The sequence below is a fragment of the Ovis canadensis genome, chromosome 1 (assembly GCF_042477335.2).
Source record: "Ovis canadensis isolate MfBH-ARS-UI-01 breed Bighorn chromosome 1, ARS-UI_OviCan_v2, whole genome shotgun sequence".
NCBI lineage: Eukaryota > Metazoa > Chordata > Mammalia > Artiodactyla > Bovidae > Ovis > Ovis canadensis.
The window spans coordinates 77,718,312-78,006,669 of NC_091245.1; the positions used below are offsets into that span (position 1 = coordinate 77,718,312).

A 288,358-nucleotide genomic window follows, 5' to 3' on the forward strand; every position below is an offset into this window, starting at 1 on the left:
TTGGAAAAGACTCTGATGCTGGGAGGGATTGGGGGCAGGAGGAGAAGGGGACGACAGAGGATGAGATGGCTGGATGGCATCACTGACTCAATGAACGTGAATCTGAGTGAACTCCGGGAGTTGGTGATGGACAGAGAGGCCTGGTGTTCTACAATTCATGGGGTCGCAAAGAGTCGGACACGACTGAGTGACTGAACTGAACTGAACTGATAGTATGGTCAGGGGAGACCTCATTGAGAAGGTGATATCTTGGCAAAGACTTAAAAGAAGGTGAGAGAATGAGCCAAATAGGTATTTGGAGTAAGTGAGTTCCTAAGAGCCTAGGGCGGAAGGGGAGAGTCTAAGCTGTAGATACAAATAAATGCATGCATGCATCCTCAGTCACTTTAGCCATGTCTGACTCTTTGTGACCTTATGGACTGTAGCCCACCAGGCTCCTCTAGGTGTCCATGGGATTCTCCAGGCCGGAACGCTGGAGTGGATGGTCATGCCCTCCTCCAGGGGATCTTTCCAACCCAGAGATCGAACGTACATCTCCTGTGTCTCCTGCATTGGCAGGCAGATTCTTTACCCACTGAGCCACCCAGGAAGCCCCATAAATAAATGCAGTCTTGGCATATAAATGGCATTAGAACGAGATGAAATGAGATCCCTAGGGAGTGAGTAGAGAATAATAGAAAAGGAAAAAGCACCAACAACAGGACCCTGGTGTTCACGTTGGGGAAAAGAGAAAGAATCTGCAAAGAAGGCTAAGAAGGAGAGACCAGTAAGGTAGGAGTAAAATCAAGAGAGCGCATATCCTGGAGGCCAAGTGAAGAAAGACAGAAAGAGGAATCAACTCTGCCCAATGCCATGAATAGTTCAGGTAAGATGAACACCTACCCTTTCAGTTCAGTCACTCAGTCGTGTCCAACTCTTTGTGACCCCATGAATCGCAGCACGCCAGGCCTCCCTGTCCATCACCATCTCCCGGAGTTCACTCAGACTCACGTCCATCGAGTCCATGATGCCATCCAACCATCTCATCCTTGATCGTCCCCTTCTCCTCCTGCCCCCAATCTCTCCCAGCATCAGAGTCTTTTCCAATGAGTCAGCTCCTCGCATGAGGTGTCCAAAGTACTGGAGTTTCAGCTTTAGCATCATTCCTTCCAAAGAAATCCCAGGGTTGATCTCCTTCAGAATGGACTGGTTGGATCTCCTTGCAGTTCAAGGGACCCTCAAGAGTCTTCTTCAGCACCTACCCTTTAGATGGTCTTAAAGCCTATTGTATTTCCCTCACTCAGCCTCTAAATCATAAAGCTCAAATTACCTATCAAAGAAATAGGCATATTGTCAACTCAACTATATAGAAAATCCTAGCATGACTATAAAGCAGTATCCAGAATCTTTGGAATTTATATGATCACCCCATTTATTAACACATGTTTGTGTGCTAAGTCACTTCTGTAGTGTCTGATTCTATGTGGTCCCATGGACTGTAGCCTGCTAGGCTCCTCTGAACATGGGATTCTCCAGGCAAGAATACTGGAGTGGGTTGCCATGCCCTCCTCCAGGGGATCTTCCTGACCCAGGGATCAAATCACATCTCTTGCATCTTCTGCATTGGCAGGCAGGTTATTTACCACTAGCACCACTTGGGAAGCCCTTAATACATACCTGTTTCTTACTTGTGTATAGCAATTAAATCCCACCCCATATTAGAGACTGAAAGGATGTGAAAAAACTCACATGGCCCAGTGATATGGGAGAGTAAGCATCAAGAGCAAGAAGAATAGAAGTGGACTGGTCCATGGGGTCACAAAGAGTCGGACACAACTGAGCAACTGAACTGAACTGATCACATAATAAATCTGAGGGCCAAGATGCTTTTAATGATTCTACCAGAAATAAAGAGTTTTCAAACAGCAGTTTGGATATCAGTCCAGTTCAGTTGATCAGTCGTGTCTGACTCTTTGTGACCCATGGACTGCAGCAGGCCAGGCTTTCCTGTCCATCACCAACTCCCAGAGTGTACTCAAAAACACGACCATCAAGTCGGTGATTCCATCCAATCATCTCATCTTCTGTCGTCCCCTTCTCCTCCCACCTTCAATCATTGTCAGCGTCAGGGTCTTTTCCAATGAGTCAGTTCTTCACATCACGTGACCAAAGTATTGGCATTTCAGCTTCGGCATCAGTCCTTCCTTCAGGACTGATTTCCTTTAGGATGGACTGGTTGGATCTCCTTGCAGTCCAAGGGACTTTCAAGAGTCTTCTCCAACAACACAGTTCAAAAGCATCAATTCTTTGCTGCTCAGCTTTCTTTATAGTCCAACTCTCACATCAATACATGACTACTGGAAAAACCAGGGCTTTGACTAGACAGACTTTTGTTGGCAAAGTAATGTCTCTGCTTTTTAATATGCTGTCTAGGTTGGTCTCCAGTGTTCTTGCTTGGAAAATCCCAGGGACAGGGGAGCCTGGTGGGTTGCCATCTATAGGGTTGCACAGAGTCAGACATGACTGAAGCGACTTAGCAGCTTTGCAGGTTAGTCTTAGCTTTTCTTCCAAGGAGAAAGTGTCTTCTAATTTCATGGCTGCAGTCACCATCTGCCGTGGTTTTGGAGCCCCCAAAAATAAAATCTCTCACTGTTTCCATTGTTCCTCGTCTATTTGCCATGAAGTGATGGGACAGGATGCCATGATCTTAGTTTTCTGAATGCTGAGTTTTATGTCAACTTTTTCACTCTCCTCTTTCACTTTCATCAAAAGCCTCTTTAGTTCTTCTTCGCTTTCTTCCATGAGAATGGTGTCATCTGCATATCTGAGGTTATTGATATTTCTTTCGGCAATCTGATTCCAGCTTGTCCTTCATCCAGCCCGGCATTTCACATGATATACTCTGCATTTAAGTTAAATAAGCAGGGTGACAATATACAGCCTTGATGTACTCCTTTCCTTATTTGGAATCAGTCTGCTGTTCCATGTCAAGTTCTAACTGTTGCTTCTTGATCTGCATACACATTTCTCAGGAGACAGGTCAGGTGGTCTGGTATTCCCATCTCTTTCAGAATTTTCCACAGTTTGTTGTGATCCACACAGTCAAAGGTTTTGGTATCAGCCATTAGAGGTCGTCATTCTCCTCCTTTGCTCTATTTGCTTTCCACAGCATTTATCACAGTGGCTGTCATGAGAATCTGCCTCTAAGACATCCAACTATTGGAAAATAATTGACCACAGGGTCCCAGCTGTTGTACTCTGAAATCCATCCCTGTATTTGCTCTAAGACCATGCCTTACTCCCAGCCGTTGATTGAATCTGGCAAGAATGCTAAAGTAGGCTCGTTCCTGGGAGACACAGGACATCTTGGTGGCTGACTTTGGCTCCAGTGCTCTCTAATGGACTTGCCAATCTTCCTTGAACTGCACGATAAATTGGGTTGTTTCCACCTGATTTTCCTTCACTCTAGTCAGATTTGCACCATGTTCTGACCACTCTCCCAGACCTCCCCATCTCCAGCCTTTGCTGTCTACCTCCCCATTCTCTCTCACACTGTCAGTCTCCTAATAAAATCAAACATATTTAATCCATCTTGGCATTTGGACTCAGACCAACATAGTCATCTTCTCACGTCCTATGTTTTGCTTGTTTATTATATTTTATGTTTTACTGCCCATTAGAATGTAAGTTCCAGCAGAGCAGGAATTTGTTTATCCATGTATGTCAAACTTCTAGTAGAATGCCTGGTACATTGTTGGTGTTCAACAAATATGTGCAGAATAAATGGACAGCAAAGGCTTACAATTAGCAAATTAGCAAATTCATATTATCAGTGAAATAACTGAATAAACACATGACGATCCCCATCAGTTATCACAACTTTGCTCCCTCCTCAGTTCCCTGATCCTCTTATTTAATCTAGCCCTTCCCTTACCCTAGAAAATACTTGGGTTTTCCCATTACAGAAATGAGATTTGAGAGGTAAATTGTTTTTAGGCAAAGATCCAGGTTAATAATTGGATGACTGCCATCTGTCCTGGGAAGCCAATATGCAATTTTGACTGAGATATTTATCATTCTCTTCTTTAATTTCAGCCAGGATCTGCAGACAAACAAAATTGAAATTTTTGATGGTTAAATATTCATCCAATAGCAATCAAACTTGGTCCATACCTGATCATTTCTCCCATTCTCTAGTCTCCCTAAATGTCTCTTGAAGATGGATGAGTAAGGACAAACTATTCTCAAATATAACTCCAGATTCTAGAAACAGGGTTCTATGGTGGGATGGCTTTAAATGACAATATGGGGAAGTCTTTTCTCACGGGGGCCACTAAGTTTACTCACGGAGATCCCTACAGGGTTCCAGCTAAGGGGTTTAAGCCTAGCTGTAAGTGTTCTGGAAGCTAGATGGAGGAGGAGGCTGGGGGCTATTTCTTGGGCAGACCTGATGAATGACTGTTAGAAAATCCAGGTTCCAACCCTGGCTTTGCTGCTTATTATCTGTATGGCAAATGACCTCTCTGATCCTCAGCTCCCTCATTTTTAAAATAGAGCTAAAATCTTCCAGCCTCTTGTAAGATAAATCTAATGTAAAGCATTTGCCTATGGAGGGTACTCAACAAATATTAGCCATTATTATTACTGATATCAATAAGGCAAAGGAAAGTAAACCATTTGTTCAATGTTTGGGTTGTCCTTTTAACTTCTTTAGCTGAATGTTAATATGAAAGTGCTTGATAGCATCTACACATATAACAATGAGGTAGATGGTAATTAGGATTTATTGCATCAAAATTTAATTAAAGAAAGGGTAGGGGAAAGAAAACAGACAAAGTCAATCATAAAGCTTCCAAGATTGCTTTGAGCTAAGAGTTTCACTGGGCTTGACTTCTATTTTCCAAAGGGCCAGGGAACTCTCACATGGTGTCAGACTACATGAGTTACAGAATGTCTCATCACACTTTCAAAGTCTCCACACTCCTTTCTCCTGCGTAACTGGTGAGGTCAAAATGGCTACCTTCCTGAGTGTCATTGCTGAACAAGGTGCAAGAAAGAAATGCATCCCATAGAAGTTCAAGACAGAAATAACAGAGAGTGGTCTTGACATTTAAACCACACTGAACACAGCTGATGGACCAAGTTCTTAACAGAGTCGCGTCACTGTCTTTAATTTCTCCATGACCTAAAGGTTCCAAACTTTGAAACAAACTGCTGGAGTAGGAGGAGAAGGAAGAGGTGAGGACAGCCTGATGTAAATTTACCACTAGATTAAATTCTAAAGTTGCTCCAGAATTTTGTATTATTATCTGAAAGCAATCAAAGGAAGAAAAGCAAGCAAGTGACTTGGCCCAGTCAAGGTAAGGCTCTGTCTGGTAGAGAGAGAGTAGGGGTCAACAACTTTGTACAAACACACACAGAGGTCTGGTTGTGTGTGGCTAGAGCAGAGGCTGGTGAAACACACAGCGTGGGCTCCTGGTGCTACTCCTAGAGAAGAATGAATTGGGTAAGGAACAGTTAATAAGAAAATGTGCCTTGCTCACTGCACACATTGCAACAAAGAGCTGGCAGCTTCTGAAGGAAAAGGGCTTGTGCCGCTGCCGTTCAAACTTGTCAGTCAGCCTGTGCCAGCAGCCTCAGCGTCTGCCTCCCCGGCACACCCTCATTACATGTGTCTGTCTGGGCTGATCTGTGCATCTGCTCAGAGACGCTCCTGCCGAGTAGGGGATTTCTGCTTTTCTCCACCGGTGCAGGAGTGGGTCTCTCCTGGCTTCTCTTCTGTCACCTCCCCTCCTCTCCCCAAGGAGGCTCCTGCTTTATGGTAGCTTTGGACTTCCCTCACTGGCAGCCTGTCGCTGACTTCTAGAATGGAAGAAGCTGAGCTGGTGAAGGAGAGACTCCAGGCCATCACAGTAAGTCTGCCTAGTTATAACTCATGGAGGTGCTTGCTTACAGGGACGACAGACACGTTGCTTGCTGCCCCTGCTGCTGAGCCCCGTTAGTGAAAAAACAGAACTGTCACCTTTCATGGGCAAGTCTCTGCCGCTGTCTTAACCTTGGTGACCCTCTGTAACTCTTGGGCTTCTGAACCTAAGTAGAGAGCAAATGTTCCTGATTTTTTCACAAAAACTGTACCTATGTTTTAAATAGCAGTCAGAAGCTTTAAAGGCTGTTTGGTTACACTATCATGTACCTGAAAAACTTAGATTTTCCTTACATTTATATTTGACAAATACTAGATCAAGAAACTGATCTTCAACTTGGAAACTTTTTAAAACAATTAACTCACCAGAAAGTGAAAATCTTTTAAAAGGAGAAGAAAAAAGAAATTAAGAAAACAACTCGAAGCGTTTTATTTGTAGTTGTGGTAGTGTGTTCCATAAAGCCTTCAGAATTAAAATGAATGTCGTTGTACTTTAGCTAAGGATTAAACAAGAGAAAAGTAGGTAAAAGCACATATCAGATTAATTCTAAGATATCAGTTTCCAGCAGGGTCACAAACTGAATAAGATCCTGATAAAGGAATGTAATGCATGCAATGCAATGGATTTGGAAAATATTTTGTTAATACCAGGAAGGAGAATAGTGCATTTTTTATGTTTGTTCTGGGAAAGAGTCAAAGTATGAAATGAATTACTTTCCTTAAGTGATCCAGCTTTTTTTCAATTTTACAAAGTCCTCTATTTGGCAGTCACCTGGAAATCTCTGGCACAATCATTTATCATTGGCTACAACTTAACATATAATTTTTTTAAAAGAAAAAACACTTTAGAAATCAACATTCCATTTTTTCAGCATTTTCTGACACTGAAATTAGCTGTCAAGAGTACTGTTTAAAAACTGATGCATAATATCACAGATGTGGGTTTATTAATTTAAATATACGTTGGACATTACTATTTATAAAAATAACTCTTTACTGTCTTGTGAAAAGAAAACTGATACAAAACTAGAGTGAATAGAAAGATATTATTCTTTGCTCTTCAAATTCGCACAGCATAAATTATTATTATGCTAAGCCCAATTTAGAATTTTTATTAAACAGATACAAAGTTTCAGTTCCCCCCAGAAAGCATTCAGTAACTTGAAATATTTTCTCAGCCAATGGTTTAGGAACCAAAAGTCCACAGATAAAGTTGGCACTTTTCCATAAGGCAGTGCTCTCGAAATGTCCAACTCCTAATTAGTACATTTTCCTTTCTTCAGAAAACCTTGGTTTGGATTATTGTTTGTTTTGCTTTGTTCTTTTAGTTGTTAAACTCAGCCACTGTTTCAGCTGTCTTGCTTTAAGGGACAGGAACTGGGCCCTGCTCTGTTGTTTTTGGCGTGGGCCTTTTACATTACAGCTGTTGTCTAAAGGTTACTTTATCAGGCTGTGTGAGTTGTGTGGGCACAAGCTCTGCTTTTCCTGACCCTTCTGTCTCCTAATTAACAAAATTAAATCATATATCCGATGAAATCCACTCGTAGCTCCTTCTTCCACATTTTCCTTTTTGAATCGCAGCCTACCCTTACTTCAGCCCTTATTACACGTGCTGCACTTTATAACTCGTACTGAAGCAGCGCATGTTCTAAGGGTAAGACCACGCTCAGGAAAACTAGGCATTTTTACTGAGGGTTCCAACTTCAAATAAAACTAGGACAAAGTCATAATGCTTTAAATATCTTACAAGCAGACCAGAGAGTAAATACGTTCCTGAATATGCTGGTGTGTACTTTTATGATGATTAAAAAATAATAATAATAACAACTAGTTCTTGGATTATTTCATTAGCTTAACTACATCCCATTAGAAAGAATAAGCATATCTAGGAAGTAAAATTGCAAAATAATTATATTATATATATATAAAATTGTAGAGAAAAAATGGAGAAAAGTTTATGGGGACAAATTTGTCCTAGTCTATACCTCACTGGACCAAGTCCAGTCACATAGGTCACCACTGAAGATGAAAAAATGGAGCATTAGTGTGTCCATGGAAACAATACATCCACTCATCTCCCTCCCGGACGCCCTGGGAAATGCCAGCTCTCTCCACCCTTGCCTTACCCAGGAAGCCACCTCAACTATTCCCCTTCCCCCTAGAGAAATGAAAACACACAGTGTCCAGAGAGTTTTCAGGGATTGTCTCGCTTTTAGAAGCACTTAAAATCTTCAGACTCTCAGACCTAGACCAAAACTCAGAGACAATAATCTCATTTTAACTGTTTGCATTCTATTTCCCTACACTGAAATATGTTTTATATTTTCAGAACAAAATTTTATACTTTAAGAACAAAATCAAAAGACAGTTGTCCAATGTAACCAAACACAGTGATTCAGAGACTTCACTTTATTAGAAAACAAAACTTTCAACATTCTAAGATCTATTTGATTTTCATACTAAAATTTATTCCTCTAATTCCTAGCTGAGAAATAAAATAATCTTCACTGTATTATTTATTCCACATGATTTTGAGGGTCCAAAAAGTCATTATTTCTACTGCAAGAAATTTAAAAAATAAATGTATATGCCTAAAACTTAGTAAAACCAAGTGTCAGTCTTCTCCCTCTTTTGAAAAGAAACAGATTAAACACAGCAAGTAGATGGAATGTGACATTAGACTCTCAAAATTGAAAACTAAATTTCTGTGATGGTGCCTTTGCTTCTCATACCAGTAAGTTGCATTTTAGATTACTCAGAAGGCTTCTCAAATACTTAAAGGGAATAAAAGAAAAAATTATGAAAGTACACAGAAACAATTGTTTAAATAGGGTACTTCATTTGGTTGGAGAAGGAAAGAGCAACCCAGTCCAGTATTTTTTCTGGAAAATTTCATGGACAGAGGAGCCTGGAGGGCTGAAATCTGGGGGGATCACAAATAATCCAACACAACTGAGCAACTGAACATACACCCCATTTGGGTATACCAAGTATGGATTCTATTTTCTATACTTACTCTCATGTTTCTCCTTTGTTACATTATCCAGGTACAGACATACCTCAGAGATACTGCAGATTTGGTCCTAGATCACTTTGATAAAGCAAATATCACAATAAAGTGAGTCACATGAATTTTTCAGTTCTCAGTGCAGACAAAATTTATGTTTCAACTATGTAATATAATGCAATATTACTATGTCTACAAAATAACACACATGCCTGAGTGCTAAGTTTCTTCCATCATGTCCTACTCTCTTCTACCCTATGAACTCCAGGCTCCTCTGTCCATGGGATTCTCCAGGCAAGAATACTGGAGTGGATTGCCGTCCCCTCCTCTAGGAGATCTTCCTGACCCAGGGATCGAAGCCACATCTCTTAAGCTTCCTGCATTGGGAGGCAGGATCTTTACCGCTAAGCACCAGCTGGGAAGTCCACAATTTAAGAAATACTTTACTGCTAAAAAATGCTAACCATCATCTGAGTCTTCTGAGAGTTGTAATCTTTTTGCAGTAGTAGCATCAAAGATCACTGATTACAAAGACAAACAGTATATGTTCTCACTTGTATGTGAAACCTAAAAAAATAAAGCAAATGAACAATTATAACATAGCAGAAGCAGATTCACAGATACAGAGGGAAAACTAGTGGTTACCAGAATAGGGAAAGGAGTGGGGTAGGGGCAACCCACTCCAGTATCCTTGCCTGGAGAATCCCATGGAGGGAGGAGCCTGGTAGGCTACAGTCCATGGGGTCGCAAAGAGTCGGACACGACTGAGCGACTTCACTCACTCAGGGGCAAAGTAAGTAAAGGGGATTAAAGGTACAAACTATTAATTATAAAATAAATGTTATAAGGACATAATGTACAGCACAAGGAACATAGTCAATATTTTATATACCTCTGCATGGAGTACAATCTATAAAAATATTGAATTGCTAGGTTGTACACCTGAAACTAATATAATATTGTAGGCTAACTATGTTGTTGTTGCTTAGTCATTAATTCGTATCCAACTCTTTTGTGACCCATTGACCTAGCCCACCAGGCTTCTCTGTCCATGGGATTTCCCAGGCAAGAACATTGGAGTGGGCTGCCATTTCCTTCTCCAGGATATCTTCCCAGACACAGGCATCTCCTGTGTCTCCTGCATTATCAGGAAGAATTCTTCACCACTGAGCCACCAGGGCAGCCCTCAAGTCACTATACCTCAATAAAAAAAAAAAAAAAGACTGCTCACAAAGGGAAAAAAAAACAAGAACAAAGATCACTGATCATACATCAACATAACAAATATAATAATGAAAAAGTTTGAAATATGGCAACAAGTGAATTTGCTTAGTTGTCTCTGACTCTTCGCGATCCCATGGACTATAGCCTACCAGGCTCCTCCATCCATAGAATTTTCCAGGCAAGAATACTGGAGTGGGTTGCCATTGAAATATGGCAAGAATTACCAAAATGTAAAAGTGATCAAATGCTGTTTTTAAAAAAATGGTGCCAATAGACTTACTCTGCGCAGAGTTGTCACAAACTGTCAAACTATTTTAAAAAAAGCAGTATCTATGGAAATAAATACTATATATCTAGCGAAATAAAAGTGAAGCACAATAAAATGAGGTACATCTGTGCCAACTCTTAACTTACTAAATTAATAAGTTAATTAATTTCTTAGTATCTCTTAGCCAAAGAGTTTAAGTTTTCAATTATAAGTGGAAAACAGAATATTTCAAGCTAAGTAAATATAATATTGATTAAAAAGTCTCTTGAGGCTTAAGTTAGTACACAGTATTTTAACAAATAGCTGATTTTTATACAAAAGGAGAACTATTAAAGTAGGCTAGCAAATAGAAATGCACTTTAAATATTATCAGAACTGAGGCTACCAATGTCTCCAATGTTCTCTGAAAGAATGACCTGAAGGACTGAGTTATGTCTACAGAGTCCCTCTCTGGAAGTAGACATGGTACACATCAAAGAATGATGAAATGGCCCAAGTGGAATTTCCCACAAAAACAGAAATATCTTCTGATAATCAGTAATATCCTACATACTTTTCATACTCTCCTTCCCAAGCAACACATTTTCTTATTTCCATTCCCATGGTGGCATTAGGAAAATATTGTTACTAAATAACAGGGGATACTCAGACTGGAGAATTCATGGATCTTAAACTGCAGGAGATCATCAGTTCAGTTCAGTTCAGTTCAGTCGCTCAGTCGTGTCCGACTCTTTGCGACCCCATGAATCACAGCATGCCAGGCCTCCCTGTCCATCACCATCTCCCGGAGTTCACTCAGACTCACGTCCATTGAGTCAGTGATGCCATCCAGCCATCTCATCCTCTGTCGTCCCCTTCTCCTCCTGCCCCAATCCCTCCCAGCATCAGAGTCTTTTCCAATGAGTCAACTCTTCGCATGAGGTGGCCAAAGTACTGGAGTTTCAGCTTTAGCATCGTTCCTTCCAAAGAAATCCCAGGGCTGATCTCAAAAGTAGTACTTTTGGGCTGGGGTGGGGGTGACAGTTAGTGAGCTCAAAAAAATTCTGAAAACTAGAATCAATATATAGAGGACAAACCCAGCTAAGGAGAAAATGGGTAAGAATAACATTTTTACTTTCATTCACTTTCATTTTTACTTTCATTTACTTTCATTACTGACAATTTTACTTTCATCCAGGTTTAACTTTTAGCTGTTAGAAATACACATTATCCACTCATTCTCTCATTCCTTTTTTCAATTAAAGGTTATACTAGGTGCCAAACCTCATTCATTTTTCACTTCAACAATATATGTACTCAGTCTCTTAGCCATGTCTGACTCTTTGCAACCCCATGAACTGGAGCCTGCCAGACTCCTCTATCTGCAGGATTATCTCAGCATGAATATTTCCTCTTCCAGGGGATCTTCCCAACCCATTTATCAAACCCACATCTCTTGTGGCTCTTGCATTGGCAGGCAAGATTCTTTACCACTGAGCCACCTGGGAAACCCTCGACAACATTTATTTAAGTCTCCCACTTTTAAATGAAAAGAAGTGAAATAAGAGGAATTAGGAGTGTCAGAGGGGCTTCCCTGATAGCTGAGTTGGTGAAGAATCTGCCTGCAGTGCAGGAGACCCCGGTTCTATTCCTGGGTCACCAAGATACCCTGTAGAAGGGAAAGGCTACCCACTCCAGTATTCTGGCCTGGAGAATTCCATGAAGTGTATAGCCCATGGGGTCGCAAAGAGTTGGACACAAATGAGCGATTTGCACTTTCACTTTCAGGAGTGTAAGAAGTAGGATGGGATGGGTTGCAATTTGTAGTAAAATGGTCAGGAAGGGCCTCAAGGAGAGGGTGACATTTGAACATGGATGAAGGAGGTGAGCTTGTCAAAAGTTAGACAATGGCAGTAATCACAAGAACAAGCACCTGCCTAGGACTGACTCCATTTGGTAATGAGCCATATAAAGTCCTGACACTGGAATTTGAGCAACAGAGCCAGATTTGCCAGCCAAAGCTGCTCATGACACAAAATAATCAAGAGCTCTACATTTCCCCAGATCCACTCCCTATTTTGTTCCACTCCCAAGGAATTTTTTCTAGACTTGTAAACATAGGAATGTAGGAGGCAGAAAGTTCTTTGTATAAAACAGAAATCTAGTCAATACAAGTGAAAGTGAAGTCGCTAAGTTGTGTCTGACTCTTTGCAACCCCATGGACACCAGGCTCCTCTGTCTATGGGATTTTCTAGGCAAGAGTACTGGAGTGGGTTGCCATTTCCTTCTCCAGGAGTCAATACAAAGACCACTATTAAAACAGTAAGATAAATACACAGAGATCCTAGTTACTTCTCTTTTTTAATTCATTAATTCTGTTTTTGGCTATGCTGGGCATTGTTGCTACCTTCGGACTTTCTCTAGTTGCAGCACATGGGCTTAGTGTTTAGGCTCTTGACTCTAGAGCTTAGGCTCAGTGGTTGTGGCACACGGGCTTAATCACTCCTTGGCATGCGGGATCCTTCCAGGTCAGGGATCAAGCCTGTGCCCCCTGCATTGGCAGGCAGATTCTTAACCACTGGACCACCAGGGAAGTCCCTCTAGTTATTTCTTTAGCACAGGCTTCCTCTCACTGGACACTCCACCTCATCGCGTTCACCTTTTTCCCAATATCTGATATTTTCTAACAGTTAATATGACAGTTAATGACCTCAAAGCAGGATCTTCCACCTAATTTGTGAAGCCTAATACAAAATGAACATGTGGGGACCCTGTTCAAAAAGTATTCAGAATTTCAAGGTGGTAACAGCAGAAGTTTAAGAGCATTTGCATGAAGCTCTAGGCCCCTCTGAGAGTGGTGCCGCCATGTCTGACTTCCCAGGTCACATGTCCAAGAAGCCCAGGCCTGCCCTGGACATCTCTCTCCTATCCATTCCTTCTGTACAAATGAGAGCCTGAAAACTAGTGCAAATCAGCCTGGATCTCAACAGAAGTTAGACCTTAGCATGTATTTGGATCATTGTGTTGTTTAGAATTCTAAGGACACCTTAAAGTAATAGTGACTAAAAGAAGCGTAGTGAACCATTGTTTCACTGCACCTCATGGTTAAGACAGCTATGGAAAGAACTCCCAATTTGTCATGACCGTCCCGAGATATTCACATAAAGATGGTACGTGGAGATGTAGGAATCTCCTAAGCAAAGCCGTCCCGTGCCAGTATATCCAGTATAAAGCCTCTGCACAATTTTCCACAGTGCTATGCTAAGATTACATGTTTCTTCCAGAGAGGGAAAGGTTTCTTAAAACAAAAGTGCTATGCCACATCTCTTTGCCAAACACAATAGCCCACCCACAAAGGAGACTGTGTGATGAGGTATAATAATTTTGATGCCTTGTAAAGGAAACTACTTTTTGATAATCAGAGATGGTTTTTCCAGTGTGCTGTGGAGTGATAATGCTACTCCGCCAAGCCCTCTACTGACAAGGATCCCCACGAACTTCCTCAACATTTGCTTCTTTAAAAAACTGTGATTAAAACTAGGTGACTAAATCTAACAAGAGTCTAAACAATACAGTGTAGTTCAGGCTAGAACCAAAGCGGAGTTTCCACTTCCTTATCTACAGACAAACTACCTCAGTTCAGTTCAGTCGCTCAGTCGTGTCCCACTCTTTATGACCCCATGAATCGCAGCACGCCAGGCCTCCCTGTCCATCACCAGCTCCCAGAGTTCACTCACACTCATGTCCATTGAGTCTGTGATGCCGTCCAGCCATCTCATCCTCTGTCGTCCCCTTCTCCTCCTGCCCTCAATCCCTCCCAGCATCAGGGTCTTTTCCAATGAGTCAACTCTTTGCATGAGGTGGCCAAAATACTGGAGCTTCAGCTTTAGCATCATTCCTTCCAAAGAAATCCCAGGGCTAATCTCCTTCAGAATGGACTGGTTGTATCCCCTTGCAGTCCAAGGGACTCTCAAGTGTCTTCTCCAACACCACAGTTCAAAAGCATCAATTCTTCGGCGCTCAGCCTTCTTCACAATCCAACTCTCACATCCATACATGACTACTGGAAAAATCACAGCCTTGACTAGACGGACTTTAGTCAGCAAAGTAATGTCTCTGCTTTTGAATATACTATCTAGGTTGGTCATAAAAATAAGATAAGAATATTTTAATTTATTGAACTTATTTAAATGGCAGTGGTGTTATTCTGGGAAACCCAAGAAGTTTCCTCACCAGGAACCCTGTGATATGTCAACTTTCCTAAGACGCCATAGGAATAATTTGAATGAGATCCATACTTACAGTTTTTTATGTAAAACCCCAGGGACTGAGTGAAATTCACTCAAACCATTTTAGACATAGAGCCAGGTAATTTTCTGAACCTCTAGCTTCTGTCTTAAGCATGAAGTTTTCAATGTGTAACTGCATCAATAATTGACATGGAGTGATACAATATGTTAAAAGGAGACATAACAGCTACTCAAAATCAATCTCTCCTACCAAATCTAGATATAAAGACATCTCAAGTACAAGAATTCTGCAATTAAAAATAATAATAACACCAAACTCCGAGTCCATCTCTTCTCTACCCAACCCCTCTTGGCAGCCACAAGTCTGTTTTCTATATTGTGAGCCTATTTCTGTTTTCATTTGTGTCATATTTTAGATTCTGCAAATGAGTGGTACCATATGGTATTGTCTTTCTCTTCCTGACTTACTTCACTTTGTGTGATAATCTCTAGGTATATCCATGTTGCTGCAAATGGCATTATTTCATTCCTTTTTACAGCTAAGTATCTGTATATACCACATTTCTTTATCCATTCATCTGTCAATGGACACTTAGGTTGCTTCCGTGTCTTAGCTATTGTGAATAGCGCTGCTCTGAACATGGCCTTCTCTGGTGGCTCAGTGGTAACTAACCCACCTGCCAATGCAGGAGACACTGGTTCAATTCCTAGGTCAGGAAGATCCCCTGGAGAAGGAAATGGCAACCCACCCCAATATTCTTGCCTGGGAAATCTCATGGACAGAAGTGCCTGGTAGGCTACAGTCCATGGGTCACAAAAGAGAGTCAGAATGACATTGACTAAACAACAATGAACATGGGGTGCATGTATCTTTATTTTTTTATCTTTTTGATTATATAGTTTTGAGAGTTCGGGGTTAGTAGATGAAAACTATTACATATAGAGTGGATAAGCAACCAGGTCTTACTGCATAACACAGAGTACTGCATTCAATATCCTGAGATAAACCATGATAGAAAAGAATATTTTTAAAATGTATGCATGTATGTATAACTGAATCTCTTTGCTGTACAGCAGAAATTAACACAACTTTGCAAATCAACTATACTTCAATTTTTTTTAAAAATGGAAAAAATAACTTTGGGGATTAATATATAAATACTACTATATATAAAATAGATAAACAACAAAGACTTACTGTATAGCACAGGGAACTATACTCCATACCTTGTAACAACCTATAATGGAAAAGAATATGAAAAAGAATACATATACATATACATGGATATGTATATATATATAACTTTATATGTATAACATATATATGTATATAATTGAATCACTTTGCTGTATACTTGAAACTAACACAGCATTGTTAATTAACTATACTTAAATTTTAAAAAGATAAAATAACAATAATAGCACCTATTCTTGTATACCATTTAGGCTTAAAAAATAAAGATAAAATATTCATATTCATTATCTCATTTGTCCAAACAGTCCTATGAATATTTTCAAAAGTAGATGTTACCATCTCCATTTTATAGGTGAAAAACCTAAGCTTCAGGAAAGTTAAGCAATTAGTTAAATAGTGGAAAATAGCAGAGCCTCTGCTCATAACATCACAATAAATTCTAAAAAACATCAAAACCACAATCTTCAACCTTGTTCAGAACTCCCTCTGTTTTTCACTCTTAATAAAAGTTTGAAATGGAGCAAAGAGAAGAATCTTTGGAGGTTCTTCATTCAATCACATTTTCTAACCAAAACTTTCTCCACTCAATCACATTTTCTAACTCAAACTTTCTTCATTTAATCACATTTTTTAACCCAATCCTACAGTCTCTTATCCTCGTTCCCAAGCTATTAGAAGTGGGAAAGGAAAGAATGTAATGCCATTTCAGAAGCATTTGTTATCACTTTAACAGTGTTGAGAAGAACCACTTTTCAGAGTACCTCATATTCTAAGCCTCTGTTACTTTCTCCCCACCCCACTGTCGTAACGTAGTCTCTTCCCTTCCAACCAGGATTTCTTAAGGCAAAGACACTGTTGCATCTCTCATAGCCCCTCAACACTAGCTGAAGCACAAAAAACCATCATGAATGAATCAGTGAGTGAATAAAGATCATCAGGCTGAAAAGGGGGGAGAAACCTAATGATTGCCTGCCCAGCTAACAGATTTTTTATTGAAGACATGGTCACATCCTTTGATTATTCAGGGGCTTATTTTGTGTTTGTTGTGTATTCTTATTTTATTTTGTCACTATTCATTAGAACAAACAGGAAAAGATAGACAAATGAATAAATGAGTAGAACTTTAACTGGATTCTATTTGAGATCTGTCAGAATTTGTTGTAAAGCTGGGAAACAAGAATAAGATTACTAAATGAAATGAGGTTTGGAAATTTTGTGCTTTTTAATTCACCACATAAGTACTAATGATAACTACATCCAAATCCCATGGCTAACATAAGAATTAGGGTTTTTCAAAGTAAATTCAGAAATAATCACAGGACCAGGGAAAACTTAGGGATTTCTTGGTCCACATTCCCATCCCCATTACAACATGCTCAAGACATGCTCATCCAGCTTCTCCTTGAGCACTTCCAAAATCAGGCAGATTAATATCTCTCAAAATACCCTATTCCATTTAAGAAAAACTCTCTGTGCTGTGTTCTGACATATGTGCCAGAATCCAGTTTCCTTTAACTTCTTCCCAATCATCTTGACTCTAGTCGCTGAAGCTGTATACCTTCACTTTCTTGATTTCAATCATTCCTCATATCACAGGCTCATTCTAGAAAGTGAAAGCGAATGTTGCTCAGTCCTGTCCAACTCTTTGCGACCCCATGGTCTGTATAGTCCATGGAATTCTCCAGGCCAGAACACTGGAGTGGGAGAGCCTTTCCTTTCTCCAGGGGATCTTCCCAAACTAGGGATCAAACCCAATTCCCCAGCATTGCAGGCAGATTCTTTACCAGTCCATGTCACTCTTAAAATTGGGGGCTGAGCATTGAATAGAACACTGACCTGTACAAAGCGTTTAATGCTATATATAATCTCCCTTGTTTGGCGAATTGAATTTCTACAGATATATTTGGGAAGTGATATGGGGTGTTATAAAAAGCATTATCTTTGGAATTTATAGAAAATTAGGCTTGATACCAATTCCAACATTAGACCAACCTTATGATTTGGGGAGACTGATAAACTCTCTGGTCCTCGCATCAGTGTCTCTAAAATTAATAGCAATTAAATTGAAAACTCAATATTCAAATATACAATGAATATACAAAAGTCAAAAGCTTCTTGAAAAACAACAGTCAGAAATTGTAATGTAAAAAAGTAAGACATGACCAAGCATGCATGATGTAATGTGAAAGTAATCCATTCTTGACAGCTACATTAAAAAAAAAAAAAACAGTTAAAGCCTAAAAATAATTTTATTTAGGAAATGTGAAGAATTAACATGAAGAAATCTTTATGTTTTATACCTACTAAGGAACTGTGCAGGATATATATAATAAAATTTTACTAAGTGATATATATGCCTAGAGAGACACACTGTTTCTTGAGGTAAAGTCTGAAGACAGAAAGTGTTGTCACATATTTTCAAATTTATTTTAAGTTTAATGCAATTCCAATCAAAATCTCTAAGGAGGCATTCTTATTCACTTCTGGTGGCACCATGAAATTGTTAAAACAGGATAATTCAGCAATCAGTAAAAGAAAACTCAGAAACTATTTTACCATTTGACCAGGAATATTATTAATAAGGAAATACACAAATACTAAAGAAAAATAAGAAATGAATACAAGATGTATTCTTAAGACATTCATAAGATAGCAAAACCATTTCTTAGAGTATTTAGTAAAAAGTGGAATCCAGTTAAATGTCCAAAAGTAGGGATTAGCTGAATAAATACAGTGTACATATACAGGTTTGTAAATATACTTGCATATGTGTATATATATATATATATATATATATGATGGAATAATAAGTATCCATCAAAAATAATTTAGAAGACTAATGACATGGTATATCATCATTTCATGATATATTAAGAGAAATAAGATTACAAAATGTGTAAAAAACAATTCCAGCTTTATATGAGGTATAACATATCATGCAGATGTAAACCATATATAACAGTATCAATCTCTGATTATCTCTGGATCATGATAGTTATTATTAGGAGTAACTTTTAAAATTCTACCAGTGTATGTGAGTTTTTATTTGCTTCTTTGGCTGTTTGCTTGGTTGGCTAGTTTGTTGGTTGGTAATTTTGGTTTGATAGAAAGTGATGAAGCATAAGGAACCAGCTGAATTTTCCATTTAGTTTCTATCAGAATTTAACAAAATGATTGCAAAACTCAATGGGAAAAATAAAGTACTGCTACTAATCAAGACATTTTAGAGAAAAGCAATGAAGCAAAACTTGTCCAATAAAATGTTAATTTATCTCATTGGTGGTACATAGTATTAGTACCAAAATCTGTAACTAAAGACACACACAGATAAACTGGAGCCAGATCCTAGTGTAAAATTTTTAAATGTAAATGATAAAATTAGCAAATAAAAAAGTAAACCAATAAGAAAGAATTATTTGATTAAGTTTCAAATTTAGTTAAAATTTGGGGGGAAATAATTAGACCCTCAGCATTTACCATAAGTCAAAATCAATTCAGCCAGATTTAAGTGTTTAAAAAACTCTTTAGAAAACTAGAAGAAAATAAAGGAGGAGCTTCCCAGGTGGCACTAGTGATAAAGCACCCACCTGCCAATGAAGGAGACATAGGGACAAGGATTCATCCCTGGCTCAGGAAGATCCTGAGGAGCGGGGCATGGCAACACACTCCAGTATTCTTGCCTGGAGAATCCCCACGGACAGAGGAGCCTGGCAGGCTACAGTGCATAGGGTCTCAAGGAGTTGGACAGAACTGAAATGACCTAGCACAGCACAGCACGTAGGAAAAATAACTTTCAGTACTTCTAGAAACAACATACATTTTTTTTTTAATTAAAGGAAGCTAGATGACATTATTTACAACTAAGTATGGCAAACAAAGAGGGCTTCCCAGGTGGTGCCAATGGTAAAGAATCTGCCTGCCAATGCAAGAGAGGCAAGAGATGGCAAACAAAAGGCTGCTATTCTTAACTCAAAGAACCCGTGTGTGAGTGTGTGTGTGTGTGTGTGTGTGTGTGTGTGTGTTCAGTCACTTCAGACTCTTTGTGATGCTATAGACTGTAGCCTGCTAAGCTCCTCAGTCCATAGGATTCTCCAGGCAAGAATATTGGGTTGGGTTGCCTTTTCCTTCTCCCAAAGAACTCTTTCAAATTGTTAATTAAAAATTAATACGCTTTACAAAAAAAAAAAAAAGGACTTCTCTAGTAGCTCAGCTGGTAAAGAATCTGCTTCCAATGCGGGAGACTCCAGCTTGATTCCTGGGTCAGGAAGATCCACTGGAGAAGTATTCTTGGGCTTCCCGGATGGCTTAGTTGGTAAAGAATCTGCCTGCATTGTGGGGCACCTAGGTTCGATCCCTGGGTTGGGAAGATCTCCTGGCAAAGGGAATGGCTATCCACACCAGTACTCTGGCCTGAAGAATGCCATGGACTATCCATGGGATTGCAAAGAGTCCGACACGACTGAGGGACTTTCACTTTCACTTTACCAAAAAATAGGTGGACATCACGGCTTCCCTGGTGGGAAGAATCAGCCTGCAATGTGAGAAATGTGGATTCGATCCCTGGGTCAAGATGATCCCCTAAAGAAGGAACTGGGAACCCACTCCAGTATTCTTTCCTGGGATATCCCACAGAGGAACCTGGTGGGCCATAGTCCCTGGGGTTGCAAAAGGGTCAGACATGACTTAGCAACTAAACCATCATTGCCAGGTAGTCATCACAAAAAGTTTTTACATAATTAATACAAATAGCCAAGAAAATTATACACAATATAATATTTGACCACAATAGTCTTATAAATCTCATTAAGAGATCAAAATTAGAATTAATTTTTCTCTATTTATCCTGCTTAAGGATCTTTCACATATAATATTCCTATTTAATAAGAGTGAGGTAATTTACAACCGCTTTGCAGAAATGTAACTTAAAATAACTTTTCACTGAAGCTTTTTACCAATCTGGAAACATCCATACCCTTTGACTAGGTAACTACATTCTAGGGACCTATTCTGAGGAAATAACTAGACAAAAGTAGTCAAAATTTTATAAACAAGGAATTTCATCATACAGCTACTTATAACAGCAAACGATTAAAAACAACCTAACGGGAGGAAAAAGGGAAACTGATTAAGCAAGTTATGCTCTTCTGAATAAAGTTGAGTTATTTTATTAATAAAATTCAATTACATGAGAAATGTTCATGACACAGTATCAGGTGCAAAAGGTAAAAAAAAAAAAACTGCAGAGGGGCCTCCTTGTGTGGTTTGTGCATGTTTTTATAAACACAGTTTTTCTTTATAAACACAGTTATCTGTTTTAAGCATTTTGAAAAAATATTGGAATAAGAAGTATCAAAACGTAGATAGTAGTTATTTCTAAAGTAGTGGGATTATGGGAGATTTTTATATTTTTCTTTAAAGTTGTCTAATTTTTCAAACATTCAAACATGCAATTAACATCCTATAAGTTTCATAGTTCACCTTTATTATTAATAAAATTAATCATTAATTTGGGTTCCTTGTTCCTAACAGACAAGATGTTTGAAATCTTGCCTTGGTCATCTTTTATTTCATTTCTTCCCAAACCTGGTTGTTCGTTAAAGTCATCTGGAGCAGTTTTTAGCAACAAGTCATCCAGTGCACTCCCACTTCACCCTTGAAATCTCTGGCTCAAAGAATTAGCTCAATATGTTTATGTTTCCTTGCTTGTTGGGCTTGGTTTTATTTTTCTATCTCTATAGTTTAAAAAAAATGTTAGGACAATCACTTTCAAATAAGTATTCCTCTCTGTTCACATTTACACAATTTTAGCAAAGAAAAAAGTAAGATATTTTGTCCAAAGTCATGTTGAAACCAAGATATACTGAATTCTCATGGTCTAGATACCTATGCTCCTCAGTTGCTTTACCTGCATAACAGGAATAAACATGGTCCCTACTTCCCGGAAACTTAGGGAAAATTATACTGGAAAAACCATAGCCTTGACTAGATGGACCTTTGTTGACAAAGTAATGTCTCTGCTTTTGAATATGCTGTCTAATAAAGTCAGTGGTACCCCACTCCAGTACTCTTGCCTGGAAAATCCTGTGGACAGAGGAGCCTGGTAGGCTGCAGTCCATGGGGTCACTAAGAGTAGGATACGACTGAGCGACTTCACTTTCACTTTTCACTTTCATGCATTGGAGAAGGAAATGGCAACCCACTCCAGTGTTCTTGCCTGGAGAATCCCAGGGACGGGGGAGCCTGGTGGGCTGCCGTCTATGGGGTTGCACAGAGTCAGACACGACTGAAGTGACTTAGCAGCAGCAAAATAAAGTCAGCCACTGTTTCCACTGTTTCTCCATGTATTGGCATGAAGTGATGGGACCGGATGTCATGATCTTAGCTTTCTGAATGTTGAGATTTCAGACAACTTTTCACTCTCCTCTTTCACTTTCATTAAGAAGCTCTTTAGTTCTTCTTCACTTTCTGTCACCTTGCTTATTTAACTTCTATGCAGAGTACATCATGAGAAATGCTGAGCTGGAGGAAGCACAAGCTGGAATCAAGATTGCTGAGAGAAATATCAATAACCTCAGATATGCAGATGACGCCACCCTTATGGCAGAAAGTGAAGAACTAAAGAGCTTCTTGAAGAAAGTGAAAGAGGAGAGTGAAAAAGTTGGCTTAAGACTCAATAAACAGCTAATCATCATCATCTGCAGATCTTAAAAATTTATGCAAAAGAAATACTTTTAAATGTTTTTTTAATAATCAAATATTATCTCTTAGATGTTCCTTGTCTAAATACAAAACTGTTTAATAATTCATTCTACAACTTTGAAAAAGGATTAATCAATACATTTAACAGTCTTTAAATATTCCTAATTCACCTTTTGGAGAAAGAAATGGCAATCCACTCCAGCACTATTGCCTGGAAAATCCCATGGACAGAGGAGCTTGGTAGGCTACAGTCCATGGGGTCGCAAAGAGTCGGACACGACTGAGCGACTTAACTCACTCACTCACTCAATTCACCTTTGTCTCTGTTCAAAAAACTGAGTCATGTATACCTATGACTAACTCATGTTGATGTATGGCAGAGGCCAACATAATACTGTGGTACAGTTTTCCTTCAATTAAAAATAAATACGTTTGGGGGAAAAAATAGGTCATATGCCACCTTCAGCCTTCTGATGTCTCTTCACTTCACCTAGATTCCAAGACTATTTGACATTTTCCTGTTGTGTCTATAAATGTTTCTGCTCTCTGAATTGAAACCCATCAGAGTCTGAGCAGCTGTGTCTTCAGTGGTTTATTTCCTCTTGGGCTTTGTGTTTCCTTTAAGCATATTTATTCTATAATTTTCAGGATCAAGATTATTCTCCTTAGTCAAAAAAAAAATGTAGTAAAATAGGAGTGAAGTAGTTCTAGTTTATCTCCGTCTTGCTAATATTACACTGTGTATCTCAGCAGTAGTCTTTTTGCTCTCAGCATAACTTTTTATATAATTTATTTTTACACACATGCTTTCTGTACCCTTAGTGTTTCCCACATGCTTCACATCTTCTCATCCCCCTGCATCTGAACCTTATTTACACTGTTACAAATGGGTAACCACCTGTTCATCTGTATTCTTGGTTCCATGAACTTTGGGGAAGCTCCCAGGAAAAAAAAGTATTTGGTTTTGTTTAGTTTTCTTTCTACTTGAGATCATTTTTAATTGTGTATCAATATTTCCATTTGTAAATTGCCTAGGCTTCATGATCTATGGCTCCTCCTGAAATGTTTGACTCTTTTTCAACAAATTTTTACAACAGTTTTTCAAGAAGTTTTTTCAAGATTTTTAAAAATCTACTTTCACTGAAGTGTAGTAAACCTGTAACTATGCTCAGTATTCTTTTCTGTGAATATTGGGTTAGGGCATCCCTTTCCTTCAAGGTTACTATTATCTGCATTTCAGTAAGTTCTGCGTTGTTGATAGCATTTAAATCCAAACAATTAGCTTCTATTTTTGTTCTTTGAGACCTTAAACAATGAAAATATCAGCAAAGATAGTCATGAAGTTATAAGATACTGCTACCAGAATGTATCTGAAACCATCTGCCTAACTGAATTGGCCCAATTAGCCAAGTTCTATTATCAATAATATCTCATTGGTCCCCAAATAAACTTCCATATGGATTCCATTCCTCCAATACCCCTAAATGTAGATGCTTCATAAGGTTCTGTCTTTAGCTGTCCCTTACTTTTCATAAATATATCTCTTGTCATGCTTTGAGATAGTCTCCTAGTCTCAGCTATCCCTTCCAAAACTCTGGCATATTTATCTCTGTTTCTCACTTCTGATCTCTCTTCATCTAACATTTCAACTACCAGCCATATTACTCCACCTAGTTTTCCCAAAGACACCTCAAACTTGCTGTGAAGCACCATGTTTCCTCCCAAACTCTCTTTTCCGGAAGTACCTATTTCAATTAATGATTCTACTCTCCTCTCAGTCACCTGGGCATCAAAGACTTGTACTCCCATTTGACCTCTTCCTCTCCTGCATCTATGCATTATCAGTTGCCAAGTCCTGCTAATTTTAACTCCTTGGTATCTCTGACATCCACACCTCCTGTTACCTCTTGTTCCAGCTCTCTTGATTTTATGTATGAGTTGTAAATGATTATCCCCTTCAAGTTGTCCTCCTTCAATATCTACACAATCAGGCTATTTTAAACTTCTTAAAATATAGTTTAAACTCTATTATTCCTCTCCCTCTGAAAATCTTTCATTACTCTATCTCAACATGTAAATTAACTCTAAACTTCATGTCCTGCCTTTCAGTATTTTCTATTGAGGATTTATCTTCATGTCATTTTCTTATTTTATTTCCCACTACTCTCTGTTCAGCAATTTAGATTCCAGACTTTTTATTTCAAATAATGTCCCAATTTTCTACATCAGGCCTTTGCTCACAATGAGCTTGAATGCCTTTTCTCCCCGCCCTCCAGTGCCCTGGCAACTACCCAAAGTATTATTTTATTTGGATGCCTCTTCAAAGCCTCTTCTAACCATATCATGATCTAGATAGCATGATCTAGAGTGCATCTAGATAGCATCGCTTCTTGTCTCACCTCGACTCTCACCATACCTCACTTGTGCCTTAGTGATGACATTTATCACTTTATTTCTTATAGGTCCCTGCACAAATGATTTTCCTTCTTTAGGACAAGTAACTTCCTTGGTGAAAGTATTTACTTCTGAGTAATCTTCAAGCATTGAACAACTCTTGCATTGCCTTGACAAAAGGATTTGTACAGAAGTCACTAACTATTGAATAAATTAAAAATTTAATAACTCAGGACCAATCCTGCCATCTTGATAGATTCAAGCATTTTATATTAGCTAATTGTTAATCAGTAATACGTCTAAAATACTCACACTCTTATGTATCAGGATACTTTTATCAAGTATGTGATTACAATAATATCAATGCATCATAGACGGTTGCAACAGCTATATAGCTGTACATGCTAAATAAATTTTCAAAACAGTTAGGATGTAGGCCTTTATAGATTTAAAATTTGTGGGTGTCAGCTGCTAAAATATTTCAATTTAGGCAGCTGAACATCTAGGCAACTGGTCACTGAACAAATGTCTATTAGTTGAACACTGGAGAAGTAAACAGTAATATAAGTTATTCATATTGGTTAACATCAATAAATATTGATGTGTTGGATTATGATAGAGATGCTTAAGTTTCTGGGGAAATTCTTGGAAGCAGATGACATTTCACATCTATTAATGTTTGCTCCATGATAATCTGAGAAGCAATTGGCTGACTGTAATAACTTTCGGCATACTAACAATAAAACCACATGACATCTTAAGCTTAACTTATAGTCTCAGTTCAGTTCAGTTCAGTCACTCAGTCATGGCAGACTCTGTGACCCCATGAACCGCAGCACGCCAGGCCACCCTGTCCATCACCAACTCCCAGAGTTTATGCAAACTCATCTCCATTGAGTTGGTGATGCCATCCAACGATCTTATCCTCTGTCGTCCCCTTCTCCTCCTGCCCTCAATCTTTCCCAGAATCAGGGTTTTTCAAATGAGTCAGTTCTTCGCATCAAGTGGGCAAAGTATTGGAGTTTCAGCTTCAACTTCAGTCCTTCCAATGAACACCCAGTACTGATCTCCTTTAGGATGGACTGGTTGGATCTCCTTGCAGTCCAAGGGACTCTCATGAGTCTTCTCCAACACCACGGTTCAAAAGCATCAATTCTTCAGTGCTCAGTTTTCTTCATAGTCCAACTCTCACATCCATACATGACCACTGGAAAAACCACAGCCTTGACTAGATGGACCTTTGTTGACAAAGTAATGTCTCTGCTTTTGAATATGCTGTCTAGGTTGGTCATGAATTTCCTTCCAAGGAGTATGCATCTTTTAATTTCATGGCTGCAATCACCATCTGCAGTGATTTTGGAGCCCCCCAAAATGAAGTCAGCCACTGTTTCCACTGTTTCCCATCTATTTTCCATGAAGTGATGGGACCGCATGCCATGATCTTAGTTTTCTGAATGTTGAGTTTTAAGCCAACTTTTTCACTCTCCTCTTTCACTTTCATCAAGAGGCTCTTTGGTTCTTCACTTTCTGCCATAAGGGTGATGTCATCTGCATATCTGAGGTTATTGATGTTTCTCCTGGCAGTCTCGATTCCAGCTTGCGCTTCATCCAGCCCAGCGTTTCTCATGATGTACTCTGCATATAGGTTAAACAAGCAGTGTGACAATATACAGCCCTGATGTTCTCCTTTTCCTATTTGGAACCGGTCGGTTGTTCCATGTACAGTTCTAACTATTGCTTCCTGACCTGCATGTAGGTTTCTCAAGAGGGAGGTCAGGTGGTCTGGTATTAGAGTTTACTCTGCCATAATGAAACTAAACTGTTACCGTATTAGTTTTCAGTAATGCTTGTAGATCTTCATGAAATTTGGCAAAAGGACAATAATTTGCAGTTGATGAATATCTTATGAAGAAAATGTACTCATATCTTAAAATAGAATCATGCCTATAACATTAGAAAATTACCTTCTTAACTACCTACACTGACATGAGAAAGGCATCACATTATCTCTGAGTGACAAAACATTGGGATTCCTTAGCAACCCTTCTATAAGCATCCTGTTGCCAAAACACTTCAGATGCCCTGTCTCTACACACAGCTTTCATTATGTTATTACTAACCCAGGATGAAACGACCAGCACAAACTGGCTACCAGCAGGGGTGGGCAATCATTGCTGGGTTCAGTAGTCATGGTCACAGATACATAGTGTGCTCTTCTCTAGGGCTGTCCGTGGAGAGAGGGGGACAGCTCCACACCAGCATGCAGGGAACTGAAAGTGTATGTACTCCTTTCTAATGAGAAGCCCCTCCAGGACTGGCTGTCCTGGCACTGCCAACACACCTTAGTGGTTCACAATAGACAGAACAACCGGGGAAGCTGACTAATTTCCCACTCAGGGGAATAATGTAGTGAATTAGCTAAGAGGCTGAACTCTAAATTGCCTGGGTTCAAATCCTGGCTCTGCCACGGTGGTATTTTTAGTCATTAAGTCATGTCCAGCTCTTTGTGACGGCACGGACTGTAGCTTGCCAGTTTCCTCTGTGGAAGGGATTCCCAGCAAAAATACTGCAGTAGGTTGCTATTTCCTTCTCCAGGGGATCTTCCCCACCCAGGGATCAAACCTGCATCTCCTGCATTGGCAGGCAGATTCTTTACCACTGAGCCACCAGGCACCAGCTGTGAGAACTTGGATTGGTTAATTAATCTCTGGAAACTTCCATTTCTCTTCTATAAAATGAAAATTATTACACTATGTCTTTGTTATCATAACTAGTAAGTGTAATATTATTATATCTCTGTTATTATGACTATTAAGTGAAAGAGTGCCTGAAAAATACTTACCCAAATGTTTAGCACAATGTTTAAAATATTACTAAGATTTGCTCAATAACAGTTTCAAGATATAGTGAAGAATTGACTCAAAGAGATCTTCACAGTTTTTACTCCTAAACAACCAGATTTCATCCAAATAAATAAGTGAATCTGAAAACCCAGGCTTGTTGCCAAGCTCTTTTTTTTCCTTCAAAAGAACTGTTCATGAAATTTAAAAAAAAAAAATACTGATAAGGTCATATACGCTTCTTACACACAAAGAGAAACATGGCATATATTTGGACAACAATGTACATTCAAATGAATTCTGTTACATTCAATAAATGTACCTGAATTTATACATCAAAAAGGAGTTTTTATCTTCAAAGGAGTTACACCAGGAAGCCATGCACTTGTTTCCATATTGCTGCCAAATATTTTTGGAGCTCTTCTTTCTAAATTAGCTTCTCAGCCTGTTTCAAATTCCTTTAGAGGTCTTTATTGGCAACAAATGTTTACCTTTGGGAGTTTTCCATTTTGAAAGCAGATTTAGCACCAATTTTTATAAGTAAGATGGAGGATAATGTCACCTCTGGTCAAAAAATAAGGAAATATAGGCCTTTTTGCATGGCTTGTAAAATGTCTCAAACAATTCCAGACAGGAAAGTTCTAAAGCATTTCAAACCAGTGGAACCATTATCAGAGTTAATGTGTTGCTTTCTGTTTGATTAATAGGTTATGTGTTTATTTACTTAATTTTATTAAACAAATACTCATGGAACACTATGTGTCAAGCATTGTTCTTAGAGCTTTTGCATATATCCGCTCCATTAAGGCTCATGTCTAGGCTGTAGGTACCCTCACTACCTCCATTTTACAGATAAAGGTAATGAGGCACTGAGTTAAGAATTTTGTCCCAGGATGCATAGCTAGTAAACGGCAGAGCCAGAAACTGAAGCCAGGCTTTCTACTTAGTATCAGGCTATATCTTTTAAAAAGTACAACTTCTGTGTATCAACAGTTTTGCTCTCTGGGGTTTTAAGGTATTGTAGTTTAAACTTGTGACTTGCATTTCTCTAATAATTAGAGATGTTGAGCATCTTTTCATGTGCTTTTTAACCATCTGTGTGGCTGCTTTGGAGAAATATCTATTTAGATCTGCCCATTTTTTGGTTGGGTTGTTTGGGTTTTTTTGATACTGCATTAGCTGTCTTGTATATTTTGGAGATTAATTCTTTGTTAGTTGCTTTGTTTGCAAATAGTTTCTCCCATTCTAAGAGCTGTCTATTTGTTTTATTTATTATTTCCTTTGCTGTGCAAAAGCTTTTAAGTTTAATTAGGTCCCATTTGTTTGGTTTTATTTGTATTACTTTAAGGGGGGATCAAAAAAGATCATGCTGTGATTTATACAGAGTTCTATCTATGCTTTCCTCTAATAGTTTTTATGGTCTTACCTTTATATCTTTAATCCATTTTGAGTTTATTTTGTGTATGATATTGCTGCTGCTGCTGCTAAGTCGCTTCAGTCGTGTCCAACTCTGTGTGACCCCATAGACAGCAGCCTACCAGGCTCCCCCGTCCCTGGGATTCTCCAGGCAAGAACACAGGAGTGGGTTGCCATTTCCTTCTCCAATGCATGAAAGTGAAAAGTGAAAGTCAAGTCGCTCAGTCATGCCCGACTTCGCGACCTCATGGACTGCAGCCTACCAGGCTCCTCCATCCAAGGGATTTTCCAGGCAAGAGTACTGGAGTGGGGTGCCATTGCCTTCTCCAGTATGATGTTAGGGTATGTTCTAAACTGGTACAGCCACCATACACCAAAACAGTATGGAGGTTCCTTAAAAAACTAAAAAGAGCTACCATATGACCCAGCAATGTCACTCCTGGGCATGTATCTGGAGAAAATCATAATTTAAAAAGATAGATGCACCCCAGTGTTCATTGCAGCACTATTTACAATAGCAAGGTTATAGAAGCAACCTACACGTCCCTCAGCAGAGAAATGGATAAAGAAGATGTGGTACATAATACAACGGAATATTACTCAGCTAGTAAAAGGAGCATTATGATGCCATTTGCTGCAGCATGGATGGACCTAGACACTTATACTCAGCGAAGTAAGACAGATAGAGAGATAAAAATATGATATTGCTTGTATGCGGAGTCTAAAATAAGCCTACAGATGAACTTATCTACAAAACACAAATAGAGGTACGGATGTAGAAAATAATCTTATGGTTACCAGGTATAAGGAAGTAGGGACAAACTCTCCTTTGGGATTGGGATTGACACATACACACAACTATATATAAAACAGAACTAATAAGGGATCTACTGTGTAGCACAAGAAACTCTGTTGAATACTCTGTAATGATCTACATAGGAAAAGAATCTAAAAAACAAAAGAGTGGGCATATACATATCCATATATAACAGATTCACTTTGCTGTACACATGAAACTAATACAACACTGTACATCAATTATACCCAATAAAAATTAAAAATGATAAACTAATAAATAAAATAAATAATAAATAAACTAATAATAAAATAATAAAAAGATACTATATCTCTCCATGAATTTTTTTGACCTCTGCCAGAAGTCCTCCTAGTGTTAACATGCATTATCTGATCTTTTCTTCTCTCTCTTCCCATAGCAACGTTTACAGGAGGAAACCGTCACATTTTCTAGCTCCCTAGTGTTCTAATGCTCTGTAGGCTATCCTGTTTTCACACATAAGCAGCTCTTTTACCCAGCAGCTTCTTCAGTCTTGTGCCAAGAACACTCTCTCTCCTCACAATATTTCCTCATGCTTATTTCAAAACTCCCACCTTAAAATTCACAGTTTCCATTGCATCATTCAGTAGCTCAATCTTGCTAGACTCAATGGGGAAGATAGAAAAGATGAAGGGGGAAGGAAAGTCATTAAAATATTTTTAAATTCTCTTTGAAAAAGCTCTTTATATCATTTTCCATCAGTAAGATGCTTTGCATATCCCACTTCACTTTCTTTTGCTTTGAAATAAGGGTTTCCAAAGCAACTTCATACCAATGCCAAGAGCATACCACTGGCCAGCCATTCAATAATGACAACATCCCCAGGAAACATACTTAAGCAAATTTTAAAAACTGATCATGATGGAATATTTTTTATTTCAGGATAAAAGAAAAATACAGGAAGAAATCTCACAGAAGCGTCTGAAAATAGAGGAAGAAAAATTAAAGCACCAGCATTTGAAGGTAACCCATGGCTTTAACTTCATTTCAGTGATTCTGATTCAAATATTCTAATTGCACTCAAATTTCAATAGTAAAGGTGCTTTAAGGAAGGAAAAAAATCCCAACAGACTTATGCTAACACCTTAAGAACCATAGGGGAAGAATAACAAGCTAGTATTATTTGCATAGGAGACTAACACCTTCTGGCAAACGTGGAAAATTGAAAATATGGCTTTATTACTTTTATCCTTTATTACTGCATTTCCTCATTTTCTTGGTAACCTGAAGAATTCAGTCTTAACACTTTGGCCCTAAGTACAGTCTTGCTTATTATCCATTGGGAGTGGATGCAGCTGGGAAGTTCCTTTTGAAATCAATGAAAGGCCAGCCTTTACCCAGGGGGTGTAAAACTGTCTGGCCTGCTCAAGGACATTCACATTTAAGAGTTCAGTGCAGAGGACTCAGTGTTGTCTGAATGTGGTTCAAGGTACTGTTTATTTTGTTTTGACTAAACATGAGATCATAACCAAAAATAAATCTCCATTTTTAAAATCAGACCTTACATCTTTCATGGGTGTGGTCATTTTGTAATAAAAGCACATTGAGTCTCAACATTTTATTATGTAGCTTAGTCACAGGATGCAACCCAATGACAAACAGGAGCTCCTTGTGAACAGGCCTAAGCAGGAAACTATGTATCTGGCAGGACTTCTATCAGTGGACATAAGTCCCTCAATGAAACAGTGCCACATATTCATGGGGTCTACAGTCTTTTGCTAAGCTTGTTGAATTCTGCTAAATCCATCTTTCTGATGGATCAAGTAATCACCTCTTGAGAGAAGAGATACAATTTAAGATTCCAGTTAGCTTCATTTCTCTGGATTCTGTTTGCTTCTTCACTCCTATACAAATTAACATTTCCAATGTTTGATGAATAATTTCAAAGTATAGTCAGCCTGCTATCCTTACAGTATGACACATTGAATTTACCTGAGTAGGAGATATAGTCAAGAAATTCAATGTGTACTCCCAGAAAAATCAATGAAATAACAGATTTTACCAAGTTATCTTGGTACAAGTCAAATGAAGTCGAAAATATATATACAACAATATTTGAAATAGGCAATTTCTAACTGCAAAATCTTTTTTCCTCTCTCTCTCTCTCTCTCTCTCTCTCTCTCTCTCTCTCTCTCTCAAACACACACACACACACATGTATTTTGTATCTTACAGTGAACTAATTACTGTTTCTGAGTAATTTCTATCCTTGCAGAATGGGTAGCCAAACATTAGAAGAGTTCACATTAGGAGAAAAGGTTAATATATCTCCTCTGTTCATTGTAGGAAGTAAACTTCACACAGGAAAATTCTAACACACTGAGAGGTCCATTTCTGAGCTGATGCTTCATTTCAATACTTAACCCTCCCCCCAAAAAAGTCTGAAAAGTAATCTATAATCTTCTCTATAGGTTTGCCTTCTGGAACCCAGGAGATCTCCTCTAATACAATTCAGTCATCAAAGCATGTGTTATGCTTTGGACTGCAGTACACAGCTGTGCAGATTGTATACTGCGTAAAGATACCCGAGAGACGGGGGTGCTGAAATCCTGCACAGTTCCTTGGAACTGTGCACCCTAGCATAGGGCTGCTCCTGTCTGGGCGAAGTTTCTTTCTCTCTGCACAAAACTGCAGTCCACCTTCCCAAGCCGTGCACTGACCTGGCCAGGGAGGAGTGGGGAGCTGTACCGTCTCCTAATTTCATGCCTTAGAGAACAGCAGTGGCCCTGAGAGTTTCAGCCCTTCTGCTTGCAACTTAGTGGGAAACTCAAGGTTAAATAAATAATTAGGACAAGTTAAATGATGGTTTTTTAAATTTAAACATAAGTATAAACAGCAATTTTTTAATCTGGGGTGGTCAAAAAAATGTTCTGTTAAAGGTATGGGATTTAACCTGAGTCTTAACAGATAAATAAAAAGTCTTTTGGTCAATAAGCATTTATTAAACAAGCACCTATTACATGCAAAGCACTAAGCTGAGAATTAAGAATATAAAATATGTTTGATCTCACCCTTAAAATGGTAACAGACACCTGAACTGATAATGACATTTATAATTTATACTGTGATGAACACTATATTTGAGGCATCAACTGCAAAGGGAACATAGAGAGAGTGGCTGTTCCAGTAATCATATTCTTCCAAGTTCTGCAGAAAATGGTTGGCTATTCCAAACAGCAACTAGGCATAATTCCACAACAGGATTCAAAAATGTGCAGAAGTATTTTAAAAATTGATTCTAAAATATGTTCACCAAGTCAAAAAAGCTCTGTTGGCTTCCGCAATTACCAGTCTTTCATTTTCTTCTTCATCTACTTGTCTCCATTCCAGTGACCATCCTCAGCACTTTCCTGGTTGCGAATTCTTTTATTAGACCTCAGCAACCCATTTTAAAAAAGACAGATGTTAATATTTTCAAAGTGCTCCTTCTGTATCAACAGCACACACACACTTCAAAAGAGTCGTGGGAATTCACTCTAATATCCTATAGGTCCGGAACTTGACATTCATACCAATGACTTTCTTGGAAAGGAGTTTCCAGGGCCATTATCAGCATTCTCACATTCAAACACTCCTGAGGCTTGTTCACTATGTATCATCTTGCTTAGTATCATGATCACAATCTCATGCCACCTAGAAACAGACTAACCTAAGCATACTCAACCTAGAAAACTTTTCTTATCTGGAAGTCTATTTAAATCATGGTATAAAAAACTAATTTATTCCTAAAGTCTCTGTAACTGCTGTGTAGAATATAGAAGTGCTGGGAAAAAATTGCCAAAAGATTTACTACACGCATGTCACTTATATTTTCATTTAGTTACTATAGATTTTGATCCTGAATGTCATTGCTGTGAAATAGATTTTATTCTATTCATCAGCCTCACAGACTGAAGTGTAAGTCTAAATTGTGACATAAAAGAAAAAAAACTGTTGTGATTACAATTTGTACCATATCATGTTGATTGCCCATCCAAATTACATATTTTATATTTAGATGCAAAAAATTCTCTGCCAGAGTTAAATAATTCCTGAATTATGAATGAAGTTTTTAAGGGTAAAATTAAAATTACTTTTAGTCCTAACCAGACTGAGAACCATGAATGAAGCCCAAGATAACCTAATTCTGTCACAGAAACCATTCACCACCCTCTGTAACTTGGCCTCATGAGACCATCCCATCTGAGTATTTCTTATAGTGATGTGGAGGTAATTGACTGAAACTATCCTTATAGGTGGTTTGTAGGAACTGTAATTTACTTTGATGATTGTCATCTATCTTCTTTACTGTGCATTAGCTATCATCATACTTCATCAAATAAAAATAAACTAAAATCAAGGTAAATTCTTAAGTGCTTATATACTCAGATTTTCTTGACATATTATCAGGAGATAAATCTTGACCTTTGTTAATAATACTTACTGTGTCTGTGGGAACATATTTTTATAAACAACTAAACAACTATAATTAAGGGAAAAGATAACATTGGGAGGAAGAATCTGGCTACAAATTGCAATAATACAAACTGCTCTTATAGGGTGTGCTGTCCACATGCAATTGCTTGAAACTTTGAAAAAGCCAACACAAATATGATGATCTGGGCTGAGGTAATTATTGATTTAATAATAGGCTCTATAGGCTATTAGAACCTCTATAGGCTTCCAGGCCCTCTCACTGTTTCAACTAGAACAGACCACATTTCATCTACTCTATAAATTGCAATTCCAAATAATCTGTATTTGCAATCAGTATAATTTTTTAATGTCCTTTGGTAACTATATAACCCAATCAACTTGTTTAACTTTCTTTTAAATTCAGAGATATTTGTAATCCAGTTGTATTAATTCTAGTATTAAAAAAAATTATTCTTACTTGCTTTCATTCTAATCATGGTGTTAGAGAAAGAAGTCTCAAAATAATAAGGAAAATTCTCATTTTTCTCTCCTCACCATTTTAGACACAGTACGTTCCCAGGGAACAATCATTGAACAAATAATTTTAAAGTGGATTAGATATATAGTGATAACACTTTTCTTCAGGGAGAAAAAGAGAAACTGAAACTCTTCGAAAATAATATTTAACAGTTTTTGCTTGAGACATGGACAAGAAGCTAGCTAAAGCTTCTCTGAAATGTATAGGTCTTCTTCATTTGCTTTGTCTTCTGAAGCTCAAGTCCAGGAATGTAATTCTTTCATGCAAATTCAAGGAGACTTTTTTCCATCTGATGAAACATAAATCTTTTTTGTTTTGTTCAAGTTGACAGGAGTTCAACTCGCCAATATTTAAACATATTGATGAATTTTGTCGATTATATTATTGGGACAAGTAGGGGGGCTGAACTGAAGGGATATCTAGAACCTAAAGAGGTTCTCAGAAAAAAAGAAAGGATGCTGGGTAGGTAAAACAATAAATGTCAACCACAGACACTATCACTGAACTAGTTTAAGATGCAATAAAGGAAAGGAAACTGAAATCACTCAGTCATGTCCAACTCTTTGCCACCCCATGGACTGTAGCCTACCAGGCTCCTCAATCCATGGAATTTTCCAGGCAAGAGTACTGGAGTGGGTTGCCATTTCCTTCTCCAGGGGATCTTCCCAACCCAGGGATTGAACCCAGGTCTCCTGCATTGCAGGCAGATACTTTACCATTTGAGCCACCAGGGAAGTCCTTTTAAGATACAAAGCCATCTCTTGTTTTGCCCACCAATTAAATTAATTCCACAAAAGTTTTTTTTGTTTGTTTGTTTTTGGTTTTTTTTGAGCAGTCACTGTGTGTTGTCACTGGGATACATAGCAAATGGCTTCAAGGAACTTGTTACTTTGACATCAGATATGCATCCATCAACCCAACAAATAATATTAAGGCACTACCATGATAAGTTTCCTATATAATGTTAAACACACAGTAAACACAGAGTAGATGTAAATACTGGAGAAGGCAATGGCACTCCACTCCAGTACTCTTGCCTGGAAAATCCTGTGGACGGAGGAGCCTGGCAGGCTGCAGTCAGTCCATGGAGTTGCTAAGAGCTGGACACGACTGAGCAACTTCACTTTCACTTTTCACTTTCCTGCATTGGAGAAGGAAATGGCAATCCACTCCAGTGTTCTTGCCTGGAGAATCCCAGGGACGGGGGAGCCTGGTGGGCTGCCGTCTATGGGGTCGCACAGAGTCAGACACGACTGAAGCGACTTAGCAGCAGCAGCAGCAGCATGTGATTCTGAAGAAAGAGTTCTCTGAGGGTGAAGTGGGTCTGTCAGAGACAGAGGGATGCAGGGGCAGGCAAGAGATCTCCATAAAGAAATAGGACCTGAGCTAGACCTTAGAATATGCATAGGACTTAGATACATAAACACTGGCTTTATAAGAGGATCAAGAAGGGTGCAAAGTAGGAAACTATCAGATTTATTCAGGCAAGGAAGTGAGAGAAAAAAATTCTCTTTAATATATCCACTATTAAAAATAATAAGTTTGAAAGCATTTGGAATTTGCTTTTGGAGATTTTGGAATGTTTGATTGATACGAGAACATTTCTTTATGTTTCCTGATATCAGAAAAAGGCTTTGAGGGAGAAATGGCTTCTAGATGGAATCAGCAGTGGAAAAGAGCAGGAAGAGATGAAGAAGCAAAATCAACAAGACCAGCACCAGATCCAGGTTCTAGAACAAAGTATCCTCAGGTATGGCCCTCTCTGAGATTCTCCACAACTACCTATAACTTGACTTTGTCCCAGATTGAATGTATAAAAGCCATTCTCTTTTGTAGGCACATAATCAGATCTTCCAATTGAAATTCTGATAAAGACTATGAAAACACACCACAAAGCAACAACATATATTTTGCTGTAAATGTCCCCAACACATAGCACCACGAAACTTATATTTTAAATACATATGGGTGACTTACTCATAGCTCTCAGCCCATTTTGTCATCTACAAAATGGTATTAATGACATCTATCTTTCAGAATTATTGAACAGATGAAAAATGCATGTGCTAAACTATTAGCAGCTACTTGAACTCAGCAAAAGATCAAAAAACAATTCTTCACAGCCTCAACCTTCTTTCTCTCTCACCTTAGGATAGGTGATGGTTATAAAGGTGTGTGCACACACACTCTGCCTTATCACCTCTTCCCAGGCCCTCCCCAGTCACAACCAAGCTACTTTGGAAGAGAAGAGACTACAAGACTACTTCACTACCGTTTTCTCTCTTCTACTTCCCTGGTTGGTCATGGGGCTTGACTTCACTTCTCAATGTCTTTCCCTGCCCATAATTTACAATTATCAATAGTAAAGTGTCTGCAACTTCCGATATAGCGAATAAAGTTTTTAATTGGCATGGTTTAAAATGAGGTATTGGACATGAAAAAAACTGGAGAGCTCAAATAAAAGATGGGATTATTAATATTATTACAAAATATAAATAAGATAAAGGAAAGAGATGTAAGAAATGTCAAAAATCATTTTTTAACCCACACATAGAAAAAAGATGGAATTTTTTTGGTGGTATAATAATGACAATAATTTAAAGCCTAGACATCTTTAAAACATAAGTAACTTTCAAAACTTTACTCACTACAAATTTGTTATCTTTAGTGAGGACCATAGGAAAGATCTAGAAAATAAAAATATCCAGTATTTGTGCTATAACCACTTTTTGTCCAAACGCACCACACTGTGCAATCAGATTGCATTCGGCCTAAAACTGACAACATGGAAAAGGACTTTCTTTTCTCAACTGATTTTTATTTTACTAGCTTAATTTCATACACTTGTGAGTTTAATAGCTAAAATCATTTACGGTTCATTCTTATTCAGATGTTTTTAAAATTAAAAATTCTTTTAAAGTTATATCTTGTCACTGAAATGTTTATATTTATAAACCTCTTAGCTGTTTGTTCAAATATACATCTGCTTCTGAATGGCAAATAGGATATACTTCAAAAAATAATTCAATAAATGAATTCTACAGTTTGGAAAACTTGATTATTCATAAAGCATCTCTTAGCAAAAGCTTCCTAACAAAGTCTGGTTTCGCTGATGATTGCTTTCCTCATTCCTCCATACATAATTCTTATCTCTGAAGGAATCCTGAATTTAATCCCCGTAAATCCTCATCCTGTACAGATACCTCCTAGCTTTCCCTCAGAGCCCCTTCTTTGAAGTCTTTCCACATACTGAACACCTCCAACTTTCTCTGCATCTGATGAAATTGAAGTGGCTACATATACTCAAACTCCATTAACAAGTTTGGCTGCTTTCTGAGTAATCCCAGAGAATTTACTAGGACTCTCCTGATTGCTTTCAGGCCTTGCCTGAATGCTCTGAGAAGCACATAAGCTTCTAGTAGTTTTGGTAGTGACTTGCCTAGCTACAGCTCCTATGTGACCAAATAAGGAAGGAAGGAAGTGGAGAGAAGGGAGAAGAGGGAGAAAGAAAGGAAAGAATAAGAAAAAGAAGGAAGAGGGAGAGAACTGAGAGGCATGAGAAGGAAAATGTATTTGCTGAATCATATTATGCACCAGGCCCTTTGCATATATCATCCCATTTAATTCTCATAACCCTGTAAGGCAGGTATTATAATCTTCACTTTTTAAAGAGAGACTAAAGAACTCACACTGTTAGGAAGTGGCAAAATAAGAAACCATCCAATGCTGCCTATAAGATAATGGCACACAGCAACCTCTGTGAACTGAAAAGGCGTGATCTTATTGGAAGTTTTTGAAGCATGTAATGTCCCTTGGTTCTCCTTTCTCTACAAAGCCTTTACAACACTCGGGACCTTCTTCTGCACCCAGTTAATGTTTTTGTTGAACTACCAATTAAATGTCTGTTTATTATCCAATTTCTGGCATCTCATTGAGGCTTTATTTTAGATCTTTAGAATGTCATTAACCCATCAGCGCTCCTCTATTGGAGAAGGCAATGGCAACCCACTCCAGTACTCTTGCCTGGAAAATTCCATGGACAGAGGAGCCTGGTGGACTGCAGTCCATGGGGTCGCTAAGAGTCAGACACGACTGAACGATTTCACTTTCACTTTCCACTTTCATGCATTGGAGAGGGAAATGGCAGCCCACTCCAGTGTTCTTGCCTGGAGAATCCCAGGGATGGGGCAGCCTGGTGGGCTGTCATCTATGGGGTCGCACAGAGTCAGACACGACTGAAGCGACATAGCAGTAGTAACAGCAGCAGCTCCTTTATTAACACCAAATGATTTTAATCCTCAAGTATAAATAATAATAGCAGTAATTGTTGGTTCTTAAATAGCCTTGTGTAATTTATAAAGCACTTGGACTTCCATTAAGTCATTTAATATCCACAGCAATCCTAGAATGAAAGCATCAACACCTCCATTTAATAGATTAGGAAATAGGCTCAGAGAGGATAAGGGACTTCTTTAAGATCACAGAGCCAGTAGAGGATAGATTTGGGTCTCAAAACAAGTCGGGTTCAATGTTCTCCAGCTATAAAATTAATAGGGAGCTGTAGGAATAAATGCTCGGAAAGCAGTAAAACACCTAACAGCAGACTGCATTGTTTAAGGAATAGGCTTAAAAAGATGCATTTGCAAAGATCTAGTAATGAATTTACATCGTTGTGACCCATAATGGCATGTCTATCTTATTTAAACTCTTCAGGGAACAGAACATTCTAAGGCAACATACAGAGACAAAAAATACCTATCTGTGCTTTGACAGTATTAAGCAGCCTCCGCCACTGCCCAGCATTATAGAAATCACGTTCCAAAGCAGCTTTACCTGGTAACTGAACAATTTCTTCACAGATATTTCCAAAGCTGCTAAATAATCAGGTGCATGTTTTAAAATTCATTCTTTTTCAGAAACAACCACCCACAGTACTTAAGGAGCTTTTATTACTGCTAAATACAGTACATTTTCCTATAAGCTCTGAATGGCAACCAACTGATGAGGCTGAACTAGGCAGAGCCGTCTTCTTTCCTTAAGCAGAGGAGGTATCTCCATCCCTGGATGTGATTTATCACTAACTTAGGTGCCTGCTTAAGAGTAACATTTGCCATCTGCCAGGTCTCTCAGCTACAGGATGAGATTTTAATAGGAACATCAAAATAGAAAATGTTGCTATTACCTCAGAGACTGTAGCAAAGCCAAACTACCCATGAAGTGTGCATTTGTTTTACGTCCATGGTTTTATGAGATCAGCTGAAAAAGCATGGTCTTTGACATTCAAATCCCTGTTCTGCCAACCATAGTTCACAAGCCTGGCCACGTTCTTTCATCCCTTCAGGCCTCAGTTTCCTTGTCTGTAATAGCAGACCATCATAAGCCACTTCACAGGGCCGGGGTGAATGAAGCAACTTCAAGAGTGCCTGATTCATGGTAGGCGTGCAAAAAACATTAGATACTGTTTCTCACTAGGAAAAAACATAATTTAAATAAGGACAGTGCCTGGAGCTTTGGAGATTTTCATCTTACGGCCAAGACATTTCTTTGCACTTTGCTGGTGGCTCAGTGCAATGCAGGAGATTTGGGTTCAATCCCTGGGTCAGGAAGATCCCCTGGAGAAGGAAATGGCAACCCACACCTTTCTTTATGCTAAGACAAAGAATCTTTTTTCTTTGAGTAGTCTAAGGTTATCCCCCAACTAGGATTCTTTCCATTTGGAAAATAATTAATTGGTTTTCTTTACGGTTTGAAGACTAAAATGTTAATATCAGATAATTTTTACAGAACATTTGTTGTAGACTAGGCACTGTACTATGCACTTCATTTATATTATTTCATGAATTCTCACAATCATCTTATGAGACAGATAACATTTAACAGGTGAGATTTATAGAGGTTAGCTTGCTCCATGTCATACAACTAAAAATTTAAGAGCCAGAATATAAAATCAAATTAACAGTCCTAATCATAAAAACAAACAGTGTTCAGGATCCACAGCAAAATTTTCCAAAAGTTAAATCCTGTAAAAGCTATTCTCTATAGTATTTTTGGTCTTCTCAGGTGATGCTAGCAGTAGTAAAGAGCCCGCCTGCCAATGCAGGAAACCTAATGAGGCATGGGTTCGATCCCTGGGTCAGGAAGATCCCCTGGAGAAGGGCACAGCAACCCACTCCAGTATAACTGCCTGGAGAATCCCATGGACAAGCAGGCTACAGTCCATAAGGTTGCAAAGAGTTGGACATGACTGAAGCAATTTAGCACGCATGCACAGAATTAATTTCCAATCCATGCTATGACTTCACTCGTATATGCATCATTTTATAGAGATTTATATGATTTTATCATATTAAAAACACTCATAGGTTCCCTGACTCACACATAACCTTTAAGTAAAGTATGTCTGCACATTTATCCTCTCGCTTTTCCTTTCAGAGAGAGGCAACATTTCAGAAACTAAGTGGGTTTCCATGGTTTTTGTTTCTGAGTCACACTTCAGCTCTGGAACAATATTCATGAGCACTCTGCCTGGTGCCCTGATTAATACCTCAGGAGGAAATGTTCCCAGGAGAAAAACTATATTGAACATCTTCTGAATCACTTTGTTCAAATTAGGGTTTCAATTTGCCTCCCCAATGAGCCCTTAGGGTGACCACTGAACCATTTACTTCCTGACTGTAGGCACAGGTGCAAGTCCAGCACTGACTTCTCAATCCAAACATCCATGTGCACAGATTGTTGGTGGCTTAGAAATCCTGTTCTGTCACTTCTGCTGCTTTCCTCCATAAAATACCTACAGCCAAAAGACACCACAAGCACCAAAAAGAGTCCACAGGAACTATGTCATTCACTTGCCAGGTTCTTCTTTGCTATCCGGCTACCCTGAGGTTCTCCAGGACTCCCTCTGCCAAACTGCCTTGCACCAAGCTCCCTACCAGACACTAGCTATTTTCTGAACTGTGTCCAAAGACTCCTGACTTCAACTGGAGCACACAGAGTGCCTGACAGAAATGTCATAAGCATAAAATGCAAAAGGTTAACTGTCAAGGAAAATGATACAAATACATTGCATTCCCTTTGAGAAAGATTATCTACTTGTGATTAAATGTTCCCGAGTAAGAATTTTGTTTTGATATTCCAAAGTACCCTTCTGACCGTCTGCCTTTCCTTAATGCACTTTCATTTGTCTCCAAATAGATAGAAACTGCCTTCCATGTATAGTACTGATAGGAAGGTGCATGTGAAGCAGTGGATTTCTATGGGATTGCATATCATGAGAAACCTGGAAAGCGGGCTGTTACAGTAGCTATAGGCATCCCACATGACTTCCACAAGAAGTCTTTTTTCCATAAGAAAAATTCTTCCACAAGTGGAGACAGAATAGTAGGAAATGCATTCTGCTCAACAGTATATAAAGCAATAATCTACTCAGTTAACTCAAAAGATGGCAGGTGAGATTCAGTTTCAAAAGGAACCCAAGCATTAATGCAGTAATATAAGTTAAATGGCTTTGTTGCTGGTTCAGTTCAGTTCAGTTCAGTCACTCTGTCATGTCCGACTTTTTGGGACCCCATGGACTGCAGCTCGCCAGGCCTCCTTGTCCATCACCAACTCCCAAAGTTTACTCAAACTCATGTCCATTGAGTCAGTGATGCCATCCAACCATCTCATCCTCTGCCGTCCCCTTCTCCTCCTGCCTTCAACCTTTCCCAGCATCAGGGTCTTTTCCAAAGAGTCAGTTCTTCACATCTGACTCAAAGTATTGGAGGGGCCAAAGTACTGGAGTTTCAGCTTCAGCATCAGTCCTTCCAATGAATATTCAGGACTGATTCCCTTTAGGATGGACTGGTTGGATCTCCTTGCAGTCCAAGGGACTCTTGAGACTCTTCTCCAACACCACAATTCAAAAGCATCAATTCTTCAGTGCTCAGCTTTCTTTATGGTCCAACTCTCACATCCACACATGACTACTGGAGAAACCATAACTTTGACTAGATGGATGTTTGTTGGCAAAGTAATGTCTCTGCTTTTGAATATGCTGTCTAGGTTGGTCATAACTTTCCTTCCAAGGAGTAAGCGTCTTTTAATTTCATGGCTGCAATCACCATCTGCAGTGATTTGGGAGCCCCCAAAAATAAAGTCTGACACTGTTTACATTGTTTCCCCATCTATTTATCATGACGTGATGGGACCGATGCCATGATCTTAGTTTTCTGAATGTTGAGCTTTAAGCCAACTTTTTCACTCTCCTCTTTCACTTTCATCAAGAAGCTCTTTAGTTCTTCTTCACTTTCTGCCGTAAGGGTGGTGTCATCTGCATATCTGAGGTTATTGATATTTCTCCCAGCAATCTTGATTCCAGCCTGTGCTTCATCCAGCCCAGCGTTTCTCATCATGTACTCTGCATATGAGTGACAATATATAGCCTTGACGTGATTCTTTCCCGATTTAGAATCAGTCTATTGTTCCATGTCCAGTTCTAACTGATGCTTCCTGACCTGCATACAGATTTCTCAAGAGGCACGTCAGGTGGTCTGGTATTTCCATCTCTTTCAGAATTTTCCACAATTTGTTGTGGTCCACACGGTCAAAGGCTTTGACATAGTTAATAAAGCAGAAGCAGATGTTTTTCTGGAACTCTTGCTTTTTCAATGATCCAGCAAATGTTGGCAATTTGATCTCTGGTTCCTCTGCCTTTTCTAAATCCAGCTTGAACATCTGGAAGTTCATAGTTCACATACTGTAGAAGCCTGGCTTGGAGAATTTTGAGCATTATTTTACTAGTGTATGAGATGAGTGCAAATGTTGCTGGTTATGGTTTATCAAACCTTAGCTCATTATTATTTCTATCCAAATTTAACCCCTACCTAATGCTCTTGTTTCCCTGTGCAAACCAGTTATCCCTTAATGAAATGAATGTCTCATCAACACACTGATACATGCTACATGGAAAATATTGCCTGCTAAATATCTCTGCCTTCCTGCTCTGACCTAGCCAGCCACATCTAACATCACATTGCAGGGAGACAGACAAGCCGCTCTTCTATGACAACATAAGAGCGAAATTAAAGAGAAAAAATTGGCAAAAAGGTAGGAAAAAAATCCCCACCATTTGTTTCTTCTTAAATTTGCTGTAGCCTGGAAACACTCAAGAAATTATTCTGAGGCAATTATTTGAGTTGAAATCATTCCAAGCATGTTTTTCACTCCGCATATTTGACTAACTGGCTTACAGATTTGTAATAGTTCATCTGTAGTTGTTTTCAATTTCCCAGATATTCTGATTATTTTTAACTCAAAAGCTTTTTAAATTTAACAAAAGAAGCTATTAACCAAATTTTCAGTAAAAAAAAAGAGGGAAAAATCTATCTCTCCCACAAAAAAGTACAACTCCTAGCTATGACTACATAGCTTAATGAAGGAATGATGGATGATGGATGGATGGATGGACTTGAAAATACTACATATATGAGAAGACCATCTCAAGACTAGACAATAACTTGGACATCAATAAACTAAAAAGGAAAGCTTTGAATTAAAAAAAAATAGTGTCCTTGGATCTGAGACACTTGTTGATGGCATGTTTTACCATCTTGTCATCATTTTACCTTCTTACCTTTCCCCCTTTTTAATGCGGCTTTTTATTTTCTTATATTCACTTCCCAGCATTCTCTTTTGCTCATACTTGCCAATCTCATGTTTATGTTAGTAGAAATAAGAATTTAAATGTTCACCTAAAATAAACACTCCCCCACAACAATGGTAGGCTAAAAGGCAGATTAGAGTCACCTCTGAGAGTGCTCCCATCACCCGATTGCAATTCAATAATAACAACTATCCTTTACGGAGTACATATTACATAATAAGCATTATTTTGAGAATGACAATTCTTTGGGGGAAATCTGATTAAGCTTGTTTTACACATAAGATCACTAAAGCACAGAAAGCCATGAACCTTATAACAGATGACCTAGAAGTCACATACAGTCACACACAGATCTTTCTGACTCCAGACCTTGTCCATCATGTTTCACACTGCTTATTCCTTATTTAATAAATAATGAGCATTTATTAAAAACCTGCCACATATGTCTTTATTCTTCCAGAAGCAATTCAAGAATCATAAACTCCTCAAAGCAAAATTTTATGTGTGTTTACCTCTGTTTACATTCTTTAACTTTTCAAAGAACTCTGACATTAATTATCCCGTTCAAAATAATATTCAGTAACTTGAAACACAAATTTAAGGCTGTTATCAGGGATGTCATAGAACTATGACTGTGAGTAAAGAAAGAACAAACAACTGAACAATCTGGAAAGTGGGAAGAGCGTTTGTTTCAGTTATCCACCTTCCAGGTGGTGGGCATGAAGAAAGAAGGTTCAGAAGCAGAGACTCATGTGAGAGAAAGGCTCTATGTTGCCATGGGGCCTAGGCCTCCCCATTCCCCAGGAGAGTCCCCAGAGACTAAATTTACAGCTCGGAAAACTTCCACACTACCCCCTTGCAATGCCTCTTTTGTCTGACATAAAGCAAATGCCACTTAGTTCATTTAGACCACCCAAGGCTAACTGGTCTTTGTTGGTTATTCTATGTTATATTGAGCTTGGGTTTTATATTTTTGGTATTCAAATAATAAGAGTCCTGTTCTTGGCATCAAGTATGAACAATTAACACTAGGAGCAAAGTAAAAATGAAGTGAATAGAAGTGAAAAATACAGTGCCTTCTCTATAATACTTTTAGAGATAAATGTTAAGGGTTACAAGACACAAAGCCAGTAATTATTTCTGAATGGAGACAGTCACTGGCTGTATATATCACTGAATATGTTTTGTTACTTTATAATATACAAGTAGTATATTCACTAAAATATTTTTCCCTTATGACTTATTTTTTTAAGGAAAAAAACTTTCCAAAATCATGGATAAGTGTATCTGCAGTTAACTTCCCATGACCTAGCTACAACAGTATTTGAAGGTCACTCAGGGAATTCATGCCACCTATGTAGAGGTCAATTTGAATTATTATTATAGTTATTCAGCTCTTAATATGTGTTTGGCATGTCCTGCAAGGTTCTCTCCAGGCTCTAATTAAAACCACACACCCTGCTTCTGTCTGGCAGAACATTTGAGAAGCTCAAAAGTAGCCAATTTGCCGTATCACACCAACATCCAGGGTGTGGGTTTATTTGCGTTCATTTGAAAATTACATTTGTAACCTGGACATAAAAGCACCTGATTCTCTGAAAACCAGTTTGGTGTCTTGTTTTTCATGGCACATGCAACCCTTAATTTACAAAATATTCTGAGTAAGAAGATTTGCTTTTCTGCTAAGTCATTCTCTTTTGACATTACCTGCCTACCAGGCAGTTTCAAATCATGGGAGTATTGTCTGCCCATAAGATAATTGTTAACATTTATAGAGTTATATTAGGAGATGATATTCACCCATGCAAAAACTGCCCCCATGTAAGTATGTTATTCAGTTTTTCTAAATATCTACTCTGTTCCCAATTATCAGAGCAAACTGACACTTGTTTCAATGTCCCTGTCAGGCCAGCTCTCCGCCTGGAGTTATCTTGAAGCTATTGCGCTGTATTTGCTCATCCTGTTCTTCAGTGCTCAGGATTAGAGGCAGTAGATCTGGCTTGGGGAAAACAGTGTTTGCTGTATGCCAAATGCCCTTTAATTCTCTGGCAGACTTACCCATGGCATGTGATTATTTGCACTGGTGTGTTAGAGCTTTCTTGTTATACCCATGCTCTTGAGCAGGGGCTGATTGTAAGGCAATTCTTCTCCTATGTCCATGCAGAGGGGTAATCTCCATCTTTTTTGATATATTTTTGTTTCAGCTTGGTGAATAAAATGTGCCTGACATTTAAAAGTTTGTTAAATGTTTGATGAAATTTATTGGACCTCAACTTTAAAAATAAAACAGCCTATATTCATCTCGATTACATACCTTTAATTTTATTGAGAAAATACAGCTTGACATTCTCATTGGCCACATTATCTATAAAGATAAAATATCTATAATCTCTGACCCATTATAACAATGTAGCTGCCCATGATATGTGATCAATATACTATAGTCAAGAATATCTGACTGAAGTCATCAGCTGTATATACTCAACAGTATCCATTGCAATTTGAGCTATTTTTAGATCAGTTATGATCAAAAGATAAAATAAGATTTCCTTTTTTCATTGCAAACCTTAGCCTTTCAGTATTAACTAGTTATTGCCAACACAAACAATATCAGATTTGATGTGTCATTTAGAAACACATAAATTCTTTAACTACCAGGAGCAAAAACTGATTTATTTTCTATTTTTACTGGTAAACTACCTAAAGTGTAATATACTAATGACTAGTTCTGCAAATCAACAAAAAAGTTCTGAAAAACAATTCATAAAATTTGTCACATCAAGATTCATCCTCCATAAGGTTATGTAATAATTTGCACACTGGTTTTATTGCTTAAAAAACTCTAGAAGAACAGTGGCTTAAACAATATTAGAAAGGTTCATTTTCCTCCCACACATACCAATCCTAGCTGGGAGAAATTCAAGGGAGGGGAGCAGCAATGTTACATAAGATGATCAAGAAACCCTGTTCCTCTCTGTCTTCTTGTTTTGCTACCATCTAAGAGATGCCCTTGGTCAAGATCAAAGGAAGCTGACCTCACCACGTCTGCATTTCAGCTTAGGAAGGGGAAGATAAATGGAGGGCAAACAGCTCTATTTTAAGGATATGACCTGAAAATTGCAGAGGTCACTCCTGCTAGTATCTTATTGGCCAGAATTTAGTCACATGATATCATTTAAATGCAAAGAATGGGAAATATAATCTGCAGCAGAGCAGCAGAGAGACAAATAAAACTCAGGGAGTTTTATTACTAAAAAGAACAGGAGGAATGGACTTGGGGTGAGCGTATGGAATCAGCAGGTTGTCAAGGCAGACTAGCACATTCTTTCATGAATTAGACATCATTTATTAAACAGACACTATCTCATAAATATTATGAATATTCTAATAACGCTGAAGCACTGTTATTGTTTTCTGACTAGAACCGTATTTTCAAGAACGGATGTGTCCCTGAAGCTATAGTAGCACAATGCTTGCTCTAAAATAATTGATATTAAGGTTGAAGATCAAATCTAAAAACGGACCTGGTAGATTTTCTCTTTCACTAGATTTGTCAGAGATGGCCCTCCTCTCCTTAGAAAACTGAGGAGGAGAGAGGGGTAACTAGCCCTCATTGAAGAATTTCTCCATGTCAAACCCTGTGCTGCTGCTGCTGCTGTTGCTAAGTCACTTCAGTCATGTCTGACTCTTCGCGAACCGATGGACTGTTTCCCGCCTGGCTCTTTTGTCCTTTGGATCCTCCAGACAAGAATTCTGAAGTAGCTTGCCATGCCTTCTTCCAGGGGGTCTTCCCCACCAAGGGTCAATCCTGCGTCTTTTACATCTCCTGCACTGGCAGGCAGGTTCTTTACCACAAGCGCCATCTGAAGCCCTATTGAGGAACTTCTCTATGCCAAGCCCTGTGCTAAAAACTTACAAACATTATCTCATTTACATCCTTAAGACAACCCTTTGTGCATACTATTATTATTCCCCAAATGAGAAAACTGAAGTTTGGAGGGGTTTAACATTTAAGCCAAGTGTGTTAGTTTTGATAAGAGCTCACTTTCTATTTCCATGAGTAGGGCTGGAAGAGAAAAAGTGGACCTTCACACACAAAAAACTCCAAAGCGTAGGTAAACCAGCAGCCACCTCCTGTTTTCCCAAGATTCAGTGCGGAGGAAAGGAAAGAACCTATGGCCCAATGGAAGAGTCAGCGGTTAAAATTGCTCACCACTCCTCACTGAATTCAATATCTTGTTGGAGGCAAACTTATCTGAGAGCCTGTGACTCTCCAGAGAAACTAGATTCTTCCTTATCCAGCTTGGGGCAGGGTTGGAGAGGTGGTCCTAGCACTTCTATCAGTATTCTCAGAGGTACATCAGCAGTGGCCTGGCCTGGATCTAAGACCTGCTGGCTCAGCCCATCCCAGAGAAGTGTAAATTGGGACCTCTCTTTGGGTATAGTCCTACCTTTAATAATAGAGCTTGTGATACCAAGACACAGGTAATTCATCAGTGCTTTCAAAGTAAATAGCTAAAGCCAGTCATAAATTTAATCTCAAACATAGCATTGGTGATCACATTCAAACTGTGGTATTATAATCAAATTGCATAACTGGTTTTATATTTAAGACCTAAAGCTTCCATTACTTTGAACAATAATCTTATGACCAAACAAATAAAGTGTCTCTATAAAGTAGCACTGGTTTATGAAACCTCAGACTCTTTGAAAAAGGATATTCTAAGCACTCTTACCAAAAACCAAAGTCAAGCAACCAAAGAGAAAAATGAAGCCTGGACTTTAATCCTGGTTGTACTGACTGGACCACTAAGCAGAGACATTCTCAGCACAGCAAAATCATTCTAATGAAGATCAGGAAAGAAATATTACCTTTAGAGGTAATGAGTCAACATTGTTACATGTTGGTAGACTCCAGCTAGCATTTCAATCCTCACTTTATTATTATGGGAAGTAAAAAATCCTTTCATACTGATTAGCAAATGAATGTTGCTTGTAAGTTCATAAGAATCCATTTTTTTAAAAGTTTTGTTCCCACAGTGGCTAATTAGCAAGGAGTTAAGAGCTCAGGCTCTACTGGCAGAGACTTGATTGCAAATTCCATCCTGCCACAGGCTATTTGAAACGATCAGTTGCCTTTCTAGAGGCTCAGCTTGCTCATCTGTCAAATGGAACTAATAACAGTACTCATGGGGGCTGTTATGAAGACTAATTAGGCCAGTGCCTGGTAAAGTATAAATACTCAATACATATTAAAGTTATTATAATTGCTAACAAGTGAAGTGCTGTAAGGTAGGGCACAGATTCTTGAAATTTTTTTTCTCTGAATTCTCCTTTGGCCCCTAATAGCAAACTCTATCAGGTTGTTAGTCCTTGCTAATGCCATCAAAAACTGAAAGAGATAAATGGACCCCTTAGCAGCAGAAAAAATTGCCCTCTGAAATAACCCTTTCTTGGTGCATCTAGCATTTCTGTGCTGTCCTTTTTCTAAGACAAAAAAATTGCACGTTGGAACTGGACTGGGGACATTATCTCACGATGATTAAGGGAAGTTATTACTAGAACAGTGCATGAAACGAAAGCTACCTGCTTTCACCTAGGGAGTTCTTGAAAATAACCCTATTTTTCTCCAACAAATAGGGAGAGGAAAAATTCCAATAATGGATAGCATTACAAATCCTTTTTCAGGTAGTTTGCTTATCTAAACTGGCACAGGATACCTGCTTAGCCTCTCTCAGAAACTGAGGGAGAAAGGTACTAACTCATCCATCAGACCCCACCTAACAGCCCAGGAGGACCAGGAAGGACATTTCTCTTTCTCTGCTTCCTGTTTCTCAGCAAACTGAATCAGCATTTCTAGGAACTCAGTTCCCACTGAGAAAAGTAATACCTTCTAAAGATGGGAATGGCAGCACTTATGGAAATTCTAACCCATCAGGTGAAAAATAGGCAAGTGAAGGTTAGAGTTATCCCCCGTGATCTACCCAAAGCTTTCCAAGTTAAAAAAGAAAATTAGTTTTACATATACATGTGTATATACTATAGATTTATATTTGCATGTAAAACTAAAATTGTATGCACACATAAAAAATACAGACATAGATGTACACATAAATGTGCATACACAAATGTATCTACACATACATACAGATATAGACACATATATTACTCCACTTCTTCACTTACACTTGCTAAATTTTCTCTCCACCAAAATCTTTGGAAAAGTATTGGATGTGAGGCCCTAAAGTAAGCCCTGCATTTTTGGAGCTTCAAATCAGAGTTAAGTATCCACTTAATTATGAATAGTCACTGAGTCAGGAAATAAATAAATATATATTTATACATACATATATATATATATACATATATATATATTAGAGTGGAAAATGGAAACCCACTCCAGTATTCTTGCCTGGAAAATTCCATGGACAGAGCGGCCTAGAGGGCAGAGGAGCCTGGCAGGCTACAGTCCGTGGGGCTGCAAAAAGTCAGACACGACTGAGCACAAACACACAGACTAATTTATATATATAGACAGAAAGAGACTTGAAAAGCAAGTAAACTCAATTAATAATTTTAAATAAAAATAGGATGATCAAATTCTTTTCAACAAGTAATAAATTTGGATCCTATATTATGGCTAAGTGGAAGAGAAAAATAGTGAGGAAAAAGTAAAAATATCCCAAAGACAAATACTTCAACATCCTTTATAAAGCATGTTTCAAGCACCTATACTAGACTAGGCAATGTATTAGGTGTCACAGGCTAGTCTACCTCAACACTACTGACAATCTGAATGAGGTAAGTCCTTGTTGTGGGGGTCTGTGCCCTGTATTATAGGATGTTCAGCAGCATCCCCAGCCTCTACTCACTAGATGCCAGTAGCACTTCTTAAGTTGTGAGAACCAAAAATGTCTCCAGACATTGCCAAATGACCTCAGGAAAGAAATCGCCCTCGGTTGAGACCCACTGTACTGGCTATACAAAATAGCACCTACCTACCAGTTGTAATTTGTATATTCCTTAAGAATCTCCTCAAAAGCTTGATCCATTATCTGATATGGAGCTTGTGAGACCTCCTCTTCTACTGCTGGGCTACTGCAGCACCTGCCCCTCAGAGCTCTGATCTTGTGAGAAGAACCATGGGAGAGAAGCCAATTCCCTACCCTGGGCCTCCCATTACTCCCACTGACATCCTAATCTTTTAGAAAGCTTTTTCGAAAGAAAAAAAAACTCTAACAGTTATCCCTTAATTATATTTATGTTGTCCACAAATAATATACAGAAGTATCAGATCAACATATAAAAATAAAATATTAAAGTGAGAATTTTAAGAAATTTTCTGTAAAAATAAGCATCTACTACAGAATTTTGCAATTCCAAGTAATTAGCACCAAGATGCTTCCTTATTATTCTATTTACAGAGAGTTGGTTGTAGCTAAGTGATAAAGGAGAGAAAAGTGTGTGTGTTTGCATCTGTTTTCACGCATGCATCGTGATGTATCATTTGACAGCAGCCTCATATTAATGCAGTTTTTACCAAAGACTTGAAAACCTCCAGAAACATTCATTAGCAGTTATTCTGATGATGCTGACAGGCTTTCAACCTCATATTCTTACAGTAACAATCTAAAGATATTCATGAGTACTGCCTGACATTACATTATCCATGGGCCTCTTTACAGAGGAAAGCAGCTACAAATACCAGTGCCTTTCATACTCCCCTGAGATGCAACTGCACTGGCAGAGCAGGAGCTCTATCTCTGTACCCCAGGAATAGAAAGGAACAATGGCAGGAGAAAACCAGCATTAGCCAAGTGTTCACTATTTCTTTTATTCCTTATTAAACCCTACAAATCTGCCTGCAATGCAGGAGATCCAGGTTCAATCCCTGGGTTGCGAAGATCCCCTAGAAAAGGACAAGGTAATCCACTCGAATATTCTTGCCCAGAGAATCCCATGGACAGAAGCGTCTGGTAGGCTATAGTCCATGGGGTCACAAAGAGTTGGACATGACTGAATGACTAACACACACACACACAAACCCTACTTAACATTGCCCAGGTGGCTAAATGTTTAATTGCCCCAGGATTCAGTCCTTGGAATCCCTGACTTTCTAGAAAATTTCATCCACTCCTATGGCTATAAATACCAACTCCTAAATTTATATCTTCAAACCCAGGCTTAGTTAACCTCCCAACTTTTATATCTGTCTTCTCCATGTCACCATTTGACTGTCTCAAATTTAACACATCCCCCACCAATCTCCTTCCTTCTCCTTCCCAGATTACTATTTGACTACTTGCATTCACAGTTTTCCAATTGTTCAGATCACAAACATTCCAATCACTCTGGACATTTCTCTTTTTTCACATCTCACATGTAATCTATCAACATATCCTGGCAGTTCTTTCTTTGAAATGTTTCCAGAATCCAATTACTTTTCACTCTTCAACCAGCAAGGACCCTGGATTAAGCCATCTTTATCTGAATTATTACAACAACTGAGTCCTCCCTGTTTGCTTGCTCCAGTTTATTCTCCACACAGCAGTCAATGTAATTGTTTAAATTTCAAGTCCTGGCAGGTTTTTCCTCTTCTCAGAATTCCCAAAGGCAATACCATGCAGAAAGCCCTGTATGATCTGGTGGCCACCCCATCTCTGACTTCATTTCTCATCATTTGCCTCCTTAATCCCTCAGCTATTATTTCAAGTTTTGTAGTGACTTTTCCTCTCTGTGAAGTACACTCCCTTTAACACTCCTGTGTGTCTCTCCCTCATTTCCTTTATGTCTCTGCCCAAATGACACCTTGTCAGAGATTCTCCATCACCATGCCATCTAAAATAGAACACCCTTCCTAGGCACCCTCTGTCTCCTATATTCTTCTGTTTATAACCCTTAGCTTCTTTTTTCAAGGAAATATTTTTCTTTATAAATAAATGTATGTATGTATATATACACATTTGTTTATTATGTATATATATATGTGTATACGTATATTTGTAAGTAAATATATGAGGGGGGTGTGTGTGTGTGTGTGAAGTTCAGGGCTAGATTTAATCCGGGGCCATACATATATACATTTTAATGAGTTGGCAAATTTAGCCATGGCCAACTTTTTGTATAGCCATGAGCTAGAAATGGTTTTTACACTATTAAAATATTATAAAAGTTAAAAAAAATAAAGATGAATAAGCAATATAAACCATATGTGGCCTGCAAAACCTAAAGTATTTACTATCTGGCCTTTATAGGAAAAGGTTGCCAGCTCCTGTATTCATATACTATCCACTAGAATGTAGTCCTTGAGGGCAGGAACCGCTGTGTTCACCATTACTTCTCAGCATGCAGGATAGTGCCTGGTACAAAGTAAATGCTAAACAAACATTTTTAAAAGAATGAAAACAATGAGCCTTAGTGAGGCCAGGGTCATCCAGGAACTTGATAGATGAACCAGAATTCAAGCCCAGGTCCACCTGATTCACAGCTGGAGCCTGAGAGCTTTATGCAGCAATGACTTGAGCCTTCTTCTTTTCTACCCAAAGGTTCCCCATTAGATTATCTCTAACATGCTATCAGAGAAAGGAACCTTCAGAACAAGACAATGGAAGAGAGACATGATGTATTGCAGAAAAACTTTGATAATTACACCAAAATAACATTTACATCTGATATCAATTATATTTACTTTTAAATATTTATTTGCCTGTGGGACTTCATTGCGACATACGGGATCATGCAAGATCTTTAGTCGTGGCATACAGATCCAGTTCCCTGAGCAAGGATTGAACTCCAGACTGGAGCACAGAGTCTTAGCCACTGGACCATCAGGGATGTCCCTCAACTATGTTTAATGTGCTTTCAAAGACATCACCTCTTCTTAGCTTTACCAAGTTTCTGCATCAAGTAAGGTATATACTATATCCTCATTTACATACTGCAAAACTGAGTTTCAGGAAAGTTTAAAGAATTGGCTTTTACAAGTAGTGAGTAGCAGAGACAGAACAGTCCAGATCTATCACTTGTAGTATTCAACTTTCCATGCTACCAACCGACATATAGCCCCACAACTCTACCGAAGGGCAACTGTACTACTGTGGACATGGAGGGATTTTAAGAGATTGGCATCACACATTACTGACTTCTAAGAAACCAGAAGTACTACATTTTACTTGGAGTTTTATGATATGCAAGAGCACCTCAGCTATAAATAGCCAACTACCAACAGTTATAGGCAGCAGGCAAGTCAGAACTTTGAAATGAAAGCAATAAGTAGAATGATCTGCTTGACCATATCTTGGACTTTTATTGGTGTGACAATAGCACAGGGATTTTGAGCTGCCAGATGCATGATCATCTTAAAGAAAGAAGTCAAGAAAACTGACAATTATCTTAGCTGACACTAATACCCACAGCTGTCATCTCCTGAACGAGCTGCTATGTCTAAGCAGCCATCCATTGAGGCAGCTGATTTTAGAGCTCAGAGTATTTGCCTGAGAAATTATGTGTGTTTCATGGATGCGCAGGGCCAGCTTTCCTAACTTTGTGAATGCCAGTGGTAGTGTCCTTTTATTCCGGACAGAGGTCACGATGCCACACCCTGGAATTAACTTGAATCTGACCCAGCTCTAAGCTAGTCAAGATACCAGCTCAGGATGTGGCAATCCGATTTCAAACGTCTGTTCCCGTCCCTACGAGTTCCCTTACACTTTGTTAGACCATGTGATAATTTATTTTTTTTTAATCTAGGAAACGTAGCCTCTATAAACAACAGCAACTGAAGCCACTGTATTAGATTTTGTCCATTTCTCACCTCTTCACTCACTATAATAGAACACTACTCACTATAATACGGCAACTTTTAGAAAACTAAAATTAAAATGAAGTGTTATTTTCAGTGTTAGGATATGCTGGGGTTTTAAGTGTTACATAGTTACGATTTTTAAATCAAATATAATGATTATAATGTTATAAAGTGTTGCTTGGCTAGAAAATAAAATTACAATGTTTCTCCAAGTAATTTCTATGAAAACTTGGGTAAGGAAAATTGGCAATCTACAGTATTAATGACAGATGGACCATTCCTTTTGGTCCAACTTTAAACTTATGTCTCTTTGTAATGAAGAAAATAGGACCAAGGGTCAAATATTTTACCTGAGAATCCCCCTTGTGAAAAACAAACAACTTGAAAAGTAAGTCAAAGTCAGATATTGGGTATCTTCTATGTACTTAATGTGATGTTTGGTATAATGCTAAGTTCTTATATGGTATCTGGATACTTACATGCAATATTCCAAGTAAAGTTGATATATGGGAACTATATCCTTAAGGGCTTCGTATTGTATTGTTTTAAACAATATAAAGTATATCTTTGTTCAGACTTGAGAAAGAGATCCAAGATCTTGAAAAGGCTGAACTGCAAATCTCAACCAATGAAGAAGCAATTTTAAAGAAACTGAAATCAGTTGAGAGGACGACAGAAGACATAATAAGGGTGAGCATTAGCTGATTTGAAAATTATGACTCCCTCCCAAAATGATTCCACAAATAGTATATAATTCTTCAAAGTATATTCACATTTAGAATTTATTTTTAAACTGTATTAATCATGGAGAATTCTTTCCTCTTATAGTCTGTGAAGGTGGAAAAGGAAGAAACAACAGGAGGTATGTCTTGAACAGTCTATGTTATGTCAAACTAAGATATTTTTTGATTAGCCTGCCTGCCAAAATTTTTCTCTATTGTAAGTATACTCTAAATGTATTTTGAATTAATGTGAATTTTACAGAGTCGGTTGAAGACATCTATGCTAATATCCCCGACCTTCCAAAATCCTACATACCTTCCAGGTTAAGGAAGGAAAGAAATGAAGGAATAGAAGATGATGAACAAAACAGAAAAGGTATATAAAAACTTTGTCTTCAATGGTAGGTTCTCAAATTCATATTTTACAATATCAAATATTAGCAACTTGCTGTAATATCCTATCCTTCCAGGTTAAGTAATGGTCCATTTTACAAAGTTCCCTGAGGAAAGTCACTTGTATAAGTAGCAACAATGGGGTTACAGTATTTCTTCCATGCATTTCATTCCTCAGCCAACTAGGTAAGGACAGGGAAGATAAAGACCTAAAGGAGACAAGAAGCTCTTGAAACAAAGCTCCATTGCTCAAAAATATTTCTCCCAACATATTCTGTGTAGTAGACATTAGAATAAGATTAAATGAATGAACAAACGTATTCTCCCTGAGGTCAGGCATTGTTTACCCCTATGTGAGAATGGTTGCATGAAACTAATGTCAATGGCCCAGGGAAAATTAAGGCTTGTATAGGGGCAGAGAGGGAACCTTTGAATTTCAGAGTGAAAGAGAAGTGACACTTTACCTTCAGGGAGCAATGATTCATTCATTCAACAAATACTCAGTGCCAAGTTCAATACCAAGCTCAGGTCTCACACTGGGAATACAGTAGTGAATAAAACAGCAAAAATCTCTGCCCTGATTCTAAGGGAGAATAAAAGCTGACATTGTAAGGGAGACAATAGATTAAAAATTAGGTAAATAAATGAAATATCCTAGGAAGCAAAAATGCTAAAGAGAAGAATAATGCAGAGAAGTGGGAAAGGGCACATGTGGGTGAGTGTATTACAATTTTAGTCGGGTAGCCAGGGAAGGCCAAGAACCAGCAGGCTGGGGGGAGAGATGAAATGCAAGATGTCTCCAAAGAGGAAGACGGGGGACACAAAAACAGTCAATGCCACACTGTAATGTTGCCCAGGATCCCATTAGCTTTACTCTGCCAGTCACGATCCTGGCCATTAGGATCCTCCCTGAAGGAGGAAACGGCAACCCGCTCTAGTATTCTTGCCTGGATAATCCCATGGAAAAGGAGCCTGGTGGGCTGCCATCCATGGGGTCACTGAAAGTCAGCACAGCTGAGCAACTGAGCATGTATACATGCATCGAGATCTTGCCAGGGCCGTGAGACAGATTGCAGCTTCCCCCAAACAGGCATTTCCCCCCAGTTCAGTTGTTTTAATACAGCTGATACTGCTTTATTTGTAGCCCTTCTTCTTAAAAGTGGGAGTGAAAATGAAAAGAAACATAAGGCATGTGATTCTAGCCTTCTTCTTGCCTCTTCAGTACCAGTTCAACATTTAACCACCTCCCAGCTATGAAAACTTTAGAACACACCTCTCTAGTTTCAACACATTGCAGGGCTGTACAGCAAGGATGTAGCATAATAACATATACCTTGCTCAGCCTTTACCAACAGTAATGCACAGAGTAACATATTCTTCCTTATTAAAAAGAAAACTCTGATTCTTCCTACTGAGCAATATAAAAGAATGTAAATCTGTTGTGTCAGATTTTCTCATTAGAAAGGGAACATCTTTGGTTTCCTAGTGAAAATCCTTACCATTTGGAACAATCAGCTTCCCTTCTTCAGTCTTTCCCATTTTTTAGTAATTTCATACATCCTTGCACAAAATTCCACGTCATTAAAGTTTTAGTCTTTATATATTTAATGAATAAATCAGAAATTTTAAAAATATTTCTCATAGAAGAATGTCAAAATGTATACTGGACATAAACACTATGAAAGCAAGTTACTTTACAACAGGAAAAATTGACTAAATTGGAGATCAAATCTGTCTCTCAACAGCTTTGTATGCCATGGAAATCAAAGTTGAAAAAGACTTGAAGACCGGAGAAAGTACAGTCCTATCTTCAATACCTCTCCCATCAGATGACTTTAAAGGTACAGGGATAAAAGTTTATGACGACGGGCAAAAGTCAGTCTATGCAGTAAGCTCTAATCACAGTGCAGCATACAATGGCACCGATGGCCTGGCACCAGTTGAAGTGGAGGAACTTTTAAGACAGGCTTCAGAGAGAAATTCTAAATCCCCAACAGAGTACCACGAACCTGTATATGCCAATCCATTTTGCAGACCTACAACTCCGCAGAGAGAGAAGGTAACTCCTGGACCAAACTTTCAAGAAAGGATAAAAATTAAAGTGAATGGACTGGGTAATGATGTGAATGGATCCATACACAACATGGACAATGGACTTGCAGAGGAGAGAGGTAACAATGTCAATCACATCAGCCCAGTCCGGCCGATACCTCATCCCCGATCAATGATTCAACAAGCGGAGGAGATGCCCCACATCCAACAAAAGAGGCTGATGACTCCTTGGGAAGAACCAAATGTAAGGCAGGACAAGTATACTCCCTCTCCGAAGGCAGGACTGAGTCCCAGCAGAGAACTAGTTGAGAAGTCAGAACGCCAGGGTTCTTCACCCCCATGCCAGGAGGATGAGAAAGACATTAGATATAACATTGTTCATTCCCTGCCTTCTGACCTGGATGAGAAAGAGCCCGTGACAATGATTTTCATGGGGTATCAGCAAGCAGAAGACAATGAGGAAGAAAAGAAGCTTCTGACTGGGTATGATGGGATCATCCATGCTGAGCTGGTTGTGATTGATGACGAGGAGGAGGGTGAAGGAGAAGCTGAGAAACCAGCCTACCATCCCATAGCTCCCCACAGTCAGGTTTTCCAGCCTGCCAAGCCAACACCGCTCCCGAGAAAGAGACCAGAAGTCAATCCTCATGAAAACACAAACCATAAATCTCCCCATAAAAACTCCATATCTCTGAAGGAACAAGAAGAAAGCTTAGGGAGCCCCATCCATCATTCTCCACTGGACGTTCAAATAGCAGGCGACGGGACTGAGGATCCATCCTTAACAGGTAACAAACATGACAAGGCTTGTCACTGCTGTTTAGTCATGTGACAATCTTTTCTTTGTGTTGTTACCAAGCCTTCTTGCTCTCAGCTTTTTCTGATGCTTCATAGACTAGCAGATGCTAAGATTTTTTTTAATTAATGTTGATATGAGTTATTATCATCATAAGTGAAGTGAATAAGTCACTTCAAAAGAGAAAGAAAGTGAAACAAAAATCTGTTGCCTTATTTAGGTATTGCATTGATTGACCTTAGTAACTTGAAATTCGCCTTCTGCCATGGTATGGTTCTGTGTATGGATGTGTTTGAATCACTATCACGTTGTCATCAATATTAGATCTTTTCCCAGAAGAAATGAAGCCAGCCCTTTTTTTGTGCTTCTTCATGGTTTAGATTTCCTACTTAAGTTAACAAATTGCCTTAATTTTGCAAGAAAAAACACAAAACAAATTTTATTTTTAGCGTGATATTTTATTACTTTGCTATATCTTGTTTCTCTACACTTTTATAATTTTAAGAACTTTATGTCCTTTATTTTTCTACATTTTACAAAAGGTATCAGTTTATTCTACATTATAATATTTATGTCACATAATCTTCCCTAACTTAGACATTTTATTTTTTTATTTTCTAGATATTTGCGTTCCATACGTTCTCATTCCCTGTAAAGTTTTATAGCTATCTAATTTTTTTAGTATTGAATTGAAAATAACACTTTTTCTACAAAAGTGATAGCTCATCAATTTTATATTCTTTATTATCATTTGAATATTGTATTCTACTTATTTATGAACAATAAATAAAAACATAATCAAACTAATTATAATAGCTGTACTTACCATGCCTAAAGACATAAATCAAATTATCCAGACATAAGTACTGGATCTGTAAAAGGGATAGTCATTTTAAATGTTCTAATGAGAGCATTCTCATTAAAAAGCAGTAACTATTAAGTCCCAGCTTATCCAGCAATCAAAGAACCTGATAATCTTGTAGAACTGCAGTACAATTAATTGGTAGGACAATTCAGAAAGGATTTTTCCTCTGTAACCCAGCAACCTAGTCTTAGGTTGCCAATGATACAATAAAATGGACCTCTTCCCTTTCTATTAAGTAGTTAAATTAGGCATACCAATTGTAAATTTGATTATCTGAAGAATTTCTAACCTATTGGTAAGTGTACACTTACATTATCTGACTTCCCTGGTGGCTCAGACAGTAAAGCGTCTGTCTACAATGTGGGAGACCTGGGTTCCATCCCTGGGTCAGGAAGATCTGCTGGAGAAGGAAATGGCAATCCACTCCAGTACTATTGCCTGGAAAACCCCATGGACAGAGGAGCCTGGTAGGCTACAGTCCATGGGGTCGCAAAGAGTCATACACGACTGAGCGACTTCACTTTCCTTTCCTTTTACATTATCTACCTAAATCAGAGTTTAATGGTGTGTCCCCACAAAAGAAACCTACTAAAACTAAAAGTTCCTCTGTTTTGAGAATGAGCTTTGTTTACTGATCATTTTGCATCTTAAATCCATTTTTTCAAGAATAACACAGAAAACTTAGAAAAGAGGAACACGCTCTTTATGGTCAAGAGCAGTGGCATTACCCACTATAAAACCTCCTATTTTTTAACTTGGATGTTAGCCAGCTCCTCCTGAACACCCTTATTCCTTCTCCCCTACTCGTGTCAACACAGTTACCACAGAGAAAAATATAGGAAGTGACTAATGTTTCCAGACAACACTAATCATGCCGCGGAGCTAAAATAATGAAAACAGGAAGACTTTTCCAGACAAAGTAACAATACAAAGTTATGTTCTATCAATCAAAGCATCTTATAAACAGAATCCTCCAAATTCCTTGCTTTCTATCATAATACTGTTTTACATTCTTGTTTTCTAATTCAGCGTGTGGATTACAGAACTGATATTTTCAAATGGGTGTTAAAAATAAGTATATCATATTGACCTCAGGGTCATCCATATACATAGAATTTATAGCCACCCATGCATTTTAATTTCACAAGCACCCAGTAGGTTAAGCTTCTCTCTATCCCCTTTCCCCCAAAATGCATATTGATACTTGGAAATCCACCATTTAATTCAATTCCTTTATTTATGGTATAGGTGCCCTACTAAATATAAACATTCCTAGTAAGCACAGTAATAGTTAAGAACTATAAGTCTCTTTCATTTGTGCAAATATTATTATCAAAGTCTTATCTAATTTTTAACTTGGAAAGAGCATGAAGGAGAAAGAAAGATGGAGAAAAGTGGAACTCAGGGATCCTAAAGACCCGATTTAGTTAAAACTTTGAACAGGATGAGACATGACAAGAAAATTTAGGAAAAGTTACGTCCATTTGCTAAAGTAAGTATAACAGGGTCATGTTCAAAATATCTGGTTCAATGCCAGATACATCCACCAATATGTGGCCATGTACCGCTTTACTGGGACTTTATTACTATCCCCACCAACTGAACAACTGGCTCCCTTTGGTAATCCTCACCTACCTACTTTTGTACTTCTAGCTCTGTTCTCCCCTCTTATAGATGTCAGTGGCATTTCAGAATAATTAGGTAGGGAACCTCAGCTCCAGGGGATTCACAAGCTATTGGTGCCAGAATTGCCAACCTGTGGCAACGATTAGAAGCCAAGGGATACTGAAAGTAAGGAAGCAAGCTCTCTTCTGTCAAGTTAAAAACAATCAAAACTGTGTCTGGATTGCCATAGGGAGAGGAAATAGAGATCAGAGAAGAATAGAAAGGAAAAGTAAAAAGAGAGGTGATAACTCAGGTTTTTTAGCTGCTATACCATTGGGCTTTCTCATTGCCTGTCCCCACACAGCTACTTAGAACTCACACCGTCTACTAACCATAGCCTAAAGAAAGAAATAGCAGACTCTAACAATCTAGAATTCTTTTTTTTAAACCTTAAGAAATGGGATAGTGAGCTACTGGATTGTTTCACTCCTGAGGATGCAGACATCCAGGATGTCCTTTCACAATTCATTGAAGGTCTATAGCAACTGGGTAGGCCTGCTTTACTGAATCTAAGTTGAGTAGTAGTTGTAGGGAGGAGACTTTGCCCTTGCCTTATAAGAGACCTTCAAAAAGTCCCTTAAAATGGACTTTGCCCCTGCTCTTATTTTGGTACAGGAAAGGTAATGGTACAGGAGAGGTAATGGTCCAAAGACTCAGAGTAAACACTATAAAGACTTGCCTTCTGCCTTCAGTTTGCTTCTTGATGTGGAGGTACACTCCTGTCATTAGGTTTCACCATCCAACATCTCCCAGCAATTGGGACCATCTTCCTGGCTACAGAGCAAAGGAAAATTATCTCAGCTGGTCCTAAAGTCAAGGAAATATTCTTGATCCTGGCACTGAAAATAATCCTTTCCCTTAAAGTTCCCAGGCAAATAAAGCTCTTTGGCTTCATTTAATGACAGCATTTCATATAAGTATAGCGACAACAAAATTGACCATGGTCTCGTTATAGTGTTGGATCCCGAACTTTCCCGTATTTGTGAAAAAGAGCTTCTTAGAAGTAGGGTCACTTCATTTTTCAATACAGAACTAATATATAACTATGAAATGAGAGAATATGATTTCCTTTTTGCTTTTTTTTATTAAACAAAATTTTTCAAACAGCTAAATACCTGGTTCTTGGGCAATATTACACATGAATGTAATGACTGGTGCCTTGAAAGCATCTCTCAACTTTTGGAACATGACCGAGGCAGCTATAATCAGGTCTTAACTATTAAGAGCAGTGTTATGAATTTTAAATCTTATATTTTTTAAATGGCTTGTATATCTAATACATCATTAACAGTGAAATATTCTCAAAAAGATAAATTTGCCATTTGAAAGTACTTATATCTTGACAAAGACATTTCATAATGACTCCAACTCCTAATTACTAGTTCACACTGTTTCATTATTTAAAAAATTTGTTGTTGCCATTCTATACCTAAGGATGAAGCCCCTTTCGACAACTAGATTTGATAAGTTAAAAAACAACCCACCCATCATGAATTAGGGCTTCTATCAATGCTTTTTTCTCTTTAGCAGTGCATAGCTCAGATGCACAAAACACAGTTGTTGACCCATAGCTATTTATCTATGGCTAATAGTATTAATGTGCACTATTTCCCGCGAGGGGGCGGGGCGGGGTCCGCCGGCCAAAAAAAAAAAAAAAAAGTATTAATGTGCACTAGTCCTGTATTTACTCAATTTATGCTGTGTTTGCTTTATTAATATTTGTAGAAATAGGTTCCTTCTAGTTCTGAACCTGCTTCTTCCCTAAGTTAACCATAGCTTATTATTTCTACTATCTTTTTATGCTACTAAAACAATGCTCACATTGTTGGATAAAATCATCTGAGGTATGTTTCAAACTTTCCTGCAATCTATGAAATGGTCATTTAGAGTGAAAATTAAAGCTTTTTATAACTCTCTATTTTTTTCTTTATTTTACAGCATTAAGGATGAGAATGGCAAAGCTGGGGAAAAAGGTTATCTAAGAGGTGTACCATCTACATAAACATCCACTGAAGAAGAAACTAAGAAACATTTGCAGATTTCTCTTCTGGATATTTTGTTTCTTTTTCCTAAGATACAAAAAATTATAATTATAGCCATATTATGCCATATGGATAAGCAGTAGTCATTATTTGAAAAAATTTCAAAAAATGCTGGGGAGAACAAATGCTTAACTTTTCCAGTTACTTGATATGATTCAGTGGAGGGGAAACCAACATATTTTTATTGTATTGATACCAAAGCATTTCTAATAAGAGCTTGTTAAATTTACAAATAAAGTTATTTAAAATAGCCCAACTATATTTTATTAATTGACATTGTAATTTTGCTAACACAAAGACTGAGGGATTATAGGAGGTCACTGTGCCTTATCACAGAAATATTCATCTTCAACTCTGACAAGTAAACATGCCATCCCAAGTCAACAAGGACTCAGGCAACTGCATCCCCTGTCAAGGAACAATTCAATTGAGACTTAAAGTTCTTTGCATACATTTCAAAGCTGCATGCAATAATTATCCTCTTATTTGGGGACTGGACTTGGATTATCTTATTCGTGTACATGACTTTAAAGTTGATAACCAATATGTTTATTCTTCTTAAAATATCTTCTTTCATTCATTTCGATGTGAATTCCAGGGTACAGTGACTGATTATGGCCCAAGGCTGTTGGATGGAGGACTTCTTAAATTCTCAGCACAAATCTGGTTTAATGTTCGACCAGTTCTTATAAATAAGTCAGAATCCTAATGCTAAAACTTACTAATAAAGTGTACAACACTTAATTCCTAAGTATTTTTGCCAAGATGTTAAATCATGATTTGGAGGATACTCCCATAACTGTTCTCTCCTACTCTACCTTCTTATTCTGTCTTCCATCCAACAAGCCTCCAAAATCCACTCAAACACATCTTCCCTTGGATTGCCAGTGCAAATTACCCAGGTCCTGCCAAGTCTTTCAGTGAATAGTCTGTTTTTCTCTCTCAGGGAAAACACTGAATTTCCCTGGTAAGTCCATGATGAAATTATCCGAGCTACTGATGTGGAGGTAATGAGCAGTAAAAGAAGCAGATCCTGATGAGGACAAGAATTTACCTGCGGAGCATCAGCCTCAGATGATTTGTTTGCAAAGGGCAGTTTTTCTCTAAGAGGAGGGAGCTCCTCAGCTGGCCTGAAATGTTCTGGGAAACCTGAAGGGTCAAATTTCAGAAGCACTTTCACAGAAACACCCCCATCCCAGGTCCAAGGGTACAATTCCCTCTCTTTCATGCCTTTGGCTTTAGCATAAATAACCTGTCAAATCTGCACATTCTTCTGTAGCTCTGTCATCCTCGTGAATAAATCACTGGGTTTTGCTTTTGTACACAAAAATTTATTAGAACAGTGCTTGGCACCAAGGAAGTGGTCAACAAACAAATGAATGAGTAAATGGTTCAGAAGGGGAAAGATGTAATCTCCAAGGGAGGCTTTGTAACACCAGTTGGTCACAGGCAACACGAGCCAGAATCTGACTGGCAGATCATCTAGCCACTCACCGTGAGTCATGGACCAGGGCTTGTATGTAGAAGTGGCCCAGCATAGCCAGAAGGTGTGGGAGGCAGGAGCTGGCCTTTGGCCTGGGGATGAAGCTGGAGCTGCTGTGAAACTGGCTGCCAGGTGGGCAGGATGGGGCTTGAGTGCAAACCTGGAGCTAGTCGGTCAGAGCTGCTGAGGTGAGACTGGGCCATTCACATACCAATCCACTGGTCCCTGTACTCAGTGAGAAGGAAGGAAAGCTGGAAAATGGAAGTGAGGTGCCTTCTTGCCCTTGCAGCATCCCTCCAGTACTCTCTATTTACAAAGTGTAACATTGGGCTGCCCTGGTGGCTCAGACAACAAGGAATCTGCCTGCAGTGCAGGAGACTCAAGTTCAATCCCTGGGTTGGGAAGATCCCCTGGGGAAGAGAACGGCAACCCACTCCAGTGCTCTTGCCTAGAAAATCCCTTGGACAGAAGAGCCTGGGGCACTACAGTCCATAGGGTAGCAACGCGTCAGACACGACTGAGCGACTAACACTTTCACGCCTTCTACAATTGCTTCAGCTAGCAAAGGAGAAATGCTTACATAACAAAGCAAGACAAAGAAGGTGGATGTGGAGACGAGGCATGAAATGATGAAAATAAAGATGAGGCATTAAGCTGGCACCATCCAGCCATTTTTCTATTCAGCTTCCATATTTATTCTTCTACATGTATTCAACCATTCAAGCAACTAAAAAGACAACTGTTTCCATCTAATAAGAGGCAGTTATCCTTTATACAAAGAACTCACCTTCTCCCCGAGATGAGGAGACACATGCTCGAGTTGTTTTATCTACAGTCAACCATATTCGACATTATTTCAAAGAACAGCTTTGGATTAAGAGAAAAATTCAGAGGATGATATAAAGTTCCCACATACTCCTCACCCAGTTTCCCCTATTATTAACATCCTACATTCGTATGGTACATTTATTATAATTAATGAACCAAAAACGATACAGTATTATTAATTAAGGTCTCATAGTTTATTCCGGAGGAGGCAATGGCGACCCACTCCAGTACTCTTGCCTGGAAAATCCCATGGACGGAGGAGCCTGGTAGGCTGCAGTCCACGGAGTCATGAAGAGTCGGACACGACTAAGTGACTTCACTTTCACTTTTCACTTTCATGCATTGGAGAAGGCAGTGGCAACCCACTTCAGTGTTCTTGCCTGGAGAATCCCAGGGACGGGGGAGCCTGGTGGGCTGCAGTCTAGGGGGTCGCACAGAGTCAGACACGACTGAAGTGACTTAGCAGCAGCAGCATAATTTATTCAGATTTCCATAGTTTTTACCTAATGTACTTTCTCAATTCCAGGACCATATATGGAAACCCACATTACTTTTAGTTGTCATATCTCCTTAGGCTCCACTTGGCTATGACTGTTTCTCAGACTTTCCTTGTTTTTGATAAGTTTAACAATTTTGAAAATTGCCAACCAGGTATTGTATAAGATGTCTCTCTACCGCAAATGGTCTGATGTTACTTTCCTGATTAAACTGAGGTCATAAGTTTGTGAAAGGAAGACTAAAGAGGTAAAGTGCCATTTTTATCAGATCAAATCAATGATACATACTTTCAACATGATTTATCACTGTTAATGTTGACCTTGATAAACTGGCTAATATAATTTAGTCAGATTTCTTCACTGTAAAATCATTCTCTTTTGCTCTCTGCATTGGCAGGAAGTTACTACGCAGAGCCCACACTTAAGTAATAGGAAGTTAGGCTCACTTTCCTTGAGGACAGAGTATCTGTATTAGTTATTTCAAATTCTTCTGTACAGATTTGTCTGTTCTCCTTCATTTGTTGATTTATTCAATCATTAATTTAAATCAGTATGGGTTCATGGATGTTTACTCGAGTTACTTATTGAGTTCTCAATATATTAATGCTATAATCAATTAAGAAGAGTCTATCTCAAAAAAAAAAAAGTAAAGTCTATCTCTGATGCTACTCTTTGGCTGAAAACAGACATTTTTCCTTCTCAAGATTATTATTTCATGCTATGCTTTTTTTCCATTTCTTTACTTTCAACCTATTCGTCCCTTTATATTTTAATAAATCATATCATGGGTTTTACTTTTTTATCATCTGACCTTCTCTGCTTTAACTGGAGTTTTCAGTCCATTAACATTTAATGTAATTATTAATGTCGTCGAGTTTTGGCCTACAATATTATTATTTGTTCTCTCTTTATCCTCACTATGTTGTTTTGTTTTGTTTTTGCTTTTTTGCTCTTGTATTTTTCTTTTCTAGCCTTTAAATTAAATTATCTTATGGAGAAGGAAATGGCAACCCACTCCAGTACTCCTGCCTCGAAAATCCCATGAATGGAGAAGCCTGGTGGGCTGCAGCCCATGGGGTCCCGAAGAGTCAGACACAACTGAGCGACTTCAATTTCACTTTTCACTCTCACTTTTCACTCTCATGCATTGGAGAAGGAAATGGAAACCCACTCCAGTGTTCTTGCCTGGAGAATCCCAGGGACAGAGGAGCCTGGTAGGCTGCCATCTCTGGGGTCACACAGAGTCAGACATGATTGAAGTGACTTAGCAGCAGCAAATAATTTTAAGATTTTATATCATTCTTTCTGCTGGCTTCTTATATATGTCTTATTTTTTATTTCTGTAAGAATTACAATATACATCTTGAACTTTTCACTTAGAACTAACATTGTATAACTTCATATAAAATGCAGACACCTTTCAACTGTATGAGGCCATTATCTCTTGCCATCCTTTATGAACTTGTTATATGCTTTATATCTGCATACATTATAAACCCCACAAAACAATGTAGACTCTGTTTTTTGCTTTAATCCGACATATTTTTCATAAAGAACTTAGGTTGTAAAAGTCCAAAAGGGACTTTTTATTTACTAACTGTTTATCATTTTGAGTTTTCTTCATTTCTTTCCCAGGATCCAGCTGTCATTTCTCTTCAGTCTGAAGAACCTTTTGCATCTTGTAGTTCATACATGCTAACAAATTCTCTTAAATGTCCTCTCATTTCTGTTTCATTCTTGAAGGATATTTTTTCTGCAACTAGAATTCTTACTCTTTTTCTCTTTTGGATGTTATTCCACTCTGTCTGGGCTCCATAAGATCCCTGTGCTGTGTTTGTGCTTAGTTGCTCAGTTGTGTCCAGCTCTTTGTGACCCCACGGACTGTAGCCCACCAGGCACTTCTGTCCATGGATTCTCCAGGCAAGAATACTGGAGTGGGTTCCCATGCTCTCCTCCAGGGGATCTTCCCAACCCAGGCACTGAACCCAGGTCCCCTGCATTGCAGGAAGATTCTTCACCGTCTGAGCACCAGGGAATTCAAATGTTAACCAAATCATTGTTCCCCTTTCTGGAATGCTTAATTTTTCTCTCTCTGCTTTCTAGACTTGCTCTGGAATTTTTGCTTTCAAGAGTTTGACTATGACTTGTATAAGCACGACTGTCAACATTCTCCTGCTTGAGTTGTTTTCCTGCATCATGAACCAGTAAAGTTAGGCCTTTAGTAAATTTGGGGATTTTCCAGTCATTATTAACTTAGATTCTCCTCTCCTGAGAGAATACTAAGGATGCTATCATTAACAGGCCCTGGTATTCTGGCCATTTCTCTTTCAAAAATTTTTCCTTATTCCGTTAATTTCCATTGATCTATCTTCAAGTTCATTGGCTCTTATTTCCTGACATCTTCATTCTAACATTCTCTCCTGAACTATTTCAAATACTGTAAATTTTTAGCTTCTCTATTTTCATATGGTCCTTTTGTATTGTTTCTATTTCTATGGATTTTTATTTATAGCAAACAAGTTTCTTTTTAGATAGCCTGAGAGTAGTTATAATACATACATTAAAGTTCTTATCTCCTGAAACTAATCATGTAAGGAATATCAAAAATTGGTCTCTGTTGATTGCTCTTTCTTTAGAACAAGGGTTGACAAACTATGGCCCAAAGGCTAAGTCCATCCCACAACTTGTTTTTGTATGGCCCAGAAACTAAAAACGATTTCTCACATTTTTTGAAGGACTGTTTAAAAAAAAAAAAATGCTTATGCTACAGAGACCATAGGTGGGCCACAAAACCCAGAATATTTTCTATCAATCCCCTTAAAGAAAAAGTTAGCAAACCCTTTCTTTGGAGAATGGGCCAGAGTTTCTTGATTCTTCTTATATCAGGTAACTTTGGATTATCTGTATATCATAAAGTAAAATTCTGGATCCTCTTTATTTTTCCCCAGTGAAAGCTGCTTCTTTGTTTAGCAGGCAATAGCTGGGATGGACTGCACATTCTTGCTACTTACGTTACAGCTCCAATCTCGTCAGCCTTTCCCATCTGATTTAGCGGCTTTGCATCGGCTTTATGCATGTGAACATACTCAAGGATTCATCGGCGCTGTGGGCAAACAGGGTTTGGGATTCCCTCTCTAGCGTTTGCCTTTTCAGGAAAGGAGCCCTCCCCCTCTCACCCCACTCCCTGACAGCGACAACTGGGCCAGCCATCAATCCTCCGGATTTCTATGCCAGGGACTCTGTGGTTTCCCCTGCCATTCAACACCACACACGCAACTGACTTCAACTGTTCTGAGGCTAGAAACAGTGAAAACAGGGAACTCCAGACAATTCTCCTCCTCCGAGTGTGGACACCTCATCCAAATCTTCCTACTTCTCACCACTCCCTGGGGCTTTTAGATAGCTGCTTTTTGAAGTATACCCTAGTTTTCTGAAGGAAGAGTCTATTTTGCAGGATCTTAGCCATTACTGGCAGTAGAAATCACATATTTAGAATATATGGGTTCAGGAAATTCTTATTCCCAGAACTTGATTACTATGTCTTAGCATCTGACTGGGAATCAAAAAATTTCTTTAGGTTCTAGCAAGAAATCCAGTTCAGTTCAGTTCAGTTGCTCAGTTGTGTCCAACTCTTTGCGACCCCATGGACTGCAGCCCACCAGGCTTCCCTGTCTATCACCAACTCAGAAACCCAGAGTACAGTACAATTTATTTTACATGTGAATAAGGAGACATATTAATGTGAATTCTTTTACATGTGAATGTAATGTGAATTTCTTTTACACGTGAATAAGAAGAATATCATATGAAGACAATATACTTCTAAAGATATGTTCTAGGAACTACCTCTCCTTTAAACTAAAGCTATATAACCAGGCACAATATAAAATTACATTAACTTCTTTGAAAATGAAATAAGAAATTAAGCTGATACCAAATTTGAGGCCAGCAAAAGGTATAATCCAAGAGTTGTAATTAGATAAATTATCTGTTTTACTGGGGAGAAATTCACAAAAGATAGAGTAAGCATTTTAAAGTAGCATTTCTTATATTCACAATGTTGTACAACCACCACCTCTATCTATCTCCAAAACATTTTCCTCACCCCAAAATAAAACCTTATATCCATTAGGCATTTACTCCCACTTCCTCCTCCATTCCCTCCCCTCAAGGCCCTTGCCATCACAACTCTGCCGTCTCCATGCATTTACCTGTTTCGGATATTTCATACAATCATAATATGTGACATTTTGTGTCTGATTCACTTAGCATAACAGTTTTTTGTTTGTTTGTTGTTCCTCTTATTCTAGTCCTTCGATGTCCCTGGTAGCCATGGAGAAGCATATGTTTTGAGGGTTCATCCATGTGACAGCACATATTAGTATTTCATATATTTTTTATGGCTGAATACTATTTCATTGAATGTATGTATCACAACTTCCTTATTCATTTATCTGCAGATGGGCTGTTTTTATCATTTGATAATTATGAATAGCATTCCTATAAACATCAATTTTTTTATTGTGATAAAATATATTTGTAACACAAAATTTTCCATTTTAACTACTTTCATGGATACTATTCACAATGTCATCATCACCATAAATCTCCAAAACAATTTCATCATCAACAGCAAATCTGTATCCATTAAACAATAAGTCCCCTTTCCCCCCTCCCCACAACCCAGCGTCTGGCAGTCACCATTCTACTTTATATCTCTATGAATATGATTAGTCTAGATACTCCAAGTAAATAAATTACATAATAGCTGTCCTTTCTTGTCTGGCTATTTCACTTAGCATTCTGCTTTCAAGGTAAACATCAAATCTTTTACCAAATAAAAACTACACATTTCATAGCTTAAAAGCTACCAAAGTTTAATACTGTAATCAAAAGCAATGACATCATTGACAACCTGTTCAAAGTATCTTTTGCTGGCACCACTTCATTTCTTCCTCACAACTTCCCTGTGAGATGGGCCTTACAAACGAAGGCATGAGGCTCAGAGATGAGTGACTTGCTCAATGACATGAGTCTCATAAACCAAACGTATATATTCAGGTCTTCCAATTCCACTCCCAAACTCCCAGTCCTTTGTAGTTACAGGATTAGCTGCCTTCCAACCCACCCTTTATAAGGATGGTCAGGAGAGGCCTATGTAGAAGAAACAGTCAAGAAGGCTCCAAAAAGAAGAAAGATTTTGACCACAAGTTAATAAATTCATTTTTTCTAGGAAGAGGGGAACAGAAGGGGCATTCCAGGCAGATGACCATCTTATCTGACCTTGGTGTAGAGATGAGCCCGGTGGATATTGGGCAAGGAGGAAAGAAATAGGATATGCAGAGTGACAGGATGTAACCTAATCTGATTTGAAAAGAGTTTAGAAGAAATCTTTCTTTCATTCCCATCTACAACGGATTATCTTAAACAAGGACCTTTGTTTTGTTTTTTCTTGTTTCACCAGAATACACAGATACATAGAACTTCAGTCAGAAATTCCATGCCCCCAGGGCTTCCTAGCTGGCATCTGCTGCATCTGCCTTCTCCCGCTGCAGCCGGTACTAGGGCAGGAGGTGGGTGGGACGAATATCACTTAACACATGTTTGAGCCAAAATCCTGATAACCAAGTAGGAATTACAGTGAGTTTGAATCATTTATTCAAAAACTTATGCCATAGGTTACCTATGTCCCCAAGAATGATTTTCAAAGATAGGAAAGCAAAAAAAAAAAAAATAGTATCAGTTATGAATGTTACCCCAACCACAACATTCCAGAATTTGTTTCTTAAAAAAATACCTTATTTTTATTTTATAGAAGAATCCATCTTGAAGAACAAAATTCAGGCTTTGCTATTAGGGGCAACATAGTTTAAGATACAAAGGCATTTAGTTTAATAATCACTTCTATAAAAAGATATCCTTTTTAAAAAAACAGATTGTTTATTATAAAAACATGAAGGAAAATTGAGAGGAGTAAAGATTAGGCATTTTGGAGACTTCCTTGGTGGCTAAGACTTTATGCTCCTGAAGTAGGGGCCCCAGGTTCAATCCCTGGTCAGGGAGCTATATCCCTCATGCCACAACTAAAAAAAAAAAAAAAAGTCCCCCATTCCACAATGAAGATCAAAATCCTGTGTGCTACAACAAAGACCCTGTGCACCCAAATAAATAAATAAATAAAAATAATATGTGTTAGATTATTGGAACACAAAGATGCCATACTTACTTTAAAAAAAAAGAATAGGCATTTTCAATTTGTAGATATCAACTATTCATAAGCAGAAGAATATAAATTTGATATTAATGAAAAGATTTGCTGGTCTACTAAAATTAAATGATAAAGACTTCTTTGGACAACTCTGTTTACCAGTTGATATATCCAGGGTCAACAGACAAAATTAGTGAAAAAGAAAAGTAAAACAGGTTACCCTCAGCAATGGAAATCCAGCAAGATTATGTAGTTGAAAACCAAACACACCAAGGTTCATCTTTTCCTTAAACAAATCTTTCCTTGTCAAATGTAATTTATTAACCTGCAAGCCCCTCATAATTGAAAATTACAGGAAAACATTTTAGCATACATTTAACTTTCTATGTGTGTGCGCTCAGTTGCTCAGTCGTGTCCAACTCTGTGATCTATATATTTTTTTTTTAATGCTTTAAATGTGTATGCATGCGTGCTCAGTCACTTTAGTCATGTCCAACTCTGCAACCATATGGACAGTAGCCCACCAGGCTCTTCTGTCCATGGGATTTTCCAGACAAGAATATTGGAGTGGGTTGCCATCCCTCCTCCTGGGGATCTTCCTGACCCAGGAATCAAACCTAAATCTCCTGCATTGCAGGCAAATTCCTTACCACTGAGCCAATAAAAAGGGATGCTCACTCAGTCGTGTCCAACTCTTTGCGGTCCCATGGACTGTAGCCCACCAGGCTCTTCTGCCCACAGAATTCTCTAGGCAAGAATACCGGAGTGGATTGCCATTTTTTTAACTCCAGGGGATCTTCCAACCCAGGGGTCGGAGGCAAGTCTCTTGTATCTCCTGCACTACGTGCAGATTCTTTACCACTGAGTCACCTGGGAAGCCCTATGCTTTTATATAAAGACATTCAAAAAGAAAGCTTAGACTGTAAGTAGCCTGGCACTTATAGAACATGAACACGTAAACATCACATCTCAAACCCTAAGCTACTTATGACAAACACCTACAAAAAGGACAAAAACATATCATTTTGCACAGAAAAAGGTATAAGATACATCACTGAGGCTATTACTTATACCAGATAGAATTTAGGTCTGTGGACTAATCGCATTTTTTTTAACATAAAAAAGTTTAGAAAGTGAGAAATAGATTTAAAGGACTAGATCTGATAGATAGATTGCCTGATGAACTATGGAATGAGGTTCCTGACATTGTACAGGAGACCGGGATCAAGACCATCCCCATGGAAAAGAAACGCCAAAAAGCAAAATGGCTGTCTGGGGAGGCCTTACAAATAGCTGTGAAAAGAAGAGAAGCGAAAAACTAAGGAGAAAAGGAAAGATATAAGCATCTGAATGCAGAGTTCCAAAGAAGAGCAAGAAGAGATAAGAAAGCCTTCTTCAGTGATCAATGCAAAGAAATAGAGGAAAACAACAGAATGGGAAAGACTAGAGATCTCTTGAAGAAAATTAGAGATACCAAGGGAACATTTCATGCAAAGATGGGCTCGATAAAGGACAGAAATGGTATGGACCTAACAGAAACAGAAGATATTAAGAAGAGGTGGCAAGAATACATGGAAGAACTGTAAAAAAAGATCTTCACGATCCAGATAATCATGATGATGTGATCACTAATCTAGAGCCAGACATCTTGGAATGTGAAGTCAAGTGGGCCTTAGAAAGCATCACTACGAACAAAGCTAGTGGTGATGGAATTCCAGTTGCGCTATTTCAAATCCTGAAAGATGCTGTGAAAGTGCTGCACTCAATATGCCAGCAAATTTGGAAAACTCAGCAGTGGCCACAGGACTGGAAAAAGTCAGTTTTCATTCCAATCCCAAAGAAAGGCAATGCAAAAGAATGCTCAAACTACCGCACCATTGCACTCATCTCACACGCTAGTAAAGTAATGCTCAAAATTCTCCAAGCCAGGCTTCAGCAATACGTGAACCATGAACTCCCTGATATTCAAGCTGGTTTTAGAAAAGGCAGAGGAACCAGAGATCAAATTGCCAACATCCGCTGGATCGTCGAAAAAGCAAGAGAGTTCCAGAAAAATATCTATTTCTGCTTTATTGACTATGCCAAAGCCTTTGACTGTGTGGATCACAATAAACTGTGGAAAATTCTGAGAGAGATGGGAATACCAGACCACCTAACCTGCCTCTTGAGAAATCTGTATGCAGGTCAGGAAGCAACAGTTAGAACTGGACATGGAACAACAGACTGGTTCCAACAACAGACTGGTTCCAAATAGGAAAAGGAGTTCATCAAGGCTGTATATTGTTACCCTGCTTATTTAACTTCTATGCAGAGTACATCATGAGAAATGCTGGACTGGAAGAAACACAAGCTGGAATCAAGATTGCCGGGAGAAATATCAATAACCTCTGATATGCAGATGACACCACCCTTATGGCAGAAAGTGAAGAGCAGCTAAAAAGCCTCTTGATGAAAGTGAAAGAGGAGAGCGAAAAAATTGGCTTAAAGCTCAACATTCAGAAAACGAAGATCATGGCATCCGGTCCCATCACTTCATGGGAAATAGATGCGGAAACAGTAGAAACAGTGTCAGACTTTATTTTGGGGGGCTCCAAAATCACTGCAGATGTTGACTGCAGCCATGAAATTAAAAGCCGCTTACTCCTTGGAAGAAAAGTTATGACCAACCTAGATAGCATATTCAAAAGCAGAGACATTACTTTGCCGACTAAGGTCCGGCTAGTCAAGGCTATGGTTTTTCCTGTGGTCATGTATGGATGTGCGAGGTGGACTGTGAAGAAGGCTGAGCACCGAAGAATTGATGCTTTTGAACTGTGCTGTTGGAGAAGACTCTTGAGAGTCCCTTGGAGATCCAACCAGTCCATTCTGAAGGAGATCAGCCCTGGGATTTCTTTGGAAGGAATGATGCTAAAGCTGAAGCTCCAGTACTTTGGACACTTCATGCGAAGAGTTGACTCATTGGAAAAGACTCTGATGCTGGGAGGGATTGGGGGCAGGAGGAGAAAGGGACAACCGAGGATGAGGTGGCTAGATGGCATCACGGACTCGATGGACATGAGTCTGAGTGAACTCCGGGAGATGGTGATAGACAGGGAGGCCTGATGTGCTGCGATTCATGGGGTCACAAAGAGTCGGATACGACTGAGCGACTGAACTGAACTGAACTGATGCTTCCCTAAACTTTTTATTTTAAGAATATAGTTTTGCTTGTTTTATCTATCTAAGATAGTTGTGTTCATTTGTTACCAGGTCACAGAAATGTAAACAGAAGTATCAAACAATGGTTTATTAAATAACATGGTTAGAAAACAGATAGAACCAGAAAATAACAACATTGGTCCCTAATTTCAGTTCTAACCTATAACTGTGATCATTCCCTCAAAGGCAGAAATTTTTCAAATAAATATTAAGAGCTAGTAAATTTTAAGGGGTATGCCACCCCAAGATATTAAATACTGAAAATGAATCAGCACAAGGAAACAGGAGCAAAGTAGCAGTGTTACGGTGCCACCCACTGGCTAGAAATCCCCATAGCAAATTGAGAGCCAATCATAAAAGAGAAATTAATGAAATAGGAAGGAAAATAATACTGATGATTCTAATTCATTGTAGTATCAGAAACTTCTAACAAAACAGAATCATCCATATTATTTTATTAGCACAAAAGAAGAGAGTAACTCTTAAAATGCTCACAAGAATGAATTTTATTAATTTTGAAATGCAAATCTACAATTCTAAAGACTAAGACTTTATCTCATTGTCAAAACAATTAACATATAAAATGTCATTTTAGCTCTGTAGCTAAATATATGAAGACACTGAATCAAAGATGCACACGTGCATTTCACTGTTAAGAAAGAAATTATAATATTAATAATATATTCAAATGTTAATGAAATGGTGTTAACCCCACTTTTACCTTTATCAGGGAAGTAACAAAATACATAAAACAAAGGACATGTCTAAAAAACTGGGCTGAAAAATACGTTTCTCAAAAATTCTTAGCAATGGGGAAAGGGAAAAAGTCCTAAGAAAGACCATTCATAGAAACTAGTAAAAAATAAATGTTTTCTTTAAAGTACAACAGCACCTTTAAGTCCAAAAGATATTTACCTTAATACAGTCTCCATTTTATCCTAATGACATCCTTTTGTTTTTCTAAAACAGTTATTTTCTTAAGTGCTAACATTATTAAAATTGCAGCATTAAAAATATTTGAATTATTTCTCCTCAAACACAATCTTCCCATTAAGACTCAGAATAACATATAAACCTTTATATCAGTTTATAGTCCATAGGACCCTACTGAATGTTGATCTCTAAAGACCAGATTTCAGAATTTCTCTATAGACATGATCTGATCTTCCCTAATTAGAATTCATGAATACATTCCAGGCAGTCAGGACAGGCATCACGTTTTTTGGCTTGATGGTAATTATCACCTGGTCTGCAAAAGCCAAGGTGTTCACTCGCTCATAGACGGTTGATTGCAGATAAGAACATAGTGAGAAAAGTCAAATTCCCACAAACATAAATTGCTAACACCACCTTTTTAAAAACATAACCCTAAAAGAAAAAAAAATGAGATATGAAAAAAGGAAGTTCCAATCACTAAGGTTTGTGGCAATAAATAAGAAGAAAGAACTTACTTCTGCTTCAGCTGCGGTAAACGACTGGAGGATCTGAATTCTATCATCATCCAGCATTTCAACTGCCAAGAACAAGAATAAAGGTTTGTAAGGCCAGTGGGTATGCAGGTAAACTCATTCTCAAAGAAAGCCCTGATTTGGAGCATTGGCCGACTTCCAAGATGTACATTCTTGCATTTCAAGAGACCAAACGTTGCAAACTTCTTGCATATTTAAGACTCTTACAAGTCAGGTCAAGCTGGCTACAGGATACATGTGAAAGGACTTTCTTCTAGTCAGAGTTCTAACAATCCCAGTGTTAAATACATATATATTTTTAAAATAGCAAACCATAATCTAGTGGTTATCAAAAGTCCCTTTAGGGGTCAAACCCACACAACATTGTAAATCAACTACACCAATAAAAAAAAAAAAAAAGATTCAAATCCTATGTATGCTACCCTATCAAGAGCCAGAAAGTGGTAGGACAGTTTTTACTACTCAGTTCCAAAAAAGCTGCTGAGCACACACACTAGACAACAAAGAGGTTTTGTTTTTAGAAGGCCACCTTAGGACACAAAGGACAGTTAGCCTAAAAACCAGGCTAACATGTCACTGATTCTCTACTAATCTCTCCACTCCTAATGGCTACAGGTATCTTACCCTGCCTGGCACTGGGGCCAAAATGGACCTTACCACTAGAGAGAACTGGCCAAGTATTAAGTCCTTCTTATGTAGCATGCTGGTTAGCTAGCTATATATAATGCAGATGGCAACTTAAGTGATAGCACACAGGAAATCTGTTCAATAGGTAAAATTCATCTGCAGCTTTGCCCTGTGTTAACTATGGATGAGCATCTCTTCTTCCTCCATCTCAGGGGTCTCTCAGCTCCAGTCATTGAGGGCTCTCAGTTCATTCTAGCCCATGTCAGACCAGCATGCAAAGTAAAAAAGTACTTACAAAGAAGGCATCTTCCCTAAACGCTTCCATCTTTCCCCTGCATTTTACTCACAAATTCTAATACTAATGAATATTAAAAACAAAGGCAGAAAATGTCCACTATTTTTATCATAGACTTAGTGATGGAAACAAAATTTAGTAAGGTACTATGTAAGAGTCAACCATTAGTGTTGAGAAACTAATTATATTCCAAAGGTTTGTATAAAAGTGATTCTACAACACTGCTCTTTGAGCAGGTTACCTTTTCTAGAGAGTCGGTAAGCGTGTATCTCCAGAATAATCTCTGTCCCAACGTGCCAGGCTACAAATCCAATCATTGCATAGGTTTTCCATGGGCCAGGAAGATTCAGTCCTGGCAAATCCATTCCCAGGAACATTGCTGCCACTACATTTATAAGAAAATACACATGTTCAAATACAATTCAAGAGGTAACTATATATGTGTGTGCATACATGTGTGAATTATATCAAGTGAACTACTCTAAAAGAGTTTATGAGATGAGTTAAATTAATAACTAAGACCAAGTAGTTAATTTAGTTCTTATTGTAAGACTAGAAAGGCTAAGATGGGAAATTATAATTACAATCTACCAATTGTTAAGAAAGAGGTGCCCAAACTTTTAAAAATGTTTTAAGTCTGCAATGTAGAAGGGGGAAAAAGTATGGAAGCCGTTTATGACTATACCTCCTCTTCCACGATTTCTATAGAACACAGAAATGTGAGGGCAGGAGATCAGCTTAGGTATTTATCACATAAAGCATCACAAGGAGACATAGATGTAAAGAACAGACTTTTGAACTCAGAGGGAGAAGGGGAGGGTGGGATGACTTGAGAGAATAGCATTAAAACATATACATTATCATATGTAAATAGATGGCCAGTGCAAGTTTGATGCATGAAGCAGGGCACCCAAAGCCAGCACTCTGTGACAAACCCAGAAGAGTAGAGTGGGGAGGGACCTGGGAGAGGGGGTTCACGATCGGGGGAGGGGAACACATATATACTGGTGGCCAATTCATGTTGATGTATGGTAAAAACCATCATGATACTGTAAAGTAATTATCTTCCATTAAAATTAATTTAAAAAATACTACAGAATGATACTTGACATTTAAAAAACACCTTGCCTTGAAAGGTACCATTCCCAAGGAGAAAACCTGGAGACAGAGGGCTGGGTCCCCAAGCTCATTTCAGCCCAATCCATGACAGACCCTCAAGCTGAGCTGCTTATATGTTTGGTCATCAGCATAGCTTATTCTGCTGGCAAAGGCAAACGCTAAAAAGAAGTCTTAAAAGGAGGGCTTTAAAGTCATTTTTAAAACCTTGAAACTGAAATAATAGCTTAAATAGTTACCTCTAGAAATTACTTTCTGGATTTCAATGCTTAGGACTGATTTCTCCTCAACAACCAATTACTCCAGTTACTAATGCATCTAAAAATCATTTAAGCCAAATTACAACTTGCAGTATAAACAACTTTCAATTATATATGAATAAGTGGCATCACAATTACTTACCTGCTATTATTCTAGCAGCTGTTCCCATACTCCAATGAGTCCAGTTAAACATTTTCCTTCTACCAAATAAAAAACCAGTCAGTATTCTTTAAAGTGATGGAACTACAATAAATTCCCAAGAGAATAAAAAGCATGTAATTTCCCTTATTGCTTAGGCATCAGCTATCTGAAATACATTTTAAAACCTTTTTAAGTAAATATAATTTATCACTGAATTTTATAAAATGCAAAAAAAAAAAGGAATTGGCTTGCCAATTAATGATATCTATCTTGAGAGCATTTATAAATGAAGACTACAAGTACCTTGGGTCATGTAAAGGTGGTCTGAAAGCTGCCAAAAGAAGCTGAAGAACTGCTAAAACCATCACTAGAAAACCAAGGTAAGGGTGATAACCTGCATGCTGAACAAAGTTATATCATTTTAATGATATTAATCTTGCCCATCAAATCCACAAATTAAAAATAATACACACAGAAGCAGTTTCTTAGGATTTTCTCTAGCTGTAAACATTTAATAATAATAATGAACACTGTTCACTGAGTGTCTATGCCAGGCACATACTTTATACACATCATCACAAACGCTTACTCTGATGCCTAATGGTTAGTTATCAATATCCCACTTCCATAAACGAGGGAACTGAGGCTCAGAGGTGGTGAGTAATGCACCCAGGTCCACACAGTGCATAAATGGTTGTGATGAAATCCAATCACGGAATGCTGCCCCCTTCCACCAGTATGTTAGATGACCACTAACACCAGCACAGCCATCTGAAGCCCACCGAAGACTAGTTTTCATTCCAATCCCAAAGAAAGGCAATGCCAAAGAATGCTCAAATTACCGCACAATTACACTCATCTCACATGCTAGTAAAGTAATGCTCAAAATTCTCCAAGCCAGATACATGAACCTTGAACTTCCAGATGTTCAAGCTGGTTTTAGAAAAGGCAGAGGAACCAGAGATCAAATTGCCAGCATCCACTGGATCATTGAAAAAACAAGAGAGTTCCAGAAAAATATCTATTTTTGCTTTATTGACTATGCCAAAACCTTTGACTGTGTGGATCACAATAAACTATGGAAAATTCTGAGAGAGATGGGAATACCAGACCACCTAACCTGCCTCTTGAGAAATCTGTATGCAGGTCAGGAAGCAACAGTTAGAACCGGACATGAAACAACAGACTGGTTACAAATAGGAAAAGGAGTACATCAAGGCTACATATTGTCACCCTGCTTGTTTAACTTCTATGCAGAATACATCATGAGAAACACCGGGCTGGAAGAAACACAAGTTGGAATCAAGATTGCTGGGAGAAATATCAATAACCTCAGATATGCAGATGACACCACCCTTATGGCAGAAACTGAAGAGGAACTAAAAAGTCTCTTGATGAAAGTGAAAGAGGAGAGAGGAAAAGTTGGCTTAAAGCTCAACATTCAGAAAATGAAGATCATGGCATCTGGTCCCACCACTTCATTGCAAATAGACGGGGAAACAGTGGAAACCATGGCTGACTTTATTTTGGGGGGCTCCAAAATCACTGCAGATGGTGACAGCAGCCATGAAATAAAAGATGCTTCCTCCTTGGAAGGAAAGGTATGACCAACCTAGACAGCATATTCAGAAGCAGAGACATTACTTTGCCAACAAAGGTCCATCTAGTCAAGGCTATGATTTTTCCAGTAGGTCATGTATGAGTGTGAGAGTTGGACTAGAAAGAAAGCTGAGCGCTGAAAAACTAATGCTTTTGCACTGTGGTACTGGAGAAGACTCTTGAGAATCCCTTGGATTGCAAGAAGATCCAACCAGTCCATCCTAAAAATCAGTCCTAGGAGTTCATTGGAAAGATTGACGTTGAAGCTGAATACTTTGCCCACCTGATGCGAAGAGCTGACTCATCGGAAAAGACCCTGATGCTGGGAAAGACTGAGGGCAGGAGGAGAAGGGGATGACGGAGGATGAGATGATTAGACGGCATCACCAACTACATGGACATGAGTTTGGGTAAACTCCAGGAGTTGGTGATGGACAGGGAGGCCTGGAGTGCTGCAGTTCATGGGGTCACAAAGAGTCAGACACAACTGAGCGACTGAATTGAAATGAACTGAAGACTAGTTAGTATCTGCATTTAAGGAACAATCAACCCAGTGTATCGTAATTATTTGTTCAGACCTCTATGTTTCCCGGGGCCAAAGATTCAATGTGATTCCTTGTAACCCATATGGCTTGGGCTTCCCAGGTGGCACTAGTGGTAAGGAACACACCTGCCAATGCAGACTATATAAGAGATGCAGGTTCTATCCCTGGGTCGGAAAGATCCCCTGGAGGAGGGCATGGTAACCTCCTCCAGTATTCTTGCCTGGAGAATCCCATGGACAGAGGAGCCTGGCAGGCTACTGTCCATGAGGTCGCAAAGAGTCAGATACAAGTGAAGCAACTTCCCAGCTGGAGCAACCCATGTGGCTTAACAGAGCCTAGTCACTCAAAGGTCTCAGCCAAGAAAAATCATCAAGGCAACATCTTGATAGTTTCAGCTACACCCCTCCCTCAGTGATGTGTGTTGGCTCAAATCAACAGAGTGGGATTAGACCACTTTGGACAATTATGGCATTTAAAAACTTAAAGAGAAGGATTACAAAGATGCTCTAATCCATAATACATTTAGATAGAGGGATATCTCAGTCTATTGTCACTGACTACCATGCTTGGGTAGGCTCTAAAATCTGTGACCTAGAACAAGGCCATATGGTTTCTAAGCCAAGATAGGAAGCTTCTGCAAATTAGGAACTAAAAGTTGACAGACAAGCACTATAAAACTTTCAAACTGTGGACTCAGTTATGGAGATAAGTTACAACCTGGACTGGAGATGGAAATTGTCCCTATCTAATAAAAAACAGTAATAGCAGCGACAAAATTCTTTTATGTTTAGAATGTGCCAGGAACTATTTTAAGTGCATTCAGTTAATTAACTATCAACCCTCAGAAAGCCTATAAGATAGATACTCTACTGTCTTCATTTGAGTAAACTGAGGGACAGAGAAGTTAAGCAACTTGCCCAAGGTATCGCAGGTAATCAGTGATGACATGAGGATTTAAATCCAAGGGTCCAGCTATAGAATTATGCTTTTTACCACCCTTGTCACAACTACAAAGACTACAAGCTACGAAGTTTATAAAGTAAGCATTACGCTTGTCACAAGTACCTGGAGAAAATAAACTCCCAAAGTCTCAAGTCATATCAGAAAATCTTCATAATTTCCTTTAAAAAATAAGCTGACCAGTCTAAAAATACTTAAAAAGCATAAAGTAGGTTTCCTAGTAATATCTATGACCCAAGATTCATCCATATTTACCCTTATAGCAACAGCCCAAATTGAAATATTAAATTTTGATATCAAATTCTGACTGGCTGTTAAACTAGAAGAGTATACTGGAAACTCAGTTTAGGTACATCTCTTATTCTCAATAAGCCTCATGCATTCATTTGATAAATATTTACTGACATGTCATGTACCAGAATCTGATCTGAGTGTTACAGATACACTAGCAAACATACCCATAAATACCCCATCTCTCATAGAGTTCACATACTAGTGTGAGACGACAAAAGAAAAAATATGTTATTTAAGTAAATTATATTAAATGACATAAGGTAAACATTTCTTTAGAAAAAAAAAAATAGAGCACAGCACGGCTCTTTGAGAAACTATCATTTAAGCAAAGACTTGCAGAAGGTAACGGAGTAGAGGACACACGACCTAGGAAAAAGAATCTTTGTAAAGACTACCAATCAGTAACATGCTGAGAATTAGCCAAACGTGAAATTAAATGAGCTATGGGTGAGGAAAGGAAGAGGAGACCAATCCGGAGAGTAACTGGGAACCAGTCATGGAGGACTTCAGCTTTAACTTGGGATAAAATTGAGACATTAGAGAAACCAGTTTGGGGCATAGGAATGATATAATCTGACTTACATTTTTTAAAAAATCACTCTGCTTCTTGATTGAAAACAGATTGTACACGGGCAAGGGTTGAAGTAGAGAGACCAATTAGGTACCTATTGTAACAATTTAGGCAAAAAGATGAGGTTGGCTCAAATCCACAGAGTAGTACCAGTGTTGGTTAAAAGTGCTGTTATTTGACGTGTATTGCCAATGGGATTCCCTGATGGAATTGACACAGGGTGTGCAAAAGAGTAGAGTTAAGAATAATTCCAAAGTTTTGGCCCAAGAAGGGAACACTGCTTGAGATGTCTTGGACACGCACATTGAGTTTCTGAGTAGCCAGCTGGATGTGTGAGTCTCCAAGCCAGGGTAAAGGTCTAAACTTGAGATTCACATTTGAGAATAAGCCTCCATTTCTTCTTTAATGACACGGGATTATCATCAGTAAAGACTTTGTTTGAGGTTTAAATTTGAGAGCACATGTAAAGCACTTAGCATGGCTGCTCACATAGTAGGAATACAACTAATATTAACAGTGATAGTCACAGTATTAGAGAAAACCACTTAAAGTGTTCATGTTCCTTAGATATCATGCTTTCAACTTTCACCATTCTATAGTGAGAAAATTCATTAATGCTACATATATAGTTAAAATTTGAGACTGTCTGAAAATACATCCCACTACCAAGTAATCTGCGCTAACATTCTAACTCCATCCCTGACACCAACCACGTGAAACACTCATCAGATGATTCAAAAAGGAGAGAAAGAGGGTCATGAAGATATATCTTTTTATGCATCATTTGAGAAAAAAAGCAGCAACCTCCTTTGGCATCAAAATGAATTTTAAACATATAAATATAATAAAAAAAAAACATTCTGTTTAAGATCTACTTACCCAGTTCCAGCCTCCTCTGTAAATAAAAGGCAGAAGGAAAGCAATAAAGGTGAGGGCAGAAGTAGTGAGCATGAGAGTTCGATGCACCTGCAAGAGTGAAATGACAAATGAGAAGAGAGAGAACCACCAAAAAGAAAGAAGCTGGTGTAACCATGAAGATGAATGGATACCACAGAAGTTATCCATTCAATTGACATCTAACCACAATTTGTTGTCAGTTAAAAAAAAAAAATCTTACTATACCATTGAACTTTAAAGAAAAGTCTAAGCTGCCAACCTCATCACTCAAAAGCATCTGCCAAGACTTCACCTGCACAGAACAGCGGGAATGGATATTTTCACACACAGAGAGCACTTACTTGCCAAACTCATTTCCTTCCAAACACATTTATTAAGTTCCACCACCAAGCACACTGGTTACATACAATGAAACTGCAAGGAAATAGAAAATACTGTTTCCTGGGGAGCTTGGGGTTTAATTGCACAGATAAGAGAAACATATTTGAAATGTATAATTCATTATTAAAACAAGGAGAATACTGAGAGTGAAAATGGGCACTGATAGTGGATTATGCCAGGATAACTGGTGCAAACCAAAACTACCCCAGAGACTGTAGGACCTATGGTCACTAAACATAGTCTAGATATACACACATATATAGTCACCAGAAAGTAGGACCTACAGTCAGGCAATATGTGCAGATATTATAGCTTTGAAGACAGTGGACTTCAATTGGTTGAAAGGGAGACAACGAGTTTTCCAGTTGAGAATATCCACATGAGAAGAGGAAAAAGAGAGCAAACAATCAAAGGCAGAGACAGACAGGAGGAGCAAGGCATACGACAGTCAGCAGTGAGAACAAATAAAACAGACTAACACTGCCGGCCAAAGCTGAGAAATGATGTTAGACAAAGTCAGTCTTAAAAGCTACAAATTTATATGAAGTTTCAAGAAAACCTTCTTCTAAAGTCAAAACTGTTACAATAGCGATATTTTTTTCTACAAGCAGACATGCACACTCTATCTCAACACATATTTGTTGATCTTTCACTGTATACGCAAATATCCGTACTCCATGACAAATGAAAGGTAAGGTGTGTATTATTTTGTTTTGAGGGGTATTTATTGACCTTTGCCCATGTTTCTATTAAAAGACTGCCTCCTCATCCCCCAGGGAAAGGACAGCATGAAAATGGACACTTTCAATTTCTCTTCCTACCTACACAGGAAATATATAATCTTGACTGACGAGTCAAGGCTGTATATTGTGACTCTGCTTATTTAACTTATATGCAGAGTACATCATGAGAAACGCTGGGCCAGATGAAGCACAAGCTGGAATCAAGATTGCTGGGAGAAGTATCAATAACCTCAGATATGCAGATGACACCACCCTTATGGCAGAAAGTGAAAACGAACTGAAGAGCCTCATGATTAAAGTAAAAGAGAAAGTGAAAAAGTTGGCTTAAAACTCAACATTCAGAAAATTAAGATCATGGCATCTAGTCCCATCACTTCATTGCAAATAGATGGGGAAATGGTAGAAACAGTGACAGACTTTATTTTGGGGGGGCTCCAAAATCACTGCAGATGGTGACTGCAGCCATAAAATTAAAAGATGCTTGCTCCTTGGAAGAAAAGTTATAACCAACCTAGACAGCATATTAAAATGCAGAGACATTACTTTGCCAACAAAGGCCCACCTAGTCAAAGCTATGGTTTTCCCAGTAGTCAGGTATGGATGTGAGTGTTGGACCATAAAGAAAGCTGAGAGCTGAAGAACTGATGCTTTTGCACTGTGTTGGAGAAGACTCTTGAGAGTCCCTTGGACTGCAAGGAGATCCAACCAGTCCATCCTAAAGATCTGTCCTGGATGTTCATTGGAAGGACTGATGTTGAAGCTGAAATGCCAATACTTTGGTCACCTGATGCGAAGAGCTGACTCATTTGAAAAGACCCTGATGCTGGGAAAGATTGAAGGTGGGAGGAGAAGGGGACGACAGAGGATGAGATGGTTGGATGGCATCACCGCCTTGACGGACATGAGCTTGAGTAAACTCCGGGAGTTGGTGATGGACAGGGAGGCCTGGTGTGCTCCAGTCCATCGGGTCACAAAGAGTCAGACGTGACTGAGCGACTGAACTGAACTGACTGATGAGTGAGGGATTGTCTAACGTTCACTAGCCCATCAACCAGAGGACAGACTGCTGCTTTGCAGCATAGTGAGCAGCCACTGTTTCTTTCTTCTGCTTTGCTGCCTTCCTGGGCTTTCCTGATTGCTCAGCTGATAAAGAACCCACCTGTCAATGCAGGAGACACAAGAGATGCAGGTTTGATCCCTGAGTCTAGAAGATCCCCTGGAGAAGGAAATGATAACCCGCTCCAATTTTCTTGCCTGGAGAATCCCCATGGACAGAAGAGCCTGGTGGGCTACCAGCCTATGGGGTCGCAGAAAGTCAGACACGACTGAACATGCATGCAGTGCCTTCTTGGACCCATCTGTACTCAGTGCAGTGGGTGAACGCTCTTCTAATCTTCTTTTGCAGCTAGACATGTAACTCAAGATCATGTTACATGAACCCAACGTCTGTGTGCCAAAGAAATACACATGGTGATAATACATGCTCCAACTCAGCCTGATCCTTCATAAAGCTGTCTTTACTTTTATCTCCATCAAGTATCTTATGTCTATTCTCAGTTGGTTAGGAAACCAAACGGCAAAAAGAGATTACAAGGATTCCAAAATTACAACTATAACCACGCAAAAATCCACTTAATTCATATGTTTTCATGTTGCAACATTCAAGTAATATGGAAACTGCATTAAACTATTTCTCCACCTACCTGAAACCAAGCTGCATCACCAAATAAAGCCTTTGACCAAACAGGTTTGAAGAACCGGGCAATCAGTACACCTACACTAACAGTGGTCATCCATGCCACAAACATTAAGGCACCTACAGGTGAGAAAATGCAATGGTTGACAATACAGTCTAATAAAGCTATTTCTTAAATGACCAATCCAAGTGCTTAGAAAATGTAAACAATCAACAAAAGACATTCAGCTAACATAATAAATACAACCTAAATATTAATGCTTTTACCACCACTACTACTTCTAATAGCCAACACTTTCAAAGCTCTTATTTCATGCCAGGCACTGTCTCCAAGTACTTTATGCATATTAATCTAACTGATCCTGACAACAATTCCTATAAAATATTTACAATTATTATTCCAGTTTTGAAGGAAAGCATAGAGAAGTTAAGTAACTTGCCCAAGGTTATAAGTCAGAATTTGAATCCAGTCTTTTTAAATTAATTGTGCTGTTAATAATTACACTAATACAGCCTACCTATAGCTTTATCAGAATTGTCTCACATTTTACTCCTAAAAATAATGGAAAACAAACTGGCATATTATTTCTGAATCCAATTACTGCTCAACTAGAGCTACTAGTAGAAGTGAAATAACAACAATAAAGATATTTTCAAGTTTTACTGAAACTCCCACTAGAATGGATAATTCTGGAGTATATAAAGGTAATACACCAATTAAGGAAAGTTCCCTGCTAGTATTAATATTTATAAAAGTACAGTATACATTTATACTATTCTCCTATTTTTAACCTCATTTTTCAACAATAACTGGACTGCTTTTCAAATGGAATCAATTTTTACTTGTACAACCAGAGTACATCAGAGCCTTATTTCTAGGCTACTGCTCTTCCTACTTGATTCCCTGTATTTTAAGTATGTGATACGTAATGATAGCACTGAGTTACTTTGTATACCCTCAGATACTTGTACATTGACCAGTTCTTCGACAACAACAACAAAAATCACATCTTTGAAACCAAGTGAAAGTGTTAGTTGCTCAGTTGTATCTGACTTCGCGACTCCACGGACTATAACCTACCAGGCTCCTCTGTCCATGGGATTCTTCAGGCAAGAACACTGGAGTGGGTTGCCATTCCCTTCTCCAGGGGGCCTTCCCAACCCAGGAATCAAACTTGGGTCTCCAGTATTGCAGGCAAATTATTTATCATATAAGCCACCAGGGAAGCTTTGAAACTGAACTACTGTTATAATTAAACAATCACAATCACAAACTACTAATTTATTACCATTTATTTTAATAAATGGCATAATTAAAGTCTCATAAAAGTTTTTCACCCAATAAAACTCAATCCTGGCTGCAATTAGAAACAACTTTGGGCTCCAAAATCACTGCAGATGGTGATTGCAGCCATGAAATTAAAAGACGCTTACTCCTTGGAAGAAAAGATATGACCAACCTAGATAGCATATTCAAAAGCAGAGACATTACTTTGCCGACTAGGTCCGTCTAGTTAAGGCTATGGTTTTTGCAGTAGCCGTGTATGGAAGTGAGAGTTGGACTGTGAAGAAGGCTGAGCGCCGAAGAACACTGTGGTGTTGGGAGAAGACTCTTGAGAGTCCCTTGGACTGCAAGGAGATCCAACCAGTCCATTCTGAAGGAGATCAGCCCTGGGATTTCTTTGGAAGGAATGATGCTAAAGCTGAAGCTCCAGTACTTTGGCCACCTCATGGGAAGAGTTGACTCATTGGAAAAGACTTTGATGCTGGGAGGGATTGGGGGCAGGAGGAGAAGGAGACGACCAAGGATGAGATGGCTGGATGGCATCATGGACTCGATGGACATGAATCTGAGTGAACTTCAGGAGTTGGTGATGGACAGGGAGGCCTGGCGTGCTGCAGTTCATGGGGTCGCAGAGTCGGACACAACTGAGCGACTGAAGTGAAGTGAAGTGTACTTTTTAAAAATTCTATTGATAAATATCTTAAAAGCTCCCCTGGTGATTTTAATATAAGTCAGGGTTAAAACCACTGAAATACCCCTACTCTCTTTTTGTGAAAAAATAGCAAACATTAAGATAGATAATGCTACCTGCAAATGTTGTTGCCTAAACTTAGAAGATTTATGGATATTTGCTAAATTGTGCCTGTTATCATTCTCAATCTAAACAGCATTAAATTTATCCCACAAAGTTAAGTTTATTCCACAAAGTAGTAATAATATTATACATGTAACTTACCATGAACCTTCAGAAGAAGTAAAGAACGGGATCCTCCTATGTTCTTTGGATCACCTGTCACATTGTATTTTTCATATGTAATCAAAGGTTGCTGAGAATGCTTATGAATTCGACCTGAAATTTTTTTTTTAAATGAAGATGAATTACTTTCTCAGGAGAGAAGGAATGGAGAGACAATGACATGGCTTGAAAACAAAATTTCTTAAGGTAATAAAAAATAAATTTCAGTAGAGATGACATATTATATACTGACATTATATTAATGCAACATGTATTATAAATATGCAACATGTGTTAATATAATATTAATAGTCTTAATATATTATAATAATATTCATTATTTATAAAATAAAATCTATAATGTATAGAACTATTCCAGCTATATGTTTATGTCACTATGACTGCATGTGTGTCCATTCTGGGAATCTATCCTACAGAAATATTCCCTTTTTAACCAAAGATATATATACAAGAATGTTCATAGAAACATTTCTTAACACTGGCCAAACAAATTCAGTCAAGCTAAATGCCCATCATTAGAAGAATGAGTAAACAAATTATGGAACATACATAAATTTTAGAATACAAGTGTCAAAAATAATTAAGAAATTTGATATGGTGTGAATCTTTGTCTCAAGTAAGTATTAGACCACAGACTACATTTCGATGACTTCCAAAAAAAAATATGTATACAGGTTATTTATCTAACTAAAATTAAGCAAAATAAAAATTAACAAAAGAATGCTAGGAAAAAGTGGTCCTGCTAGATATTTATAAAACTCTTCTAAATAATCCTTAGGATACATAGGAAGTCAAAACTAAAATTACAAACCTTTTTAAACAAATAACAATGAAGGCACTTATGTCAAAACACAGGTGATATAATTAAACTATTCAAAAGTTTTTAATCATTCTAAAGCATTTTCTTTAAAAAATTTAAGAAGACTTTGAAGTAAATAATTTTTTTAAAGATGCATTTAAAACTACAAAATATAACCTAGGACACCAGAAAACAAGACGGATTAAAAATAAACGAATGAAGTTAATAAACTAGTAAGTCTAAAGATGAGAAAAAATTAATTCTGTAAAAGGCAATAAAATTGAGTTTTTGGTAAATCTGACCACAAGATTAAAAAAAAATCACAAACAATATTAGAAATGAAAACAGTGACATAGCTACTGATATGAAGATATTCCTTAAAATTATATAAAAATGCTATATACAACTTTAAGTCAGCCAAAAATATTTCAAAATCTAACTGAAGTGGATGAATATCTGAGAAAATCTAGAATTACAAAAATTGATCAAAGTAGTAGCAAATCTGGAGAATAATAACAATAAAATTCTATTGAATTAGTCAAATATTTCCATCCCTAAGTCTCAGGCTGTTATGTGAATGAGTTCTATCATACAATTTTTAAAATTTTTTAACTTCAAAAATTCATATTTATTTAAACTCTTCTTGAGTTCTTTCTATAAGATTAGCTTAACACTGAAACCAACATGAGGCAGGCATGCACACACAAAAAAATACACACACATCCCACAACCATACATCAAAAACATTTATGAATATAGATGCAAAAAGCTTAAATAAAATATTAGTGAATTATATTAATCTGCATTAAGGGAATAATAAGACATGATCAAGCACTTTCATCCCAGGAAAGTGAGACTTGTTCACTGTTCAGAAATATACAAAAGTAACAATCAACTATCATCTCAGTTGCTGCCTAAAAGACAGTAGATGAAATTCAGCACACACCCATGACAAGAACTCTTCGTAAAGGTAGGATCAGAATATTTTCTAAACACAATAAAATATATCCCCCAGAAAAATACAATAAACGTGATACAACACTGAATATAAGAAGCAATCCCATAAAAGTCAGGAATAAGACAAGAATATTTGCCATATTACACTATCATTCACACTTTTCTGGGAGAAAGTAAGAAATGCAGTGAAACAAGAAAAGAAAGAAAATGAGGGCAACAATATGCCAGCAAATTTGGAAACCTCAGCAGTGGTCACAGGACTGGAAAAGGTCAGTTTTCATTCCAATCCCAAACAAAGGCAATGCAAAAGAATGCCCAAACTACCGCACAATTGCACTCATCTCACATGCTAGTAAAGTAATGCTCAAAATTCTCCAAGCCAGGCTTGAGTAATACATGAACCGTGAACTTCCAGATGTTCAAGCTGGTTTTAGAAAAAGCAGAAGAACCAGAGATCAAATTGCCAACATCTGCTGGATCATCAAAAAAGCAAGAGAGTTCCAGAAAAACATCTGTTTCTGCTTTATTGACTAGGCCAAAGCCTTTGACTGTGTGGATCACAATAAACTGTGGAAAATTCTGAAAGAGATGGGAATACCAGACCACCTGTCCTGCCTCTTGAGAAATCTGTATGCAGGTCAGGAAGCAACAGTTAGAACTGGACATGGAACAACAGACTGGTTCCAAACAGAAAAAGGAGTACATCAAGGCTGTATATTGTCACCCTGCTTATTTAACTTCTATGCAGAGTACATCATGATAAACACTGGGCTGGAAGAAGCACAAGCTGGAATCAAGATTGCAGGGAGAAATATCAATAACCTCAGATATGCAGATAATACCACCCTTATGGCAGAAACTGAAGAGCAACTAAAAAGCCTCTTGATGAAAGTGAAAAAGAAGAGTGAAAAAGTTGGCTTAAAGCTCAACATTCAGAAAACAAAGATCATGGCATCTGGTCCCATCACTTCATGGGAAATAGATGGGGAAACAGTAGAAACAGTGTCAGACTTTATTTTTCTGGGCTCCAAAATCACTGCAGATGGTCACTGCAGCCATGAAATTAAAAGATGCTTACTCCTTGGAAGGAAAGTTATGACCAACCTAGACAGTATATTCAAAAGCAGAGACGTTACTTTGCCAACAAAGGTCCGTCTAGTCAAGGCTATGGTTTTTCCAGTAGTCATGTATGGACGTGAGAGTTGGACTGTGAAGAAAGCTGAGTGCTGAATAATTGATGCTTTTGAACTATGGTGTTGGAGAAGACTCTTGAGAGTCCCTTGGACTGCAAGGAGATCCAACCAGTCCATTCTAAAGATCAGTCCTCGGTGTTCTTTGGAAGGAATGGTGCGAAAGCTGAAACTCCAGTACTTTGGCCACCTCATACGATGAGTTGACTCGTTGGAAAAGACTCTGATGCTGGGAGGGACTGGAGGCAGGAGGAGAAGGGGACGGCCAAGGATGAGATGGCTGGATGGCATCACCGACTCGATGGACGTGAGTCTGAGTGAACTCCAAGAGTTGGTGATGGACAGGGAGGCCTGGTGTGCTGCAATTCATGGGGTCGCAAAGAGTCCGACACATTTGAGCAACTGAAATGAACTGAACTGAACTGAATGTCATTATTTGCACAAAACACAATGTTTTATCTAGAAAATCCAAGATATTCATTTGGAAAACTAGCTGGCTACTTTCAAGATAAGCATTCAAATATCAATAACTTTCCTAAATATAAACAAATTGAGAAAATGTTAGAAAAAAAATTCCACTCACAATAGTATGTAATAGAAATTTATTAAATGCCTAGGAACAAGGTAACAAAAATAAGAAAGCCCTATAGGAAAACATGAAGAAAACCTCAGGATCTGAATCAATGCAATTTCTCAATATATTCCTGGATAGGAAGACTCAAAGATGCTGATTATCCCACAAATTAATATAAAATTTCAATTCCAATCATAAACCCAATAAGATTTTTAATGAAACTTAACAAATCATTTCTAAACTTTATCTAGAAGAGCAAATACACAAAGAGTAGGCAAGAATTCCTGAAAAAAAAGAAGGCTAAGAGGGGAATCATGCTTTCTCAAAACTTACAACCTATTATTCAAACAGTACAGTAATAGACAAATGGATCAATGGAAGAATAAATTAGAAATAATATGATTTACTGACAGATTTTAGTATATGATAAACAGCCTTTAGAAACAGTAGAGAAGAAATGGACTGTTCAAAACTAGTGTTTGGACACCTGGTTATTCATTTGGTGAATACAATTATATCATGTCTTGTTATACCAGAGAAAATCTGAGATAAAGCAGAAAATGAGAAGTTTTTATAGTGAATACCTAGTGGCTAGTGTCAAGAAAAAGGAGACAATAGCTATCAGAAGTTACAAAAATGTCAAATAGAAGATAATGAAAAAGAACTATTGAAAATTACAAGGAAGGCTTTGAAGAATCTAAAAATATTGCATTAGTACAGTGGTAGTGATAAAAACCGGACCACATTCTTAACAGCCTGAGAGTCAAGTTGGAAGAAAAGTGTTTTTTAACTGAAGTACCATGGAGCCATGGACTAACATGAACTTAACCTTCATTAAAGCAGAAATCCATATCATTTTGGTGTTCCATTGCATGGCTCCATTATAAATTTGGTGTTTTGCTTTAAGGGACATTGAGTTCATGTTTAGCACCGTGATGGCTCAACAGTTAAGAATCTGCCTACAGTGCAGGAGATGCAAGTTCAATCCCTGGGTCAGGAAGATCCCCTGGAGAAGGAAATGGCCACTCACTTAAGAATTCTTGCCTGGATAATCCCATGGACAGAGGAGCCTGGCGGTCCACAGTCCATAGGGTCACAAAGAGACAGACGCAACTGAGCACATGCATACAATGCTTTCACTTCACTTCCTACAGTGTTATTCCTAACTTGCCAAAATAACAGGTCGCGTGATAATGGGGTCTCTACTTCATTAATTATCTAAGTTAGTAGATTTTCTAATTGTGAATAACTTATTCACGCAGATGAGTTTTGTCTTTCAGTTCAGACTCAGCATTTCACATGATGGCTTATTTCACAATAAGACAAAGCTTTCTGGGGGTAAAACAGCAGTTAGAACAAGGTTTTAAATGGGTTTTACTAAATAGGACAATACTTTTAACTCTCAATTATCTTTTGTTTGCTTCTGACCCCTTTTCCTAGGTGATTTCTCCCATTGTGGGTCATTTCTCAAATTTTTCTCTTTTTTTAATATAAATTTACTTATTTTAATTGGAGGCTAATTACTTTACAATATTGTATTGGTTTTGCCATACATCAACATGAATCCACCACGGGTATACACGTGTTCCCCATCCTGAACCCCACTCCCACCTCCCTCCCCATACCATCCCTCTGGGTCATCCCAGTGCCTTGTTTCTGTTCATTGATTCAGTTTGTAAATGTGTGCTGAAAAAAATCAGAATATATTTATATAAATAGAATAATTTATTTACAGAGAAGGTGTTTTTCCTCACTGGATTGTGTTATACATTAATTCCATTTGTTAATACTGTGCAAAACAACCTTGTTTACAGGGAATTGGGTAAACATTTATACCATTTTGTTCACTGCATTTAGTAGACATGAATGTTTAACAGTCATGTAATCATCATGATTTGGTAACTTGGAAGAATAGCTATGATAAACCTAGTCAGGGTATTAAAAAGCAAAGACATCACTTGGCTGACAAAGGTCCATATAGTCAAAGCTACGGTTTGACTTAGTGACTGGACAACATGATGTAAAGAAATGTGACAATATTCAGGTATCTGCTTTCTGAATGTTTCAAATTCTAATCTACAATCACTGTTGATACCCAGAGAAGAGAATTAAATTTCCTGTGAAAAGGTAAAAAAATAAAACAACTCAGCAGTTAGAAAAAGAACAGAAAGATAGCTATATGCCAGCTTAACACCAATATAAGGATAACAAGAAAAAAGAGTAGAAAATGAAAATCTGAAAACTTATCTGAAATCTGAAAACATTAAGCAATTTCATCTGTATATTAATATTGATCACTTTTGCTGAATCACTTTTGCATATTTGGATGAAGAAACTGGTTAATTTTTCTGTTTTTACTAATAATGTAGTATCCTTTAGAGCTTAGCATAGTCTGTAAATATCATCAGAAGCTTCTGATTCAGCATCACATTCCCTTTGACCTTCAGTTTGCATTACTAAACAATGTCTCCTGAGCTTGTCAAATTTGCCCAGGACAACCTTGTTCTATTTAAGTGTACATGGGTTACAGAGATATGATTGCTCTGAAAAACGGTTTCAGCCTCACAAAGTCTCACTGTTTTTAAGCAGAGTGCAGCATATGTGATCCACATACATATGACCAGACAACAAATGGACTTGTTCAAAATTGGGAAAGGAGAACATCAAGGCTGTATGTTGTCACCCTGCTTATTATTTAACTTATATGCAGAGTACATTACGTAAAATGCCAGGCTGGATGAATCACAAGCTGGAATCAAGATTGCCATCAGAAATATCAATGACCTCCAATATGCAGATGATACCACTCCAATGGCAGAAAGTAAAGAGGAACTAAAGAGCCTCTTGATAAGGGTGAAAGAGGAGAGTGAAAAAGCTGGCTTAACACTCTTAACACTCAAAAAACTAAGATCATGGCATCTGCTTCCATCATTTCATGGCAAGCAGATATAGAAAAAGTGGAAACAGTGATAGACTTTGTTTTCTTGGACTCCAGATCACTGAGGATGGTGACTGCAGCCATGAAATTAAAAGATGCTTGCTTGTTGGAAGGAAAGCTATGATAAAACTAGACAGCATATTAAAAAGCAAAAACATCACTTAGCCGACAAAGGTCCACATAGTCAAAGCTATGGTTTTTTCAGTAGTCATGTATGGAGGAGAGAGATGGACCATAAAGAAAGCTGAGCATCGAAGGACTGATGCTTTCAAATTGTGGTGTTGGAGACTCCTGAGAGTCCCCTGACAGCATGAAGATCAACCAGTCAGTCCTGAAGAAAATCAACCCTAAATATTTATTGGAAGGACTGATGCTGAAGCTGAAGCTTCAATACTTTGTCCATTTGATGCAAAGAACTGACTTATTTGAAAAGACCCTGATGCTGGGAAAGATTGAGGGCAGGAGGAGAAGGGAACGACAGAGGATGAGATGGTTGGATGGCATCACTGACTCAATGGACATGAGTTTGTGCAAACTCCAGGAGATGGTGAAGGACAGGGAAGCCTGGCGTGCTGCAGTCCATGGGGTCACAGAGTCGGACACAACTGAGCTACTAAACAACAACAAAGATAATGAAAGCAACAATGACCTATGGGGCAACTGTATTTTGTTCCCCAGTACAAAGGAACTAAAAAATGAAATCCCTGAACTGATAATGTCCAGGCTGACGTGTTTAGTTCTGCAGTTTTGTTTGGTTGCTTTGCACTCTACCAGTTAAAAAAGAAATGTCTGTGATTTATGTATCTGTTTGTTAATAAACATATTCATTGTACTATTGTACATTGTGAACACTATTAAAATAGAAATTTTTAGTGAGATAAAATAAATCTAAATAGAAAGTTCTAACATTGTTTTCTGTATCCCTGGACTATCTTACAATATGTACACCTTCATTGGAAGAACACTGTCCTAGAGCACTAAGTTATCAAACCATGGTATACAGAACAATCACCTGAAATGCTTGTTAAAATGCAGATTCCAAGCATAAACAACAGAGATTCAGTGAGTCCGGGATGGAGCTCAGGAATGTGCATTTCAGCAGTCATTCCAGGTGGTTTTGAAGCAGGTTATTTGATCCTCACACTTTGGAAAATACCACAAAACATGGTAGAGACTCTCCCTACCATGCCATGACCATAGCAACACCAGCAGAAGAGGGAGATAAAACAATCCTCTATTCTGCACATGTATCATCCATGAACTCGGTTTTTCCAGGAAAATACTAATTAATTAAAATACTGTTTCTATCAGAAAATGCATTCTAATTTCTATAATGCTGGACTAAGAAGAAACAGTTGTCATCACCATACACCCAAAAACACACATAACTTATAGTACAATGGAATTCACCTATTTAAATGTACCTGCTTCCCTGGTGGCTCAGAGGTTAAAGCGTCTGCCTGCAATGCAGGAGACCTGGGTTCGATCCCTGGGTCAGGAAGATCCCCTGAAGAAGGAAATGGCAACCCACCCCAGTATTCTTGCCTGGAGAATCCCATGGATGGAGGAGCCTGGTGGGCTACAGTCCATGGGGTCACAAAGAGTCAGACACAACTGAGCGACTTCGCTTGTGTATGCTATCTGTCACTTGTGTGGTACATGTGTACAATGGAATATCAGCCATAAAAAGGAATGCATGTGAGTCAGTTCTAATGAGGTGAATGAATTTAGAGCCTATTATACAGAGCGAAGTAAGTCAGAAAGAGAAAAACATACATCATATATTAATGCATATGTGTGAAATCTAGAAAGACGGTACTGATGACTCTATTTGCAGAGCAACAGTGGAGATGCAGACATGGAGAACAGACTTATGGACACAGGGGATGCAGGGAGGAAGGAGAGGGTGGGACAAATGGAGAGAGTAGCAGGGAAACATATACACTGCAATATGTAAAATAGCCAGTGAGAATTAGTTGTATGACTCAGGAAGTTCAAACTGGTGCTCTGTGACTACCTAAAGGGGTGGGAGGTGGGAGGAAGATTCAAGAGGAAGGGGAAATATGTATACCTATGACTGATTCATGCTGATGTATGGCAGAAACCAACACAGTATTGTAAAGCAATTATTCTTCAATTAAAAATAAAGAAATTTTTAAAAATAAATGATACTTTTTCTTTTAAAGTATGAATTTTTTAAAAATGCAAACTGTTAAATCTTCTAGCAATTTAAGGCATCCATTCAAGTCGATAATCATTTTTGGAGTACCTATGACATTCTGGGCACCAAAGGAAATAGCTGGATATGAGGAAAAGGGCACAGCATTTGTAATTGGAATCAACTTGGGTTTAACTCCTAAGTCTGCTACGCTTCACCTTTCTAGGCTCTAGTTCTCTTACCTCTACAAACAGGCAATACAATATCTATTCATAAGATCTCTGTGAGGGCTTCCCCGGTGGCTCACTGGTAAAGAATCCACCTGCCAACGCAGGCTTCAATCCCAGATTTCACATGCTGCACTGCAATTAAGCCTGGGCACCACAACTATTGAGCCTGTGCTCTAGAGCCCAGGACCACAACTACTGAGCCCTTGCGCTGCAGCTACTGAAGCCTTCACACCCTTGAGCCCATGCTCTGCAACCCGAGAAGACACCCCAGTGAGAACCCTGCACACCACAAAGGGAGAGTAGCCCCCCCGCTCATCACAGCTGGAGAAAAGCCCACGCAGCAAGGAAGACCCAGCACAGTCAGTAAATAAATAAACAAAAATTAAAATAACATAGAAACCTTAAAAGAAAGTTTTAATAAATCGTATTTCTTAAACTGTTCAGTTTAAAAAAAAAAAACTCCTATAAGAAATAACGAGATACATACAATTTATTGTAAGTAACAGCTGCGGATAACAATAATACAATTACCTGCACTTTAGTAATATGTTTTAAAATGCAAATATTTGAGTTTTTCCTCATTAAAAATTCATTTCCTACATTTCCCATGTTAGAAGGTATTGAACACTGAGGCTGTGAGCTCAAAGAGTTTAGGTTCATATTCCAACTCCACTGTTTACTTGTCTGGGCAAATGACCTAACCTCTCGAAGCCTGTCTCTTTCCAGGTAAAACAGGAATAATAATAATAATGCATATCTTGTGTAGGTTTCTATGAAGAGAAAATGAAAACCTTAATGGTAGTGCTGAGCCAACAACTGGCCTCATTATGTACTAGGTAATTTTACCCATTATTATCATTTAACCAAAGTTATTTTCAAGCTACATTTGCTGTTATTGGTGCAAGTAAGAATACACAATTTGCCTAAGACAACCAAACATATCACCCACAACTAAACCTGCAGATATTCCTAAATTTTCTGTAACACTGAGTAGATATTTCATCCTGCTTTAAAACCTTTTGAACCTCTACTTTACCAATAGTATAAAGTCTAAACAACATGATAGAATATAAACTACCATATACAAAACATAATTAACAAGGTCCAACTGTATAGCACAGGGAACTATATTTAATATCTTATAATAAGCTATAGTGGAAAGAATCTAAAAAAGAATATATTTTTTTCAGAAATACATGTATAGTTTCAAATATATATCTGAATCACTTTGCTGTACACTAGAAACAAACACAACACTGTAAATCAACTGTACTTCAATTAAAAATAAATAACCACATGATAGACTATGCAAGCAAGGCTTTTCACAATTTTGCCCACACCACATTTCTGTTCCTCCTCCTCTTTTACCCCCATTCTTCCATTCTATGCGCCCAGTGCCTCACCACTTTCAGAGTAGGCCATATGCTCCAAGTTTGGGGATATTAAGTTTGGGAGATGAGTCACTAACTACAACATTACCTTGGCATTTCCTGCAATTCTTCAGAATATCATTAGCTAAGACCTTAAACATAAATCTATGTATTCTTTTTAATGTGTTTCAATACCTACCAGGGCTGTATTAAAGATAAACTAAACATTCAAATTCATAAAACTTCCTTGAGCTATACCTGGCATCAGACTGACTTAGAAGGCTGTGAGACAGGAAACACAGTACACCTGCAGGGCACCATGAGGCATCCTTTTTCAAAGGGAGGTCCTGTAGAAGCTTACTCAGCTGTTAAGGAGTTATTCCCTTTACCCCTCTCTTCCACCCTGGAGAAAGCTCAGGTCCAAGGAGATGAGATTCATATTGGACAGGTCATCCACAAGAGCCAATATCTCCTGCAAAAACCCCACATAGTCCTGCCTTTAGGGTCCCTGCAAGGAAACTGCCAAAGTCACTACATCCAAGGAAGCTCAAAGATCCAGATGTTGATCAGGTATTTATAGTTTTTCCTGGTCCAAATGCAGTTTACCAGCCAGAAATCACTTTTATTGTGTTGCCTTATAACATAGTTGACACTACCTTTACCTAGTTTCCAGGGAAACAAAGCTGGAAGGTCAACTGAAGTCAAACTGTCAGGCAAAGATGGAAACTTTGATAACTCTTTATTCACAAATGCATATCTCAAAAAAAGAGCAATTACCATAGTCTCTCCAAAAAAAAAAAGAGGGAAAGAAAAAAAAAATGAGAGACAAACCTTAAAAAGATAGTTTTTATCAATATACTTACCATCAGCAGCTGCACCATCTGCTATAAATATGTAGTAGCTTGCATTTAGATCAAATCTATTCTTAACCCCAGGAAGGGTAATGTTTCTTCTGAAAGAACACTGCATAACACCATCCGCCAACCTCCAAGCCATGTGCTCAAGAGGATCCTGCAAACACATACAATGGGTCTTCTCAGCACATTCCAAATATTTGCTAAAAATAAGATGTGATCAAAATCCTGGACCTGTTCAATTTCCTTTCTCTAAGATCCTCTGTGCATGTTTTGTCTGCAGTGTCATTGTTTTTCCACTTCCTCTTTGAAGAGTACAAGAAACACATTCTCCCAGTATTTGTGTTTATCCCACTTGGCAAAAATAGTATTTTTACTACCTAGGCTAGAAACTTTGGCAGATGCACTAACTCCATCTGGCCCCTAATATACAATCAACAACACTAAAGAAATACTTAGCAAGTAATACACTGGTAGCCTAAATGCAACTTGTGATAAGCTCTAACCTCACAAGAAAGCTATGCACAGAACATGTCACTAGGTGGTAGCTACTGCCCCTTCGGAATTCATTTGCTTGTCAATTGCCATGTCAAAATGACACTTCTCTATCAGAAATAGGCCACATGTGGCACAGATGTCAACATCAGGCACTTGAGATAATTGCCCAAGGCACTGAACCAGCACCTACCATATATCCACCTATTTCTCATCAGTCAAGAAATTCTGTGTCACTAATGATCCTAAAGCTGAAACTCCAGTACTTTGGCCACCTCATGCGAAGAGTTGACTCATTGGAAAAGACTCTGATGCTGGGAGGGATTGGGGGCAGGAGGAGAAGGGGACGACAGAGGATGAGATGGCTGGATGGCATCACTGACTCGATGAACGTGAGTCTGAGTGAACTCCGGGAGTTGGTATTGGACAGGGAGGCCTGGCATGCTGCGATTCATGGGGTCGCAAAGAGTCAGACACGACTAAGCGACTGAAATGAACTGAACTGAACTGAACTGAACCAACCTCTTAAAAATCTGTTTACAAGCTTTTTTGACCTTCTTAACAAATGATAAAATATTTTTAACAGATGCAATAGAAAAAAATTTAAGTGAAACAAACAAGAATTCATCTTTTACTAAAAAAGAAAACTTTCCTGTGCTTTCTAAAGCATGGAAAAGGGGTATGGTAACTGTAGTTTACATTACTGGACTGTATACTGGAAATCTGCTAAGAGAGTAGATTTCAGCTGTTCTCATCACAAAAAAAGAAAAAGGTAACTGAGGCAATGGATATATTGTTTAGCTTGATTTTAGCAATCATTTCACTATGGAGAGGGGTATAAAAACATCATGCTATACACCTTAAATACAAACAATTTACACATATATATAATAAAATGCAAAAAGGTATCTCCCAGACTGTAAGATAGGAACTCTGCTACCAGAACCCTATTTGGTCTTTGCTGCTATAGCTGCAGGTTTGGAAGCTATTTTGCACCACAGCCATGGCACTGTCAGCCATATAGCCAGAAGACGGACCAACAGGTGGACAGTTCCAGAATCTTCATACCTACCCCAGAATCCATTATAGGGTGACTTCGCCCTGTCAAATGGGAAGGTTGTATGTGGACAATCTGATCTTCAAGAATACACAGATAAGCATCATCATCACCCTGAAAAACAATGACAAATGAAAAAAAGGTCAAGGGAATTTCAACAAGGGAGCATTCTTTGTCAGTCGAATTCTTATCTTTCCTTTAATCTCCAATATTCCTAAAAATTAAATCTTATTTAAAGTGATTATCAGACAGCAGACTGCATCCTTAAAGTGCATTTAAGTTATGGTACAAATGAATGACAGGGCTTCTCTGGTGGTTCAGTGGTTAAGGAATCCACCTCCCAATGCAGGAGACGTGGATTCAACCTCTGGGTGGGGAAGATCCCCTGGAGAATGAAATAGCAACCCACTCCAGTATTCTTGCCTGGAGAATCTCATGGACAAGGAGACTGGTGGGCTACAGTCCATGGGGTCACAAAGAGTTGGACATGACTTAGCGATAAATACCACTACCACCACCAAAAAAATAATACGGATTTTAAGTTATTGTGTACAGTTTTGGTTCTTTCATCTATTCTAAATTGTTCTCCATAAACTATCTAACAAGGTCTTTAACCAGCTTTTGTCACTAAATTCCTTAAACAAGACCCAAGACTAACAAGCTATAATTAAAGTCTTGTTAAAAATACCAATACGATTTTCTAACATTTGTAAAATTTACAAAAAATTTTAAATTTCTTGTAAAAAGTTCCACTTTTTACATACAAGTACATAACATTAGCAAAGCAGTTCCCTGTTACACATCTTCTACTCAAATCAGAATTGGTGCAACTCAAGAAATTTGGAGTTGTCATAATTTAAATCACTACACGTTATGGCACACAGACCAACTTTAGCCTGATGCCTGTTCTTGTACAGGCCACAAGCTGAGGATGGTGTTTACATATCTAAATGGTTTTTTAAGAATGATATTTCATGATAAGTGAAAATACATTAAATCCAAATTTCAGTGCCTATAAATAAAGTTTGACTGGAACACAGCCACACATACTAATTTACAGCAGTCTGTGGCTGCTTTAGCACTATAAAAGAGCTGAGTAACTACAAAGAGACCATGCGGCCCACAGATTCTGAACTCATTGCTATCTAACCTTCTGCAGAAAAAGTTGGCTGATCTCTGATTTAAACAAACAATGTGTATTTTCTAGAATGTTTATCATCAATGAAACAACAGAATTTTCTTGTTATTTCAACCAAAATTTAATACAGCAAAATGGTTGATTTTGAGGCAAACTGAGCGTAAGTCAACTAAGTCATTAAGGCAAACCTCTCAAATACTGGTGAGGAGATGAGGATGAAGGAGAGGTAACTCTCGGTTTTCATGGCTCTACAGTGAGGGGAAGAGAAGGTGTTATGACAACCTTATGCTCCAGGCAGCTGTAGAAACCCCAAATTTGGAGCATGGTAGAACACACATGAGAAGTTCCAACCAAACCCCAGAATTAGACAGAACCTCCTACCCCTGTTTGCTCCTCTCAGCTCCAGCATCTAGAATGCACTCTATAAGAAAATATCAAGTGAGAGAAACAAAGATGACAACATAGTACTTATGATCAAAGACTGTGTTTTAATAGAGGAGACAATTAAAATAGTATGTGAAATATGATAAAATAGAGATTTAAACAAAGTGCTATAGAAAGACAAATTAGGTAGGGTCAAAGGATTGGAAAAGGCTTATCAGAAAAGATAGCATTAACCATGCTTCGGAGAATAAAAAAATACATGCGGATAAGATAGAGCTGCAATTAAGGGGAAGGTTTTTCAAACTGAGCAACTTCTAGCACCAAAGATATAGAAATATAAAAAGTATATGGAAACTTTAGGAAACAGGTAACACAAAGCTAAAACATATACAGGACAAGGCCAGAAACACCAACAAGGACTTTGAAAAGTTTTGAAAATATGTTAAAGAAAACAATATTTTCCTGTAACTACTAAAGGTTCACCAATGCTTTGGGGGCTAGGATTGAGGTTACCTCAAATGTGGTCTAAAATCATAACCTGAATCTACTGTAAAAATTGTGGGACATTCTACAAAACAACAAGCCAGGAAAAAAATCAAGAAAAAAGGTAGGGTAAACATTCTAAAGAAAAGGAGATTAAAGAGATATAATAATTAAATGCACTGAGTGATAACTGATTAGTCTGGATTAGAGATTTTATATATATATATATATATACATGACTTTATTGGGAAAATTAGGGAAATTTTAATATACATTATATTGAATAAAATTATTGTATATTTGATGGTGATATTATGATAATTGTAGGAGAATATCCTTCTTTGGAGATACATGCTGAAAAGGAAACATAAAATGTCATGATAGTAAATTAATTTTCAAATAGTGCAGGGAAAAAAATGTGTTAATATACAGTGAAAAAGTTAATCTACCCACACACACACACACACACACACAGGGAAAGAGAGAGAGTGACAAATGCAGGTGAAGGGTTTACTGGTGTTCATTATACTAGTCTCTCAACTTTCATATAGGTTTAAAACTTTTCAAAACAAAAAGTTATGGTGGGTAAAACAACCTGAGAGGCGAGTAAAAGAGAGGAATCTAAGTCAAAAGTTTTCTTGAACACCAGAGAAGATGGTGGCAGCAGCGAATGAGATAACCAGCCCATAAGTTTCCCAGAGAGTATCTGAAAAGAAGCAAGAGATGAATAACAGTAGTTACTGTTTTACTATTGTTGTTGATCACCAAGAATAGAAAACACAAAAGGATGTTAGAAGGGTAGATAATAAATTCAGTTTGTAGATGATGGCCTGTGTTGTCCAGAACAGTCATCTGGAAGTAACCACCAGAAGCTGGAATTTTCAAACTGGACACACAAGAGAGGGAGCTCCCAGCACTGGGAGCATTCTGGAATTTGAGTGTTAAGAAATTATGTACAGAATAAGACAACACTGCACAAGGGGAAACAGAGAACAGCAGCTAATACAGTGTATATACTTGAATGCTTTATCTCAGAGAACAAAAAAAAAATCTAAGATGAGGGAGACGTGTATATTCTGAATTTCAGTTAAAATTCAGATATTAGCAAATTCTGTTAGAAAAAATATGGAAAGTTGTGCTCTTAATTTTAGTAATGAGGTCTAATAGCAAAACAGAACTGCTATCATTAATGTACAAACCAAACTGAAAAAAGGTATAATTTAGCTTATCTAATCAGTATTCATAACATCAGATACTTTTGGTATTTGAACGTATATGACATACTGATAAGAAATTGCAGATCATAAAAATATCCTAAGAATTTAAAAATAATCAAAAATAGAAACAACCACTTTACAAATATTTTTGGTGATGATTTATTTCCCCCAATTTAGGCAAACAGGTGTACAGACGATTTTAATCATCAAATAGGCTTGCTCCATAAATTAACTGCACCTGTATAATTAAGTCTTTTTATAAACATGTTTGATGAGTACTATACGAGAAACATAAGATTTCTAAGTAAGATAAATATATCTTGAATTAGAGGTAAACATTTTTGTGTCATCTATGCCTACGACTTAGAACAGAATTAATTGTTCTACTTGTAGGCTCCTCATCACAACACTCTCTGTAACAATAGTGTCTTTTCCTCTGGCTGACAGATTTTATGTGACCAGAAAAGGAAACATGTTAGTGTAGTACTGCAGTGAGTTTCGGAGAAGGCCATGGCACCCCACTCCAGTATTCCTGCCTAGAAAACCCCATGGACAGAGGGGCCTGGTAGGCTGCAGTCCATGGGGTCACTACGAGTCGGACACGACTGCGCGACTTCACTTTCACTTTTCACTTTCATGCATTGGAGAAGGCAATGGCAACCCACTCCAGTGTTCTTGCCTGGAGAATCCCAGGGATGGGGGAGCCTGGTGGGCTGCCCTCTATGGGGTCACACAGAGTCGGACATGACTGAAGTGACTTAGCAGTAGCAGCAGCAGGGAGTTTGGCTAGAATTCTTTTATTTAAGTGACTAGAATACATATCCAAATGTGTACTCTACCTTACACATGCACCTTAATAAACCTACACTTACTCCAACAAGGCTATCATTGTTAACCCCTGCTGGACTCATCTTCAGAGTTTCCTTCATAGCCAGTTCCATTCACATAACAGGCACTATCACCATCTTTCCTTATAGCTTTACAGTCACATTTATTTTTAACCCAGCCTCCTCATGCACCATATGAATAAGGTTCATTTTTGCCAAAATTGAGAACAAAAGGATATGCTGTAAGTATAATGGAAATCACAAAAAGAAAAATGGGGAAAATGTTTTGAAGAATTGCAACATCATTTGATCAAGTATAAAATTTCCCATAAAAGCAACTTTAAAAGGGAAGGAGTCACAATTTTTTTATGGTATTTTTAGAAGCCTACTAAATATCTTCTATCTCATAGGTTTAAGGTACAACCTGTGTTGAATGAAAAAAGATAATGAGTGCATTGTGAAACTACATTTTAAAATATACAGGTTATATCACATATTGCAATGTCATCCACCCCCAAAAAAGTCACACCTGGCTCCCTGAAATATTTGCAGCCAGCATATCAAGGATTACTGCAATTAGCATGCACTTTGAAGGAAAATATTTGTTCTTCTATCACAGAATCTCAGAGTTCCTTTTCTTTTTTAAAAAAATAAAGATTTCCTTAAAAAGTGATGTTTAAAACCTAACAGGAAGAAAACTCTCAAGAAAAGACTCCTTGCCAAAAAAAAAAAAGACTCCTTGCATTTGTTAATATGGAAATCAGAGTTCCTTTTCTTTTTTAAAAAATAATGATTTCCTTAAAAAGTGATGTTAAGTTTAAAACCTAACAGGAAGAAAACTCTCAAGAAAAGACTCCTTGCATTTGTTAATGTGGAAATGAGAGGCTTTCTCCATTTGCAGCCAACCCCCTCCACAGTCAGCTCTGCTGGAACAGGATAGACAATGTCCTGGCCTTTATAGCTTCTTCCTCTCCTGGGAAATCAGAATGCTAGTGCAGGGCTCTGCTCTTCCACACCACAGCACAAGGCTGCCACCTACAGAATCTCTTAATCCGTTCAGCACTACCCAAGGAGAGTGGGACATTTTGTAGACCCAGTAAAGAAGCCATTTATGCCTGGAGACACCAGGTTTAATTCCCTGTTGGGGAAATGTGCCATGACCATCAAAATGGGGACAACAAGAGCAGCAATCCAGGCTGTAGTAACTTGAGGAAACTAGGAGTTGAAGAGCATCACAAACAACATGAGACTTTATGAAGAGCAGCTTTTTCTTAACTGCACTTCCTGCTTTATCGCAGACACAGAGGTAGACAAAGTGGCAAATCCGCTGGAAACAAAATGCTTTTCCTGACTTTCCTCAGGACAGCCTTGTCCTTAGAGATATTAATATGGAATGGCTCAACTCAACGCTGCTTAACTGAGAATCCAAGTTAGTTTCTCTGCCCTCCCTTCCCATTCCTCCCTAAAGTATGAGAATCTGACCCTGGAACAAATGCTAAACTGCTATTGATTATCACTCACTCCAGTGACTCTCCTTTCACCACCACTGATGTAAGTGAGAGGTACAAACCATCCATCGGTCATGGGAAAATGCGAAGGATAAATAGCCTTTACTGGGACCGCTCAATTCAACCATCACTGATTGGTCATCTCGTGTGAAGGACAAGAAGACACAGGCACGCTCCTTCTCTGGGTCACAGTTCAAAGGACTCCTGATACAGAACTTCTTGTTCCCACAGTCTGAAGCACTGAACTAGAAAAATGACAGGGGGGGAAAGACTCTTAATTATCAAACAGGCAATTCATCTCCAATGACAGAAGAGCTGCTACCTTGAAGTATGGGTTTTAACAAGAATATATTTTCATAATAAGGATTCAAACAAGGGGAAAAAGACCACATCCCAAATTAAAAATTATCAAAGCAGTAGTTAGGTTGTAAACTTTTAAATTTAATTAATATTAATTAAAATTTGGAAGACACAACATTAATTGGACTATAATCACACATGAGTATTAAGATCCCTTTAATACAGAGAATACTTCACATTAATTATGTCTGGAGCAAAGTTTTGAGTAAACTTTGAGAAATTTCTTAGGGAATATTTAAGTCCACATTGACATTCTTGCCTAAAGGATATCCTCTAGCTTTCAGAGATGGAATTTTTAAAACTAAACAAACAAACCATTAGCAAGTTTTTATATTTAGATCCTGGACTCTGCCTCTAGAATTCAAGTTCAGTTTGACATTAAAATAATGTAAGAAAAAAATGGTTACTCCCATATATACCACCGCTCCAATAATAATAATAACAATTTAGTGGAGAAGAAGCAAAAACAATCTATGATGATTTAATTCAGAGCTTCTTGGTATTGCAAATAACAAAGACTATTGAAAAATGTCAGCTCTACAATTTGACAGAGCAAACAAGCAGTCATACTGAGTTAGAATGAGGTGTGACACCACATTTCAGAAGAGAGCGAAACATGAGTTTAAGTAACTAGATTTAATGGGAACTGTACAGAAAAACTCTCATCTCTTCTTCTACTCTAGCAATATTTCTGGCCACCAAACAGGTGTGGGCATTTTCCACAATAAGCAACTCTGCAGTTCTCTGATGACATAACTTAGTCTGCTGCAATTCAACTCTACTCTGACACTATCTGCCTGAAATTGGTGTCAGATCCCACAGGCTGAGGGTTCAGTCCCACAAGACTGCACCCACTTCAGATGCCCATCACAGATGCCAATCACAAGCCCCAGATTGCCACCTGGACTTCAGAATTGTTGGCCATAAACTGGAGGTTCCCAGCACCTCCTCCTTGAGTTAGGTAGTTTATAAAGATGTCTCACAGAACTTGGGAAAATAGTTAACTTACTACATTACCAGTATATTATAAAAGGATAACAACCCACAAATGGCCAGATGGAAGAGATGCGTAGAGTAAAGCATGCAGGAAGGGGCAGGTGCAGAGCTTCCATGATCCCTCTGAGGCACCAGCCTCCCCGCACCTCTGTGTGGTCAGCAACCCAGAAGCTCTCTGAAACCTACACTTTTGGAACTTTTATGGAGGCTCCATCATGTGGGATGGAGAAGAAAATGGTAACCCACTCCAGTATTCTTGCCTGGAGAATCTCATGGACAGAGGAGCCTGACAGGCTACAGTCCATGGGGTCACAAGAGTCAGACATAACTTAGCGACTGAACCACCACTACTGTCATGTGGGATGAAGGATTATTAGCTCAGTTTTCAGCCTCTCTCCCTTCTCTGGAGAATGGGGTCAGTGGGCTGAAAGCAGCAAGCTTCTAATCATGGATCAGTGTTTTGGGGGACCAGCCCCCATATAGGAGTCCACCAAGAGTCACCTAGAACAAAAGATACCCCATCATTCAGGAGATTCCAAAGGATTTAGCAGCTCTGTATCAGGAACTAGGGTCAAAAGGCCAACTATTAACAGAAACCAAGCAGAGGCCAATATATACATATATATAATTTTTGTTTATTATTTCACAGGAACTTAAAGAGAAAGTATAGTAGAGTGGAGAGAATAAGCCACTAGAAGCCTGGAAACATGGGTTTAGTCTGTCTCTGCTCTCCCCTTTATTCCACCGTTCCATTGTGTTTGCTAAAGAATTTATCTCTCAGGGTCTCCTCTAGCTCTCTACAAGTGCCAGCATCCTATGATTCTGAATGAATCTCTCCATAATTGGAGATTATAAACTTGGTACAGAGATACAATAAAAAATCTCCAACAAGAACTAATGCCTTTTTATATGAATATAAGAAAAGATAACAATCTTTTTTTAGATTGTTAATAGATTCCTCCTGGGAAGCTCAGATCCAGACTGACTGGGAATGCCCTAGAGCAACTTTAAAATAAATAAACATTGAGACTAAACAAACTGAGAATTACTGCAAACAACAAATCGAATTGTTTGGTCAAACAAAAGTTCATAATAATGTAATCAAATGGCTCATCACATATTGCATAATGTGGAAAAGAAGGTAAACAAAACAAGACACTATATAGGAGCATAGGAGATTTAGCCTTCCCTATGAGAAAAAAGAGCTACAAAGAGACAAGAAAGTGGAAGGAAGAGAAAAAATGAACTAGTGTTTACTAAATACCTATTAAGTACAAATCAATCAGAAATCTTATATTCATTCTACTCGGTTCTCACAGTAATATATGATTCTATAAGAACTAGATATTATTATTCCTCATTTATTGGTGAAGAAACTGAGACTTTAAGATTTAAATAATTTGTCCAAACTCAAACAGAAATTAGATGAATCAGAATTCAGGCCCAAATTCGTTCTTCTGACTGTAATAACCTTCCTTAAGACATTTTTTGTTATAGTCACTTCTGAATTGAGAAGTCTAATTCATCAGAAGTGCTTTCAGTAAAGCCTTTCCAATGTTTGTAACATGAATAACCCTTTCCAAGATGTGTTTTTTTAACTGTACTTCTTTTGAATCAGAGGGCCTAAATAGAATTCTAGATGATGAGCTTGCAAGAGTTCAACCTATAGAATTCTGCAGTACTCATTGGCCTTAGCTGAAATAAGAGTAAAGAATTATATCACCATTTCAAGATTCTACCCCCATACCCCTCCCAGTTTAGCTGAAACCTAAATTTAGCTTCAGCTTTAAACTCCCTCTTCAGGTTTGCTATTTGGCTGTATTTTAAAAAAGAAATTAAACCCTGCTGCTTTAGATTTATTTTCAAATGAAAACATATCCACTGCTAGTATAGACTGCATGTGAATGTCACAACCACACCTTGAACATGTAGGGTCCTGCACTCCTCTTATTCTAACCTATAAGTCATAAAGTTGCAGTGAAGACTCCCTCCTGATTTCTTGACAGGCATTCAAAAACCTGCTACCATAACCCAGGACAGCTACTCCTTTACAAACATCCTCAAGCACAGAACCACAATTTCTAAGGAAGCTGTTCCTTTAGATTGCATTTGATGAAACTATAAAAACTCTACTTACTGATCTTGTTAAATGGGAGACTGAAGGTACCGTTGGCATTGGTGCTATTGTAGCTTCAGGTGTTGTAAAAGGAAGTACGTTTGGTTGTGAAATTATAGGACCAGGAATCTTCACCCAGTAGATTTTGTACTTCTCAACGACTGTGGCTCTGAAATGCAGTACCAGCGAGCTTAGAAAGAACCATGATTGTGGCTCATCATAAAGCGAACAACAACAAAAAAAGATAACTAACTAGGGACATACAACCTAATACAGATATTTCCTGGATATATTGAGGGTTCAGTTCCAGACAACCACAACAAAGCACATATTATGATAAAGTGAGTCACAGAATTGTGGGCTTTCCAAATGCATATAAAAGTTGTGTTTACACTACACTGTAGTCTATTAAGTGTGCAATAGCACTATATCTAAAAAACAATATCTACATCTTAATTTTAAAATTGTTTTATTTGCTAAGTTGTGTCTCACTCTTTTGCAACCCAATGGACTCTAACCCACCAGGCTCCTCTGTCCATGGGATTTCCTAGACAAGAATTCTGGAATGGGTTGCCATTTCCTTCTCCAGGGAATCTTCCTGACCCAGGGACCAAACTCGTATCTCCTGCATTGGCAGGCAGATTCTTTACCACTGAACCACCAGGGAAGCCCAATTTTAAAATACCTTCTTGCTAAAAAAATACTAACCATCATCAAAGACGTCAGCAAATTATGGTAGCAACATCAATGATCACTGACCACTGATCAATGATCAGTGATCACCATAACAAACATAATATTGATGGAAAAGCTTGAAATGTTACGATAATTAACAAAATGTGGCACAGAGACACAAACTGAGAAAATGTGTTGGAAAAATGGCTCCCATAGACTCATTTAATGCAGGGCTGCCACAAACCAATTTGAACAAAACAATCTGTGAAGTCAAATAAAGCAAAGTGCAACAAAACAACAATGCCTATACTACCTGACAGAATTTTGTAGGAGGCAAATCTCTAATGACTCTCTTCAACCTCATTGCTAAATGAACTTTGACTGTTCTCTCTCTCTCTTTTTTTTTTTTTCGTTCTCTCTCTCATCTTCTCTGTTCTTTTGGCGTATTCACAGCAGCTATGAATGCCAGACCCGGGGACTGAAGTACACAGACTTCTACTCCTGACATGTACATGACATATTACTACTACACTTTTCACAGCGGTCATTAAAATTATTCCAAAAGGCATGTGTAATAAGCAGCTTATGGAGAAGGCGATGGCACCCCACTCCAGTATTCTTGCCTGGAAAATCCCATGGACAGAGGAGCCTGGTAGGCTGCAGTCCATGGGGTCGCTAAGAGTCGGACACGACTGAGTGACTTCACTTTCACTTTTCACTTTCATGCTTTGGAGAAGGAAATGGCAACTCACTCCAGTGTTCTTGTCTGGAGAATCCCAGGGACGGGGGAGCCTGGTGGGCTGCCGTCTATGGGGTCGCACAGAGTCGGACGCGGCTGAAGGGACTTAGCAGCAGCAATAAGCAGCTTAAGAGAGAAGCAATACAGAGGCTGCACAAGCAACCATCAGCTCTTACTGGAGTCAAATATCCTTTTCCACATTCCACTCAACACACAGGTGTACGTAGATCAATGTACAAAGTGTACACTGTGTACGAAGTGAAGCAGAAAAGAGAGACAGGGTAGGAGAGCAATTCTCCCCTTAAATGACATTCATGGCATCCCCCTTTATGACATTCCATTTCCTCACTGCATGTAAGATTAAGAGAGAAGTACTGTTCTAATTCTACTGAATTTCATAATTCTGAGGAACACACAGGCTCTTACTTTTCTGACAATCTAATCTGCAAGTGGTAACCATGGAAAGAAAAGTCATTCAAATTTCAGGACTGCTTTTTTTCATATTCTCATACTAATACAGGAACAAAACTTTAAAAGTATTCATCCATACACCATACAGACTCAAGTTATTCACTGATGGCTCTTATTAGTTTGAAGGCACTACCATTCTTCATTCACTCAACAAATGTCCATTAAGTGTCTATTAGGTCCTCAGTCCTGTGCTAGCTACTCAGTATATACTGCTGGAAAAAAACAAATAAAACCACCACTTACATCAGTAAACTGGTGTCGTTTCTATACCAAACCTCTGACATACTGGTAAATGTTCAGTAGTTATAAAAAAATGATGCAGTCTCTCTTTATTTCAATTATACTAGTTATAGAGTTGCAAATTCTTCTACTCACAGGAAGATTATGTGATTTGGGGCACTGCTTGGAGCATCCCAATAGACCTTGATTTCTGTTTTCTTTGATGGACTTCTATGACTTACAGCTGATCCCTGAAAGAAAACGGAAAAGAACTACCATTCAGTTACTCAATAGCTCAATATAGCTGGAACTACAACCATTTATCACTGTACAATCCTGGCATTCTGTTAAACACAAGGACTCGGGTGCTCAATAAATACATGTTGATGGGTTGACACCAAATTAGTAGCTGGCTCTAGAGTCAGCTGAAATGTAAGAACTGAAGAGAGTTACAAATATTGGGTGTGTTGATGCTGTATAGAGTCTGCTCATTATTTCATTTATGTGGGGCTTTCCTGGTGGCTTAGTGGTAAAGAATCTGCCTGCAATACAGGAGACCTGGGTTCGATCCCTGGGTCAGGAAGATCCCCTGAAGGAGGACATGGCAACCCACTCCAGTACTCTTGCCTAGAGAATCCCATGGACAGAGGACCCTGGCAGGCTGCAGCCCATAGGGTTGCACAGAGTGGGACATGACTGAAGCGACTTAGCAGCAGCAGAAGCATTATTTCATTTATACTGTAAGCTTCTGGTTTTCTATTAATACATACAAATAGAATGCAGAATATTCATCAAAAGAAAAAATTCCTGCCTCCAAATATGTAGTATTATCTTTTAGTAATTCCTTTCTCTTGAACAATCTTGTTTCCCACTTTCATTTATCTGGATATTCATCCTTTGAAGGCTAGCTTAGATAAGCTCTTCCAAAATGCACTCACTCAATTCCCTCCAGTCAGTGCGGCATTTCTGCCATGCTTCTCACCCACCCTGTGTATGGTTCTAATCTGAGCCATCATACTATTCTTCTAATGTGTCTGTCCTATATCCATTTGTTCTGCTTGTGTCACATAGCATGTGTCCATATGCTTTGCTTATGGGTAAGGCTCTGAACTCATCAAATAACAAATCTTGTTCACCACTATATCCCTTGCAGGAAAGTTCCTGGTATAGTAAATGTTCATTTAATTAATTAATTAATTACAAAAGTCAGACCTCTGTTTCACTCTAGAGCTCTATCTTCAATATCAACATCCTTCAAAATTCAGTACAGTAAGAAACAATATTTTGATAAAATATCAAAAGCTATAAACTCTTAAAACTATGAGCCTTACCTTTTCTAGGATGTTGATGTATAAAAATATATTGCCAGTAGAAAAATTAGGTGGAAACTTTGCTCACTGTGACTCTATTCAGATGTTTGCAATACATAGGTAATGTCATCGTTTATCTTGCAAACACCACTCCAGTGAAAAGACCCATGGAAACTGATAGAAATCAGTTTCAAATGAAACACAAACCTGTACATCTTCACAAGTCAGAAGCTGTGACACGTGACTGTCAATCAATGTGAAGGAGCCAACAGGAGGGCCACTCGAATTCTCAGCGTCACGTGCTTCTAAGAGAAAGCCTTTAAATGGTGGCCCTGACAAAGTAACTGAGAAACAAATTAAAAGGTAAGTTAAGAGTTTAGCAACATCCCCCAAAAGGACTGTTAGAGGAAACATGTCACAAAATCAGGTGTACACATACAAAACTACTTTAGGAGAGAAAACAGTAGAAGTCATCTCATAGTCAAAGAAATTCTAAACCATGTTGCATAGGACATTATTCCATGAGGTATAATAGTTATTCCACAGGGAAGACAAGGTTGGTTATGGTCAGAGTGTGGTTCACGGCGCCAAAGTAGCTTGAAAAATGCTGATTAAAAGTACACTTGTGTCTTGATTGCAGATCCCTCAGGGTTTTAACAACCTACTGTATCCTATAAAGCTCTAAGAAATAGAATCCATGTAATGCATAGAGTGTTCTAAATTTATTTTTTCCATAAACTCTTTTTGTTAGAAAATATCTATTAATATTTTGCATTTCTAACGTTACAGAAAATAGAGTTTGTAAAATGCTATTATAGATACATCCTTAAGTCTCAGCCTACTTTGTGCCAGAAGAATTAAGGAAACATATGAAATTATACAATATTAAGTAGGATAAGGGTTTAATACCTTAAGCCAGATAAAATAAGCTTTATTTTCCTCTTCTACTGAGTAAATAGTACTGTTAATGAAGATATATTAAATAATGACAAAAATATTTTAAAATCTGTTCTGCGGAATTCCCTGGAGGTGCAGCGGTTAGCATTCAGCACTTTCACTGCAGCTCTGGGTTCAGTTCCTGGTTGGTGAACTAAGACCCTGCAAGCTTCGTAGTGTGGTCCAAAAAAAAAAAAAAAAAAGCCTAGTCTGAATGGATAGTAAATATATTGCTTATGTAATATAGTCATCAGTAGTAGTTAAACACAAAAATGAGAAGTGTAAGATCATGGTATCTAATGAAAGCAGATGAACAGATTAAATGAAACTATATCAATCCAACAGTAATAAAGATTCAATGTACAGTAAAAAAAAAAAAAAGGCAAAATGAAAAATGCAAACTGTTAATACCAGCACAATACCTTTGATTTGATCTCCTGGCCTGAATGTCACCTGACTCACTGAAATGTGGTGAACAGGATGATACTGTGGGGTATGACCATGCTCAGGAATCATTCCACGGCATGACTTTGTTACTTTTCCACTGGGATAATTAACCACAAAACTAACATGCAACAGAAGGATGAAGGCACTGACGGTAAATCCAGGAGCTGTCATCTTAAAAAGAAGATTAAAAGTACATTATTTTCAAAGGTAACTAAATACAAGAGCTTTCATATCACAGGACAGTAAGTTCTAGACAACTATTTGCTTTCAATAATCATTTAACCACATTCTCAAAAGTATGTAATATAAAGAATGGGATGTATGAAGCTTGACCTGGATTTGAATCTCAGCTTTTCTAATTACTAACTGTGAAACTTAAGGTCAATCACTTAAGCCTCCTTTCTTACCTGAAATATACGGAAATGAAAACTCTCGTTTCAAAACTATTTTAATAAAATCTATAATAGATACAACCAAAAGTCTGAAAAGGAAGATAATAAATGTTAGCTTTCATTAGCATGATCGGGAAATAATAAAATAATCCTATAAAAGCAAAAGGTTTTGCTCCATTTCATACTAGAAAATTTAAACAATAAAGAACTGTTTCTTCTTAATTTAAATATCATAATCTGAATAAATCTTTGATATGAATTCTCCTAACTTCCCATTAAGCTACTCATAATGGGAATTTTATTTGTAGCACTGAAAACTGAGGATAACAACCAATTGCAAGAGACAGTATTTCTATTACCTATCCCTCAAATGGGCTTCCCTGGTGAGTCAGTGGGAAAGAATCCACCTGCCAATGCAGGAGACTCAGGTTCAGTCCCTGGATTGGGAAGATCTCCTGGAGAAGGAAATGGCAACCCACTCCAGTATTCTTGCTTGGTAAATTCCATAGATAGAGATGCCTGGCAGGCTACAGTCCATGGGGTCACAAAAGAGCAGTAAACAGCTTAGCAACTAAACAATAGTCCAGATACTTCTGAATTGTTAGCCAACGAAATTTTCTTCTCTCATCCAATTTATCTGCCTCTTACCACCTGCTTAACAGAAAACCAGTCCCGTCCTTGTCTAGTCCACATCAACCACTCACTTTGTGCATACATTCAGGACCTGCAAATCCCAGTATTTAATAAGACTAGAGGTAGACAGGGGGGCTTCTCTGGTAGCCCAGCTGGTAAAGAATCCACCTGTAGTGCAGGAGACCCTGTTCGATTCCTGGGTCAGGAAGATCCCCTAGAGAAGGGATAGGCTACCCACTCCAGTATTCTTAGGCTTCCCTGGATGTCTCAGTCAGTAAAGAAACCACCTGTAATGTGGGAGACCTAGGTTCGATCCCTGGATTGGGAAAATCCCCTAGAGGAGGGCATGGCAACCCACTCTAGTATTTTTACCTGCAGAATCCCCATGGACAAAGGAGCCTGGCAGACTGCAGTCCATGGGATCCCAGTGAGTCAGACATGACTGAGCGACTAAGCACAGCACAACACAACAAAGGTAAATGGGTAGGAAATGTTATAGGGCAGCCAAGTGCACAGAGTAGACAGGCTACAGATGAAAAGCACTCAAGATGCAGTGCATTCTCCATAGAAATGGGAGCTTTCTATACAGTAACTTTGGTCATAAAATAAAAACTCCCTTACAATCACTAGAACAAATTCTCCTTTTATAATCACGTAAATTACAACCACACACTGGACCAGAGCTAAACTACAGAAATTCCTTCTAGACACAAGAAATTGTGTTGGAGCTACACTCTTTAACTGGCCCTACATGGTACACCAGTGGCAACCAACTAGGTAGCTTGGCAACCAATTCTATACCCCTATCTTTTATCACACATTGAAGCTAGGTAGAATTATTCTCATTTGAAGATAAGCTAAAAAGACAAATGAACCAATCAAAAGCTTCTGAAAAATTCTGTATCATAAGAGAAGTATATACCTAGACCGCATATTAAAAAGCAGAGACACCTCTTTGCCCACAAAGGTCCAAATAGTCAAAGCCATGGTTTTTCCCATAGGCATGCACAGATGTGAGAGCTGGACCATAAAGAAGGCTGAGTGCTGAAGAATTTATGCTTTCGAATTATGGCACTGGAGAAGACACTTGAGAGCTCCTTGGACCGCAAGGAGAGCAAACCAGTCAATCTTAAAGAAAATCATCCCTGAATATTCACTGGAAGGACTGATGCTGAAGCTCCAATACTTTGGCCACCTGATGTGACAAGCTGACTCACTGGAAAAGACCCTGATGCTGGGAAAGATTGAAGCCAAAAGGGGAAGGGGACAGCAAAGTATGAGATGGTTAGGTAGCATCACTGACTCAATGGATATGAATTTGAGAAAACTCCGGGAGATAATGAAGGACAGAGAAGCCTGACATGCTGCAGTCCATGGGGTTGCAAAGAGTCAGACACGACTTAACACCTAAACAACAACAGCAAAGATTTCTCTGTAGACTCAGAGGAAAAGCATAACTCTGAAAATCAGTTCAGTTCAGTCACTCAGTCATGTTCGACTCTGTGACCACATGGACTGCAGCACACCAGGCTTTTCTGTCCATCACCAACTCCCGGAGCTTGTTCAAACTCATGTCCATCAAGTCAGTAATGCCATCCAGCCATCTCATCTTCCGTCATCCCCTTCTCCTCTGTCTTCAATCTTTCCCAGCATCAGGGTCATTTCTAATGAGTCAGTTTTTCATATCAGGTAGCCAAAGTATTGGAGTTTCAGCTTTAGCGTCAGGCCTTCCAATGAATATTCAGGATTGATTTCCTTTAGAATTGACTGGTTTGATCTCCTTGCAGTTCAAGGGATGCTCAAGAGTCTTCTCCAACACCACAGTTCCAAAGCATCAATTCTTTGGTGCTCAGCTTTCTTTATGATCCAACTCTCACATCCATACATGACTACTGGAAAAACCATAGCTTTGACTAGACAGACCTTTGTTGGCAAAGTAATGTCTCTGGTTTTTAATATATTCTCTAGGTTGGTCATAGCTTTCCTTCCAAGGAGCAAGAGTCTGTTAATTTCATGGCTACAGTCATCCTCTGCAGTAACTCTGAAAATAGTTAATTACTATAGGAAGCAATATTTAAGAAAATAACTGCTGGAGCAATAGAAAAATTTTATATTCAAACATGGCTTCCAGATCCTTTTTTAGGGCAGACCACCTTTTAAGGCCATACAAGATTTACTGGAGAGGATCAAGGTCATTATTTTAACCATGCGATCTTGGCCAAGTTATTATGAAAATTAAATGCAGAAATGTGCCTCACCTAAAGAATAGTATAGTGAAAAGTTTGTGAATATTGTGAATATATTTGCTATAGTGAATAGTTTGATCTAACTAATATTTATTTGTCATTGATTTTGTGTCAGGTGAAAGTGGAAACAAGACTTTTAGTCTCTGCTATGAATCCACCTGTCAGTGCAGGAGACCTGAGAGACTCAGGTTTGATCCCTTGGTGGAGAAGATCTCCTTGAAGAGGAAATGGCAACCCACTCCAGTATCCTTTCCTGGAAAATTCCATGGACAGAGGAGTCTGGCAGGCTACAGTCCCTGGGGTCGCAAAGGGTCAGACATGACTGAGCAACAGCACACATGCGTTTAGTAGCTGAATAACATCAATCAGTTCATTTAATCTCTGTTCCAGTTTCTTCATTTGCAAAACACAACAAGTGAACTGGGATAAATCCAGGTCCAATCCTAACATTACAATTTTAGGAAAGCAAAGTGGAAAAGCATACTAGGCATTATCAGAGCACGCTATATAAGATGAGAAAGGGAAGTGACTAAGACACCATTCACTACTGTCATTCATTTGGAAAATATAACAAGGTCAGACAGAGGAACAGAAAACAACAATTTCTTTGTCCTTGGCCAGATACTGACCATTCAAGGTAAAGTCTATTTTCATTCCAATGGGCAATGACAATTTTCCAATTAATGATTTAAGGAACAACTTTTAAAAATAATGTTAATTCATTAACCAATCTATGCTAACAAGACTGCACAGTTATGAAAAAGAATAAAGAGTTATACGTGGAAACATTTAAGCTAAAACTGTGGAAGGTGGATAATATTACAAGACCACCCTTCAAGCACTGGAAAAACTCCCACCAATTTTGTACGATTCTTACAGGTTTTTAATATTCCCATTCTACCATAAGTATGATATAGAGAACAAAAGAAAAGATACCAGAGCTTGGATCTTGTCATCCCAAGATGACAGACCTCTTCGTTTAAAAGGTTAAAAGAGAGATTATCCTGATTCTCTAACTGAAAAATTACCAAACCTGATGAGATTTATACAGTTTTCTTCCTTGCCCGGAAGACAGGTACTTAGTAAAAAGGTATAATGACTGCCTTTACATGCTCTGGGCTTCTCAGTTGGCTCAGCAGTAAAGAATCTGTTTAGTGTGCAGGAAACCTGGGTTTGATCCCTGGGGTGGGAAGATCCCCTGGAGAAGGGACTGGCTACCCACTCTAGCATCTCTGCCTGAAGAATTCCATGAACAAAGGAGCCCAGCAGGCTACAGTTCATGGGACTTCAAAGAGTTGGACATGACTGAGCAACTAACACTTACCACACTCTACGTACATCTCACATGAAAATAAACTTTATTATTTAAATACTAAGCTCTTGTACCTGGATGAATATGTAATTATTATTATTGTGACTGTGAACTACAGAGATTAATCAAGACAACATATTTATTACAACAAAGTAAAATTCAGATAAAATGAGAAGAATTCATTTGAAAATACATGTAAAAAAAGTATTATGTGTTAATTAAGGATACTTTTAAATAAAGCAGTCATTAAACATCTTTTAATTGTGTTACTCCAAGAACATGTGAGAAAAAAGAAATAGGGAGGAAAGCACGTCTTTGAAAACCATGTGAGATGAGTAAGCTAGCAAATAACTAATCAAGCCTAGTTATATTTCATTAAAGCTCTAGCTTTTATTACCAGTCACTTATTTTCAATGAAAGCATCAAAGGAGTTCAAAAGTTAACACAGACACAAAAAACTGTGGGAAGTCGCCAGTAACACCTACTCCACATCAAACAGGAAATGAGTGCAGGCACTGAGAGTCTTAATTAAAGCCTAGATATGAAGTAAAAAGGTTTTCTCAATTATGAAAAGTCACAAAAAAGTAAAAACTTAACCAGAAGAGTTTACTATAAAAAATATAAAAATCTGGGGAAAGATATTTTTTGCCATATCTTGTGGGTATTTTTAATTTTTTTACCACACCCAAAGTTAAGAAATATCTTTATGACCTTACAAACATTTCAAGAGCCATCATTTACTTTACCACACATGATAAACTCATATATTTTCTATTCCTTCCTTTTTTTTATCCTGTTACATCCTTCTTGCTGTTGTTCTTGTTTAGTCACTAAGTCATGTCCAACTCTTTTGCAACCCCATGGACTATAGCCCTCCGTGCTCCTCTGCCCATGAGATTTCCCAGGCAAGAATACTGGAGTGGATTGCCATTTCTTTCTCCAGAGGATCTTCCTGACCCAGGGACTGAATCCACATCTCCTCATTGGCAGGCACGTTCTTTACCACTGAGCCACCAGGGAAGCCCTGGTTACATCCAACTGAATTGTTATTTCATAATCTACCAATGACTCTAACCTGCAATTTGAAAACATTATTTCCCAGCACATATAGGCCAGACCATTAAAGTTCAGTCTTGAAAGTTCTAATTTAGGAGGAGCAGGGATTTCAGTTTAAAAAAAAAAAAAAGGAGAGTTCTCAGAACTATAGAAGAGACAAAGAAGCCAAGCCACAAGGAGGATTTTGGAGATAGAGATGGACTTATCCAATGGAAAAAAAGTCTGATTCTGTATTATATCATTTGTAAACCTGAACAAAAACTATAAATATGGCTAATAAATTAGCTTTCCTTAGATATCTGAGAACTGTTCCAAAGAGATGAAGGGAGAGATCAGTATTACATGATTTTTAGAGAGGAGGGTATGTGCAATCAAGTACACATCTTGATAAAATTTACTGTTTTTCTCAAGGAGGAGATATCTTAGTGAATGGTTTCAGTGCTCCTCTAAGTATGGGAAAATGCAAGAAACTGGGTTCGTAAAATTCTCCCCTAAAAACGTCTGTCTGCAGGCCTGTCATGCCAGTTTTGCCAGAGCACAGAGTGCCTCGTGCTGATCTTCACTGTGAACTTCTTTCAGGGTATACCATAGGTCAGCGACTGAAGCAGCTGATGACTTGATTCTGAAGTTGGGCAACATTCTTTACAATCCCTTCCATTTCTGTCTTAACTGCAACCAAGGTTTAGTAAGCATTTTGTGACAAATTTGCCCCCCAGTAGTAGGAAGGCTCATTCCCAGATCAGCAAAGATTTCACTGATAGACTCTCAATGTGCTATTACTGAACTAAGCCCAGTTAACAGCAGCCAAAAGTCTCCAGATCACCTGTCTTACAAGTCCAAGAAATGGTTCCTTTCCGTTGCTTCTTCCCACTACTAGAGTTATAATCGTTGAGCTTATAGTACTACATACTTGGTCAATCATTTCAGGTTTCCTAATCGTCACTGAATTTACCTGAGGTCAGTGACACATTTGGTAGTGCAAAAAATAATAATCGTGTAAAATAGGCAGAATACAAATAATATAGCTAGTAACATTAAGAAGGACATCAGTAAGTATTTAAGCCAAAGACTTTCATCGGGTGCAACCCAGTATTTCCCCAGGTCATCTGACCAATTTGTTTTATACCAATTGCTATCTTTAGGAGAAATAATATACTGGCTTCATATGCAAAAGTGAAAGTGTTAGTCACTCAGTTGCATCTTTGCAACCCCATGGACCATAGCCCACCAGGCTCCTCTGTCCATGGAATTCTCCAGGCAAGAATACTGGCATGGGTAGCCATTCCCTTCTCCAGGGGATCTTCCCAACCCAGGGGTCAAACCTGGGTCTCCTTCCTTGCAGGTGAATTCTTCACCATCTGAGTTCACTAAAGATGTCTGCATGTACAAGGTAATCAACCTTGGGTAATCAACTCCTGACTGGACTGAAAAAGGAATGTTATCTTTAAAAGAGTAGCATGACTGGTGCCAGAAGAAAAATCGATCTTTATGTTGAGGAGGTATTTGTCTGGTTACCCCATAACACAAACGCACAGTGCACACTAGAGGCGAGATAGGTGGCCAAAAGGGGCAGAGAAAAAGCTTATGTTTAAATGTTCCTTGTCTGGCAACTCACTCCAGTATTCTTGCCTGGAGAATTCCATGGACAGAGGAGCCTGGCAGGCTACTGTCCATAGGGTCACAAAGAGTTAGACATGACTGAGTGACTAACATTTTCACTTTCAATTGTCTGGCATAAAATATGAATATTTATTTCATCGTAACCATAATATAAAAACATTGCAATCCCTAAAGCACTTGAATGCTTCTTTCAGAATTTCCATCAAGCACATTCCATACTGTTTAAAATTAATAACTACTTTTTATTCAAAATTGCTTTTATTTTACTAATTAAAATTACAATGGCATCATTTTCTTTTACTTTGTCATAAGTATAAAATTTTTCATTTTGCTTATAAGTTAAACATGCTTTTGTTTATGTTTTGGCCTAGAAACAGAACCACCGTTTTTTAATAATGCTTCCAGTAAAAAATGAAATTGAAATTCCAAAGTGAATGATAAATTAATTTTGGGGCACAGTACCCTGGTGGCTCAGACGGTTAAGCATCTGTCTACAATGTGGGAGACCCAGGTTCGATCCCTGGGTCAGGAAGATCCCCTGGAGAAGGAAATGGCAATCCACTCCAGTACTATTGCCTGGAAAATCCCATGGACAGAGGAGCCTGGTAGGCTACAGCCCATGGGGTCGCAAAGAGTCAGACACGACTGAGCGACTTTACCTTACCTTTACCTGTAATTTCAGGATTTCATCTAGGAGCTAGGGCAAAACTGTTAAGTCTATGACCAAAAGCTAGAGGGACTGGGGTTAAAGAACCCATAGGTGTTCACCTTACAGTGGCAGAGCTAGGCATGAAGAGTTTAAGAAAGGTAGGTAGAACCAGAGAAGGATAAGGAGACTGACAAAATCAGATAAGACTAAGCACAAGAGATACACAGAAAGCAATGAAATTTTGATAGCAATAAGAAAGGAAAGGATTAGTTTTACTATAGAGGGGGGAAGAAAGGGGACATAGTATGAAAAAGAAGAAAAAGAAACATACATTTGGTGATAAACCAGTAGAGACTACATCTAACATAATCCTTACAACAAGCATCATTTTAGAGATGCAGAAACTGAGACCAGGAAATGTACACAAAATCCTGTACACTTTTAGGATTAGAACTCAAATCTAACTCCAATATTTGCATTCTCTTCACTTCAAAACTTTGCTCCCTCCTTGGAGAGAGAGGATATGGAAGGTGCAGCGAGAATCCAAATTTCACAACAAACAATGTGAGTGGGGGCATATTATGACAAATGAGAAATCGAAATTAGCCTACTTTATTCAGAATGTTGGGTCTACTATATGAGTCTGAGAAGCAATGTAGAGATTTCTTTCATAAAACGGAAGCCCTGAAACAATGGATATAAAAACAACTAGTTTAATGCTTAAAAACACCATCAATAAATGGTAATTGCCATCATTTATTATCACTAGCCACTTTCCATATCACCATTATGTGCTAAGTTCTTCTGATGAACACCATTGTGGTTAAACAATTGAGATTTCCATGTGTTTCTTTCATCTGTATTTAATTTGTTCAATCCTTTTGAAATATTTCAGAAAATGTGTTCCCCTTCTTGCCAGTAATTTAACTTCACCTTCATAGAAAGCTTCCATATCAAGAGTTAAACTGACTTTGATAGCTGAATCTCAAATTTTAGAGAAACTGAAAACCAGGTCAAGTATTTCCACTTCCCCAGATAAAAATGTTTCAGACTCCATTTTCACAGCAGGAAGTACAGAGAAAAATGATTTTTTAAAATTAACAATTGGAGTCATGACATTTTTGGTAAAGGTTCTAAAAAACAAAGAGCATTTTTAAAAATGGCACATTGACAGTCAATTTGAGATCTGTCAGGTGTGATAACCTAAAATGGTTGAAAAGAATTTAGAGTTTAAAAGAAAAGGTAAAGGGAAACCATTGAAGAAAAAGAACCTGAAGCTCTCCAATCTAATTCTGATTCCCCTAATCACAGCATCATCAAAAAGCTTTTCTCTTACATGAAGATGTCATTGTCATTGGACACACAGTGTGTGATTGCTCAGTCGTGTCCAACTCTTTGCAACCCCATGGACTGTAGCCCACCAGGCTCCTCTGTCCCTAGGATTTTTCAGGGAAAAATACTGGAGTGGGTTGCCATTTCCTTCTCCAGGGGATCTTCCTGACCCAGGGGTTGAACCCACATCCGGATCCTTTACCCCTAAGCCACTTGGGAAGATATCCATCCCCAAGACTTTTTCCCTTGACCCCTGCATTTCTCTACAGACTATCCCTTCCATAGCCTCAGTTATCACCCCTGAATAATATTTCCCACATCTTTCAATTGCCCCCATCCCACATCTCCATAATGCTTCGACTCAGATTTCCAAGTATCTATAGATTTCTGTCTGGATGACAATAAGCTCATTTTTTTCTGAAATAAAATTCATTATTTTTTCCTCCAAACTAGCTCTTGTATCTGACTTTCCTATTTTGATGGTGACCTATCAACATTTCTAGTCAACAGATTTGAAACCCCAAATTCTCAAGATTTGACTCCAAACACTCTTTGGGACCCCAATTTCCAAACAAGCTCAGCAGATTCCACCTCTACTCTTCCACTCGCCTACTTATCCCTTCAGCTTCTCTCTTCTGCCTTTCATTTGATTATATCTGTCTGCTGCTTTCCATTCCAACAAGACCTTCAAGCATAAAGCTTTCATTACCTGTCACCCAAATTAGTGAAATCCTTTCCATTGCCTCCTCGTTTTTGCATCTCCATTCTAATCTGTCCTACAAAACACCACAAGATCATTTCCCTAAGGCACAGTTCTCATTACATCACTCCTCTTTCCAAAAACCTTCTACAGCTTCTCAGGACTTATTCAATTAAGGACAAAAGCATCATGCGTTTAATGTGTGTTCAACCCAATTCATGCTCCAGCAACAATGTACCATTTGTACTTGTTTCTAGAACAAGTACTTCACTTTTTTTTCTACGCATGTTCTATCTTCCAACTGGGACCTCCATTATGCTACACATCAAATTCCTACCCATGTAAAAACAGAAATATGTTCAATGGAAAAAAAATAGATACAAAAATATCTGAACATTGTTTTTAAAAAAAAAGGTAAGTTGCCTATCATTTCATGTAAAATGCAAAAGACTGGTAATATCCAATATAAGCAAGGATGTGGAGAAGTAAGTGCCCTTATACAGTGAAGAGTGTAAATCACTGCAATATTTTTGGAGGAAATGTAACAATCTCCTACTGAACTAAAATATGTTTAACCTTTGACTGAGGAATTTCACGGGAATTTATCCTACAAAAAAAAAAAACCCACACAACAAACAACACAGAAAATATAGTTGACATTTTTTCTAAAACTTTGTATGGAGTATATTTTATATAAATTCGAATTATTCTGTTGTATGGGGGCAGGAGGAGAAGGGGACGACAGAAGTTGAGATGGCTGGATGGCATCACTGACTTGATGGACGTGAGTCTGAGTGAACTCCGGGAGACGGTGATGGACAGGGAGGCCTGGCGTGCTGCGATTCATGGGGTCACAAAGAGTCAGACACGACTGAGCAACTGAACTGATACCTGAAACTAATATAATATTGTAGGCCAATTATACTTCAATTTTTAAAAAATAAAAAGAAAAGTCCACACAGTTATGCAAGGATTATTTGTAATAACAAAAATTTAAGACAGTCTAGGTGTTTACAAAAATATTCTATGCCTTGCATGCTCACGCTCGGTCTCTCAGTCACGTCCAACTATCTGCCACCCCATGGACTGTGGCCCATCCTCTGTCCACAGGATTTCCCAGGCAAGAATACTAGAGTGGGTTGCCATTTCCCTCTCCAGGGAATCTTCCCAACCCAGGGACTGAAACTGTGTCTTCTGTGTCTCCTGCACTGGCAGGTGAATTCTTTACCACTGAGTCACCTGGGATGCCCCTTATTCTATGCTATCCCCAAATTCTAAAATAATGTGTACCCACCATTATGTATAAGTTAAGTAATCAACAAGGATATCTATATAGCATAGAGAACTATACTCAATATTTTGTAATAACCTATAAGGGAAAAGAATAGATACATATAAACATATATGTGTGTATAAATATAACTGAAACACTTTCCTGTACACTTAAACTAACACATCATTTTAAACCAACTGTACTTTAATAAAATATAAAATAAAATATTGTGTATCCATTTAAAAGAATGAAATAGAGTAAATAATGACAGGAATAACAGCTAATAATTACTGACTGCTTTCTAGGAGGTAGGAATTCTTTTAAATGCTTTGCAAATATAAACTTTTTTCACAAAATCCTAAGACATGAATCTACACGCACTTAGGTGGAAGCATGCTCACGCCATAGTGATGAATGAAAACAACATACTACAAAAGGATACTTAAGTTACGTACAAAAGAAAAGAGAAAACATCATCCTTTAACCATTCTCAATAGCGGTTACCCCCAGAAGACTATAAGAAACATTAAATAAACTGTAAGATGTTTAGAATTTTTTTTTCGATTTTCAAATATTCTATATTACTTTTACTGTTTTTTGTTTGTTTTGTTTTCATAAAACCTCCATGCCTCTTTCAAGGTCTATTTAAAATGCTATCAATCACTCTGTCCTATGAGACAGTGTGTAGTAAGGACTCTGAAATTGCATAGACCTAGGTTTGAATCCGGAGAAGGCAATGGTAACCCACTCCAGTACTCTTGCCTGGAAAATCCCATGGATGGAGGAGCCTGGTAGGCTGCAGTCCATGGGGTCACGAAGCCAGGCACGACTGAACGACTTTGATTTCACTTTTCACTTTCCTGCATTGGAGAAGGAAATGGCAACCCACTCCAGTGTTCTTGCCTGGAGAATCCCAGGGATGGGGGAGCCTGGTGGGCTGCTGTCTCTGGGGTCGCACAGAGTCAGACACGACTGAAGGAACTTAGCAGCAGCAGGTTTGAATCCAGCAGGCACCACCTTAGTGACTGACCTTGGGCAAATTATTTAACCTCACCGGGCAAAATTTCTTATTTTGTTAGACTATGATACCAATATCATGAGCCTTGGTGAAGATTAAATAAAATAACCTCTGTGAAGCATTTAGCACAGTGTCTACCACAAACCAGATCTTCCATAAAATCCTTTCTTCCTTGGAATATTGCCTAATTCCACCAACCTTTAATAACTTGTCTCCTCTGGGAGGCTCCATAAGCTGTAGTTTTTTGCTAATAAAAAATGTTAATGCATTTTTCTGCCACAGCTGATTGACTTGTCTTAAGGAAGCAAAGGCATCCTACTCCTTGATTTCCTTTCACAATGACTAAGCAGACAACCTTGAAAATAGCACTCAACGCAATGCAACAATGTGATTTCCAGAGAATCTGACATTACCTACGTGGACAGGTGTGAAACAGAAGGCACGTTCAGCAAAAAGAATCAATATATTGGCTTATTAAAAGACTTAGTAGAACTCTTCCCCTTAATTTAAAAAAAAAAAAGTCCTTCAAAAAGTCAAGCTCATTGTTTTCAGTAAATCAATAGACCAAGTTTTAGCCTCCCACCTCTGCACTATCCAAGTAAACATTCAAAGCTTTTTTCCACCTTTTCTCTAATTCAGAGACAGAAGAAAATATCTGAACTAAATATTTAGCTTTATAAAGAATTATTTCTGATAATACACTTACAAACTGAAAACTCCCCCCTTTACCCCTAGGACAGAACGACAAGATATTAAAAAAAAAAAAAAAAATTAAAGGCAGAGGTAACACCTAGTCACCCCAGAGCCTCTCTGAAATTCTAAAGGTACATCAGAACTGGGGGTGGGGGAGCTAAGATTGCTAAATTAAAAGACACTTTAAAAATCAAATAAAGGATGCCATTAGGTTAAGTAAAAAGGGAGTTTCCATTGCTAAAAATTAAGGGCAAAACACTGATGCATGAATAAAGTCAGTGCTTTTCATGATCCCAAACATGTCTCATGGGATTAAAGCTCTGTCCCAAAGTCATGGGACATATTATTAACCTAACTCGCTAGTAAACACTCATTAGCTCAACACAAGCTCACAAGCTCCAGAACACAGTTCGTTAATAAGACATCCATCCTGCGTCTCCGACACCCCGGGTCAGCACAAGCGACTGCTCTCTCAGTACAGTCACTGAGCCGGCACTAATTCTTAAGCGCCTCGCAAAAAGCTCTGGCAGAAAGAAAACAGGAGACACTTACCTTGAGAAGCAAAGGCAGCCTATCCAACTTCCGGTTTTATTAACAACTCGTATCTCTTTCTCAGCAGCTGGGTGGAGCCAGCTTACCCATAAGAAGAGAGTTTCCCAAACTAAGCAGCAAAACAGGATTTGCAAGCCCGGCACTAGTCTCAGGACTCTGTTTCTGAGAATTAACCCTTCTGTTCTACGCAAAGAAACAATTTTATCATTACCAACTAATCACTGTTTCGCCGAGAAAATTAAATTTTTGTCTTTAACTATAAAACCATTTGAAATACAACCTGCTCTGTATAATGCTAAGTAAAGACAGAGAACCTGTTTGTGCTTAGGTAAGGGTTGCCAACTTTAGCAAAATAAAGCTTAGGATGTTAAATTCAAATTTCAGATAAACAACCAATCATTCATTAATATAAGCATTATCCTATGCAATATTGATGACACACTTATATTAAAAAATCATTCATTGTTTCCCTAAAATTCAAATTTACCTTCTATTTTATCTGACAGGGCTTCCCTAATTGCTCAGTTGGTAAAGAATCCGCCTGCAATGCAGGAGACTCCGGTTTGATTCTTGGGTTAGGAAGATCCGCTGGTGAAGGGATAGGCTACCCACCCCAGTATTCTTGGGCTTCCCTTGTGGCTCAGCTGGTGAAGAATCTGCCTGCACAATGCAGGAGACCTGGGTTCCATCCCTGAGCTGGGAAGATCACCCAACCATCCCTGGCTGGGAAGATCGCCTGGAGAAGGCCACTATGCTAGCTTGGAGAATTCCATGGACTGTATAGTCCATGGGGTCACAAATGGTCGGACATGACTGAGCGACTTTCACTTAGCTTAGCTTAGTTTAGCTTAGTTTATCTGGCAACCTTATCTAGGGAATAACAAAAATTAGCAGACTATTCCAATTAACTACAAAAGGTGTAATAGAATCAGACTGCATTAAAAATAAAACCTTTGAAGGTGCAAGTGACGTAATGCAAAAGAATTCGTTTATGACGCAAATTTTACTTTGGGGCTTCCCGTGAGGCTCAGTGATAAAGAATCCACCTGTCAATGCATGAGACTTAACAGTCATAGGTTGGATCCCTGGGTGGCGGGGGAAGATCGCCTGGAGGTGGGAATGACGACCTACTCCTGTATTCTTGCCAGGATAATCCCATGGACAGAGTTGCCTAGTGGGCTACAGTCCATGGGGTCACAAAAAGTTGGACAGACTCAGGCTGAGTATGCACATCTTGGAATTTAGGAGTTTTGTTTGTTTTTGTTTGTTTTTGTTTCTTTTTAAAGTCTTTAAGCTTTGTTTTGCAAAGATTTTTTTTGTCCAAAAAAATATATATATATATCAGGGCTAGGAAAAGACAGTAGTAAATACCTCAGACCATGACTAGTATGTGCAGACTGAAAAACAGACTGTCACACATGCCTTGACTTGTGATCACTAGTTGGCAATCACATTAGTAAATTTTCTAAAACTATTTCAAAAAAGGAAAAGAGTAGGGGAAGAACACCATCACTTTAATCTTTACAAACTTGCCACAAATTAACAAAAGCCCCCTCTACAGGATTTTAGAGAGAAGCTTTAAATAAAGAAGACTCTGATTTTCTATCCTAAAGCTGCTTGGAATGTGAATGAACTTAAACTGAGTCAGTTGAACTTCAGTCCTTCCATATTAAGGGTCAAGTGGTGACATAACTTTCTCTAGTTATAATTAGACTCTTTCCAGGAATAGTCTCCAGTGAACACTTTACATGCCAAAAGCATGACAAAAAGTCTATAAAACAAATAATTCTTAGAATATGCTATCAATCTTTCATCCTAAAGCACTCTTAGAAAGCAGTGTGGTATGGCAGAAAAAACTGAATGGAGAGGTTTAGCACTATCTAAAAGGCAATGGCACCCCACTCCAGTACTCTTGCCTGGAAAATCCCATGGGCGGAGGAGGCTGGTAGGCTGCAGTGCATGGGGTCGCAAAGAGTCGGACACGACTGAGTGACTTCACTTTCACTTTTCACTTTCATGCATTGGAGAAGGAGATGGCAACCCACTCCAGTGTTCTTGCCTGGAGAATCCCAGGGACGGGGAGCCTGATGGGCTACCATCTATGGGGTCGCACAGAGTTGGACACGACTAAAGCGACTTAGCAATAGCAATAGCAAAAAAAAAAAAAACACCCTTTCCAGGCTTATCATTTCCCTTAAAGTCCCCAGTCCTAATTCCCCTTTTCATTCCCTCCCAGAACTCACCTCTTCAGCTACTTGTCAGCTGCCAGAAAAGAAACACTATTTATTAAAGTCTTCAATGGACATTGGACTCTGAGAAGTAGATACCAGCCCATTGGATCCCACTCTCAGGTCTCTAAATTAGCAGTTCTCAAATTTTTGGATTTCAGGACCCCTTTGCAACTCCTAAAAATCATTACAGCCCCTAAGAGATGTGTGGTTATGGGGGTGATATCTGTCAATATCTATTGTATTAAAAAAATTTTAATGAGATATATTTAAATACTTATTCACGAATTCCACATATTTCAGTTCAATTCAGTTCAGTCGCTCAGTCGTGTCCGACTCTTTGCAACCCCATGAATCGCAGCACGCCAGGCCTCCCTGTCCATCACCAACTCCCAGAGTTCACTCAGACTCACGTCCATCGAGTCAGTGATGCCATCCAGCCATCTCATCCTCTGTCGTCCCCTACTCCTCCTGCCCTCAGTCCCTCCCAGTATCAAAGTCTTTTCCAATGAGTCAACTCTTCGCATGAGGTGGCCAAAGTACTGGAGTTTCAGCTTTAGCATCATTCCTTCCAAAGAAATCCCAGGGTTGATCTCCTTCAGAATGGACAGGTTGGATCTCCTTGCAGTCCAAGGGACTCTCAAGCGTCTTCTCCAACACCACACTTCAAAAGCATCAATTCTTCGGCGCTCAGCCTTCTTCACAGTCCAACTCTCACATCCATACATGACCACAGGAAAAACCATAGCCTTGACTAGACGGACCTTTGTTGGCAAAGTAATGTCTCTACTTTTGAATATGCTATCTAGGTTGGTCATAACTTTTCTTCCAAGGAGAAAGCGTCTTTTAATTTCATGGCTGCAGTCACCATCGGCAGTGATTTTGGAGTCAAGAAAAATAAAGTCTGACACTGTTTCCACTGTTTCCCCATCTATTTCCCTTATTTTATTTATGGACAAATGACAATAATGAACTCATCACATGCAATTTTTGTTACTCTTAATATTTTTTTCTCTTGCTGTTATAAGTGTTTTTCAAATATAAGAATTCAGTGAGAAGAGTAGTATTGTTTAAATTTTTACAAATTTCTTCTGTGCCTGGGTTAATAAAAGACAGCTGGATTCTCATACCTGCTTCTCCATTCAGTCAGTTGCAACCCAATACAACACATCGTGCAGTCACTGGAAAAATCCACTGCATACTCATATGAGAATGAGAATGAATAAGGCAAGTAAAGTATAGCATAAACAATAATAACCACCTATTAGGCTTCCATATTTAACAAGCACATGAATTATATCTAAGTCTCACAAGGACTTTAGGTAAAAGGCATTTGTCATGGACATACTGCAGCTGAGAAGGCTAAGGCTGTACCTGGCTAAGTAAATAACCCAAAGTCAGGCAGAAAAAAGTGGCTGATAGGGATCTAAACCAGAGCTACTGACTCTCCATATACTGAGTCCCACTGCCAAGTATGAATGAGGGTGGATGGGCCAAACGTATAAATCCTCCTATTGCAGTCACCATGTCATTAAAAATTACATTCAGTTAAAACATCTCCAATTGATTAGACCCTGCCTCAATTCCATAAAGGGTTTCCCTGACAGCTCAGTTGGTAAAGAATCTGCCTGCAATGCAGGAGACCTGGGTTCGATCCCTGGGTTGGGAAGATCCCCTGGAGAAGGGAAAGGCTACCCACTCTAGTATTCTGGCCTGGAGAATTCCATGGACTGTACAACTCCATAAAACCAAATCCACTCTCTAAAATGAACTTATTTTCACTCAGTCTTTAATTATATCTCATTAAATTTCATCCAAACTCATCCCCTCTTCTCTATCTCCAGTGCCTTCACTCTGGCTTGCATCCTCATTACTTCTCAGCAGGACTATGGCCATTATCTACTAAGCACCTCTCGTTTCTCTTTAACTTAATAAGCCATCCCACGTGCTCTCATATTAATCTTCCTAAAGTACAACTCATACCATGTAATTCTCAAAAATCCTTCACTTACTGCTTACTACTGAATGAATGAATGTCCATATTCCATAGACTGATGGTCAAATGAAATATCTGTAAATCACAGTGCCTGCCACAAAAGTATTTGTAAATGAAACATCCCATCTTCCCATGCCTCACAAAAGAAATTGTTTCAAAATTACCTATAAACTTCTGACCAAGCTCTGTTCATTAAATCCACATTTTACATGTTCTCTGACAACACAAAGCCATTCTCAGTATTAGATTAGCAGTAGCAATATTCTTCTTCATGCTTTTCTTCCCACCAGTTCCAGGTCACTTCACAGTATGCTCCTCTAAACACAGCCTACTCCTTAAATTACTCAACGTAATGTGACTTCTCCATGATGAATGATCCTGAACAATATCTGCCACCTCACCCAACCCCTGGCTAGAATTATCTGTGTCTTCAAAAGGTAACTAACATTGTTACTGAGATCCAGTCTTGACTTATTTAGGTAAAATTAATCTCTTGAAAAAAATCTTTATTTTCACCATAATTTCTTTTCACTATTAAAAAAAACCTTGGAGATGATTGAAGTCAAAAAAGTCTACTCCAATGTAAATACATAGAGGATAACTCTTTGTGGCATAGGATGTTACATTCTGATAATAATTCTTTTCCAGTGAGATATTTCCCTGTTGTGCCACACTGTCCTGCTCTTTGTAGAAAGTCTAAGTCTTCCATTACTCCAGCTATTAATATAGAAGTGCTGTTCTACCTATTACTAATGATAATCCAAAAAATGCCACTGCACATTTCCAAAGTTACAGCAGGAAGCAGATATAAGGTATGACAGTGGCTCCACTGTGTAAGGCTGTGATTAGATGAGTCACTCCTGATCCCAGTGGAATGAAGAATTTTGCTTTTGAAGAAAATAAATGCCAACAGGGGAAAGACTCAGAGTATTATCCAATTTTAATAATAGTTCTGCTTCTTCGGGCTTCCCGGGTGGCACTAGTGGTAAAGAACCTGCCTGCCAATGCAGGAGACATAAGAGCTGCAGGTGTGAACCCTGGGTCAGGAAGATCCCCTGGAGGAGGGCATGGCAACTCACTCCAGCATTCTTGCCTGGAGAATCCCATGGACAGAGGGGCCTGGTGAGCTACAGTCCATAATATAACAAAGAACTGGACATGACTGAAGAGACTTAGCACGCATGCATGCTCTACTTCTTCAGGTTGACTGGTAAACTAGAGAAGCTGAAAAGGCAAAGGAGTGTGGTGAAAAGAGCAGTAGATCATTTTAGACAAATAGAGGATAAGTGTATCCTCTCTGCTCTTGTTACCTCAAAAGTAAAAGTGAAGGGTTACAACCAGTATCATATAGTCTCTAAGGTCTCATGTCAGATTCTGAATGCAGTTTCTGGTGGCCAAGAAGAGGCATATAATGGACCAGAAAAATATTAGATTTTTAGGTGGTCAGTTAAAAAAAAATTATCACAATCATCCAACAAATATTTTGTCAAGTAACCTACTGTATCACAAAGATTGTACTAGGCACTAACCTATATTTGTACAAAGAGGTTCTGAATCTACTGCAATATATTGTGTCTTCCTAGATGGGTGAGAAAGAAAGAAGGAAGGAAGGAAAGAGGGAGGGAGAGGGGGAGAAAGGAAATAAGGAAAGGGCACAATTACCTGGTAAACTCATGTGCCTGTAGACATGCATTCTTGCAGTTTTCCAGACATCTGAGCATGTTCTTTGTCCCATAAGACTCTTGAGAGTCCCTTGGACTGCAAGGAGATCCAACCAATCCATTCTAAAGGAGATCAGCCCTGAGATTTCTTTGGAAGGAATGATGCTAAAGCTGAAACTCCAGTACTTTGGCCACCTCACGCGAAGAATTGACTCATTGGGAAAGATTCTGATGCTGGGAGGGATTGGGGGCAGGAGGAGAAGGGGACGACAGAGGATGAGATGGCTGGATGGCATCACCGACTTGATGGACATGAGTTTGAGTGAACTCTGGGAGTTGGTGATGGACAGGGAGGCCTGGTGTGCTGCAGTTCATGGGTCTCAAAGAGTCGGACATGACTGAGCTACTGAACTGAACAACATATGTTTTATGAAGATAAATTTGGTTCAGGCTTCCATAAACACCTCCACTCTTAGATTTTCAACTTTCCTTGATGTTAATAAACACCCAAAATATAATATAGCCCTCATCTTTTATATAATAATCAATTCCAGTCTTGTTTTCTTGATTTCAAGCTAATTGAGCATTTCTCCATTCAAAAACTGAACTCACTCTATTTTTCTCCTAGTCAGCTGAATAATGGTCTTCAAAAAGTTATCTACATGCAGATCTCCAGAACATATGAAGGTTACAAGGCCAAAAAAAGTGCGGGGGGTGGGAGTGTTGCCGATATCACTGAGTTGTTATCTTGGATTATCCAGGTGTGCCCTCACTGCAATCACAAATGTCCCAGAAAGAGAGGGAGGAGAGTGCACACAGAAGAAGAGAAGGCAGCGTGACCCTGGAAGTAAACGCTGAAGAATGAGAGCGGCCCCACAGAAACTGGAGAAACAGGAACAGATTTTCCCCTAGAGCCTGTGGAGGGTGTGTGGTTCGCCAACCTCCTGACTTTGGCCTGCTTATACTGATTTTGGGCTTTTGGTCTCCAGAACCATGAGAGAATAAATTTCTGTTGTTTTAGCTACCAGGTTTATGGTAATTTGTGTTGAATAGTAATAAATATTGAGGTTGCAAAGAACACAGAGTTTTATTGGGGGTCTCATGAATTGCAATTTGGGAGACACGGATTGGGAGAAAACCAAAAGAGTGTTCTGGAGAAGAGAAAGAGTCAGGGACCCACAAAGACAAAAGCCACATGGCCTGCCAAAGAACCATGACCGCCCCTGACGAAAGGTAGGAAACATCTGTCCTCAAGAATCGCAAGCTGTTCTAGGGCAAGGGCCCAGCAGGCAGCTAGGCTGCCAAGAGTCCTCTAGAGCAACAGTCCAACAAGGATGCTGAGTAGGACAAGAATCAAAAGGCCAGATTTCATCCAGGCCAAGACGCACACAATTCATACCTCCGCAGTGGCCTCCTGGTGCATGATAGAGAGTTTTCTTAGCAAAACCAACTCCATTCTTTAATTTTCCTCTCACATCTGTTGCAGTAGCCACAGGAAACTTGATCAATTTCTCTTTCCAATTTCTTCTTTGTTTTTTCAGTTAGTGGTACCTATTTTCCTCACCACACAAGCTAAACCTGGAGATGACTTTCAACTTTTTGTCTTTTTCATATTTTATAGCTCAGAATTTTTCATCTCAGAGCCACAACCAAATTGTTAGTGGATTATATAATCTTAGTGGTCACAATCAGAAAAAAATGTTAGAGAAATAAAATAGAAAATATCAGAGAAAATACCTTTATATGAAAAGGGTAAGTAATCGCTGTTTCATGAGCTTTTCTGATTATGAGTAGATATGTCCCAATTTGTGAGATAAGATGTATTTCTCACTGTGGGTAACAGCCCCAAATGTTGAAACCAACTGCTTTTCATCTCCCCAAGTTAATTATCAGTTCCTTCTTTCTCAATATTTTTGGGGATGAAAAAACTTTCTTCTGTCCTTCTAAATTCTTCACAATGGTCTAAGAATTAAACTGACATGAGACAGAAAAACAAGAAAAGTTTAATAACATGTGCCCCTGGGAGAGATGCAGGAAAACTGAGTTACTTGCCAAAGTGACCTAAATCCTCACCTTTAATTCCGTCTTCTGCTAAAGACAAAGGGAGGATGTTGGGAGTAGTAGGTTGGAGACTTTAAAGAGGAGGAAGGTAACTGACATAGAGATAGAAAAGTAAACTTTTGGTAAATGGGCCATGTAGAAGCTATGGGACACAGAGTGGACTTTGACCCCTGAGCCCAGCTGAGTTCCCCTCAACACCACCCACATCTCTGGCGATAGCTCTATTCTGGGAACAGGCCATTTAAATTATTTAGGCAGCCAACAGGTTGTAGAAGAGAGACTTCCTGAGTCTTCTCTTACTTAAAAATAATCAGCCTAAATTAATCCTCATGCCAAAGAGGATTTGGGGGTGGCAAATTTTGCACCCCTATAATACTTATATGTAGGCCTTCTTTCCACAGACTTTAGACTATCGAGGGCCAAACGCAAAAACAGAACGTGTGAAAGAAAGTGAATATAATAAGAAGAAAAAAAAACCACCAAGCAGTCTAAAACTAGTGAATCTGTTTGTCCATTTGTTGCATAAGCTAATTCACTGATAGCTAACCATCAGTGTGCTAGGCTGGACAGTGCACCATTGAACAACTGGAGGGAGTCAACAAAGATAATAATCTCAGTAGGTTATGGATTCTCCAGGAAATTTGATAATCCCTATGGAGCAAACTGCTGCCATGTCCGTCCATTGGTTTCCAGCTCTGATAGGCACATGTGCACCGATACTCCCCTCCAGTCTCTTACTCCCATCATCCAACGAAAGAGCTGACTACTGATCACTGTGATCTGAGTGCTTGGGAGAGTTGCTTGTAACTAAATGCTTCCAGTGTCTTCTCTGGGTCTAAATATTAAACGCACTGTTCTCTGCTGCCCCCAGTAGGCCAAGTTTGTTTTTCTGTGGCCTAAAAATGAGATATTTTCTTTTACGATGTTGACAATAAGACTCTAAATTCAGAACACTGAATAAATTCCTAACTTGAATCACTAATAACTTTACTTCTCTGAGAGCAAAGGAAGCAACAACCAGAACTATATCTCTTGAGTCAATTCTGATCAACAGAGAAAAACTGATGAACCCAAGACAGGAAATTTGAGGGGAAGCAGAAGAATTGGAAGTGGTAACATCTATTAGGATGGGAAGATTAGTAGGAAAAGGAAAGAGCAGATTTGAAGGGTGGAAAGCAAGAGCTGAGTGATGGATATTTTAAGTTTTAGATGCCATTAAAATAGCCAAGTGAAGCTATCATTGATAGACATGTATGAAAATAAATATTTGAGTCATTGGTACTACGAAGTGAGCATGGATGGAAAAAAGAAGAGACAGACTGGTTCCAAATAGGAAGGCTGTATATTGTCACCCTGCTTATTTAACTTATATGAAGAGTACATCATGAGAAACACTGGACTGGAAGAAACACAAGCTGGAATAAAGATTGCCGGGAGAAATATCAGTCACCTCAGATATGCATATGACACCACCCTTATGGCAGAAAGTGAAGAGGAGCTAAAAAGCCTCTGGATGAAAGTGAAAGAGGAGAGTGAGAAAGTTGGCTTAAAGCTCAACATTCAGAAAACGAAGATCATGGCATCTGGTCCCATCACTTCATGGGAAATAGATGGGGAAACATTGGAAACAGTGTCAGACTTTATTTTGGGGGGCTCCAAAATCACTGCAGATGGTGACTGCAGCCATGAAATTAAAAGACGCTTACTCCTTGGAAGAAAAGTTATGACCAACCTAGATAGCATATTCAAAAGCAGAGACATTGCTTGGCCAACTAAGGTCCGTCTAGTCAAGGCTATGGTTTTTCCTGTGGTCATGTATGGATGTGAGAGTTGGACTGTGAAGAAGGCTGAACGTCAAAGAATTGATGCTTTTGAACTGTGGTGTTGGAGAAGACTCTTGAGAGTCCCTTGGACTGCAAGGAGATCCAACCAGTCCATTCTGAAGGAGATCAACACTGGGGTTTCTTTGGAAGGAATGATGCTAAAGGTGAAACTCCAATACTTTGGCCACCTCATGCGAAGAGTTGACTCATTGGAAAAAACTCTGATGCTGGGAGAGATTGGGGGCAAGAGGAGAAGGGGACGACAGAGGATGAGATGGCTGGATGGCATCACCGACTCGATGGACGTGAGTCTGAGTGAACTCTGGGAGTTGGTGATGGACAGGGAGGCCTGGCGTGCTGCGATTAATGGGGTCGCAAAGAGTCAGACACAACTGAGCGACTGAACTGAACTGAACTGAATTGACAAAATGAGCTTTGGAGTTCACTAACGTTTAGAGGTTGGGAAGAACAGTCACATATACACATAAATCTTCCAATTAAATTTTTCTCCAATTAAAAGCACTTACCATGACAAAGAAAAAATTGTAGTCCCTTCCTTGATTAATAAAACTCTAGGATAACACGGTCTTAGAGATAATAAATTTCTCTCAAGTTTCTCTCTCACCACAGCTGGAATATCTCCTTCTTCAAGGAAGTCTCTGCTATTAAGGTCTTTTCACATGCTCATCATTGCATCATGCTCACCCAGATATCTAGGATAATCTAAGTCAACTGATTATGAACTTGAACCACATCTACAAAACACCTTCATAGCAATATCTAGCTTAGCATTTGATGGAATAACTGGGGATTATAACCTCGCTCAGTCAACACAATACTGCTACTGCTGCTGCTGCTAAGTCGCGTCAGTCGTGTCCGACTCTGTGCGACCCCATAGACGGCAGCCCACCAGGCTCCCCCATCCCTGGGATTCTCCAGGCAAGAGTACTGGAGTGAGGTGCCATTGACTTCTCCACAATACCATACTACTGTTTCTAAAACACAGCTCCATTTAACTCTCCTTCCTTACTCTGCTTTATCTTCTTCACAGAACTTATCACTACCTGACGTTATGTTTATGTATTTATTTCTCTATTCATGTATTGGCCATCTTATTTTCTAGACTGTAAGGTCTGTCAGGGAAAGACTTTTATCTTTCGTCTCTGATTTTAACCATTTGTTCAAATAATCTCCTATTTTGGACATTGTGTTTCATTCTGCTGCTTTATTATTATGACCAACATTAATATAAAATCTTTATATAGACACACATTCTGGGTCACTTCTCCAATAGTTCATTTTTAAAAGTAATCTTTTTTAATGTCATTTTTATTAATTTTTTCAAGTTGTACTTATAGAAGTATAATTCTAAAAACAGTTTAATTTTCCCTTTTTAGTGTAGAGTTCTGTGATTTCTAACATATGCATGAAACATATGCAATCATGTAGCCACCACATTCAAGAAATAGAGCGTTCTCATCACCTCAGAAAGTCCCTTTGTGACCCTTTAGTCAACACTTGTCTCACTCCCACCCTAAAAACCATTTGTATTAGTTTGCAAGGACTCCTGTAAGAAAGTACCGCAAACTGAATTACTTAAAGAATAGAAAATCTACATCTCAAAGTCCAAAATCAAGTAGTCAGCCAGTTTGGTTTTTTCCAAGGGCTGAGTTGCAGCCTTCTCTCCTTTGTTTATAAATGACTGATTTCTTCCTATGTCTCTTTACATCATCTTCCCTCTATGTGTCTCTGTGTCCACACTTTCCTTTTTTACAAGAACAGCGGTGATACTGAATGCGGGTCTACCTGCTGCTGCTAAGTCGCTTCAGTCGTGTCCGATTCTGTGCGACCCCATAGACGGCAGCCCACCAGGCTCCCCCGTCCCTGGGATTCTCCAGGCAAGAACACTGGAGCAGGTTGCCATTTCCTTCTCCAATGCATGAAAGTGAAAAGTGACAGTGAAGTCGCTCAGCCGTGTCCAACTCAGCGACCCCATGGACTGCAGCCTACCAGGCTCCTCCGTTCATGAGATTTTCCAGGCAAGAGTACTGAAGTGGGGTGCCATTGCCTTCTCCAGGGTCTACCTAAAGGCTTCTTTTTAACTTGATTTCCCCGGTACAGACACTATTCCAATAAGGTCACATTCTGAGATCCCAGAGCTAGGACTTCAACATGTGAATTTTGGGGCAACACATAGTATCATTAATTCACTTTCTCTCCTTTTAGATTTGCTTTTTCCAGAATATCATATATATCATACATAAATGAAATCATAGCCACTATGGCCTTTTACATCTGGCATCTTTTACTTAGCATAGTTATTTGAGATTCATCCATGTTACATGGATCAGAAGTTCATTCCTTGTTATTGCTGAATAATTTTCCAGTGTATGTCTATAGTACTTTGTTTATCCATTCACCACCTGAAAGACATTTGAGCTGTTTCCAGTTTGCAGCAATTAGAAATAAAGCCACTATAAATAGTTACATCTGTATGTTTAACTTAACAGGAAACTGCCAAACTATTTTCCAAAGTGACTGTACCATTTTTTTTTTCATTCTAACCAACAATATGTGAGGATTTAAACAATGAAGAAATTTTCATTTTGTGACATCATTTAGTAATATATAAGGATATTAATTCAGCATTACAGAAATGATGGAAGCATGGGAGGTATAGTTTTAACTCAGAGGTTTTCTGCCTATAACACTCCACCCCAAGAAAAGCTCTTTGCAAACAGCTTACTCAGAGAGAAGGAGACATTCTTCTAATTGCAGCAAGTTGTTTATACATATTTAGTTCTTAAGCTTTTTATCAAAATAAAACATGGTTTTTAAAATCCAAGTAGTACAGAGGCCTTAGAATGAAAAGCAATGGGCTTCCCAGGTGGCTCAGTGGTAAAGAATCTCTCTACCAAACAGGAGATGCAGGTTGGATTCCTGGGTCAGGAAGATCCCCTGGAAAAGGAAATGGCAACCCACTCCAGTATTCTTGTCTGGAAAATCCCTTGGACAGAGGACCCTGGAGGGAAAAATCCATGTTGTCACATAAGAGTTGGACATAACTTAGCAAATGAACAACAGCAACAACAGTAATGAAAAGCAATCATTCTGTGTTCTTCTGTCTAGTACCATCAGTTCCCAAACCTAAAATCTTTTTTTATATATATCTGCTTTGGTTCTTCTGGTGGTTAATATTATTTTTCTTAATGATATACTCTTCCTACTATTTCTTGATATATCTTAAGACATTTTTAATTAATTTCCTGCCACTCTGCTCACTTCTTCCCCCTATATGTTCATATTACTATTTTTAGTTCTACGGGGAAGATCCTGTGGCAACCCACTCCAGTATAACTTAAGTAATTCCTGGAGAATTCCATGGACTGAAGAGCCAGGTGGGCTACATGAAGTCGCAAAGAATCAGACAGGACTAAGCAACTATGACTTTTGCCTTCACTTTTCACTTTCACTGGCTACTTGTGTGACTTAATATAATATATAAAATTCTAATAGTCTCAAATACAGACATCATCCTTTGAACTCCTCCTATAGTAGATGGGGATAATAGGACCTCTAGCATGCTATATTCATTTTTTTCCCCATCCCCTCCTGTCTTCTGTTAATAACTTGGTCAAGGTGAATAACATTTTACATTCTATTCTGTAACCATAATTAAGTCTTGCCGGCTTTGCCTGTAAATTGATTTCAAAATTGAAAACTATAAAGACATCTCAGTTCAGTTCAGTCGCTCAATTGTGTCCGACTATTTGCAAACCCATGGGCTACAGCATGCCAGGCTTCCCTGTCCATCACCAACATCTATATTACAATTATTATTTTGACATTTTTCACTGAAGAATCAGGATATATTTCCTAATTTATATCTCCAAAGTCTTGATCCAAGTGCCACTCAGCATGACAATGTACAATACAGACTCTCTTTTCTTACTGCTCTACCCATTGTTATAAATCAGACAATTTTGTGTCGTTTCATATTTGGAGCATTGACTTTTCCATAGTGTCTAATGTTTCATTGTTTTGCCTTGGGGTTTCTTAGAATCTTCTTTGTTTCTTACAGTATAAAGAACTAAATGCACTCCACACAGTATCCTTAGTATCATCCAGTTTCTTACTCATTCCCTTTATTGGAATCACATATCCTGATTTGTGAGTATTATTCATATCACTCAGATGTGAACTCATTTGGTGTTTTTTAGTTTGTTTATTTGTTCATTGTCTTCCTTACACACACACACACACAAACATACACATCATGTTTCAATTAAAATGTAAATGTCAAGACAGCAGAGATCATGAGTCTTATTTTCCACTGTGCCTAGAATTAGTACATCCACTCAGAGAGGGGCTTGATTCACTCTCAAGCTCATTTCCACTGGTACACAAACATGTATTTCTCCCATCTTGACAAAATTTTCCTTGGTTTCATTTCTCCTGCCTAAACTATTCTAATTTTTTATGCTCCCTACTGCAACATAATATAAATGTTCCCTGTACTCTTTATATTAGTCTGCTCCGCATAAAAATATTAATACCATAGACTCAGTTCAGTTCAGTTCAGTCGCTCAGTCGTGTCCAACTCTTTGCGACCCCATGAATTGCAGCACACTAGGCCTCCCTGTCCATCACCAACTCCCAGAGTTCACTCAAACTCATGTGCATTGAGTCGGTGATGCCATCCAGCCATCTCATCCTCTGTCATCCCCTTTTCCTCCTGCCCCCAATCCCTCCCAGCATCAGAGTCTTTTCCAATGAGTCAAGTCTATGGCTTAAATAACACATGGACATGTATTTCTCACAGTTCTGGAGACTGAGAAGTCTAAAATCAAGGTACCAGCTGATTTGGCTCCTGGTTACAGCCTTCTTCCTGACTTGCAGACTACCACTTTCTTTCTATGTCCTCACCTGGCCTTCCCTTGCTGTGAAAGAGCAAGTCTCTCACTTCCTCTTCTTGTAAAGCCACTAATCTCATTCTGAGGGCCCCACCTTTATGCCTTAATCTAACCCTAATTACCTCCCAAAGTCTCTATTTCTAAATACCATCACACTGAGGGTTAGGGCATCAACATATGAATTTGATGGGACACAAAGTTTCCACCCTGGCTCTTCAAAATTCATATCCTTCTCATAGGAAATATACATTCATTACATCCTAACAGCCCCGAAGTCTAACTCATTCCAGCAAGAACTCTAAAGTCTAAAGTCCAAAGCGCCATCTAAATAACATCTAAATCAAGTAAGTATGAGTTTCCAAGTATCTTGAGGCATAACTCCTCTCCAGCTGTGAACCTATGGAACCAGGCAAGTTTCCAAACCAGGAAAGCTTCCAAAATATGCCAGGCCAGGCAGAGGATAGATACTTACTTTCCAAAAGGAAGAAACAGGAAAAAAGGAAGAGATGGTAAATCCCAAGCAAATTCAAAATCTAGCAAGGTGAATTTCCCTCATATCTTAAAGTTCAGGAATAATCCTTTTTGGTTCAACACTCTGCCTTATCCACTTCCTTTTGTAGTTCTGCTGGTGGGGGGACTGGGGGGGAAAGAGGGAAGGGGGAGATTTGAGAAGGTGAGTCATGCCTCCAAGACTCTGCAGGGTGGTCCCAGTCTCATAGCCCCAGAGGGCACTCCAAATCCTCAGGCTGCGTTTGGAGGCCAGAGGCTATCTGCCTTGTTGAGACTGAGGTAGAGGCCCTGAGGATCTCTAAACCATTTTTCCCTCTTCTTGGAGAGCAGCACACATTCACAGCCAAACAGTTCTATCCTCCTGTCTGGTCAAATCCAAGAAACCCAATAGTCTTCCTTTTTTTAATTTAATTTTTATTTTATGTTGGTGTATAATTGATTTACAATTTTGTTAGTTTCAGATGTACAGCAAAGTTATTCAGTTATACATATATATATTTTAATTCTTTTTCAGATTCTTTTCTCATATAGGTTATTACAGAATATTGAGGAGAGTTCCCTGTGCTATACACTAGGTCCTTATTGATTATTTATTTTATATTTAGTTATGCGGACTTCCCTGGTGGCTCAGATGGTAAAGAGTCTGTCTACAATGCGGGAGACCTGGGTTCGATCCCTGGGTTATATGTTAATCTCAAACTCCAAATTTATCCCTCTCCCCAACCATTTTGCTCTGGTAACCATTAGTTTGCTTTCAAAGTCTGTGAGTCTGTTTCTGGTTTGTAAATAATTTCATTTGTCTCATCTTTTCAGGTTCCACATATAAGTGATGTCACATAATATTTGTCTTTCTCTGTCTGACTTACCTCTCTTAGTATGATCATCTCCAGGTCCATCTATGTTGCTACAAGTGGCATTATTTCATTCTTTTTTATGGTTAAGTAATATTCCATCATGACACCATCCTTATGGCAGAAAGTGAAGAGGAACTAAAAAGCCTCTTGATGAAAGTGAAAGAGGAGAGTGAAAAAGCTGGCTCAAAGCTCAACATTCAGAAAATGAAGATCATGGCATCCGGTCCCATCACTTCATGGGAAATAGATGGGGAAACAGTGTCAGACTTTATTTTGGGGGGCTCCAAAATCACTACAGATGGTGACTGCAGCCATGAAATTAAAAGCCACTTACTCCTTGGAAGAAAAGTTATGACCAACGTAGATAGCCTATTGAAAAGCAGAGACATTACTTTGCCGACAAAGGTCCATCTAGTCAAGGCTATGGTTTTTCCTGTAGTCATGTATGGATGTGAGAGTTGGACTGTGAAGAAAGCTGAGCACTGAAGAATTGATGCTTTTGAACTGCGGTGTTGGAGAAGACTCTTGAGAGTCCCTTGGACTGCAAGGAGATCCAGCCAGTCCATTCTGAAGGAGATCAGCCCTAGAATTTCTTTGGAAGGAATGATGCTAAAGGTGAAACTCCAGTACTTTGGCCACCTCATACGAAGAGCTGACTCATTGGCAAAGACCCTAACGCTGGGAGAGATTGGGGGCAGGAGGAGAAGGGGACGACAGAGGATGAAATGGCTGGATGGCATCACTGACTCAATGGACGTGAGTCTGAGTGAACACTGGGAGTTGGTGATGGACAGGGAGGCCTGGTGTGCTGAGATTCATGGGGTCGCAAAGAGTCGGACACGATTGAACTGAACTGAACTGAACCCAATCTTCCATCATATTTATTACGTACCATATCTTCTTTATCCTCTGTTGATGGTCATTTAGGCCGTTTCCATGTACTGGCTATTATAAATAGTACTGAAATGACCACTGGAGTACATGTGGGGTTTTTTTTTGAATTATATTTCTACTCATAGTCAAGTATTTCACAGGGCATGAAACATTTTTTAAGTGAAGGATAAAATTTAATGTCAATCTAATAACTATAGCTACAGTAGTGTTAATGCAGCAGTCCCTAACCTTTTGGCACCAGGGACTGGTTTTATGGAACGCAATTTTTCCACTGACTGGGGTTGGTGGAGTGGGATGGTTTCAGGATGATCCCAAGTGCATTACATTTATTTTGCACTTTATTTCTTTTACTATTACTTTGTGACATATAATGAAATAATTATACAACTCATCATAATGGAGAATCAGTGGGATTCCTGAGCTTGTTTTCCTGCAACTAGAGTGGCTGGAGATACAGATGAAACTTCTCTTGCTCACCCACTGCTCACTGCTCTGAAGTACTGATCTGTGGCCCTGGGGGGTTGGGGACCCCTGGTATAATGCATCTGGAAATTAACAAATTATCTGACATATTGTGAGCTCTTAGCTTTAGGCCAAGCTGCACCACTGCTGGATTTAAGATTATTCAGACTTATCTGGGGAACGACATAGGCAGGCCCCACAAAGCTCCTTTTGTGTGAGGAGCTAAGGTATCACGTGAGAGAGAACTTTTCACAGAGAAATCAAGCACAACAAAGCTGATCAAATAACAGACCTTTGGTGGAAGGAGAAGGACAATTCTGAGCACAGAGTGATGATTGTCAGTTATATTTATTTCCAAGAACAGTCTCCAAGGACTTATACTGCAGTCCTGTGATGAGGGGAGTGATGTAAGCAAAACCACAAAACTGCATATTCGTTACTTATCGTGCACAGCAAATTAGCACACATTTAGTGGCTAACAACAACACACATGTACCATCTCGCAGAACCTGGGTATAGCTCACCACATCCTCTGCTTCAGGGTCTCTCATGAAGCTTCAATCAAGGTTTCCAGCATCTCATCTGAAAGCTGAACTGGAGAGGGATCTGCTCCCAGCTTCACATGGTTGTCAGCGGGAGTCAGCGATCTCTGTCCTGCTGGACTGGGGGCCTCCGTTTCTTGCCTGCTGACAGCCAGTAGTTGCCCTAAGTTCATTTTCATTGGGTCTCCCAGACACAGATGCTTGCTTCATGCACTCAAATCCAGAGGCAGTCAGGGTACTCTGCTAGCAATACGGAAGTTACAGCATTATGTAATTTAATTATGAAAGTGACACCCAGTCGCCTCTGCCATAGTCCGTCAGTTAAAAGCTAGACACAGGTCCCACCCACGATAAAGGTAAAACGGTGACACAGGGCATGAATAAAAGGAAACAGATAACTGGGGACCATTTTAGAGTTTCTCTGCCTCAAACTGATTTCAGAGCTCAAAGTCACTGAGGTCTCAGCAACATGGCATTAGTACTATTTTAACAGAGTGCTACAGGAGAGAAGAGTACTTAGTGATGGAACCTCCTTGTGAGTCTGAGAGCTCACAGGAGCTTGAGGGGACTTAGGAGCCAATCTGAGGCTGAAGAGCACTAAAACCCACTTAGAGTTCTTTGTACTTTGGCTTAGGATCAGCCTTAAGAGGGAAATACTCACATTTGAATTCAATACATGTAAGTACCCACATGGTGGCAGTAGACACCAGGAAATTCTAGGTATTACCCCCCCGACTGAGGCGCACTAAGGCAAGTTTTCCTTCCTACATGGCAGCTCTTGTTTTCCTTTTTGTCTGATAACGTTTTCTTAGAAGTCTCAAGAACTTCCAGGTCCTCTTCAAATGGATATAATAAGGGATTGTCTCCTCCTTTATTTATGTATACTCTACCGTAGTCTCCTCAAGCCCCACAAACAAGGGCTAATCCAGAGAGACTCTCTCAGAAATCTCTAGACTAGAAATAGGCACCAGTCTCTTTATTCATGTTTACCCCCGAGTCCCAGAGGGTACAAGCCAAGTTCTCCTAGTAATTTCATCACCATACTTCCATGACAGCTCCAGGGGAGAGCTACATGTTCTGTGGCTCAGCAACCATCCAACTGAGAAATAAAATGCCCCTCTCTGCCTTCTTGCAAGCTTAGCAATTTTTTCAATTAGCTCTCTCAATGCTCTCCTGGGTAGATCTGATAGATTCAGCCCCGGGGAAAATGATTGGGGGAAGAAATGAAAAGAACAAAGATTCTGGAGTTATGATCAGTTTGAATAGACTCCTTTTCTGTAAGAATAGCATGAGGGAAGTGAGAGTTCCTACCCTCACAAATCAGCTACTACTGGTGCTCCAGATCCTAGGCAGCCCTAAAGCAAAGCCTGTTATGCAGGAAAAAATTCTGAACTAAAAACAAGCACCTCCATTAGATTCATCAACAAGAGAGCAAAAAAGGTGGTCTGGATCAATTCCAGCCTCACTCTCACCTGTTCCTAAGTACTGACAAGAAGAACACTAGGATTTCTGTAGAAATAAAAGGAGGGCCTTGAGGGAAATGGGCCAGAACCGCTGCTATTATAGGCCTGTAGGTTCCCATGTTCTGCTCTATGGCACTAATGGGAGCTATTTCCACCCCAAACTTTAAAAATGTTTAGCCCCAATTACTTCTTTTTAAATATTAGGGTTGTTAAAGGTGTCACAACTGCAGATAAGTGGGCCAACGCAGTGTTCTTCACACCCTCAGGCAGCCTCCATCCATCTAATGCAGCTGTCTGCTGAAATCTGCCAACAGGACAGTTAAAAATAGATGGCAGCTCCCTTAAGAGTTGCATGATTGATTTATACAGTCTTCCATAGTTATTTGTCTAGCTCAGTTGTCTCTAAACATTTTTGCCTGTATACATGTAAAAGAAATTTGAAAAAGAATGTATTATTCACGAATTTTTTAAGTTGACCAATATTTTTTAATATGTTTAAAAGTTAACTTATCCTTGGGTTAATATTACCTTCATGACTAGAATGAGTCAGTATTTAGCTATTCCGGTTTTTCATTTATATTTATAGCAATAAAAAAAATCTTATTTTTAAATGTAAGTAGATGAGAATGAGTTTTGTTAGCAAAATTTATGATATATTAAGTAATATATTTTGCATCTGATAATTGGAATAACATTAATCAGAGAAGGAGAACTTGATTTAATAAAGCTGGTTTTCTGAAGTTTAGGATACTGTATCATAGGTGATTTTTTTTAATATTTTATTTTACATTCCTTATATATTAGTTTAGGTCCTACTTTTTTAAAAGCTTGAAAAAGAATGATAAGAAAAACAGAAAGACAAATAGGAAGAGAAATAGAAAACATATCAAGTCTAGGGATGGATTCAGGTTTTGTTGGTCTAAAGCTTATATATTATGAGATGCAGACCTCTTTTTGAAAAGAATACATTATAAATTTTTAAAATTAGGTGGAAAAGTAAATACTTTATAATATTAGAACAAAATTATGACAAATTGTACATTTTGAAAAGATAAATTCCACAAATATTAGAAAAGTAAAGAATTAATAATATTAATTCATATCTCTGTAACAATTTTTCTACACTTATTGGCTCAATGCTTTTAGTCATCTCTCCAAATGACAATTCATTTTGATTACTTTCCATGGGAAAATAGATAATCAAGTGTTTTCCTCAATATAGTTGATACATTTTATTACTGATAGTTTAGAAGAGCTACTTTTTGTTTCATCATTATTGGCAGTTATTGGTTAAGCCACATCTATCATTTTCTCCCAGTTTCTTTCTCAGGAGGTGCTTCTCGCCAAGGCAAGACTTAAGAGTCTCCACTCCTTTGACTGGCCAGGCTATAGCTATGGCATGGGGGCTCAGCACCAGGGCCAGCTCCACCAGGTCCTCCCTGCCCCCCTTTCTCACCTACCCCAGTGAGTGTGTTGCTCTTCTAGGACTCCCTCAGGAGTAACTCATTATTTGGTAATAATGAGAGTACAAAAGAGTAAGGCCGTCAAACAACCACAGTTCATCACTGCAGCTGTCCCATGCTATTGAATTTGGAACATCCCCTAAAGGGTGAAACTACGCCTTTGCTAATGCCATGCCTCACCCTTATTAGACATTCATACAAGACAGGAAAAGACAATGGCCTATGAAAGGTTTCTAAGAGCCTTCTCCAATACCAATACTCTGACTGTTCCTCTGAAGACTGTTTATCCCGAGTGATGCATCCTGGAAGATTTGGAGGCCTGGCGTGCTGCGATTCATGGGGTCGCAAAGAGTCGGACATGACTGAGCGACTGAACTGAACTGAACTGAAGAGGTATTTATTTTGAAAAGTTGGGAAATAGTGATTATACAAGAGAATTTGAGAAAGGGAAAAGGAGAAACAGCATTTATATAAATTCTCTAATTGCTGAATATATTATTTTCTGAGGCTATATTGTTCTCTGATTTGAGCCAACATCAATATAATTACTTTCATTATTCAAATCTTCTGTATCTTTTCTAATATTTTATCTGCTTAACCTATCATCAGTTTTGTGATACATGTTGAAATATTCCATTGTGATTGTAGATTTATCAGTTTCTCCCTATAGTTTTATCTACTTTTGCTTTGTAAATATTTTGTATATTTTATAGGCATATACAAGTTTAATGTTATTGTTATATATTTTTAGTCAGTTGAATCTTATTCCAGCTTTTATCCTATTATATTGTAATTGCTAGTTTATTTGTCTGCTTTCCATTAGAGCATTGACCTATGAGAAAGGTCAGTGTTCTACTCATGAGTAAATACCTGCTGCCACTATTATAGCTCAGGCTCTCATTACCTCTTTCCTGACTATTAATGTAACTTCTTAACCAGACCAGTACTAAACTGCCAATTTCAGCCCCTTGGCATTTCTATCAGATTAATCTTCTTTGAGAACAGTTCTGATCTTAACAGTCCTTTTTTAAAACTGTGGGTTCCTGCTACTCAAGCAATACAGAACAAACTCCATAACTTATCATTCAAATTTCTCAATGACCTGAAATTCACTCATTTTCTCCTCACATACTATGGAACCAATCAGAATTTGGCTATATTCGGAAATCCTCATTAGCCCTACATAGATCCTACATCCCTTCTGCTTTCCACATACACTATTCAGATCATGGCATAATTTTCCTTCCCGTCTCTGCAAGTCTAAATCATCATTTAAAACCAATCTTAAAAGCCTCTTCTGAAAGTTTTTGGTATACTCACCCCAATAAAAATATTTTCTCCTCCTTTTTAATGGTGTTATGAATTGGATGTTGGTGTTCTTCCAAAAATTCACATGTTGAAGGCTCAACACCCAGTGTGACTGTATTTAGAGACAGACCCTGTGAGGAGTGATAAAGGTTAAATGAGGTCATAGGGTAGAACTCTAATCTGATAGGGCTGGTGCTCTTATAAGAAGAGGAAGGGACCCCAGAGCTCTCTGCCTCCACCATGTGATGACACAGTGAGAAGATAACTGTCTGCAAACACAGGAAAGAGCCCTCACCAGGAATAAAATCAGTCGGCACCTTGATCTTAGACTTCCCGGCCTCCAGAACTGTGAGAAATACATTTCTGTTGTGTAAGCCACCCAGTTTGTAGTAATTTGTTATCACAGCCTGAGCTAAGACAAATGACAATATATGACTTTAGGAATATCCTTTCTTAAGTTTAGGTTTGTTTGCATTGAATTACTGCTGCTCATATGGCACAGGTATTTCTCAACTGTTAATGTCCAATAATTCATAATGAGTCAAAGAATCCAGCAACCTCCAAACCAAAGAAATAATATGCATGCTTGACAGCCATGTTTGCTTGTCAGATTTATATTTATTTGGTACCTTCTCATCAAATACTCGAGTACTTAAAAGGTTGTTTACAACATGTGTGTGATATTTTAAAACCTAAAATGATTCTTCATTGTGTAATCCTTAAGCGCCAAGACTAAAATGTTTATTTTCATGGTTTGCTATGAAAAATTATGTCTACTTCTTATGTATTTAATACAGAAATTTGAATTTGACTATATTCTTCACTTATGAAATATTTGAGTAATATTTTAACTGAAAGTCTCTGACTTCATTGATTCTGTTATAATGAACTCAACCAGCATAAAACTATTGTTTGAATTCTCCTAGAATTAAAAAAAATACCTATTTCCCTTCTTGCATAGGTTGTACAAACAGAAACAGTGAATGACTATTTAAATAATCTAATAGAATCATTTTTAAAAACACAAAGCAGACTCTCTACTTTTTCACTTATACAAATGTGCTTTACATGTATATATCATTTCTTTTTTCCAAACACTCTGATTTATACATGACTCTGACAATTACTGCATGCCCAATGTCTCATGAACTGTATTAACACCGAGGAAAAAATCATGAGCAAAATGTAGGAGAGACAGATGAAAACTAAATTCCAAAAATTATAGGTGATAGTGCTTACTATGCTCCAAGCCATGTTCTAAACATTATATATACACTAAATCATTTAAGGCTCACAACTCTTAAAATAGGTTGTATTACTATTCCCAATTCAAGGAAATTGAGGCACCAAGAATTTAAGACCCAAGATTCCAAGCCAGGCAGTCTTGGCTTGAAAACACTTGCTTTTTATTTATTTATTTATTTTTAAATCCTTGCTTTTAAACACTCAACTCTACTCAATGGCCTCACTAATCACACAAGTAAATGTAAAATTGCTGCTATATTATACATCAATAAAGAGATATACGGAGGCTATTTAAGGCCTCCATAATGGGGAGTTGGAGCTGGTCAGGAAAATCAAGGAAGGCTCCCTGAAGAAGTCTGCTTTGTATTATTCTAAGAACTAATTTTCTACTTCAAAAGGTAGAGCCAGAAACAGATTTTTTTCCCCTAAAAGAGAAGGGTATCATGTGCAGATAAAGACTCACAAGCTATGGATAAACTATTATGTCCAGATTTTTGTCATTTCTGGTGGTGGGAGACTTGATCTGCTCACCACACTGAAGCCTGTTCATCATAACTTGAAGCAGCAGTCTAAAGGTGAAAATTAAAGCTCTGGATGGGGATGAAAATCCCCAGAAAAACAGCAGAGTAAGAAGACAAGGCCAACATCTAATTGTCAATTGACAGGGGATGGACCTAAAAAAATTTAAAGAGAAAAAGAAGAGTTTTGGAGGAGAAACGAGAGGGAGAGAGAAGGAAAGAAAGAAAGTGAAAGAGAGAAAGAAAGGAAATAAGAAAGAATTATAATAATAAATAAGAAACACTAATAAATATATATAATATTATATATATTTAATATATAATATATAAATATAATAATAAATAAGAAACAATCTGAGGTAAAAGGAAAATCAAGAGACTTTTGTCAATAGAGGCAGGAGAAAAATATGACAGAAGAGGCTAACAATGTCAGATTCTACTGAGCTATCAGTCAGATAAAAAATGAGATTTAATATCATGAAAGTCATTGGTAACTCAACAGGAGCCACGGGAATAGAGCAATGATTCTCAATTTTGCTTCACAGGGATCATTTGGTAATGTCTGAGGACATTTTGGTTGCTACAGCTGCAGAGAGAGGGCTGTTACTGGCATCTAGTGAATAAAGACCAGAGACGCTGCTACACATCCTAAAATGTGTAGGACGGTATTGCAAACATAAAATATTGGCCTAATCTGCCAATGGTGCTGTGGTTAAGAAATCCTGAAGATAGAGCAATGTAGGCAGAAGGTGGATTGGAAAAGGTTTAGAAATGGCCAGGGGGAAAGAAATAGAAACAGTACGTAGAAACAATTTTTCAAAAATGTGAACAGAGGAAATAGGGCAGAATCTAGAAGGGAGTGAAGAAATTAACTGAAAAATTTCTTCTCTCTCCCTCCTTTCCTATTTTTCTTTCTTTTCACTGGGAGACACTTGATCCTGTTTTCAAAAGCTCCAACTGAAGAAAGTGAAAGTGAAAGTCGCTCAGTCGTGTCTGACTATTTGCGACCCATGGGATTCTCCAGGCCAGAGTACTGGAGTGGGTAGCCTTTCCCTTCTCCAGGGGATCTTCTCAACCCAGGGATTGAACCCAGGTCTCCTGCATTGCAGGCAGATTCTTTACCAGCTGAGCCACCAGGGAAGCCTTGAATATTAAGATAAAAGATAATTCATAACTTCAGGTACCTTAGAAGGTGGGAATGGGTAAAATAAAAGCACCAGAGGAGGAGCTAGCCTTAGGAAAAATAATTGCCCCTATACTGTAACAGAAGGAAACTAGAATAGTATGGACAGACAATGGGACAGGTGATGGAGTTCTTTTAAGGGCTTCTACTTTCTCTGTGGTGGTTTAGTCTCTAGGTCGTGTCCAATTTTTGTGACCCCATGGACCGTAGCCCACCAAGCTCCTCCATCCATGGGATTTCCCAGGGATCAAACCCAGGTCTCCTGCACTGCAGGTGGTCTCCTGCATTGCAGGCAGATTCTTTACTAACTGAGGCACCACGGAAGGATGCTTCATTTTAGTCGAGTTATTGTTGCTGTTATCCAGGCTAGAATACTAGAGTGGGTAACCATTTCCTTCTCCAGGGGATCTTCCCAATCCAAGGATGAAACCCAGGTCTCCCACATTGCAGGCAGATTCTTTTCCATCTGAGACACCAGGAAACTCTCCCAAAGCAGGGTATTCAAAACAAAGCTTTGATTATCACCAGTAAATGAGCTATATAAGATAGGTGCCCTGAGGTTCACCAGAACTCTGGGCGAATTTTACATGATCATACTTAAGAATAAGCTTTATGGAGGAAACTTAAGGGGTCAACAATAAGAAAAGTCACAAGTCCTTTGATTTTCCCATTTTCCCCAGGAAGACATACAAAGGGCCCTTGGCCATCTCTTGGACACTCAGTCCAGTACTCCAGGGCAGAGTCCCAACTGCCCTGTTGCTCTCATTTCTTATAGGGCAAGCATGACAGCAACCATAATGGGAAGAGGTAAGCACACAACTTAAATATTAGGCAATCTGGATTGCATGTCATCTACTTAGAGGAAGTAACTGTGAAAACAGCTGCCCAGCACCTGAGGACCGTAGAGACCACAGAAAGCTGTAGTTCCTCCGAGAGGCTAAAGCAGTTTCATCAGTCTTACAGGAAGCTGAGTTCAAGTGTGACTTTCCCCACTGGGTAAAGGGTTATTCCTGGATCCAGGTAGTCCAGGGGTTCAGTAACCAAGAATGAGTTCCTGGGGTTACTTTCAGAGAATCCTGCCCCTTATGCCACGAAATTCTATACATTATTCAACAAATGACATTTACAATAGCTTGTACACATATTTTAGCAGACTTCTCTTACTTTATTTCTGCATCCTGTGTGGTTTTTAGAGAAAAGGAAGAAACAGAAGATATGGTTTCAAAGTGGAGAGAGGTCTCATGAAACAAACCATAATGTTCCCAGCACTTGCCCACTAAAAATATTTAAGGGTAATTTACAGAGAATATTTCTAAATGTGATTTCTGATACATATACAAAAATAACATACACATAAAAACATAAATTTCATAATGGCAACATGTAGCATGAGGGTTTTTTCCTTTTATAACAAAGATGGATAAAAAGAAAACAGAGGTTAAGAGAACAAGAGCAGAAAATGTACAATAAAAATTTTCCCTTAATTGGTTTAGAGAGTTCTAGAACAAAATAATAGAATGTTTATTACTAAGACACAGAAAGTACAGCTTTTGTTGAGAAAGATGACATTTCTGAGGCCCAAGATGTCTATAATATGAAAAGTTAAAACAAAAAGTTGAACACAGCAGAGTAAGTTATCAAGTAGTCTTTTTGGTGGTTTTATTTTATTTTACTCTAAAGTGAAAGTGAAAGTGAAATTGAAGTCGCTCAGTCATGTCTGACTCTTTGCGACCCCATGGACTGTAGCCTACCAGGCTCCTCGGTCTATGGGATTTTCCAGGCAAGAGTACTGGAGTGGGTTGCCATTTCCTTCTCCAAGGGAATCTTCCTGACCCAGGGATCGAACTCAGGTCTCCCACATTGCAGGTAGACGCTTTAACCTCTGAGCCACCAGGGAAGTCAGTTTTACTCTAAAGTTACATAAAACTATGCAATATTGAAATTAGTGGCAACTCATCTTTCTGAATGAATTCAGCAGTAAACAAAACCTCAGTACCTTGATGTTATTGAGAGATGCCATGAGAATAAGTTTTCAAGTCCCCTGGAAGCTAGAAGTGATGCTCTTTTTCTCCAAAAATAAAAATCATCAAGTAAAAAGAGATGAAAAATATGGGGAGTGCAAAGGAAGAAAAGTTTCCCTTCTCTGCAAAATAAAGAAAAGAAAGCTTAGGGCACACAAAGTCACGGGTTTGGGAATTTTTAAAACATCCAAATGAAATGGCTAGCTGATGGCCTACAGATTCTAGAAGAGCAGAAAATAGAGAGTCCCTAAAACCAGAGGTTTAGGAAAGGCATGACCTTGAGCCACAAAAGCACAACTAGTGCTTCTTAAACTTGAATGTGCTTACAAATCACCTAGAGATCTTGATAAAATGAACTCTAATTAATAGGCCTAGCATTAGGCCTGAGATTCTGCTTTTCTAATAAGCTCCCAAGTGATGCCAATGCAATTGGTCCCTGGATCACACTTTGAAAAGAGCAAAGTGTCACACTGATGATACCCAACTTAATCTAACATCCTGGGAACCCAAATAGAAGCTTTCCATGTAGTCATTTAGCCACAGAAATGTATAGACCTTCACAAGACCAGAAAATTAGTCACATGGGAAAACAAGAATCTGTTAACTTTATATGAGTTATTGAATTATTTTTGCTTTATGCTAATCAAACTTATTAACATAAACCTGTCATAAGAATACTATGCTATTTTTCAGATAATCCCAGAATTACTGATAAAGCAGTATGTACTCACTGTCAGCATTCCATGAAAATACACATGGGAATTACTATAAAAGGCAGTGGCACCCATTTTACATGGAAACTTCACAGGCTTAAATGTGAGCACAGCACTTCACTCAGCTCTCAGGTAAAGCACATGCCTTCTAAGTTGCCGCTGCCCACTTGAGCTTTGTCCAGCAAGGAGGACGAAGACATTTGAACAGTAGATTGAGCCCTGCTAATGAGAATGCCTGGAATATGTTTCAGTTCAGTTAGTTTAGTCACTCAGTCATATCCAACTCTGCAACCCCATGGACGGCAGCATGCCAGACCTACCTGTCCATCACCAACTCCTGGAGTTTACTCAAACTCATGTCCATTGAGTCAGTGATGCCATCCAACCATCTCATCCTCTGTCGTCCCCTTCTCCTCTCACCTTCAATCTTTCCCAGCATCAAGATCTTTTCCAATGAGTCAGTTTTTTGTATCAGGTAGCCACAATATTGGAGCTTCAGCATCAGTCCTTCCAATGAATATTCAGGACTGATTTCCTTTAGGGTGGACTGGTTGGATCTCCTTGCAGTCCAAGGGACTCTCAAGAGTCTTCTCTATCACCACAGTTCAAAAGCATCAATTCCTCAGCACTCAGCTTTCTTTATAGTCCAACTCTCACATCCATCCATGACTATTAGAAAAACCATAGCTTTGACTATGCCAGCCATAGTTTGTTGGCAAAGTAATGTCTTGGCTTTTTTAATATGCTGTCTAGGTTGGTCATAGCTTTTCTTCCAAAGAGCAAGTGTCTTAATTTCATGGCTGCAATCACTATCTGCAGTGATTTTGGAGCCCCAAAATATAAAGTCTGTCACTGTTTCCATTGTTTCCCCATCTATTTGCCATGAAGTGATGAGATCAGATGCCATGATCTTAGTTTTCTGAAAGTTGAGTTTTAACCCAACTTTTGGCTTTCACTTTCATCAGGAGGCTCTTTAGTTCTTCTTCGATTCCTGCCATAAGGGTGGTGTCATCTACATATCTGAGGTTATTGATATTTCTCCCAGCACTCTTGATTCCAGCTTATGCTTCATCCAGCCTATCATTTCTCATGATGTACTCTGCATATAAGTTAAATAAGCAGAGTGACAATATACAGCCTTGATGGACTTCTTTCCCGATTTGGAACCAGTCTGTTGTTCCATGTCCAGTTCTAACTGTTGCTTCCTGACCTGCATACAGATTTCTCAGGAGGCAAGTCAGGTTGTCTGGTATTCCCATCTCTTGAAGAATTTTCCACAGTTTGTTGTGATCCACACAGTCGAAGGCTTTGGTGTAGTCAATAAAACAGAAGTAGATGTATTTCTGGAACTCTCTTGCTTTTTCGATGATCCAACGAATGTTGGCAATTTGATCTCTGGTTCCTCTGCCTTTTCTAAGTCCAGCTTGAACATCTAAAAATATTGTGGTCTTCCCTGTTAGCTCAGCTGGTCAAGAAACTGCCTGCAATACAGAAGACCCAGGTTCGATCTCTGAGTCAGGAAGATCCTCTGGAGAAGAGATAGGCTACCCACTCCAGTATTCTTGGGTTTCCCTGGTGGTTCAGATAGTAAAGAATCCACATGCAATGTGGGACACCTGGGTTCAATCCCTGGGTTGGGAAGATCCCCTGGAGGTGGGCAAAGATCCTCTGGAGGAGGGCATGGCAACCCACTGCAGCATTCTTCCCAGGAGAATCCCCATGGACAGAGGAGCCTGGCAAGCTACAGTTATGGGGTCACAAAGAGTTGGATATGACTGAGCGATGAGGAGCACACACACACACACACACACTTTTTATATATTTCTTTATTTTCAAACCTAAAGCAGTTACATTTTCTTATCCATTTTTCTTCCAGTTTTATTGAGATATAACATAAAGCACTGTATAAGTTTAAGTTGTGCAACATAACGATTTGATTTGCGTGTATCATGAAATAATAACCCCAATAAGTTTAGTGTGCATCTGTCATTCTATATAGATGCAAAAGAAAAACAATTTTCGCCATGATGAGATCTCTTAGGATTTACTCTCTTAACTTTCTTCCCTCTCCCAACACCCCCTCCACCCCACTCCTCTGGTAACCACAAATCCAATCTTTTTCCCTATAGATTTGCTTGTTTGTTTGTTTTCAGAGTATAATTGATTTACAATGCTATATTAATTCTTGGTACACAACAGTGATTCTCATATTTTTTAACTTTTTCTTTTGTATTGGGGTATAAATGATTAACAATGTTGTAATAGTTTCAGGTGAACAGCGAAAGGACTCAGTCATACACATATATGTTATAAAGTTGACTATGCTTAAATCTCTACTTAAATTCTTTCCAGTAAAACATTAAAAAAAAAAAAAGAAAATGAAAGCTTTTTAGTATTTTTCCATAATCAAAGAAGCAATCATTTGCCTCAATAGAATGTTACCGATGTTCATGGAAAGAACTTTACAAAGTGTTGATTAATTTAATTTAATCTTAAAGTTTTGCTGATTATCCACTATGCTACATTTACGATGTACAAGCCATTTATCACTGTGTAAGCAGGAAAATTACTCCCTCAGTCACTGTAAATTGAGAAGAGGGCTTTTTTTAAACCTTAGGCAATTAAAATAGATTGGCTTTTGTAGTTATACCACTGACCTTTCCTCAGAATTTACTTGATCATCAGCGAAATACTTTGGTTAAGTGTTCTGGTAAATCAGGTTATGGTGGTGGTGGTTTAGTTGCTATGTCATGTCCGACTCTTGTGACCCCGTCAACTGTAGCCAGCCAGGCTCCCCTGTCTATGGGATTTCCCAGGCAATACTGGAGTGGGTTGCCATTTTTATACTGATGATTGGTCATCAAATTGAGAATCTATAAAGCAGGTCACTCATAGATTACTCTTCATCTAATTTTATTTTCACACAATGTACTATGTGATGCTTTCTATAACATAAAACCTACATTGAAAAGTTAGTCAAAGCACCTCTGTTCTCCAGTTCTGGTTTCATATTACAGTTTGTACATCTACCCTCAGACAGCCTATCAACTTAACTCTTGAGAATTAAATAATGTGTGTGTCTATAAGCTTAAAATGAGAAAGTAATGAATAGTGAGATGGATTTTTAGGAAAAGTGCAATCTTCTCTTAATCCCAAAGTCTAAATATTTCAGTTCAACAATGCTGAGTCAAATTAAAATGCAGGATTACTCAGTTTTGCACTGTTTGCAGAACTTGGATACGTTCATTTTATACTTCAAAATGAATCAACACTATGAAAGTTACTGAGTTTCATGCAGTCTCTCGGGGAAAGGAGAGGGGAGAAAGAGCAAGGGAAATACTGTGGTTCTTTGATACCCTCCAAGATGTTGTATTAAGGATTTGTTTATTATACAAACATTATATATTAAGGTTGTTTATTATGCAACAACCTCCAGTTCTAGGTATCTTTATATTTTCTCCCCTCAAGAACTCACTCTCTGTAGGAGAAATGGATCTATGACTGCTATTGTCAGGATATCTTATGCATTCTTCTATTTTGGAAGCTTTGTTTTGAAAAGTCTGTTTTCCACCATTTGAGTTGGGCAAAAGACCCATGAAATCAGCTGTCCAATCAACTCCAATTCATAACTGAGAAAGATTTAAAACTTAAACAAAATTAATACTAGTAATATAATACTTTTGAAAAGATAGTAAATGCAGCCTTGTTTGCACCATACTATAAATACTAACCATAGGCTTATTATACTGCCATGAGATATAGCAAATTCAAGCCCAGCAACCTTTCCTGTGACACTTCAAAAGGGAAAAGGAGATGCATATCCTTAAAAAGAAATAAAGGATCATCTCAATTGGTGCAGGAAAAAAGCATTTGACAAAATTCAACATCCTTTTATTCAAAAATTCAACAAACTAGGAATAGACAAAAACTGCTTCAACAAATAAAAGTCATATATGAAAAATTTGTAGCAAAATCATACTCAATGATGAAAAACTGAAGCTTTTCTTCTAAAATCAAGAATAAGGCAAAGATGCCCACTTTCATCACTTACATTCAATATAGTACTAGTCCTCACTAGAGCACTTGGGTAGGTTAAATAAATAAATAAACAAATAAATAAGTAAATGGTATCCAAATAGAACAGGGAAATAAAATTATCTCTGTTCACAGATGTTATGATCTTATTGTAGAAAATTCTAAAGATGCCACACACAAAAAAAGAAAAAAACTATTACAACTAAGCAAATTCAGCAAAGTAGCAGGATAAAAGTCAATACAAAAATAAATTGCATCTCTATACACTAACAATGAATATCTGAAAAAATTATAAAAACAATTCCACTTACAATACCATCAAAAAGAATAAATAATTAGTAATTAACTTAACCAAGGAAATAAAAGATTTGTGCAATGAAAACTACAATATATTGCTAAAGAATTAAAGAAGACATAAGTAAACAGAAAGATATCCCATGTACATGGATTGGAAGGTTTAATATTGTATCACTCAAAGTAATACACAGATATAATGCAATCTCTATCAAATTCCAATGACTTTTTTGTAGAAATACAAAAATTTATCATAAAATTCATATGGGATGTCAAGAGACCCCAAATAGTCAAATCAATTTGAAAACGAAGAACAAAATTAGAGGACTCACACTTCCTGACTTTAAAACTTACTACAAAGCTACAATAATCAAAATAGTATGGTAAAGAAATAAAGACAGATGTATAGATCAATGGATTAGAATACGGAGCACAGAAACATATATTCATACATATATATGGCCAAAATACTTTTTGACAAGGATGACAAGACCATTCAGTGGGAAAAGGACAGTCTTTTCAACTAATGGTGGGGGAAAAACTAGATATTCCTATCCAAAAGAATGAAGTTAGACTGATAACTAATTAATATGCATTAATTCAAAGTGGATCAAAGACTTAAATGTAAAACTATATCACATAAATATTTATATAACTATAGAACTACAAAACTCTTAGAAGAAAATATAGGGCATAAAGTTCATGATATTGGATTTGGCAAGATTTCATGGATAAAACACAAAAGGCACAGAAGATAAAATTAAAAAATAGATGAATTGCTCCTCATAAAAATTTAAAACTCCTGTGCATCAAAGAACACAATAGAGTAAAAAGGCAATCCATAAATGGGAGAAAATATTTGCATATCTATATGTGATAAGGGATTACTACCTAGAAAGTATAGAGATCATGACAACGAGAAACAATTCAATTCAAAGATTGACAAAAACAGACAGTTCTCCAAAGACAACACACAAATGGTTGATAAGCACATGCAAAGATGCTCAACATCACTACTATCAAGGAAATGCAAATCCAAATCAGGATGATGTACCTCAAACCCTTTAGGATCACTGTTATCAATAACAATAAGTGTTGACAATGATGCAAACAGACTGGAACCCTTGTGCATTGTTCATGAGGATGTAAAATGGTAAAGCTGCTATGGAAACCAGTATGACAGTTCCTCAAAAACTGAAAAACAGACTTACCATATGATCCAACAATTCCACTTCTGGTACATCCAAAAGAATTAAAAAGCAGGGTCTTGAAGAGATATTAGTACAGCCATGTTCTCAGGATTATTCACACTCAAATGAGGAAGCAACCCAAGTGTTCACTGACAGATGAATAAATAAATTGTATATACATACAATGGAATATTATTCAGCCTTAAAAAGGAAGGAGATTCTGACATAAGCTACAACATAGATAAGCCTTGAGGACATTATAGTAAATGAAATAAGACCATCACAAAGAGAGAGATACTATATGATTGTACTTATATAAGGTATCTAGAGTAATCAAAATCAGAAAGTCGGAATGATGCTTGCCAGGAGTTGGAAGGAGGGGAGAAATAGGGAGTTTATCATTCAATGAATATAGAGTTTCAGCCTTTTCAAGATGAGAAGAGTTCTAGAGAGACAGTGGTGATAACTGTACAATAATATGAATGCTCTTAATACCACTGAACTGTATACTTTAAAATGATTAAGATGGTAAATTGTATGCTATGTGTATTTTACAATAATGAAAATAAAAGAGGGAAAAAAACAAACGTATCTCAGTGTGTTAGTTCTGTAAGCCTTGTTCAATGAAATATTCAACTACCTACACAAGAGCAAAAAAAAAGAAATAACAAGGAAAGAAGATTTAAGATGAAGTTAGCCTAAATGAATTATTCATTAAACCAGAAATAAAAGTATAGATATTCTAGCACATTTAGTTATTCATTCCTTCTATCTTTCATTCATTCCTGTAGACATTTATTAAATGCCTTTAAGTGCCAAGCACTACACCAGGCGATGCGGAGCACAAAGTAATAGGGATAATATTTTAAAAGATATCAGTGCAGTTTTCTCATTTGTTTTTGCAACATACAAGATTTTCTCTATTCAGTCTAAGACATCTGCCTCAATAGAAGTCTTGGACCTATTACAGAATGAATACAAAGAAAAGTTCAAAATAGGATTTTACAGCAAGACTATAGGCATTTTTGAGATAGAAAAATGTTCTAAGTTCTTCTCTCTCTCCTTTAACACATTTGGGGCTGATACTGATGAATTAGCTTCTGATCGGAAGGAAGGAAAACTCATTCCATCTGAGCTTGAGTGATTGTGAAGATGAGACAACCTAAAGAAGAGAGGAACATGAAACAAACATTCTGATGCATCCCGATGAAAGTCAAAGCAGGGAAATCAGTTGTAAACAGGATCTAGTTTTCACCCCCAGCACATATTTCACAGATTCACCATGACAGAGGTGTGATCACTCTAACAAAGACTGATGGATTGGGTGCCTTGGACCTTGGACCTAGCCGAGAATATCTCAGATATTCAAAGGAATCTGTAGTGAAATAAGGTTTCACGGAAGGCTGAGACAGCAGGGAGGGCCTCTAGGCTCTGACCAAGCCAAGAAAGAATGATCAAAAAATTATCAGCTGCAGACATCAGGAGCTTATGCTAACTGGATAACCAAGAATAGGATGAGACAGATGTCCTTCAGATGATGAGGGGCCCTGCACAATGTCCAGCTCAGGGCCAGAGAGTTTAACTCCTCCAAGGCAACAAGCTCATATGAGACCCTGCTCTGTGGCCAGATGCCATCTTAGAAATAGAGGAAGGAGGGTTGAAACCATAAAATGATGATTTCAAAGAAACAGGGTTAAAGAGATTATTTAAATAACTGGATCAGAGTTAGTTTTAAAACAGGCAGGACTAAAATATTTTTTGTTTTCCGTGTCTACCTAGCAGTTGGGGGAATGGTAAAAAGGTCAGAGAAGTTTTTAATTATAAATATATATGGAAGCAACCTAAGTGTCCATCAGTGGATGAAGGAATAAAGAAAATATGCAATATTTTTCCATGTTTAAATATTCTTCCAATGGAATATTCACAGCCATGAGAAAGAAAGAAATTCTGCCATTTGCAACAATGTTGGTGGACTCGCAAGGCATTATGCTGAGAGAAAGACAACTACTGTATGATATCTCTTCTATGTGGAATCTACAAAAAGCTGAACTTGTAAAAATAGAGAGTCATTTCAGTTCAGTCACTCAGTCGTGTCCGACTCTTTGCCACCCCACGAATCGCAGCATGCCAGGCCTCCCTGTCCATCACCAGCTCCCGGAGTTCACTCACACTCACATCCATCGAGTCCGTGATGCCATCCAGCCATCTCATCCTCGGTCGTCCCCTTCTCCTCCTGCCCCCAATCCCTCCCAGCATCAGAGTCTTTTCCAATGAGTCAACTCTTCGCATGAGGTGGCCGAAGTACTGGAGCTTCAGCTTTAGCATCATTCCTTCCAAAGAAATCCCAGGGCTGATCTCCTTCAGAATGGACTGGTTGGATCTCCTTGCAGTCCAAGGGACTCTCAAGAGTCTTCTCCAACACCACAGTTCAAAAGCATCAATTCTTCAGCGCTCAGCCTTCTTCACAGTCCAACTCTCACATCCATACATGACCACAGGAAAAACCATAGCCTTGACTATTCGGACCTTAGTCGGCAAAGTAATGTCTCTGCTTTTGAATATACTGTCTAGGTTGGTCATAACTTTTCTTCCAAGGAGTAAGCGTCTTTTAACTTCATGGCTGCAGTCACCATCTGCAGTGATTTTGGAGCCCAGAAAAAGCCTGACACTGTTTCCACCATTTCCGCATCTGTTTCCCCCGTTTCCCCATCTGTTTCCCATGAAGTGATGGGACCAGATGCCATGATCTTCGTTTTCTGAATGTTGAGCTTTAAGCTAACTTTTTCACTCTCCTCTTTCACTTTCATCCAGAGGCTTTTTAGCTCCTCTTCACTTTCTGCCAGAAGGGTGGTGTCATCTGCATATCTGAGGTTATTGATATTTCTCCCTGCAATCTTCATTCCAGCTTGTGTTTCTTCCAGTCCAGCGTTTCTCATGATGTACTCTGCATATAAGTTAAATAAGCAGGGTGACAATATACAGCCTTGACGTACTCCTTTTCCTATTTGGAACCAGTCTGTTGTTCCATGTCCAGTTCCAACTGTTGCTTCCTGACCTGCATACAGATTTCTCAAGAGGCAGGTCAGGTGGTCTGGTATTCCCATCTCTTGAAGAATTTTCCACAGTTTATTGTGATCCACACAGTCAAAGGCTTTGGCAGAGTAAATAAAGCAGAAATAGATGTTTTTCTGGAACTCTCTTGCTTTTTCCACGATCCAGCGGATGTAGAGTGGTGATTACCAGGAGCTGGGGTGGGAGGAATTGAAGAAAAAGAGTTTAAGGGTACAAACTTGCAATCAGTAGATAAACCCTGGAGATCCAATGCACAATACAGGGATTATAGACCACAAGACTGTGTTACAAACTTCAAAGTAGCTAAGAGACTAGATCTTAATCATTCCCATCAGGAAAAAAAAAAAAAGAATAAGAAGCTCCAGTACTTTGGCCACCTCATGCGAAGAGTTGACTCATTGGAAAAGACTCTGATGCTGGAAGGGATTGGGGCAGGAGGGAAAGGGGACGACAGACGATGAGATGGCTGGATGGTATCACCGACTCGATGGACATGAGTTTGAGTGAACTCCAGGAGTTGGTAATGGACAAGGAGGCCTGGTGTGCTGCAATTCATGGGGTCGCAAAGAGTCGGACACGACTGAGCGACTGAACTGAACTGAACTGATGGAGTGTAGCTTAATACGTTAATAATAATGTATCAACATCGGCTCATTAATTGTAACAAATGCATCATACTACTGTAAGATATTACCAGTGGGGGAACATAGTGAAACCTAGAAACTGGTATGAAATATTCAGGAATGCTCGGTACTTTCTTTGCAACTATTCTTAACTCTATTCTAAAATATAAAATGTACTCTAAAATTTTTTTAAGAATAAAGTGTGATTTTCTAATTATATCTAAAAAGTGTAAATAACTACAACTCTGACATCCAGAGACAGAAAACGCAGCCTCTGGTCTCAGGAAGCCCAGTGGGAAAAGCAAGAAAGGGTTAAGTCATTTGTCATACAACATAAACACAACATATCATACAGCAAAGGACCATAGAGGGGAAGCAGCTAGTCTATACCCATAGGAGCAAGGGCAAGGCAAACTGAAGGAACAGTCCTGAGATGATTGTCTTAAATTAGCCAGAAAATCCATACAAGCAAGAAAACAAACTCACTGCTGACACAGCCGTCAATAAAGTAGGCAACATCCAGCTTAAATTTATAAAACTTTTATTGATTACCAGGTTAGAGGATATGTTAATCCCCTCAGATTTACTGAACAGAATCACTGAGGATACAACTGAAAGCACTTTCTTCTGCTATGTGACCTTAGGCAAGTTACTGAAAGTTAGGGACTCAGTTTTCTTATCTTTAGATTGTGGAAAACGGCAGTGTTGTTTTGGGAATTAAAGTAGTATATGTAATAGGCTTAGGACAGTGCCTGGCACCTCCTAGATACTCACCAGGTATTCAGTTCAGTTCAGTTCAGTTCAGTCACTCAGTTGTGTCCAGCTCTTTGTGACCCCATGGTCTGCAGCACGCCAGGCCTCCCTATCCATCACAAACTCCTGGAGCTTAATCAAACTCATGTCCATTGAGTCAGTGATATCATCCAACCATCTCATCCTCTGTTGTCCCCTTCTCCTCCCACTTTCAATCTTTCCCAGCATCAGGGTCTTTCCAAATTAGTAAGTTCTTCGCATCAGGTGGGCAAAGTATTGGAGTTTCACCTTCAGCATCAGTCCTTCCAATGAATATTCAAGACTGACTTTCTTTAGGATGGACTGGTTGGATCTCCTTGCAGTCCAAGGGACTCTCAAGAGTCTTCTCCAACACCACAGTTCAAAAGCATCAATTCTTTGGCACTCAGTTCTCTTTATACTCCAACTCTCACATCCATCCATGGCTACTGAAAAAACCATAGCTTTGACTAGACGGACCTTTGTTGGCAAAGTAATGTCTCTGCTTTTTAATATGCTGTCTAGGTTGGTCATAACTTTTCTTCCAGGAGCAAGTGTCTTTCAAATTCATGGCTGCAATCACCATCTGCAGTGATTTTGGAGCCCCCCAAAATAAAGTCTGTCTGTTTCCACTGTTTCCCCATCTATTTGCCATGAAGTGATGGGACCAGATGCCATGATCTTAGTTTCCTGAATGTTGAGTTTTAAGCCTACATTTTTACTCTCCTCTTTCACTTTCATCAAGAGGCTCTTTAGTTCTTCTTTGTTTTCTGCAACAAGGGTGGTATTATCTGCATATGTGAGGTTATTGATATTTCTCCCTAAAATCTTGATTCCAGCTTGTGCTTCTTCCAGCTCAGCATTTCTCACGATGTACTCTGCATATAAGTTAAATAAGCAGGGTGACAATATACAACCTTGATGAACTCCTTTCCCGATTTGGAACCAGTCTGTTGTTTCATGTCGTTCTAACTGTTGCTTCCTGACCTGCATACAGATTTCTCAGGAGGCAAGTCAGGTTGTCTGATATTCCCATCTCTTAAACAATTTTCCACAGTTTATTGTGATCCATACAGTCAAAGGTTTTGGCATAGTCAATAAAACAGAAATAGATGCTTTTCTGGAACTCTCTTGCTTTTTCGATGATCCAACTGATGTTGACAACTTGATCTCTGGTTCTTCTGCCTTTTCTAAATCCAGCTTGAGCATCTGGAAGTGCACAGTTCGTGTACTCTTGAAGCCTGGCTTGGAGAATTTTTAGCATTACTTTGCCAGTGTGTGAGATGAGTTTAATTGTGTGGTAGTTTGAACATTCTTCAGCATTACCTTTCTTTAGGATTGGAATGAAAACTGACATTTTCAAGTCCTGTGACCACTGCTGAGTTTTCCAAATTTGCTGGCATATTGAGTGCAGCACTTTCACAGCATTATCTTTCAGGATTTGAAATAGCTCAACTGGAATTCCATCACCTCCACTAACCTTGTTCATAGTTATGCTTTCTAAGGCCCACTTGACCTCACATTCCAGGATGTCTGGCTCTAGGTGAGTGATCACACCATTGTGATTATCTGTGTCATGAAGATCTTTTTTTGTATAGCACAAAAGAAGCTAAATGAGTTGCATAATAGAAGAATGTCTTTCTCTAATTCTGTTTTCTTTGATTAAAGAGCTCCCCTAAACAAACCCCTGGCTTCCCTTTGCTCTTTAACTCACTGCATTCCTGGGGAGGCAGAGAGACTTACCTGGTTGGTGAATTTGGGAAGAATAACTGGGTGAGCTTGGCTCACCTCTGCCCTTTTTCATTCTGGGAATAAATATGCAGTGAGCATGATTTCCCCAGTCTTTTGTGAGGTGAAGGGAAAGTTGGCCAGTACTGCAGCTTAGTTGTAGCAAGCTCATTCAATTGACAGATCTAAAACTGCATTCTCTAAGTGGACTTGTTTTGTTTTTTTGTTTGTTTGTTTGTTTTTTTGAAAGTGAGTTGATTCACCCCCAAGCTTTCTGACAGAAAACTGTGAGGTGTTTTAGAAACATCTCTCAATACGGTCAAGCATATTACATAATCAGCTGTTTTTTTCCCTTGGAGACATTCCTCCTGAGCCTTTCATCCCCCTGTTCCAAACTGTACTGCTGTTATAACAAGCAAAAAATAAAGTACCATGTAAACCATGGCAGAGACCACTAGTTACCCATTACTAGTCCATTATTTCCTTAATAACAAAACCTGCTGACTAGGTCTCACTGCTGACTAGATCAAGGTTTCATTTGTGTGTACCTTGTGACTAAGTTTTGGTTTATGAAATACAAGCAGAAATGTTGTATGGTATTTTTCAGGAATTCTTAAAAGTAGGAGAATCACCCTTGTCTTCCTCTTCCTCCATTCCATTCACTGAATATGGTTACGACAGCTGGAGCTCTGGCAGCCTTATTGCACAATGATGAGCTCCACAGAATAAAAGGAGAGAAGCTGTGAACTAGAGACAGTCTGGCTTCCTGATGATGTTATAGAACTGCCATGCCAGCTTTGTATTGCTCACCTTACCTCTGGATTTTTATGTGAGAGAAATAAACTTATCTGTAGTTCAAGTCAATGTTGCTTTTTTCCTGTCATATGAAGCTGTATTCACCCTGACAAACACAGAAAATTAGCTTCAAGCCCCTCTTCCTTGTCCTTTCTTCCCAACCAGAGTGCCTACTCTTAAACCCACCTATCTGGAAACTCTGGAGCCACCATTGTAACAGAAAGTTAAATTGCCTTGCAAGGGAAAATGATCTAGCATTTAATTGGAGACCAAAGAACTTTTAAAATATATAAGAAAGAAGAAAAGATCACCACTAAAACTCCCCTCTCAATGTTCCTCCTATCATGGTTTCCAAGAATTTAATGCACTGCTTTTGGCTAACTTATTACATCAATACTTAGGAATTTTTAAGTGACTTTTCCTATGTTAGCTCTAAGAGCCCAACATTTGTTTTTCGTTTCAATAGAAACACAACTATATTTACCTCTATATGTGTGCTACTGCTGCTGCTAAGTTGCTTCGGTCGTGTCTGACTCTGTGCGACCCCACAGACGGCAGCCCACCAGGCTCCCCCATCCCTGGGATTCTCCAGGCAAGAACACTGGAGTGGGTTGTCATTTCCTTCTCCAATGTGTGAAAGTGAAAAGTGAAAGTGAAGTTGCTCAGTCGTGTCCAACTCTTAGCGACCACATGGACTGCAGCCCACCAGGCTCCTCCGTCCAAGGGATTTTCCAGGCAAGAGTACTGGAGTGGGGTGCCATTGCCTTCTCTGTCTATATGTGTACATCTCAATAAATTTTCCAACAAATATTTATTATGTACCAACTGATCCTTACCTCATTCTTAGGCTCTACTCTTCCTCTGTTTTGTACAATTTAGACTGAAAACTTGGCTCTGACTTTGCTCTTTGATTTCACCTTTATACTACATAGAGTAAGAGACCTTCTGATGATGTTGTCTCTTTGATCCAGCAAAGAACAACCAGTCATCACCCCTTCTTTTTTAAGGCTATCCTTATTAAAAGCCTCATGCTTACACATGCATGTATGCTCACTCACTCAGTCATGTCCGACTCTGTGACCCTATGGACTGTAACCAACCAGACTCCTCTGCCCTGGGATTCTCCAGGCAAAAATAATGGAGTGGGTGGCCATTTCCTTCTCCAGGGATCTTCCCGACCCAGAGGTTGAACCCATGTCTCTTGCATTGACAGGCAGGTTCTTTACTGCTGAGCCACCAGGGAAAGCCAAATTAAAAGCCTAATTTTTGCTAAATGCTAAATGCCACTTTAAATGCTTTCATTATTTCATCTATTCTTCATACCAACCCCACAAGTAAGGTCTTGTTTTCTCCATTCTATGGACGAATCAACTATGATTCAGAAAGATTGAAACTAATCCAAGGTTTGTCTCCAAAGAAGATGTTGTGCCATTTCCTTTTTGAAAAATCTGTTTTTCGACATCTCTCTACTTCCTTTGCTACCTCCCCTTCTTTTCCTTACTGGCTATATCTGGATATTTCAAAATATGCAGAATAAATTATTCACCTTAGAAAGGACTTTAAAAACACAGTTCCAATTTTACAAGATAAAACTATTAATAATATTATCATATTATTGCTACAAAATAAAGTATGCAGAAAACACTGATGAATATAAAAACCAAATAAGGCAGCCCCTCCACTTCAGATTCAAAAGCTCACAGAGTTGGTACCTAACCATAAATAATACCTCAAACAACTCCTTTTCTTTCAGCAAATACACATGTACATACACAAACCTCAAGAAAGTCCCTTCTGACCACAGCCCTTCTCCTACTCCCCAGGTACATTAATATTAATCAGTGTGTTAGAAAACACTATCTGCCAAACAACTGAGATTATCCATCAGTTGTTCCTCAAGGAGAGTCTTCTCCCAACAACTCCAACATGAGGTTATTGTGTATATATAGATCGCAGTTATGCACAGGACAAGCACATGACAAATGTTCACCAAAATGAAGCCTGCACACTGGCACCACTGTCGCCCTAGATTGCAAATTCATTGGCATTCCAAGAACTTCACAAATAGCATGCAGTGTGACCTTTCTTTTTAAAACGGATACCATGAGGCTTGGAAACTTAATCTTAGAAACATCATATTCAATCATAATATTTTCATTACTTAACATTCTTCATTATATGAAATCTCTCAAACTAAGATTGTTTGGATTAACAAATCTTTTAGAATTCAAGCCTTTATGTAAGAAAAATTCACTACTAAAGGAATTCATTTTATTAATTGGTTTTACTTCTTCTACCTGGCTGAAATATTGGACACTGAAGTGAGTGTTTTATTGGAGGAAGGATAGCAGGAAAGGCTAATTTTGGAACCCTGGACAGGAAACATCAACAGGTGGGCAGTGTGATGAAACAGTGATAGGAGAATCTGAAAGCAGAACAGGGTGTGGAAAGGAGAGACGAGACACAAACATGAGTGTGGGCGGTGTTTCACAATATGGTCAGGACCCCCCTTGCTCTGATATTTGCACTTATACAGTAATCAGTATGTATCAGGCACAGTTCTTAGGTCCCTGTTTAATTAACAGTAGTTACTATGCTTATCCTTGGGCTTCCCAGGTGGCTCAGTGGCAAAGAAAATTTCATGTGTCGACGCATATTGAGTTCAATCCCTGGGCCAGGAAGATTCCCTGGAGAAGGAAGTGGCAACTCACTTCAGTATTCTTGCCTTGGAAATCTCATGGACAGAGGAACCTAGCAGGCTACTTTCCACGGGGTTGCAAAAGAGTCAGATGTAACTTAGTGACTAAACTACAACTATTTTTATCCTTACTTTACAGTTGGAAAGACCAAAGCCCAGAGAAGTTGAGTATTTTCCAAAGCCTCACAGCTGGTTAGTGGCAGAGCTAGAGTTCAAACTCAGGCACCATTTCAAATCATGAATTATTATTTTACACAGCATACATTCTAGAGCAGTGCCTCTCAAACTTGTTTTTAACTGTGACTCCCAGGAGGAATATATGACCCAATATATCAAAACCCATGTAATAGAAACAGAACCTTTGTGAAATAATACTTTTACTAGATGCAATGCATTCAGATCTTTGTTTCACTTTAAAAAATTGTTGGATACAACCAATAAATTGACTTTACAACCCTCAGTGGGTTACAACTCATAACTTGAAAAGTACTACTTTGGAGACCAGGGCTACAAATGGTAATTAAATATTTCTACTTGGATGTTTTACAGTCATTCAAGCAAATGGACAGTCATCTTCACTTGCCTGTTGACAGTCTACAACTGAACTTCTGAATTCCACCCTCCTCCCCATTGTTTCCTCTCTCATTAAATGACAGCTTCTTCTGTACTGTCCACACAGTAGCCACTTGACAAATGAAGCAAGCAAGCACCTGAAATGTCACTATCAGAACTGAGACATGTTGTGAGTGTAAAATATACCTGATATTTAAAAGACTTAGTGTGAAAAAATAATCTAAAACATTTTATTAATAACTTCAATTATTTGTGTGTTGAAATGATGTTTGTTACACTGAGTTAAATAAAATATATTATTAAAATTGATTTCAGCTGTTTCTTTTTACTTTTTTTGATGTGGCTAGAAGAATGTTCATTAATTGTACAGCACATTATATTTCTATCGGACAATAATGTTCTGGTTGCTCAAGCTAAAAACTTATGAATCATCCCTTACTCCTTTTCTCTCTACCAGCAAATGGTAAGCTTGACCATTAAAAGTCATAGCTCAAGAACTTCTCACCACCTTCACTACTACACACACATACACACACACACACATCTTAACAGATCTCCTTGCTTCCTTCTTCACCACATCTTACAGCTTATATGCTCAAATAGTGAAGAATCTGCCTGCAATGAAGGAGACCTGGGTTCAATCCCTAGGTTGGGAAGATGCCCTGGAAAAGGGAGTGACAACCCACTCCAGAATTCTTGCCTGGAAAATTCCATAGACAGAGGAGCCTGGTGGGCTACAGTCCATGGGGTTGCAAAGAGTTGGACACGATTCTTCAACTAACACTTATAAAGTTGACAGGTCATCCTTTTAAAAGGTCAGTTGATTATGTCACTCCTCTGTTCAAAATCCTCCGATGGCTCTTTTTGCCAGAGCAAAAGCCTAAGTCCTTACAACAGCCTACAAAGCCTTTTAGGTTCTGACCACCCACCCCACCCTGTCTATCTGTCCTAATTCCTTACCACTTCCTTCTTAACTCAGCTACAGTTGCCTCCTTGAATTCACCAAGTATGCTGCTACCTCCTGGCTCCTGCACTTCTGGTACCTCTGTATATAACCCTCTTACCCTGGATATCCTCTATCTTCTTTCTCTGTTTTGGATCAAATGCCAACTTACCAGCAAGTCCTTTACTGATAACTGTACTTAAAATTGCAAACCACTCTGTCCTAATTCTTCCATTTTCCCTTTTAGCTTTTATGTCTTACAACCTTTAATTAATTATCTTACATAATTTACTTGTTTATCAGGCTCCCACCAATCACGTGTAGGAGTTCCCTGAGGGCAGTGACTTTGTTTCATTGCTGCATTCCCAGCACCTTTGAGCCTGGCTAACGGTAGGTGCTCAAAATACTATCTGTTGAATGAATAAACGAGTTGTACGTTTCCAAACTCAGTTTTGGACCATTTGTAACTAGGCATTCTCAGGAAACTACTGAAACAAGTGAACAATTCGGTATCTTTAGTTTTTAACCCATTATTCTTCTTGGACCTACAGTAATTCCACAATAAAGAAATCAAGATTCTTCTCCATACTTCAAACCTTTTGTCCATTTTCCCTGGAAGATGGGCTTTCCTTTTCCCTCAGCCATGACTATCTCCTTAGGCATCTGTACCATCTCCTGAATGGCTGACCTGATACACGTGCAGCCTCAGTCAATATAGATTCTTAATCTTCGAAGATCTTCCAGTCTATGCAGTGTATATTAGGTACAACCAGATGTTGTAAACGCAAGTGTATTATTTGCCCTGTTGATTGTCTGCAGACTGGCCACACTTTACCTACCTAGTCCTGCCATGTCTGCGGTCAGGAAGATGTGGACACGTGAAGGATGGAATGTCCAAGACTGTAGCCAGGCCCCTCATTTTAAAGATGAGGAAATCAAGGCTCAGAGAAGTTAAGCCAAGTAAACTGAGGCCACGTAAAAGGGTCAAAACGAAGACACAAAACATAACGTGGTAGAAAACGCAAAAGAGGCCAGGTGGCTTGCCTCCCGCCATTTAGGGGGTTCACAAAATAATCCTCTAGTACAGCTCTACCTAGCTGTCTCATTTTAATGCTCAACCACTAGCTCCCAGGCTATAAAAAAGGCACGTCCCGCCGTCGCACCTCCCTCGGGGTGGGAAAAAAAGCGGCTCACAGCTGTCTCACAGGCCCGGGCCACCAACAACTGGACTCTCGCGAGACTAGCGGTCCCGGAGAACTTGTGCCGAGCCTCCCGGAAGTGGGCGAGGGGACCTGTCCGCTCCCACCCGGCTGTGTGCTCTTGAGGCTCCGTGGGGAGTCGAGGGTCTCCCCGGGGACCGGCGCGAGCTGGAGTCACGGAGAAGCTCTCTGCCACTCACACGGCGGCGTCGGCCCTGCCCCGGCTGCCGCCGCCCCTCCCTTTGCCCTTCACGGCGCCCGGCCCTCCTTGTCAGCAGCTTCCTTCTGCGCCTGGGCAGCCTGCCTTTCCCCTCTAGCTTTCCTTCCAGTCTCCTCCCCCGACTCTTAACAGCGGAGTCGCGGGTCCTGCAGTGTCCCAGAAGCCGCACGTATAACTTGCTCGGTGTAAGTGCTAGGAATGTCGCCGGCCTCCCGGGGAAATGCGTTCTTTCTATCTATAGCTCTGTCTGTACATTCTATGTCCACGGCAGCTGTTCCAGGGGCAACAACTGTTTCCCTCTGTTCTCCTCTCCCCATTGGTGGCTTCCAACCCGAATTTGGGAATGGGGAGATCGCCCACCTGTTATCTTTGAGCAGGCTAATCTCTTGTAAGCAGAAGTGCCATATGAAGCCTTCAGAATCATTTGGCTTGGGGCTGGAATTTACCCCCTACCCAACCTCAGGTTTTCCAAAACGTATTGCTTTTCTATGAAAATACTTCATTTTTTTATATTGTAATTTTTGCCGTGGTCTTGTGCTCGAAGGGAGGAAACAACTTTTCAATTTGCTTCTTCTGTTCTTATTTATAAGATTCATTATCTGATAGGGTTAAAAACACGTTTTGAACATGTAAGTGTGTGGCTGTCAGCCCTAGAGAATTTAAGATAATAGTTATTTTCTTTATCTTAATTCCATTTTCGTCTCATAGGGGCAACTCATTCGATTTCGGAGTTCTGTTAATTCTTCTGAGAGATTTCAAATCCTCTAGAAGCCAAAATGGGACACAGTAAACAGATTAGGATTTTACTACTGAACGAAATGGAAAAGCTGGAAAGGACCCTCTTCAGACTTGAACAAGGTCAGTAGCAAGTCATTTGATTAGCTCTGTGTCTTTTACATTTTTAATTCATTATCATTAAATTTTTTTAACTTTTAGATATAATTTCCAAGGACTTTTCTAAACCTGATTTGTGTGAAGACATTTCTGTGTTTTAAAAAATATCACTAATGAAAGTGAAGTTTTATTTGTCATGTTAGAGTGAGGATAAAAAATTCACTTTACTTAGCTTGCTAACTTCCACTCAAGACAAAAGTTGCATTTATAATCAGAAGATTGACAGTGTTATTTCCATTAGCATTTACTATTAAAACTTGGCAAATTGTTTCATAAGTAATTTTCCTTTGGGTATGTCTGTAGTTTTGCTGTTTTATAGCTCCCACTCTTTTCCTTTACTGGACCATCTGCATTAGCAAAATAGATCACAGCAAAAAGTAAACTATTATTTATGTTTATCAAAAGCCTCCCAACTGTGGAGAAGGTAAAACTTGAAAATATTTTTGCCAAATTAAAACCAAAATAATTGATTAGGTTGTGTTGAAATATATTCTAGCTGTGATTTAAAAGATCAAATTATATAAGACTAATCAAATAGATGCATTATTTTCTTAGACTTGTATTTTACAACATTGAAAAAAAAACATTTCACACTCATTTATGTTAATATAACTTGTGAAGTAGAAGTTTAATGTATGAAAAGTAAAATGCTATCCCCTCTCTCACCCTCCCAAATGGATGTTGATAGTAGTAAACATTTTGAGGAAAATTTTCCTCTGAATTTCTCAAGAGCTAATTTTTTTTTTTTTAATTTCGGCCATCAAATATGTTTCCTCCCTGGCAAATCTTCATCTTCTTCCAACTCCAGTGCTGAACTTAAGATCACTAAGTACTAAATCCATTTTTGGCTTTCCTGACTCTGCAGTTTTCTGGTTTTGATTTTTTTCCCCCCATCCTCTTGAGTACGCCTGTCACCTTGGTGGTGTCTTTGCTGAGCTCTCTTCTTCCACATTTTGATTATGTGTATCTTCAAGGAATCTTTTCTTTTTTCACTTCTGCCCTCAAAGAAGTATACATTCTCATGGCCTCAGCTGTGGCCTCCATACTGATGACTCCTTTTGGAAGAAAGGCCTTAAACTTTGCTTGCTTCTTAGAAGCAAATGATTGTAATGGCAAGAGTAGAGAGCTAGAATTGTCCTGCCTCTGCCGCTAGCAAACTGTTTGACTTTGGGCAAGTCACATTAATTCTAAACATTATTTGTGATGTGAAGATACTAATTTCCCCTTTTCTACACTGCTGAGTTTTGAGGCTCAAAATTAATAATAAATGGTTTTAAAGCCCCCAATAGATACGAAGGCTAGATCACTGTATCTGTCAATTCTTACCCTGGATTCTTGCCTTCATCCCAGTATCATGATATGGAAGAGTCTGAGGATAGCTCCTGTTTTTTGGCTTAAATCTTACATGTCCAAAGGAGAAGGCAATGGCACCCCACTCCAGTACTCTTGCCTGGAAAATCCCATGGATGGAGGAGCCTGGTAGGCTGCAGTCCATGGGGTCCCTAAGAATCAGACATGACTGAGCGACTTCACTTTCACTTTTCACTTTCATGCATAGGAGAAGGAAATGGCATCCCACTCCAGTGTTCTTGCCTGGAGAATCCCAGGGACGGGGGAGCCTGGTGGGCTGCCGTCTATGGGGTCGCACAGAGTCGGGCACAACTGAAGCGACTTAGCAGCAACATGTCCAAAACCATCTCACAATTCTCACGTTTTTGCTTCTCAGCTTTTCCGTTTACTGTAGTTTCATAGTTTACAAGGCTAGAAACTTTGTGCTCTTCTTTGAAATTTCTTTTCTTTAACTACAGCTTCTCTTTAAACCCTGTAATTTCTTCCTAAATGTCTCCTCTTGCCTGCCTGTCTCTTCCATATGCCTGTATATGGATGCTGAAATAATCTTCTTATGCCATCTTTTCTCTTTTTATTAATTGATGTTTATAATGTCATTTAAATAGCTCTGCCTGGCTTCCAGGATTCTGTAATGGGATCCACTTTCCCAAGCCAAGATTTTATCTCATTGTTCTTCATTGTTAGTGTTCTACATCTTTACACTTCCCTTGTTAATTCCCTTCCAAGTGGCTTTTCTTATGCTTGTTCCTACTCCTCCGCTCCTGTCAGATTCCTGTGTCTGTTAAATTCCTTTACTATCATTTTATGTGTTGCCTCCCTCTCAGTGTTTAGCTAAAATTCCACTTCCTCCATGAAGCTTTTTCTTAATTTGTTGGTGTCTCCTTTCCATGATTTCTGATTATACAGTGGGCACAGGACAGTCAGGTGCTTAACGGTATAGCAGTGTCTAAAATCTTAGTGTCCAACTATAGTTTAAGATCTGCAAAGACAGAAACAGTATTATAGATGTAGTGCAGTGTACAACAGCTAATAAATCCTTGCTGGGTGATCACTATTAAAGTGCCAGTTAAAGCTAGCCTAGCAGTTTGAAGAAAGAGCTCTGAATAATATGGTTGACCCTGTAACTCTGATTAAAGCCAGTAAATTCATCCAAACAATAAAAATGGGAGCACGTTGAATTTTTTTGCAGTAATGATTCACTGTATTATTTTAGAAGATAATTGTACTGTGAAAGATGAAGGGAAGAGACACTGGAGGCAAGAAATCATGTAGAAAACTATTTTACAAACATGTCTGGTTTAACTACATTAGGGTTTTTAAAAAGAGGGGACAGTATAAGACATTTTAAAATTCATAGGACTTGGTGACCAATTAGGTGTAAAGAAAAGCTCTGGCAAATTTTGGTTCTTTCACCAAGCCCTTCTCCATTTTTCTTTCCTTTTCACTTTTCCCTAAAAAATGATTCCTCCTCATTTTCAAGGCTAACATCTCCATAGATTCTTCTGATTTAACAAGTACAAGACCAAGTAATTAGCCTTTCCCTGTCTTTCCTATCTCATTTAGTGGTAGAATAATGAGTAAAAGTCATTATTTCTCAAACCTGGGATTCTTCCTTTTTTTATGTAGGTTGGTCAAATTTCAATTTTTACTTGTTTTGAAAGAAAACATTTATAAAGGTTCCATAATTAGGAGTCAAGTCTCTATAAATTGAGTGGAGGGAATGATGTAGAAAAACTTAGTTTACAGTAATAGTGTAATTTCTCACCTTCCTAGTTTCATTGCCTGCAAGAGGGAAATGGCTAATCTGAGTAAAGTATTCCTAGTGTGTGAGGAATAAGATAGCCACATCATGTACTGCTGTGCTAAGCTAATTTTAGCAAACTGAGCTATTAATTATGGAAACTGACATACTCTAGGTATTCTGATGTTTCATTTACTGTATATAAAAATTTTAGTATCAAGAATATGGATTAGAGGTTACAGAGTGGCTATATATACCCTTTCGGGTATGTACTGCCTATCAGGATATAAAAAGAATAGAATTTAATTTTCTTTCTCCTCTCTCTTTCCTTTTGTCTCTCTATGTTTCTACCTATTTTGATCAGTTAAAATGAGTTAAGAGAAATTCCCTGGTGGTCCAGTGGTTAGGTCTCTGTGTTATCACTGTCAAGGACCCAGGTTTGATCCCTGGTCAGGGAACTAACATCCCATAAGCTGTGTGGTACAACCAAAACAAGTTTTTTAATATAAAAATAATTAAAATTTGCTAATATATGATTGATATTGATGCTCTTGGTTCATATGTCAGTTGAGTTATAAACAAAAAAGATATATTCTGAGGAAAAAGTGGAGATTATAGGTCTACAAGAGGTTGACAGTCACGGTGTCACATGGTATGTTGCCATGAATTATACTTTTATCTAAACCAGGTTAGGTAGATATGCCAGTTATATTATCTTAAATAGTAGAATCTTTACCACACTTTGTAATGAGAAGCAGTGTAACCGTAAATTTCTGTTTTACCTCAAGAGGTTGTCAAACTTAAAGATGAGGTAGAGAGTTTGAAATTTGCTGTTTTTGTCCTTTTCAGAAATGACATGTAGCTTTCTATAGTGTATTTAGAAAATATTCTCAGAAAAATTAAATACAGTCTAAGGTAAATATGAATGAGAAAGTAAACTGCTTTTGCTGGAAATTGATGCTGTAGAGATCAGCACATTTCTTTCCTATAAAGGTTCAAGTGGCAAATATTTTCAGCTTTGCAGGCCACATGCTTTCAATTGCAGCAACTCAACTCAACCGTTGTACTGCGAAAGCAGCCATAGATAATACATAAATGAATGGTGTGTTCCAATAAAACTTTATTTAAAGATGGGGGTATAGTTTACCAACCCTTGCTACAGGGAGAGCATTTTAAATATGTATTTTTTGTAACAATTCCATCATATGATTTCACCCATATAAATGAATATCTACTTACTTTAAAAACTGATAACAAAGTTTTCTTTGAAATCTACCCAATAAATCTGTTTGAAATCTACCCAATAAAGAATTTTAGTTGGTTTTCAGATCCCCTCTTTAATATATAAAATGGGACATCTCTTTAGCTTGTAAAAACAATTGATATATGTCATGGAAATATATATATATTTATATATATATATTTACAAGCACATTTCAACAAAAAATACTTGCATAATTAATGAGTGGGTTTGAAAAGTTAAGATCATGGATTAGTAAACATAGCTACCAAGAACTTTATCCATTAGGATTTGGGTATCTTTGTGTTACATTTTGTTTTTAGATCTGAAATCACTAAATAAACTAAATAAACAGGACTTTAAATTACTTTATCACAAAATATTAAACCAAGACTTTTTAAATTAATGAAATGTATTTAATCACATTACTTTTATGAGAGATAATACTAATTTTTAGTGAGAGTTAAAAGATTTGTTCCATTAACTAGTAAATAAAATTAATTATTTAAAATAGTTATTTTATTTACATTTTGTCCTTATTTTGTGTTTTACAAATTATATAATCTATTAAATTATCATAATGTGTATTATATAAGTAAATATTCATATTTGGAGAATACTTGTCATTTTCTTCTGAAGGTAGACCACTGATCCAAATACTGTTTTAGTGGTTTTGGATGAGTTTTAGCCTTTGTACCACAAGTTCTCTGAATCCTTGTGTAATTATAAAAACAATATTTGTATAAGCTGAACAGGGGACAGGTTGGTTAACTGTGCCCAGATTGCTGATCTCTGATATTTGTACTTCAGAATGACACCATTACTTCTGTAATAAACTTAATCATTCTTGGAAATGTAGTTCTCAAAATCACTTAAGTATTAAAACTTCATATTTTAATCCTTTGGGCAATTTACTTCTCAGTCTATCTCTTCATAATAATAGTTCTAATATAAAAATGATATTTCCCAATTACAAAATTATAAAAAGGTGTAAAAGTCTTTTTTCTATGCTTTTTGTTTCAAAACAAAATTGGGTTTATACTGTCTAAACATTTTTAATACCTGCTTATAGTATTATGATGTGTAAATTCCATCTCCCTGCTTATTGCCGTATGTCATCATACTTTTTCCCAGAAAGGATTTCAGAAGATCTCTGTAGACACATAAAATGTAACAAAATATTGAAAGTAACATATTATTAAATATCCCTTGATAATATGATTTGTAGTGGCTTTATAATATTCCTGCTTACAGAATACCATTTGTACCATGATTTATATAATCATTCTTAATCATTATATATTTAATTTGTTGTGAGTTTAATTATAATAAATGAAATTGTGATGAGCATCTTTATGTATGGTCTATGTTTACATCCCAGAGAAGGCAATGGCACCCCACTCCAGTACTCTTGCCTGGAAAATCCCATGGACAGAGGAGCCTGGTAGGCTGTAGTCCATGGGGTCGCTAAAAGTCAGACACGACTGAGTAACTTCACTTTCACTTTTCACTTTTCACTTTCATGCATTGGAGAAGGAAATGGCAACCCACTCCAGTGTTCTTGCCTAGAGAATCCCAGGGACAGCGGAGCCTGGTGGGCTGCCGTCTATGGGGTTGCACAGAGTCGGACACAACTGAAGTTACTTAGCAGCAGCAACATGTTTACATCACTGATTAATTGCCTAGAACATACATGTCTTCATGAAATTATTAGCCAATAATATAAACTTTATTAATATTCTTAGTATATTTGTGCCAAATTGCTTTATAGAAAAATTTGCCCATGTAGCTACTTGGAAAAAATTATTAGTTTCACTGTGTAGTGTGAGAAGTAAAAGTGAGTTCCTTAATTTTGGCCAAGTTACTTGATAACTCCTTTTGAATAATTTATTTCTTGCTTGTCAGATCCATCTACTATGAGTAAATTTATATCCATATTTTTGTCCAATCCAGGAATATAGTTAGCAGTACTTATCACTTAATTATAAATTATAATTTTTTCTAAGAATTCCTAGAACATCTATTCCCTCTTATTATTCATATTGCAGGATTTAAAACAGAACATTCATGTTTCTCTTGGCAAATATAGAAGTATTTAATTGGATTAGAATAAACTGGAAGAGTCCAGCATTCTCTTACATCTTCCACTGGTTTCTTTTCTTCACAAAGAATGTCTTCAGTTCAGTCACTCATCGTGTCCGACTCTTTGCAACCCCATGAACTGCAGTATGCCAGGCCTCCCTGTCCGTCACCAACTCCTGGAGTCCACCCATACCCGTGTCCATTGTGTCACTGATGCCATCCAACCATCTCATCCTCTGTTGTCCCCTTCTCCTCCTGCCCTCAATCTTTCCCAGCTTACCCAGTGTTTAATATTGTGGTGTAAAATTTACCACCTGTCAAACAGCACTGTGAGAGATTTATTTCTTCCAAAGAATGATTTTAGACTGACTGAAATATATCTACATGTTCTCTACTTCACGATTTGCCTTGAACCAAACTGACATTCTTTATATATAAATAAATGGCAGTTCTTAACTCATATTTCTGATTCATATCACTGGCAGTTCAGTTCAGTTCAGTTGCTCAGTCGTTTCTGACTCTTTGCAACCCCATGGACTGCAGCACGCCAGGCTTCTCTGTCCATCACCAACTCCCAGAGCTTCCTCAGACGCGTGTCCATTGAGTCGGTGATGCCATCAAACCATCTCATCCTCTGTCGTCCCCCTCTCCTCCCACCTTCAGTCTTTCCCAGAATTAGGGTTTTTTCTAGTGAGTCAGTTCTTCAGATCAGGTGGCCAAAATATTGGAGTTTCAGCTTCAGCATCAGTCCTTCCAATGAATGTTCAGGACTGATTTCCTTTAGGATGAATTGGTTGGATCTCCTTGCGGTTCAAGGGACTCTCAGGAGTCTTTTCCGACACCATAATTCAAAATCATCAATTCTTTGGCTCTCAGTTTTCATTATAGTCCAACTCTCACATCCATCCATGACTACTGGAAAAACCATAGCTTTGACTAGATGGACCTATGTTGGCAAAGTTATATCTCTGCTTTTCAATATGCTATCTAGGTTGGTCATAACTTTTCTTCCAAGGAGCAAGTGTCTTTTAATTTCATGGCTGCAGTCACCATCTGCAGTGATTTTGGAGCCCCTGCAAAATAAAGTCTGTCACTGTTTGCACTGTTTCCTCATCTGTTTGCCATGAAGTAATGGGACCAGATGCCATGATCTAAGTTTTCTGAATGTTGAGTTTTAAGCCAACTTTTTCACTCCCCTCTTTCACTTTCATCAAGAGGCTCTTCTTTAATTCTTCTTTGCTTTCTGCCATACGGGTGGTGTCATCTGCATACCTGAGATTATTGATATTTCTACTGGGTAATGCTTCATCCAGCCTAGCATATCATATCATATCACCATATCATATCATATCACCATGGCATATCATATCACCATAGCAGGGTTCATGGTATCTGTCTCCCTTGCTTATTTATAACATCTTTCTCTGACAGTGAAAAACCTGACTCTTATCACTGTTGTTTGTGAAATATATTTTCAGTTCTAGGCCAACTGTTATAAGTTTTCAAAACTTTTAAAGGTGTTGCTCCGCTGTCTTCTTTCTTGCACTGTTGCCCATGAGAAATCTGCTATCATTCTCTTCCCTGTTCCTCTGTACATACTCTTTTTCTCTCTAGCTGCTTATAAAATATTCTCATTGTCCCTAGTTTTGAGCAATTTGATACTGATGCTCTTTGGTATCATTTTCTTCATATTTCTTGGATTAAGAATATTAAATTCTTAGATCTGTAAGTTTTTTTTTTTTCATCAAATTGGGGAATTTTTACCTGTTATTTCTTCAAATAATTTGTCTCTTTTCTTCTCTCCTGTGAGTACTCTAATTACGTTTATGTTAAATCACTTGAATTGTCTGATGCTTTTTCAATTTTGTAGATTCTTTTTTCTCTCTTTGTTTCTTTTTCAGTTCAGTTCAGTCACTCTGTCGTGTCGAACTCTTTGCGACCCCATGAACTGCAGCACGCCAGACCTCCCTGTCCATCACCAACTCCCGGAGTTCACCCAAACCCATATCCATTGAGTCAGTGGTGCCATCCAGCCATCTCATCCTTTGTCATCCCCTTCTCCTCCTGCCCTAAATCTTTCCCAGCATCAGGGTCTTCTCAAATGAGTCAGCTCTTCGCATCAGGTGGCCAAAGTATTGGAGTTTCAGCTTCAACACAGTCCCACCAATGACATAGTTGCTATTCCTGTGTCTTGAAATTCACTAATCTTTTTTTTCTGCCATGTCTCACCACCTCTTAATTTTGTTGCCTGTATTTTTCATTCTTAGGTGTTGTAGTTTTAATCTCTAAAAGCTAATTTGGATCTTTTTTATGTGTTCTTATTATTTTCCATGTATGGACCCAGCTTTTTGAACATATGGAAAACAGTTTTGATAACTGAAGCCCTTCCTTGTCTGCTAGTTCAACATCTGTGTCATTCATGGATTGTGTTTTCCTCCTTCTTTGTATGTCTCATAATCTTTGTTTGGATGCCAGACATTATTAATTGTACCTTGTTGAGTGATAGGTATTTTGGGATTCATACAAATATTCTTGGTCTTTGTTCTGGAGTGAAGTTAAGTTACTTGGAAATATTACTCTTTTTGAGTTTTACTTCTATGCTTTGTTAAGCCAGTCTAGACCTGTGCCCTGTCTCGGGCTCATTATTCCCCACTCCTGAAGCAAGATCCTTCTGAACTTCCTACCCACTGCCTCGTGAATTTTCTCAGTCTAGCTGGTGAGAACAAACTCTGTTCCTGGTCTCAGGTATTTTTCCTCCCAGACATGCACTGGTTAGTACTGTTCTGAATGCTCAAGGAACACCTTTTCCAGATCTCTGGAGTTCTCTCCCTGTGCAGCTTTCTCCTCCTCACCCACTACTCTCATCTGAAAACGCTAGCTGCCTTGATCTCCACAAGTTCCTAGTTCCATCTCTTCAACACAGGAAGTCAGTTGAGATCTGCCTGGGTTCCTTCTCCCTGTGCCCCGAGCTGTAAACTCTTTCAAGATAGGGCAGTTATAAGGCTTATCTTGTTTACTGTCCATCTCTCAGGGATCACTGACTTTTGTTGCATGATGTCAGGGACTTGAAAAATTATCAGTTCATATATTTTGTCTGATTTTTTTTTTAACTGTTGGTTTCTTTCTTAAGTTTTGGGGAAGATGGTAAATCCAGCCCCTGTTATTCCATCTTTGCCAGAGGCGGAAGTTGCAAGCCATTTAGATCTCTGTTTCCTCTATGTGAAATGCCCTATTCCAGATATCTGTGTGATCAACTCCCTTACCTCCTGTTTCTGTTTAGCAGGTTTTATTGGATGCTAGACATTGTAAGTGTTCTGTTTTTCTCTCTGAATTATTTTCTTGCTTTAAAGGAGTGATGAGTTTTATTTTAGAAGTCATTTACATTATTTGTGGATCAACTTAATCCTTTTGAGGCTTGTTTTTAAGCTTTAATAGGATAGATGTATATTAGTTTGTACTCTAGGACCACTTTAACCCTGTTACTTAAGACATGACTTGAATAAAACAGCTGTTCAACAAGGTCTCCTTAATTCTGGCTGCTTAAAAATTGTAATGTATCCCAGCCCTGGGGGCGCAGTAGGAATTGTTCAATTTACAGCTTCCACTAGTCGTTCTTTTCCCAACCTCACCTCATGTAGTCAAACCCCATTTGTGTACAGTTTAGTTTTCAGGCAGATTCAGCATGACTCTAGGCAAATTTCCGGAGCTCTTTCTTTGTTTAACTCCCTTCTTGTCATACTCTGCCCTGAGAATTGCACTCGCTTCCCCCTTCCCAAGCACTCGTCTCTGTCTCCTCAGCTCAGTGAGAGTACTGTGTCTGCTCCCTGCGTCACAGCCCAGGAAGGTCCTCTAGTCTGAGAGCTAAGAAGTTTATAGAAAATCTCAGGCATCACAGTTCTTCTCTACCTATTTTTGAGAACAGTTTCATATAGTTCTTTTAGTTTATCAGCGGAGGGCAAGTATAGTACCAATTACTCCATTATGGCCAGAAGCAGATATCTTCAGAATTATATTTTTAATTCACAAGTTAGGTCCTGTCACTCCTGCTCTAAGCTGTTCAGTGACTCATTTTGAGTCAGTGAAGAAGCCAAAATACTTACAGTGGCCTTCAAGTCTCTGCATAATCTGACTCCCTTGTTACCTTTCTTTCGTCTTACCATACTACTCCTCCCCCAGCTTGCCTCAGTCTAACCATACAGAGCTTCTTGCTGTTTCTGGAACCACGAGGCATGCTTCAACCCTGGGTCCTTTGTTTCTGTTTCCTTTGCTTGGTCAGCACTTTCCCTCCATGGTCATGATTAAACATGAGGCTAACCTGCTCACTTCTCCCAAGCCCTTCAACTTCTCAATAATCATCCTATTTAAAGTTGCTACCAGCTCCTTACCGTCACTCCTTTCCTCCCTACTCTGCTCTGATTTTTGTCCCTAAGGTGTTACTATACTTCTTTCTTCTCCAAAAGTTTCTTAAACTTGAAGGTTGTAACCAGTAAAACTAAATTTTCCTACCTTCATCAGTTATTGCCCATTATTAATTAAATGTTGTTTTTCAGTCACACAGTCATGTCCAACTCTTTATGGCCCCATGGACTGCAGCACACCAAGCTTCTGTGTCCTTCAGTATCTCCCAGTTTGCTCAAAATCATGTCCATTGAGTCAGTGATGCCATCCAACCATTTCATCTTCTGCCACCCTCTTCTCCTCCTGCCCTCAATTTTTAAATATTACACACATGTTTAAAATTTATGTTCCTGATGTTTCTAACAGACTGTACTATAGTCAGAATGTTCACATTCTAATAATTATAATCAAAGTTTGCCTTGATCCAATAAACATTTTTCTTTTACAGTAGTTATGACTATAATGTGTTAATTTTTCTCTTCTTATGGCAAAAGACTTGTAATACAGTACAGACATCTCAGATATATTTTAATAGAGATAGTCAAACTAAGGCAAAAGTGAGAATGTTTTGGCTTTCAGAATTCCAAGAAAGGCTTAAGTAACTAAACCATGAAGAGCAGGGATAGAGGCTGTAGTATGCTGGAGTTGCTTGTGTTGGCTGTCAAGAGCTAATGGTGAGTATCTCTTCCCAGGTCCATGTTCAGTGATGTCATGTTGGTAGCTTGATATTGACCATGGTGAGATTGTTTCCTCTAGAAATCAACAAACACTGCAAATCAGAGTTCCTCACCACCCCTCACCACTCAGCTCCACATAGCCTCTTGTTAACTCTCTATTATCACATCTCTGAATTTGAGCAGACATGGAGAATAATTGGTATCAGGGGCTCAAATGCCTTTAAGACTCTTGTTAGAAATCTGAATTCTGCCCTCTAGAGGTTGACTTCTCTTGAGGAAGATGGGCCTGCTCTATCTGGTAAGATGGTTGTCCTGTGATCTCCCAACTTTTACATATTATCGCAGACTCTGATAACACAGGGAAACTCACTTTCTCTGTTTCAGCTTGAAAAATACCAGTGAGTCTCTGATTAGATGTCCACTTCTGAGCAGTCAGTTCAGGAAGTGGAGGTGGGGGTTTGGAAGAGGGTAAGGGGCTTGTGGGAGTGGTGGGGAATGAGATCATGTGATAACTTGCATACCCCAAAGTAACCACGCAACTAGGAGTATAAATTTCCAGGAGAAGAAGGGAAGGGCAGTAAGAGCAGGCAGTTCCATTGTGTATACTGTATGTTAAAATGAAAAATTCAGCGAAATTAGAATGCAAAGTACTTCCAAAAACAGCATTAAATATTTAGAGTTCTTTTAAACATAGTTGAGAAATCATTATTTTCATACTTTAAGTAAAACATCTTTTTAATGTGTTAATTTAAGCCCTGCAATGAGTTTATTGAAGTATGCTTTTTTTTTAGGGTTTGAACTGCAGTTCCGATTGGGCCCAACTTTACAGGGAAAGGCAGTTACTGTGTATACAAATTACCCACTTCCTGGAGAAGCGTTTAATCGAGAAAAATTCCATTCCCTGGAATGGGAAAATCCAACAGAAAGAGAAGATGATTCTGATAAATACTGTAAACTTAATCTTCAACAAGCTGGATCATTTCAGTATTACTTCCTTCAAGGGTAAGTCAGGTGTTCTGTATATGGAAAAAAGTTAATTTATTCTCTAACTTGATGTTGTCTAACTTGTAATATAAGTTATCATATGAACTATGGCAGTGCAATTTTTACAGGAGTTTCTTGGGATGCAATAGAATATAATTCTTTAGTTTCTAGGAAGGAATTGTAAGCCACATTGCATATTCAAAGTATTATTATTTTAAGTAACGGCATAAATATTCTAGTATTTTCATTCAACCTGGTTATAGCATTCTATTTAGTTACATGCCCTATTATTACTAATGGATTTTAGTACAGTATTTTTCCTTAAAGCAATACTGTTAGATAGAGCATGAGTTGTTTATGTCATTATATAGAGACTGGACAAGGATAAAATGTGGCTTTTCCATTGAATTTCAACTTCAATTTTTTTGAACTTCAGTTTTTTTGAACTGCAACTTTTTTAAATTAGTTTATTTTAATTGGAGGCTAATTACTTTACAGTATTATACTGGTTTTTGCCATACATTGACATGAATCAGCCATGGGTGTACATGTGTCCCCCATCCTGAACTCCCCTCATCACTTCCCTCCCCATCCCGTCCCTCAGGATCATCCCAGTGCACCAGCCCTGAGCACTCTGTCTCATGCAACAAACCTGGACCGGCGTTCTGTTTCACATATGATAATGTACATGTTTCAATGCTATTCTCTGAAATCATCCCACCCTCGCCTTCTCCCACAGAATCCAAAAGTCTGTTCTTTACATCTGTGTCTCTTTCACTGTCTTGCATATAGGGTCATTGTTACCATATTTCTAAATTCCATATATATATGTTAACATACTGTAATGGTGTTTTTCTCTCTGGCTTACTTCACTTTGAATAATAGACTCCAGTTTCATCCACCTCATTAGAACTGACTCAAATGCATTCTTTTTAATAGCTGAGTAATATTCCATTGTGTATATGTACCACAGCTTTCTTATCCATTCGTCTGCTGATGGGCATGTAGGTTGCTTCCATATCCTGGCTATTGTAAACAGTGCCGGGATGAATATTGGGGTACACGTGTCTCTTTCGATACTGGTTTCCTCGGTGTGTAGGCCTAGCAGTGGGATTGCTAGGTCATATGGTAGTTCTGTTTCCAGTTTTGTAAGAAGTCTCTACACTGTTCTCCAGAGTGGCTGTACTAGTTTCACTGCAACTTTTTAAAAAGATTTTATGGGCTTCAAAATATATTTTATAATGGGGTAATTTACTTTCCAGTTAGACGATTAGATGAGACTTTTTTTCCTGTCACTAATTGAAAAGTTTTTATTTTGTATTTTTCCTCAGAAATGAGAAAAGTGGTGGAGGTTACATAGTCGTGGACCCTATTTTACGTGTTGGTGCTGATAATCATGTGTTACCCTTGGACTGTGTTACTCTTCAGACATTTTTAGCCAAGTGTATGGGACCTTTTGATGAATGGGAAAGCAGACTTATGGTTGCAAAAGAATCAGGTAATGTCAGCTTTTTTCTTCTGTTCTTTAAAAGAAGTGTAATTATCATCTGTGATACACATTGCAAAGGCTTTAATCCTTTTAATTTCACATCTTAATATATTTAGTAATATAAATAAGTAGCACTCTATGTTCAGTTCAGTTCAGTCGCTCAGTCATGTCCAGCTCTTTGTGACCCCATGAACCGCAGCACGCCAGGCCTGCCTGTCCATCACCAGCTCCCGGAGTCTCCCCAAACTCATGTCCATTGAGTCGGTGATGCCATCCAACCATCTCGTCCTTTGTTGTCCCCCTTCTTCTCCTGCCTTCAATCTTTCGCAACATCAGGGTCTTTTCAAACGAGTCAGCTCTTCACATCAGGTGGCCAAAATATTGGAGTTTCAGCTGCAACATCAGTCCTTCCAGTGAACACCCAGGACTGATTTCCTTTAGGATGGACTAGTTGGATCTCCATGCAGTCCAAGGGACTCTCAAGAGTCTTCTCCAGCACCACAGTTCAAAAGCATCAATTCTTCTGCGCTCAGCTTTCTTTATAGGCCAGCTCTCACAACCATACATGACTACTGGAAAAACCATAGCCTTGAACTTGTTGATATTTGACTATTTTAACCTACCAAAAAAATGGCAAATTATATGCTTCACCTTAATAATTAAGGAACTTTATGATAAAATGAGGTTATTATTGTCTCTTAAGACTTTAACATATAAAATTAGTAAGCTACTAAAATGTTTTAGTAAATAAAATGTATTATCATTATATATAATTTTAATTCAACAAGCATTTAATGTGAAAGTCATGTGCTGCCATACATACAAAAGTAAAATATAACTCAAATTGTATTTTACTAAGTAAAGCATAGTGTTAATTTTTTACTTTCAACTTGAGTGTAGAGTGAAGAACGAAATGAGAGGTTCCCTGACTTAACTAAAAGAAAACAAGTACTATGGAACATTAAAACTAGGAGAAAGATGTACTGATGTACTTGCACAGGATATATTTTCTACATATAAATATATCCATTCCAGAAATATAAATTGAACCGCTAATAGTAACTGGGCATTCTCTGTGATTTTTTTTTCAAATATATCATCTCATTTTCCTTATCTTGTATGTGAGGAAACTGATAATCCTCAAAGATTTAAGTAGAAGTGCTTAAATCACTTCTGGTACAGCTAGGATTTGAACTCAAGTCTTTAACCCCTTCTCTTGTGGCATGGTTGTTTTGCCATTTAAAATTACTTATGGAAATTTAAGGGCTTCCCAGGTGGCTCAGTGGGTAAAGAATCTGCCTGCAATTCAGGAGACACAGGTTCAGTCCCTGGGTTGGGAAGATCCCCTAGAGGAGGACATAGCAACGGCTCCAGTGTCCTTGCCTGGAGAATCCCATGGACAGAGGAGCCTGGCGGGCTACAGTCCACGTGGTCACAAAGGGTCGGACACGACTGAAGCGACCGAGCACACATGCGTGCGTGGAAGGTTGACCTTACGATGTGTGCACTTCGTTTTAGGCATATCTTTTCTCATAGTGGTCTTTGTTTATCTTCTTGTGTTGTAGGCTACAACATGATTCATTTCACCCCACTGCAGACTCTTGGACTATCCAGGTCGTGCTATTCCCTTGCTGATCAGTTAGAATTAAATCCTGACTTTTCAAGACCTAATAAAAAGTACACCTGGACTGATGTTGGACAGCTGGTACAAAAATTGAAAAAGGAATGGAATATTCTTTGTATAACTGATGTTGTCTACAATCATACTGGTATGAACTTCATTAACTACTTCTATTAATTTTAATGAGAATATTATATGTTAATTATTTCCTTCTTGCTGTTTTATGTAACAAATTTTGAAAACACAAGTAATGATTAGGTGTCCTTCAATTTAAAAAATGACTTTAGATAGTACCACTTTTTTTTTTCAAAGAAAGCAGTATTAACTGAAGATATAATTAAAATGTAAGTATTTTACATGTAATGATTATAAAAACAGGAGTATGATCATAGGAAAAAAGTGACGTATTTCAACTTACAGCATTAATACTTTTCAGAACAACAAATAAATCCTGTATAGTGATAGCTCTGGTACCCTAGCATATATTTGGAAAAAACTAAATGATGTTATTTGAAGAGAAAATTAATGGTAAATTCTTAAAACTTTATTATATCTTTTGCATGTTAACAGATATTACTAAAGTTAACCTGTTTTGGGTCCTAAGATTGCTTTCTAATATCCAGTTCCATAAAATACATTCCAAGTTTCCAGATGCTGATCCTCAGGAGCATCAGCTGTCATTGCAGCTGGGCCTGGAGGAGCCTCTAGTCCTGATCAGAGTGCACCTTGCAAATACTCTCTTCTATTTGCTGTGATGTAGAGAAGTCAGAAAACCACTGATTTACTTATGTAAACAACAGGGATTCCAGGTGGTTCAAAACATTTAACAACAACAAAAAAAATCTCTGCCGTGTCATAAAATCATTTCCCAAATAACCATAGCAACTATGAAGATATTTAAAAACTCAAAGATTCAGTTCATCAGTATAAATAATAATCTCTAACTATAATAATAAAAATTCAAAGTTAGGCAAAGTAAGTGTATTCTAAAGTGTGTTGTTTCTGCCTGCACCTGAAAACTAAGCATCAGGGTTCACAGTGAAGACTTCCTAATATCCAAGAATTCGAAATTCTTCACTTGAAAATTTGACATTATTGATAACCACTTTGACATCTTTTACTATTATTCACATCAAATTTACCAAACCACACAATGGAATTGTACAAATTATGATATGACTTAGGCAGCTACAACAGAGAGACAGAAAAATACAGTGACGTAAGACTGAAGTTATACTTACTTCTATAGAAAATTAGGTAGGCATTCTAAGATTGGTGTGGTAGCCCACCTGTGATAGAGAACTGAGTTCTTTGTCTCATGATGCTCTGCTTTCCAGTACTTTTGTTTCCATCTCTTCATCAAACATAGCCACTCCAGTTCCTGGTATCACCTTCTACCCAGTAGAAACGAGGAAAGGGAAGTAATGTCTTTTAAGGGCCTGATCTGATGTATATATCACTTCCGCTCACATTGCATCAGATGGGATTTTGTCTCTTGTCGCACCTAACTATAAAGGAGCTTGCAGTATAGTCTTTTGCTTGTCAGCCGTGTCTATCAGTGAACCTTCAGAATTCTGCTACTAAAGGGACAAAGGGAGTATAAAATTTGGGGTACAGTCACAGGCTCTGTCAGAGACTATTTCTAAAGCATTTGAGAGATTCTGTGTAATATAAAAGAAGTGAACATTACTTCCACCTTACTTGGAAAGTGTTGCATATCATAATGTCTTTTCCACAAAACAGGTTTTCATTAAAAAGTTACTTTCCAGGGGAAGTCGACTTCCAGGATGGCAGTATGAGTGCTTCACAGAGCCTCTACCCTGCAAAACAGCTATACCTGGTACAAATTATTTTTTAAAAACTAGTCTCTGAAAATTGTCCTAAGGGTATTCAGCATATAGAGAGACATTTTTCAAGGAAATCTATTAAATCTCAAAAAAGGTAGTCAGCCTATGACGTTTGAACCACGACTCCCTCTGTCCACTGCCTCAGATCAGAGTGATGATATGTCTGTTCCTAGCGGGTGCTGCCAAGGACCCCAGGCTCCCTTTCTCCCTGTGGTTGAAAAGGGCAGGTGTCCAGCATTTCTCATTTTCTACTTTCAGCACTATATTGCAGAAACTATTTTAGGCAAGAGCGGATGAGCAATCTGGGACTCCCTTCCTCCACCCTGCCCCCATTTATAGAGAGAAAGTTCTACCCCATGCATAGCAGGTCAAGAATACTGAGCCCTTGCCCAGCTTGCTTGTGGGGTTGGGGTTCCACACCTGGAGAGCTAAGCCAAGAAAACCGGAGGCTACTGTCTCTGCTACCAGTGGTGGAACAGTGACACAGGTGTTCTGCCCAGAGGAAGAGATGTGCAGTAGAAACAGAGCCAGAATGGAATAACTTTATTTGGCACATAGCAGGGGAAGCTCATGCCCGTGAGCACTGTTGAAAGCAGTGGTAAACAATCAGGAGGATACTGGTATCTTCATGAGAGTAACAGCCTATGCCATAGGCCAGCTAGTAGTCCAACAGAGAGAACCAGGGAAAGAGACAGTAAAGCAGAGCCTTCCTACGGTCAGAACAGACTTCAGAGACAAGCTTCAAAGACTACCCCTGCCAAAGGACCCAGATTTAACTGGGTCATATTGTTGTGCAATTTATGCTCTGGAATATTATAAACAATCATAGCACAGTCAGCCTCAGTAACAGCTCAGGAGGGTAATAGCTCAGTGTAATAGATACCAATAGGAGCAGACAGCTTAATTCAGTTCAGTTCAGTTCAGTCACTCAGTTGTGTCCAACTCTTTGTGACCCCATGGACTGTAGCACTCCAGGCCTCCCTGTCCATTGTCAGCTCCCGGGGTTTACTCAAACTCATGTCTATCGAGTTGGTGATGCCATCCGACCATCTCATCCTCTGTCGTCCCCTTTTCCTCCTGCCTTCAATCTTTCCCATCAGGGTCTTTTCAAAAGAGTCAGTTCTTTGCATCAGATGGGCAAAGTATTGGAGTTTCAGCTTCAGCATCAGTCCTTCCAATGAATATTCAGGACTGATTTCCTTTAGGATGGACTAGTTGGATCTCCTTGCAGTCCAAGGGACTCTCAAGAGTCTTCTCTAACACCACAGTTCAAAAGCATCAATTCTTCAGCTCTCAACTTTCTTTATAGTCCAACTCTAACATCCATACTGACCACTGGAAAAAGCAGAGCTTTGACTAGATGGACCTTTGTTGGCAAAGTAATATCTCTGCTTTTTAATATGCTGTCTAGGTTGTTCATAACTTTTTTTCCAAAGAGCAAGTGTCTTTTAATTTCATGGCTGCAGTCACCATCTGCAGTGATTTGGGAGCCCCCAAAAATAATGTCTGACACTGTTTCCACTGTTTCCTCATCTATTTGCCATGAAGTGATGGGACCAGATGCCATGATCTTAGTTTTCTGAATGTTGAGCTTTAAACCAACTTTTTCACTCTCCTCTTTCACTTTCATCAAAAGGCCCTTTTCTTCTTCTTCACTTTCTGCCAAAAGAGTGGTGTCATCTGCATATCTGAAGTTATTGATATTTCTCCCAGCAATCTTGATTCCAGCTTTTGCTTCATCCAGCCCAGCATTTCTCATGATGTACTCTGCATATAAGTTAAATAAGCAGGGTGACAATATACAGCCTTGATGTGTTAATAGCTTAATAGACTTCACAGCTTAATAGACTACCTCAGAGGCTACACACTGTGGGGAAGTAGACTTCCCTAAAATATTCCAGACAAGCAACCAAAAAGACCTGGAGGGGGTAGGATCAGTATCCAGATTTTCTGTAATCATATTATCTAATTACCAATACCCAGCAAATAACTGAGACATGTAAAGAAACAGCAAAGTACAACCCTTACACAAGAAAAAAGCAGGCAATTGAAATCACCTTTGAGAAGTCCTAGATGTCCTACTTGAAACAGACTTTAAAGCAAGTATTATAAATGTATTTAGAGAACTAAAGGAAACCAACTTAAAGCTATAAAGGAGGATTTTATGATGATATCCCATAAAGAGAGAATATCATAAATAGGTTTAAAAAAATTTTAAAGAGCAAGTGAGAATTCTGAAATTGAAAAGTAAATAACCAAACTGAAAAATTCAGTTGCACCTGTTCAGCAGTATACTTGAGTTGACAGGAGAAAGGATTAGTAAACAGTGACTATGCAATGTAAAGAACAGAAAGAAAAAAGATAAAAATGAACAGAACTTCAGTGCAATGTGGGACATGGAAATGTCAGAAGGAGAGGAAAGAATGGGAAAAATACTTGAAGAACTAATGACTGAAAACCTCTTAACCTTCAGCATCAGTTTACACATTCTAAGACTCAGGGATCTCCAAGAACCATAAACAAAAGAGAACCACACTCAGACACATCACAGTAAACGTTTTGAAAGCCAAAGACTTAAGGACTCTTGAAAGTAATATCTTGAAGGAAGGTATTGTCAGAGTCAAAAAAATATTCAAATATATGCTGTCCACATGCCACATACTTTAAATTCAAAGATACAAATAGTTTGACCATAAAAGGGTGGAAAAAGATAAACCTGAACTGTTAGCTTGTAGTCCCTCTCTGACCACTGCTAAGATGGCTTAGCCTTGTGCACACACAAGGTCTTCCAGACTGCCAGAGGTGAATGTGGCTTGTTTTTAATGCCGGCTTCCTAGAACTCACCCCGGGTCAGGGTGTACTTCATTGTTCACTCAGTGTTTGGTTAGAGGTTGTATTTAAGTCCCTTTGCCAGTGACTTCTGTCCTGTGTTGATGGGTGTGTATGTGGTTTGAGACACGTTGTGGTTTGACATTAGGCTTTCAAGTCTAATGTCCTTCTAGGACGCCCCTGAGTGGGTACAGCTTAGCACACGTATCCAGCCTTCCCAAACCCCATAGTTGCCAGTGGTCCCAGTAGGGTTCTCCTCAGCAATCTCTTTCCCTGATTCTCTCTATGAAATTTCTTGTCTTTCTAATGTTTTTCTCGTATCATGGAGCTATTAGCATTCTCTTAACTGCGCCTCATCAAGGTCTCTGTTATTTTCAACAGCATTAGGCACAGAGTTCTCCACTCACTCTGCCTAATAAATTCAGTCCTTTCAGACAGAGCTCTTCAACCTTATAGCCTGTCATGCCTCTTGAGCAGTACACCTGTGCCACTGTCCACTTTTCCTGGGGCAGCCATTCTGACTGTGTTCAGGCAGGAGGCGTCAGTCTCTGATCTTGGTTGTCCCTCCCATGTGGACCCTCCTCCCTATGAGCAAGCTCCAGGTCTGTGGGGCAAGTAGAGCTCCAGTATTCTGGGCCCCCCACAGCTCAAGTAGGACAGTTACCCTACATGTTGGAATTTGGTAAAGGAAAAGAGTCAAGGTTTTCTCTGCCTGCAACCTGGAATAGAGCTTTTACAGCTGGGAGCTAGAGGGAGTGAGAAACAGGCAGCCTCTGCCTCCCAGAATGAAACTAACCCTAGACAAGGAGTCGGGAGGAGAGGGCATTGCCGTGTTGGCCACATCTGCCTGGAGTAGAGCACCTGGGGTAGAGCTTCGTAACTCGCAGATGGTTGAGTGAATAAGGGAGCAGACTGTGGTGGGAAGAAGAGTGAGAGTGTGGGGAGAACGTAGAAGCAGTAGATGCAGGTTGTTTGGTCTTGATACTAATAGACCCTGCAGAACTTGGGAAAATAACTGTATTTAGATAAGATGTGTGTTTGTATTCGTAGCTTTGGGGAGATACAAGCATATTTAAAGATCCAGAAGAAAGAATCTCACCTCCCTCTCCCTTCAGACAACAAAAGAATATATGTAGGGGGAGAATATAAACGACATTTTACATCCGAAAGATGGTTAAGAGGCAGAATCTAGAGCTAGATGGGGCCAAAGAAAGGTCTCTCACTTAGGAGACCAGAAGTAAGAAGGAGGAGCTTCAAGGGAGAGTGAATTTCAGGGGTTCTTTTCCTGCCCTACAACTGAACAGCCAGACACTGAGAAGCCTAAACCAGAGTTGAAGATGCAGGTAACTTTCTGCCGTAAAGGGAATGAGGTCCTTTGGGTTTATAAGGAGCATTCCAAAGTATTGTTCTCCTAGGGACCGTCAAGACAGGCAGAGGACAAGACCCTTCTTAACTCCCACCATAATAGTAAATATGTTATATGATGATATAATGAATCAGTGTTGATCCTATTTACTGTCAGTTAAAAACTCCAATCAGAAAAGAAAAATGTATGGTAAAATAGATGGTAGGATACCACAACCAAAAAGTTGTTTTCATACTACTACAGTATCATTATAAAATATTGATATCTAACATATAAGAAAATGAGTGATAGATGTTGATATTTTATTTCAGACCTCAGTCTAATTACATGATAATCCTTTATGTTTTCTTTTTCTTTAAGCTGCTAATAGTAGATGGCTCCAGGAACATCCAGAAAGCGCATATAACCTTGTGAATTCCCCACACTTAAAACCTGCCTGGGTCTTAGACAGAGCACTTTGGCACTTATCCTGTGATGTTGCAGAAGGGAAATACAAAGACAGAGGAGTACCTGCTTTGATCGAAAATGATCATCAAATGAATGTCAGTATGTATAGAGGAATACCACACTTTAGTACACAATTTCTAAAATATAAATTAAATGTCTTTTTGAAGATCATTTAGAACCTGTCTTTTAAGGAGCTAAATAATACTTAGTAAAATGATTTTAAATATGTGTTCTAACTCTTAATATTTTTCAGTGCATTCGAAAAGTAATTTGGGAGGATATTTTTCCAAAGACTCAACTCTGGGAATTTTTCCAAGTAGACGTTCACAAAGCAGTCGAGCAATTTAGAGGACTTCTTACACAAGGTAAAGGTTATACACTAGAGTATTACTGTCAATTTTAAGAAATTTAGTATTACTCTTCTCTTAGTTAACACAGGATTAAATCTGTTATTATTATATGATATTTGTGTTGTTTTTGATGCTCTAACACTATGATTCTGGAGGCTATCTGTGAGTTAGCAGAGATCTTTAAAGGTCATATTACTCAGTTCAATTCAGTCGCTCAGTTGTGTCCTACTCTTTGCGACCCCATGAACTGCAGCACCCCAGGCCTCCCTGTCTATCACCAATCTTCGGAGCCTACTGAAACTAATGTCCATCGAGTCAGTGATGCCATCCAACCATCTTGTCCTCTGTTGTCCCCTTCTTTTCCCACCTTCAGTCTTTCCCAGCATCAGGGTCTTTTCCAGTGAGTCGATTCTTCGCATCAAGTGGCCAAAGTATTGGAGTTTCAGCTTCAGCATCAGACCTTCCAATGAATATTCAGGACTGATTTCCTTTAGGATGGACTAGCTGGATCTCCTTGCAGTCCAAGGGACTCTCAAGAGTCGTCTCCAACACCACAGTTCAAAAGCATCAATTCTTTCATAATATACAATTATTTCCCTTGGGGACTGCTTCTTATATTGATTCCTTAGCACAATGCTCAGAATACCATACAGCTCAATATTGCATTTGTTAAATGAATGTTTAACATGGCAGGTAAATAGAACAGATTATTTCAGCTGCCAAAAACTCAAAACAGTCTTCAAAACTGAGAGATGTGATTGTCTTCTGTTGGCTAATGTAGGAATCTTAACTGAGGTAGTTGATGGTACCTCAGTTAACGGTACCTACCATTAACACTGGGCTTCCCTGGCGGCATTAGTCGTAAAGATCCCGCCTGCCAGTGCAGGAGATGTAAGAGACATGGGTACCATCCCTGGGTTGGGAAGATCTCCTGGAGCAGGGCATGGTAACCCACTCCAGTATTGTTACCAGGAGAATCCCAAGGACAGAGGAGCCTGGCGGGCTGCATTCCATAGGGTCGCAAAAGGTCAGACATGACTGAAGCAACTTAGCATTCACATGTGCACCATTAAGACCACCTAATTACTAGTGAGACTGACTCAGATACTAGCCAGTAGCAAAGGTAAAGAAAAAAATCTCCAGTTAAGGACATAATTAACCTTAAGAAGTTAATCTCTGTGTCCCTAACAAAGTAGGATAGGAAAAACCATGCCAAAAGAGAAATTAGGATTTTTTAGGAAGCTAATTAGAGAAATATAAAGAGTATATCTACAGTTAGTATAGGACAACCTAAGAGCAAGAATCTTTGAAGGCTCTCAAAATAAGAAATCCTCTTCCTTATCCAGAAAGTTGAGCTTGAGTAAGGCCCAGAAATACTGCGTTCAAAGTCAAAGTCCTTATGATTTGAGGCCCTGGAAGCTTCAGGCCAGGTTCACTCTTCCAGCTTTCACATTTGTGTAACATCTTAGTACCTGAATTTTTTATATTATCTTTCCTTCATGTTTTATCTTACTGAAGTGCCTCCATTTTCCCTTTCCTCTGATATTTATAAACTGTATTATTTGTTTACAATTAGGTATGCTCACAGTAAAGAAAAAAAGCCAAACAGTACAAATATATAATAAATGGAATGTGTAACTTCCTCTCCTCCAAAAGCTACTTACTAGAAGGAACTATTATTTAATAGTCTCCTGTTTCTTTTCAGACTCTTTTTTGAAATAAATTCCAATTTTATATAGTTAGCTACATATAAATTACATTCATAAGTTTTATATTTTTATCTATTTTATACACATAAATAAGACTGCAGTATACAGACTGCTTAACAAGTTGTTCTTTTAGTTGACAACATGATCTTATTACAGCTAATTATTTCTTTGTAACTTCTAGATAGCAATACACTCCGTTAAAGTACTTGAATTCCTTTTAACCATTTTGGTAGATTATTTGTAGTTCATTTCTCATTCATTCATTTAATACATTTTTACTGAATCACTTATTATGTGCGAGGCACTGATCCAGGTAGGGGGATTCAGAGGTGAACATACCAAACCCTGGATTTAGAGGAATTTATATTCTTACAAGTGATACTACAGAAAATAAATTCTTGTGCATGTTAGCTTTACTGGCTTTGTGACTATCAGTAGGACAAATTATTAGGCAGAATTCATGGGTCAAAGAGTATACAAATTTAATGATAAATCTGTAATAGATGTTGTCAAATTGCTTTTCAATACAAATTGTACTAGTTTATGTTATCACTAACTGTAACATCACCAACATTAGCTACCATTTAATCTTTGTCAATAGGCAAAATATTCATTATTTTTATTTCTTTGGTTATGAATGAAACATCTTTTCATGTGTTAATTAGCCATTTATAATTCTTCCATTAATTGCCTATTAATGTTCTTCCCCTATTTTTCTGTTGGGTTGCTCATCTTTTTCATATTGACTTATTATTACTGGTGGTTCCTTATTATAGTGGCCTCAGCTATATCCTCCTATTATGCTGTTGATCTTTTAATCCTTGTTGACGGGGATTTTCTCTCCTCACTGTAACCAAATTTATTGATCTTTTCTTTTATGGCTTCTAATTTCACATTGTGCATAGACCTTCAAACAACATTCTGTTTTCTTCTGATAATTGTATTTGCAGTTTACTTTTAAATATTTAATAGACCTGGAATTTATATAAAGAAGATATTAACTTTATTTAATTTTAAAAAGTGATACTGGGTTGATATTCCATCCTTTTAAACTGGTTTGGGATACCACCATAATACTTCATAATGTATCATCATATACTGAATATTCATGGGCCTGTTATCTATGCTATTCCACTGATCCATCTTTTACTCTAGCAGTACAAGAGACTTTTATAACATACACTGATTGTGTAGTTTTACATCTTTTTAAAATACTTCTTGGCATTTTTCATGTATGTTACTCTTCCAAATTAACCTCAGAAACTACATCTTTAAATCTATTTAATCTTTATCTTACTTTGTGCTTTTATAAGCCATTTCATTTAGAATAAGCCAGATATTAATTAATTAAAGTAAAATCAAACCCAGTGGAGGCAATCCTCCACTGATTTACTAGAAACAAGTCAGAATAAGAATGAAAACTCTCCCTACAAAGCATTTATTTACTTTTTTCATTTTTTATTATTATATGCTAGTTGGTGAAAAGGAAAAAATATAAAAACAAACTTGTCTGCTTCTTTCAGAGAAAGGCAAGTTATTAATAAGACTAACTTTTTAAAATAAAAAGCAATTTTTGAGGAAAAAGAACTCCTAAACCTAGTGTCTTTGGTAGCACCTGAGAAGAAAATGTGTACCATCAACATCCTTAAGTAAATGTGTACCATCAACACTAGACCACTCAGGTATGAATGACCTAAATCAAATCCCTTATGATTACACAGTGGAAATGACAAATAGATTCAAGGGATTAAATCTGACAGACGGAGTACCTGAAGAACTATGGACGGAGGTTCATAACATTGTACAGGAGATGGGGATCAAGACCATCCCCAAGAAAAAGATGTGCAAAATGGCAAAATGGTTGCCTGAGGAGGCCTTACAAATAGCTGAGAAAAGAAGAGAGGAGAAAAGGAAAGATATACCCATTTGAATGCAGAGTTCCAAAGAATAGCAAGGAGAGATAAGAAAGCCTTCCTCAGCAATCAATGCAAAGAAATAGAGGAAAACAATAGAATGGAAAAGACTAGAGATCTCTTGAAGAAAATCAGAGATACCAAAGGAACATTTCACACAAAGATGGGCACAATAAAGGACAGAATGGTATGGACCTAACAGAAGCAAAAGATATTAAGAAGAGGTGGCAAAAATACACAGAAGAATTATATAAAAATTACCCAGATAATGGAGTTGCAAAGAGTCGGATACAACTGAGCGACTGAACTGAACTGAACTGAAATGAACCATGATGGTGTGATCACTCACCTAGAGCCAGACATCCTGGAATGTGAAGTCAAGTGAGCCTTAGGAAGCATCACTACAAACAAACATAGTGGAGGTGATGAAATTCCAGTTAAGCTCTTTCAAAACCTAAAAGATGCTGTGAAAGTGCTGCACTCAATAGGCCAGCAAATCTGGAAAACTCAACAGTGGCTACAAGACTGGAAAAGCCCAGTTTTCATTCCAATCCCAAAGAAAGGCAATGCCAAAGAATGCTCAAACTATCACACAATTGCACTCATCTCACATGCTAGTAAAGTAGTGCTCAAAATTCTCCAAGCTAGGCTTCAACAGTATGTGAACCATGAATTTCCAGATGTTCAAGCTGGATTTAGGGAAAGCAGAGGAACCAGAGATCGAATTGCCTACATCCGCTGGATCATCGAAAAAGCAGGAGAGTTCCAGGAAAACATCTATTTCTGCTTTATTGCCTATGCCAAAGCTTTTGACTGTGTGGATCACAACAGACTTGTGAAAAATTCTTAAAGAGATGGGAATACCAGACCACCTGAGCTGCCTCTTGAGAAATCTGTATGCAGGCCAGGAAGCAACTTTAGAACTGGACATGGAACAACAGAGTGGTGCCAAATCAGGAAAGGAGTACATCAAGGCTGTATATTGTCACCCTGCTCATTTAACTTATATGCAGAGTACATCATGAGAAATGCTGGGCTAGATGAAGCACAAGCTGGAATCAAAATATCAGTAACCTAGGATATGCAGATGACACCACCCTTATGGCAGAAAGCAAAGAAGAACTAAAGAGCCTCTTGGTAAAAGTGAAAGAGGAGAGTGAAAAAGTTGGCTTAAAACTCAGCATTCAAAAAACATAGTATTCATGGCATCTGGTCCCATCACTTCATGGCAAATAGATGGGGAAACAGTGGAAACAGTGTCAGACTTTATTTTGGGGGGCTCCAAAATCACTGCAGATGGTGACTGCAGCCATGAAATTAAAAGATGCTTGCTCCTTGGAAGAAAAGTTATGACCAACCTAGACAGCATATTCAAAAGCAGAGACATTCCTTTGCCAACAAAGGTCCGTCCAGTCAATGCTATGGTTTTTCCAGTGGTCATGTATGGATGTGAGAGTTGGACTATAAAGAAAGCTGAGTGCCAAAGAATTGATGCTTTTGAACTATGGTGTTGAAGAAGACTCTTGAGAGTCCCTTGGACTGCAAGGAGATCCAACCAGTCCATCCTAAAGGAGATCAGTCCTGAATATTCATTGGAAGGTCTGATACTGAAGCTGAAACTCCAATACTTTGCCCACCTGATACGAAGAACTGATTCATTAGAAAAGACCCTGATGCTGGGAAGGATTGAAGGCGGGAGGAGATGGGAACAACAGAGAATGAGATGGTTGGATGGCATCACTGACTCCATGGACATGAGTTTGAATAAGCTCTGGGAGTTGGTGATGGACAGGGAAGCCTGGGGTGCTGCAGTCCATGGGGTCACAAAGAGTCAGACACGACTGAGTGACTGAACAAAACATCTTTAGTGCCCTAAAAAATGTATAGAATACCTGAATACTAATTGAAGCAGAAAGATGGGACTGGGGTTGAACTGGTAGGAATTACTGTGTTTTTCTTCTACAGTGTTGTTTTTTTTTCCCCCAGTCAGCATCTCTCTCTCCTCTTTACCCAACGCTGCCTCTCTCTCTTTTCTTCCGTGTGTGTGTGTGTGTGTGTGTGTGTGTGTTAGGTTTTTGCAGAAGGATACATAGGGAGGTAGGAAGGAATGCTTATGAAATAAACGGTTCTTTTATTTTCTAAGAAAAAAACAATAAACTAAAAATATGAAATAAGTAACAGTTACAATCTCCTTATACATATCTGCATTTAAGATATAATATTTTCTTTCTTTCAGAAAATAGGAAAACAACAAGGCCTGATCCAAATCACCACCTTAAGATAATTCAGGATCCTGAATACAGACGGCTTGGCTGTACTGTAGATATGAATGTTGCTCTAGCAACTTTCATACCACATGAGTATGTGTTATATGTTACTACATGCTAAAGAACAGTGTTGCTTGTAAACCTTTATGACTATTCTGATTACATTTATGGTATTATTTTGATGCTATTTGTTAACAGCCTGAATAGAAAATGAAATAGCTAGTAGGCTACTTTCCAGACTTCCCCTGCATTATTTCTACCATCAGTTTGAATTTACACCTACAACGAGTCAATTGCATTTGTTCTAAAACTTACTTATAATATTAATAGCTGTATTTGCTGCTATACTTGTATAACTTAGTGATTTCCCTGGTGGCTCAGACGGTAAAGCATCTGCCTACAATGCAGGAGACCCAGGTTCAATTCCTGGGTCAGGAAGATCCTCTGGAGAAGGAAATGGCAACCCACTCCAGTACTCCTGCCTGGAAAATCCCATGGACGGAGGAGCCTGGTAGGCTACAGCCCATGGGGTTGCAAAGAGTTGGACATGACTGAGCAACTTCACTCACTCACTACTTTCAACACATGACATTTCCCCTTTCGTGGTAAAAATGTATACAGCTGGAAAATTTCCTAAGTCTTAATTAAGGTCCTAAGTTTCTATGACCCGTATTAGAAAAATGTTTAATGTAGAGTTTGTAGAACCATTAAATAATGTTCGTGTTGCCTTATCTACTTCAAGCAATGGGCCAGCCGCAATTAATGAATGCTGCAATTGGTTCAGGAAGAGAATTGAGGAATTAAATTCAGAGAAGCATCAACTCGTGAACTATCATCAGGAACAGGTTTTACCTACTTCTTTTGAACTGCTGTTTTTCTTTGAGTTTTAATACTGTTTTTTGTTGTTGGTATTGACATAAGTTCATGTTTTCTAGGCAGTCAATTGCCTTTTGGGAAATGTGTTTTATGAACGACTGGCTGGCCATGGTCCTAAACTAGGACCTGTTACTAGAAAACATCCCTTGGTTACCAGGTATTCCATTTTAGTTTTCTTTTCATGAAAGGTTAAAAATTGAAAATTGTATTAAACTCTTCAAATTAACCTAAATTTGAATTTCCTTGAATGTGTGACCCAGTATGTTTCTTAAATTGAAATAGCAGTTTTGATCTGGTAGCTAGGCTTAATATTAATTAATTTTGTTGGGCAAATCTTTAGTTAGAGAAACTATCATCAGTATGAACCAATTTATAATCATTTACATTCATGTTTCTGGAGGACTGCATACTTACTAGTAATTTCAGTGTTAAGCAAATTAAGCAAGTGTTTGGCTCCTTATAAGTAATGTACAGCAGAGATTAGGCAACTGAAGCATAGTAAAAACTTTTGCAAAATAATGTTAATACTTTAGTGATTTTCTTAGTCATTCTATGAGATTTTTAAAGTTATTACTTAGAATGTTAATCTGATAAACTGAAATACTAACTCAATTTCTCAAATCCTACTAGATTTACTCAAAATTTCTGATGATTTTTTCACCTGTATTGAAGTTTATTTCTTATTTCTTATAAATGGTGTCAACCTAATCTTATCTATTCTGTTCATTAGGGACAAAGTTTAATTTTAATGGTATTAATTCATATTTTCTCCAAGGAATTTCTCTTTATGGATTTCATACTTCATTGTATCTCCCTAGATATTTTACTTTCCCTTTTGAAGACATATCCCTCTCTGCAGAAGAATCGATGATTCATGTCCCAAATAAAGCTTGTTTTCTGATGGCACATAACGGGTGGGTAATGGGAGATGATCCCCTTCGAAATTTTGCTGAACCAGGTATGTCATTTTTGTTAACTTCTCTATGGACAGAGAAATAGAAGTTCATGGCAAGCTCAGAATATAAATTGTTTGTTGATTTTGTTCCCCGAGTAGGCTAATGATTTTTAAATTGTTTTATTTGCGATGACAGAGGTGCATACAGCTTGAGAGAAGAGAAGGGACTGACAGAATGAGATTCAGCTTCTTTCTCCTTCTTTCCTTTTCTACCCCTATCTCCTCAAACAGAAGAGTTCTCACATATCTATTTGATATTATGGTTCTACAGAAGATTTTATCTGGGCAGCTCATTTGTACACAAATGTACTCATTTGCATCTTTAAAAAGCCATCTGAACCTGTATGATTACAACTGTTTACTGTAAGAGAGATTTTTACTCATTAGCTAGAGGAGTATTTAAGGTATTTGAATGACAGTTAAACTAGAAAACAGTTGTTTTTAGATTCCCTCTTACTTAATGCTAGCTTCTTTTTTCTTATAGCTGTTTCATTGCCAGGAATAATTTTGCAGGGAACCTATCGATATATTTATTTTTTAACATTTTAGAATCAGAAGCCTGTTTTTATGACATTAGATTTAATTCAGAAGTCTCATTAAAAAAAAAATGTAGCTTTGCATTTAAGTATCTCTGCCCTCTCCTTTCCAACCATTCGAAGTGAAAAATGACACTCTGCTCTACACCATGGATTTAATGTAACATATTGCCAAAAATTGGTAGCAAGGTGGAGATGGAGCTTTAAATGGTTTTGGTATAGCTTTAAAGGCTCATGATATTACTATTACTGTTTTCCTTTAAGAAGCAATTTGAATTGTTACTATTAAGCACACATTTTTGGAAGAGACTATAAGGTACAGTTTTAGCAAAATAGGAGATCTAAATTACTATCAATTTTTTAAAACTGTATCCCATACCATTCTAGATATAATATTAACCTATATATGGCTTGTGTTAGAAATAATAGATGTGATTTTAAAACAACAGTTTTTCCTTGAAATAAATATTTTCATTTTATTCCTTGAACCACTGAAAGCAAGCTCCTTTTTTAACAGGTTCAGATGTTTATCTAAGGAGAGAACTTATTTGCTGGGGAGACAGTGTTAAATTACGCTATGGGAAAAAACCAGAGGACTGTCCTTATCTCTGGGCACACATGAAAAAATACACAGAAATCACCGCAACTTATTTCCAGGGAGTCCGCCTTGATAATTGTCACTCAACACCTCTTCATGTAGCAGAGGTACAGATAAATAATTCATCTATATTAAAGAAATCAGTGTTCTTTCCTAGCGTTCCTTAATGAGAGTGTACATGTTTCCTTTTGCTTGTTGAATGCTAACAGTAGTATGGTGGTAGTATTTTAAAACTTGCATAATTTGCATAATTCTGAGAATTTTTTGATGCAGATATTATGGAGTACTGGGCTATAAAATGTTTGGGTTAATATTTTTATTTAAGTTAGGGATATTGTCTCTGATAATACACATACAATAATATTGCCATATATTAAAATATTATTAATATTTTAAAAGAATTAACCTTGTTAATAATTTAACAATATATAAATATTAATTTGTCTTATTATTAGGTTAGTTTCAATAAATTAATAGCCACTGTGAAGTCATATAGCTTATTTCATATTATGATAATTATTTAAACACTAGCATTACAGCATATTGAAGATCGTTGGTCTCATTGATTCAATTTTCATTATCATATGGAATGTAATTATATGTAAGTGTAAACATAAAAATGTTCTGTTCCTCTTCAGGTTTTTTATAGTAACTTAAGCAATGCCAACATTTATAGCATCATCTTTTATGAAACATAAAAGATGATGCTTTAAATTTTATATAATACTATAAATGCTATAAATTTTACATAATTTATAGCACTATCTTTTATGTTTACAGCTTTGTAACCACTTTAGAGTTTCATTCTATTTGTAAGATCTTTGAAAGTTTCCTAGTGACAAGTTAGTGTTCTATGGAAATGTGTGCTTATCTGAAAAACATCTATTTCCATCATTTTAAAGCAGTATTATAATAACATATGTTTCAAGTCCTGTGATGAAAAATTGCTTTGATTTGGAAGAATGTAATGAACATTAGTTAAGGTAGTAGAACATTTTTAGCTTCAGAAAAAAGGCAGAGTTTTTTTTTAATGTATGCCTTTAGCAATACATTTGTAAGATGGTTATAATATTATAGCAAAACTTAGAATACTAAAATTTAATTTCAAGTTTAAAAAACCCCTAGGGTCGTACGTGTTAGAATTTCAAGTATTGTATTAGCCTTTGTGCAAATGTTCAAAAAATCTTTCTGAACTGATCTGATTTCTGATTAGAGGTTTTGGGGAATTCCTTGGCAGTCCAATGGTTAGAACTCAGTGTTTTTCACTGCCACGGCCTGTGTTCAGTCCCTGGTCAGTGAACAAAGATTCAGCAAGCCACATAGCATGGCCAGGAAGAAAAAAAGGAATTTATTATCATCTGCAGGAAAAACTGGCTTCAGTCTAGTCAGACCTAATCTTTACAATAGCTAAATGACGCACCAGCAGGGAATTTATCATTTATAGTTTAGTCAAGGGCCTGGAAATTAATAGGCTAATTAGAGATATTAAAAACAAAACATAAAATAGGGTTTGGAAAGGCTAGCAGAATTGCAGTATTATGGTTTACATTTTTTAAGTGACACTAACATTTTTCTTCTTCCTTTTTTTCCTCCTTTTGTGTCCTATCTGCAAAATCTAATCTTCCTTTTTAACTATTATATTTGCTTTATACATTCTTTTGTTTCCTATATGTATTGGTCCCTTTTATGTTTTCTTACTTATGCACAATTAAATTTATTTGGAAATTCTCTTGGATTTCCATTTTGTCTTGCTAACATGGTATTTTCCTGTGTCAAATCCATGCCTGGTCTTGCCTCCTCTCCTTCCCCCACACCATCTTGCTTTTCTCTTTCTGTTATATTTGTGACTATGCTTTTTGCAGTACATGTTGGATGCTGCTAGGAAATTGCAACCCAATTTATATGTAGTAGCTGAACTGTTCACAGGAAGTGAAGACCTGGACAATGTCTTTGTTACTAGACTGGGCATTAGTTCCTTAATAAGAGGTAGGCTCATTGAAAGTGTTTTTCCCATCTAAAGCTTCAGTTTTTAAGTAGATTAAAAGACATTTAATAGCTTTATGTACAGGGTTTAATAATGTTCAACATAGTTATTGTTCTTTTAAATATTCTACTCAAAATTTCTTAATATAACTGAGTCTGTTTTCATCAGTAAAAATTTCTACTTTGGGGTAAGATATCTCACTTTAACTTAAAAGAGCAATAGAACGAATTGATGGCTCTTGAACAAAATCACTTTTTGTTGTTGAAAATATAAAAATCTATTTTTCATCTCTATCTGCCTAAATGATGTAATCTTGAGATTTTTCTCCATAGATTTTATGGAACCAACATCCTAATAAGCAGCATATATTCCTTTTTTCACTGCATGAGCCATTTCTCTGGTTAAATTGCAGAAAAGACGTTTTTGTCATTTAAACTGATGGACATTTGTTTAAATATTTAAATCAGTTTTAGTTTTGATAATATTTTTGTGGTTTGTTTTTGAAAGTCAGTCACAATACAAAATCTAATCTCTTTTTGGACATTGCTAATGAAGATTGTTAAAATATTCTGTAATGCTTTGCAGAGGCAATGAGTGCATACGATAGCCATGAAGAGGGCAGATTAGTTTACCGATACGGAGGAGAACCTGTTGGATCCTTCGTTCAGCCCTGTTTGAGGCCTTTAATGCCAGCTATTGCACATGCCCTGTTTATGGATATCACCCATGATAACGAGTGTCCTATTGTGGTAAGCGTCTATCCTGTTTCTCAATTTATTTTGCCACATGTTTTGATATTTAGTTCTCTGCTGTTTAATGGCAGTAATATCCACAGTACCTCAAAATAGTGCCTTAGATTTATAAGTGATTGTGATTTAAAGCTTTTTGAGTGGTTTGTTATTTGTTTTAAAGCAAATGAATATATCTTCAGAATGTGTTTATGTACTTATCCTTTTACTTCATTGGGCTGTAGGATGGCACTTTGCATTTGATAGAAAATAAACTTTTGTTGTTTTACTCTTTTGTAGCATAGGTCAGCATATGATGCTCTCCCAAGTACTACGATCGTTTCCATGGCGTGTTGTGCTAGTGGTAGTACTAAAGGCTATGACGAATTAGTGCCTCACCAGGTTTGTTTATGTGTTGTTTTTTAAAATCCACAAGGCCCAAAACTGATCATTTTTACCAGAATTTCTCATTGTAATTAAAACATCCACATAGCTAAGTTTTTATTTTGTTCAGATTTCAGTAGTTTCTGAAGAGCGGTTTTACACTAAATGGAATCCTGCAGCATCGCCATCCAACGCTGGTGAAGTTAACTCCCAAAGTGGCATTATTGCGGCCAGGTGTGCTATCAATAAACTTCACCAAGAGCTTGGAGCCAAGGGTTTTATTCAGGCAAGAAGCTACAGTTCCTAGGTTTCTTTCTTAAGGTTCAATTTTAGAGCCTTTGCAGTTTGAGCACTAATGTGTTTTCTCTTTGCTTCTCAGGTGTATGTGGATCAAGTTGATGCAGACATAGTGGCTGTAACAAGACATTCGCCCAGTATCCACCAATCAGTCGTATCTGTTTCTAGAACTGCTTTCAGGAATCCCAAGACTTCATTTTACAGCAAGGAAGTGCCTCAAATGTGCATCCCTGGTAATGTGATCTAAAAAATGTTGTTTTGGTTTTATTATATTGTTAAATTGTTAATAATAATAAATATTATTAAATTGTTGTTACATGTCATATATATTGTAACATACTGCAAGTGTAGATGTAGTTAAGGAAAAGAATTACAAATTTTTGATAACTTGTATTTTTACTACATGGAGCAAAACCTGGAAATACTGTTAAATGTTAACATTTTTTGAGTTGTGGTTTTATTTTCATCCTAATACATTTTCCTATCTCCTAATTTATATAAATGAACATGTATTTCTTCTACACCCAGCTAGATTTATATATATATTCATGTACGTATGTATATACATATATATTTGTATGTGTGTCCAAGTGTTTCTGTATGTGTATACATATATTTACATATATAAACCAAAATGGAAAATAGTTTAATATTTAAGGCACTTTATAATCCATCCTCATCTGTTTCAACCAAATAGATATTTTCTCTGCTCCCTAAGTAGCCTTACTCTTACTTATTTATGAATTCTTTACATCTTTCAGGGCTTCCCTTGTGGCTCAGCTGGTAAAGAGTCTGCCTGCAATGCGGGAGACCTGGGTTCAATCCCTGGGTTGGGAAGATCCCCTAGAGAAGGGAAAGGCTACCCACTCCAGTATTCTGGCCTAGAGAATTCCATGGACTATACAGTCCATGGGGTCACAAAGAGTCGGACATGACTGAGTGACTTTCGCTTTCGCTTTACATCTTTCAAGGACTAAAGTTTCACCTCCTTTGAGAAGCCTTCTTTAAGTACTCAGTAAACTCTCTGTCCTCTGAGCATATAGCAATGATAGTCTCTGTATCACTCAGACATTATAAAATCCATCCTTGAGGTATATACTTTTTATTACTTGATTGTTTTCTAGATATGTGCATTTAATTTCCTTATTTATTATTATATATAATATATTATGGCATAACATGCTCCTGTGCATATAGCAGCTGTCCAAGTCCATTGACTAATTGAGTGAATGAAGCTTCCCACAAAAATGATCATATTCTATATTTGTTGCTAATTACAAAATATTCATAACTCCCATTTTTAGAAGTTATCAACTTGAATAGTTTTAGGGTTAGGTTAAATGTCTATTGCTTTTTTTTAACTGTTCACAAGTTTATATACAGTAATCTCATCTGGTTGCTGCTGCTGCTGCTAAGTCGCTTCAGTCGAGTCCGACTCTGTGCGACCCCATAGACGGCAGCCCACCAGGCTCCCCCATACCTGGGATTCTCCAGGCAAGAACACGGGAGTGGGTTGCCATTTCCCTCTCCAGTGCATGGAAGTGAAAAGTGAAAGTGAAGTCGCTCAGTCATGTCTGACTCTTAGCGACCCCATGGACTGCAGCCTACCAGGCTCCTCTGTCCATGGGATTTTCCAGGCAAGAGTAGTTGCTAACATACATATATAGTTTTACATGGTTGCACTCAGTGTATACAGTAATATCTCAGGGTTTTGTTTTGTTTTTGATCAGTGATCATTCTTAAAACATTTTCCATTTTGTCAGTCCACAGAACAGTGATTTTCATTATGTTGAATGTTTTATATTATGTTAGCATTCCATTTTTAACATTTATGTGTGTGTTTAGCAGTGTTCTTTAAGATTTGTTATACACTAGGAATAATCTTTTTTTTGAATAATTTTCTTAGTATTTATTTTCAGAAGTATATTTCTGGATTAGAAGGTCTTTCATTGTCAGATTAACAGCTTAAAGTTCAAATTATTTAAATAATAAAGTTTCAGTTTTATATATCCTTTGATCTACCGGTTCTATTCCCACGTATGTATCTGAGAAACTCCTGCACTTCCGCTAGAAAATATACACAAAGATATTTACTGTAAGATTATTTCTAATAGAGGAAAAACCATGACAATGGTGGTTAAATGAATACATATTGGTATACTCATACAGTGGAATACTGTTCTGCATTTGAAATAAATAAGGTAGAGCTAACATAGCAGTATAAACAAATTTGAATAACTGCAGTGTTATGCAATAGAAAGGAAGTTGCAGAAGTGTATCTATAACTTGAATCCACTTACATAAACTTGGAAATATGGAGAATAGTATACAGTGCCTAGGGAAACATGTATATGTAGTAAAAAATGCACAGGATCAATGCAGACCAGCCTTCAGGTAGTGGTTACCTCTGAAGGGAAAGAAAGGGAACACAGGGACATCAGTTGGGTTTGGAATATTTTCTGAAGCGAGGTAGTGGGATCTGGGTGTTTAACTTTTCCCTACTTTTTCTGTCTTTGAAATATTCCATTTTTAAAATGTAAGCCTATCAAGTGATCTACTTTCTCTCCTGTCAATATTAGGAAGGTTTCACATTGTTTTCCCAGAGCTAAACTATTATTACTTGATGAGATCTCTTTTAAATAGTTTTGTTAATTTTTTAAAAGCATGTATAAAAACTGCATGTTACGTAGAATTATCTACTCTCAGATTGCTTTTTTTAAAAGTTAGCTAATATATTCAACTTTAAGTTAAAGGATTTAAAACTCCTTTAGCAGGTCTTAATTTCAGATGGTTTAATGCGAAATTTTAAATGTTAAAGTTTTTATATATTCCTAGGCAAAATTGAAGAAGTAGTTCTTGAAGCTAGAACTGTTGAGAGAAATACAGCACCTTATAGGAAGGATCCTAATTCAATCAATGGAATACCAAACATCACAGTAGAAATTAGAGAACATATTCAGGTACTTCAGTCTCTCATCTCACTACTGTATTTAACATTTTAAGGACATTAGACTTATTTATTAACTCATTTTGTATATTCTTTCCAAGCTCAATGAAAGTAAAATTGTTAAACAAGCTGGAGTTACTACAAAAGGACCCAATGAATATATTCAAGAAATAGAATTTGAAAATTTGTCTCCAGGAAGTGTTATTATATTCAGGTAGAGTTCAAGCTATTGACTTTATATTTAAAATATTTTACATATTCTGTTGATTTTGAATAAACTACTCCTAAGAATCAACCACATTTTAATTAATGTTTTCAGAGTTAGTCTTGACCCACATGCGCAAGTTGCTGTTGGAATTCTTCGAAATCATCTGACACAGTTCAGTCCTCACTTTAAATCTGGGAGTCTTGCTGTTGACAACGCAGACCCTATATTAAAAATTCCTTTTGCTTCGTAAGTATGCCTTATTTTACGGAGATTTGCCACTTTAATAATGATAAGTTGTCACAAGCCTGATTTAAGCAGTTTTAAGGCTTCTCTATATCCCTGTTACTCAAAGAATAGTCCAAGGACCAGCAGTATTGGCATCATTTATTGTTAATCTTTTATCCTGTTACTTTATCATTTGTGTGCACACATGCTCTCTCACTCATACATGCTCTCTAGATAGATAGATATACGTGTATACATATGTACACACATATATATCTATATGTATATACAGGCTTATTCCTTGGAAGAAAACTTATGACCAACCTAGATAGCGTATTGAAAAGCAGAGACATTACTTTGCCAACATAGATCCGTTTAGTCAAGGCTATGGTTTTTCCAGTGGTCATGTATGGATGTGAGAGTTGGACTGTGAGGAAAACTGAGCTCCAAAGAATTGATGCTTTTGAACTGTGGTGTTGGAGAAGACTCTTGAGAGTCCCTTGGACTGCAAGGAGATCAGTCCTGGGTGTTCTTTGGAAGGAATGATACTAAAGCTGAAACTCGAGTACTTTGGCCACCTCGTGCGAAAAGTTGACTCATTGGAAAAGACTCTGATGCTGGGAGGGATTGGGGGCAGGAGGAAAAGGGGATGACAGAGGATGAGATGGCTGGATGGCATCACTGACTCGATGGATGTGAGTCTGAGTGAACTCCGGGAGCTGGTGATGGACCGGGAGGCCTGGCGTGCTGGAATTCATGGGGTCACAAAGAGTTGGACACGACTGAGCAACTGAACTGAATGGATGTATATACACATCTTTGTATATACACACATACAATTTTTCTGAGCTATTTGAGACTAAGTTACATGCATCATACTCTTTACCATTTCATTTTTTTAATGCCAATACATTGTTCTAATATCTGGCTATACCATAGTTTATTTCATCAGTCTCCATTTTTTGGACACTTTACTTGGACCAGTTATTTACACTTTATTCATCTCAGTTTCCTCATTTGGAAAATGAGGCTTAAAATAATTCCTACCTCTTAGAGTTTATAAGTATTAAATTGGATAATGCACATGAAACACTTACCACAATTCACGGCACATAACAAATGCTCAATATATGTTATATATCATGAGTACTAGGATAATTTCCAGGAATGGAATTTCTGAGTTAGACTATCATATATTTGAGGCTTTTAATACTGCCAGATCCCTTCCAGAAAGATTATATTAATATTTTCAGCTCTATGTAAAAGTCTAGTATCCCACATCCTCACTGGGTATATGTTATTATAATGTAATGTTTAAAAGCATAAAGGATGGGACCAGACTGCCTGGATTTAAATCCAATTTCAGACTTATTAACTGTAAAAAGTAAGACTTTGGACAAGTTACTTAGGAGATATAGTGACTTTCTCAAAACAGTGTTTGACAGAGAGTACCAGTGATCAATAAGTGTTAGCTCTTACTAGTCAAATTGGTAAATATAAAGTACTTTAAAATTATATCTCAATTTATTTTAAATATTAAGCTAATTTCTGGTTCAAAAGTCATTTGTATTTATTTACTGAAATATCATTTTTAAATATTAGTTCATTTTTATGTTCTGTTCAGTTGGTTTTGTTGTTCTATAAAAGCTTTTCTTAGTAAGGATATTAACTCTTAATTCAAGTCATTCTTAGTAGATACATTATTTTAAAAATCTGAGATGAAGCAGTTTTGTGCTTCTATGACATGTTTATAAAATAGCACATTCCTCATCAGAGCTACTAAGATTATCTCGGGACAAGAATCTGCACTTGAATATGCTCTCCAGGTGATTCTTTTTTTTTTTTAATCTGTTTTATTTATTTATTTTACTTTACAATATCGTATTGGTTTTCCCATACATTGACATGAATCTGCCATGGGTGTACATGTGTTCCCCATCCTGAACCCCCTCCCACCTCCCTCTCCATCCCATACCTCTGGGTCATCCCAGTGCACTAGCCCCGAGCACTCTGTATCATGCATTGAACCTGGACTGGTGATTCGTTTCACATGTGATAATTTACATGTTTCAATGCCATTCTCCCATATCATCCCTCCCTCACCCCCTCCCACAGAGTCCAAAGGACTGTTCTATACATCTGACCCATTTGCTGTGTCACATACAGGGTTATTGTTACCGTCTTTCTAAATTCCATATATATACGTTAGTATACTGTATTTCTGTTTTTCTTTCTGGCTTACTTCACTCTGTATAATAGGATCCAGTTTCATCCACCTCATTAGAACTGATTCAAAGGTATTCTTTTTCAGTTCAGTTCAGTTCAGTCGCTCAGTCGTGTCCGACTCTTTGCGACCTCATGAATTGCAGCACGCCAGGCCTCCCTGTCCATCACCAACTCCTAGCCTCCCTGTCCATCACCAACTCTTGGAGTTCACTCAGACTCACGTCCATCGAGTCGGTGATGCCATCCAGCCATCTCATCCTCTGTCATCCCCTTCTCCTGCCCTCAATCCCTCCCAACATCAGAGTCTTTTCCAGTGAGTCAACTCTTCGCATGAGGTGGCCAAAGTACTGGAGTTTCAGCTTTAGTATCATTCCTTCCAAAGAACATCCAGGACTGATCTCCTTTAGAATGGACTGGTTGGATCTCCTTGCAGTCCAAGGAACTCTCAAGAGTCTTCTCCAACACCACAGTTCAAAAGCATCAATTCTTTGGTGCTCAACTTTCTTCACAGTCCAACTCTCACATCTATACATGACTACTAGAAAAACCATAGCCTTGACTAGATGGGCCTTTGTTGGCAAAGTAACGTCTCTGCTTTTCAATATGCTGTCTAGGTTGGTCATAACTTTCCTTCCAAGGAGAAAGCATCTTTTAATTTCATGGCTGCAATCACCATCTGCAGTGATTTTGGCACCCCCCCCCCCATAATAAAGTCTGACAGTGTATCCACTGTTTCCCCATCTATTTCCCATGAAGTCATGGGACCAGATGCCATGTTCTTAGTTTTAGTTGAGCTTTAAGCCAACTTTTTCACTCTCCTCTTTTACTTTCCTCAAGAGGCTTTTTAGTTCCTCTTCACTTTCTGCCATAGGGTGGTGGTGTCTGCATATCTGAGGTTATTGGTATTTCTCCTGGCAATCTTGATTCCAGCTTGTGCTTCTTCCAGCCCAGCATTTCTCATGAAGTACTCTGCATATAATTTAAATAAGCAGGGTGATAGTATACAGCCTTGACGCACTCCTTTTCCTATTTGGAACCAGTCTGTTGTTCCATGTCCAGTTCCAACTGTTGCTTCCTGACCTGCATACAGATTTCTCAGGAGGCAGGTCAGGTGGTCTGGTATTCCCATGTTTTTCAGAATTTTCCACAGTTTGTTGTGATCCACACAGTCAAAGGCTTTGGCATAGTCAATAAAACAGAAATAGATGTTTTCCTGGAACTCTCTTGCTTTTTCTATGATCGGATGTTGGCAATTTGATCTCTGGTTCCTCTGCCTTTTCTAACACCAGCTTGAACATCTGGAAGTTCACAGTTCACGTATTACTGAAGCCTAGCATGGAGAATTTTGAGCATTACTTTACTAGTGTGTGAGATGAGTGCAATTGTGCGGTATTGTGAGCATTCTTTGGCATTGCCTTTCTTTGGGATTGGAATGAAAACTGACCTTTTCCAGTCCTGTGGCCACTGCTGAGTTTTCCAAATTTGTTGGCATATTGAGTGCAGCACTTTCACAGCATCATCTTTCAGGATTTGAAATAGCTCAACTGGAATTCCATCACCTCCACTAGCTTTGTTCACAGTGATGCTTTCTAAGGCCTGCTGGACTTCACATTCCAGGATGTCTGGCTCTAGTTGAGTGATCACACCATTGTGATTATCTTGGTCCTGAAGATCTTTTTTGATATATTTGTAATCACCAGTATCAATTCTTTTTAATGGCAGAGTAATATTCCATTGTGTATGTGTACCACAGCTTTCTTATCCATTTGTCTGCTGATGGACATCTAGGTTGCATCCATGTCCTGGCTATTATAAACAGTGCTGTGATGAACGTTGGGGTACACGTGTCTCTTTCAGTTCTGGTTTCCTTGGTGTGTATACCCAGCAGTGGGATTGCTGGGTCATATGGCAGTTCTCTTTCCAGTTTTTTAAGGAATCTCCACACTGTTCTCCATAGTGGCTGTACTAGTTTGCATTCCCACCAACAGTGTAAGAGGGTTCCCTTTTCTCCACACCCTCTCCAGCATTTATTGCTTGTAGACTTTTGGATAGCAGCCATTCTGACTGGCATGAAATGGTACCTCATTGTGGTTTTGATTTGCATTTCTCTCATAATGAGTGATGTTGAGCATCTTTTTATGTGTTTGTTAGCCATCTGTATGTCTTCTTTGGAGAAATGTCGGTTTAGTTCTTTGGCCCACTTTTTGATTGGGTCATTTATTTTTCTGGAATTGAGCTGCAGGAGTTGCTTGTATATTTTTGAAGTTAATTCTTTGTCCGTTGCTTCATTTGCTATTATTTTCTCCCATTCAGAAGGCTGTCTTTTCACCTTGCTTTTAGTTTCCTTTGTTGTGCAGAGGCTTTTAATTTTAATTAGGTCCCATTTGTTTATTTTTGCTTTTATTTCCAATATTCTGGGAGGTGGGTCATAGAGGATCCTGCTGTGGTTTATGTCGGAGGGTGTTTTGCCTATGTTCTCCTCTAGGAGTTTTATAGTTTCTGGTCTTACATTTAGATCTTTAATCCATTTTGAGTTTATTTTTGTGTATGGTGTTAGAAAGTGTTCTAGTTTCATTCTTTTACAAGTGGTTAACCAGTTTTCCCAGCACCACTTGTTAAAGAGATCGTCTTTTCTCCATTGTATATTCTTGCCTCCTTTGTCAAAGATAAGGTGTCCATATGTGTGTGGATTTATCTCTGTGCTTTCTGCAAGGAGTTCACTGGCTACATAGTGGTAAATACTGTAGTAGAATAGAGTTGGTACTGAGGCTGCTGATTTGACTCACTCTTAACTCACAAATTACAAAGGGTCAGTCCCAGGAGAGAGGAGGGAAGCTAGCAGAGACAGAGGGAACAAAGCACAGCTGACAGTTTTCTAAGTTGATGGTAGTGGTTTAGTCACTATGTCATGTTCTAAGTTGAGACAGAAGTAAATGAAAAAAAAAGAATATTTTCAAGAAATACGTGTTCACATAATATTCACAAGGATATGTATTCAGTTATATAAGGTGAATTTACCTGAGTAATTAGAAGTGCAAGAAAGTAGGGTTTCAGTTACATTCAGGTAGGTGTGGTCCCTTACACCATCTCACTGCTAACTGAACCTTTGTTGAAACTAAGGCCATGAGAGTTAGTTTCTGCATTCTGATCATTATCAAGAAACAACTTTAAGAAAATCTTAGTTCTTTGAACAATGAATCTGAAAGGTAGTGCAACTTTAGGAAAGGACAGAAAGGAAAAGGAGAGATAGGCAACAGTAGAATAACACATGATTTCTAAGGTAGTTAACTGTGACTTTTGATTATCCTTTTACTGGTCCTTTGATAATTATTTTGAGTTTAAGATAATTAGTATAAAAGTGCTTGTCACACATAGGAGAATAGAAAGGAGAAAAAAGACTAAATCAGAAATAGAAAGATTAAAAACACAAATTTAAAAGATAAAGGGTATAACAGCCAAAAGATTTTTTCAGTGTACTTCTAATGAATGAAATTTAGAACTTGATTAATTCCTTGTCTTGGAAGAAGTGTTACTTCTGTTTGAGTTTTTAGCATGTTTGTTCTTTAATTGTTGTTTATAATTTGTACTGCTTACAATATATAGTATAATGCTGAGTTCCTAAAACATACATTTCTAAGACATTTTATGGTTTTGATTCAGATTTTCTTCTTTATTTTTATTGAGAGTAAGTGGAATTTCATTACATTTAACCAGTTTTCTTTATTTTCCAATTTTTAGTATTGCCTCTAGATTAACTTTGGCTGAGCTAAATCAGGTACTTTACCGATGTGAATCAGAAGAACACGAAGATGGTGGAGGATGTTATAACATACCAAACTGGTTACCTCTTAAATATGCAGGTCTTCAAGGTAAGCAAGTATAAAGATAGTGAAGCTTTTCAGAGGTATTTTTTTAGGGTCATGTGGTATCTTCCTTATGGAAATAAGATTATGGGCCCAGAGTTCAACTGTTTGGGTTCAAATCATGGCCCTGCCACCTACTCATTGATTGACCTCTGACAAGTAACTTAAATTCTCTGTGCCCCAACTTCTGCCTCCATAAAATGTGAATAGTATTGTCTAATTCATAGACTTTTGTGAGGATTAAATGAGATTATTCACTTGGGCCCCAAATGGGACTAGGTTATTGGAAATATTTTTTATTGCCTATTTGCTTTATCCTACAAAGAGAACTTCTAGTTAAATATTTTGTAGTTAGAGTAGTTGTAAACTGAGATAAAGAAACTAAATATTTAACTGTCAGCTTAATTCACTTGGTTAGCCATATTTTCTTAGATTTTTATTTAGGAACTTTGGTTTACTGCACATATATTCCTGGTTCATGAAATTTACAACTTAACAAGCCTCCTTTTCAACTCCTAATTTCTTTGTACATCTCCCGTCTTTAAGGGCCAATTCAATTCTTACATCTTCCACAAATCCTTCCTCAGTTATTGATTTCACAGTAACTTCTTTTGTCTTCCAGACACTCATTGTGTTTGGAAACAAACTTTATGGGTTGCACTGACTAGCTTTAATTATATAGTAAATTGTGGCTCAATTTTTTTCATCTGTAAAATGGAAATAAAAACAGTGTTTACCACAGGGCTTACTGTTGGGATTAAATGACTTAATATGTATCAAGTACTTAGACAGTGAGTGGCTAGTTCATAGTAAGTATTCAGTGATAACTAGCTATCAAACTCCGCTAAGTGGATTGTACCCTTAGAAGAATAATGGTTGCCTTTTGAAGGATTCTTGTTTTTAGCTTTCATACCTTCTGCAAAATCAAGCACGTAAGAAGCTTTCAATAAAAAATTTAAAGACTTTTTATGCTTATGACATTTTTTCTGAAATATTCTCATTTTTTATTTTGTGCTGTAATAAAGAAATGAACGTGTTACCAGCCATAAGCAGATATCTACTCCATTTTCATTCTGAGATATTAAACTCCTTTTTCTACTTGCCTGAAAAGACTGTACTTTTATGAACTTCTTTTGTCGCCTTTATGTTCCTTATAATTAATTAAATATAGACATAACTAAACTTTCTACTTTCCTACTACTTCACGAAATGATTTTTCTCATTTGTTCTAAATATAATTGCCCTTATTTGATGTATTTTTTTACTCTATACCAATCCATATTCCCTCTGGCTGTTTAATATTTCCAACAATCACCTTGTATTTCCAGTAGGCTTTTAGTAACAACCTCAGTTCAGTTCAGTTCAGTTGCTCAGTCTTGTCTAACTCTGCGACCCCATGAACCACAGCACGCCAGGCCTCCCTGTCCATCACCAATTCCCGGAGTCCACCCAAACCCATGTCCATCGAGTCGGTAATACCATACGACCATCTTATCCTCTGTCATCCCCTTCTCCTCCTGCCCTTAATCTTTCCCAGCATCAGGGTCTTTCAAATGAGTCAGCTCTTCACATCAGGTGGCCAAAGTATTGGAGTTTCAGCTTCAGCATCAGTCCTTCCAATGAACACCCAGGAGATTACTTAAATCACACTTAACCATTTCACTAACCTTTCTCTTCTCTAACCCAAATTCCCCTTCCCTACTTCTTGTAACAATAATATCTTAAATTTATATATTTAACTTTAAATTTTCAAAACATGCTTATTGTACACAATAAAATTAATTAAATTCTAACTAACTAAATAAATTTATTTGGAATGAAGTCAGTGAAGCCAATATAATTTTAAATTACTACCCTATTAAGTGATGGAAAGAAGTATTATTGTTCTAGCTATCTGTCACTGAAATAACAATATGTTATATATACATAGAAATTCTTTGCAACCCTATGGATTATAGCCTGCCAGGCTCCTCTGTCCATGGGATTCTCCAGGCAAGAATACTGGAGTGAGTTGCCATTTCTTCCAGTGGATCCTCCTGACCCAGTGATTGAACATACTACATCTCCTACACTGGCGAGTGGATCCTCTTACCACTGAGCCACCTGGGAAGCCCCAAAATTTCTATGGCACAGTGGTAAAGAATCTGCCTGCCCATGCAGATGACTTAAGAGATGCAGGTTCCATCCCTGGGTTGGGAAGATGCCTTGGAGTAAGAAATGACAACCCACTCCAGTATTCTTGCCTGGAAAATTCCATGAACAGAGGAGCCTGATGGGCTACAGTACATGGAGTCACAAAGAATTGGACACGACTGAGCACACACACACACACACACACACGTGCATAGAAATTCTAATATTTCCAATTGAGTGGTACTTGAGGATATGTCTGTATACATCATTTTGATACTTCATTTAGTTCCAAGTACTTTCTGTTATGGTCTTCCCTGATGGCTCAGCAATAAAGAACCCACCTGCCAAAGCAGGAGACAGGGTTCTATCTCTGGGTCAGGAAGATCCCCTGGAGAAGGAAATGGTGACCCACTCCAGTATTCTTGCCTGGAAAATTCCATGGACAGAAGAACCTGGTGGCAGGATCCAATCCATGAGGTTGCCAAAGAGTCAGACAACTTAGCAACTAAACAACAACACAAACTCCTGTTATATTTCAAAAATTCTCTCTAGAACAGACTTTATTCTTAGTATCACCATAGGTGATCTTGCTGTCTCTGAGGCCAGTTCTATGATTTTTCTTAAATCTTGCTTGAATATTCATGAATCTACTACTTTTCAACTGTGAAAAGACAAACATCAGTTTTCTGCCCCTAGATGCCTTAGGATAGGGAAGCTGTGCCAACTGCCTTTGAATATTGTAATATCAAAATTCAAAAGAGCAGGACCAACCCAGAAAACAGGAATCTTGGAAAACTCTGCATAGCTCATGTGACCGACCACAGTCCCCATCAGCCTGCCTTTATATCTTGGTTCAAGGCAGTGTTGCCACACTTACCTCCAGTCATGGGAAGTGCCACTGAGGATTATGCTGCTCTTGTATCTAGCTGTATGTATACTCACCATCAATCACTGGAGACTAGCAGGTCGCCAGACTGTGAGAGCAAACTGCCTCTGCCAGTGATTAAATTGGTATGATATTTCTCTGAATTTTCAGGATTAATGTCCGTATTGGCAGAAATAAGACCAAAGAATGACTTGGGGCATCCCTTCTGTGATAATTTGAGATCTGGAGACTGGATGATTGACTATGTCAGTAACCGACTTATTTCACGGTCAGGAACTATTGCTGAAGTAAGTAAAGCTATATTGTCCAAAAAAATAAAAGGTGAGGAGCACAGTAAGAAATATATGTTAACATATACGTTTATGTTGTTTTCCAACCTGAAACATTTTCTTCTCCATAATCTTTCAGTTCTTATAAGTGAAAATCTGGTGAATAGATTGCTAGATAGTACAGTGGCATGTTTAGATTTAGCTTTCAAATCCAAGCCTATAAGCACACCAAATTAACTTTTTAAATTATTTTTATAACAGGTTGGTAAATGGTTGCAGGCTATGTTCTTCTACCTGAAGCAGATCCCACGTTACCTTATCCCGTGTTACTTTGATGCTATATTAATCGGTGCATACACCACTCTTCTGGATGTAACATGGAAGCAAATGTCAAGGTATACCCAGCAAAGCTTGAGTAGATAGGCATGTTTGTGTAGAAGCCACATACAGTCAGTGTCTGCACTCTTAAGAAGACCAAAACATCAAGAATTGTCATGCATGCATACAGCTGAAAAAGTTAATAAGTGGGAATAAAATGTATTAACATCCTTTAATCTGAAACACACAAAAACAGACTTAGATATTAAAATCTATTCTATAAAGCTAAAAAACATGTTGATGGAAATTTTAATTGCTTGGTGTTATCTCTGTACCTCGAGTTGTTAAGCTAATGGATAAAATTTTTTAAATCTACACATACTATTTTTTTCCAATTTTTTACTAATAGAAAAAATATTCTGCTATTATTATAAATGAAATATGCCTTTATTAGTGAATTTCCCTGAGTGAAACCACAGGCTGGAATGTACCACTGAAGAGCAGCCAAGGCAATTTGGGCATAACTTCAGAAAGGATAAAACTTCAACACTACCATTTTTTTTACAATAAACATTTTACAGCCAGCTAGATAGAATACTGGGTGAAATGAAAGCAGTTCTGAAACCTTTACCAAATTTAAAATTCTGTTTAACTGATTTTAACAGTGCTATACATTTGAATAGAGAAACTTTTTGAAGAGAAAAAAAGAACTAAAATAATGCTGCTAAAATTTTTTGAATCAATAGGCATAAAATTTCAGGTATGCAAGATGAGTAAGTTTGAGATCTAATGTACAACATTGTGGTTGTAAATAACAATTTGTATTGTGCCCTTAAAAATCTGTTTAAAAAAGTAGATTCTCAAATTAGGTGTTCTTACCCTAATAATTTTTTTTGAATAAGTAATAAAACTTTTAGTTTCTACCCGTAACACTTTGAACTCTATAACTTTGTTGCAGCTTTGTTCAGAATGGTTCTACCTTTGTGAAACACCTTTCCTTGGGTTCCGTCCAAATGTGTGGAGTAGGAAGATTCTCTTCTCTGCCACTTCTTTCACCTTCCCTTACGGATGTACCATGCAGGCTGAATGAGATCACAAGAGAGAAGGAGCAGTGTTGTGTGTCTCTAGCTGCAGGTAAGAAATTGTGTACAAGATTAAAATGTGTAAGTCAGTATTAGGAAAATTATAAAGAAATGATTATTTTTTAAAACTCATGATGTTTTCCAAGATTTTATGTTACTGGTTAGTAAAATTTCACAGGCATACATTTATAAAAGTAATAACAGTGCTATTTAAGTATCACTGTGTACCAGATATTTATTTATGTGCATTTTTTATTGTGGCCAGTTAATCCCTTTCTTCTGCATGTGTATTTTTTCCAACTCATAACATTTTGCATTTTTCAATCAAATCTGTTTTACTACCTTTCCCATTACATTATACTTTTTTCCCCCAATATAAAAAATTTACCCAACCTTGTAATTACCAAGAGATCATGTGAAGATCCTCTCCAGGTTACGAAACACAAAACAAATGCTAAATAATTTTTATTATGTGTCTAATTGCAATTAAATGCTTCCAACTCCGTTAGCATCTTTCCTGAAAGTATATTTAAAACCCAAGTCAAGTAACAGGTATAATTCTCAGCAAAATTGGCTTATGGTTTCTTTTTAATAAATTTCAAGCTATTTCTAAAAAGTATTTAATATTTGAGTCCACTGAAGTTTAGAACTTCCAAACTAAACTGAGAAATACCAGTTGCAGGATGAAAAGAACAGTATTGTCTACGTGATTGCCCCTGTTTACCCTTAAATTTGCATTCACTTCAGTTCAGTTCAGTCACTCAGTTGTGTCCGACTCTTTGCAACCCCATGAATCGTAGCACGCCAGGCCTCCCTGTCCATCACCAGCTCCCGGAGTTCACTCAGACTCACGTCCATCGAGTTGGTGATGCCATCCAGCCATCTCATCGTCTGTCGTCCCCTTTTCCCCCTGCCCCCAATCCCTCCCAGCATCAGTCTTTTCCAATGAGTCAACTGTTCGCATGACATGGCCAAACCAATAAAAATGACCTACTAGGACCCAACACCTAAAAAAGAAATTAACATTTCACTTAGAAGGATTATATGAACCTTCTGAATGTTTTAATTATATAATTGTGTTTTAGATTTTTCACCCAACTATTTGATATCCTTCTGGTACTTTTCCCTGTGAATCCGTAGCAGATGGTCATAAAACTGAACAAGAACATTGTGGAAAAAATGCAGAAGTTGATTTTAAAGCCTATTGTGTAGAAGCCTATTATATAAAATAGTGATCTCAACATTTTTGATTATCCGCTTCTGTTGTTAAATACTCCCAAAATAAATATATTGAATATTGAGATCATAAATGATATACTCATATGCTATTATACTTGGTATGTTTACATATCATGTACAATATAAAACAAAAAGAAAAACTAAAAATATAGTTTATAAATATGGATAGAAGTTCTGGTATTTCTAGCATCCTAAAGGAGAGTTTTGTGTATTCCATATTAACAATATATAGGGCTGTATACAGATTTGCAGATAGATTTCTTGGTTTCATTTTTAAATGATACAAAGGCCAGGAATACCTTCCTTTTCTGACAGTGATACAAAATATGTGTATAATTTTAAACTTTTACATTAATTGACAAGGTAGAAATTATTCAGAAGATGTATGATCTGTAAGTCATACATTCTGAAAGGTCAAAAAGTTAATACAGGGCTTCCCTGGGAATCTGCCAGCCAGTGCAGGAGACACAGATTCAATCCCTGGTCCAGGAAGATCCCACATGCCACGAAGCAGCTAAGCCCATATGCCACAACTACTGAGCCTGTGCTCTAGAGCCCATGAGCCACAACTGCTGGAGCCCGCGTGCCCTGTAGCCCACGATCTGCAACAAGAGAAGCCACTGCAATGAGAAGCCCATACACCGCAACTAGAGAATAGTCCCTGCTCACTGCAACTAGAGAAAAGCCTATGCCGCCACTGAAGACTCGGCACGGCCAAAAATAAAATTAATCAATTAATTTTAAAATGTTTCAGTGAATACAGATATTTCCACACATCTATGCTAGAGGTTTTAGTTTTGACTTTTTAACAAGAGTGCCTGTACTCAGGGCATACCAACTCAAACTTACCCTTGGATCTGTCTGTACTTATATTTTATGCCAAGTGTTAAGTGGGTTAAAGTACCAGGAAATCTGTGCAATATGGAGTACTATATATATATATATATATATAAAAAATACTATATATATATATTCACTGCTGTCATCAGTACCATCATCAACCATATATATAAACTGTATGTCAACCATGTATGTTTGTGTTCAGTTGCTCAGTAGTGTCTGACTCCTTGCCACCACGTGGACTGTAGCCCACAAGGCTCCTCTGTCCATGGAATTTTCCCGCCAAGAATACTGGAATGGGTTGCTGTTTCCTTCTCCAGGGCATCTTCCTGACCAGGGATCAAACCTGCATCTCCTGCTTGGCAGGCAGATTTTTACCACTACACCACCTGGGAAGTCTAACTGTGTGTAAACAATATAAAACTGTTTAGGGAAATTTTATACCACTATTTGGGAGAAAATATAGAAAGAAATGTCTGATGTTATCTTTAGTTCTGATCTTTTCCTAACCGAAGAAAATAATGTCTTTCTCCAAGGTGAAGACCTAACAAACAGGAACTTTAATTGTGAAGCATTGCCAATATTTTTCCTTAGTCAAATTCTCTCACCTCTCAGTTTACGTTTTATAATTAATCTTTTATTTCATTCATCCGATACATTTTCTTGGTGATATATACCAGTTACAGTTTTCAGTGATATAACTTGGCAAATAAGGTTAATGAGGTTTACCAGAAGACAAACAAAATAATGTCAGATAGTGATAAGTGTTTAGAAAATAGTTACAAATGAATGCTGTGAACATTTTATTTATGACCTGAGTTTTTCTTCCCTGAAATTTCTGTTACATGTATACTTTAATGCAGTTTTTTTTTCAGTGAAATGCTAATTTCCTTTGCTTTACTTTCCTGCTGATTGTTGCATATAACAATTGTATTTGTTTTCACATTTCATAAGAAACCAAACTCAATATAAAAGTAAAATTTTATATTTTATCTATGGTCATTCTGTTTTACTTCCTGCATAAAGGCTGCAGTTACCTAAAGTTTTCAAGTGATTTAACATCTGAAATCCTTGTTTTCACCTGTAAAAGCTGTTTCTAACAAACTGTGACACTTTTAAGTAGTTTTAAGTTAATGGGAAATTTGATAATGAAGTAATAACCCTAGAGCAATAGATCAATAAACATGCAATTATTTGTCATTAAGGTAATCACCCCATATTTAGATTAATTTGTTGCCTTCAAACTGAAGGTAGAACCTTTTAAAATATATCATTATTACTATATTGAGTGTTTCTTCACGTGTTAAATATTTGACCTCTGATTTTAATCTTTAATTTGCTAAAAGAAAGTCTGTGTTTAAAAACTCACACATTCTAACCAGTTCAAATAAGCATCACTCTTTAGCACAGATTCTTAGTCTATTTTGAGTGACAGATTCCTTTAAGAATCAGATATGATTATGGAACCTCATCACACAAAAGTAGACATAAGAATAACCATTCATTCTGAGATAATTTTAAGAGAGTTTGCAGACTCTTTTCACCTCCTCCCTAACCCTAAAGTTTAGAGCAGCTCAATCTATAGTTGTGGAGTTCATAGGCTTGTGTATACTGAGGTTAATATATTACTCTGCTGTGTTTTCTGTTAGGCTTACCTCACTTTTCTGCTGGTATTTTCCGCTGCTGGGGAAGGGATACTTTTATTGCCCTTAGAGGTCTACTGCTGATTACTGGACGCTATTTGGAGGCCAGGTAGGAAATCTTTAAAAAGTTGCAGTGCAAATTTATGTCTTAGTGTTTTTCAGTGCTCTTCAGACCTTTCTTATTCATCTATTCTCAACATTTGGTAGGTAGGCATGTTTCCCTGAGGTGTGATTTTTATTTTATTTGTTGTGTGTTCATTTAATAGGATCATAGAATTTCAAAGGTGTGACAGTCTTTAAAGTTACCAAATTCTAATACTTCACATTACAGATCAGGTTATCTTCAGCATTTGCTACTTTATTTCAGGAAAAACTAAGAATTGTGTAACCATGTTACAAACATTGCTCACTAAAGAGTAAAATGTCTGTGCCTGAATTAAACACAGATGAGTTTTAGGTAAAATTGGAAAATCTTCCATTTTTTGTTCTTCCATAATGACAGAGTCCTGTAAAGAGAATTATAATATCAGGTTTCCTTCTTTTTAGTGCAGACCTCATAACCTCCAGTTTTGTGTTTTCTAGACTTAAAATGGTGTTCTCTATGTCACAATACTATAAATAAATTTATCAAAGGTAAAAAAGAAAGGCTCTACAGCAGTGTTGTATAGTGTTTGCTAAATCAGTATTACCATCATCTGACAACTTGTTAGAAAAGCAAATTCTTGGTCCCTGCGCTGAACTCCCTGAGTCCAAACCTGGAGGTGGAAAGGCAGAGCTGACAGATGGGAATCTATGCTTTTGCAGGGGCTTCAGGTGATTTTCAGTGGCCTACGACTGAAGTTTGAAATAACTGCTCTACAAGTTAAAACCTGTAGCAAAAAAAGCATATTTTTTAATATTTTTGTTTTGATGTCACCTGTTTTGTATGATCTATGAGCTAAGAATGGTTTTTACCTTTTTAAAGAATTATTGGAAGAAGAATGCATGATCACACTATGTAAGGTCAACAAAGCCTAAAATATTTACGTCTGGCCTTTTACAGAAAAATAGTTTGCCTACCCCTGATCTAGAAGATTTCCCAGAAGATAATACATTTGTTAGAGTAGTACTAACTACTATAAATTATAAGCCATTAAATTTCAAGGGCTTTTCATAAACAAAATTTATGATCTTCTGATCTTATATGGGTGTTCAAGAGGCAATTTTCCACATGGTGATTAAGGGATATAGCCGCCTTTATCTGCATGATATACAATCTTCCAGGACCTCTGGGCTCTCTCCCGTCAGCTGGCAGAGAGGGAAAGAGAGCCTGGGGAAAACACTCCTGTTCCATGCAGTTAAATTTTTTTTTTTCTGGAGAATGCCGTCATCTGGCTGGGACCTTTAGGAAAGCCATTTTGGTGGACATATGGCTGTCTCTGCCACAGATAATTCTGCTTCCACCCTCTGCAGAGATGTTCATGGACCGAGGACTTTTTACTCAACTTCCATGTGTATGACATGTTCTGGATAATTAAGACTGCTAGTATTCTGACCTTTTATTAATTGGAAGTGTCACTCTCCACACTAACACTTTTGTACTGCAGAAAATAAAAAAGCTCCTTTTACACAATTATTTAAGAGAGAGATATTACCTGATACACAGAATTAATTAAATTTCTAAATGGTTTTAGCAAAAAATAAAAAAACTTTAAATGACTTTTCCAAGGACTAGGACTTAAATCTCAGTCTTCTTAATTCTCAGTTTCATGCTCTTTTTAGAATGCCATGCCATCTTACAAAGTTGTTATTTGGTATATGATGGTAGAATAATATGTTGAAAGATAAAGTATTCTCTACAAGTTTTTGAAAACGAATTATGTTTTTCAAGGTCAGTTTTTACCTTTAATTTTCTTATATGTTTGCTTTATTTTTGGTATCTGCCATTTAAGATAATAAAATTCCTGTTCTTTTGAAATACTAGGGATTTCAAAAGTAAAATCTAGAGTTATGAGGGACCTTAAAAATCACCTGGTCCCAAACTCCACAGATTAAAAAAAAACTCTCCCAAAGGATAAGTCATACAGATTGTTAGAGAAAAAGGCAAGGCGAGGATCAAGGTTCCTGACTTTTAATTCAGTGCTTATTCTATATTACGACCACTTTCTGCATGAAAATACAAATAAATAAGAGAAAATAAGAAAAATTATTAACACCCAAAATGACTTTTTTGCCTTTAGTTTTTTAAGTGATTTTCATGTCAAATGATTCACCTATTTCTGTTGTTTTAGGAATATCATTTTAGCATTTGCCAGTACCCTGAGACATGGCCTCATTCCTAATCTCCTGGGTGAAGGAACTCACGCCAGATACAACTGCAGGGATGCTGTGTGGTGGTGGCTGCAGTGTATCCAGGACTATTGTAAAATGGTTCCAAATGGTCTGGACATTCTCAACTGCCCGGTTTCCAGAATGTATCCCAGAGATGACTCTGTTCCTTTGTCTGCCGGCACAGTGGTAAAGATCATCTCTTAAAATAATTTTTTCCTGAATAAGTTTACTTTCTAACATAAAAGTACATGTAATTAAGAATCTGAGTCTTACAATTCTTCAAATATTGGTATTTATTTTGCACCTGCTGCTACTGTGAGAGACTGCAGAGATGACTTACTCTTTACTTAATGAGCTTGCAACACGGTAGAAGAGGTGATATGTATTTATTAATAATACGATCATTGCAAAAAGAAACATATGGGAAGTGCCTCTTTTAGTCTCATGAAAGAGAGATGATCTCTTAGTAGATCTCAGGGAGGACTACAGAAAATAATTAAAGTTTCACCTACACTAACCTCAAAAGGTGAGTAGGATTTCATCAGAGATGAGGGAAATTATGAGAAGACATTAAAGATAAAAAGAATAATAAAAGCACAGGGTGGATTGAAGCACAGCTTAGGATATACTGCTCCATCTAGTGTTTGGCTTTGTGTGTAGGGCACCTGCCAGATAGTAACAGATTGTGGAAAGTAGGGGCCAGCCTTGGCTACCAATCCAGGGAGTTCAGAGTTTATCTTATGTGCAGTGTGGAATGGGTAAACATTTGTGTATGTTTCCCCCAGTCAAGAATGACCAGGATATTGTGCTTCTGCCACATCTGACCTGCATTTATGTTGCAGTTTACTTGGGGGGAGGGCTTCTAGGCTACCTCAGGGCTAGCTCTATGATGTTTATATCATGAAGTGTTTGAAGAATATTTGCCCCAAAATTTTTTAATGTAAACATATTACCATTTTAGTATATAATTTGTCTCCATTGCTGTGTATGTGGATGAATTGGAACAATGCCAGTTTAAAACTCGGATTTCTGCATAATAAGCTGGATTTGTTTATTAGCTGACCTGTTTACTCTAACAGATCACAACTCACAAGATTCTTTTTCATGTATCAGCAGAATTACAGATTATTTCATGTCACGAAATTTATAGTTAAAACTACAATATGTTAAATGTTCACATGCAAAAGGTCTGCTGTATTATATGATGTATAAAGGCTGCTTCTTTCCCCAGTCCCACCCCTGATCCCTATTTCTTCTTTTAAGGGAAAATATATGTTTTCACAAAACTTCAGTTGTAGAATTCGGGAGAAGATAAGAAAAATGTAATTTCTAACAGAGGTAACATCCATATTTCAAACAGGATCAACCATTGTTTGAAGTAATACAGGAAGCTATGCAGAGACACATGCAGGGCATACAATTCCGAGAGAGGAATGCTGGTCCACAGATAGATCGGAACATGAAGGACGAAGGTACATAACTATTTTTTTTTTTTGGCCGTGCTGTGTGGCATGTGAGATCCTAGTTCCTTGACCAGGGATTGAACCCTCACCCCCTGCAGTGGGAGTACAGAGTCTTAACCGCTGGACCACCAGGGAAGTCCCATGAAGGTACATAACTTTAGGTACATAATAAACATTTAATGATGAGATGAAATTAAACCTTGTAATTGTTCATTTATTCAACAAGTATTTTATTTGTGTATAAAACTTCAGAATATAATCATGAAAAAGGTTAAGAGTTTCTGATCTTGCCAGCTTAGTTTTAGTTTCCGAAGGAAAAATAAAATTTTATATCCTTTGTCAGCCAACTTTGAAAGCACCAAAAACCAATTTGGTGCCTACATTTATAATCATAATAATAATTGCTAATAATTGAATGCTTACTGTGTGCTAGGCATTGTGCTAACTACTTTACCTATGTTATTCCCATTTAACACTCCTAGGAATGTTGGGGATGAGTTTCATTGTTCTCGTTTTTATTGATAAGATGGCTGAAGCAGAGTAGCTTGCCCAGACTGTACAGAACTGCCAAGTGGCAGAGCTAGGATTTCATCCATAGTTTGTCTGCCCTTGTAATTTGGGCTCTTATAAAGAGGTTTATTTGTATTCAGAGTTAAAATCAATATACATTTTAACATCTTTTAAGTTCATCATATTCCGATTTCTATGGCACATACTCATCATCATTAGCTGATGCAAGGCTAACAATTTATTTCATTTTATTACCCATTCCCCTTAGAGGTATTCCAGTGGGATTTGTTGTATACTAATGTACTCTTATGAAATACACATTTCTTTAAGCACAAATAGTCTTTTTAACTTTTCAGTTTTGAAAGAATTGGAGACTGATGTAAAATTATAAAAATGATGCATGAGTATCCTGAACCCTTCGTCCATCTTCCCCCAATGAGGACATCTTATGTAACTGTAGTACAATATCATGATCAGGAGATAGATATCAGTATAATACTGTTAATTCACCTATAGAACGTATTCCATTTTTACCAGTTTTACATTAACTCATTTGTGTGTGTGTGTACTTCCGTGCAATTTTATCCCATGTATAACTTCATGTAACCACTGCCACAGTCAGGATATAGGACTATCACATCACCACGAAGGTTTCTCCTGGGCCATCCTTTATAGTCACATCAAACATCCTTGGTCTCTGGCAGCTGCCAGTCTGTTCTACATCTCTATAATTTTGGCATTTTGAGAATGTAGGTAAATACAATCGTATCGTATGTAACCTATAATATATACATATGTACATAAGTTATATGTAGTATGTAACCTATAGTGTATGTGTATATATATATATATATATGGTTACATATAATGCCCCTTGAAAACCATCCAAGTTGCTGCATATATCAATATTTTATTACTTTTTACTGCTAAGTAGTATTCCCTTTTATGGCTATGTCTTTCATCTTTTGAAGGACATTTGGATTGTTTTCATTCTTTTGACTGATACAAATAGAGTTCCTGTGAACATATACAGGTTTTTGTGTAAATATAAGTTTTCATTTCTCTAGGAGAAATTCCCAGTCAGTTCAGTTCAGTCACTCAGTCGTGTCCGACACTTTGCGACCCCATGGACTGCAGCACGCCAGGTCTCCCTGTCTATCCCCAAATCCCAGAGTTTACTCAAGTTCATGGCCATTGAGTCAGTGATGCCATCCAACCATCTCACCCTCTGTCGTCCCCTTCTCCTCTCACCTTCAATCTTTCCCAGCATCAGGGTCTTTTCAAATGAGTCAGTTCTTCCCATCAGGTGGCCAAAATATTGGGAGTTTCACTTTCAGCATCAGTCCTTCCAATGAATGTTCAGGACTGATTTCCTTTAGGATGGGCTGGCTGGATCTCTTTGCAGTCGAAGAACTCTCAAGAGTCTTCTCCAACACCACGTTTCAAAGGCATCAATTCTTCGGTGCTCAGCTTTCTTTATACAACTCTCACATCCATACGTGACTACTGGAAAAACCATGGCCTTGACTAGATACATCATTGTTTCTATGTAATGTCTCTGCTTTTTAATATGCTGTCTAGGTTGGTCATAACTTTTCTTCCAAGGAGCACATGTCTTTTAGTTTCATGGCTGCAGTCACCATCTGCAGTGATTTTGGAGCCCAAAAAAGTAAGGTCTGTCACTGTTTCCACTGTTTCCCCATCTATTTGCCATGAAGTGATGGGACCACATGGCATGATCTTAGTTTTCTGAATGTTGAGTTTCAAGCCAACTTTTTCACCCTCCTCTTTCATTTTCATCAAGTGGCTCTTTAGGTCTTCTTCACTTTCTGCCATAAGGGTGGTATCATCTGCATATCTGAGGTTATTGATATTTCTCCTGGCAATCTAGATTCCAGCTTGTGCTTCATCCAGTCCAGTGTTTCTCATGATGTACTCTGCATATAAGTTAAATAATCAGGGTGACACTATACAGCCTTGACAGACTCCTTTCCCTGTTTGGAACCAGTCTGTTGTTCCATGTCCAGTTCTAAAGTTGCTCCTGACATTCATACAGATTTCTCAAGAGGCAGGTCAGGTGGTCTGGTATCCCATCTCTTGAAGAATTTTCCATAATTTGTTGTGATCCACACAGTCAAAGGCTTTGGCATAGTCAATAAAGTAGAAGTAGATGTTTTTCTGGAACTCTCTTGCTTTTTCAATGATCCAATGGATGTTGGCAAATTGATCTCTGGTTCCTCTGCCTTTTCTAAATCCAGCTTGAACGTCTGGAATTTCACGATTCATGTACTGTTCCCAATAATCTGGGTCATATGGTATATACATGATTTGTTTTATAAGGAATTGCCAGACTGTTTTCTGAATTGAGAAAGTAGGGAATACCACTAGATCATTCAGGTATGACCTAAATCAAATCCCTTATGATTATACAGTGGAAATGACAAATAGATTCAAGGGATTAGATCTGATAGAATGCCTGAAGAACTATGGACAGAGATTTGTAACATTGTACAGGAGACAGGGATCAAGACCATCCCCCAAAAAAAAGAAATGCAAAAAGGCAAAATGATCGTCTGAGGAGGCCTTACAAATAGCTGTGAAAAGAAGAGAAGTGAAAAGCAAAGGAGAAAAAGAAAGATATACCCATTTGAATGCAGAGTTCCAGAGAATAGCAAGGAGAGATAAGAAAGCCTTCCTCAGGGATCAGTGCAAAGAAAGAGGAAAACGACACAATGGGAAGGACTAGAGATCTCTTGAAGAAAATTAGAGATACCAAAGGAACATTTCATGCAAAGATGTGCACAATAAAGGACAGAAATGGTATGGACCTAAAAGAAGCAAAAGATATTCAGAAGAAGAGGCAAGAATACACAGAAGAACTATACAAAAAAGATCTTCACGACCCATATAATCCCGATGTTATGATCAGTCACATAGAGCCAGACATCCTGGAATGTGAAGTCAAGTGGGCTTTAGGAAACATCACTATGAACAAAGCTAGTGGAGGTGATGGAATTCCAGTTGAGCTATTTCAAATCCTAAAGATGATGCTGTAAAAGTGCTGCACTCAATATGCCAGCAAATTTGGAAAACTCAGCAGTGGCTTCAGGACTGGGAAATATCAGTTTTCGTTCCAATCCCAAAGAAAGGCAATGCCAAAGAATGCTCAAACTACCACACAATTGCACTCATCTCACACGCTAGTAAAGTAATTCTCAAAATTCTCCAAGCCAGGCTTCAACAGTACATGAACCATGAAATTCCAGATGTTCAAGCTGGATTTAGATCAAATTGCCAGATCAAATCAATGAGAGATCAAATTGCCAAAATCTGTTGGATCATCAAAAAAGCAAAAGAGTTCCAGAAGAACATCTACTTCTACTTTATTGACTATGCCAAAGCCTTTGACTGTGTGGATCACAACAAACTATGGAAAATTCTTCAAGAGATGGGATACCAGACCACCTGACCTGCCTCTTGAGAAATCTGTATGCAGGCCAGGAAGCAACTTTAGAACTGGACATGGAACAACAGACTGGTTCCAAATAGGGAAAGGAGTCCGTCAAGGCTGTATAGTGTCACCCTGATTATTTAACTTATATGCAGAGTACATCATGAGAAACACTAGACTGGGTGAAGCACAAGCTGGAATCTAGATTGCCAGGAGAAATATCAATAACCTCAGATATGCAGATGATACCACCCTTATGGCAGAAAGTGAAGAAGACCTCAAGAGCCACTTGATGAAAATGAAAGAGGAGGGTGAAAAAGTTGGCTTGAAACTCAACATTCAGAAAACTAAGATCATGCCATGTGGTCCCATCACTTCATGGCAAATAGATGGGGAAACAGTGGAAACAGTGACAGACCTTACTTTTTTGGGCTCCAAAATCACTGCAGATGGTGACTGCAGCCATGAAATTAAAAGACACGTGCTCCTTGGAAGAAAAGTTATGACCAACCTAGGCAGCATATTAAAAAGCAGAGACATTACATAAAAACAAAAATCCATCTAGTGTAAGCTATGGTTTTTCCAGTAGTCATGTATGGATGTGAGAGTTGTATAAAGAAAGCTGAGCACCGAAGAATTGATGCTTTTAAACTGTAGTGTTGGAGAAGACTCTTGAGAGTCCTTCGACTGCAAGGAGATCCAGCCAGCCCATCCTAAAGGAAATCAGTCCTGAATATTCATTGGAAGGACTGATGCTGAAAGTGAAACTCCAGTACTTCAGCCACCTGATGGGAAGAACTGACTCATTTGAAAAGACCCTGATGCTGGGAAAGATTGAAGGCGGGAGGAGAAGAGGACAACAGAGGATGAGATGGTTGGATGGCATCACTGACTCAATGGACATGAGCTTTAGTAAACTCTGGGATTTGGGGATAGACAGGGAGACCTGGCGTGGTGCAGTCCATGGGGTCGCAGAGAATCAGACATGACTCAGTGACTGAACTGAACTGAACTGAGACTGTTTTCTAAAGTGGTTGTAACATTTTGCACTCCCACCAGCAAACTGGACAGATCATATCTCCACATCCTTGCCAGAATTTGTGGGGTTTTTTGGGGGGTTTCTTTTTTTTTTTTTTTAGCTATTCTGGTAGACATCTAGACCACTATATGTTGTGTTTTTGATTTGCATTTTCATATTAATAGTATTGAACATCTGTTCATGAGCTAATTTACCATCCCTACCCCTTCTTTGATGATAAAACCTGTTTTATCCCATTTCTAATTGGATTGCTTGGATTTTTTTTACTATTAAGTATATGTGGTAAAATACATGTTTACCATTTTATCATAAAATACATTATTTTAGCCTTCTTTAAGTGTATAGTGCAGTGACTCTAAGTATATTCAACTGTTTTTCCACCATTACTGCTATCCATCTCCAGAACTTTTTGTCATCCCAAACTGAAACTCCTACCCAGTTAACAGTAATTGCTCATTCTTTCCTCCCCTCAGTTCCTGGTAATTGCTAATCTGTTTTCTGTCTCTGTGAATTTGATTATTCTTGGTACCTCAAATAAATGGAATTACATCATTTTTGTGCTTTTATGTCTGGCTTATTTCAGTTAACATTGGTATATCAGAGCTATATATACTATACTTTCATGCCCTTTGTTTAAACACTACCACATTTTTTTCCAGAATTACTGCACCAGTCTCTATTCCCATTACCAACCAAAGTGTCTTCTGTGCCCCCAAGCCCACCAACATCATTTGGCATTATCTAATGCTGAATATGGTTATAAAACCATATATAGTTGTTTTTACTTGTGATTCTCCTGTTATTAAATTTGAATATTTTCTCATATGTTTATTGCATCTTTGGAAAGTTTCCTTTTCTATAAACTGTTTGTTCCTATTCTATACCTTTATTCATCTTTCTTTTGGCATTCTGATATTTTTCATGTTGTTTACCAGGAGTTTTTGGTTTACTCTAGATACTTGTCCATCATTAATTTTAGAATTATACAGACCTTTTCCCAACTTATCTATCATATCCTTCCCATATTTTATTTCAGAAATCCTACGCAACCTTCATATCACAAAGATAACCTCTCACATTGACTTTTATTAACTGTGTGTGGTTTTGCATTTTACAAATATTTTTTAAAGAAACAATTTATTCCACTTTAATCCATTCTATTTTTGTTCCTGCGATTCTTATTTTTATGACCTATAGCTGTATTAATTTTTCACATCTGTACTCATTTCCTTGTTAAAATCTATACTGACCCCTAACAGATTAAGTAATTTAGTGGTGTATGCACCTCTCCCCCAATCCCTGTTTGATATTATCTAGATGAAATTTCAGTTTGAATTGTTGTGACTATTCTTCGTCTTTTCCTTGGTTATTGCTATTTTTAGGCAACAATAAACTTTGATGTATAATTTGATCATCTTTTCATCCCGTCTGTTACTATATCCTCCAAGATTTATTTCTTTCCTTATTAGAAGTAATCAAATGAGCTTATTTATTTATGTTAATATATGAAAACCTCAGAACAATTCCTACTACTACAGCATCTACAGCATCTTGCTGTATTTTTATTGTTGCTATATGAATATTTTTATTGTTGCTATATGAGTATTGTTAAAGTTGTAATTTGCATGTCAGACACAATTTCCCAACCGAACAACAGCAGTTTACATGTCAAACCCACCAAGGCCTTGAATGACTGGCAGTATTTTTGTTATGCCCTCATATTTGAATGACAGATTAGACATAAATGTTTTTTTCTTCAGTGCTTTAGAAAATATTATTCTATTGATGTCTTACTTCCAGTATAGCTATTGAAAGTTTCATGGACCTATATCTCATTCATGGAGAAGGAAATGGCAACCCACTCCAGTGTTCTTGCCTAGAGAATCCCAGGGACAGAGGAGCCTGGTGGGCTGCCATCTATGGGGTCACACAGAGTCGGACACGACTGAAGTGACTTAGCATACCTCATTCTGTTAGAAGTGATTACTCTTTCTTTTTTGAAGTTTTAGAACCATCTGTTTGTCTTAATTTGGGATTTTACTCTAACTTTTCTTATCTGTTTCATGTGGTCCTCTGTGAGCCCTATTGATCTGAGATTTACCATTTCTTTTCACTTTCTGGGGCTACTTTTGTCTGGGTATCTTCTTGTCTGTTTCTATCTCTTCAGCTTTTCTTCTGTTGTCTGCCTTTAACCACTCCTGCTGCCTTTGGAGAATTTTTCCATCTTGTCTTCCGTCTTACTAATTTCACTCTTAGCTATATCCATCTACTACTTAGTCCCTTTATTATCACTTTACTGTTTTCCTTATTTCAACTATTAAAAATTCCAGGCCTAACACCTCCACTTAGTCATTTTTAATGTCTTTTGTTCCTACTTCATGTTAATAATATCTTGCTTATGTTTGAGGATATTTGTTTTGCTTATTGTGTGCTATGGATACAGTAATTCTGTTTCATGTGAAATATGTTACTCATCTCATCTAGTCATTAGATTCCTCTGCTATGGAAGGTTTGTCTTTTCCCAATAAGCTCATATTCCCTTGATTATTAGTTCTCTGTAGCAGTCTTCTTAAGTTGTAAAACAACAGCTTTAAGAGCCAAGGTAAAAGAAAAGTCCAGAGAGGCTGGTCATGTCTCACCTGATTTCATTAGTTTCTCCCAAACATTATGTGAGTTCTTCACATCAGTACCTCACACATACTTCTCTGTAGTTTCTCCAGGGTTGATTATGGAAAAGGCACCAACAGCCTGGAATACTTTGGCAGCTCATCAGGAAGTGCAAAGACAGATTTTCTATTCACTATATGCATTTGAAACAACCTGTTCATTCATAGTCATTTTGACCTGTGTACCTTTTTGTGTGCATTCTTCTGACTTTGTGGCCAAATCTCTGAGATTTAGTCACTAAACATTGACTGTCTGGTTATTTAGTATCAGGTAAATTAAAAAGCTCTTTGCCTTTGTGTATCACTTGACAAACATTTTCCAGAAACTGGTACCTCTATTCCTAGCTCATAATAGAGGAAATAGGAACAGGAGGTAAAAGGAGCTTGCCCAAGGAGGTGCATCAACCATCCATTAATAAACATAAGGGAAGCATTCAATCTCACCAGTACTCAAACAAATTTATATTAAAGTAGATCATTGTGTGTGTGTGTGTGTGTGTGTGTGTGTGTGTGTGTATATATACACCACATCTTCTTTATCCATTCATCTGTTGGTGGGCATTTAGGTTGTTTTCATGTCTTGGCTATTGTAAATAGTGCTGCTATAAATATTAGGGTATCTTCTTGAATTGAATGTATGTATCTTCTTGAATTACAGTTTTCATCTTTTCTGGATATGTGTCCAGGAGTGGAATTACTGGATCATATGGTAGTTCTATTTTTAGTTTTTTAAGGAATTTTCATACTGAAATGAGCCAGTGAACAGTTTTGAACATGAATGACATGACCTATCTTGTGTATTAAAAATATAGTGGCTGCACCAATTTACTTTCCCACCAGTATTGTACATGGGTACCCTTTTATCCACATCCTCTCCAACATTTGTAATTGGTAGACTTTTTGATGATAGCCATTCTGACAGGTATAACATAATACTTCATTGTAGTTTTGATTTGCACATCTTCAACTTTTAAGGTATTACCAAATTGATCTCCAGAGTAGTTTTCCTAATTTATTATATTCCTTTTAAATTTTATAAATGATTTATTTTTATTTTTAGGTTTTAATATTACTGCAGGGGTTGATGAAGAAACAGGATTTGTTTATGGAGGAAATCGCTTCAATTGCGGTACATGGATGGATAAAATGGGAGAAAGTGACAGAGCTAGAAACAAAGGAATCCCAGCCACGCCAAGGTAGTGTTTATTTATAGTGTTTATATAATTATATCATTTGTAAAGTGATACACTTATGGGATCTTTTATTCTATTAACCATGAAGTGTTCTTCTTAAATCAGTCAAAATTTTCCTTCCTTCCTCCCACTTCCTCTTCCCCGTACTCCTTTCTCTCCCCCAATATACACATATACAATCCTCTTGATATGTCATCAGGTAAAGCTGTCTGTTCTCTTCTGGATGTTCTCATGGATTGATCCCCTACAAGCACCTCAAAGGAAAGTTTTATGATTCATTATCCCCATGGTTAAGACATTTCTTTATAGCCTGAAGTATTTTCACTGTTATAAATACTTCATTATTATTATCTCTTGTAAATACAGAAAACAACCAGTTGTCCTGTCTTTTATGAAATCCTTTCACTTTCTAAATATTTTCCCTTTAATTTTTTAATCTTTTATCTCATCATTTCTTTTTATTATTTTAAGTTCTTACTATAGTATCAAGTCTAAGAAACTATTTTCTTATCCAGATTTTATCTTCAACCAGAAATGTCAAAAAAATTGTTAAATAGAAGTTGTCATTATGTATTTTGCATGTTCTTTTTAAAAACCTGTTTATTTTGATGATTTATTAGAGCTTGAACTTTCCTTTCATTTTCCTTAAAAATGAGCTTTCAAATTATGATGCTCACCTTCCCTGGCTTTCTGTAGTCCTATATCCTATATTTTCTATCTTTTCTCTGGAATTCTGTCTCAATATTCTTTGATTCCTACTTCTGCCTTTTTCCAGAAGCTAACTCCTTTTATTCCATAATCTGTATTCTACTTTAGAATTTTTTAAAAAATAAGATGCTAAACAATCCAAAAGTAATAAAAGGAGAAATTTCTTATATATGCCACACACTTCCTATAAAGTAATGGACTTTCCTGGTGGCTCAGACGGTAAAGCATCTGCCTTCAATGCGGGAGACCCAGGTTCAATCCCTGGGTTGGGAAGATCTCCTGGAGAAGGAAATGGCAACCCACTCCAGTATTCTTGCCTGGAAAATCCCATGGATGGAGGAGCCTGGTAGGGCTACAGTCCATGGGGTCGCAAAGAGTCAAACAAGACTGAGTGACTTCACTTTCCTTTCCTATAAAGTAAGGATTTTTATAGTCATTTTTATAATGCATTAGTTATATAATTCTTCAAAATTATTTTTATGAATGCCCTTTAAATAGTGCTTTAATTACTCATTGTCACAGAGTAAAATTTATTTTTAATTTTAGAGATGGATCTGCTGTGGAAATTGTGGGCCTGAGTAAATCTGCTGTTCGTTGGTTGCTGGAATTATCCCAAAAAAATATTTTTCCTTATCATTATGTTACAGTGAAAAGACATGGTAAGCTATTTCTTTTGTTTGCAAAGAAAGTCCAATACTGTCTATATGTTTAATCTACATAATCATCATGTGACTCAATGAACTGCTAAGTCACTTCAGTCGTGTTCGACTCTGTGCGACCCTGTAGACGGCAGCCCACCAGGCTCCCCCATCCCTGGGATTCTCCAGGCAAGAACACTGGAGTGGGTTGCCAGTTCCTTCTCCAATGCATGAAAGTGCAAAGTGAAAGTGAAAGTGAAGTCGCTCAGTCGTGTCCGACTCTTAGCGACCCCATGGACTGCAGCCTACCAGGCTCCTCCGTCCATGGGATTTTCCAGGCAAGAGTACTGGAGTGGGGTGCCATTGCCTTCTCCGGACTCAATGAACTAGTAAAAACCCTTAAAATTAAAACGAAAGACAAACCATTAATTTACTAGTATGAAAATTGTAACAAACCTGATTACTAACTATATTTTTAAAGCAACTTTGAATTAACATATGAATAGCCTCATACTTGTTTTTTTTTCCTTGATATGACTATGATCAGGTCGTTTTTGTTAATAATTATGAAATCTTTACATCTCCTTTTTTCTGGAACAGTGCTGTCCAATAGAAATATAATTTAAGCCACATACATAATTTAAAATTTTCTCGTATCTATATTTTTAAAAGTTAAAAGAAACAGGTGAAATTAATTAATGATTATATTTTCATTAACTTAGTATATACCAAATATTATTTCAACATGTAATCACTATGAAATTATTCACAACTGTTTTACATTCTTTTGAGGCATACTGTGTCTTAGAAATACAGTATATATTTTACACTTCTAGCATGTCTCAGTTCAGACTAGCCTCCTTTCAAGTGCTCAATAAAGGTAATTTTATCAATAGTAAGAGTGATCCAAACAAAGACAAATGATCTGGGATCATTTGTTGGAGTCTAATCCTTTTTCAGTAATAACAGTGAAAGATAATTTTTAATTTCTGGCTAGTGTCCTTCAAAAGACCCTAACACTTTTCCAAAAAAGTGTATAATTTATTGACTAAATATTATTCTTCAGCTTTAACTAAATGTATGAGTTTCTCTGAATGCTTAACACTACCAGGTCTTTTTAATGTTTCAGGAAAGTCTGTGAGAGTCTCATATGATGAATGGAACAGAAAAATACAAGAGAACTTTGAAAAGTTATTTTATGTGTCAGAAGACCCTTCAGATGTCAATGAAAAGCATCCTAATCTGGTGCACAAGCGGGGCATATACAAAGATAGCTATGGAGCATCAAGCCCTTGGTGTGACTACCAGCTCAGGCCAAATTTTACCATAGCAATGGTTGTGGTGAGTAATTTGCTTTGTTCTTTTCAAAGTTCAAAAATGTTATGATAGGGTTTATTTAGTTCTTTATTCTCATTTGTTCTCAAATTCATTGAACTGTTAAAAAGTGAGTTATTTACTAGCTAGTTTTCTATGGTCTTTTCTCACATCCAAGTACTGACCAGGCCCAACCCTACTTAGCTTCCAAGATCAGAGGAGATCGGGCGCATTCAGAGTGGTATGGTCATAGACCATATGGTCTTTTCTAATGAATAAAGCATAACACCCTTAACTATCACATTTGATGTCAAAAAATAGAAAATAATGGGTTATCAGTAATGAAGTTCTTCTCAATGTTTTTACGTCATAACACATAGGAAATGATGATTTTTAAAAAAGGAAAATGATGATATTTGTACAGCACACTGGGTGAAATGGATTAGGTTGCTGCCAGATCCACCCACTTCATTGAGCCCCAGACCCCACCCAGCTGTGGGGAAAGCCGAGGGCGTCTGTTTCTCAGCACACCTGTGCCATGCCTCAGCTCACTAGTTGGAAACATCTGGACTAATGAACTAATATGAGTAGCTTCAATTCACATTCTGCTTTTTGCTGTTGCTGTATTGTTCTAATTAGTTCTGTCTACTCAAGAATGCTCTACTCTCCTTTTTTATCTATACTTTAGTCTAAAAATAAAGTACAGTGAAACAAAGAAGGTATGTGTTCAACATCTGTGTCCAGATGGTGCCAGCTTGTCAAAAAGAGTATTAAATATTGTATTATTAATTATAGTAGAATAAAAATACAAAAGTACATAAAGGTAGCTTTGGTTCAGTGTACATTGATTTTATTTAACATTTAAATTTAATGTGGATTTTTAATCACTTAGTCATCTTTCTCTCCTTCTCTATATCACAAGTAAATGTGCTCATACTATTCCAGTGCATATCCTTCTGTGTTTCATTATGACACTAAAAGCGAAAAATGAGTTCCAGGTGAACTTAAAGGAAGATAATGTAAATCTTATGTTCTGCCTTCATTGGCGCTACGGCAACTTCCTTTTGGAACTAGTCAACTTTCTTAAAGTGACACAAGGAAACAATCACCCCAAACAGCTTTCCTAGCCTCTAAGGCCAAGATCAGTGCTCCCAAGTCAGCCTGATAGAATTAGTTCTGATTAGACATCTACGCTTGATCTTCTGGACCAGCACTGTATTTTTAAAGTTTTCATTATTTTCCAAGTTTATAGTTTTTTTTTTTTCTAATGTGGGTAGACACTAATTCTTCTGTGATCTCAAAAAGTTTGTATATTTGTTTTTAACATTTATTAGGCCCCTGAGCTCTTTACTACCCAAAAAGCATGGAAGGCCTTGGAGATTGCAGAAAAAAAATTGCTTGGTCCTCTTGGCATGAAAACTTTGGATCCAGAGTAAGTTATAAGTATTAAGAATGTAGTTCATATTATATTTAATGTATATTTATATTAAATTATATTAGTATTGGCATGAAAACTATGAATTCAGAGTAAGTCGAAATATGGGTGTTAAGAATGGTGTTGATATTTTATTTCATCACATCATAATTTTTTTTGCTTATCAATTAAAGTTGCATTCAAACTGAATTTTTAAAAATACCTTCTATATCTTCATTAAGGGGCTCCCCTACTAGCTCAGTGGTAAACAACCCACCTGCCAGTGTAGGAGATGTGAGCCCCGATCCCTGGTTCAGGAAGATCCCCTGGAGAAGGACACCAACCCACTCCAGTATTCTTGGTTGGAGAATCCCATGGACAGAGGAGCCTAGGGGGCTACAGTCCATGGGGTCGCAAAGAGTCAGAAACGACTTAACAACTAAACAGCAACAACATCTTCAATAATCATCAGTGTTCAAAGTAGGCTTGTCCTAAATTCAATAATCAATAAAAGAATTTTAACTTTATAAAACTAAGATGTCATATGAATATTTTCTAATGCCTATTTTTTTCTGATCATAAAAGTCATATATGATTATTATAAACATTGGAAGCATAGATGTATGGTTTCCTCAGAGACAATATTTATTTTAGAAGTTGTTACTCCTAGTAGTTCCTCCTATAATTCTAAATAGTGTGTGTTTGTAGCTATTTCTTGATTCCTTTAAATATTAGATGTTATTTGCTTACTTCTTGTGATGACAGATCACATCACTTCTTTTGATGACAGATTTAACTGTGTCGTTATCTCGCCCTGAACCCTTTCCATTTTCTCTAAACAGTATCACTGTTTTTATTTAAGCCAATGAATAATTTTGTTTTTATGATTAAATGTTTATCTCATTTTGCATTTCTTTTCTCTTCCAATTTTTATTTTTTCTTGAGTTCACAATGATGTTTCTATTTTTCTTCTATTGTTTTACTTTAAAATTTGATTCCCATCATCATTTGCTTTCTGTTTCATATGTGAGAGATTCCCATTTTGTTGTAGCCTTACCTTTGTAGATTTTTCCTAACGTATTGTTTACTCATTTCTCTCTTGAGATGCAAAATTTTATATGTGTGAACTTATCTGCATTCCAAAGTATTCTCAATGTTTTCTGAGGTTGTAAGAACCACTGGTCAGAACTAAAACCCACAGAAAAAGCATGTGATAAGGTCTATCTATCTTACTAAAAGAAAAAAAGCAATAATTTAATTAAAGAGAGTATAGATAACTATCTTGTATTAAATATTGCAGTGTTTGTAACTTTGTTTAGTTTGTAAAAATGTGTAATTATATTTAGTTGCTATTTATAATCTGGCAATCTACCAATTTTACTTAATTTTAAAATAACTTAATGGAGAAGTTTAAAAAACAGCCTTTCTAATATATAATAATTAGTAAAACTTTATCATTAATATTTACTAATTCAAATTATTGTGTGTATATTTTAATTGTTATAAGTATATTAAGGGCTTCCCTTGTGGCTCAGACAGTAAGGAATCTGCCTGCAATGCAGGAAACCCAAGTTTAATCCCTGGGTCGAGAAGATAATGCTGGAGAAGGGAATGGTTACCCATTCCAGTATTCTTGCCTGGAGAATTCCATAGACAGAGGAGTCTGGCAGGCTACAGTCCATGGGATCCCAAAGAGTCGACTACAACTAAGTGGCTAAGCACAAGTGAAATAATTAACTTTAACCAATATTTAGTGTCTCTTTGGAAGCAAGATATCTGAATATTTTATATTTTTTGTATTAGGTATTAAGCATTTGTTAATCATCCCCTAACACATTCTGAACTCAGTATATACTAATTCAGGGTTAGGTGGATGATGAGCTTTAGTCTATAGACTGGAAGATAAAATAATTTTATTATTTCTTGCCTTTTCCATTAGGAAATTTTTCTAATGCTTTTTATATAATGTCTGATTTTTTTTAACCTAAATTTCAATCATTTTGCAGTGATATGGTTTACTGTGGAACTTATGACAATGCCTTAGACAATGACAACTATAATCTTGCTAAAGGTTTCAATTATCACCAAGGACCTGTAAGAATTTCTTTTGATTTCCTTGAGTTTTCAATTTGTTATTTTTCAAAGAATTTTAGATATTCACAGCTCTTTTCTCTTCACTTTTAAATTTTTCAGGAGTGGCTGTGGCCTGTTGGGTATTTTCTTCGTGCAAAATTGTACTTTTCCAGATTGATGGGTCCAGAGACTACTGCAAAAACTATATTCTTGGTTAAAAATGTTCTTTCTCGACATTATGTTCATCTTGAGAGGTAAGTCATCAGAGCATGTAATTTCTGAAACTAGTATATAGTGTTTAGACTTAAATTGAAGAAAGTAAGGAAAACGACTAGACCATTCAGGTATGACCTAATTCAAATCCCTTACGATTATACAGTGGAAGTGACAAATAGATTCAAGGGATTAGCTCTGATAAACAGAGTGCCTAAAGAACTATGGACAGAGGTTCATGACATTGTACAGGAGAAAGAGATCAAGACCATCCCCAAGAAAAAGAAATGCAAAAAAGCAAAATGGCTGTTTGAGGAGGCCTTACAAATAGCTGTGAAAAAAAGAGAAGCGAAAAGCAAAGGAGAAAAGGAAAGATATACCCATTTGAATGCAGAGTTCTAAAGAATAGCAAGGAGAGATAAGAAAGCCTTCCTCAGTGATCAGTACAAAGAAATAGAGGAGATCTTTTCAAGAAAATTAGAGATACCAAAGGAACATTTCATGAAAAGATGTGTACAATAAAGGACAGAAATGGTATGGACCTAACAGAAGCAGAAGATATTAAGAAGAGGTGGCAAGGATACACAGAAGAACTGTACAAAAAAGATCTTCAAACCCAGATAATCACGATGGTATGATCAGTCACCTAGAGACAGACAACCTGGAATGTGAAGTCAAGTGGGCCTTAGAAAGCATCACTAAAAACAAAGCTAGTGCAGGTGATGCAATTCCAGTTGAGCTCTTTCAAATCCTGAAAGATGATGCTGTGAAAGTGCTGCACTCAATATGCCAGCAAATTGGGAAAACTCAGCAGTGCCCACAGGACTGGAAAAGGGCAGTTTTCATTCCAATCCCAAAGAAAGGCAATGCCAAAGAATGCTCAAACTACCACACAATTGCACTCATCTCACACGCTAGTAAAGTAATTCTCAAAATTCTCCAAGCCAGGCTTCAACAGGACATGAACCATGAAATTCCAGATGTTCAAGCTGGTTTTAGAAAAGGCAGAGGAACCAGGGATCAAATTGCCAACATCTGTTGGATAATCGAAAAAGCAAGAGAATTCCAGAAAAAACATCTACTTCTGCTTTAATGACTATGCCAAAGCCTTTGACTGTGTGGATCACAACAAACTATGGAAATTTCTTAAAGAGGTGGGAATACCAGACCACCTGACCTGCCTCTTGAAAAATCTGTATGCGGGTCAGGAAGCAACAGTTAGAACTGGACATGGAACAACAGACTGGTTCCAAATCATGAAAGGAGTCCATCAAGGCTGTATATTGTCACCCTGCTTATTTAACTTGTATGCAGAGTACATCATGAGAAACACTGGACTGGATAAAGCACAAGCTGGAATCAAGATTGCTGGGAGAAATATCAATAACTTCAGATATGCAAATGACACCACCCTTATGGCAGGAAGTGAAGAAGACCTAAAGAGCCTCTTGATGAAAGTGAAAGAGGAGAGCGAAAAAGTTGGCTTAAAGCTCAAGATTCAGAAAACGAAGATCATGGCATGTGGTCCCATCACTTCATGGGAAATAAATGGGGAAACAGTAGAAACAGTGTCAGACTTTATTTTGGGGGGCTCTAAAATCACTGCAGATGGTGATTGCAGCCATGAAATTAAAAGACGCTTGCTCCTTGGAAGGAAAGTTATATCCAACCTAGACAGCATATTAAAAAGCAGACATTACTTTGCCAAAAAAGGTTCTTCTAGTCAAGGCTGTTGTTTTTCCTGTAGTCATATATGGATGTGAGGGTTGGACTATAAAGAAAGCTGAGCCCCAAAGAATTGATGCTTTTGAACTGTGGTTTTAGAGAAGACTTGGGAGTCCCTTGCACTGCAAGGAGATCCAACCCGTCCATCCTAAAGGAAACCAGTCCTGAATATTCATTTGAAGAACTGATGCTGAAGCTGAAACTCCAATACTTTGCCCACCTGATGCGAAGAACTGAGTCACTGGAAAAGACCCTGATGCTGGAAAAGATTGAAGGAGGGAGGAGAAGGGGATGACAGAGGATGAGATGGTTGGATGGCATCATTGACTCAATGGACATGCATTTGAGTAAACTCTAGGAGTTGGTGATGGACAGGGAGGCCTGGCGTGCTGTGATTCATGGGGTTGCAAAGAGTGAGACACGACTGAGCGACTGAACTGAACTTAGTGTTTAGTCAGTTTATTAGCTATTAAGTAAATGGCATTTCCATAGAATTCATTTCTGTATATTCTGTGTATCACAATGAAATTTGAAAGCTTTACTGTTTAACACAAGTTCTATGTAATTTTCACCTTATTTTAATTATTTTAGATTGTTGTTTAAACGCTTGATAGAGCATGATTTGTATGAGGGGGAAAAGCCTTTGATTTTTAAAATTTATCTAATATTTTTTGATATGGTTAGCACAGGATATATACAGGAACTAAAGGTCTAAGGCCTGGCCTTTTGAGTTCACCTATTTAAACATATATTGATAAATATTTTAATAAATGGTTTTATAGTATTATAATTAAAATATCAGTGTTGGTGTTTTGAGTGTTTCAAACCCATTTGTCATGTCCTTTGTCTGAACTGCTGCTGCTGCTGCAAAGTCGCTTCAGTCGTGTCCAACTCTGTGCGACCCCATAGACGGCAGTCCACCAGGCTCCCCTGTCCCTGGGATTCTCCAGGCAAGAACACTGGAGTGGGTTGCCATTTCCTTCTCTAATGCATGAAAGTGAAAACTGAAAGTGAAGTCGCTCAGTCCTGTCCGACCCTCAGCGACCCCATGGACTGTAGCCTTCCAGGCTCCTCCGTCCATGGGATTTTCCAGGCGAGAACACTGGAGTGGGGTGCCATTGCCTTCTCCATTGTCTGAACTATTAGCAGATAAATTGTATTGGAGTTACCTGCCTTTTTAAGATGATATAACTCGGTCAAAATCTATCTTAATTTTACAAATTCTAGATTAAACCTAGATATATGTACACCTTATATGATGTACATATATCATATTTATAATATGCATGAGCAACATAGATTTTATCTCCTCTACTACAGGAACACATGGGGCTTCCATCTATCACCATGAATGTTGTCAAAAAATTTTTTTCAAAGCTATTTTCATTAGCTTAAATACAGTCACAGAAATGGAGAAGGCAATGGCAACCCATTCCGGTACTCTTGCCTGGAAAATTCCATGGACGGAGGAGCCTGGTAGGCTGAGGTCCATGGGGTCACGAAGAGTCGGACACGACTGAGCGACTTCACTTTCACTTTTCACGTTCATGCATTGGAGAAGGAAATGGCAACCCACTCCAGTGTTCTTGCCTGGAGAATCCCAGGGACGGGGGAGCCTGGTGGGCTGCCGTCTATGGGGTCTCACAGAGTCGGACACGACTGAAGTGACTGAGCAGCAGCAGCAGCAGTCACAGAAACGTTAGTCCTGTCACACTTCTACCTCATCTAGAGATTAAGTCTGAAGTCTTTGTAATGTAATCATTCTTATGTTCTGACCTTTATTGCACCACAATATTTTTCAATATTTGCATTACTTTTCTTTCTTCCCTTTTTTCCATGAAGAGTAAGGATACGTTGCACTGAAGAGTTGATTTTTCTACTTTTGCCTGTAATCCCATCCTTCCTATCTGTTCCACATCCTTGTCAAATGATTATCCTTACTTGGTATTCCACTTGATCCTTCCTTCCTAAGCTATGAAGATACCTGTCAGCCTACCCTAAAATAAAGTCCCTTCATACTGTTCCTACCTCAAACTTTGTTTTATCATTCTATTTTCTTTTCAGGATCCACATTTTCTATGCAGTTAGTTTTATTGTTTTTTTGTTTGCTTTCTGACACCAGCTCAGTCATCACCGCATGCAAGCTGGCTTTTGTTTTGCTCTCACCAGTCTGGTGAAGCCACTCAAGAAGATCCTTTCTGGTTCCCAGATCCTATGACTTCCTCTCAGGTCTCTTCTTTGACTGGCTATATCACTGCTTTCCTCTTTTCATGAAAAACCTATGCTAGCCATAGCATTAAATTTCCCTTGTTAACCTAGTAACAATAACAATTATAATAATAGCAAATAATATTTGAGTACTTAGTATCTTCAGACATTGTTCTAAATGCATTCATATAACATTACTCATTTCATCCAAAAAGCTATATAAGATAGCTACTATTATTGTTTTCCAATCATCACATCTTCCCTTAGTAGCTGCGTGGCTGTGGGCAAGTTATTTAACTTCTCTAAGCCTCTGTTTCCTCATCTATTTAAGGTATGTGCTGGTGTTGTTTTGAGGATTAAATTATTAGTACATGTAACATGGACAAGATACTCAGATATGAGCTACTATCTCCATTTTATAATGTAAGCTTAGAAAGTTAAGTAATTTATACACAGTTAAATGGCAGGTAATTTGGTAGAACTCTTACTAAACTCCAGGCAATGTGGTTTCACGGACTGTGCCCTTCACCACTACACGATTGGCTCTATTTGCTGTTTTTCTGGCTTTGCTTTCTGGAACCTAAAAACACATTCATTCTCCAAAAAAATCTATCCTTGATCTTCTTTCCTGTCTATCTTGTCTTCTGTTATTTTACCTAGTCTCACATCTTCACTCTTCAGATAATTTTGAACTTTCATAAACTTCTCCTCTACTTTTCAACTACTTAATAAACTTCTTATCCTGGATGTCCTTCGGCCATCACTCATTTTCTCTCACAGTTTTTTTTTTTCCCTATGCTTCCCATCTTTGTTACAGTATTACCATTATTCGTGGTCTGCAAGCTCAAACACCCCAGGTACTTTTTAACTTTACTTCATTACCTCTCCAGAACATCCAGATAGTTGTCAAGATTGATTCTAGCTCTCTTCCTTTTAATAACCCACCATCTTCCTTTCTTTGGCCAGTGCCTAGTCTGTAACTCATAACCTTTTCTCTGGACTAGGCAATTAGCCTCCATACTCCCACTCTTCTCTCTCTGTTTTGTCATATCACTCCAAACAAGCTCAATCTTGTTGACATGTAACTCTCACAATTTTAATCTTATGTTTAAAAATCTTTAGCAGTTCCCCACTGGTTACAGATTGAAATCCAAATTCCTTAGTTTCCACAATTTTTTCTCCAGCTACCTTTCCATTTTTATTTCTTACTGTTTCCTATAGCTATTTTATTAGCTTTAACTATGAGCTTTGGATTCAAATTCTGTCCTTGCTGCTAATTTTCATGTGTGACTTTCAGCAAGTCACTTAACGTCTCTGAAATAAATTTCTTCATCTATAAAATGGGAATAATAATATCTCATTACTTATTGTCAAGATTAAATGAAAAGATAGATCAAAAATATTTGTCACAAATCAAGAAATGGTTTCACCTAAAGTACATTATTACTTTTTAAATTTCCTATAGAATCTGTAATAATGTCAGTATTCTCATTTTTGATGTTGATAAGTTGTATTTTCCTTTTTTTCCTGATCTGCCTGACTAGAAGCTTATCAATTTTATTGGTCTTCTTAAAGAACCAGCTTTTGAGTTCATCAATATTTTTTCATATTATTGTTTTTACTTCATTAATTTCTATGCTAATTTTTATTATTCTCTTCTACTTACTTTAGGTTTATTTATCTTTTTCTGTTTTTTTCAAGGTGTAAGTTTAGGTCATTGATTTAAAGACTTTTCTTCTTTTCTAGTATAGGTACTTAGTGCTAAATTTCCTTCTATGTACTAAATTAACAATACCCCGAAATTTGATGTGTTATGTTTTTTCAATTCAGTTGAAAATACTTTCTGTTTTTCCCTTTAGCTTCTTCTTTGACTCATAGGTTATTTATAAAGGTGTTACTTAGTTTTCAGATATTTAGGAATTTTCCAAAGATGTTTCTATAACTGATTTCAAAGTTAATCCTGTTGTGGTCAAAAAATGTATTTTATATGACTAATCTTTCTAAACTGATTGATACTTATTTTATAACTCAAAATATGTTCTAACTAGGTTACTAAACTGCAAGTAAAAAAGTGTGCCTTCTGTTATCATTGGATGGTGGCGTGGTTTAGTCGCTAAGTCATGTCCAACTCTTACAACCCCATGAACTGTAGCCCCGCCAGGCTTCTCTGTCCATGGGATTCTCCAGGCAAGAATACTGTAGCGGATTGCCATTTCCTTCTCCAGGGGATCTTCCCAACCCACGGATTGAACCCAGGTCTCCTGTGTTGCAGGCAGTCTTTACCAACTGAGCTCCAAGGGAAGCCACGACATTGAATGGGTTGTTCGTAAAATGTCACCTAGGTTGATGAGCATTAGTCAGTCACTCAGTTGTGTCTGACTCTGTGATCCCATGGACTATAGCCTTCAGGGCTCCTCTGTCCATGGAATTTTCCAGGCAGGAATACTGGAGTGGGTTGCCATTTCCTTCTCCAGGGGATCTTCCTGACCCAATGATCGAACTCCAGTCTCCTGCATTGCAGGCTAGTGTTGTACAAAATACTTACAGATTTTCTGTCTGCTTGTTCTGTGAGTTACCTAGAAAGGTGACATTTTATTTTACAATTATGGATTTGCCTACTTCTCCTTGAAGTTCTATGTGTTTCTATTCTAGAAGAATAGTAGTGATACCTATGTCACAGGGTTGCCGTGAGTATTAACTGAGATAATGTACATAAAGCACTAGTATTAGAACATAGTAAATATACAATAAATATCAACTGTACTATTATTCAAGAAAATGAGAAATTTGTATAGAAATTTGGATTGTTTTTAATTGGCATTTTTTCCCTAATCATCATTTCCTAATCATTTTTTCCTTCTTCATCATTTCATGTTTGTTTTATAATTTTGTCAAGATCAAACATAATACATTCATATAATTACAATTTGAGCCTCATAAACTTACTCTAAAAGAAATAAAATTAGGCCTGAGAGGATGTTCATCTCTATACTTACATTACTTGTAATGGTAGTTTCCTGTTTTCGGTGCTTAAAGGGACTCCTTTGTAATTGCAAGTCTTAAATCCTAAAGATTGAATGTCAAAGAATAATTTCAGTCTAAATTCTTTATGCATAATCTTTAGTATAGCCTGTTTTATTTTGTAGTAAATGGGTACATATGATTGTTTTCTAAAAGATAAGGCAAAATCACCAGCTGTATTGCCTATTTTATTAATCCAACAAGATATACGTTTGATTATATCTCATAAAATGGCTCTTCTTTCTTTAAGATCCCCTTGGAAAGGACTTCCAGAGCTGACCAACGAGAATGGCCAATACTGTCCTTTCAGCTGTGAAACACAAGCCTGGTCAATTGCTGCTGTTCTTGAAACACTCTATGACTTATAGTTGACTCATGCATATTTCTTAAGTATGCAATCAGTTGTATTGTTGAATGCAGTTATAATGTAATGTAAATGTTTTATATGCACATGCTAGAGTCACTTTTTAAATCTCATTCATATAATATTGATGCCCTAATAGGTAAGACTATAAAGCATTGGTTTTGCTATTGTAGTTTTTGATTTGAGTAAGAAAAAAAATTACCACTACCAATGGAATGTTTGTCAAGAAGTATTCCTCAGATGTCTAGAATAAATAAATTTGAAAGCTATAGCTTGAAAAAGAAAAATCATGTAATATTCTTTTTGTACATAAGTGAAATGAAATATGAGAATGTAATAATGAAAGAAATGGAAAAGTATCTTTAAATGGTGGTATATATTTTCTTCAGTAACAATATATGCTAAATAAGCTGTGGTTAATTAATCTTCTCAATCTTTTACTAATAGTATATTTGCTGCTGCTAAGTCACTTCAGTCGTGTCCGACTCCGTACGACTCCATAGACAGCAGCCCACCAGGCTCCCCCGTCCCTGGGATTCTCCAGTTAAGAACACTGGAGTGGGTTGCCAGTTCCTTCTCCAATGCATGAAAGTTAAAAGTGAAAATGAAGTCGCTCAGTCGTGTCTGACTCTTCGCAACCCCATGGACCTCAGCCTACCAGGCTCCTCTGTCCATGGGATTTTCCAGGCAAGAGTACTGGAGTAGGTTGCCATTGCCTTCTCCAGTAGTATATCTAGCCTAAAGAAGATTGCATTCAGAAGATACTAAATGAATATGGAATCATGGAAATGTCCACCTACAATATATGTTTGTAAGTGAAGCACAGATGTTTATAATGTGCTTTTATTTTTTTCACTGATAGTGTAATATGTTTTTAATACAATGAATTTCAACAGGATATTTAACATATATTTAATTGTGCTAATGATGCATAGGTTATATGAAAAAATCACAAAGTATTAGAAATTTATTTTCTAAGAAAAATTTTATAAAATTAGTCTTGAGTTCCACTTTCCTACTTTGAGATGGTTTACATTTTCATAATGCAAACCTTCAGACATATTTATGAGAATTTTAAAGAAAAAGGTACTGTATTAATTTTCTAAAAATAAATATTTTTAGTTTGTATATAAAAGTGTATTATATTGGTTTCCTGTTAACTGAAAACTGTTGACAAGTTTAGCATGGAGAACAAGCTTAAAAGAGAGATGAATTCAGCAGTTATCTTGAATCCAATAAAGTCACTTGAATAGTTTTCCATGTGATTTTAAGATAGCTTAAATCTGGAGAAGTTGTAAAAGGAAAAAGACTTTTAACATTTGTATGATTTGACATTTTTAATAATACTTATTTTCTAGATGATTTTTTTTTAATTATCTCTTTTTGTCTCAAGAAGGCACAATTAGATCATTATACTTTCAGCTGAAAGAAAATAGTTACAAAAATCCATTTCATTATTCAGTTGTAACATTTATAGTTAAAATAGTAGTACAATAACACTTTTCTCAACTAGAAGTCATATGCCCAACTCCCTTAACTATGAAGAAGGAGTGAAAATATTGAAAAACAAGTAAGCTAAAACTTCTGGGTAATAAAAATATAAAAACGTTTCAGATCCCGAATACCCATGCTCAACCCTACTTTAGTGTTAACTAGCTCGGTTTTCTGGTTTCCCAACCTAAAGCAGATTGACTTCTACATAACGATGCATTGATTTCCAAGTTTTCCTTCCTTCTTCATTGTTCAGTGTCTGACCTTCTCTAACCTGTGCGGTTAGAAAAATGACCTTCCTTGAGAGGGAGAACCGTTAGTTATCAAAGATTCACATAGTTCTGTTGTAATTAAACTTCTATATTAAAAGTGGTAAGAAAAGTAAAGACCAACATTAAATCTGTTTTAAAAAAGGCAAGAAGCAATGGCTGGCTGATGGTTAAATGTGATAAATAAATAAGTAAATGAGTAAATTAATCCTAATAAATAAATAACAACAAGCTGACAATTTTAAAAACATAGCCATATTGGGTTATCTATGGTAGGGCAAATATCCACCTCACCAGTACATTTTTAGGATATCATATTACACTAGAAAATTAAGCAATTCATATTTTTATTAGGAATATTAATGAAAGAACATTATTATAATCTGCATGGCCTATTTTAAAGCTTAAGAAGCATGTTACACATTATTTTATCAAAGATTGTTAAAATAATATTAATAGCTTTAGACTTTAGAGGGATAAATGTTGTTTGACTAAAAAACATTTAAATAGAATACTTCATTCCTGTGTGATGTTGAATGAGGTACCATTATATCACATATTGAGAATGGTTCTGTGCCCTGATTCTTAATTAATTCAGACCAGTCTTACTCTTTTACCTGAGAAGTTTGTCAGTTTAACCAGTATGCTGTGATAATTTAATAGGTTTCACAGATAACTGAGGAAACATGACACTGTCATCCTGTCTATGAACGTTATGTAATGCATTTCTGATATGTCTTCACCTGCTCTGTCCAGTAGGCAAATGTCATTTTTATGTCTGTGCCAAGAAAATAAAAATCTTTTCTAAAGGACTGTATTTTGCATTTATTCCATTATTTAGCAGTTAACTAATTTGTTGGTGCTTGCTACTACCATTTATTCAGGACTTGCTTATTTTGGGTGCTTTATCTTTTCGCAGTATGTATGGAAACAAAGACAGGAAGAGTTTTAGGCTATTTGGTAATTTATTGAATTAGCCATGTTGAAATTAGGAGCAAAGTTAACTCTTGATGTATAAATTGACCTATGTTGAGTATGTTAGCAGCTATATATACTCCAGGTATTTCCTGGAATCTTTTGTGCTACTGTGAATTTTTACCTTTCATGAGTATGAGTGAATTGGTCAAACTTGCCAAACTTATTTATAGAAATATTCAATGCACCAAAATAATAAACTCATGTTTAAGTTGCTCAGTTCAAGGGTTGTTTTTCCATTTGTATAAGACTTGCGCTATTAAATAATACTGATACTTTGTCATTTGGGCAGTTTTTTTCCAAATATATATATTTCTTAGCATATCTGCTATTGGGTTTGTCAGCTACAAATTGGCACTTACCAAGAGCATTGCCGATGACAAGGCCTTTGCCACCTGCCTCTACAGAGATTGAACCCCATGCTGCTATAGCTGGTGACCTTCAGCAACCCCTGAGGGAGTTCAGGGTGGAGTGAGGCACTCTGTGCTCCAGGGAATCTGGTAGGACAGGTCTTTAGATAGTCGGATGTTTTTAGGACAGATTTTAAGATCTCAATCCTTGCATCTCCTCATATCTAGAAAAGCACTAAATCCCTTCATGGTGACATCAGACCCTCATGACTAACAAAAAACCTTTTCTAAATTGAATGCTTCATGGTATTGAACTCCCCCTTCACCAAAACCTTATATATTGTCTTTCCCTGACTGCCGCTTTAGAGCAGTCTCTCAGAGCTATCTGAGATGCTGCCTCCCAGGCTGCAGTCCTCATTTTGCCCCAAATAAAACTTAACTCACAGCTCTCAAGTTGTACATCTTTTTTAGTCAACAGGTTAGAGGTTTTTTGTTTAACTTACAGAAACTTTCATTTTTATTTAATTAGATATTTTAGTGTTTTTTCTTTGTTAACTCTTCTGTCTCTTCAAAATTTAACTGAACTTTTAATCAATAATAAACTTTTATTTCTGTGTTATATTCTGGTTTTATATTTATATATTTGCAGCAGCATACAGTCTGAGGTGAAACTATAGGGTTTTTTTTTTCTCTAAATTATTATATCCAAGCTCATGAATTGGATTTCATTTGTAGTGATTCTTTTTAAAATTATTGAATGTTTTACTTTATAATAGGATGTACTTTCTGGGATATCGATTGAAGTTTTCTGTGTTCACTCATTTAACTAATGTAATTTTTGTCTTAATATTTATTAGAGCTTTTTCTCACCATCTTTGTCACTAATCCCCTGTTCTTTTTTTTAGAATCTTGTCTTATATACTTACCTGTTTGTTTTTTTCCATGTCCAAAAAGTTTTCTCTTACCATTTTTACTAAATTTATAACCATACTGTAAGTTAATTTGATAGGAACTGACATTAACAGTATTTAATCTTCTAAGAAATAGAGTGTCTGCATTTATTCAGTTTTTTAGATTGCTGAAATTCCTCCTAATTTTTGTTGTTGCCAATTAGAATGGAAAAACTCAGATTAAACATTCATGAACTTCTACCATATAATAGCAATTTTATATTAGAAGGATTTTACCCATCTTATATATAAGAATATTACTAAAGCATCCTGCCCTAAGTCAGAACTCACTCTTAATCGTCCTACTCTAAATCTTTTTTCAAAGATCCTCAAAACTGAAGTTTTGTGTGCTCACTTTCATGCTTGCCACCATCTATCCATAGGTCAAGATATAGCTGTTATCAGTTGTCCACATGATTATGGAAATCATTAGATCTTGTTCTGCTTGGATCTAGATATATTCTCTTATTATCCTAGTCAGGGGGCTTCCTCATAGCTCAGTTGGTAAAGAGTCTGCATGCAGTGAGGAGACCCAGGTTCGATTCCTGGGTCGGGAAGATACCCTGGAGAAGGAAATGGCAACCCACTCCAGTATTCTTGAGCCTGGAGAATCTCATGGACAGAGGAGCCTGACAGGCTACAGTCCATGGGGTCGCAAGAGTCAGATACTACTTAAGGACTAAACCACATAGTCAGGATAATATCAGGGCTTCCCTTGTGGCTCAGCTGATAAAGAATCTGCCTGCAATGTGGGAGACCTGGGTTCAATCCCTGGGTTGGGAAGATCCCCTGGAGAAGGAAAAGGCTACCCACTCCAGTATTCTGGCCTGGAGAATTCCATGGACTCTATAGTCCATGGGGTCACAATGAGTCAGATACAACTGAGCAACTTTCACTTTCAGATATACCCCCTTATTCTAGTTAGGTGATACATTTGACACCCTGGTCAAAATGTGTCTGCAACAGGTTGCACTGATAGGATAACTAATATGTTAGTGTTGGGACCAGCCCAACAACGAACCCACCTGAGGGAGCGGTGCCACAGAAGAATAAAGAAGAGGAAGACTCAGAAACAAAGTGAGGATCAGGGGGCTGATGCCATTCGCAGGCAAAAGCCCAGACCCTAATCCTTGCATACGTTTTATTGCTAACTTCTACTTCCTTATTCCTGCTCTCAGTTCAGTTCAGTTCAGTCGCTCAATCATGTCCGACTCTGCGACCCCATGAACCGCACCATGCCAGGCCTCCCTATCCATCACCAACTCCCGGAGTTCACCCAAACCCATGTCCATTGAGTCAGTGATAAATGATTTGATTGGCTCAATTTTGTACCCTTGCTTTCTTTTAGCAGTTAGTATAGTTCTTGACCTATTGTTGATTCATCTTCCAGTAAATGGTTGCTCCTAATGATGATTATCTGAGAAATAATATGAGATATTCTCTTGTACACAAAGGCTTTTAAGAAAGAAGGTAATGATGAGCTTTAACGAGTGAGAGGGTAGGTGGGTAAGTGACCTTTGGGTTACTTAAGTGAAGCAAATTGAGGTAAGCTGTTCTACATGGTTCTATTTTTCAGGTCCTGATGAATACCCAACAAACAGATAAAACATTTCTCTCACCAGTATTTATCATCATGCAGTTGTCAAAGATTATGTCACCTATTTCAGTAAAAACGGAGAATTTCCAAGTCAATGTCAAATATTAACTGGTCATATTTTAACTGGTCATTTGAAAATTTTAACTGCTATAAAGGAGCAGAAACCAAGTTCTGTGCTATTTATAAAAAGAAAGGTGCTTTGAAAACCACTAATTCATTTTATATGCTAGTTACAATTTCAGACTCTGCTTCAAAAACTCATAGCCTCATTTAATACAACAGGTATGTACTTTAGTTTTTTTATTATTATTATTATTCTGTATTCTTTTTCAGTATTAAATGGGCCTTCCTTGATCCTATAGACCAGATTTCCTTACTATACTCTCTCATGGTACTCTGTGAAATTTCTTTGCAACATTTAAATAATTATAATTCTACATTGCTGCTGCTGCTGCTAAGTCTCTTCAGTCGTGTCGGACTCTGTGCGACCCCATAGACGGCAGCCTACCAGGCTCTGCCGTCCCTGGGATTCTCCAGGCAAGAGCACTGGAGTGGGTTGCCTTTTCCTTCTCCAATGCATGAAAGTGAAGAGTGAAAGTGAAGTCGCTCAAGTCATGTCCAACTCTTAGCGAGCCCATGGACTGCAGCCCACCAGGCTCCTGCGTCCATGGGATTTTCAGGGCAAGAGTACATACACTGCCTATAGGAGTGTAAATTGGCATGACTACTTTGGAAAACTATTGGGCAGCACCTAATAAGCTTAAGGGGCTTCCTAGGTAACACTAGAGTTAAAGAACCCACCTGCCATTGCAGGAGGCATATGAGACTCGAGTTCAGTCCCTGGGTCAGGAAGATTCCCTGGAGGAGGGCATGGCAACCCACTCCAGTATTCTTTCCTGGAGAATTCCATGGACAGAGGAGCCTGGCAGGCTACAGTCCATAGGGTCGCACAGAGTCAGACACAATGGAAGCAATTTATCATGCACGTCGCAATAAGCCTAAACATACCCAAGTTCCATTTGGGGTATATATATCTAAGAGAAACATGTTCATATGTTCAACAGAATACATACACAAGAATGTTCAAAGAAACATAATTTATGGTAGACCAAACTTGAAACTTCTCAAATGCTCATCAACAGAAAAATAGATAAATTCTGGTATGTTTGCACAGTGGGGTACATAGCAATGAGAAGTATCCAATCCATCTAGAGCAACTATGAAGATAAATCTCACAAGTTCACAAGTAGTGTTGAGTCAGCTGCAGTAGAGTAATACTAGATAATTATATTTACATTAAAAATACAAAGCAACAAAAATAATCTTTGCTATGGAAAGTCAGGACAGTGAATATGTGCAGAGCTTAAAGAAAGACATGAGAAAGGCTTCTGGGCACTGTGTCCTGATGGCTGCCATTTTATTTATTTACTTATTTTGGCTGCACAGCATGCCTTGCAAGACCTCTGCTTCCCAACCAGGCATCAAACCCAGGCCTGTGGAAGCATGGAGTCCTAACCACTGGACCATTAGGGAATGCCCACTGATCAGTTGCTATTTATATGTAGATGCCAAGTTTAAGCTACACACTTACAATTTGTGCACTATTCTGTCTGTAGGTTTGAGTACAATAAAATGGCCCCCTTGTCCCACCATTAAAACCTGTTATAGAGCCCTTGTACTATTTCAATAGTAATTAAACTAGGTTTTATGATTTATCACTTCAGTTCACTATCTGCTAGTGAAGTAGTCCATTTTTCAAAAAGTTAGCTAAGTATGAAAGTGAAGTGTTAGTCACTCAATCGTGTCCACCTCTTTGCAACCCCATGGAATTCTCCAGGCAAGAATACTGGAGTGGGTTGCTACTTCCTTCTCAACCCAGGGATCGAGCCTTCGTCTCCTATGTTGCAGGCGGCAATTCTTTACTGTCTGAGCCATCAGGGATCCTTTCAGAATTTTTACTCAGCTTTTTCAGTAAACCTGTGTTTATCCTAATTAGATATCTATAATGTGCTTGATTATTTTATAGGCTTCTAGCATATCTCACCGGAGAAGGCAATGGCACCCCACTCCAGTACTCTTGCCTGGAAAATCCTATGGACAGAGGAGCCTGGTCGGCTGCAGTCCATGGGGTCGCTAAGAGTCAGATACCACTGAGCGACTTCACTTTCACTTTTCACTTTCATGCACTAGGGAAGGAAATGGCAACCCACTCCAGTGTTCTTGCCTGGAGAATCCCAGGGACGGGGGAGCCTAGTGGGCTGCTGTCTATGGGGTCGCACAGAGTCGGACACGACTGAAGTGACTTAGCAGCAGCATATCTCACAGAGAAGGTAATGGCACCCCACTCCAGTACTCTTGCCTGGAAAATCCCATGGATGGAGAAGCCTGGTAGGCTGCAGTCCATGGGGTTGCAAAGAGTCAGACACGACTGAGCGACTTCACTTTCACTTTTCGCTTTCATGCATTGGAGAAGGAAATGGCAACCCACTCCAGTGTACTTGCCCGGAGAATCCCAGGGACGGGGGAGCCTAGTGGGCTGCTGTCTGTGGGGTCGCATAGAGTAGGACACGACTGAAGCGACTTAGCAGCAGCAGCATATCTCAAATCTTTTCATCTATAATCACTTCTCTTTTCTGTCTCTCTCTCACATCATTTTACTTAAAAATTTAGAGCCTAAGTGTTACATAAATTTTTAGATGCAGGTATCCTGATGCTCTGCTCAGCAATCTTCTTCCTGTGTCTCCATGGTGTAAGACGAGACCTTGGGGCCTCTGGGGAGCATCCCTGATCTCAGTGCCACTGTTGCTGGCTTGTGACAACACAGGCTCCCCAGCCATTTGAACCTAGGTATAAAGTTGACCCTATTTTGGAGAGGTCAGGGAATTCAAGAAAATTAGAATTCACATCAAAATGATATCAACATTTAGTTAAAGTATTTGACTTCTAGGGAACATGGTCATTCTTTTTGTATTCTAATGAGAATTCTTCAATTAAAATAGATGGAGAAACAGTGAGAACAGTGTCAGACTTTACTTTTTTGGGATCCCAAATCACTGCAGATGGTGACTGCAGCCATGAAATTAAAAGACGTTTACTCCTTGGAAGAAAGTGTATGACCAACCTAGATAGCATATTCAAAAGCAGAGACGTTACTTTGCCAACAAAGGTCCGTCTAGTCAAGGTATGGTTTTTCCAGTGGTCGTGTATGGATATGAGAGCTGGACTGTGAAGAAAGCTGAGTGCAGAAGAATTGATGCTTTTGAACTGTGGTGTTGGAGAAGACTCTTGAGAGTCCCTTGGACTGCAAGGAGATACAACCAGTCCATTCTGAAGGAGATCAGCCCTGGGATTTCTTTGGAAGGAATGATGCTAAAGCTGAAACTCCAGCACTTTGGCCACCTCATGTGAAGAGTTGACTCATTGGAAAAGACTTTGATGCTGGGAGGGATTGGGGGCAAGAGGAAAAGGGGACGACCGAGGATGAGATGGCTGGATGGCATCACGGACTCGATGGACGTGAGTCTGAGTGAACTCCAGGAGATGGTGATGGACAGGGAGGCCTGGCGTGCAGCGATTCATGGGGTGGCAAAGAGCCGGACACGACTAAGGGACTGAACTGAACTGAATCATTATTTCTAGAATGGGACAAAAAGCTATCTTTGAAAGCTTAAATACAATTAAGCTTTTTTTTTTAATTCTTAAAAGAAGGTCCTCCAAGAGCCATTCTGCAGACTCTCTGAAATCAGCAGTAGAACTAGTTCAGGAGTACACCCTGTCAAGCGCCTGCTTAGCTGCCAGCCCAGGCTCCTCTTGGAAGCTGACCGAGTTCGAGCAAGCGCCACCAGAGGGCAGTGTGTGCTCAGCGCACCTCTCTTAACTCACCCTTTTGAATAGCTGACTCCAGATGGGGAAACCAACAGTTTTAGCTAACTAGGGACTTTGCCAGCTGAAATCAGGGCATGTATGTTTGCTTTAAATTTCATAATAAATTTAACTTGAGAGTAAGTTTAACCCTGATATAAATCATACTATAAGATAGGGGCTTTATTTTAAACTCTCATAAATGAAACTTTGCCTTTCTTTTGGATCAATATTAACCATAATTATATACACTCTGCCTTGTTACCCTTTACATGGCCTTATCAAATATTCTCAAACTACCCAATAACCTGGTGGGATTGGTTACTTCCCATTGAGTAGAATTAACCAATTCTAAATGAAATGAGTTGACATTTTTTTGGAAGAGACGCAGACTTATGTGTTCATTTATTTATTTTTATTGCAACAGAGTTGATTTGTAATGCTATGTTAGTTTCAGGTGTAAAGCAAAGTGAATCAGTTACATGTTGTTGCTATTTAGTCACTAAGTCGCATCCGACTCTTTCTTGACCCCATGGATTGTAGCCCTCCAGGCTCCTCTGTAGAAAAGAAATCCCATATTGTGGTATGTATAGCATATCATCATATTGTTCACCTTAAACTTAAATATATCAATTACATCTGAATAAAGATAGGGGAAAAAAGAAAAGGAATTAAGACCAAAACTCTAAATTGAATACATATTATTTCAACAATTGATAAGTTTGAAGTTTTAAACAGCGAGAAAATTAAAATCTTTTTTTTCCCAACCAGTAAAGAGTTCTTCATTTCAGTTTACTGATAGTATAAGAGGATGAAAAACACTTTTGCATAAAGCCTCTTTGGATAACAATGCCTACTATTCAGAGATGTGGTGCTTCTATTATTAAAAAGAAACAACACGCCTGAAATGAAGTCATTTGTGTTAAGCCCACGTCAGTGTCACCAAAACAAATTTATTCCCAAAACTAATTGCAGTCTCACCTTCCCAGAAACGAAACCTCCCCTAGTGAGCGTTAGGGAAGATAATCTCTGTAGGCCCTCCCCTTACCTTTAGGAGGTTGCATGCTCAGTCGTTCTGTCATGTCCAACTCTTTGTGACCCCATGCACTGTAGCCTGTCAGGCTCCTCTGTCCATAGAGTTTTCTAGGCAAGAACCCTGGAGTGGGTTGCTATTTCCTTCCCAGGGGGTCATTTTGACCCAGGGATCGAACCCACATCTCCTGCATCAGCTGGTGAAGTCTTTACCACTGCACCACTTGGGATGCCCTTTCTACTCCTGAAAAATGCGAAAGAGGAAAAATTAGGCCAGGTGCTTTATTATGTTATATCCCATGAATCCAAACAGACCAGTTAGGTAAACATTAACCACGCTATTACAAAAAATTTAGGAAAAGTGAAGTAACTTACCCAAGATTATATGAATAATACATAGCAAGGATCTGAAAACCTGTATCTACCCGATTCTAAGACTATATACCATAGCTGCACTAACAGTACCAAGTCTGCTACTAGAAACCAGACAGCAAGAAGCCTTAAAATAAATCGACCCTTCTCTGGTCATTCTAAATAGCACGGTTATCAATAGCAAAGGGAGGGAAATGAGGAAACAGATGAACAGCAAATTCATGTGGGGCACTAACACACAGGCTTTCTCCGGTGACAAAAATCCCTATTTGTTCCCTGTTTCTGCTAAGTCGCTTCAGTCGTGTCTGACTCTGTGTGACACCATAGACGGCAGTCTATCAGGCTCCCCCATCCCTGGGATTCTCTAGGCAAGAATACTGGAGTGAGTTGCCATTTCCTTCTCCAATGCATGAAAGTGAAAAGTGAAAGTGAAGTCGCTCAGTCTTGTCCAACTCTTAGCGACCCCATGGACTGCAGCCTACCAGGCTCCTCCATCCATGGGATTTTCCAGGCAAGAGTACTGGAGTGGGGTGCCGTTGCCTTCTCCTAACAGAACCTAAACAAATAGACGGAATCAATAATAAAGACCTCTTTAAGGGAGACGTGTAACAAAAAGGAAAATGTAAGTGTGAACCATAAAGATAGAAAAAGATAATGAAAGGAAGAGACCTCAGGTAAAAGGTCAAAACTATTGATACTTAAAAAAAAAAAAAAAGTACTACTGATAACCCAGTGTCCACGGCCAAATGAAAGTGAAAGTGTAGTCTGACTGACTCTGCGAGTCCATGGACTCTAACCCGCCAGACCTCTCTGTGGAACTCTCTAGGAAAGAGAACTGGAGTGGATTGCTATGCCTTTCTCCAGGGGATCTTCCCGAGCCAGGGACTGGACCTGGGTCTCCTGCCTTGCAGGCAGATTCTTTACCATCTGAGCCACCAGGGAAAACAAGACTGAATACACAAGTGAACCCTAAAATCAGTCCTCATAAATGCTAAGCAATTCATAGGTGCAGAAAGGGCCCCGTCTTAACATGCCCAAAGCAATATCAAATTTATTTTGCTTTAAACAAACCAAATTATAAAAATTGTCTAGTGTTAGGACTGGAAAAGGTCAGTTTTCATTCCAATCCCAAAGAAAGGCAATGCAAAAGAATGCTCAAACTACCACACAATTGCACCCATCTCACTCGCTAGTAATGTAATGCTCAAAATTCTCCAAGCCAGGCTTCAGCAGTACGTGAAACATGAACTTCCAGATGTTCAAGCTGGATTTAGAAAAGACAGAGGAACCAGAGATCATATTGCCAACATCTGCTGGATCATGGAAAAAGCAAGAGAGTTCCAGGAAAACATTTATTTCTGCTTTGTTGACTATGCCAAAGCCTTTGACTGTGTGGATCACAAGAAACTGTGGAAAATTCTAAAAGAGAAGGGAATACCAGACCACCTAACCTGCCTCCTGAGAAATCTGTATGCAGGTCAGGAAGCAACAGTTAGAACTGGACATGGAACAACAGACTGGTTCCAAATAGGAAAAGGAGTACATCAAGGCTGTATATTGTCACCCTGCTTATTTAACTTGTATGCAGAGTCCATCATGAGAAACACGGGACTGGAAGAAACACAAGCTGGAATCAAGATTGCAGGGAGAAATATCAATAAGCTCAGATATGCAAATGACATCACCCTTATGGCAGAAAGTGAAGAAGATCTAAAGAGCCTCTTGATGAAAGTGAAAGAGGAGAGTGAAGAAGTTGGCTTAAAACTCAACATTCAGAAAACTAAGATCATAGCATCTGGTCCCGTCACTTCATGGCAAATAGATGGGGAAACAGTGGAAACAGTGACAGACTTTGTTTTGGGGGGCTCCAAAATCACTGCAGATGGTGACTACAGCCATGAAGTTAAAAGACCCTTGCTCCTTGGAAGGAAAGTTATGACCAACCTAGACAGCATATTAAAAAGCAGACACGTTACTGTGCCAACAAAGGTCCTTCTGGTCAAGGCTAAGGTTTTTCCAGTGGTCATGTATGGATGTGAGAGTTGGACTATAAAGAAAGCTGAGTGCCAAAGAATTGATGCTTTTGAAGTGTGGTGTTGGAGAAGACTCTTGAGAGTCCCTTGGACTGCAAGGAGATCCAACCAGTCCATCCTAAAGGAAATCAGTCCTGAATATTCATTGGAAGGACTGATGCTGAAGCTGAAACTCCAATACTTTGCCTACCTGATGCGAAGAACTGACTTATTTGAAAAGACCCTGATGCTGGGAAAGATTGAAGGCGGGAGGAGAAGGGGACGACAGAGGATGAGATGGTTGGATGGCATCACTGACTCAATGGAAATGAGTTTAAGTAAACTCTGGGAGTTGGTGATGGACAGGGAGGCCTGGCATGCTGCAGTCTTCACAAGTCACTCAGTAGTGTCCGACTCTGTGACCCCATGGACTGTATAGTCCATGAAATTCTCCCAGCCAGAATACTGGAGTGGCTAGCCTTTCCCTTCTCCAGGGGATCTTCCCAAGCCAGGGATCAAACCCAGGTCTCCCACATTTCAGGCAGATTCTTTACAGCTGAACCACAATGGAAGCCTAGAAAGAAATATGTTATATGCATATATGTATTTACCTGTCTACATAAAACAAATGGTCCAGGAAAACTTTTGCTTTTTCAGTAAATTTTTGTTATTACTTAGTCTGTATCTGGAAATAAAATGTAAGTACACCTCAGGATCCAAATCCATCTTGTATAAACTCAGTAGCCAAATAGATTCTGTTAAATTTTTAAGATTCTATTGTCTGACAGAAACTGTATCCATCATTACCTGAACTCTCACTCTTCCTATTCAGGAAGGAATAGCAAGGCGTTGCAAGGAATACCTGTGAATCTTTTATAATATGTAGTATCACAGGATTTATAAAATTAGCATTTTATAGCAATATGCAAGTTCCCTACTAAAAATTATATAAACACTAGCTGCAAAACAGATCTGAGAAAACATTTTTTAACACCATATTTCCTAGTAGTTTGCTGGAACAAGTTGTTAAGTTGTTGGCCCTCAGTTCCAAACCCACATTGCTTCTTCCCAATCTGCCTTAATGATGCTGGAATTTGGACTCTGCAAACCACATTTCCGCTTTGCCAGCTGCCTTCCTATAAGGCTCTGCCAAGAGGGAGCACTGAAGATGGACTGCAAGCCTTAATGAAGCTACTAATGGACAAGCTTGTCCATACAAACTCATCTGGCCACAGGGAGAATCTCAGGCTGCATAGGCTGGGTGAGTCTCCTCCATCCGCCCCCACCCCCTCAAAATAGTCAACAGCTCCTGGTGCAAGCAGTTGAGGCCCCAAGCATTTCCAAAGGAGGGTGAGCTTAGCTAATAATTCCTTTTCTCACTCCCTTTTGGCCTTTGAAACATCTTTCCTTTTCTACAGCTTAGGGGATGTCTTTTGTATTTTTTAAACGGGATGCTGCCTGATTCATGAATTATTTAGTAAAGCCAATTTGATTCTTGAAGTTAGTTGAATTTTTGTTGTTTAATACTATGCATCCAATTGGGTCAGTTCAGTTCAGTTCAGTCGCTCAGTCATGTCCAACTCTTTGCGACCCCATGAATCGCAGCACGCCAGGCCTCCCTGTCCATCACCAACTCCCGGAGTTCACTCAGACTCACGTCCATCAAGTCCGTGATGCCATCCAGCCATCTCATCCTCTGTCATCCCCTTCTCCTCCTGCCCCCAATCCCTCCCAGCATCAGAGTCTTTTCCAATGAGTCAACTCTTCACATGAGGTGGCCAAAGTACTGGACTTTCAGCTTCAGCGTCATTCCTTCCAAAGAAACCCCAAGGCTGATCTCCTTTAGAATGGACTGATTGGATCTCCTTGCAGTCCAAGGGACTCTCAAGAGTCTTCTCCAACACCACAGTTCAAAAGCATCAATTCTTTGGCGCTCAGCTTTCTTCACAATCCAACTCTCACATCCATACAAGACCACAGGAAAAACCATAGCCTTGACTATTCGGACCTTAGTCAGCAGAGTAATGTCTCTGCTTTTGAATATGCTATCTAGGTTGGTCATAACTTTTCTTCCAAGGAGTAAGCGTCTTTTAATTTCATGGCTGCAAACATAATATTCCCACTGCCTCAAATACTTTCCCATAGTTAAGGGTGGGTAGGTAATTAAGTAAGCTTGGAGATACTTCCTTATTGCTAAATATCAGAAACTGAAGAGGTTTAAAGTTTTGCATACTCAGGATTCTTTAAAATGTCTCAGTATTTTGATGACCCCTACCAGTTTCATCTTTTACTTTAGCAAAGTAACTTGATCATTTCATATTTTGTTCATAGCCAATTTTGGAAGAGACTCCTACTCAGAGTCTTTTAGGGCACATGTGTCTGGAGAATTTTTTAGAAACATGAGACATGATTGTTCTTAAAATATGATAGCTTACTGTTAAGAAGATAGAGTCATAATCCTGGTGCTTTTTCTTCCTGGTTGAAGTCTTAAGACAGGTGTTTTGAACCTTATCAAACAAGGTGTAAATGGTGAATTAGGTTACCATAAATTTCTATTTGGTATTGGGAGAAAAGAAAAAGATCCTAAATGTTTGAAGGGATTTTGCTTGTTTGTTTTCAGCTCAAAATGATTAAAAATTGCTCTTGCAAGTCATGTCTAGTCAACGTTAGTGTTTTTAATAATAAATGTGAAGAGAATTGAGGTCCAGCATGAGTTTCCCATGTATGACACAGAGATTTATATGTAAAAGAAAACAGTGGTAAATATAACTTACCATGAAGATAGGAGGCAGACCTTTCCCTCTAACCCTCTTGAGTTCTTATGGCTGACCTAATAATGTTGACACAAGACAAATTAACAGGAGAAAAAGAAAAATCATAATTCATGAGCATGGAGGCCTCAAAAAATGAGAACTAAGAAGTGGCCAGAGCAGTCAGCTTTTATACTTTTTAGACAAAAAACAGCAACAACAAATTTATGAAGAATTGATAAGACAAAAAGAAAAAAACCTTAAGTTTTGGGTGCCCAATGAGGGAAGAATCTAGATAGAGTTTTGCTTGAGATAGTGAATCAAGTAGCAAGGTTTTTATACAAGCTTCTTGACCTCAAAATTTTGTATCTGGCAACAAGGGTGTTCATGCAGGGAGTGCACCTTTGCATGAGAGCTTATTTCCTTCTTTTAGGAAGACACAAGGGCTTCCCAGGTGGAGCAGTGGTAAACAACCCACTTACCAATGCAGGAGACGCAAGTTTGATCCCTGGGTCAGGAAGATCCCTTGGAGGAGGAAATGGAAACCCACTCCAGTATTATTGTCTGGAAAATTCCGCAGACAGAGGAGCCTGGTGGGCTACAGTCCATGGGGTCACAGAGTTGGACACAGCTGAGCACACACGTACCCTGGACTCCAATCATTCCCTTGGCTGAAATGTCCCTGGAAGTCTCACAAATTAAAGCTGAGCTGCTGACTGCAGAGAGGGAGAAAGTGTTAGTAGAGTCCTCCATTGCACTGATTAAGTGTCTAAGTTTTGAGAATAGTCAGTTCAGTTAAAAAATTACATCTCCTTTCAAGAGGTGGTGATCCAGAAGGGAGTACCAAAGCTGTGCTATGGTATAAACAATCAGCTTTTAATAAGAGGCATCTCTATGGAAACAAAAGGAAAAACAAAGGCTAATGATGAAACAGATTATAAGCCAGTTTCTGAGCCTGTGGGCAGTCAGTCAAAAAGATTTCTAGATGTCGGGATCAAAGCATCTTTGCAGTTTGAAATGTCCCTGATGATGTCATTGGTTATTCAGATAAACTTTCTGAGTTACTCACACAGTAACAGGCACAGGGACTGTTTAAATGTGAGCTGTTGTGATAATTTCTCTGAAGTTTATATAAAACTGTCTAACTTCAACTTGCAGGATTTCAGGAAAAGGGCAGTTTTACTTCCCAGTGATTCCAAATCAAAAGGCTGGGAGAAAATTGGAAATTTTAGGGAGTTACAGATAGTTTTTGGAGGAAACTTGAAAAATTCAGGACCCAATCCAGTTTTCAGGAATTAACAAAAGCTTAAGGAATATTAATAGCACTAGAATGCTAATATCCACAAGTATGTATTCTATTTTCTATTAAAACTTTTCTCTCTAAAATCACCCTCATTTCTATCAAAGATAGACAAATTAAGACTATTTTGTTTGCAAAGTAAGTTTAGATTCAATAAGCTTGGCCTGATTATCTATATAAGTCCAGCAAGAATAGCGGTTGGCCATAGAGGCGCTTTTAAACCTACTCTGCTGGAATTTTAAATAGTGAATCTCCAGACTGAACTTCTCTCAAGGCCTGGAAACACACCGAAGACTTATCACCAGGCTCACCTGTAATACCTATGGGTTTGGTGAATTTCTCTCTTCTTGAGGTCCTCAAAATATCCTGAGGTTCCTGTACCTGCCAGAAAGTGACCTTCCTTACTCACCTTGTAAGGCTGCTGTGAATACCGTAAGTAAGGTGCCAGGCTGATTTTCTAAGGGGTTTCACTGGCTTTAAGTCAAAAGTTCCTTCCAACTGTCTGGTCATATCTGAGTCTACATGTCTATTTGAGTTTCATATGACATTCTAGTCAAAGCACTGATGATGTGACCAGGGTGTCCAATTGTGTCCTGTTATAAGGAGAACAGATTCTTATTGAACTTTTGAAATAACTATAGTGCCAAGAAATAAGAATACTCGCTAAGAGTTTCTGAATTCCAGAGGCATCAGGTAAAAATAAAAAGCTAAATGCTTCAATTTGGATAATAAAGGTATAATTTATCAAGTTGCTCTAAGTTTTTTTTTTTTAAGTCTTTGTATCTGGAAAACAAAAGATTTAAATTAGCAGTAATATTTGAGACAAAAAGTCATAAAATTATAAAATATATTCATCAGTTCATTCAATCCCATGTAATTAATCCTTGCTCTGCTTGAATCCAGTTTTTCCGTTAGTTCTGTCAACCTTGCCTGAAGACTAAAGGTGAAGGGAACAGTGATAATTCCAAGAAGTTTGCAAGGTTTTTGTTAAGGCTCATGTGACTTGCCCAGTGAAGCACATGTCTTCATCACTGTAGACTGCGACTGGCATACCCCAAGCGGGAAACATGTATTTTCCATTTTCTTTGCCATTGTGAGGGCACTGACTTATAGCACGGGAAGATTTGCACGCATCTGGAAAATGTACAGACCGTAACAGGAATATTGTTGATAACCAATACTGTCTGTTGAATGAAGCCTAGTTGCAGGTGGCCAAAGGGTCCAGAGGGAAGAGGACAAAAATAGTGGATTTTTTTCTCCAGGGTTATGGACCTGACAAGTCAGACATTGCTGGTAGACTTTTTGCAGTTTTTGTGGAAATCTTGCCACCAATATCTGTTTACAGTCTGAGTCATCTTAAATGCACTATGTTGGGTGAAGGAACACAAATCAAAAACAAAAAATGAGGTTTGTCAGGAAGACGGAAGAACCAAGCAGCCATCTTGGGTTTCCTATGGTCCTGGCTGTTGTTTAAGTTACAGTTATTATTTGCCCATCTTAATTTCTCTGATTCAGGAGCAGACTGCTGCTGTATTGTAAGGACATCAGGATGGCAAAAGTCTGGCAATAAGGAGTCAATTTTTTAATTTTTTTTTGTAGAAGCAGAATAGACTTCATTTACGTGTGCCTTAACCATTACAGACTCTGTTGTTGCTGCCTTTGTGTGAAAGTCAAAGCATTTCTATCATAATTCAGTCTTTTTAATGGAAACCTCGATTTTGGTGACAGACAATATTCATGCCAAGACGCAGAAGACTTCCAGAAATTTCACAGTTTCCAGAATACCCATATTACATACCTATATAAATTCAACATAAAAAAGGCTTAACATTACTTTTTGATAATGTTTCCTACTTAATTTAACATATCAAATAAGCCTAATTAACTTAATATCTTTTTAAAAAGAAAGAGAACAAATCTTTGAGATATTTCTGGAACTCTTAAATATATTATATCTCAAAGTCAGCTCTAAGTTTAAAGTCTCATTTAGAATTTGATTTTTGGGAATTTTGTCAAAAGTATTAAAAAATCTTAAAACAGTCAAATAGATCACTGTGATACAATGCTTAGTCATATATATATTTAACCAAAATAAGAAAGACTTCATAGGCAAATATAGAAAGGTAGATAGTTTGGAGCAAAGCTTATCTCTTTTAATATTGAGAGGACTTGGCTTACTTAAGTAATCAAAGAACTGATAAAGACAAAATAGAATATGTGATTATTTTGACAAGGCATGAGATCTTTTTTTTTTTCTCCCCCTAGGCAGACTACTTAAAGGTAAAGAAAATTTTTTTGTAATCTCTTGTTATCAAGAGCAGACCAGCAGAGAACAATAACAACAAAAAACCATCTCTGACTAGGAAACCCAAGTAGAACAAAAGTTATTTGTATGCATTATATTTTATGCTAACTCTGAAGACACACTTGTATTAATTCAGCAAACAAGCTTAAAATTAGCTTTTATTTAACTAAAGATCCAGACCACCTGACCTGCCTCTTGAGAAATCTGCACGCAGGTCAGGAAGCAGCAGTTAGAACTGGACATGGAACAACAGACTGGTTCCAAATAGGAAAAGGAGTACGTCAAGGCTGTGTATTGTCACCCTGCTTATTTAACTTATATGCAGAGTACATCATGAGAAACACTGGACTGGAAGAAACACAAGCTGGAATCAAGATTGCTGGGAGAAATATCAATAACCTCAGATATGCAGATGACACCACCCTTATGGCAGAAAGTGAGGAGGAACTAAAAAGCCTCTTGATGAAAGTGAAGGAGGAGAGTGAAAAACTTGGCTTAAAGCTCAACATTCAGAAAATGAAGATCATGGCATCCAGTCCCATCACTTCATGGGAAATAGATGGGGAAACAGTGGAAACAGTGTCAGACTGTATTTTTTGGGGCTCCAAAATCACTGCAGATGGTGATTGCAGCCATGAAATTAAAAGACGCTTACTCCTTGGAAGAAAAGTTATGACCAACCTAGATAGTATATTCAAAAGCAGAGACATTACTTTGCCGACTAAGGTCCGAATAGTCAAGGCTATGGTTTTTCCTGTGGTCATGTATGGATGTGAGATTTGGACTGTGATGAAGGCTGAGCGCCGAAGAATTGATGCTTTTGAACTGTGGTGTTGGAGAAGACTCTTGAGAGTCCCTTGGACTGCAAGGAGATCCAACCAGCCCATTCTGAAGGAGATCAGCCCTGGGTGTACTTTGGAAGGAATGATGCTAAAGCTGAAACTCCAGTACTTTGGCCACTTTATGCGAAGAATTGACTCATTGGAAAAGACTCTGATGCTGGGAGGGACTGGGGGCAGGAGGAGAAGGGGATGACCGAGGATGAGATGGCTGGATGGTGTCACGGACTCGATGGACGTGAGTCTGAGTGAACTCCGGGAGTTGGTGATGGACAGGGAGGCCTGGCGTGCTGTGATTCATGGGGTTGCAAAGAGTCAGACATGACTGAGCGACTGAACTGAACTGAACTAAAGATCATCCTAGACTACATAAACTTGAAAAATATTTGTTAGTTTTTATTTTTTTGCTAGTTTTTAATATACTTTAAATATTTATTTTTGTTTGTTTGTTTAAGCCAATAAAATAGGACCCTTATAAATTAATTTTGGCAATACCATACAGAGGTGGGACACCATATTTATAACATACACGTATAGACTCATAGACAGACTGAAGTGATCTCATAGTTTTCATTTTAAAACGTTAGGCACGAGAATCAGGTACACTACAAAACTCACTAGTTTATAAATAACAATTGGAATAACTAGGATTATTCCTTTAGATAGCTAAAGTCTTTTATTATTTGTGGAGAAGACTTTTAAGATCTGTTTTTGCTGTTAACAAGCAATTTTAAGGAGATAGGGGAGTTCTTTTAACAGTTTGTATTTTAAAAGGCCTCTTTCCTTTTTCTTTCCTGTAGTTTCAGGTTCTACCAATTTAGCTAATCTGTGCTTAGTCTCAGAGGATGTGGGCTGTGTTTATGTTGCAAAGACAATGTAAGATTTATAACTTAAGAAGCAGAGAAAGAAAATGTAAGTTTTCTCTTAGTGGTTTTGTGGTATATTTATTTGTCTCTTATCCTAAGTCTTAAATAAATTTTTTTTTTTCTTAACAGGACAATTTTGCTCCAGTGTCTTGATCTTTTTATATCTACAAGTGTTTCGACAGAAATAGGCAAGGCCTTGGGAACTGTAAAGTTAAATGGGCCTTGACTTGTTTCTCATATTATACTTCTGGTTGTGTAGAGATTTGTAGGAAAAAGACAGTTGTTTCTATTTGCCCCTGAATATTGGAGTCCAGCTGATTTATTTCCCGATTATTTGTAGAAGGGCCTGGGAACTGCTAAGGAGACAGGGCAGTTTTTAAGAAGGGGAACTTACTTTGCACTTTTTAGTCTGATTTTCATTCTTTCATCTTAATAAAGGATTCCTTACAGCCAGTCATTATCCTTTTCTTTTTCTCCTTTCCATGTGATCCTCCAGTGAGTACCAGTATGACAGCTGTTCATGATAAGAGCTCTCACAAAAAAAGTTTCCTTTTGAATATAGCCAATTTAAAGGATCCATTGTCTGGCTATTGACAAGGAGGAGCTTATATTAATTTCAAATAGCAACTCAAACCAGTTAGCCCTTTTTCTTTTATGGTTTAGCCAAATTTACAAAAGCCATCTCACAAGAAAATATGTAGCCCTCACAAGATCCAGAAAGTTAATTCTCAGTCTAAGAAAGTAAAACCCCTTCATTGCTCTAGGCAGTAAGAATGGTGCAGTGAGAACAGAGCCCCACAAAAATGTAGAGTTCCTCATAGTCGTAGATCCGCTAATTTATGTCACTAGGCAGGTGCCTTTGGAATGTTTCTGCATTAAGAAGCAATAAAAGTTGAGATGACAAAAGCGCCTTATGAACAAATTTCCTGAGACCCGGCACGGCTGAACAAAGAGAATGCTGGTGGCGACTTTGTGTCTGAGAACCCGTCTATTCAATGAGACATCAGTAAGTACCCCTTCCAGGTGGTGGAAACTGGAGAGAACGTTCTTACTGGATACAAAGCCAACTCTCCAGACATAGAACAGACAGAGGGAAAAACCTCATCTGTGTTTTATATAGAAGACCCACAGCAGAATCTATCCAAATAGACACCAGTCTGGTGAGAACCATGAACTCACCAGTCTGTATGGCCGGCTTGAAAGAGGGTTTATAGGGCTCATGCCTGCGGTCTGCCCTGAGTTTCTTCTTCATTATGAAAAGGAGCACAGTAGACAGAGACAAAGAAAAAGTGACCATCTCTGAGAGGAATCCCCCAGAGTCACTAAGTCCAAGGAACTAGTCCAAAGAACAGGAGAAAAAGAGAGAAAAGGAACTCTCACCACTTTCCCTTCCAGCACACCTTGCAGGCAGAGATCTGGGAGGCTGACATGGTAAGAAATCTTACCTTCTACCGGCCTTTGTTAAATGTCTTAGGATTTTTCAGCTGCAGCAGCTTCAGGGCAAAAAGTAAGGTCCAGCCAGCCTCCTGCCTGACACATCGACTGTCAGAGAGAGGGAACTTGCCACCTCTACTCATCTTGTGTTCTTTTAGCTGAGCTAATAATAACATTGAGACAAAACAGATTAACAGGAGAAAAAAGCAAATTTAATTCATGAGCACAGAGGTCTCATAGAAATGGGAACTAAGAAGTGGCCAAAGTTGGCAGCTTTTATACTTTTAGACAAAGAAACAATACATTCGTAAGGAATTGATAGGACAAAAAAAAACTTAGGTTTTTAAGTGCCCCGTGAGTGAGTACTCCAAATAGAGTTTGGGATTGGGGTAGTAAGTTAAAGTACAAGTGCAATCAGTCAAAGAAAAGGAGGGAATAAAGAGGTTTTCAGACATGCAAAAGTTTTGCTTTCATAGTTTCTCAAGAGGCTATTGAAGGATATGCTATATCAAAAGGAGAAAACATATCGAGAGGAATAATTTTAATACAGGAAACAAAAGCACACAACACAGAGGAGAGGCAAAAGGATATTGATGAATAGGTGTCCCAAGCAGAAGGCACCTAGCCTAGACTGGAGTTCCAAATTTTTGTGGCCAAAGACAGCATAGGTCTCCATATTCATAGTACCGTTCCCAGGTAGACATAATGAAAATCAGTGGGTTGATGAGATCTACAATATTAGACAATGAAGTGTATTTCTAATATAAAAGTTTTGTTTTTCTTTTTTTTTCCAAAGAAGTACAATTATGGTCTTCTTGGCCCTGAATTCTCTGGTGCTAAGGGTGTCCTTCTACCTCCAGATGCAGGAAGTGTACCATTCACATGAAAGATTTACTTCCTGCCGTCAGGGAGACAGAGAGGAGGGCCAGAGTATCCCTCATGCATTGGTTACCTCTTAAGTAACTTTAATTCAAAATAATCACTATGCCTCCAAGGCACACTTTGGGATGTACTACCCTGGTCCAATACTTTCACCTGATGCAAAGAGCCAACTCATTGGAAAAGACCCTGGATGCTGAGAAAGGTTGAAGGCAAAAGGAGAAGGGGGCCACAGAGAATAAGATAGTTGGATGGCATCACCAATTCAGTGGACATGAGTTTGAGCAAATACCAGGAGATAGTGATGGACAGGGAAGCCTGGCAAGCTGCAGATCATGAGATCACAAAGAGCTGGACACAACTTAGCATCTGAACAACAACCCTGGTCCCCAACTTTCTGATTCAGGTCATTATGATTCTAAATCCAGAGCCTGGAAAAAAGAGAGGCTTTCGAGGTTAAGTTGATCTACACAATAAAGAGCTAGGTAAAAAACTGGGAAAGGAAATAGAACTGTTGGAGAGTTAGACGAAAACAGTGATGTAACAGTTCAATCCCCTCCCTACATCCAACACCTGAGTGGATGAATATTTCTGTGTTTCCTCAACACTGAATCTCCCTGAGAAGGAAGATGCTTCAGATCAAGTGTAGAGGAGTACTTTTCTGAAGTAAAATGAACTTCACAGATAGCATTCAAATATCTGTTTAACTCTAAGCTTTAGCAAGAGAGTTCAGTTCAGTTCAGTCGCTCAGTCGTGTCCAACTCTTTGTGACCCCATGAATCGCAGCATGCCAGGCCTCCCTGTCCATCACCAACTCCCGGAGTTCACTCAGACTCACGTCCATCGAGTCCGTGATGCCATCCAGCCATCTCATCCTCGGTCGTCCTCTTCTCCTCCTGCCCCCAGTCCCTCCCAGCATCAGAGTCTTTTCCAATGAGTCAACTCTTCACATGAGGTGGCCAAAGTACTGGAGTTTCAGCTTTAGCATCATTCCTTCCAGAGAAATCCCAGGGCTGATCTCCTTCAGAATGGACTGGTTGGATCTCCTTGCAGTCCAAGGGACTCTCAAGAGTCTTCTCCAACACCACAGTTCAAAAGCATCAATTCTTCGGCGCTCAGCCTTCATCACAGTCCAAATCTCACATCCATACAAGACCACAGGAAAAACCATAGCCTTGACTATTCGGACCTTAGTCGGCAAAGTAATGTCTCTGCTTTTGAATATACTATCTAGGTTGGTCATAACTTTTCTTCCAAGGAGAAAGCGTCTTTTAATTTCATGGCTGCAGTCACCATCTGCAGTGATTTTGGAGCCCCAAAAACTGAAGTCTGACACTGTTTCCACTGTTTCCCCATCTATTTCCCATGAAGTGATGGGACCAGATGCCATGATCTTCGTTTTCTGAATGTTGAGTTTTAAGCCAACTTTTTCACTCTCCTCTTTCTCTTTCATCAAGAGGCTTTTTAGTTCCTCTTCACTTTCTGCCATAAGGGTGGTGTCATCTGATATCTGAGGTTATTGATATTTCTCCCGGCAATCTTGATTCCAGCTTGTATTTCTTCCAGTCCAGCGTTTCTCATGATGTACTCTGCATATAAGCTAAATAAGCAGGGTGACAATACACAGCTTTTACATACTCCTTTTCCTATTTGGAACCAGTCTGTTGTTCCATGTCCAGTTCTAACTGTTGCTTCCTGACCTGCATACAGATTTCTCAAGAGGCAGGTTAGGTGGTCTGGTATTCCCATCTCTCTCAGAATTTTCCACAGTTTATTGTGATCCACACAGTCAAAGTCTTTGGCATAGTCAATAAAGCAGAAATAAATGTTTTTCTGGAACTCTCTTGCTTTTTCCATGATCCAGCGGATGTTGGCAATTTGATCTCTGGTTCCTCTGCCTTTTCTAAAATCAGCTTGAATATCAGGGAGTTCATGGTTCACGTATTGCTGAAGCCTGGCTTGCAGAATTTTGAGCATTGCTTTACTAGCGTGTGAGATGAATGCAATTATGCAGTAGTTTGAGCATTCTTTGGCATTGCCTTTCTTTGGGATTGGAATGAAAACTGACCTTTTCCATTCCTGTGGCCACTGCTGAGTTTTCCCAATTTGCTGGCATATTGAGTGCAGCACTTTCACAGCATCATCTTTCAGAATTTGAAACAGCTCAACTGGAATTCCATCACCTAGCTTTGTTCATAGTGATGCTTTCTAAGGCCCACTTGACTTCACATTCCAGGATATCTGGCTCTAAGTTAGTGATTACGTCATCATGATTATCTGGGTTTGAAGATCTTTTTTGTACAATTCTTCTGTGTATTCTCACCACCTCTTCTTAATAACTTCTGCTTCTGTTAGGTCCATACCATTTCTGTCCTTTATCAAGCCCATCTTTGCATGAAATGTTCCCTTGGTATCTCTAATTTTCTTGAAGAGATGCTACCCAAAAACTTCCCTGGTGGTCCAGTGATAAAGAATCTGCCTGCCAATGCAGGGGACACAGGTTCAATCCCCAGGAAGATTCCACATGCCTCGGATCAACTAAGCCAGTGCACCACAGCTACAGAGCCCATGCTCTTCTCGAACAAGAAAAGCCACTGCAATGGGAAGCCTGCTCCCTGCAACAAAGAGTAGCCCCTTCTCGAGACAACTAGAGAAAGCCCACGCGCAGCAACGAAGAACCATTTACAGTGTTGTGTGAATCTCTGCTGCACAGCAGAGTGACTCCATTATACACATATAGATATACTTTTTTATATTCTTTTCCATTATGGTTTATCACAGGATATTGAATATAGTTTCCTGTGCTATATAGAAGGACCTTGTTGTTTATCCATTTTATATGTAATAGTTTACATCTGCTAATCCCACCTTGAGTCGGGTGCCTTAGACCATTCGGTCATCCTGATACGCTTCCCTGGTGGCTCAGACAGTAAAGAATCCACCTGGAATGCGAGAGTTGTGGCTCCAGTCCCTGGGTTGGGAAGATTCCCTGGAGAAGGGCATGGAAACCCACTCCTGTATTCTTGCCTGGAGAATCTCCCTGGACAGGAGCCTGGAGGATTGCACCCCATGGGGTCGCAAAGAGTCAGACACAACTGAGCAACTAAGCACAGCACACACAGCACCCAATCCCACACTCCCAGTCCTTCCCTCTCCCACCCTCCCCCAACCCCCACCCTCTTGGCAACCAGAAGTCTGTTCTCCATGACAATTCAGTTTGATTCCCTGCAAAATACCTCTCATACTTTCTGTTGGAGATGTTAACATTCTCAAAGAGCAATAAACTAAAGAGAGAGGAGACATAGGGAAATGTTTATAATTTAAAATATTCAGAAAGTAGAAAATTTGGCACCAACAAATTAAGAACTAAGAGTTCAAATGAAGGAAAAATGGTCATCATCTATGCAGTTCTCCAGAAGCTGGAAGAAAAAATAAATCCTGAAAAATAGTAACTAGGACACAGTTTAAGATGACAGGCAGAACATTTGGGACTTGGCTTGCCTTCACAGGACAGACCAGTTCTACTCAGAATGTTCTGCAGGCCATTGCAGGGCAATGAACTGTTTGTTTTAGGTCTGCAAATAGAGAAAGACAGACATTGACAGTAAGCGTTTGGAAAATTTATGGCAGTCTGACATTGTCTTATCAGTTTGGTTTTTATTTCATTTTTATTTCATTTTTCTAGTAGTTCCTTTCATTGAATTTTACAGAGATCTCAATCCAAAATGAATTGAGGGGAAAAGAACTGGTCTTTCACTAGGATAAATGAGCAGCTCTCCCCTAGTCACCACTGATAAGAGATTCAGATGTGTCAAGGCTTATCTGATGTATCAATAATAGTAGGAGAGGCCCAACAGCCATCTGTCTCCATGGTCTCAGGAACTTCATAGGAACAAACTCTTCCTAAAATTGAAGGACTAGTTAATGAACTCAACTCAGTAAGAATACCTTAGCCATAGAGGCTAACAGCCTTTCGAGAATACTTAAATGGTTGTTAATCAACTCTATTTCCATTTCTCCCCATGGATATGTAGGTCTGAGTTCCAGAGGGATAAGAAACTGCAAGAAATGCAGAAATTTTTTTCGTAAAAGTTTTCAGCACTAGCTATAGACTTCCTCCAACTGCAGATAAAAAAAGAAGGAAAGAGAGGGACTTCCCTGGCATCCCAGTTGTTAAGACTTTGCCTTCCAAAGCAGGGGGTAGGGTTTGGTTCCTGGTTGGGAAGCTAAGATCCCACATGCTTTGCAGCCAAAAAAACAAAACAGAAAAAATATTGTAATATATTATTGTAATAAATTATTGTTAATAATACAATAACTGTTATCAATAAAGACTTTTTAAATGATCCACATCAAAGAAAAAAATCTCTTTTGAAAAAGGGAAACGGGTGTCACATCCCTCATAGCAGACGCTCAGTATGCTCAGTTCGCTCCTGGCAATGGCCCAGTTTGAATAGGGAGCAGAGGGGCTGGAACTCCTGGATGCTATTTCTATCTGTAGCACATTGGAAGTGGCTGTGTGTTTGGTAGAGCAGGGCAGCCACCCCTGAGAGGCTGTGACGGGAAAGAGAAGTGACAGGAAAGAGATCACACAGCAGAGAAACTGCAGCAACCAGTGATGTGAACTTGTTTACAAAAGTGAATCCCAGTAAAACCTGGGGCATGTGTGTATGTGTGTGTCTGTGTGTGCACACACACACACACATGTCTCTTTTAAATCTATAGGTGTCTGCAAACCTTGAAAAACCCCTAGAAACTTGAGCTATTAAGTTACTAATATATGGAGTAGGTAGAGAAAGAGGACCCCCCATAAAGACTGAGAAGGAGAAGGAGCAAAGAACTAATCAAAGAAATAAGGGGGGAATAAAACAAAGAGAATGGAGTCTAAGAAATAATCCTGTAAGATCTTTTGGGCATTGTTTCTTTAAAATCAGTTGAACCATTTATGGAGAAGTGATAGAAAAGGTCAGTTGTTTCAGAGTCCTAGACATCAGATATCTTAAAAAGGAATGCCTGAAGTAAAAACAAGAAGCAGCAATATGAAAGTCTGCGCTAAAGTAAATAGCCTCAAGAGCTGAACCTGAGAGTAACCAGTCCAGTGAATTCCACGAAGTTGGTGGCACACCACTCATTGAGTTCCTTGAAGCTAAGATATTGATGCCATTAGTGATACTGCCCACCGCCTTGGTTACTTCTCACGTAAGGGCATGCATGACTCAGTATCTTGTCAAACTCTTTAAAGGTCCAGACAGTGGTTTGTCCAAGGAAAAATCCAATGTATACATAGCCTGCTATGGTGATGGGTCCTTGAGTCCTTCAAGGTTTCTATGAAGTGATTGGGCCCTGGCTCACAGGGCTTCTTTCAATCCCGGATGGAAGGCCAGTGCAGCACACAAAAATGTCTGGGTTGGGTGGTTATATTTTAGTTTCTGAAAATTGAAGGGATAGAATTTGGAAAACTTAGTTTAGAGGGTTGTAGACAGACATTGAAGGAGTATGGAAGAACTGAACATTTGATAAGTTATAATGATTTGTGTAAGGTAACAGGGTCCAGTTCAAATCATAGGTAGCTTCCTCAACTGTTTTTTCCACAAGGAAGGGAGGAAGTCACTTAAATCTCTACTCAGAGAAGATGGAGTTTGCTTATCCATCAATTGCCTGTAATTTATTAAGTGTGCAAAGAACACAAAGAATGAGCAAGGCTGGAATCTGATGATTCCAACTATTACTAACTTAGGACTAGAGTCAGAAGGGTGTGCTATTGTTTTCCATTGAAAAACGAAAATTTTCTCTATAGTCACTCCCTCATTAATCCAAGATAATCTCAAAGAAAGATTATTTTTGATCATAAAGTAAAGCTCATATCATCAGATTTATCCTGAATATTTTCACAGAGGCAGCAAAATGGTATTTATCATACAGTACTTAAGTTTGCTTTGCTGGCAGTTTAATAAGAAATGTCAGGTTGGATTTTCAAAAGCCTCTTGAGTCAAGAACTCACTGTCAGATTTCACTTATAATATCTATAAATTTGGGTAAATTCCTCTCTTCTCAAATTCCCTGAAATATCCTAAGTTTAATAGGCCTAACAGAAAAGGACCTTTGTTACTCTGTAAACCAGATAACAGTCCAGTTTTCCTAAGCATGCTTTGTAAGCATTAGTGTCGTAAAGTTAACTGTAGTTCCTTAAAAATGTCCAGTAATATCTGATTAAATTCAGCATTATTCCCAATTATTCATTTCAGGCAAGGCCTTGGTTGTATAACCAATGTTTTCATATGTTTTGTTAACAAGAAGGACAGACTCTTATTGAAATTATGAAAATAATTACATTGCCATGAAAATAAGAATACTTAATAAGAGTTTTTGAATTCTGGAGGGTCAAGAAGAGAGAAAAAGATAAATGTTTCATTTTTTGTTTACAAAAGCAGAGTTTACTAAATTCTTATGAATTATAGCTTGCTTAGGGGCTTTCCTGATGGCTCAGTGGTAAAGAACACCATGCCAATATGGGAGATGCAAATTCAATCCCTGGGTCATGAAGATTCCCTGGAGAAAGAAATGGCAACCCATTCCAGTATTCTTGGCTGAGAAATCCCATAGACAGCGGATCCTGGCAGGCTACAGTCCATGGGGTCAGAAATGTGTCAGACATAATTTAGTGACTAAAGAACAATAATAATAGCCTCCAGATCTGTGGGAAATACACTTGTCATTTGTGAAAAAAAAAAAAAAGAATTAATTACACAGGACTGACTAATAAGGGATGATCGTAGATTTTATTTGGAATATAGTTGATGTTGATGCTATATTTCCTAGATATAAGGAATCCCTCTGTCTCTTTGCTCTTGAACTATCTATGTTGTTATTTGGTCACTAAGTCGCTTTTCTAGACTAGAGTTCTGGAAAGCTTGACTCAGTCTACCGGTATGGACTCAAAGTTGCAGCAGCGATGCCAGCAGAAGCCTGTGCCCCAGAGTACCCAGGCACAGGGCTCTGAGAAAATCCATTTTTGTTGACACACTTTGGCCTGTGGCCAACTGCAGGTCCTTTCAGGGAAGCATCTGCTGCTGCTGCTGCTGCTGCTAAGTCGCTTCAGTCGTGTCCTTCAGTCGTGTCTGACTCTGTGCGACCCCATAGACGGCAGCCCACCAGGCTCCCCTGTCCCTGGGATTCTCCAGGCAAGAACACTGGAGAGGGTTGCCATTTCCTTCTCCACTGCATGAAAGTGAAAAGTGAAAGTGAAGTCGCTCAGTCATGTCCGACTCTTAGCAACCCCATGGACTGCAGCCTACCAGGCTCCTACGTCCATGGGATTTTCCAGGCATCTGGGTAAAAGAAAAAATTATCTGTAAATGACAAAAGACTTAAAATGGCTGCAGTTAACATATTACTGATAATTTTCAAAAGTGAAAAGTCTGATGAGAGTTTCTTATCAGAATAATGAAACTGGTAAAGGAGACTGTTTCTGTGGCATGCAACACAAAGTCAATCCAAATGACGTTTTAGACTAAGTATCTATAAATATAACAGTCAAGACCAAGACCAGTGTATTACATTTACATTATGAAGATGCATTAATACAATCTTCACAGAGAAAAAACCTTTAGATTTAACATAAAATAATCCTGAGATATAATATACCTTGGATATTCCAAATATATAGTTGGAATATGCAAGAATATATCAAATTTATCAAGTAAAGAGATTCAGTAGAATGGAGTAAGACCTTAACATTTGTGTATTCATAAAACTCCATAGGTAAGTAATATGAACTCCCAGTTTAAAACCATTGGACTAGAAGAAGCAAGGTTCAATTAAAGAAAGCAGAGACAAACTTAGCATTTTTAAGAATTACCGAAATTATTATTATACTCATTATACTTTTGTTGTCTAATATCAGGTAAAGCAGTACCCTTCTGATAAATATAAACATATCACAGACAGAATACTGACAAGTCTTTAGGAACTTATCGAATAACATACAATTTCTAAAATATTTATATTAATAATATGTTACCTATACAAAATTAGCCTAGGGGAAGTTAAGCATATTTTCTGATTTGACAACTCTCCGTATCATATAAACTTAATTATTTCTAGAACTTCTCTTTTTTATAAGTTAAAAAACAAATTCTTTGTGATTTTTCAAGAACATTCTGAGAAATCAGTTTTAAATGCAAAATGTGTCATTTGGGATTTGATATTGGAATGTAAAATATCAAAATTTGTTAGGTGTGAATACTTGCTTAAATAGGGTCAGGAGTTATGAAACAATACTTGATCATGAAACAATACTTGACCACCAAAATGACAATAAAATATTTTAAAAGTGTACATAGGGAATGATATGATTGTAAAGAACCTAGCACTTTCAAAAGTAGGAAGACTTTGTACTCTTAAATAATCAAGAACATGATAAAGTTAACATAAAGCACAGGAAGTAATTCTGATAAGACACAGAATCCTTGTTATGTAGGCAAATTACTCAGAAGGTAAAGAAAAATCTCTTACAATTCTTACTAAATAAAGTAGACAAGTAATCCAAGAATAGGGGAAAAACTAAAGCCTAGGTTTTCATCAGTATATTTGTTACTAAGACTTTTTGACAATCTCGTAAATAAATCCATTACATGTTAGCCAACTTGGACCACCAAAATTAAAACTTCCTTTATAAGAAACTGCTACAACTTTCTATATCCACTCTAATTTTTTCTTACACCTTCCTCCTTCTCATTCTAGAACAGTTGTGTACTTCAGCAGAAAACTACTCTTTTGCCTAACAAAAACACATTCTGCATACCTTCTATACAAAGTCCCTCTCTCCCACTATTGCTCTGAGTAAAGTACAGATATTGCTTATAACTTTTAACCACAGACACGTCTATTTCACAGAGAAAAGTGAGGTTAAACAATTACGACTGTCTGTAATACATTAGAATTTTTAGCAGATCAGCAGAGCTTATGAATATATATCTCATAACTTTTTACAGCCATGCACTTTCCAAAACTGCAAAAATGAACACATTCATTAACAGATGCAAACATATAGCCTCTGTGTATCAATAAAAAGGAAAGGAAAAAGTATATAAAAATTATATAAACTAGAAATTATACTTTGCAATTAATATTTCAGTATCCTACTTAGAAATGAGCTAAGTATCTATGAATATCCATTAACTAACTCAGTTTAACATTTGTCTAAGAGTTTAAATCACCTAGATATCTTGGAAGCTATTTCTAAGAGGACATAATACAAAACACAATTACTATTGAAATAAAATTTGCCAGAATAACAATTCAATTTTGATTAAACACAAATTTACTTTTTTCATGATCTTAAACATCTAGTTGATATATGCTAGCTTATTTGATCAGGAAATGTAAAAGTTTAGGTAAAAATATACC

At 38.1% G+C, this 288,358-nt stretch overlaps 3 protein-coding genes and 1 non-coding gene across 11 annotated transcripts; 3 read left to right on the forward strand and 1 right to left on the reverse strand.

The window, feature by feature from the left end:
* The first annotated feature begins 4,982 nt into the window (after nucleotides 1-4,982).
* On the forward strand, nucleotides 4,983-64,180 carry PALMD (palmdelphin). Its single transcript, XM_069598505.1, has 8 exons — nucleotides 4,983-5,891; nucleotides 30,892-30,972; nucleotides 36,568-36,692; nucleotides 55,965-56,079; nucleotides 56,218-56,251; nucleotides 56,374-56,487; nucleotides 58,250-59,344; nucleotides 63,821-64,180. The coding sequence occupies exons 1-8, from the start codon at nucleotides 5,847-5,849 to the stop codon at nucleotides 63,862-63,864; spliced, it is 1,653 nt and encodes a 550-aa protein (XP_069454606.1). The 5' UTR covers nucleotides 4,983-5,846; the 3' UTR covers nucleotides 63,865-64,180.
* Nucleotides 64,181-76,211: 12,031 nt separating this feature from the next.
* Nucleotides 76,212-152,212, reverse strand: FRRS1 (ferric chelate reductase 1). 3 transcript variants are annotated; one of them, XM_069598515.1, is made up of 17 exons: nucleotides 152,109-152,212; nucleotides 147,845-148,102; nucleotides 116,418-116,613; nucleotides 115,267-115,403; nucleotides 113,906-114,000; nucleotides 111,667-111,814; nucleotides 108,236-108,418; nucleotides 102,632-102,730; nucleotides 101,074-101,221; nucleotides 89,974-90,087; nucleotides 87,741-87,853; nucleotides 84,896-84,982; nucleotides 80,351-80,448; nucleotides 80,048-80,106; nucleotides 78,771-78,914; nucleotides 77,590-77,651; nucleotides 76,212-77,506 (listed from the first exon to the last, which is right to left on the reverse strand). In XM_069598515.1, the coding sequence occupies exons 2-17, from the start codon at nucleotides 147,869-147,871 to the stop codon at nucleotides 77,414-77,416; spliced, it is 1,803 nt and encodes a 600-aa protein (XP_069454616.1). In that variant the 5' UTR covers nucleotides 147,872-148,102; nucleotides 152,109-152,212; the 3' UTR covers nucleotides 76,212-77,413. The 3 variants fall into 3 exon arrangements, with proteins under 3 accessions (XP_069454616.1, XP_069454609.1, XP_069454626.1); XM_069598508.1 differs by lacking the exons at nucleotides 147,845-148,102; nucleotides 152,109-152,212 and adding exons at nucleotides 105,217-105,327; nucleotides 129,919-129,966; XM_069598525.1 differs by lacking the exons at nucleotides 147,845-148,102; nucleotides 152,109-152,212 and adding an exon at nucleotides 129,919-129,966.
* A 23,491-nt stretch (nucleotides 152,213-175,703) lies between these two features.
* On the forward strand, nucleotides 175,704-258,240 carry AGL (amylo-alpha-1,6-glucosidase and 4-alpha-glucanotransferase). Of its 6 annotated transcripts, none has more exons than XM_069598553.1 (35): nucleotides 175,704-176,102; nucleotides 176,626-176,775; nucleotides 189,091-189,301; nucleotides 190,615-190,781; nucleotides 192,338-192,541; nucleotides 198,796-198,977; nucleotides 199,136-199,247; nucleotides 205,091-205,214; nucleotides 205,864-205,966; nucleotides 206,057-206,154; nucleotides 206,816-206,955; nucleotides 208,006-208,193; nucleotides 209,949-210,072; nucleotides 210,656-210,819; nucleotides 211,099-211,200; nucleotides 211,313-211,468; nucleotides 211,562-211,712; nucleotides 214,315-214,439; nucleotides 214,528-214,640; nucleotides 214,746-214,880; nucleotides 220,824-220,954; nucleotides 224,118-224,254; nucleotides 224,498-224,631; nucleotides 225,513-225,688; nucleotides 229,365-229,467; nucleotides 231,629-231,854; nucleotides 233,029-233,140; nucleotides 241,858-241,993; nucleotides 243,245-243,357; nucleotides 244,466-244,677; nucleotides 245,985-246,082; nucleotides 248,071-248,158; nucleotides 248,258-248,391; nucleotides 255,555-255,694; nucleotides 256,116-258,240. In XM_069598553.1, the coding sequence occupies exons 2-34, from the start codon at nucleotides 176,694-176,696 to the stop codon at nucleotides 255,670-255,672; spliced, it is 4,599 nt and encodes a 1,532-aa protein (XP_069454654.1). In that variant the 5' UTR covers nucleotides 175,704-176,102; nucleotides 176,626-176,693; the 3' UTR covers nucleotides 255,673-255,694; nucleotides 256,116-258,240. The 6 variants fall into 6 exon arrangements, with proteins under 6 accessions (XP_069454654.1, XP_069454642.1, XP_069454682.1 ...); XM_069598564.1 differs by having other exon boundaries at nucleotides 176,091-176,546; XM_069598541.1 differs by having other exon boundaries at nucleotides 255,555-258,240.
* Nucleotides 205,488-205,560, forward strand: TRNAC-ACA (transfer RNA cysteine (anticodon ACA)). The gene has a single exon. It is a non-coding gene; the product is annotated as a tRNA-Cys (tRNA).
* Nucleotides 258,241-288,358: the final 30,118 nt, after the last annotated feature.

Coding starts and splice junctions, on each gene's coding strand:
- PALMD (XM_069598505.1), top strand. CDS start 5,847: ATGGAAGAAGCTGAGCTGGTGAAGGAGAGACTCCAGGCCATCACA. Junction 30,973..36,567: donor TAAAGCACCAGCATTTGAAG/GTAACCCATGGC, acceptor TCCTGATATCAG/AAAAAGGCTTTGAGGGAGAA. Junction 36,693..55,964: donor CTAGAACAAAGTATCCTCAG/GTATGGCCCTCT, acceptor ATCTTTGTTCAG/ACTTGAGAAAGAGATCCAAG.
- FRRS1 (XM_069598508.1), bottom strand. CDS start 116,613: ATGACAGCTCCTGGATTTACCGTCAGTGCCTTCATCCTTCTGTTGCAT. Junction 108,419..111,666: donor TCTCCCATTTAACAAGATCA/GTAAGTAGAGTT, acceptor TCATTTTTCTAG/TTCAGTGCTTCAGACTGTGG. Junction 84,983..87,740: donor GTGATGCAGCTTGGTTTCAG/GTAGGTGGAGAA, acceptor TCACTCTTGCAG/GTGCATCGAACTCTCATGCT.
- AGL (XM_069598541.1), top strand. CDS start 176,694: ATGGGACACAGTAAACAGATTAGGATTTTACTACTGAACGAAATGGAA. Junction 206,956..208,005: donor TCGAAATTTTGCTGAACCAG/GTATGTCATTTT, acceptor CTTTTTTAACAG/GTTCAGATGTTTATCTAAGG. Junction 210,073..210,655: donor CATTAGTTCCTTAATAAGAG/GTAGGCTCATTG, acceptor AATGCTTTGCAG/AGGCAATGAGTGCATACGAT.